The 288,358-nt window shown below is 39.2% G+C and overlaps 10 protein-coding genes and 2 long non-coding RNA genes across 23 annotated transcripts in view; 7 read left to right on the top strand and 5 right to left on the bottom strand.

Moving 5' to 3' along the window:
• The window catches only part of cdca7b (cell division cycle associated 7b), a 10,177-nt gene extending 1,331 nt beyond the window's left edge, over nucleotides 1-8,846 (bottom strand). Inside the window, exons 1-9 of the mRNA XM_083523755.1 lie at nucleotides 8,706-8,846; nucleotides 6,855-6,983; nucleotides 6,643-6,774; nucleotides 3,063-3,413; nucleotides 2,882-2,944; nucleotides 1,572-1,742; nucleotides 1,304-1,450; nucleotides 865-1,014; nucleotides 372-508 (exon numbers count right to left, since the gene is read on the bottom strand). Coding sequence (XP_083379881.1) covers nucleotides 372-508; nucleotides 865-1,014; nucleotides 1,304-1,450; nucleotides 1,572-1,742; nucleotides 2,882-2,944; nucleotides 3,063-3,413; nucleotides 6,643-6,774; nucleotides 6,855-6,983; nucleotides 8,706-8,723 — 1,298 coding nt within the window. The 5' untranslated portion in view covers nucleotides 8,724-8,846. The remainder of the gene's footprint in view (nucleotides 1-371; nucleotides 509-864; nucleotides 1,015-1,303; nucleotides 1,451-1,571; nucleotides 1,743-2,881; nucleotides 2,945-3,062; nucleotides 3,414-6,642; nucleotides 6,775-6,854; nucleotides 6,984-8,705) is intronic.
• A 5,984-nt stretch (nucleotides 8,847-14,830) lies between these two features.
• On the top strand, nucleotides 14,831-18,717 carry LOC310716492 (uncharacterized protein). The gene is made up of 4 exons (XM_083523827.1): nucleotides 14,831-14,986; nucleotides 16,767-16,824; nucleotides 16,939-17,151; nucleotides 17,467-18,717. Exons 1-4 carry the CDS (start codon nucleotides 14,930-14,932, stop codon nucleotides 17,835-17,837), a joined length of 699 nt encoding a protein of 232 aa, XP_083379953.1. The 5' UTR covers nucleotides 14,831-14,929; the 3' UTR covers nucleotides 17,838-18,717.
• Nucleotides 18,718-19,292: 575 nt separating this feature from the next.
• LOC310716760 lies at nucleotides 19,293-19,935 on the top strand. The gene is made up of 2 exons (XR_014530663.1): nucleotides 19,293-19,650; nucleotides 19,692-19,935. It is a non-coding gene; the product is annotated as an uncharacterized lncRNA (long non-coding RNA).
• A 514-nt stretch (nucleotides 19,936-20,449) lies between these two features.
• hycc1 (hyccin PI4KA lipid kinase complex subunit 1) lies at nucleotides 20,450-77,604 on the top strand. 8 transcript variants are annotated; one of them, XM_083523712.1, is made up of 12 exons: nucleotides 20,451-20,627; nucleotides 50,264-50,345; nucleotides 55,775-55,876; nucleotides 56,952-57,131; nucleotides 63,811-63,891; nucleotides 63,977-64,092; nucleotides 65,317-65,412; nucleotides 69,093-69,209; nucleotides 70,296-70,383; nucleotides 71,149-71,308; nucleotides 74,263-74,577; nucleotides 75,963-77,604. In XM_083523712.1, the coding sequence occupies exons 2-11, from the start codon at nucleotides 50,295-50,297 to the stop codon at nucleotides 74,511-74,513; spliced, it is 1,242 nt and encodes a 413-aa protein (XP_083379838.1). In that variant the 5' UTR covers nucleotides 20,451-20,627; nucleotides 50,264-50,294; the 3' UTR covers nucleotides 74,514-74,577; nucleotides 75,963-77,604. The 8 variants fall into 8 exon arrangements, with proteins under 8 accessions (XP_083379832.1, XP_083379838.1, XP_083379837.1 ...); XM_083523713.1 differs by lacking the exon at nucleotides 20,451-20,627 and adding an exon at nucleotides 31,600-31,710; XM_083523706.1 differs by lacking the exon at nucleotides 74,263-74,577 and having other exon boundaries at nucleotides 20,450-20,627.
• LOC310716549 lies at nucleotides 74,824-75,956 on the bottom strand. The gene is made up of 2 exons (XR_014530604.1): nucleotides 75,125-75,956; nucleotides 74,824-75,093 (listed from the first exon to the last, which is right to left on the bottom strand). It is a non-coding gene; the product is annotated as an uncharacterized lncRNA (long non-coding RNA).
• A 1,591-nt stretch (nucleotides 77,605-79,195) lies between the features above and the next one.
• Nucleotides 79,196-91,348, top strand: tomm7 (translocase of outer mitochondrial membrane 7 homolog (yeast)). The gene is made up of 3 exons (XM_083523871.1): nucleotides 79,196-79,399; nucleotides 87,666-87,714; nucleotides 90,814-91,348. The coding sequence occupies exons 1-3, from the start codon at nucleotides 79,297-79,299 to the stop codon at nucleotides 90,827-90,829; spliced, it is 168 nt and encodes a 55-aa protein (XP_083379997.1). The 5' UTR covers nucleotides 79,196-79,296; the 3' UTR covers nucleotides 90,830-91,348.
• Nucleotide 91,349: 1 nt separating this feature from the next.
• Nucleotides 91,350-96,810, bottom strand: il6 (interleukin 6 (interferon, beta 2); the record flags this gene model as incomplete). Its single annotated transcript, XM_083523832.1, has 5 exons — nucleotides 96,734-96,810; nucleotides 96,432-96,604; nucleotides 96,221-96,331; nucleotides 93,242-93,385; nucleotides 91,350-91,556 (listed from the first exon to the last, which is right to left on the bottom strand). The coding sequence occupies exons 1-5, from the start codon at nucleotides 96,753-96,755 to the stop codon at nucleotides 91,350-91,352; spliced, it is 657 nt and encodes a 218-aa protein (XP_083379958.1). The 5' UTR covers nucleotides 96,756-96,810.
• Nucleotides 96,811-129,237: 32,427 nt separating this feature from the next.
• rapgef5a (Rap guanine nucleotide exchange factor (GEF) 5a) lies at nucleotides 129,238-222,456 on the top strand. Of its 2 annotated transcripts, none has more exons than XM_083523583.1 (26): nucleotides 129,238-129,535; nucleotides 145,231-145,281; nucleotides 150,011-150,117; nucleotides 151,426-151,547; nucleotides 157,866-158,028; nucleotides 168,419-168,500; nucleotides 170,827-170,875; nucleotides 170,984-171,054; nucleotides 181,259-181,387; nucleotides 195,550-195,683; nucleotides 196,495-196,595; nucleotides 202,358-202,436; nucleotides 202,613-202,757; nucleotides 205,398-205,489; nucleotides 207,432-207,462; nucleotides 208,966-209,044; nucleotides 212,249-212,398; nucleotides 213,204-213,301; nucleotides 213,891-214,013; nucleotides 215,359-215,537; nucleotides 215,734-215,824; nucleotides 216,073-216,123; nucleotides 216,205-216,292; nucleotides 216,444-216,508; nucleotides 219,520-219,574; nucleotides 220,653-221,410. In XM_083523583.1, the coding sequence occupies exons 1-26, from the start codon at nucleotides 129,389-129,391 to the stop codon at nucleotides 220,769-220,771; spliced, it is 2,601 nt and encodes an 866-aa protein (XP_083379709.1). In that variant the 5' UTR covers nucleotides 129,238-129,388; the 3' UTR covers nucleotides 220,772-221,410. The 2 variants fall into 2 exon arrangements, with proteins under 2 accessions (XP_083379709.1, XP_083379708.1); XM_083523582.1 differs by having other exon boundaries at nucleotides 129,239-129,535; nucleotides 145,228-145,281; nucleotides 220,653-222,456.
• A 1,588-nt stretch (nucleotides 222,457-224,044) lies between these two features.
• On the top strand, nucleotides 224,045-232,523 carry LOC310716474 (olfactory receptor class A-like protein 4; the record flags this gene model as incomplete). Its single annotated transcript, XM_083523804.1, has 4 exons — nucleotides 224,045-224,494; nucleotides 229,972-230,235; nucleotides 230,318-230,572; nucleotides 232,314-232,523. Exons 1-4 carry the CDS (start codon nucleotides 224,228-224,230, stop codon nucleotides 232,521-232,523), a joined length of 996 nt encoding a protein of 331 aa, XP_083379930.1. The 5' UTR covers nucleotides 224,045-224,227.
• Nucleotides 232,524-234,725: 2,202 nt separating this feature from the next.
• Nucleotides 234,726-242,995, top strand: LOC310716623 (olfactory receptor class A-like protein 4; the record flags this gene model as incomplete). The annotated part of the gene is made up of 6 exons (XM_083523906.1): nucleotides 234,726-234,887; nucleotides 237,477-237,612; nucleotides 237,645-237,742; nucleotides 242,397-242,466; nucleotides 242,522-242,642; nucleotides 242,762-242,995. The coding sequence occupies 6 exons, from the start codon at nucleotides 234,726-234,728 to the stop codon at nucleotides 242,907-242,909; spliced, it is 735 nt and encodes a 244-aa protein (XP_083380032.1). The 3' UTR covers nucleotides 242,910-242,995.
• A 10,491-nt stretch (nucleotides 242,996-253,486) lies between these two features.
• stm (starmaker) lies at nucleotides 253,487-264,259 on the bottom strand. Of its 4 annotated transcripts, XM_083523664.1 has the most exons (23): nucleotides 264,165-264,253; nucleotides 263,575-263,636; nucleotides 263,175-263,192; nucleotides 262,933-262,965; nucleotides 262,662-262,697; nucleotides 261,877-261,915; nucleotides 261,668-261,706; nucleotides 260,530-260,565; nucleotides 260,280-260,324; nucleotides 260,159-260,191; nucleotides 260,020-260,058; nucleotides 259,604-259,633; nucleotides 259,477-259,521; nucleotides 258,973-259,032; nucleotides 256,783-257,634; nucleotides 256,665-256,706; nucleotides 256,521-256,568; nucleotides 255,973-256,023; nucleotides 255,831-255,869; nucleotides 254,997-255,050; nucleotides 254,458-254,511; nucleotides 254,278-254,353; nucleotides 253,487-254,187 (listed from the first exon to the last, which is right to left on the bottom strand). In XM_083523664.1, exons 1-22 carry the CDS (start codon nucleotides 264,173-264,175, stop codon nucleotides 254,313-254,315), a joined length of 1,707 nt encoding a protein of 568 aa, XP_083379790.1. In that variant the 5' UTR covers nucleotides 264,176-264,253; the 3' UTR covers nucleotides 253,487-254,187; nucleotides 254,278-254,312. The 4 variants fall into 4 exon arrangements, with proteins under 4 accessions (XP_083379790.1, XP_083379792.1, XP_083379791.1 ...); XM_083523666.1 differs by lacking the exon at nucleotides 263,175-263,192 and having other exon boundaries at nucleotides 263,555-263,636; nucleotides 264,165-264,259; XM_083523665.1 differs by lacking the exon at nucleotides 259,604-259,633.
• A 14,580-nt stretch (nucleotides 264,260-278,839) lies between these two features.
• LOC310716517 (uncharacterized protein) overlaps nucleotides 278,840-288,358 on the bottom strand; it is a 14,398-nt gene continuing 4,879 nt past the window's right edge. The window contains exons 2-11 of the mRNA XM_083523853.1: nucleotides 282,812-282,990; nucleotides 282,123-282,181; nucleotides 281,691-281,726; nucleotides 281,546-281,578; nucleotides 281,409-281,444; nucleotides 280,348-280,380; nucleotides 280,206-280,244; nucleotides 280,079-280,108; nucleotides 279,758-279,790; nucleotides 278,840-279,652 (exon numbers count right to left, since the gene is read on the bottom strand). Coding sequence (XP_083379979.1) covers nucleotides 279,513-279,652; nucleotides 279,758-279,790; nucleotides 280,079-280,108; nucleotides 280,206-280,244; nucleotides 280,348-280,380; nucleotides 281,409-281,444; nucleotides 281,546-281,578; nucleotides 281,691-281,726; nucleotides 282,123-282,181; nucleotides 282,812-282,822 — 450 coding nt within the window. The 5' untranslated portion in view covers nucleotides 282,823-282,990 and the 3' untranslated portion in view covers nucleotides 278,840-279,512. The remainder of the gene's footprint in view (nucleotides 279,653-279,757; nucleotides 279,791-280,078; nucleotides 280,109-280,205; nucleotides 280,245-280,347; nucleotides 280,381-281,408; nucleotides 281,445-281,545; nucleotides 281,579-281,690; nucleotides 281,727-282,122; nucleotides 282,182-282,811; nucleotides 282,991-288,358) is intronic.

Below are 288,358 nucleotides of genomic sequence, written 5' to 3'. Positions count from 1 at the left end.
TTTAAAAAAGGGAGATGTAGAAGACAGATGGTGGTGACCCCTAATGGGAGCAGCCAAAAAAAAATATATACATGTACGTATACACACACACACACACACACACACACACTCACACACTTTACTGTACTGGTTGAACTATTAATAATAAATGGTTACAAGGATAAATTTAAAATAAAAGAAAACTGTAGGACAGTGAGATCATTAGCATTGCTTGGTTTGTAGACCGAATCTCAGTGTCCACCTCTGTCCTGTATCATGTCCTTCAACTCGCAGTATATTTAGCAGCATAACTAGAGTTCGATCGAGACAAAAGGAAAGACGAGAAATAAGTGAAAAAACTAATTCAGCGTGTGGAAATGGAGTGTACATACCTCTCTAGATATTCCTTGACGTTGTTATAGCCGTAATATTTGGCTAAGTGAGTAAGAGCACCGGTAGCACAGCGTCCGTCCCGTTTACGACAAAGGCTGCAGTTACAGATACCCCGACACAGAGGGCACTCCCATGTCTACACACACATACACACGTCAATCCTTAACTGTAATACTAGTAACAACTGCGTTTTTTATTTTATGAAATCGGGTTGCATTACATCACCCGAAATCGTAAAGCGCCACCGGTTCGAGACAGCGCTGTAACTACGGTAACCGGGACTCGCCAGACCACTAAATTCTTTTTAAAAAATTATATACATTTTATTTATTCAGTAAATTTAAACCACTGTTTGGTCAGATGGTGTTATTTAAGATTCTACATCAGCAACTCCAGCAGTATTTGAGGGACTTGTTCGGAATGAGCTGCATACTGTAGATGTTGAATTCTTGCAGCATTCAAGGAAGGATTTTTTTTTTTCTATAAACTTACTGGATCTAACAGAGCTTTGCGAACGTCCTCTCCATAGCGGTTGCGCAAGCAGGGCCCGCAGAACTGCCCTTTGACCCCCTGACAGTACGGGTTCCTGCACTCCGTCTTAGTGTCCAAAGTCTTCTGTCTGCACTGGTGACACGTGCTGCCCTATAATATCAGTAAAATTAAAAATATACACATCATGTAAAAATTACAGTGCTGTATGACCTGTTTTCCCAAAAAGGACAGATTTCTGTGCGAATGAACAGCAACGTGTCCCCACACAAAATGACTGATAAGCCAGAAGTCTGTCAGGATGAATAAAGAAATATGGAGGGTATTAGAAAGAGATATCTACTTTTTTGCAAAAGTGCTAGTGCATGAAAATAACTGATAACGGAATCTGTGATCCTTGTATATAATGTGTACTGCAAAAATACACATCGTTTTTACTCACATTTTCTTTATCGAGTATTTTGTCTTTAGCTCGATCAGCCACGTTGTCCAGCTCTTCCTCCGTGATGTCCTCAGGCATTCGTAAAGAACTTCGCTTTCTGAATTTCCTTCTTGGCGTGTCTCTGTTCACTCGCAGCTCTTCATCAATCTGTGTGTTCGAAAACCAAAATCAGCACCTCGAACCTTACAGTGATGGAAATCATGCCCGGATTGAAAGGAAGGTTATTTGGATGGTGGCTTCAGCACAATATACATTGATTTATTTTTACCTCCATCAGTTTCTTCAGATCGAATTCTACACTCTTTCTTGGTTTCGTAGATTCAACCGGTTCCTGCTCAATCCCGAAATGCTCTGGTGGTCTGGCTTTGCGGCTTGGGTTTCGTCTCTCGCCCTGGACCTCAGACAGTCGCTTTCTCGGAGTCTGCTGCTTTTTCTTTTTCTGTTTTAGAGAGCAAGTTGGAAACAATAAGAGAAGAAAAATGAAATACCTACTCTCACTAGTGTCTCATGCTTAATGCTTATCAAAATAGGTCATATTGTTTATTTTGTACACTGCATACTTTTTTTTAAAGCCACATACACCATCTACAACTGAATGGCATGGGTCTGGTTTAAGTGTGAGGGGTTTTTTGAAGCCAAAATGAGTTATTTTTCGTTGTATGTGTTTTTCCTACGCCTTTAATTAAGGTGCTGCACATTATTAAGGTGCTGCACCATTATTCCCCTAAATACCCAACAACAATTCAATTTAAAGATCAAAAAACATACAAATAAATATAAAGTCTCTACTAATATTGAAGCTGTGCTGGTGCTGTTTTTTGTTCTATTTTGAATCTGAATATTTTCTCCTCCAATTGATCTCGTGCCTCGACCGGTTTATCAAAATTCCCCGTGTAAGTTACACCACGCGCAGAAAATCTCCATGTAGTTTGGTAAGGTCGTTGGGAAACATCTACAGTCTCATGTCTCTTGCTGTCTCGCTCTGTATGGAATTAGATGTAACTATGGTTACAGGTGTTAATAAGCAGTGTTCATTTAGAACACTGACTAAAAACTACCTCTATGCTCTGAACTCACACTTGAATATTTATAGTACAGTATATTAATACCAGGGGTACAACCACGGGGCTACAGACCAGTGCCGGGTAGTGGATCATTTTGTACCGGGCCATACAGAAAAAGAAAAAAAGTTTTTAAAAATATTTTTAATGTCAATTTTATTTACTTTGCAGTCTGCAGGGTGCTTTTTTAATATATTTCTTTCTTTCTAAATAACCACTTGGACCCGTGCTCATTTCCTATACTCGTGTCAGTTGTTTTTTTTCTAGGCATCGATAAATGAAGCTCCCAATAATCCTGCATTATTGTGAGTTACAGTTTTATTATATATGTAATTCAATGAATAATTAAATCATATAATATGTATAATAGTAATATAATATGTTCGTTGTTGTTTGTGACACTGACACAGTAAAGACACGTAATTCTCGCTCTCTTGTAATTATTTATTGTAGTGTGAAAAGGAATATGTTATATAAAGGCTACACAAACGTCAATTTAGTAAAATGCAGCACTTACCATAGGCGTGGTCTTTTCAGAGAGGTCAGGTAATGAAGTCAAGTCTGCAAATAGCTTTGCCAACTACACACACACACACACACACACACACACACACACACACACACACACACACACAAACCATTCAGAGTTGAAATGTACAAATTTACAAATTTCAAAAAAGTTCTAAGAGAATATTTACCATTGCTTTATTCTCCTGAATGTTTTTAGCTCTTTGACTCAGTATCTGTACATCTGCCTCGGTTAGTTTGACTTTCTCCCGCTTGTCTTCCTCCTTCTCCTCTTCCTCAGAGTCACTGTCAGGCACTCTGGAACTTTTCTCGACTTTTCTGTTCTTCTGAGCAGCGGGTGGATCGGCACCACCTCCTCGCCTCTTTCTGCTTCTCTCCACAGGCTGGGAGCTTTTTCTGGCGGGAAACCTGAACGCAACGCACAATCCTGAGCTCCGCCTTTTTGCCGAGACCAAATCATCGTCGTCGTCGCCATCTGAATAAAATCCAATGTCATCGCTGTCTTCTTCTGGCTCACAATCCTAAAAAATAAAGAGGACAGTGAATACTGGAAACAGCACACACAAAACACAAACATTAAAAGGTTACTTTTTTAATAAGTCAAAACTTTTGACACTAACATTTAAGTTGGTGTATTTTTCAATGACGTTTTACATTACAAACCATGCTATTTTCTAACCTATTTTTAATGGTGCCTTTGTTTACCTGTTTACCTCAACAATACCTTAATGCTACCTCTTCATCTCAACCCTAACCCTTCACACCAACCCTACCTTAATGCTACCCCTTCACCTCAACCCTACCCCTTCACCTCAACCCTACCCCTTCACCTCAACCCTACCTTAATGCTACCTCTTCACCTCAACCCTACCCCTTCACCTTAATCCTACCCCTTCACACCAACCCTACCTAAATGCTACCTCTTCATCTCAACCCTACCCCTTCACCTCAACCCTACCTTAATGCTACCCCTTCACCTCAACCCTACCCCTTCACCTCAACCCTACCTCAACCCTACCCCTTCACCTCAACCCTACATATTTACCTCAACCCTACCTTAATGCTACCCCTTCACCTCAACCCTACCCCTTCACCTCAACCCTACCCCTTCACCTCAACCCTACCCCTTCACACCAACCCTACCTTAATGCTACCTCTTCACCTCAACCCTACCCCTTCACCTTAATCCTACCCCTTCACACCAACCCTACCTAAATGCTACCTCTTCATCTCAACCCTACCCCTTCACCTCAACCCTACCTTAATGCTACCCCTTCACCTCAACCCTACCCCTTCACCTCAACCCTACCTCAACCCTACCCCTTCACCTCAACCCTACCCCTTCACCTCAACCCTACCCCTTCACCTCAACCCTACCCCTTCACCTCAACCCTACCTTAATGCTACCCCTTCACCTCAACCCTACCTTAATGCTACCCCTTCACCTCAACCCTACTCCTTCACCTCAACCCTACCCCTTCACCTCAACCCTACCTTAATGCTACCCCTTCACCTCAACCCTACCCCTTCACCTCAACCCTACCCCTTTACCTCAACCCTACCTTAATGCTACCCCTTCACCTCAGCCCTACCCCTTCACCTCAACCCGACCTTAATGCTACCCCTTCACCTCAACCCTACATATTTACCTCAACCCTATCTTAATGCTACCCCCTCACCTCAACCCTACCCCTTTACCTAAACCCTACCTCTTCACCTCAACCCTACCTTAATGCTACCCCTTCACCTCAACCCTACCCCTTCACCACAACCCTACCTTAATGCTACCTCTTCATCTCAACCCTAACCCTTCACCTCAACCCTACCTTAATGCTACCTCTTCACCTCAACCCTACCCCTTCACACCAACCCTACCTTAATGCTACCTCTTCACCTCAACCCTACCCCTTCACCTTAATCCTACCCCTTCACACCAACCCTACCTTAATGCTACCTCTTCACCTCAACCCTACCCCTTCACCTCAACCCTACCCCTTCACACCAACCCTACCTTAATGCTACCTCTTCACCTCAACCCTACCCCTTCACCTTAATCCTACCCCTTCACACCAACCCTACCTAAATGCTACCTCTTCACCTCAACCCTACCCCTTCACCTCAACCCTACCCCTTCACCTCAACCCTACCCCTTCACCTCAACCCTACCCCTTCACCTCAACCCTACCTTAATGCTACCCCTTCACCTCAGCCCTACCCCTTCACCTCAACCCGACCTTAATGCTACCCCTTCACACCAACCCTACCTAAATGCTACCTCTTTATCTCAACCCTACCCCTTCACCTCAACCCTACCTTAATGCTACCCCTTCACCTCAACCCTACCTTAATGCTACCCCTTCACCTCAACCCTACCCCTTCACCTCAACCCTACCCCTTCACCTCAACCCTACCTTAATGCTACCCCTTTACCTCAACCCTACCCCTTCACCTCAACCCTACCCCTTCACCTCAACCCTACCTTAATGCTACCCCTTCACCTCAGCCCTACCCCTTCACCTCAACCCGACCTTAATGCTACCCCTTCACCTCAACCCTACATATTTACCTCAACCCTACCTTAATGCTACCCCTTCACCTCAACCCTACATATTTACCTCAACCCTACCTTAATGCTACCCCTTCACCTCAACCCTACCCCTTCACCACAACCCTACCTTAATGCTACCTCTTCACCTCAACCCTACCCCTTCACCTCAACCCTACCTTAAATGCTACCCCTTCACCTCAACCCTACATAGTAACCTCAACCCTACCTTTATGCTACCCCTTCACCTCAACCCTACATATTCACCTCAACCCTACCTTAAATGCTACCCCTTCACCTCAACCCTACATATTCACCTCAACCCTACCTTTATGCTACCTCTTCACCACAACCCTACCCTAATGCTACCTCTTCACCTCAACCCTACCCCTTCACCTCAACCCTACATATTCACCTCAACCCTACCTTAAATGCTACCCCTTCACCTCAACCCTACATATTCACCTCAACCCTACCTTTATGCTACCTCTTCACCTCAACCCTACATATTCACCTCAACCCTACCGTTATGCTACCCCTTCACCTCAACCCTACATAGTCACCTCAACCCTACCTTTATGCTACCCCTTCACCTCAACCCTACATATTCACCTCAACCCTACATTAATGCGACTTCTTCACCTCAACCATACCTTAAACCTATATGGTCAGCTCAACCAACCCTTCCTCTTCACCTTAACCTCAACCTTAACTAAACTCTACATGGTTACTGCAATTCTATCTCAACCCTACCTGTTCACTTCAACCTTACCAATTTAGCTCAGCCGTACTGGTTTAGCTAAACCTTACCTCAATCCTATGTCAACCCTACCTACTCACCTCAAGCCCACCCATTTACCCCAGCCTCACCTCCACCCTACCAGCTGCAGTGGCACTTTATTCCTTTAGTCTGTTTAGCTCTGTACACCTGTACACCTGCTTAAACTGATCAGATTCTGAAACGTCATATTTTATGCTAATATGTTCATCAGTTTCATAGATCTTCAATAACACAAGACAGTCTGTGTCATGCAACTGAACTGCATTCTGGGAATATCAAGGCAACATTTGCACCAACATAACACTACTTCTAGGCTTAATATACTGCTGAATGTACCTGGAAAATAGTGACTGAGACCAGACGCTCATGCTCTTTAGCACAAGCTTAAAAAACAAACAAACAAAAAAAACATATGTAGCATTACCATGGGGCTCATCCAGCTGTTAAGGAGAGAGCTCTCCTCTTTACCAAAACCTTCAAACTCCCCTTCACTGTCTGTGTCCATGAAGACCTGAGCCAGCTCATCCGTAATGAATTTAGATCGAAAGCGAAGAACCTGGAACACAACCATGAAAACTGTTCTAGAGAACAATGGATACTTGGATTTGCAGCCTGCAAACAGTAATAATATCTAACCGGCTTCCATGAGGTTTGGGAGTGGAGACTGTCTCGGCTTTCCTCAGAAAACTGCCCTGAAGATGCCCCTTCAAAACCAAGAAACTCCTCCTCGTCGCTTGGACCTTCAAATATGTCCACCAAGGCTTTCTGAAAATGGAATCAAAGAGTTATCCAGGCTTAACCTTCTCTCAAACTCACTCACACACTAATCTGTGTCAAAGAATATTATAAATGCATTAACTCAGAAAATGCCAGTGTAATGGACATCAGGATATTTAGTATACAAGTTGTTGTTCCAGTGCAGTAAATAAACAACTTTTATTCAAATTTCATTCTGGGATGAACAAAGTGATCCATTGATCAGTTCACGATGCCACCCACGATTTCAGGTTGAAGCTCGATCATGCCTCTCTACCACAAGAAGCCATATGTGAACATGATCCAGAAATCTTCTCCGGGCCTGAGCTCATTTGTTTATATATCAATGTTTAAAAGCGTGCATCTCTGATGGTATAGGGGAGCTTTCACATCTGGAATAGAACCATCAATGCTGAAAGGTAAATACAGGATTTAGAGCAACATATGCTTCCATCTATCTTCTGATCAGCTTTTTTTTAAAGATGATGTGTGTTGTGGCCATCAAATTCAATGCAACCTGATTTTTCCTTAGAATGGTACATTTATAGTTTCTATATGTTTTCTTGTAAATAAAATATTTGCATTGTTTTTCATTTACACTTCACAACACGTCCTTTTTTTTTTTTTTTTTTTTTTTAGAATCAGGATTGTATGTATCTATTCATTAACAAATCCTGAAGAAGCTACAAGATGTTACAAGATGTTCTCTCACCTCTCACCTCAAACATTGACAATAAAAAACATACGTCATTTTATTATCTCAATATTTATTCATTAATCGCACATTAACATTCTACAAGTACATCAGTTATAAAAAAAAAAACTGCAGTATTTTGTTAGTGATATTAATAAAACAATATATTTTAACTCTATTTTTTTTACACCTTTCTTTAGGTATTTTAATTACTAAAAAGTTTATCACTGCTCAAAAGAATTGTAATTCTTTACAATAAAAGTTAAAATCAGTAGTAAAAAAAAAGATTTTTAGTTATAAAAAAAATTGCAATATTTTATTTTATGAGGTATTATCGTATTTTTCCATCATTAAAATCACACAAATAAAACTAAATAAACTTCACTTATCGTACACCTTATACTCACGTAATATATAAAATGTATTACAAATAGTATGTTAAAACGTACATACGAATATGCAGAATATTTAAATTAAAATGTAAAAGTAATGTGATTTTCTTAATGCGGAATATGGAGAATATTAAAATGTAAAAATTTATTTTACATTATTTAAATTAGATATATTTTAGATATATTTTAGTGATGGCAAACTCAACTTACAAATAAAGAATTATTTGTGTCAAGAAAATAAAAATAAAATAAAACACAGAATAAAGGAGTTTTTTTTTAATACTTTGAGCAATGAATAAATATTGTATTTTGCACGAATGTATTCCAGAATAAATTGACTTGTTTGCATATGCCACATGTGGACCTGAAAAATATATTTATATTTACTTTATAGTTTAAATTTTCACCATACATACATACATACATACATACATACATACATACATACATACATACATACATACATACATACATACATACATACATACATACATACATACATACATACATACATACATACATACATACATACATACAGCACGGGTTATTTAACGCATGAATGTCCTTAATGTTAGCTCCTTTTCGTCTGCTGTTTTTAATAATACAATCAAAAGTTATATAAATTACACTATATCGTAATTTTACCTTCATTGTTGCACACATTGTCTCCAAATACTGTATTACTCCTCAAACACACACAGAGAGAGAGAGAGAGAGAGAGCTCCAGCTGATGATCCACATCCAGCAAAATGAAGAGTTTAAAAAACAATAGGAGCTCACACAAACAGAACTCAGTCGTAGGGGTGTTAGACGGTCATAAAGAAACTAACACCCGAAATATAATATAAACCGCTTGCTCCATATACACTTTTAATAACCAAACGTATATTTACAAAATGGCATATATGTATATTCGTTTATCGCGAAACAAAACACAATTAGCGCGTTATCTCGGACTTGCCTCCCCCTCTCCGCCTGAGGTGATTTTAGAATGGTAGATTCCACGGCATATGGCTTTGTAGTTTCGCGGGAAAAAGTGAACACGCGGACCGGACGGAAGTTCTTTGTATACAGGGAAATCTATAGCATGTGTTCTGTATTGAGAAGAAGTCTACAGTATTGTACTGTTGCTGTGAAGTGGGTTCGAAAGTGCACTAAATTTGTAATAAAAAATGCATTACTTTAGTGACTTTTAAGTAATCAGTGGCGGGACATCACATTTTAATTTAATTCTTCCCCACTGAATATGTATTAAATTATTCCCAATATGCTGTTATTTTTATTTGGCTGCTTCTTAGAATGTAATTTTTGGTTTATATTTTAAGTAAAAAAAACATAGAGGTCAAAGGAATCTGCCATGAGGCCTTCAGAATCAACGGTGCGGGAGCCTGAATCGTAAAGTACAAATTGCTTGAAACTGCTGTTTTAACCAATCAGATTTTGAGTTGAGTTCGGACTCCAGAGCCATCTAGCAGGCGTACAATAACATCGACATTTTCACATCCTTTGACTGGATGGTCAAAGAGCCCGCTGAGGGTGGTGCAGCTGTGGCTACAGTGAAAGGAGACCTGTTGAATTGCGTTCATTGGGTTTCATTCATTCATTCATTTTCTCCCGCTTATCCGTAATTCGGGTCGCGGGGGCAGCAGTCTAAGCAGGCTGCTGCCCAATCCTCATAGCACTGTCCCTTACGGTCCCTCCTGCAGGTGGTGAGCCCACGGGAAGTCATTGGGTTTCTTGTTTTAATAATGCCATTCATTCTCACTGTATGAGATTCCAGTCTGTGATGCAGCGCCCTGTGATACTGCGTTTCTCTTTAATATTGATGGTTTCTATAACCATGCCGTCATAACGATGGTATTAAGAGGTGGAATGATTCAGGTAGGACACCACTGAAGGCCTAGGAGCGACTGATGACATCCCAACTATAAACACCACCTATGGAATTATATAGTAAACAAAAATTAAACAAACCAGAATATATTTTATAATAAGATTGTTCAAAGTAGCTAAATTTAGCTTTGATGACAGCTTGGCAAAATCATGGCATTTTCTTATCATATTTACAAGGTAGTCACCTGGATAAGTTTACAATTTACAGGTGTGCCTTGATTTGTGCAATTGTTCACAGCCCATCATTTAGAAATATCCAGTGTTAGGTAATATTATACAGATTGGTAGTTCAGGTGAAAAAACATGCAAAAGATTCTTGGCTATAATTTGCCACCATGCCAATGCATTGCATTCTGGGACTTTGAGTCCCAATTACACCTCTTCTGCATTTCTCATGAGCTCGTTTGACCTTGAACACTGATTGATTAAAGTAGATCTTCCTCTTGTTTTGGTTTTGCGAAACAACACCAAAATTTAAAGCATCATCACTAAAAACAAGCCAAATATTTCAATGCAAAGTGTTTCATGGTGAAGGGTCCCTTTAGAGGTTCCACAACATTGAAACTGCAGTTTGTCTAAGCCTCCTCTGATTGAATAAACATTAAGGAAATTAAGAGTCTGCAAATTGATTTGGGGATGTGATGCTCACATGATATCAGTTTGGTTAAACATGTCATTGAGGTTCCATTGTGATCCTGTCTCTTTCTTCTCTTCGTATTTGCCCAATTCATCCTGATGCTCTACCTATGGATGGAGTTCTTCACTCTGGCGATGGCATAAAAAGCCTAAGGATCCAAGTTACTGAGCAACTCACTGCACTAAACATTTGGTGATGATGGATTCTCTTTTGAGTCTGGTTCCTCTCAAAGTTTCTTCCTCATGCCATCTCTGATGTTTGCTACACTGGCTCAATCATTAGGGACAAACTTACAGGCAATATACTTATACCCTTATACATCTTCATAACCTGTTTATCTCTGTAAAGCTGGAAACAATGTCCATTCTTTAAAATGCTCTACAAGTAAAATTGAATTGGTTTCATGGGTTTGTAATGCTGATGGAGTATTAAAGCTCCTCACATCACCAGAACCAGAATCCACACGCACCTGTCTTCTTCACTTGGCACATGATGGTTTCATTTAAACGCACATTCATCCGTTCTCTTAATTCTTGTCATTTTTTTATGCCCAATTGACAACTAAGTGGGCCGCTTTCTTTTCCTTCTTGTTTTTTTTTTTTTTTGCACCTGCATCCGGAGACAGTGGCGCTCGGCATGCGCTTTTTGCGCTTTTTTTTTTTTTTTTATACCCCCCGTCCGTCAAACGCTTTCTTTATTCGCCAGCGCTCCCATTAGTTTAACGACTCCCTGGATGACAGCAAAATGATACGGTGTGTGTGTGTGTGCTGAGAAGAGGAAGAGGAAACGCAGCCCTGCGCGAAGCCGCCGCCCCGCAACGCGTTGCGCACAGCAGGTAGCTGCGCTTCATCCATCCGGCGAACGCACGAGCGCAAATTACATACAGCTGTTCCACCATTGTCTTCTACAGTGCCACTTATTTATTTAGTTAGTTTTTGTATCCCCTATGCTCGTGTGTGTGTGTGTGTGTGTGAAAAAAAAACTTTTTTTTTTACTCTGGAACACCAAATTAGGAGTATGAAGACCCCTTTCTGTTTTCATTGACCTCTTCTCAAGTTTGCACTGCTAAGATATATAAAATACTGAGCAGTGTTTTTGATTTGGAAATCACATACTGCCCCTTAAATATCCAATTCAATTTAATTCATTTTTATTTGTATAGCGCTTTTAACAATGAACATTGTCTCAAAGCAGCTTCACACAGATAATGTGGTGATTAAACGTAAATATGTTCTATGTAAGTAAGTTTGTCCCTGATAAGCAACTGTGGCAAGGAAAAACTCCCCGAGATGGCATATGGAAGAAACCTTGAGAGGAACCAGACTCAAGAGGGAACCCATCCTCATCTGGGTTGCACCGAATGTCCATTTGAAGCAGATATACGATGTTGCGGGTTACAGTGATGGTGATCAGAAGCAAACTGTAGTACTGAGTCAGTGTAGCAGACTGTTGACATTAACTACAGTCCAAATCCATCCTCAAAGCGCCCGTTCTTACTCCGGAATTTCATGGAACCACCCAAGGCGTTGATGAGAAACCGTCCCAAGCTGCACAGAGTGGCCTCCAGTCGAAGAGAACACTATCCAGAGACAGACCTGAACGAAGTGGGAAGATTCACGGAGGGGAGAGGGGCAGGAACAGTGGTCACTGGAACCTCAGGAGCAAGTTTAACTCGACAGAGAGAGAGAGAGAGAGAGAGAGAGAGAGAGAGAGAGAGTAAGAGAGAGAGAGAGAAAGAGAGAGAGAGAAGAGGGTGACAGGAAGAGAAGGATATGGATTATTAAGTGTCCTTATTGTTGTATGAAAGTTAATGTCACTGTGCAGTTTGGACTCCGGCAAGATTTGCTATGGCAGCATAACTAAAAGGGAGAACCAGAAGGTAACACAGACATGAGGGATCTCTGGGATAAGAGACGACCCACCACACCACCGTCAACAAACCTGAGTGAACGTGTGAATGTGAGGGGACGACAGCATACAAATATACCATGATTGGAAGTTCTCCAGGTAGCACCTAGTTACAGAAGGGGTTGTGTTATGTTTTTTTTTTTTTTTTTTTTTTTTTTGGTCTTATATCTTTAGTTATGTTAGTTGTTTAGTGTAGTCGTCTGGGTGTTATCTTCTTATAATTCAAATAAGAGATGATATTTGATTTTAAGCTCAAGGACTGTTCGTTCACACACTTTGGCGCGACACCAAACGCAACCGAACACATGTATTTCACGTGTTACATGTTTATGTTAAGGTATGAAACATGCAGGCTTTCAGCTTTCAAATAAGCGTCCAATGATTGATAAATATATGATTGGCAAATATTGTACCCTAATTGAAGTAGCTGTTTAGTAGAATCATGATTTTGCATTTCATTGCATGAAGGACTGCCTGACACATATTATTATATTTATGATTAACAATCAAATGATTAATTATTTAGAAACTAGTTACTATAAATACATTTGCCATCAGTTGTTTTCTTATGAATGACTTGTTTGCCATTGTGTCAGTGTTGCTGATGCAAAATAGGTTCGTTACCAAACACCAACTTTACACCAAGCTGTGTTGTAGTTTATTTTGATACACTCAAAATTAAGGTAATTGGTATTTTATTGGATCGTACTAATAACCGATTGATTATAAATACCGATAAAATGGATACTTGATTTTAATAAAAAAAAAACATTCCATGTAAAATAGTAGTGAACTTAATTACAAAAATAAAAAACACAAAACTGAACCAATAAAATGTGCTAAATAAAATAAATCTGAATATATTAATTATATTAATAAATACTGAGGATAAGGCATGCGTTCACCACTAGAGGCCATTCTTGTACCATATAACGCAATCCGGAAAAACTATCTGTATGGATTTTTTCGGTCGACCTCTAACACACACATATCCCATCATCTGAGACAGTGTTTCTCAGCCAGTCAGCCTTAATCCACATAAAGACAGGAAAAAGGACAGGCAATGTATCCAGTGTTTCTGGATAAGCCCTTAATCTCTAATAACCCTGACCATCATGAAGTAGTTTAGGTGAACATTTATTTTCCTTCAGTTCTATCTCTACAGGCTGTTATTTTATAAATGTTAATCCCAAAATTAGGCTAATTTGGTTAGTGGATGGGGGTGGTCTTTTTACTTGCCATGTATTTTTCAGCACAGTGAAATTCTTTCTTTGCGTATCCCCTGGGGTCAGAGCACAGGGTCATCCATGATACAGCACCCCTGGAGCACAGACAATTAAAGGACTTAAGAGTGGCAACTTGGCAATAGTGGAGCTTAAATCCTCGATCTTTAACCACTAAGCTACATCATCACCCAGTTACATCATTGTGCGTGTGCTTTCATGTCTTCAATCTCTATATGAGTAAATTGTTGTATTCGAAAACGATGTTAGCCTTTCACAGAAAACAAGGAAATGAAAAGTCTAAATTGTGAGCTTTATCTGCAGTTCAATTTTCGTTTTTCTCATTAAAATTGATTTATTACAAGAAATACAATAGATAGATAATTACAGACTTGTACTTTATCCACTAGAATCCACCCATAGACCATTGAACAGAGACACGCACACGCACGCACGCACACACGCACGCACACGCACGCACGCACGCACGCAAATAACCAGGCAATCTAAATGTGCCTCAATGGCCACCTCTAGTGGTTGGAATTTATACAGCACAGAAATGAAAGCGGAAATATTTTGGGAATAGAATTCGGCATGTTGTTTCTGTTACACCCTCACCAGGGTGGGTGGCTGTGGGTGGCTGTGTGTGTGTGTGTCCTTTTGACCTGCATGTGTACGAATTTATACTCTGAACTGCTGCCACGTGATTGGCTGATTAGATAACTGTATGCATTGTTACGGTATACAGATGTTCCTAATAAAGTGGATAAGGAAATGAGCCTATATATAGTGTACACATACACACACGCATGTACTTATCCATTCTTGTGCATTTTGTCTAAAATCACATTTACAGCTCTCTCTCTGTGTGTGTGTGTGTGTGTGTGTGTGTGTGTGTGTGTGTGTGTCCTGGTGACCTGTATGTACATGATTATACATTGAACTCTGCCACGTGATTAGCTGATTAGACATCGTACACACACGTGCACACACACACACACACACACACACACACACACACACACACACACTGTGCATTTTGTCTAATATCACATTTACCTGTGTGTAAAGCGCCTCCTTGTGGTTCATACCGTTAATAACTAGTAAAACACGTTAGGTGGGGGAAATTTCTGATCACGTGAAAATCGTGACTCTAACGTCACCTGGAGCTTTTCTCACCATTGTCTGGCTTGTTTGTTTCCTCTAAAATGAACTTTTGGAGCTCTGTGTGCTGCTGCCTGCAGTCCTCTGAGGAGGAGGAGGAGGTAAGACAATCTCAGTCCAGGTTTATTTTAGTAATAAAAGTCTAGAATGATATTAGTAAAAGTTTCTTTCATTCTAAACTTTGGGTTTCTTAGTCATGTGATCAGTGTGCACTTGAATGCAGACTTGAATACATTTTTTTTTTTTTGTGCTTTAATGTTTTTTTTTTTTTAATACTATTTATTATTACCTTTAGAGTTTAGAGTCTGGAGTCTAGCTGTGAGATTTAGATCAGTGTTGTCTCAGAATGTGTATAGGAAATCCTGAGAAGGAGAAGTCAAAGCTTTCTAAGTAAACAAATGTCACATGTTATAACAGATCCAGATCAAACAGCCTGGATCTAACAAGTCAATGTAGTATCTAAGAAGGAAGTATAAAATAAAAACTTTGACGACAAAAAAGGCGACAAAATAAATATTTTCCTGATGTAATATCCAGCATTAAATCTTCTCCATGTGCAGTGCCTGTCAAAAGTGTGGAAACTCCTAGAATTGTATGTTTTTTAAGATACACGTGCAAGTTATTTTTGTTTCTATGTGACCAAACAAATACATCAAATCCTCCCTTAGCATGTAGAACATCTTTACATGTATTCTGCATCCGGACGGTTTGTTTCTCCAAACATTCATCTGAAATACTTTGCCATGTCTCTTGTAAAACTCAAGGTGTTCTTCACTAGTAGATTTTTCTTGTGATCCATCATCCCGGAGCAGTTCAATAGGATTATGGTGACTGGACAGGACGTTCTCTAATAAATATCACTCCAGACGACTGTTCGCTCTCTAACGTTTACAGAGCTTAAAGCTTAGAGGTTCCGGAATTGTGTGATTGGTGAGGCAGTCTGCTAACATCTTGTCACCTCTTCTGTGTCTTACACAAGTTCTTCTGTTCGAAACGAAAATGTCACAGTTGTTCTCCACAGAACTTTCCTCCAGCCATTCACTGTCCACTTCTTGCCTTTACCAAATGGGTATCTCAAAATACATTAAAGACTAGATGTTTACACATTTCTGACAGACTCTGTCCATGTTAGCTGTTAATAAAATGGCAATTAAGTGTTTAAAAAAGATCAAGAATATATTATAAGAAGTATGATGTTATCAATAAGTTTCAAAACCAATGGTGTTAACTGGTTCTATTACGACCACATGTGTTACCATGTCCGTTATTTCATCATGGACAGCAAGAGCAAAAGTGAAATTCTGAGTAAAACTGGCCAAATCTGCCACAGAGACGCTCGACGTGACATACGTTTGACATACAGCGACGCTACAACGAGTCGTTCGAGGTGTTTTGAGTCGCTTCATGAGCGGAAGAACGTGGAACACTGGAACACCGGAAGATGACGAGAGATCAGGAAGACCTTTGATGAGCTCGAAAAATGTCGAAAGCGTTCGCCAACTTGTGCCTGATGATTGTTGGAGAGAAATATCCACACAATCTCATTTCTGAACCCACCCTATTTGACAGATTTGGCTCCTCTTCCCAAAGATGAAGATCAGCTCAAAGGGAACTCTGGGAGCGCCTCATTGTTGTGCGAGGGAAGTGTTTTGAAGGTGATCGTGTGTAAACGTGGATAAATAATGTTCTATAATAAATAACTCCCCTGTAAACAATGCCAGTCTCAAAACCTTTTGATACCACCTCAAGGCCCATAACCCCACAGTTGCTCAGTTGTATGAATGAAATAAAAGTCGCCCTGGATAAGGGCTTCTACCAAATGCCATAAATTTAGATGTTTGTTAAGATCCTCAGACCTAATACACTGTAACTGTTTTTCAGAGACAATCTATACTTCGACCACCAGAGTCTGCAAGAACATCTCATTCACACCCTAACAGTTAGTCCCATTAAAATGTCCCATCTCAGTATATTTTATAACCGCTTATCGCCTAAATGCTAATGTAACGCACACAAAGTTCTTTCTCTCTCTTTCTCTCTATTGTTCCCCCAGATTCTCAGTGCAGAAGAAGTGGCAGTATAACCGCACGTCGTATTGGTGTGCCAGATTTGGATCAGCGCTTCATTGACTTTGCTGATACCTTCAACAAGCAGCAGGAGAACTATGAGCGTATGCGGGGAACGCTGAGGAATTTGGAGTCCCGCTATCTCTGTGACCCTGGCAGCGGTCTGTCCGAGTGCCTGCGGAAGATCAAGGATCTGTATGGTGAGTCAGAGTACACGGAGGTTAAACCTCCAATAGGTGGCGCTAGCAGATATCTAATCTGGAGATCTAATGCAGTGTACTGGTTTAGGGGTGTTTTAGATACTGTTGAATGTTTTTTTAATTCTACAAAAGTACATTTTATAGGAGAAGTGGTTGAGGCATTGGACTTTAGACCTGAAGGTTATGAATTCAAATCCGAGTCACACTAAACAGACAGTCATGTCTTGAACAAGGTCCAGCGTTTCTCACCTGCACCTGACTTTTTAAGCACCATTTATGTTCAAACTTCTGTGTGTATCTCTAATCCTCCTTTAGATGACCACCGGATCAGCCTGCAGATGAAAGGCTACGACTTCAACCTAATCGTGATCCCGAATGACCCGGTGCCTGACAGTCTGGAGCTAACGCAAGAGAACGTCAAGGAGCTGTGTCGAGCCGCCACAGCCATCGTCGCGGTCGGCCCCAAGCTCGAGGAGATGATTGACTGGCTTTTGAAATCAGAAGAGAGCCTGGCCCAGAATGTGAATAAGGCAGCGAAGACACACCAGGAAACTAAACGACTAGAGAGCAACTTCAGGGAGAATCTGCGTGAGGCATCGAGAGCTAAAGAGCTCAGTCCTCGCTACAGAAAAGAAGCCCAAAAACTGTTCAAAGAAGTGGCTCTACTGTCCGGGGTCCAGACTTGAATTAGTAAGGATGCAATAAAAGGGAAAATAATGTAGAATGAATGAGGGAATATGCAGTGCTGTGGAAAAAAGGTATTCCAAAAACTTTGGTCTCATCAGTCCACAGAATATTTGCCCAAAACTCTTGATGTTTTTTTTTCTCAAATATCTCTAAAAGTGGTAGGTTGTTCATGAAAATCTCTGTAGGTTATGTACAGGAAATAGAATTGAGTAGTTTACCTCTCAACTGTACGTTTGCTCTTTTATCACGTGACTTCCATAGACTATGTAATGCATTACACAGGAAACAGAATTGAGTAGTTGATCTCATGAGTTCTCTGGTCCTTGAGTCGTTCATTCTTGTATCATATGACTTGCATATATTTGCTATGCAGTTATATACACATATACAGTATAAATGATTGGAACTAAAGTTAAAGTTGGTGTATGTAGACGTGTTGGGGGGGATCTGCTTATTGAAAATGTGACATTTAATTTTATTTCTGATCAAAGGAAAAAAATTAAGTGAATCAAATATATAAATGATATCAAATATATAGACGATATATATAGCCTTTTAAAAGAGCATCATTACTATTATACTGACATTTACTTATTTACGCATATGGCTGGTAGGTGAATCTAACAATTAATTAAGCTATGTTAATAACTAGAGGTCGACTGTTGATTTTACCGATACCGATAGCTATGTTTGATCGTACTTGCCGATAACCGATTAATCAAACGATAGTTTTTAAATGTATACTGGATACATACCAAACATAACACTCCATGTAAAATAGTATTGAACTTAATTACAAATATAAAAAAACAGTATTGAATCATGAAAATGTGCTAAAGAAAATATGTATAAATATATGAAATGAATAAATATATATTAATGAATAAATATAATTATATAATTAATAAAGCACGTGGTGTCATTAATTCGCCTCTAGAGGCCGCTCTCGTAATGGACTTTTGGCTGTCGCCGACAGTTCCAGCATTAGTGCTTCAAGTTTTATCAATAAATAAGGAATATTTTAATTTAAAAGCCAACTTTAATCATCAAACACAGATATGATAAAACTAAAATTTTTTATTTTTATATAATTTATTAAATACAGTATGTTTCAGGCATTGTTCAGAGGGCCGTTTTCAAATGTTTATAGTTTGGGGGCCCCTGTGTTAAAGGATAGATTATTGGAAAAGTCAGAAATCTGAAGAAACATTTTTTTATCTGTTATAAATAAAAGTGATAGCTGAATTTTTATTTCAGATTGCTTTTTAATTGTTGTAACTGAGTAGCCAGTATGTGTTATTTCTTTACTATAACAGTTTTAGCTGCAAGGTAAATAGTAGGTTTATATAAAAGCACTTATTACAATATATATATATATATATATATATATATATAGATAGATAGATAGATAGATAGATAGATAGATAGATAGATAGATAGATAAAATAATTTTTGGAAGGAATCTCCAGTGCCACAGAGGTAAAGTCAGAGGTAAAGATGTACATATTTGCATTTATTTTACACATTAACGTTTATTTTTTTTGTAACATAAGTGTGATTGAATAAGTGATAAGAAACATCCTTTTTATAGTGTGTAATGTTTTATTATATTAAATTCTAGTGTTCAAGTGGCATAGAAAGAATAAAACACTTAAGATAGGTTTTTTTCTATAACAGCAGGTCATGTTATCATTTGTGTAATTGTTGTGATTACTGTGTATTTGTGTAATATATGTATTTTTTTCTATTCTAAGCTCCACCTGATATCTGCATCTGACCCATATATAAGTGGTTTGAATTAGTTTTGCACCTGTGTACATGTAAATCTGATGCACATCGGACACCATGAACAGGGAAAGTTGTTCAGTTATTCGACATGTATTTCAGTGGATGTTGATTATCTAAAAAATAATTACATTTAAAAAAATGTGTTTAACATGTACATTAAAAACACTATTATAAACACTGTTTTCTATTCGTAGTTGTAGAGAAGGTAGGCTTATTGTACTAAAAGTGAGAAAGGAAACATATTTGCGGATTTTGGACATTGGATTTGTGTTCTGTGTGTAATAAGAGGAATAAAAAACTTTGACATGATGTCATAGATCAGTCATCAACTTCATGATGGAAAAAAGCCTGACACAGCAAGTTTCTTTCTTTTTCTTTTTTTAAAAACACGTGACCTATATTGTATTGTAATTTAGATCACTCATAAAGAAGTGTATTTTTTTTTGTATAATATTTTGTATTCTAGGATCAACCTGATATTTGCTTATTGAGATTATTTGCATTATATTCATGAGAAAAGGAGAAATATTTTTCGTGTAAAATATACAAGGATATGAAAAAATACACAGATATTGAATAAAATAGGATGAAATTAAAAATGAAATGAAAAAAAAATTATTATGATCATTATTAAATGTATTGATTTTATTTTATCCTCACAGTATTCGCTTGAATAACTACTCCAAAAAAGTACGTTGACAACCTAAACTGATTGATAGAAATCCCGCTTTTACTCCAATTTGATTGGCTGCTATTTGTGGCGGACCGTTGACTCTTTAAATAGCCTACTCTGATTGGTTTATTTTGTTGCCGTTACGAGCAATTCCCCGCCCCATAATCTAAGGTAGGTTGAGTGGTGAGAGCAGTGCTGATGGACGCGTTGATTTCGCTGAATGATTTCGCGTTCATGAAGTAACGGATGTCCGTCTGTGGGTGGAAAAAAGAAGAAACGAAGCAAAAAAAAAGAACAGACCAGAAGGAAGAATGAAGGTAGCATGAAAGTAAGTACCTGTTTAAACACAAAATTCGAGCTCAGCTAGACGCTAACTCTGTGACTTGTTGGTAGAGATAGAATGGTGGATGGAGAGATAGAGAGCCACATGTAGCAGCTCAGGGACTACTGCTAGCATAAACAGCTAACTTTTATAATTACTTCATATCAAGAGTGAATAAGTAAATAAGTTAATTACAGAATAATAAGGCTGTCTTCGATTTAATGAGTGAATTTACTGTCAAATGGGAATTCCATCAAGGCATGCATTCATATAATCTGGGTGTGTTTATACTGAGTACTGAAACCCTGCCCATATACCCGGTACTGAAACCCTGCCCGTATACCCGGTACTGAATCCCTGCCCGTATACCCGGTACTGAATCCCTGCCCGTATACCCGGTACTGAAACCCTGCCCGTATACCCGGTACTGAATCCCTGCCCGTATACCCGGTACTGAATCCCTGCCCGTATACCCGGTACTGAAACCCTGCCCGTATACCCGGTACTGAATCCCTGCCCGTATACCCGGTACTGAAACCCTGCCCGTATACCCGGTACTGAAACCCTGCCCGTATACCCGGTACTGAATCCCGGCCCGTATACCCGGTACTGAATCCCTGCCCGTATACCCGGTACTGAATCCCTGCCCGTATACCCGGTACTGAATCCCTGCCCGTATACCCGGTACTGAAACCCTGCCCGTATACCCGGTACTGAAACCCTGCCCGTATACCCGGTACTGAATCCCGGCCCGTATAACCGGTACTGAAACCCTGCCCGTATACCCGGTACTGAATCCCTGCCCGTATACCCGGTACTGAAACCCTGCCCGTATACCCGGTACTGAAACCCTGCCCGTATACCCGGTACTGAAACCCTGCCCGTATACCCAGTACTATATTGCTTTGCAGATTTCAACAGTTATATTTATATTAAGTTTGTAATTTTGCGTACCAGTATAGCTGTATTATTGCTAGAGACTCCAAGCACTTTTGTACGTTGCTCTGGATAAGACATCTGCTAAATGCCGCAAATGTAAATGTTGTTCATATACCCAGACCTGAAAGCATGTGTTTATACTCCAGTACTAAAACCTTAAATTTATATCTAGTTAGCGCTGCAGCTATTAATTTATTTATTAGTTACTTAAGGAATCAATTCAGCCCTATGTATAGTACTGAATTCCTGTGTATATACTGAGTACCCAGTGCTGAAACCCCGTGTTTATACCCAGTGCTGAAACCCCGTGTTTATACCCAGTGCTGAAACCCCGTGTTTATACCCAGTGCTGAAACCCCGTGATTATACCCAGTGCTGAAACCCCGTGATTATACCCAGTGCTGAAACCCCGTGATTATACCCAGTGCTGAAACCCCGTGTTTATACCCAGTGCTGAAACCCCGTGTTTATACCCAGTGCTGAAACCCCGTGATTATACCCAGTGCTGAAACCCCGTGATTATACCCAGTGCTGAAACCCCGTGTTTATACCCAGTGCTGAAACCCCGTGTTTATACCCAGTGCTGAAACCCCGTGATTATACCCAGTGCTGAAACCCCGTGTTTATACCCAGTGCTGAAACCCCGTGTTTATACCCAGTGCATTTGCATATTTGTACATGTAACATAAAGATAGTTCATGCTAGTTACACTAGCTGATATGTAAAATAGTAGATTTGATTGTCATCTTGTTCTCGGTTTCTAACTAAATAAAGCACATCAGATATTTGGTAGAACAGAAAAAGCCATCACTGATTAATTCTTGTGAGCAGCGCTGGCCAGTGATTAGTTTTAGAGAAACAATGCTGATCAGTGATTGGTTGTGGGGAATCATGCTGATCAGTAAGGGGTTTACCGGTACACAAAATTCCCGGTTCGGTACGTATCTCGGATTTAAAATCATGGTTCGGATTAATTTGGGTACGGATAGGGGGGATGTATTTGCAAAACAAAATTACTTGTCATTTTTTATTAACGCAGTTTATTATTATTTACATTTGTGATTTATCAACCTTTCAATAGTTTTACATTTTTAGAACTTTTTCTCTTTCCTGGTGGCTCCATCCTCAGCATTCTCCTACCGATATACCCCGTGTCCCTCCTCTGCACATGTCCCAACCATCTCAATCTCGCCTCTTTTACTTTGTCCCCAACCGTCCTACATGCACTGTTCCTCAAATAAACTCGTATCTAATCCTGTCCATCGTCGTCACTCCCAACGAAAACCTCAACATCTTCAGCTCTGCTACCTTAGCAAAATCCACCACCATCTGCCCTTCCACATTCCTCTCCTTAAAGCCATACCTACCCATTACCTCCTCATTTAAAGTACCAACCCGAACCTCCACTCTCCTACACTTCTCCTTTCCCTGCGGTCTCTCTAGACTTCTTCCTCCTTCCCTTTACCTACTTCAGTTAACAGTAGCCCAATTTCTACCGGTACCCTGTTGGCTAATGATACCTGTGGTGGTCGTTTGTAACCTGGGCCTCGACCGATCCGGTATGAAATTCTGATTTAAATTTGATTTGGCACGTTTTACTTTGGATGCACTTCTTAACGCAACCCTCCCCATTTATCCGGGCTTGGGACCGGCACTAAAAGTGCACTGACTTGTGCCTCCCTAAAGGCTGGGTTGCCTACTTGGTTTAAATAAGTTTTTTTAAATGAAACAGAATAAAAATAAATGAATGCAATATACTTTATTATATTGATGAAATTGATATTGTAGACTTTTTTTTTTTCTTCCCTCATTGATTTTCTTTTAAATGACGTGTCTTATTTACTCAGTTTTACATGCTGTTCTGTCCTCTTGTCTACATGGTGTCCTGCTGTGGTCAGTGGTTAGTTTTGCCACGTGGGTTTGTACCAGCGAGCACCACTGCTGTGGGAGAAAACGCAAATGTTATTAGATTGTAAGACTTGTTTATTTTATGTGGCAGAGGTTTGAACTTTGTAGATTCCAGGACCATGTGTCTCCTGGCTAGCGCTGTGTCCGTTTTGTGGAGTTTTTGAATTTCTTTCCATGAATCACTGATGCTGTTAATTTAAGAGTATTTTGAGTTTATTCTGGTGTGAATTAGGGCTGTAAGACTAGGTTTGCTCCAGGGGTTTCTCAGGCTTGGGGGATGAGGAGATTCGTCATGGAAGCAGAGGGAGAGGCTATTTCTGGCTTTGTATAAAAATATCTGTAGTTGAATTAGAATTGTACCAGGCTTCAATGCATGAACTAAAATGATCACACTTCCCTCTACTAGTGTGCATGCTGTAAAGACCCAGCAGATTTGTTCATTTGCAGGTTTCTTCAATGACACTTTGATCAGAATTTTAGCCCAAACCATGTGAGAACCATTGAAATTTAGGTTCCTCTCTGGGAATCTGAAGCATGAATGGGTATAGAGTGACTCGTGCTTAACAGATGATTATTTAAACATTGCTTAGTCTTGTTCCAGACTTCAGTGTTTGGTTTGGCTTCGGTGTGTGTGTCTGCTATACCCTTTGATTCCTGTTCATAGCTGATAGGAGATTATGCAGCTCAGTTCAGTATGTTGCTCCCTCCTGAGATGGTTAGAAGACCTTAATGCACACGTCAGATATCCCATAGCCTTTTTGTCCTGTTCATTCACCTCCTACTTAATCAACATCATCAATGCTTGCTTGTTCTGAGATCCATTTCTCCATAACGTGGTTGTATAGAGTGGTTAGACGACCCAAACCCAGGGTCAGAGGTCCCAGATCCTTCCTGTCTTCTGAATGAACTAGATTGTTCTTTCACGTTCAACCTCTCATCATTGTTGGTGGACGACCAATTCATTTGGTTTTGTCGATTAATTGGCACCCATAATTGATCGCTGGAACTATCGGCTATCTGCAAAAATAATACTGATAGTTTTTCCGCGTTGCGATATTCAGTACGAGAGCAGCCTCTAGAGGCGAATCGCTGGTGCCACGTGCTGTTTATATTGGGTGTATTTTTTTATTTTTATTTATTTATTTATTTATTTTATTTTATTCCTTTTTTTTATATACTTATTTTGGATGTAACTGTTCTTTATTTGGAGTGTTTTTTGTTTCACTTTGAATGCATGTCTTTCATTTCCCTTAATATTGATCATTTATAATTCATATATTAAAATTTCATTTGGCACATTTTAAAGATTCAGTACCTTTTTTCTTTTTGTAGTAAAGTCCAGTACTTTCAAAAGTACAATCCAACTTTTCTAACTGTATCGGTCAACCTTTAATCATCACCTGTTCTCGTTCTAAGATGCTTTTCTGCTTGACATTTGTTGTATAAAGTGGTTGATGACCCAAACCCACATACATCAGATGTCTCAGAGACATATCTCCTGACTCCTGAATAAACCAGACTGGTGATTCACCTCAGACCTCTCATCTTCAACAAGGTGTTTCCTCCTTCTGATTCTCACAGGGTGGACAAGTGAGACATTTTCTTCCTTTTTATTTGTATTTATTTATTTATTTATTTATTTATTTATTTATTTATTTATTTATTTATTTAAATGTAAAGAGCTTCCTCTCACGCTCGTCTTAACTGGTGACGTGTGGACTCGGCCACACCATCTGACATTTCAGTGTCCATTAAGCTTGACATTTCTTCTGTCTGAAGAAGCTTTCGGTCTTATATAATGTGTACGTTTTATTCCTGCTCTCGCCCAGAAGCGCGCATGTGTGTGTGTGTGTGAGAGAGAGAGAGATAGTGTTGGGTTTTTATCTAGTAGAGGACAGTATTACAGGAACCAGTGTTACATACAGTGTAATAAAAATGCATTGTCAGGTTGCTGTATACGAACACGTAAAATATTTTTGCAAAGAAAATAAACACTTAAGAAAGGTGTGTGTGTGTGTGTGTGTGTGTGTGTGTGTGTGTGTGTAAAAAAGCATGGTTGAAAGCCAAGGCTAGCTCGACCTGTGTATTTTGGCGTGCTCTAAGTGTTGACTGTATAAGAAGGAGAGATGGAAACGGCTGATAATGCAGTAGATAACTCCTGTCGGTCCACACCTAATGATAAGAAGTGGAGTAAATGAATTTAGGAACAAAGTGCAGTTTGTGTTAATTAGTTATTAAATAATAATGAGTTATATGAAAGCAAACTCTGATTTCAACAAATACTTTTATACAGCAGGTCAAAGGTCTCTTAAGGCCGCTCTCGTACTGTCTAATGACGGCAGACCCCCTCAGATGCAACCTAATGGATTTTTGCAGATAGTTCCAGCAATCAACTATCGGTCCCAGTTAATTGATTAATTTATCAGCAAAACTGATTAATCGGTTGACCTCTAATTACAAACCAGCAGGAACGTTACAGTGACTCAAATAGCCAATCTTTACAACTGTGGTAAACTGAAAAGCATTTTAAATAGAGGTAGTTTATTGCTGGAACCTTCGGCTATCGGCAAAAATCATACCAATAGTTTTTCAGGGTTGCGTTATACAGTACGAAAGCAGCCTCTAGAGGCGCTGATTATTTGAAGTGTCCTTTTTTTTTTTTCATTTATTTTTTATAAATATAAATTCGGGTCGCGGGGGCAGCAGTCTAAGCAGGCCCCCGCCTTCGACTGCTGCCCAATCCTCACAGCACCGTCCCTTACGGTCCCTCCTGCAGGTGGTAAACCCACGGGAAGGCGGCCCCACGTCACTCCGACGTCACGGACCTTGACATTTCCCTCGTAAGGGACCCCCGGAGCATAGAGGGTTAAGGGCCTTGCTCAAGGGCCCAAGAGTGGCAGCTTGGCAATACCGGGGCTTGAACCCCAGACCTTCCGATCGGCAACCCAGCGCCTTAACCGCTGGAGCCACCACTCTCCCCGTTTTATTTATTTCAAGTGTTATTTTTTGCTTCAGTTTGTATGCATATCTTTTTATTTTTCTTAAAACTATTGGTTGATTAATCGTTTATTGGTACGATTCAACCCAGCTATCGGTAGCGATAAATCCACTGTCGGTAGATCTCTAATTGCAAAAAACTTAAAATATTTATAATAATAATTCATCGTTTTAGGTGGTTTAGGGTCCATGTTGGCTCCCACTCCAGTCAGTCAAAAAACAGGACTTTGAAGCTGTTGGATAACCGAAAGGAATTTTCTTTTATCCAATCTTGATATCTCCGATGTCGACTTGCGCTTATCCTGTAGACTCAGCTTCCTCTTTTTGATCTTCTGGCTTATTTGGTTGCAGTTGTAGCTCTTTCGCTCTTATGTTGAAGCTTCCTGAGCCTTCCTGTCCTCTGAATGACACAGTCTGTTCATTTATCTCTGACCTCTTAACATCTCCAACAAGTTGTGTTTCCTCCTTCTGCTTCTCTCTGGGTTGCTACATTTTTCTTTTATTTATGTAAAGTGGTTCCCCTTCAGGCTGGGACTGGAAACTGTGACACACACACACACTGATGTGTGTGGACTCGGCCAGACCAGATGACATTTCAGTGTCCATTAAACTCGCCACTTCTTCTGTCTGACCAAAGCTTTCAGTCTTGTATAACATGTAGATTTTATTCACGCTCTTGCCCAGAAGCTTGCGGTATACCACTCGTATATGCTCTGCACGGCTGTGTGTTTCTGTGTGTGTGTGGGGGGGGGGGGATGATGAGTAAATGATAAGGAAACAGTGTTGTGTAATACACTGTAATTGGAAAATGTTGCAGTATGAAGCCTTGTGAAAGACTTTGGTGCATTTTTGGGGAAGAAATTAAACACTTAAGAAAGTCTCTGTGTGTGTGTGTGTGTGGGGGGGGGGGGGTGTTGGTCGGTGGGCGGTGGGTGGCTGGGTGGGGTGTATGGGAGTGTTAAAGCGTCTGGGTAAGTGTTAAATTACATGGGTAAGTGTTAAATTATGTTTACATTACGGTAATTTGCGGTGTATTTGTTTGTTAAAATAGGCTACAAATAGTTTTTAAGTGCAGAAATAAGCGATTGAATGAGATCTCGGAACGGTTTAAATCACTTTTACATTCATTCTTATGGGGAAAATCAGTTCGAACGTACAAGTTCGAACGTACGAGCAAATGGACCTACAAGGAATTTTCAAGAACGAAGCGGGAAATTTTCCCTTCACTTCAAACCTGCTCCAGCATGACCATGCCCCCTCACTCACACAAAGCCACTTTCATAAACATATGCTTTACATTGGTCTGACTCAGGGCTGGGCGGTATGATGGTATATACCATTACCGTGGAATAAATTGTCCGCCAGAATTTAATTTATTTACATTTTGTGTCCACGACAACATGTAAATAAGTGGGCGTGGCTAACTGCACATGAGCCCGAGGTGAACGCTAGGAGTTTTGTCAAAAACACAATGAAAGAAAAGCAAACGGACAAAGAAATCCTGCGCAGCTTGTTATTAAAAGAGATGCGAGCTTCGTAGTGCGGACATGGTTCGCAAAATCTGATGCAGAGCAGAAAAACGTGATTTGCTAACCGTCTTTAGAAAGTGAAGTATTTACGTTGATTTGTTATATAAAGCCTCTTTTGTCGATTTTCCAGAATAACTACCTATTGAAATAACTATACCGTGAAAAAAAATTGCTCGAGATATCATTTAGATGGTACTGCCCACCCTTAGTTAGAGTGGAAGATCTCCTGCTATGACCCACAACTCCTCACCTTAAATACATCAGTACTTGACTTTACTAACACCCTTGTGACTGAATGAATCTCTCACAAATCTCCACAAAAATCTAGTGGAACATCTTCCCTGAAGACTGGAGGAGTTATGAGAGCAAATGGAGACTAAATGTGGAATGTTTAAAAAGAAGCACGTAGCAATTAACTGGTCAGCTGTGCTCAAACGTTTTGGGAGGTTTTATATGGTGTATGTATTTTCACATGTTTTTCAGTGTTTGCTGAATGACCGCGGAAACGCTTGATAACGTTGTAGATAACTCCTGATGTCCTACACCTGCTGATAAGTGGCTGACGTCGAATAAATACGTCGTACAGTCGAGCTTATGTAAATATGGCGGGGTTTTTTTAAGGCTGCCCCGAACAAACCATTTTCCCTAGTAGGCGTTTGCATAAAGCCCACACGACACAATAATACACACAAATGGACAAGGTCAATAGTGTACACACACTTCATAGTTCTTCAAGAGCCGCCTGTCTGTAGGAACCGCACATAATAAGGTTTTTCAGCTTCTACACGCATTATCCAACTGCGAATATACCTATACATATATATATATATGTGTGTGTGTAAACTCTAGAGACTGATGGGTGTGTGTGTGTGTGTGTGTGTGTGTGTGTGTGTGTGTGTGTGTGTGTGTGTGTGAGCTGCAATCCCTAGAGATTACTGGTTTCTGAAATACTCAGACTGTCTTGCACCAATAGCCATGACAAAATCACTTCGATCACATCTTTTCCCCTTGTGTTATATCTGCTTGATTTTGAGGTAGGGAAACGTTTAATGCCTTTCCTTACATTGCTGGCACGTGATTGGCTTATAAGATCGTATATTTGATTGCAGAAGCGTTAAAGCTGCTGGCGAGTGGTTATTAGTTGTGGTTATTTTTTGCGGGCATTTTTTTTTTTTTTTAAGTAATATTTGTACAGAAGCATCTATGGCAGGGGTCACCAACCTTTTTAAAACTGAGAGCAACCGTAATTTCCGGACTATTAAACGCACCCAAATATAAGCCGCGCCCACTGAATTTGACAAAGATTTTTATTTTGAACATAAATACGCCGCACCTGTCTATAAGCCGCAGGTGTCTACACTGAAACTAATGAACTTTACACAGGCTTTAATGAAAGACAGTGTCTGTTACACGGCTTGTATCTAAACAGTAGCCTACCAAGAAAGTCATTGTTCACTGTCTTCCTCCTTTCTTTCACAACTATTTCTCTTGGGAGTTTATCTTTTGGCATCATCGTGCGTTTAAAAATCACCATCGGTGAATCTTTTCTCCCGATGCCGTGCAGCTCAGAACACAGGTGAAGTGCGTTTTCATGCCAGGTTGTTTTCAGCGTGACGAATGATTCTCATTTCCTGTAGACAGTCCGAGTGAGCAGCAGGTCAAACGTCAGAGGAACATCATCCATATTTATGATGTGGTGCGGCCCGATTCAGTGGGAGCGCATCTGATTTAATATAAAGAGTTTCATTGGTACACCTGAACCCGTTCCGCAATTTCATTGGTCTGTTTTGGGGCTCAATTCTTTGGCATGAAGTTTGTGAAACCGGGGAAAAACCCAGGAAAAATCCATAAATTAGCCGCTTCATTGTTTAAGCCGTGGGGTTCAAAGCGTGGGAAAAAAAGTAGCGGCTTATAGTCCAGAAAATACAGTACCTTTTAATTGTTATTATTAATAATTAGTGATATTCATCTATGTGAAGACACTGATCATGTTTATGATTTTTCACAATAAATGGGGGGATGGGAAAAAAAAACCAGTAAAAAGTGTGAGTCAGTGGGGAAATCTAATGTTTTGCAGTTCAGTAGATCTATAGCTGGAGACATAGTGAATTTTCTAGCCAAGGTTTTCGAAACCATATCATGTAGCTGATGCCAAAAAGGTTTAATGTTCTTACAGTCCCAAAATAAATGCATCAATGTTGAAATTTCAGATTTACATTCAAAACACAGCTGAGATACATTTGGGTACGTTCTATGGAGGTGTACTCGGGTCACACTATTATTTTCAATCATTTCCCAAACATTGAACACTGAAACTTCTGAAAAATGTTGGAAAGGAAAGACGCTCTGATCCACGCCATTTTTCGCCTGGTGTTTATTTCTTTTCCAGCTCAAGTGTGGACAAAAGGCCAAAATAGAGAGAAAAATCAGCATTTTCAAACGAAAACCTATTAGTGGGTAGAGGTTGACCGATAGTGGATTATGCCGATACCGATATCATGTAAAATAGTACTGAATTTTATTACACCCCCCACCCAAAAAAAAGAGCACTGAAAGGTGAAAATATGTATAAATTAATTAATAAATACAATTCGATAGTTATATATATATATATATATAAATTCATCATACAGCGCTCTCCGTGCAGTGCGCAGTCTCTTGTGTAAAAACAAACAGCATGTGTAATCAGTGGTTTGCCTCTAGAGGCCGCTCTCATAACGACAGCAGACAGGAAGCCGGAAAAACTATCGGTATGGATCGACTATCAATGCCGATTAATGAGCAAAACTGACTTGTTTTCGAATTGATCCACTTCGGAGAGCGTTTAAAAAAAACTACGCTTTTCGCTGACTGAAAACGCTGCCTCAGTACGGACGGAAGTCCAAAACGGTGAGGAAAATATGCATTTTCAAATGAAATGGTATGACTGTGGACACTTCCAGCACCGTGTGTCTTTAAATATTAATGGTTATTGCTTGTCAGGTTAAAAATAAGCATTATAAGATTATTTCTATAGTCCAGCTGAATGGATATATCCAACAACCCCCCCCCCCTTCCTTTGTCCTTTCTTTTTCCCTGCCAGGTGCATTTCCTTCTTTTGCTCTTGTCTCTTTGTTTGGCCCTGGTGCTTTCTTCCTCTAGGCTGCTTTGTGACCCATGGACATGGATGGGGATTTCTGCTCTCATTCAGGTGCAATCACATCTCTTAGCCTCGATTCTGCTCTTAACAGTGATGACATCCTGCTGGATATCAAGCGGGTTTTTTTTTTTTCTTGTGCAGTCTTAAGTGGTGATTAAGAGTTAAATTCATAATCCTAAGGGTTGCTTCTGTCCATTTTGGGACAGTTTATAGCCGAACGATTTCCTGCAGGATCTGTATCCCTAAAAGACGGATCTCCTGGAGAGAGACGTGTGTCAGGGTGACGATATCTAACATCTAGCACCACAGGAAAAGGCAGCCAGGCCAGATTATTCTCATTCACACCCTGCCGTTGCACAATCCTTTCCTTTCTGCTCTCCCATTGGTCCCCCCGCTTGCTAACTACTGATCTGAAGTCAGGTGGGTGGAGCATGGAGTGTGTGTGTGTGTGTGTGTCGGTTTGTTGGTGTGAGCGTGCAACAGGAAGCAGAGTCAAGGTTTTTTTTTTTTTTTTAGTTGAGCAGGGTTAGTCAGTGTGTGTGCTGTGCCGTCTCACATCTCTCTTCAGCTGGACCCGGTGAGTATATTTAACCCCCTGTCACATCTCTGTAGGAATTCTCCCGCGCGTTAGCAGGCGTGAAGCTGTCAGGCTCCGTGGAGTCCGGCGTGGGCGAGCGAGAATATTTCCGTCCGGCTCCTGCTTGGGGTGTAATGAGTCACATTTCGGTCCGGTCAAAAAAGTATAAACGCTCTGGAGAAGAGTGCTGATTTCAGGAGAGCCACGGAGTTTCTCCTGGTTCTTTTTCTTTCGTGACTCGCAGGCGGAAATCCGTTACGGTTTCTAGCGGCTGGAATGACACCATATCTGCGCCGAGGCTTATCGCGTGCGTGTAAGTGGAAAAGAGGGACAAAAAAGAACGCCAAACTAGACATTCAGCTTTCCATTTGTCGAAAGAATAGTACATGGTGATGTTGGCATCTCTCACTGGGCATGAGGTCATCGAGGTGGAGCGAGTGCACAAGTATGAGGCACAGTCCTAAGAATCTGGGGACTGGTGGTTTTCTCAACTTCTTGATCTCTCAGGAGAAAGGAAAACTCATTCATTTAGATACAGATGCGTCGAATTGTATATAAAGTCTACAAGCTGTAATTATCTTCCTAATAGCTTTAATTATCTTATTTCTTTGACATATTGAATTTTCACTTGCTGAGATTTTTTTTCTCTCTCCAAAGTCCTGAACCAGCTGTATGTAATCTTTAAGTAAAGAATACAGCCTGATGGGTTGTGCTTTTAAAGGACGATTACGTGGTGTGCAGTGGTGGATGAAGTATACAAACCATGTTGTTGAGTTAAAATTGAGAAACACTTGAGATACAAAATATTACTCCAGAAAAAAGTACAAAAGTTTTTCCCTTCAAATGTACTTAAGTATCCAAAGTACTGTGATTTTATTATGGCTCTAATGTTCCTATTATAATTTTTTGTCACAAGACTCTTTTGCTTAATCAAGTTGCTCAGTTAATGTGAAAAGACTCTGTGACTCTCAGCACACTGATCTATTAATAGAATGATATTAATCAGTGTTTGACTCGTTAATACTCATTAAAACGATCATGAGCCCAAAACCTGAACCTGGCGGGTTCGATTCTGGAGTGTCTTCCATCGTTTATTCCTCTCTAAATGTTCTGCTTGCTGTTAACCTGATGCTGAACTGTATGTTGGTGATGAGTAATACGCCAAGTGCCAATCAAAACAAGTTTGAAACGGAGCGAGCGCTCGACCCTGATTGGTGGCTCGCTGCGTGTTTGACCAGTTACGTTTTTACGCACTCATAAATACATTTCACAAAATGTCGTTGAGTAAAAAGTAAAATATTTGACTTTTGAAATGTAGTGAAGTTTAAGTGTCCACAAATAGAAATACGAAAAAGCTACTTAAGTACAGTAACGGATTACATTTACTTCATTACCCTCCACCACTGGTGGTCCGAAACTATTGACACTCATTAAACTGGATGCTCTGAAGTGTTTTATTCATCATACAGCAGAGAAACTCTTCACTGCTACCAAGAAGGTTCTGATTTACATGACGGCGAGACGTTGGTCCATCAGCATGAGCTCGCCGTCATGTCTTCCATCTACTTTTTCAGTCAACGGAAACATCGCTTTTGCAGCGCGGACCGTGAAAAAAAAGCCTTTCGAAAAACTACGACGATTTCAAATTTATCCTGAACAGTGTAGCCTTCGTTAAGGGCCACTGGTGACATGTAGTTTACTGGGGTAAACCGCAGGTCTTGTGTGGTTTTCTTGGTGTGCAAGTTTTAGATACATAGTGATGTGTAGATGACCGGGTCTCCAGCAGAGCTTGTGCTCTAAAGGACAATTGGTCAACCAGCACCACCATGGAGGGCTGGTGAAGAACAAGTTGGTGAAAAAGTTAAAGGAACAAAGTCAGACCAAACAGAACATCGCGGCATAGCCGCAGAAAGGTCAGAGGTTTCTCTGACAGATATGTGAGGATCAGGACTGGGCCTTGAAGAGAAAAAGAAGAAGGTGGTCTGGTCTGATGAGTCATGTTTTCTTTTATATCATGTGATGTGTGTGTTTGTGGGACGTGTTGGAGAGATGGTACCTGGATGCACTATGAAGGAAAGGATGCAGGCAGTGGAATCCTAGGGATTATATTCTGCTTGGAAACCTTGACTTTGACACCTAAAAGCTGTTGCAGAGCAGATCATTGAAACACTGTTCCCTACATTTACATTACATTTGCGGCATTTAGCAGACGCCCTTATCCAGAGCGACGTACAAAAGTTCCCTAATCCCTAGTATGACCAAGTTCAAGGGCTCAAATCCCATCATGAAATTCCTCTCATCTCAGTCTGATCTGGATCTGATGCTGGACAAACAAGTCTGATCCATGAAGGCTTTACCGGACCATAAGGTCTGCTGCTACTTGCTTGGTTCCAGATATCCCCCCACATACACACACACACACACACACACACACACACACACACACACACACACACACACACACACACACACACACACATTCTGAAGTCTTGTGGAGTCCATTGAAGTGTACATCACCCAATATTTCACAGGTGGTTTCATGGGTGTATTTTTACGTAGCCTTCACACACACACACACACACACAATTGCAAATGATATGTGTATCTATTATGTATAACTTATTAATACATTTCCAAGTATGTTTTTATAAAAGCAACAGTAAAGGTTTTCTCACACACCTGTCGGGGTTGTACAGGACCGAGCCTGGCAGGGGTGACGTGTTTACTGTGGAGATACCTTCACGTGTTCTACCAACGTGAAGTGAAAAGCAAACACGCTGCTGCTCACCCTGTACTCAGACGGTCTCACATGCCTCGTTACTCTTATTACATCTGGTTGAATTGCGCTCCATTCCCAGGGCTATAAGCAGCATATGCAGAGAGCTGCGGTCTTCTCAGTGTGGTCTGTGTTCACTTCTTTTCTTCTTCTCTTAGTGTGTCAAGGAAGTGCTTTTGAGCAGGGGCTCGGCATTTTTGCGGTTTCTGCTCTGCTTCTACAGAAACTAACTTTTCGGCAAAATTTACAAGAAAAAAACGATGGCGTGAGACGGCTCGCGTTTCTGGGAAGGGTTACTCGAGTTGTGTAGCTGGGATTGTAGAGGCTCGTGGTTTGGTTCAAATAGTTAGGAATATTTTGTAATTTTTCGGTTCAAATGCTTGATGTAGCTCTTTTCATGGGCTTAAATATAAAAGGAAATGAAGATGCATGTAAGTGCATATATCAGGGATATTAAGATTTAAGCATTTACATCACTGCATCGGCATAAAAATGTAATAACGCGAAGCATCAACTAAAGAAAGATTGCATCGGATACAAGCAAAAAACGATTAATTTCTATATAATTGTTAGCAGAATCGCTATACTTTTATTATTTCGAAAGCGACCAATAATCTGTGACCAATATTTTATATTGGGGCTGAAACGATTCCTCTGTTCCCGTCTGTAGATTTCCTGGCTATCTTTAAGTGACTGTTGAAGACCCACCTCTTTCTGAAACACTTAAATTAGCACTTTACAAGTTTGCTTTGTAAAAAAATCAAGAGTCTGATTTATTTTAAGTTTGTAATCTCATGTACAAGTGTAGATTTATTCATTGCTAGAGACTCATTCATAGATTCATTGCTTTATTTATACACCAACAGCTTCAAACTTCAGCAGGACAACATGCTTACCGTTGAATGCAATATAAATGTCGAATGTTTACGAGAAATCAAGTCTGAATTGCGAGAGACATTCCGAATGGGAGAGGGAGAAAATGTCAGAATTGCGACGGGGGCAAAAATAATTAATAAAACAATTTCTGATGTGGCTAAAACGGGCTTGCATAGATTCAGGCCAAGAATTTACTTATCGCAAGGCTACGGAGACTTGAGAGTTGCATAGAATACAGATTTACATGGCAGAGGTAGAGCTGTAACTTCCTGGAGACACAACATTAAAAGAACACCTGGGTTTTATTTAATCTCTTTTCTTTGTAAAAGGGCCGTGCATTAGAAGTCGCAAGGCGCTTAAGGAAATCGATGTTTTGCTGTTTGTCTGAAGCAAAGAAATAAAAATGAGCATCCTTTTTTTTTTCCATCGAATCACATTGTGTCTAATGGAATCTAATCGCACCGCATCGTAATGGGGCGAATCATAAATCGCATCACATCGGTAGCTGCTCCATATGTAGCTTTTAATGCCTCGTATCGTTGAATATGCATCGAGATGCTTTAGTTATGGAGATGCACATCCCTAATACATAAGACTGAATCAGAGACTGGGACTGAAACAGTCACACTTTGAGCTTTGGCTGAGCCTCCTCATAGCGACCGACCTGCCCCACGGCGATCGAATCATGCTAAACGCTTTAGCAACAACACCATGGATGTGCTACCGGATGGCTCGTGTATTGAGAACTTGCCGTTTATTTACTCACAGCAGTGCGTTTAATGAGCGAGTACCTCCGTTTGTTCAGGTGTACACCTGTGTTCCTCCTCAAGGAAATGTGCAGGTTACAAACTGTAAATGTACAGAAAATGTACAGTTTTGATTCGCAGTGATGCGGTTTTGACAGCGTCCATGTAGATATAACAAAAGAACAACTCAAAACCTGCCTAATTGGAGGATATTCGATCATTGGTGGTGGTTTATGCTCCTGGGGTTGACAACCATGACATTGAATCTTCATAATAGGCGCGATGATGATAATCTTCAAATAATAAAAAGTGTCTCTCAATATACACTGTCTCCAGGGTATCATGCGCTAACTGTGTCAGTAATATCGCACCGCCTCGGGCTTATAAATATTAAATTATTGTGTATTTATTCCGTCTAGTAACAGAGGTAACAATGTGAACCCCAGCAGCAGCTGTTGGAGTAAAAGGTTAACTGAGTAGCAGTAAAGCGCTATCGATATATAACGTACGTGGCAGACGTGTAGATCGGAGAGTAGCGTTTATTCTCTTCCTGTCCTTTTCTATTCCTCATCTAAGTCTGGAGCTATTAATAAATGCCATGCACTTTGCCATCGTCCACCTCCTGACTCATCTGAGTGCTTTTCCTGAGGGCCAGCCTTGTTATTTTCGGCTGTGTTTCATGAAGCTGAAAGAGCAAACAGCTTTTTTTGACACTATCCTTTAGACGGTATGTTTCAGTGGACATATAGTTGGGCAGGGCTTTTTTCACACGGTTGCAGTGGTGAATAATGGTACACCATAACACTTTTATATTAGAGGTCGACCGATGAATCGATTAATCTGCAAATTAGGCCGATTATTAGGCAGCCGCATCTGGCGCATCAAACCGCCTGTGTACGTTGCGTGAAAGTACAGAACTCTCCCATAACAGCAGGTGGCAGTAGTCCGTATTAAGCATCCAAACAGGGAAAACCGGAAGACCTCGGACCGTGTATATGAAGCGAGCAGCGTTTACACCCATCATTACTACCGGATTCCCGCAGCTTTTTTTTTTTCCATTCTGTCAGATCGGAAAGACAAACAAGAATCACAAACAAGTATCGGTTCGTTTTCTCTTTATTTTACGTTTGCTTTTGTCAGTTCCTTTTTTTTTTTTTTGGGTTTGTTTTCCTCATGTGCTCATTCACTATGCTGAATAGCCAATCAGAGTTCTCATGCTCGTTGCCGATTCGACGGAAAACAATTGACGGCGTTCAACTAGAGGCAACGGTGCGGAAAACACCGGAAAAACTATAGTAATGTAATGCAACATTATGGAGAGAATCAGAAGAACATTTGAAAAGGGAATGCGAGTAACTTTTTGGAACCGTGTTCTCTCGTTGGCTGTGTTCTCTCGTCGGTTCTCGGGTGGCGATGCAGGAATGACAGGCGGTGATAAGGTCAAACGTCAGCCCCTAATAAGGTCTCTGCATGGCTTTTTACTTTCCTGCTCATGACAATCTCATCTGTTCTCATTATCCAGCCTGCCAATTTCCGAGCTCATACAGAGACACAGTCGGAGACTACAGATTAGCCCAGGCAGGGGGAGGAGACTTCAGGCCTTTCAACCAGATGCTCTCCTTTAGCGTCAAATCTCGAAATTTTCTCCATTGTGTCACACAGTTCATATCCACTGCAGCTGAGACACGTTTTCCAAACTCTTTGCCTCTCCTTTCCACAAACCGCAAATGAGTCACTGGCCGAAATGTTTTGTTGCGTTTCGTTTCTAAGGCGCCGTCTGCCACGAGTTCTTCAGTGGTGTGGGGAGTGAAGTCGAGTCAGTGTTTCAGGTCGACACCAGTCAGCGCTGACGTCTCACATGCGTTTGCGTGATTCCCTAAATTAGTAATCGAGCAAGTTCTCATATTTAGGGGTCCAAGCACCAAATTTAATATCAGTGAATTTAATAAATAAATAAATAAATAAAGTGTGTGTGTGTGTGTGTGTGTGTGTGTGTGTGTGTGTGTGTGTGTGTGTGTGTGTGTGATATACACACACACACACACACACACACACTCTCTCTCTCTCTCTCTCCAAATGTTTTTGGACACCTGACCATGCTTTTTGAACATCCTATTCCTTATTTGCTATTCTAATACCCTCCACTCTTCTGGGACGATGTTTCAATAGATTTTGTGCTGCTTTGTGCCCATTCAAAGACTAAAAGGAATGTGAAATTTTGTGGACACCTGACCATAAGATTGCTATAGGACTTCTTTTTGAACATCCCGTTCAATATTTGGTCCCTATTTGCCATTATAATACCCTTCACTCTTCTGGAATGATGTTTCACTTGATTTTGTGGAGGTGCTCATTCAGCCACAAGGGTGTTAGTAAAGTCATGTACTGATGTAGTTGAGGAGGCCTGGGATGCAGTCAAGTCCACAAGCTTTTATTGCCATTTTTACCATATATAGCTGCATGTTCTGACGCAGTACACAGTGAAAATGAGACGACGTTCCTCCAGAACCCTGGTGCTTCATAAAACATCATTAAGCCACATCACACAACATAGCGCTACATAAAGTGGAACCTGGTGCAGACAAAAAACACAAAATACAAAACAGCGCCAATCAGTGAACCTACCGTATACTGATTATAGAGTGCTGTGCAGAAGAGGACTATAAAGGACAATAAACAGAGTATTTGTAAACAGAAACACAATGCAGTGCAAAAACAGCAGTAGCAGCAGTTGAGAGGTGCAACAAAACATCATGTAAACAGTGTAGTACGATTAAATATAAATAATTAATCAATGGTGGTGGAATGGGTTGAGATGAGTAATGAGTGTGTGTTGCAGTTCAGTAACACACAGTTTAGTGTGTGTGTGTGTGTGTGTGTTTGTGTGAGCTTCAGTTCAGATTCAGCATTCACATTGTTCAATAGGGTTGGAGCTCTATAGCGGGAGATCTTCCACTCCAAAACATAAAGCATATTTTAATAAAGTCTCCAAGTTCTATACTCGTGTGGGCTTCCAACTTTTTGGAAACAGTCTGGAAAAGAGGCACATGCGAGGTGGTAGCTTCGAGTCTCTCAGCGTTCCTGCCACTTCTGGAATACATTCTGGAAGTCTTCATTTTCCGAAGCGTGTCAAGCACTTTTTGCGATTCTCACCGATTTTCCACAGTGCTGTCAAAATGGTGATCTTTAAGCTGGATGCTCATCTTCAGGAAGAGGGCGAAGTCAGCAGGGTGGAAGTAGGGTCTGGTGAGAAACTCTAATGCAAGGAGAGCTCGGTGACGGACTGCATTGTAGTCGCAGAATACCTAGTTCCACGATCAAATAGCAGACAGCTGTACACAGGACGATGTCTTTTGGCGCACTAACGCCAATGAAGGTCGGTGCTCCCTGTGACTGTGTGTGCAGCCTTGTGCCATCGTTTCGAAACCTTTTGATAAATACTACCTCGTATGGCAGGAAAGGTCTTAAAAAGTCTTAAATTTGCTGTTTTATGCCTTAAATTGATTTCAACAGGTCTTCATTTTCCGACGTCCATGTAACGCTGCTTCTAACGCTCTTTGAAATGCTCCCGCAGCACTTTAGAATGCTTTTGTCTGTTAGTTTCAGTGGTGATGTTCTTTCTTTCACTAGTCTAAATATAATTCGCTGTATTACGACTACAAATGAGACCAACACGCAGCAGCTTTCTGTTATTAGCACGACTCTTACTCGTTTTGTACCACTGACGTAAAACAGATTTTATTTTTCGGCTATTAGGGGAAGTGCATGTTTAGCGATACTCTGCTTGAAAAAAATAAATGCAGGGCTGCATTAAGGCCAGTCGCTAACAACGAAACCCCGCAGTGTATAAATGTATCTTGATTGAAATAAATCTACGTTCTGTTCTCCGTCAAATGAGAACTGCGTTTCCATTAGACCTTATTTCCTTGTTTGCACAGACGGTATTATGGCCTGGAAACGAGGCCGCGTCTTGATCTTATCCTCCTGCACATCAAGCGGAGAAGCATCGTTTTGCTTTCTCGAGACTCAGGCATTTTCGCAGCAGGCTCTTAATGACGTTCACCGTCTTGTCAGATGTTTAGAAGGTCTGAGCACCCGGAGAGATGGAGCTCAGTCAGGTCATTAACTCCACTCAGCTCTAATTGGCCGATTTGCCAACGTGCCCAGAGAGACTTGGTGTAATTAGGCCTTCAAAAAAAAATTGTGTGCTCTCTGTCTTCAGAGTCAGAAGAAACACAGTAATGACGGCGTGCTCCGGAGAACAAAACACACAGCGGGAAGTGAATAGCGGCAACGTGACTCCTCTGAGGCCTTTCACGCGGTGAAGGATGTGGAGCCCACGCGGTGCGCAAGTCTCTGAATTTCGGAGCGATGCAAAAGCGCCTTTCTTTCATCGTGCTGAGACGGACGTCTATGCTCCACTTTCCTGCGCTTGGCATGACGTGGCACGCTATTTCAGGAGCGATGTGGTTATATAAAACGAGTCAGGAGTAGGTGCTGCAGCGCTTCGTGGAATAGTCCTCGACGAGTTCTCAAACTCTGAAGTTTGGATATCAAGCTGATCCACTTTGACTTACTGAAGTAAGTAATGCAAAATAATGAAAGGCTCTGAGAGATGATGTCCTACACCATTCCCAGCATTAACAGAGTGCTCTTTGTGTTGGTGCTTTTTAGCAGTGTGGTAATATTTATATGTTTAAGTACTTAGCGTCATTTAGCTGTTGTGTATCGGTGTATTCTGGCGTTTTATATGTGTATATATATATACACACACACACACACACACAGATCAGATATAACATCATGAGCGGTGAAGAGAAAAACACTGATTATCTCTTCATCATGGCACCTGTTAGTGGGTGGATTTATCTATTAGGCAGCAAATGAACATTTTGTCTTTAAAGTCGGTGTGTTAAAAGCAGGAAAAATGGGCAAGCGTAAGGATTTGAGCGACAAACTATGAAGGCTAGACGACTGGGTCAGAACATCCTAAAGGCTGGTCCGTGCTAATATTCCGTGCTGTTAATGTTTACAACAGGACATATGTACTCTATTGATAAGTAGTGGGACACCTGACTTTTTCACCCATATGTGGTTCAAGCGCAAAACGTTACCACACAATTGTACAGGAAGCTTTTGGATACTCTGGCATGAACTTTTTTCTTTCACTCGATCTAGGAGACCACTTCACTTCACTTGAAGTGGAAGGCAGGATGAAATTCACTTGAAGTATGAGACCCGAACCGGTTCTGTAAAGATTGTTTACATGGGGGTCGAGTGGAAAATCTCCCACTGGGCAGATTTGACCCACAACCTATTGAACATCGAATGTGAATGCTGACTGTACCCCAGGCCTCCTGACCCCCTCATGTGCATCACTATCTGATTTTGCAAAAGAGCACAAATCTCCACAAAATCTACACCAGGAGAGTGGAAGTTCCCGTAGCAGCAAATGGGGACTAAAAGTGGAATGGGAAGTATAAAAAGAAAATCATGAATGATGTGTGCGTAGCCTGAGTGAACCGTCTGGCGATGATCTTGAGCGTGTATGGGGCCAGCAATGATGTTCACTTTGAATGCTCTTAGCCTGACAGAAACAAGAAGATTGACGATGAGGCACTGATTATATTCTGCTTTTGCTCTAATGATACAAAATGGCTGTTTGTAGACTGTTGTGTGTAGCGGGAGAGTTTCGTTGGTTTTTTTGAGGTGTGTGCGTGCGTGCGTGCGTGCGTGCGTGCGTGCGTGCGTGCGTGCGTGCGTGCGTGCGTGCGTGCGAACCGTTCAGATTGTAGAGTGATCTTCACACAACCTGACGGCTCGTGTAAAGCGCTTCACTTCCTGTCATAACCCAATCGTGCTCTTCTGCTGAGGCGACGAGGGATTACTGGCGAGTCTCCTGGACATGGAAATGAGTTCAACACAAATCTCTCCAGCCTACAAGGGGCTTAAAGAGCCTCGCTTTTTTTTTGGAATGTTGATCTGGGATTAGTTCTTCTTGGTCAACAACAAAAATATATATATCCTAGGATTTTACGTGTCACCATAGGGAACGGTTTTCGAGGGTGAAACCGGCATATTGATCGGAAGGTCGGAGGCATTCTTGGGCTAGCAAGCCCCTTGAATCTCTCTATGCTCCAAAGGGGGTGCTGTATAATGGCTAGAGGTCAACGATATGGGTTTTTGGCCGTTGCCGATATTTAGAAATCAGGAAAGCCGATACATGATGCCGATTTCTTTGGGTTGATATGTTTTGGCGGATTCCCTCCTCCCCCCTTTTTAATAACACGTGATACCGATAAAATGACTTAAACACTGAGCAACACAAGCCTCTCTAATCTGTGCATTTGTTAGCAGGATTTGGTACCTTGTATCTTAAACTACAGCTGGTTGGAGGATCACAAACAATATGGTTCCAAAAAGTGTCTCTCATTCTCTTTCCAAATGTTCTTCTGATTCTCTTTCCATTAAGTAGCACCATATTTTACCCAATGAAATATAAAAGCCTAGATTAAGAATGTAGGAGAAGTTATGGTCGTGGACACACCAAACTAATGGGATGGAAATATCAGGTGGTTATCGAGTGTCGGTTCGGCTATAGTTTTTCCGGTGTTTTCCGCACCGTTGCCTCTACTCGGACAACACCAGCTGTTTTTGTATTTATTTATTTATGTCAGATCCTGCATGTCGAATCAGCGCAGAAAATGAGAACTCAGATTGGCGATTCAGCTTAGCGAATGAGAACACAAGGTTAAAAAATAAAATGGAACTGACAAAAAGCAAGCGTCCGTGTAAAGAGGAAACGAACAGACGCTTCTGGTCATTTTTGCTCTTGCTCTTGAAAAAGAGCGTCAGGTGTAAACGCTACTCGCTTTATATATTCACAGTCCGAGCTCTTCCGGTTTCCCTGTTTGGATGCCAAATGCACGCTACTGCCACCTGCTGGTATGGAAGAGAACAGAACATGGCAAAAGTCGGCCCAATCAATCCTGGACCTCTAGTTCAAGCCCTGACCACAACTTCCAAGACAAGTATAAAGCACCTTTCTTTAAAGAGGTAATTACAAGAAGAAATACGCTCCCCCAATACCCCATGTACTGCATGTGTACACCGTTTGTTTTTTGGGGCATCTGCGGTTCACATACAGAGTGACTGCTGGTTGTTCCAAGAGAAAAATCTTTGATGGGTGGATTCTTTTGAGAGAAGGGTGGATTCGTTGTTGACTGAACATGACTAGAATAAAGAACAGGTGGCACAGGTTTGCAACAGGAGGTGGAGATAAACCAGAAATCAAACCTGGATCCGGTATTGTTTACTTGTCACGATTTCTTGGGAGTCACCTTTTTTATTATTTAAAAGTCATAAATTTTTTTCCTAAATGATCAAGCCAGAGGAGATCGTGGAGAGAGAGAGAGAGAGAGAGAACGTTTCTACGACGACACTAGAAGCAAAGCTAGAGAGGAACCAGACATGTCCAGAGGTTTTTCTATCTGTTGGGACATTTAACAGTTTCAGGTCACACTGTTTTGGTGTTGTGTGGTGCACAGAAAATGAGCGTTTAAGTTCTTAATCAAAGTTCTGTCAGACCAAACCAGTCCACCAGCTCGATTCCATTTCATTCAGATACAGTTTCATAGGAGAGAGTGGTCGATTTCATGGTTGGCATCTGGTTCGCTCCAAAAATACAACTCCGTAAAGCCCTACAGATGGTATTTAAATCGAGCCTGGGGGTTTGTTTGTGTTGGTGTGAATTTAGCAGTCATATGAACTCAAGGGCAAAGCAACTGTCCTGAGATCAGCTCTGTGAAGTAAAAGAAACTCGTGTTGCTCCTCTGACCTCGTTCTGACATCATCTTGTGGATCTTCCTGTTTGTTTTTTTGACCTTCTTTTTATTTTACATTTTTTATCCTGAAGAAAAAAAAAACGATCTTCTGTTTGAGATCTGGTTGTTCCAATACTACTGCCTAATATAAGTACTTTTTCCCTCTTCTTCTTTTTTTTTTTATTTTTTCTTTTTTATTTATTTATTTTTTAAATCTTGGCCTGTTCTTCCTCTATTTTCTCCATGATACAGCTTGTTCTTGATTCTTGTTCTTCTTGTTTTTTTAATTCCTGTAGACCAAACATGGCCTTGTGCTGATCTCGGTTATTTCTTAGTATGTTTTGTGAAAAGGCTTTTTTTTTAATATGTATTTATGTATTTCTGTCTGTCTGTCTGTCTGTCTGTCTGTCTGTCTGTCTGTCTGTCTGTCTGTCTGTCTGTCTGTCTGTCTGTCTGTCTGTCTGTCTGTCTGTCTGTCTGTCTGTCTGTCTGTCTGTCTGTCTGTCTGTCTGTCTGTCTACTGCTCCAATGTTGGCAACAGTCTTTCCCAAGTGTGTAGGACACAAAATTCATGGTTAGTTTTTTTTTTTGGACTCGGTTTTTAAGTCACGGCTTGGTTAAATTTTTGTACGGTTATTGGGGAGAAATGCATAGCGTACATTTTTTTTAAATACATTTTTTACATCGACAGTTTGCGTTTTTTTTTTTATTTTATTTTTTTTTTTTTTTTAAATAAAATGCGTACTTGGTTTAAATAATAATAATAAAACAAAATAATTTATAAACTTAAAATAGAATCAATTTAAATTAATGCAACACTTTTTTATTATACTAATTAAATTAAGTAATCGATTAATTTGATTCAATTAATTTAAATAAAATTGGGAAAAATCTATTTTTTTTTCTTTTTTCTTATAATTTTTTTTTTTTATGTTCTGTTCTACTCTTCTTATTTCATCATACTTTAACATATGTCTGCATTTAAGAAACACACGAGATATTTATTTATTTATAAATGAATTCATTCTTCCATCATTCATTCTTTCATTCCCTCGAATTGTCAGGAATGTCTCCCTTTAAGAGAAGTTTTTGAAGCTGTACATAAAGGGCAACAGATTCCAGAACAAATCGTGTTTCTGGTACGGATCGAGTAGTGACACTGCGCTCAAAGTGCGAGGCGGAGAGTAAACACACTTGAGGTCCGCCACTTAATCTGTTTATGAGGGAACTCAGATTTTAACTATGTTCCACGCCTAAAACAATAATTGCATTCGGTACACGTGCCCTGTGTCCTGTCCTGTACCGAAAATGTTCGGTGAAAATACATGTACTGTTCCACGCCGTGGTTGAGGACCGAGTGTGGCAGGAGAGAGATCAAGAGATCAGCTGATCCAGGATCGAATTAACCCTGTTTATCCAGGTTATCTAGCAAGCGATGGCTCAGTGGTTAAGGCATTGGATTTCTGATCAGATGGTCTTAAATTCAAATCCCTGCATTACCAAGCCGGCACTGTGCTAAGGCCCTTAACCCTGACCTGCACAGTCGTGATTTGATTGTAGTTTGTTATTATATTAAATTACATTATATTATATATAAATACACATGTAAACAAACAGCAGTGAAAATTGCATATACAGTGAGGAAAAATAAGTATTTAAACACCCTGCTATTTTGCAAGTTCTCCCACTTAGAAATCATGGAGGGGTCTGAAATTGTCATCGTAGGTTCATGTCCACTGTGAGAGACATAATCTAAAAAAAAAAAAAAAAAAACCAGAAAACACTATGATTTTTTAAACTATTTATTTGTATGATACAGCTGCAAATAAGTATTTAAACACCTGAGAAAGTCAATGTTAATAATTGCTACAGTAGCCTTTGTTTGCAATTACAGAGGTCAAACGTTTCACCAGGTTTGCACACACTGCAGGAGGGATTTTGGCCCACTCCTCCACACAGATCTTCTCTAGATCAGTCAGGTTTCTGGCCTGTCGCTGAGAAACACGGAGTTTGAGCTCCCTCCAAAGATTCTCTATTGGGTTTAGGTCTGGAGACTGGCTAGGCCACGCCAGAACCTTGATATGCTTCTTACAGAGCCACTCCTTGGTTATCCTGGCTGTGTGCTTCGGGTCATTGTCATGTTGGAAGACCCAGCCTCGACCCATCTTCAATGCTCTAACTGGGGGAAGGAGGTTGTTCCCCAAAATCTCGCAATACATGGCCCCTGTCATCCTCTCCTTAATACAGTGCAGTCGCCCTGTCCCATGTGCAGAAAAACACCCCCAAAGCATGATGCTACCACCCCCATGCTTCACAGTAAGGATGGTGTTCTTGGGATGGTACTCATCATTCTTCTTCCTCCAAACACGTTTAGTGGAATTATGACCCAAAAGTTTTATTTTGGTCTCATCTGACCACATGACTTTCTCCCATGACTCCTCTGGATCATCCAAATGATCATTGGCAAACTTAAGACGTGCCTGGACATGTGTTGATTTAAGCAGGGGAACCTTCCGTGCCATGCATGATTTCAAACCATGACGTCTTAGTGTATTACCTTGGAAACGGTGGTCCCAGCTCTTTTCAGGTCATTGACCAGCTCCTCCCATGTAGTTCTGGGCTGATTTTTCACCTTCCTTAGGATCATTGAGACCCCACGAGGTGAGATCTTGCATGGAGCCCCAGTCCGAGGGAGATTGACAGTCATGTTTAGCTTCTTCCATTTTCTAATGATTGCTCCAACAGTGGACCTTTTTTCACCAAGCTGCTTGGCAATTTCCCCGTAGCCCTTTCCAGCCTTGTGGAGGTGTACAATTTTGTCTCTAGTGTCTTTGAACAGCTTTTTGGTCTTGGCCACGTTAGTAGTTGGATTCTTACTGATTGTATGGGGTGGACAGGTGTCTTTATGCAGCTAACGACCTCAAACAGGTGCATCTAATTTAGGATAATAAATGTAGTGGAGGTGGACATTTTAAAGGCAGACTAACAGGTCTTTAAGGGTCAGAATTCTAGCTGATAGACAGGTGTTCAAATACTTATTTGCAGCTGTATCATACAAATAAATAGTTTAAAAATCATATATTGTGATTTCTGGATTTTTTTTTTTTAGATTATGTCTCTCACAGTGGACATGCAGCTACGATGACAATTTCAGACCCCTCCATGATTTCTAAATGGGAGAACTTGCAAAATAGCAGGGTGTTCAAATACTTATTTTCCTCACTGTAGATATTTTTCTGTATTTGTCCATTCTAAAAGGATGTAGCACTAATGTAGCCTCAGGTGTGTGTGTGTGTGTGTGTGTGTGTGTGTGTGTGTGTGTGTGTGTGTGAGAGAGAGAGGTTTTTACTCAGATCCGGTGCAGCTGGATATGAACTGAAGCATGTGTGTGTTTTTAGGGGTTTCGGGAATTTTGTCTATTGCACAATTAAAAAAACAAGAACCAAAACTAACAGAATGAGCTTTTCGTTCATACACACACACACACACACACACACACACACACACCGATTAGAATGCTCATCATTTCATGGCATAACATAAGCAAGTTTAACTTCATCTACAAGTGTCTGTTTGAACAGTTCCTTTTTCTTTCACATAAGCTCTACACACACTCTATGGACAAAAATATTGGGACGCCTGACTTTCTAGCCATATGGGGTTCTTTCCCAAACTGTTATCACAGTAGCATGAAATGCTTCTAGGATGCACGCAGTAGCATGAAATTCCCTCATCACTGGAACTCTAACCTTTTTTTTCCCCCAGCATGTTCATGCCAGCTACGTGAAGATATGCTTTACATGATTTAGTGGGAGATCTCCTGCTGTAAGAGCAAATCTGGACTAAATGTGTAATGTTATGCTCAAAGCGAATACCATACTTATGACCAGGTGTCCACACACTTTTCTCAATAAAGAGTATCTATATTCTGAACAGAACTATTTCATAATAGGTTATGTAGAATATAATAATAATAGAATAGAATCGGACATTTAGTGAGTAGATGGATGTTAGAGTTAAAAAAAAATCGGTATTTCTGATTTTTATTTATGGCCTTAAAAATGATTTCTCTGCATATTTGAGTCTGGAAAATTGTGGGATTTTGAAATGAAAAATGTGTAGGAACCACCTGGCAGAGAGGTGGTGCAAAATCCCCCGACACACCTCTGTCTGTCTGGCTTCTTTTTTTTTTTTTGTGTAGTTTTTTTCTTTCTCTCTGTTGCTATTTATTCTACTCCTTTTTTTTGGGTCTTTCTATCTTTGCCTCGCTTTGACCATCTTTCGCTTTTTTTCTGTCTGTCTTACATCAGTCTCTCTCTCTTTGTCTGTCTTTCAGTCTCTTTTTCATCTCTCTCTTTCCATCTCTTTTCTTTTTCCCTTCATCCCTCACTATTGAGCTTTATTTTTGTCCCTTTTTTTTTGTATTTTCCACTTGTCGCTGCCTTTCAACACCCCCCCCCCCCCCTCTCTCTCTCTCTCTCTCTCTCTCTCTCTCTCTCTCTCTCTCTCTCTCTCTGTAATTACTCTGTGTAGTTATATAGTCTCTTACGTAACGCTGCTGACCCAGAGACGTGCTGCTGTGAGGCTCCTGTCTCTCTCTCTCCCTGGCTTTCAGTCGTCTCTCTGCTCAGTGAGGAACAGGAGAGTTAACATGTGGAAAGGAGGATGTCTGGACGAGTCCAGAGCGAGCGCCGAACCAAGTATTGCTGCAAGATGAAGGGAGTGAGAAGAGACTTGGATTTGTGTCCTTAGATCAGTAGACTCTCGAGGTCTATGTCCGCCCTGTCGAAACGTAGCCGTGCGTTACACCGCCGTGTTGAACTCCAGCGCCGTGTCTGTGAGTCTCCGTACATCCTCACCTTCCTCTCCATGAAACATCTTTACAGTCAGCGTCAGCATTTTTCTCTCCCCGTGGCTCTCTCTCGGATGCCTGAGGATTTGTTGTGTGTGTGTGTGTGTGTATGTGAGATGCAGGATCTTGAGTGATGGTCGGAGGCTGCAGGTAAATCGCTTCCATTATAGCTAATTTCATTTTTACTGCTCCCTAGAGAGGAGTCCAGGCTGTAGAGCGAGTGCCACTAATAGTGTTAATTATCTGATTTCTGGCTGTGTGTGTGTGTGTGTGTGTGTGTGTGTGTGTGTGTGTGTGTGTGTGTGTGTGTGTGTGTGTGTGTGTGTGTGTGTGTGTGTGTTTGTGTGTGTGTGTGTGTGTTTGTGTGTGTGTGTTTGTGTGTGTGTGTGTGTGTGTGTGTTAGAAATGGTACGATTCTGTAAAACAAAATGTATTTCTATAAAATATTATATTATATTATATTATATATTTGTGACCAATACTTCAGGTGTAGATTTCTCCTCCTCCTGTTTCTCAGCACCGCTGCTGCTACGTGAATAAGACTCATCACAACACTACAGAGAATGAGGCGTGTCCCGCATAGAATACAGATTAACATGGCAGAGGTAGAGCTGCATCTTCCTGGAGACTGAAGAGAAAAAGAGCGTCTGGTGGTGATTTTGTGGAGATTTGTCCTCATTCAGCTACGATTGTGTTAGTAAAGTCCAGGTACTGATGTAGGTGAGGTGAGGAGGCCTGGGGTGCAGTCAGGATTCACATCCAACCCATTGGTGCTCAATAGGGTTGAGGTCAGAACTCTATAGCAGGAGATCTTCCACTCGAACCCATGTAAAGCATATCTTCATGGAGCTAGCTTTGAGCACAGGAACATTGTCCTGCTGGAACAGGTTTGAGTCTCCTAGTTCAAATGAAAGAGAAGTTTGAAGCTACTGCATCCAAAGACATTCCATACAATTGTGTGCCTCCAATTATGTAGTAACAGTTTGGGGAAAGAACCAAACATGACCGGGAAAAGTCAGGTGTCCAAATACTTATGGCAAAATGGTGTATCTCTAAAAAGCATAATTTCTCTTTATTATGATGTCTTAGATCTCTGTATCTTTAACCTAGGATACAGATTAACATGGCAGAGGTAGAGCTGCATCTACCTGTAGACAGCACATTTTATTACAGCTTTTCTTCTTTTGCACTACAAAGGTGTGTTTGTGAAAGGGGCCATGCGTTAGAAGTCAGAAGGCACTTAAGTAAATTGATGATTTGCGGTCTGTCTGAACCAAAGACATAGCAAATTATTTGTACCATATTTTATTGCAGAGCATCATATTTCTTTCATTGAATCGCATCATATGTGTCTTTAATGTATTGTATCACTGGTTATGCATCGAGATGCGAATCGTATCGGCCTCATTCATGGAGTTGTGGAGCACATCCTTATTGTGTGTATGTGAGACTAATTATTTTTTTGGTTGTTTGTATGCAGATTAAAGGTTCTGTGTACCAGATGAGGGACAATGCTGGCCATGGATCAAGGTGTGGTGGAGGAATGGCTCTCTGAGTTTAAGGTGAGCAGGTATTACATCCCTTTCTGTTCTGCTCTATGTGTTGGCGTTGTGCGAGTGGAGTGGAGTGGGTGAAGGTAGGTACAGAGCGACGGCTTGAAGCTTAGAGCGTATTCATCTTTCTTCTCTCACAGTCGCAGCGAGTATTAAACCCTCGCTTTCTCTTTATCTCGGTCTTTCTGTGCTTTTCCAAGTTCCTTCCTTCCTGCCTTTCTTTTCCTTTTCTCTTTAACACTCTTTAAACCGCTTTTATACCCGCACACTCCCAGTCCTATTGGCTACTAAAGTGTTCAACAGAAGGGTCCTCTCTGTAGGCGGAAGCCCGGCTTCGTGGCGGGTGAGCTTCTGAAAAAGAAAAGAGGGGGAGGGTGGGAGAACAGAGTGCCATATTGAAATGAGATCCTCTGGAAATCCCCTCAATTACCACAGTTGGTCTGTCCATTAGGAGCCTGCCTGGACACGCCCACCTGTGTGTGCCTGAGCATGGGCATTATCTATCTATCGATCGATCGATATATAGAACATATCTTTAGAAATTTTAATATTAAATGTCAAAAACACACACACACACACACACACACACACACACACACACACACACACATATATATATATATATATATATATATATATATATATATATATATATATATATATATATATATATATATATATATATATATATACAGTGAGGAAAATAAGTATTTAAACACCCTGCTATTTTGCAAGTTTTCCCACTTAGAAATCATGGAGGGTCTGAAATTGTCATCGCAGGTGCATGCCCACTGTGAGAGACATAATCTAAAAAAAAAAATCCAGAAATCACAATATATGATTTTTAAACTATTTATTTGTATGATACAGCTGCAAATAAGTATTTGAACACCTGTCTATCAGCTAGAATTCTGACCCTCAAAGACCTGTTAGTCTGCCTTTAAAATCTCCACCTCCACTACATTTATTATCCTAAATTAGATGCACCTGTTTGAGGTCGTTAGCTGCATAAAGACACCTGTCCACCCCATACAATCAGTAAGAATCCAACTACTAACATGGCCAAGACCAAAGAGCTGTCCAAAGACACTAGAGACAAAATTGGACACCTCCACAAGGCTGGAAAGGGCTACGGGGAAATTGGCAAGCAGCTTGGTGAAAAAAAGTCCACTGTTCGAGCAATCATTTGAAAATTGAAGAAGCTAAACATGACTGTCAATCTCCCTCGGACTGGGGCTCCATGCAAGATCTCACCTCGTGGGGTCTCAATGATCCTAAGGAAGGTGAGAAATCAGCCCAGAACTACACAGGAGGAGCTAGTCAATGACCTGAAAAGAGCTGGGACCACCGTTTCCAAGGTTACTGTTGGTAATACACTAAGACGTCATGGTTTGAAATCATGCATGGCACGGAAGGTTCCCCTGCTTAAACCAGCACATGTCCAGGCACGTCTTAAGTTTGCCAATGACCATTTGGATGATCCAGAGGAGTCATGGGAGAAAGTCATGTGGTCAGATGAGACCAAAATAGAACTTTTGGGTCATAATTTCACTAAACGTGTTTGGAGGAAGAAGAATGATGAGTACCATCCCAAGAACACCATCCCTACTGTGAAGCATGGGGGTGGTAGCATCATGCTTTGGGGGTGTTTTTCTGCACATGGGACAGGCCGACTGCACTGTATTAAGGAGAGGATGACCGGGGCCATGTATTGCGAGATTTTGGGGAACAACCTCCTTCCCTCAGTTAGAGCATTGAAGATGGGTCGAGGCTGGGTCTTCCAACATGACAATGACCCAAAGCACACAGCCAGGATAACCAAGGAGTGGCTCTGTAAGAAGCATATCAAGGTTCTGGCATGGCCTAGCCAGTCTCCGGACCTAAACCCAATAGAGAATCTTTGGAGGGAGCTCAAACTCCGTGTTTCTCAGCGACAAGCCAGAAACCTGACTGATCTAGAGAAGATCTGTGTGGAGGAGTGGGCCAAAATCCCTCCTGCAGTGTGTGCAAACCTGGTGAAAAACTACAGGAAACGTTTGACATCTGTAATTGCAAACAAAGGCTCCTGTACCAAATATTAACATTGACTTTCTCAGGTGTTCAAATACTTATTTGCAGCTGTATCATACAAATAAATAGTTAAAAAATCATACATTGTGATTTCTGGATTTTTTTTTTTAGATTATGTCTCTCACAGTGGACATGCACCTACGATGACAATTTCAGACCCCTCCATGATTTCTAAGTGGGAGAACTTGCAAAATAGCAGGGTGTTCAAATACTTATTTTCTTCACTGTATATATATATATATATATATATATATATATATATATATATATATATATATATATATATATATATATATATATATATATATATATATATATAAACACACACACACACACCTGCATTCCCGGAATCGGGTCTAACAATTGATGAATCTTTCAATTTATTACATTTTATTTAATCAATTTAACTTGTGCCTGTTCAATCACCGACTCAGTTTAATCAATATGTTTTAACATGTAAACTGTTGTTGTTCACAAATATTAATGATAATAAATGAGGTTAATAAAAAAAGACAACAATTTTCTGTTTGCGTTTCTTTCCTGTAACTGTCCAGAAACTGAACTGATCCGTGACTGAAAAACCTTAGGTACGTGCCGAACCATGAATTTGGTTAAACCCCAAGTATGTAGTCATAAATCAAAAACTGTTGAAAACAAAATACAGTTAAATAAAGTATACTGACCTGCAGTAACATAATAATAAAAAAAAAAACAATCAGAACCAGAATTATTCCATATTTCCTCCTTTATATAAAATAGCTCCGCATTTTAGTACCACACTCCCAAATGAATACTTCATCCACCGCTCCATGGACCAGAGATTAAAGCATATGAGCATATGAATATGAAAGCATATGAATCTAAAATGATTTACACCTGCTTAGGTAATTTAGGTAACATACATTCCATGGAAGCCCCACCCCCTTTTCATATTTTTCATTTTACATTGATAATCTTTCAGTTTTCTCTGCTTGAGGGCTGCGGTGACCTCCTTTACATCACTCCAGCATAGGAAACAGAACACCTTCTCGGAATAGGAAGAAACGGAGCGCGTTGAAAGTGTTGCAAATGGCAGCGTTTGTCTCCCAAATACTTTAAGGTTCCCGTAAAGCTCGTTATACACACCCTCCAGTGTCTACCGCATACAAGGGATTAGTATTAACTAACCATCCTATAGTCTCATGTCCATAAGAGAACCAGTTAATCCTGCTGTGGTGCTTAAAACTGTGTTAGGAGGGACATGCAATTGTGCCATGGCTTTTATCTGCTTATTTACTTTTACACATAATCTTAGGGGCTGTATAACATCTGTGGTCTCCGCCCACCACCAAATAAAAAACAAGAATAAAAACTTTTATTATTGACATTTGTGCTTTGCAGGGGTTTTTTATGAATTCTTTTTTTTTAAAATGACATTTGGTTATTTTGCCAATTTTCGCTGCACTTGTAAATTTTTTTCTACGTATTATATAATGCAATTATGTAATAAAATTAATAATTGTCATATAAATATATATTATGATAACATTATGAGCAGTGAAGTGAATAACACTGATGATCTCTTCATCGTGGCACCTGTTAGTGGGTGTTATATTTTAGGTAGCAAGTGAACATTTAATCCTCAAAGTTGACGTGTTGGAAGCAGGAAAAATGGGCGAGCGTGAGGATTTGAGCGAGTTTGACAAATTGTGCCGTCTAGACGACTGGGTCAGAGCATCTCCAAACCTGCAGCTCTTGTGGGATGTTCCCGGTCTGCAGTGGTCAGTATCTATCAAAAGTGGTGAACCGGCGGCAGGGTCATGGGAAGCCGAGGCTCATTGATGCACGTGGGGCGTGAAGGCTGGTCCGTGTGGTCCGATCCAACAGACTGCTGAAGTTAATACTAATTCTAATAGAAAGGTGGTCATAATGTTATGCCTGATTGGTGTAGGTATAATTGCAATAGAGTGGTCCCTCGATACTCACAGGGTTATGGTCTAAGAGTACTGGAAATCCGACTTTCAGGCAGGAACCCATGCTTATAATTAAATGGGCCTCCTGCCAGTTACTGTATGTTGTAGACACTATACTATAATCAGAGGTGGCAAAAGTAAACACATCCTTCACTTCAGTAGAAGTACAGATACAGTTGAAGTACTGAATACACTTTTTTTTTTTAATCAAGTTAAAGTAAAGAAACTTGAGCTCTGACATGTACTTAAAAAAAAAAAAAAAAAAAAAGTAGTGATCATGACTACTTTTTACTTGTGTCACGCTGGTAACTTGACCTCACGTCATAGTATTAGGGCTGTCAGTCGATTCAAATATTTATTATCAATTAATCCCATGATTGTCATGAGTTAACTCGCGATTAATCGCAAATCAATCGTACATTTATCTGTTTTAAATGTACCTTGAATTAATACTTTTTACGTTTTTAATACTCTAATAAACATGGACAAATATTGATGCTTTATGCAAATGTATGTTTTTTTTTATTAGTGAAACCAAACTCACATAGACAAAATGTTCTTGTAAATGTTTAAAGTAAATTATCAGGACACCAAACGAAACCTTTGCTATGTTTCCACACAGACGGTAAACGAGGTGATACCGGAGAAACTGTACCTCTTCAAACTTTCATGATTACATAATCAGAGAATATTTGTTTTGATGTGAATCGGTTTACTTAGAACTATTCTTAACTATTCTATTCTTATATTTATTATGACTGTGAGGCAAATATTCACTGAGATTCAGGTTGTTTTATTTATGTCTGTAAAGAGAGATGACAGAGACGGCAGAGAGCACCCCCCTGCCTGTTTACTTTATTTTACTAAAGCACAGCGTTTTGTTGTTATTATGAGAGTGTACAAATAAAAGTAGACCCTTTATAGATTCGAATGTTGTATTGCTCTTATCTGTACGATCAAAAAAGACTTGCAGTGAGGAAAATAAGTATTTAAACACCCTGCTATTTTGCAAGTTCTCCCACTTAGAAATCATGGAGGGGTCTGAAATTGTCATCGTAGGTGCATGTCCACTGTGAGAGACATAATCTAAAAAAAAAAATCCAGAAATCACAATATATGATTTTTTAACTATTTATTTGTATGATACAGTTACTATATTACCTAAGATCTTGGGGCGGAGCTTTGTGTATTATATGGACAGGAAGTAAAATAAGACTGAAGATAAATGTCATTCATATATAGCCTTCCTTTAACTCCCAGGTGACTACCATAGCCTTGAGTTGCATCCTGTCTCATATTTATTAAAAAAATGTATATATGTGTACATCTCAGTCTTTCTGATAGAAACTGTTTCTCTTCGCTGATTGTGTAAATGCTTTGCTAATTGAGATGTCGTTTTATGTGCGTTTGTTGCAGACGTTTCCCGAGGCAGCCATCTCCAGCTACGCTGCATCTCTGAAGGAAAAGGTCTCGCTGGTCCCTGCACTTTATAAAGTTATCCGTGAGAACTACAGCGATGTAAGGCTCCTCGAGTGCTTGTTTCATCTTTTGTTTATTTCAATAATTAAAAAAAAGAACCGCTCGTGTGACAGAAAGCTGTTTTGGCTTTTCTGTCCATTTCCAATATTAAAGAATGATCATTTCGTATTTTTTTGGGAAGGGGAAATGAAAACACTGCTGAATGCTACATGAATTGATTCAGTTTTGCGTATAAATCAACAGAAAGCACTAACACACAGGTATCTCCATAGAGGTGCAAATGTTGATTGAGACCTTATACACAAACACCCAGAAAAAGGGAAAGGTGACGAGGGAATAGTCAATTAACTGAAGTCTGTCCTACCCCAGATCTACACTATATTGCCAAAAGTTTGCGGACACCCGGTCATAAGTATGGTATGTGCTTTTTGAGCATCACTTTCACAGTTTAGTCCCAATTTGCTCTAGTCATTCCATCAACTCTTCTGGGAAGAGTTAGTGTTTTTGTGGATGTTTATGTTCATCAGCCACAAGGGTGTTAGTAAAGTCAGGTACTGAGGTAGGTGAGGTGAGAAGGTGCAGTCAGTGTTCACAATTGTCCTAAAGATGTTCAAGAGGGTTGAGATCAGAGCTCTATAGCAAACCATCTTCATGGAGCTCCTTTGGTATAATACAGCGTGGTATGGTATAGTATAGTGTCATATGGGACGGGTTTGAGTTTCCAAGTTCAAGTGAACAGAAAATCTTATTATACCGCATAATAAAGACATAAGTACAATTGTGTGCCTCCAGCTTTGTGGTAACAGTTTAGAGAAGAACCACATATGGCAGGAGAGGTCAAGTGTCCTAATACTTTTGTCTATATAGTGTATGTATGGCTGCCTGGGAAAACCAGTTACATTAGAAATTCTGCATTATAGATTGATAACAGTGTTCCTGATGCACAAGTAGGGTGCTTCCATTATAAAGTCTGATAAGCAAAACAGTAAAAGATTTAATACAAGACAATCAGACCAAGTGTTGAAATCCTTCAGTCTCGCTGTCCGTTACATTGAGCGTGTGAAGAAAACGCACTTCGCTTCACAAATATAGCGCTACTCTCTCTGTGCCTCAGCTCTTGGAGCCGGTATGTCATCAGCTGTTTGAGTTCTACCGGAGCGGAGAAGCTCGCCTTCAGCGCTTCACGCTACAGTTCCTCCCTGAGCTGGTGTGGAGTTACCTGTCAGTGAGCGCCAGCCGGAACCCGCAACACAGCGGCTGCGTCGAGGCTCTTCTGCTCGGCATCTACAACCTGGTCAGTAAAGACGATACACGACTTATGAGCTCTTCGTAAGGGTCTATACGTTTTTTTTTTTTTTTCCCCAAATGTATGGTTATATAGCATGCTTATAGAGATTATTACCGGCTAGTGGTGGTGTCCCTGACAAATCAGAATTGTCCAAGACTGAATTGTATGTATATACAACCCCTGGCAAAAAGTATGGAATCACCCCTCTCAGAAGATGTTCATTCAAATGTTTAATTGTGTAGAAAAAAAAACAAGCACACATATGCCACAAAACACTCAACAATCCAAACTTCTGGCTGTATAAAACACTTAAAAAACAAAACAAAGAAAGATAATGTATATATAAATGTATATAGTCAATTACAACTGTTTTTACAGATCAAACAGAGGAAAAAATATGGAATCACACAAAGCTGAGGAAAATTATATGGAATCACCATGCACTTTGCATTTCTAAAACAAACACCTGTATCTGATTACAACTGCTAATTAGTCTGCAGTTAAAAAAGAGTGCTTGCACACATTAGTGACGTGTTGAACCAGGATGATTGACATAACTCATGGCTCCAACACGAGAGATGTCAGTTGAAACAAAGGAGAGGATTATCAAACTTCTCGAAGAAGGTAAATCTTCACGGAATGTTGCAAAAGATGTTGGTTGTTCCCAGTCAGCTGAGTCTAAAATCTGGACCAAGTACAAATCAAATGGAAAGGTTGTAAAAGGGAAGCGTACTGGTAGACCAAGAAAGACATCAAAGCGCCAAGACAGAAAACTTAAAGCAATATGCCTTGAAAACAGAAAATGCACAACCAAACAAATGAGGAACAAATGGGCAGAAAGTGTCATTCAATGTGGAGTCAATGTCTGTGACCGGACTGTAAGAAATCGCCTAAAAGGAATAGGATTTACATACAGAAAAGCCAAACGAAAACCATAATTAACATCTAAACAGAAAAAAAAACAAGGTTTCAGTGGGATAAAGAAAGACAATCTTGGACTGTGGATGACTGGATGAGAGTTATATTCAGTGAGGAATCACGAATCTGCATTGGGCAGGGTGATGATGCTGGAACTTTTGTTTGGTGCCGTTCCAATGAAATTTATAAAGACAACTGCCTGAAGAAAACATGCAAATTTCCACAATCATTAATGATATGGGGTTGTATGTCAGGTAAAGGTATGGGAGAGATAACAGTCATTACATCTTCTATAAATGCACAAGTTTATGTTGAGATTTTGGACACTTTTCTTATTCCATCAATTGAAAGGATGTTTGGTGATGGTAGCATCATTTTTCAGGATGATAATGCATCGTGCCATAGGGCAAAATCTGTGAAAACATTCCTACAGGAAAGACATATAATGTCAATGGCATGGCCTGCAAATAGTCCGGACCTCAATCCAATTGAAAATCTGTGGTGGAAATTAAAGAAAATGGTCCACGACAAGGCTCCAACCTGCAAGGCTGATCTGGCAACTGCAATAAGACAAAGCTGGAGACAGATTGATGAAGTATACTGTTTGTCATTAGTTAAATCCATGCCTCAGAGAATTCAAGCTGTTATAATAGCCAGAGGTGGTGCAACAAAGTACTAGTAGTGTTTTTATTTGGTGATTCCATATAATTTTCCTCAGATTCCATATTTTTTTCCTCTGTTTGATCTGTAAAAACAGTTGTAATTGACTATAGTTATCTTTCTTTGTTTTGTTTTTTAAGTGTTTTATACAGCCAGAAGTTTGGATTGTTGAGTGAAAATTGTTTTGTGGCATATGTGTGCTTGTTTTTTTTTCTACACAATTAAACATTTGAATGAACATCTTCTGAGAGGGTTGATTCCATACTTTTTGCCAGGGGTTGTGTGTGTGTGTGTGTGTGTGTGTGTGTGTGTGTGTGTGTGTGTGTGTGTGTGTGTGTGTGTGTGTGTGTGTGTGTGTGTGTGTGTGTGTGTGATGTGTGATGTATAATAACATTTTGGATCATTAAACCTAAAAGAAATAGGATAAGTGCAGAAGAAAGATTTACTGATGTACATTTACAAAATCTCCCAGACATTGTTTAATATTTATATATTTATAATCACACTCTTGGTTTCATCCCTTTTGAGTCTGGTTTCTCTTATGGTTTCTTCAAATTATCAAAGTATTTTTTTTCTTGCCACAGGCTTGCTCAGGGATAAATACACAATTCACTTATTGTTCCGATTTTTTAAATTTTGTATTCTTACATTCTGTAAAGCTGATTTGAGACAATGTCATTGTAAAAAGTGCGATAGAAATCAAATTGATTCAATTAAACTGAAATATTTAAATACCTGCCTCCAAGACGTCCTGTGTCAGTCACGGGTCATGGAAAGTGAAACTTTAATGCGTCACAGTGTGGATTGGATTTATTCAAGCATGTTAAAAATATTTATTAAAAGCTTCTTTCTTTTCACATTTTTATTAACATTATTATCATAATAGGCTGTGTTTTAACTTATTCAGAGAAACCGAACTTATTGGGAGCACCCCCATATAACCAAAATGGCACAGTCCTTGTTTTATAACACCCATGCTCATTATTCTGTGAATTATTTGAAAGCAAATGATTTAATGCCTTTTTTATTAAAAAATTTTAAACTTGCTTTCTGTTATGCTCATGGGAAAGTATAATGGAAGAACTGAACAAGTAGTTATGCCTACAGATCACATTAACCAGGCTTTTTTTTACTAGTAGAAATACTAATAGTCATCAATGTGCCAGTTAGAGTTTGCTGCTGGAGATGAGAAAAGTTCATAAATAGAACGCTGAGCCGTAGCCTGTATAAGTACAATTCACATTATTTATTCATTTATTGCATCGTATCCAAGTATATTTTATGGCCTTTGTATGTTATCTAACGATTTTGAGTGTAGATTCAGGTGAAATATTGCAATACTCACTATTAAATCCTCAGGCCTGTAGGGGTGTAAGTAATATTGATACACATCTGCATCATGATATTTTGTTTGGCGATACTGTAGCAGTTTTTAAAATTGCAATATCGATATAAAAAAAAAAAAAGATACAAGATTCATGCCGGTTGATTGGTTTTGAGTTTGATGGATACCGGTCTTTTAACCTCTGTACTTTAACTGTGTAAGGAAGTGTATACATAATGTTCGCAGCATTAATATCCACCTGTTTTCTTTAAAAAAATACGTATAATAAGACAAACCTTAATTTGTGGCTTAAAGAGAACAGCACTATATAGACGCTCCCCACTTTTACAAACAAACCTGTCTTCAAAGGGAAATTAGCCACTACCTAGTCATCCACCATAATGAGTCTACATGATGCGCACTGGACTAGGGCGAATCAATTTTCTTCAATAAATTTGTGTATTTTTTTTTTTACTTAGTACAAAGTATTGTGTACAGTATTTCAATTATTTCTATTTGTTTAAGTATATTTTATTGTTTATTTGATAATATTTATAGCGCTTACATCATAAGGAGATATGCGTAGTCAATAACAAACACAGTAACAACTTACGAAGGAATTCCTGCTACGAACTGTCGTTCGGAACGTAACTCGCTCGAGAGCGTCTGTATACGCAAACTTAGAGAGGACTGCGCTTGCGAGAGTGTATTTTCTTGCCTGACTGCATTCTCTAACTTAATGGAAGAAATAATAGTCTTTCTTACTTTAAATTTTCTCGCCTCAATACGATTGTAACTTTTAGATGTAAAACACCAGTTAGCGCTCAGATCACGCTTCTACTACTAACTAATGCTAATACTAATAATATAACACAATCATCATTAATTGTGTAATTCATGCAATTGCAGATCCCACTGTGTCTCGGGTGAATCGGTTTTATTTTTGTCAGGGTTTGCATATGGTGGCGTCTTCTTAATGACAGCTTTCCTTAAATGATATCCTTAAACAAGAAATATCTCTAATATCCCACTGCTCACAAAATCGCAGCGTATCGTATCGCAACATCTGTATCGCAAAACGTATCGTATTGCCAGTTTGTTGCCCTGCAGTACTGGTGTGTAACTCGACGTCAAGCTTCCAGATATTAGATTAGATTGGATTAGATTAGATTCAACTTTGTCATTACACATGAACAAGTACAAGGCAACGAAATGCAGTAAATGTGATACGCAGATATGATTAGTGTAGCTGATTAGATTGAAGGATTTAAGTATTTTATAGACCACATGCATTAGTTGGAAGGGAAATCCCAGGAGGGGGATCTCTGTGTCTCTGTCTGGAGCCTTTTCAACTCGCTCCCCTGCTTTCTCATCTCCCCGGCACACCGAATAACCGAGTAGGTCAACTGCCAATCAGCCGCCATCCACAGAGTCAGGAGGCGTTTAATCACCCTGAAGTTATTGACCCTGCGTCGCACCCGTGTCCTGAAAAAACCTGGGGGTCAGCCGCGGATTCGTTATAGTGTGATAACGCCACCCCGTTTAGCCTTTTATTCTCTCACACATTTTATCTGCTTGCCAAAAATTTGAGATACTATCTCTTAAACACATGCGCACACAGAGGCAAATGAAAGCGGCTATTTTTTTTTCCCCGCCCCTGGAAACGTTGCCCTCCGAGTTTTTATACTGCCTGACCATAATGCTTACTCTGTGTGCTTAAGGGGGGATTTTCCTCAGCAGGATTCTGCTCATTCACATACAAAGATGGATTGTATCGGGGCTGTAAAGTATTAGCAATTTCATCAGAGCTCCAGAAAGCCTCCCTGAAGCTCAGCGAAAAACAAAATGGTATCATGCTTCTCACTAGTTGGATTTGAGTTTGTTCTGGGGTTTTTTGGTATCATTTGCAGTGGACGAATAGCGTTCAGGGGAAGACCTGCCAGCAGAGAGCTGCAGTAGTCCAGTCTCGAAATGACAAGAGACTGAACAAGCACCTGGGCAGCCTGTGTGGACAGAAATGGTCAAATCTTTCGGATGTTGTGGAGAAGAAATGAACAAGAACGAGCCACAATAGTGACATGTGAGGAGAAGGACATTGTCCATGGTCACCCCAAGGTTACAAAATGTGGCTGAAGGGGAAAGCAGAGAGTCATGAAGAGATATTCGGAGATCTTGACCTCGAGATGAATCACCTTGGATGACCAGCAGTTCTGTTAAATCAGACTTTGAGGGCGACAGCTTTTTAGTCAGAATGTTAAACCTTTACTTCTTTCGTATCCAGACGTGTATCATTATCTGGTTTCAATTATGTCCTAGGCGGAAAAGTTGGAAACATTTGGTCATGCAATGTAGACGATGTTTATCTTGTGTTTGGTGAAGTTCAATGAAGTCAATGTTGTAAAAAAAAAAAAGTATTCTGCTTACTTTGTTGCTAAGGTGAACAGGGAGGTTATTAGTTGCACTTGCGTGGACAGCTAAGTCTGTATGTCTATGCTAATAATAAATCACATTGCTAACTGAATTCTATTTAATTTATTGTTAATTGAACTTATTGCATACGTTGTTATTTTGTACTTTTTGTACAGTTTGCCCAATTCACCATATCTAACAACAGACATGTTGCTGCGATTGTTGTTGCGGCGGAACAGTTTGTGTTTGAATGCTTCATCTGTGAAACCTGAGCCCTGCGTGTGGTCACGAATAAACAAGAAGATGCATGCAGTTCAGTGCTGGCTAAAGTTTCTTTAATCTAATTCATGTTAAATTCTAATCCATGACAAGTGTTGTTGGTTTCAGATAACAGTAGATATCCTCGAGTTACCAGTCAGTGTCCAGCCTTTTCTCTTCACCGCTGTAATCCAGCGTGATGTTGGGTTTTGTTTTTCGGAAATCTAAACATTTTCATTTCCAACAGCAAGTTATTTTCTGGTCTGAGAGCGCATGCAACTAGCAAACGACATGGTGCTAGTTACATGTATGTTAATCTTTGCTTGTTGGGGATTCAAACTCTACTTTAAACAAAGGTTTTTCAAAATTTAGCTGCGAGGAATCTGACAATGACCAGGTCTGGTGAGCATATTTCTCCAGGTTCAGAATCGTTGCATCTTTGTTCCTCTGATTCTGGTCTTCTAGTTGTTTCTCCTACCCGTTTACCTTTTATGGGTCATCAGTTGAGGTCGACTGATAGTGGATTTTACCGATAACGATAGCTGGGTTGGATCGTACTTGCTGATAACCGAATAATCAACCGATATTTTAAACATTTTCTAATAAACATAATTATCTAATTGATCAATGATAAATGATAAAAAATAACATGGCGCTCTCCGTGCAGCGTGCAGTCTCACTTGTAAAAATAATGTGTTATTAAAGTAATGTGGTATCAGTGACAGGGCCGTGGGCAGCTGAGGCTTACTGATGCATGTAGGGAGCGAAGGTGGTCCGTGTGGTCCGATCCAACAGACGAGCTCCTGTAGCTCACATTGCTGATGAACTTCATGCTGTTAATACTCGATGGGTCATGACTGTCTACCTTTTGCTGTAAAAAAAAAAAAAAATGTTAAGCAGTTGGTCATAATGTTATGTTGTGTGTGTGTGTGTGTGTGTGTGTGTGTGTGTGTGTATATATAGATTCAGAGATTTATAACAGTCAGAGCTGAAGCTGCACCATCAGAAAATAATTGAATCCTATGTATACAAGTTTATAATCTTCCTGATATTCATTTGCTTGCCTTTTAGGTTTGTGTTTTCCCTCTGTGATTATAATGTCTCGTTCTATTGCAGGAAATAGTTGATAAAGATGGCCAAAGCAAAGTGTTATCCTTCACCGTCCCCTCCTTATCCAAACCGTCCGTGTACCATGAGGTACATTCAGAGCTTTTACTTCTTTTTCTCTGTCTTATAAAACCCAGACTAGTTTCAACTGACGTGTTCTATTTTTCTCTCGCAGCCTTCCACTATTGGATCCTTGGCTCTAACCGAAGGAGCGCTAGCTAATCACGGGCTTAGTCGAGTTGTTTACAGTGGACCGCACCTCCAGAGAGAGACGTTCACAGCACAGAACAGGTGGAGCTGCTCATCAAACATTCAGTGCATTCATTTGCTCTATCTATTATTCAGACCTCAGCGAAGATCGTTCATGTGCACGTGCGTGCGTGTGTGTGTGTGTGTGTGTGTGTGTGTGTGTGTCGCTGCAACCGGGACTGTCAGAACAAATGTTCTGGTTGTCTTGTTTACGTGATCGGCAAAGATCAACTGTCTGTACTTATTTCCCTTAAACACCAGACTAAAGGAAAGTTTGCCATTTTCAGAACGATCATTTTAGTTCTTTCTTTCGCTAGTTCCAAAATGATTCGCTGTATTCCGACTACAAATGAGACCAACACACAACAGCCAATCAGCTTTCTTTATTGGCGCCGTTCTCTTGGATTGGACCACTGACGTAAAACGGATTTACATTTTCAGCTATCAGGGGAAGTGCAAGTTTAGCAATACTTGGCTTGAAACAAATATATTTAAAGCTCTGTTAAGGCCCGTTGCTAACAAATTATTTTTAATGTCATGATACAGGTCTTAAACTTCATTCTTAATGGCCTTAAAAAGGTCTTAAAGAGTCTCATTAACTTGGAGCCTCAACCACTGAGCTACAACTTACCCAACATAGTTACTATTGGCGCTGTAGAAGATAACGATCGGTATATCCCACTCATCAGGAGGGACGAGGATGGACAGGATTAGAAATGAGTTTATTAGAAGGAACGCACATGTAGGATGTTCTGGAGACAGAGTGGGGGAGGATTGAAGTCTTGGGGAATATCGGTAGAAGAATGCTGACGATGAAGCCGCCAGGCAGGTGGAAATGATGAAGGCCATGAAGGAGGTTTATGGATGTGGTGAGGGAAGACCTGCAGATGGTTGGTTTGAAAGAGGCAGATGTAGAGGACATGGTGGTATGGAGGCTGGTGAGACCCCAAACAAGAACGGCCAAATGAAGATATCTCATTTACAGCAGGTCCCACAGGGATGTAGAGCCAATGTTATTTTTTTAAATGAAAAAATTCAGCCATTATGCATAACATACCGGATCAAATTTATTATCAATAATAAGATGCTGAGGTTTTTATTCAGTCTAAATGATGACCCTGCTGCACCTAGCCTGTTTACTGTATATAAAACACTGAAAACATGATGGGGAATTTTTTTTTTATTGTTTTAAAGATTGATTTTTGATGATGATGATGATGATGATGATGATGATGATGATGATGATGATGATGCTTCCCATCTCAGGTTTGAAGTGCTGACGTTCCTGCTGCTTTGCTACAACGCTGCTTTAAACTACATGAACTGTTATTCCCTCCAGTCTCTGTGTCGGCTCAGCTCCAGGTTAGAGTCACACACACACACACACACACACACACACACACACACACACACACACACACACACACACACACACACACACACACACACACACACACACACACACACACACACACACACACACACACACACACACACACACACACACACACACACACACACACACAATGTGCAATCTCAGAAATGTGTGCTGAGCTGTTTCTTTTCTATTTACAGTTTTTTTTGTAAAAGTGCGTGTACCTTTTATTCTTTATAAGTTCTATAGCCGTTGTTATTAAGTGATATATAAAGGGTGGTGCAGGGAAACAGGAAATTTTGGAACTAGGAGTTGGTAAACCCCAGGAAGTTGGCAATTGTTCGGAACCAGTGCGAGCCAGTTTTGAGTCCCTTGCCGTTAGATATATGACGGAGCAGTCGACTGGTGTACAACGACCGTTTACTGTAAAACCTTTTATAAGGATGGGGAGAGTGCGAGTGCTGCACATAGGGAATTTTGGGCGTCATTACCAGTTGGGACGCCATGATTGTGTCCCTTTTGCTCATTTTGAAGAATCGGGTTCAGCTTTAAAAAAAAAAAAGGGCCCAGGTGGTGTTGAACAGTTCCCACACCAGAGCATATCGCGGCTGTTTTCGAGTTGCCCTCACGAAGAGCCTTTGCTACTCATTTCCACAACACGCATCATCGCTGAGCTGTTTCTTTAAAATTACACATGTACTAATCGCACAAGCAGACACAGATTTTTTTCTGATGTTTTTGGTCTTTCAAACTAAATTTTAACTCTTGTCTCTCTCTGTTTTATTGGCATTGCTGGAACCTTAAACAAAGCCCATCCACCGCTGCCAGATATAAATATACTGTAAAAAGTAAATACGTTATGGTACTGTAAATTGCTCCGCTTTTGCTAAATTATGTACTGTAAATTGTTAAATTAAGTAACAAATTACAGTTTATTACCCTCATACTGATCATCATTCTTTAAGACTCTTATGTAGCCTAGGCCATATCTCTATTTACCATATTTCAAAATAATCCCATAATGACATGAGTATAAGCTCAGGAGTGAGGTGCGTTTAGATCGCAGGTCTGTGATCCAGTCTGTGATTGAGAGTGTCACGTTCATAATTCATGTATAGTTACATAAATCAAGCGATAAATAACAGAAGGATTAACTCCTCACGACCGAGCTTTGCGACGTCCCAGTCTCCACAGGGTTGCGAAAGCCGATGGAGAGATGTCCAACACCCGAATCCTTCGCAAGTACCACCGCCGAGAAATCCCGTCTTTATCCGCTTCCATCTGATCCTCTTAGACCTGGGAACGACTCCAAGCTCCCTCCAGGTCCCGTGAGCCTGTCTAAAGCCTGCCAATAGTTTTCTTTTTTCTTTTTTTTTTTCCTCCCTCATCACACATGCTTCATTAGCATCACACAGCTCAGTGACGAGCACACAGAGTCCTGAGCGAGCAGATCTACGAGAAGAAATCACCTCACACTCCTCCTCCTCCTCTCAGGAGCCACACACAGCCAGACAAAGGTCTCACTCTGTAGAGGGTCATGATAGGACACGTGACAGGGTTTCGAGCATGTAGCTTGTGTGGAAATATGCCGTGAGGGTCAAACGGAAAGCGTGGGCAGCCGTGCACATTGCAAATGATTCTGTTCTCAGTAAGCGCAGTAGGGATCTGCTGATCTAGAATTAGACTTATTTCACTGAAATAGTTGCTGTAAGGTTGAGCACTTCATGTACATTGTACATCCAGAAAGTATTCACAGCGCTTCAGTTTTTCCACATTTGTATGTTACAGCCTTATTCCAAAATGGCTTAAATCAATTCTTTTGCAAACAATACCCCATAATGACAATGTGGAAGAGGTTTGTTTTGAAATCTTTACAAATCTATTACAAATAAAAAACGAAAGAAATTTGTTGATGCTCCTTTGGCTCTCTTATGTAGCCTAGGCTAGTATGATGCACAATTATTTTTAGGAAGTTTCTCCCATTCTTCTTTGCAGAAACTTTTAAGCTCCATCAGGTTGGATGGGGCACGTCAGTGCACAGCCATTTTTCAGGTCTCTCCAGAGATGTTCAATCAGGTTCATGTCTGAGATCTGGCTGGGCCACTCAGGGACATTCACAGAGTCGTCCCGTAGCCACTTCTTTGTTATCTTGCTCTAGTCTGAGGTCCAGAGTGCTCTGGAGCAGGATCATCAAGGATGTTTCTGGACATTGCTGCATTTATCTTTCCATCGCTCCTGATTAGTCTCCCGCTTCCTGCCGCTGAAAAATTGTTATTAGCCAGGTTATGAGCAGTGCCTGGTTTAATCCAGACGTGACATTTGGCATTCAGGCCAAAGACTTTAAGATTTTTGTTTCTCATGGTCTGAGAGTCCTTCATGTGCGTTTTAATAAGGGGTGGCTTCCGACTGGCCACTCTACCATACAGACCTGTACAGATCGGTCTCTGAGGTCTACAGATAATTCCTTGGACTTCATGGCTTGGTCTTGAAGCTCTGTGCACTGTTTACTGTGGGACCTCATATAGTTAGGTGTGTGTCTTTCCAAATCATGTCCAGTCAACAGAATTTGGCACAGGTGGAATTCAATCAAGATGTAGAAACATCTCAAGGATGATCAGTGGAAACAGGATGCACCTGAGCTCAATTTTGATACTTATGTTCATGTGATTATACTTTATTTTATTTTTTTTATAAATTTGCAAAGACTCATTTCATGTTGTCATTACAGGCTAATTTTTAAAAATACAATTATTTTTGGAACTAGTCTGTAACATAATGTGTAAAAAATGAATGTGTGAAGTAATGTGAAATGTGAATACTTTCCGGATACGCTGAAGTTTATTACAAAAAAATTTTAATAGTAATAATACAATACTGCATCATAAAAAATTTGATCAATGAAATAAATATTAATATATTTAATTTTATTAATAAATGTTGAGGAAAAAAGAAGACATGCATTCAAACTCCCACTCCAAAGAAATAAAAAGTTACATGCAAAGTAAAAAAAAAAAAAAAAAAAAAGGACACTTTAGATAAACAGTTCATTGTGTCAGTGATTTGCCTCTAGAGGCCGCTCTCGTACTGTATAACGTAAACCCTGAAAAACTAACAGTATGGAATTTCGCCGATAGTTCCAGCAATCAACTATCGGTGCCAATTAAATGGCAAAACCGATGAATTGGTCGACCTCTAATTGAAACAGATAAGGGGGAGTAAATTTCGCAGTCCACTGGATATGTTTGGATGATGGGATATTATTCACTGTATTAGAAATAGATTTACAATTATTTTTTATTTGAAAATGAATGAAAGGCATTGTGCTGTAGCACAAATGGGCCACTCATTCCAAATGCAAATCCATCTTTTTATTGTAAAACTATATCTTTCACAGCAGAGAACCTCAGGCTGTGGTAGATTTGCTGAAACTCCTGTGTAGATCTAGTAAAATGAGTAACAGAGAGAGCTAGAGTAAGGCACAGTGAAGACAAGTGAACCAATTTTACAAGAAGCCCCTATAATCTGCTCCAGGGGGCTAATGAAAACGCACCATACTACTTAGACCCAAGCACAATCTCAGGTTCCCCACCGATGTTATTTGTTTTCACCTCGTGATGTTATTACAGCTGTAGTCTATTTTCTCTTCTGATTCTCACCATCTCTGCAGGGTGTGTATCTGTGGCTACCCGAGACAACAGTTTCGAAGGTATAAAGGCATCAACAGCAGGATGATGGTGACTCCAGAGTTCGTGGTGCAGCTAATCACAGGCATTCACTTCGCTCTGTGAGTCATTCTTCTGTTTTTCTATTTTCATTTTTACACGTTCAGCACTTTTTGAATTCATAAATTATTCTATATACCTAATGATCGAGACAGTGGTGCCAATGGTGAAGGGAAACGCTCCCTGTGACCCTTCACAATAAGCACCATTGTAATTGAAGATAATTTCCTCCAGAAGTAGAGTGTCAGGATGAGTGAGTGAGTGAGTGAGTGAGTGAGTGAGTGAGTGAGTGAGTGAGTGAGTGAGTGAGTGAGTGAGTGAGTGAGTGAGTGAGTGAGTGAGTGAGTGAGTGCGCTACGGATTATTGGGTATGTTAATTGTCATGTCATGGTGAAGGACACTGTACAGTATGGTCAAGAGAGCAAGCAGGGGCAGTATGGTATGACCAGGTACTTCACCCTCAATAAATCGGAGTGAATATGCGAGACTGTAATCCAGACTGTATGAGACCTAAACACTAATTGGAAGGCTGTTCCATAACTTTGGGGCTTTGGAAATGAAAACTCTGCTCCCTATTGGCTCCTTCACTATTCTAGGTACCAACAAAAAGCCTGCACCTTTTGATCTAAGTCAGAGTGGTAGATCATAATGCTGAGATGTAAAAGAAAGAAGTAAAACAATGTGCTTCCACTCCTGTGAATGTTTAATAGATGTCTCCTTACAGAAAAAAGACGAATGAGTATCTATTTTATTTTTGGATAAGACGTGAAAAGTCCACCATACAACTCTATATACACACCGTTACTATGGAAACAAGGATGTATTAGAATGAATGTAGTAATATAAGCCTGCGATTTGCCCACCGAAACTCTTGTCTTAGCTGCTGTTAGAAACATCTGATTATAGAGATCAGTCACTGTGTTAATGTGCATGTGTTAGTACTGGCACGGGATAGGGATGTGCAGTACTGGCACAGAATAGACCTGGCCTGGTTCTTCATTTCAGGCTTCTGTTTTCGGTTTCTGGCACTGACTTAAGGAAAGGGGGATTTTCTGTAGTTTCAGCACTGAGGAGTCGAGATCCTGTAAGATTCAGACTCACATCCATTTTTATAATTCTTTCCTTTGTGTTCTTCTGCCGCTATTTAGGTGTAACGGAGAGCCGGATTTGGGCGCCAAAGCTCTCGATGACGTTCTCTATCGAGCTCAGTTGGAACTTTACCCAGAAGTCTTGCTGGTGGGCTTTATTATGAAGGCATTTTAAAGACCTGCAACAAATACCTGCTGATTACTTGCATGCTTTTCCCATCTGTTCTGAACAATTAAGGTAGGGTTGGACAAATCACCCTCCATTGTGCTGTCCAGTCCAGGAATTATGAAGTTGCAATGTTACAATCAGCATAAAAGTAAACGATGAGATGCAATGCAATGCAAAAAAAAAAAAAAAAGATGTAAAACGATATTTTTAAATATTTTAGTAGATGCACTATACTTTTATTATTTAGAAAGTGACCAATCGTTTGACCGATATTTTAAATAGATTTCTTCTCGTTAAACCGTTTCTCGAGCGCGTTCTCTGAGCACCACTGACATATCGCTACACTAAGGAGACCAAGGCGTGTCCTGAGAGTCACATAGAATAAAGATTAACATGGCAGAGCTGCGTCTTCCTGGAGACACAACAGGAAAATAATATCTGGTTTTCTTTCTTTCTTTTTTTTAGAAGGTTTTTTTCTATTGCATCGTATTGCGTTGAATCAAATTGAAATCAGATCATGCAACATTGTAATGGGGCGAATCATATTTCGCAACATAGCTGCTTCATATGCATCTTTGTAAAATCCTATCCTTGGCTATTCATCGTGGAGCGAATCGCATCGAAAACAAACGTGTCCTGTTGAAAGTAAAATAACCGAACAGCTTGTCCCAGGTGATTTGTCCATCCCTAACTGGTAACTGGGTTAGTTCTTATGCATGAGCTAATACTTTGACTGTTTAAAAGGTGGGGAACGCCATTAAGTCGTCCCTCCGTGGCGCGGCTCTGAAATCCAATAAGGAAGGCACGCGGTCCATCCAGGTCGAGATCACACCTACGTCCTCACGGATCTCCAGAAACGCCGTTACCAGTCTCTCCATCCGCGGTCACCGATGGAAACGGCACGGTGAGGATCAGGAGTCGTCCACATCCACGCCATACTGCTGTAACAGTCATTGTGCTCTTTTAACGCTTTTTACACACGCAGGAGGAACAGAAGTACTGTATCTTCTATCCTTTGCACCCGAGACCTTCAACGTGATTAGTCAGTCAGTCAGTCACTTCCATCCCATGCTGTCTGTCATGTCTCGAAAATCATTTCATATCACCGATACCTCATTGGTGCGCTCGTTTCTCATCTTTATCGCATGTCATCTTTATTATAACGTCCACGATGAGTTAGCGAGGCTTCCTGGCTGAGAGCAGGCTGCAGATGGAGTTGTGTGGAAATGGGATCCGGTGTGATCCGACTGCTATTAGAGCTTGTCCTCCTCACATCTGCAACAAAGCACTGAAGTAATTACAGCTTTATGTTTCTGTAAAGCAGTCTCTGCAGCCTGTGCCACAAAAAGCCCCAATTATACATCACATTACATCTCACACGGCGCTCTGCTCCTTTACTTCAAACTAGAATCTTTAACTGAAAAGCTTCCAGTGTAACTCAAGTTGAGTGTGTGTGAGCAAGAAATGTGTGTGTGTGTGTGTGTGTGTGTGTGTGTGTGTGTGTGTGTGTGTGTGTGTGTGTGTGTGTGTGTGTGTGTGTGTGTGTGTGTGTGTGTGTGTGTGTGTGTGTGTGTGAGAGTTAAGCGTGTGCGTTTCGGACCGGTGAGCACTGTTAGGCTGAACCTGCCTCACTGCATATGTTTACAACACAGAGATTAATCAGCTAAACCAGAGTATAACAAGATATCGCAGGGCATAATAGATTATATAACAGGGTATAACAATGTATAATGGAACCCAGCCATTAGGGTTGCACAAGCCAGTGCACTCTTAGTGCCGGTCCCAAGCCCAGCTTCGGGAGGGTTATGATTGGTTATGAAAAGGTTGCGTTATGAAGGGCATCCAGCGTAAAACGTGCCAAATCAAATGTGCGGATGACGAATCAGAATTTCATACTGGATCGCTCGAGATATCGTTAGCCTACAGGGTACTGGTGGAAATTGGGCTACTGTTGGCCGAAGGAGGAGAATTAAATGTTGGTACCATGACTGGTAAAGGGAGAGAGGTAGCTGATATGATGGAGAGGAGAAAGGTAGATATGTTGTGTGGCAGACCAAGTGGAAAGGGAGTAAGGCCAGGAACATTGGAGGTGGAGGTTTAAACTGTTCTATCATGGTGTGGATGGCAAGAGAAATGGTGTAGGGGTGATTCTGAAGGAAGAGTACAGTAAGAGTGTAGTGGAGGTGAAGAGAGTTTCTGATAGGGTGATGATCGTGAAGATGGAAGTTGAAGAACTGATAATAAATGTCATCAGTGCCTATGCTCCACAAGTGGGTTGTGAGATGGAGGAGAAGGAAAAATTCTGGACTGAGTTGAGATGAAGTGGTAGAAGGTTTATCTAGGAATAAACTATTGGTGATTAAGGCAGACTTTAATGGGCATGTAGGTGAAGGGAACAGAGGTGATGAGGAGGTGATGGTAGGTATGGTCTTAAGGAGAGGACCATGGAAGGGCAGATGGTGGTAGATTTTGCTAAAAGGATGGAAATGGCAGTGGTGAACATGTATTTTAAGAAGAAGGAGGATCATAGGGTGATGTATAAGAGTGGAGGAAGGTGCACACAGGTGGATTATGTTCTGTGTAGGAGATGCAACCTGAAGGAGATTGGAGACTGTAAGGTGTTGGCAGGGGACAGTGTAGCTAGACAGCATCGGATGGTGGTCTGTAGGATGGTTTTGGAGGTGAAGAAGAAGAAGAGGAGGAGAGTGAGGACTGAAAGAAAAAAAAGATGGTGGAAACTGAAGGAGGAAGAGTGTAGTGTGAGATTTAGGGAAGAGGTCAGACAGGGGCTCAGTAATGGTGAAGAGGTGCTGAATGATTGGGGAACTACTGCAGGAGTGATGAGGGAGACAGCGAGAAAGGTACTTGGTGTGACATCTGGAAATAGTAATAAAGACAAAGAGACGTGGTGGTGGAATGAGGAAGTGCAGGACAGCATAAGGAGAAAGAGGTTGGAGAAACAGAATTGGGATCGACAGAGTGATGAGAAAAGTAGGCAGGAGTACAAGGAGATGCGGCAGCAGGTAAAGAGGGATGTGGCAAAAGCCAAGGAAAAGGCATATGAGGAGCTGTATGAGAAGTTGGACACTAAGGAAGGAGAAAAGAATTTGTAGCGATTGGCCAGGCAAAGTATTTTGAGCAGCTGATGAATGAGTAGAATGCGAGAGAGAGAAGGTTGGATGGTGTGAAGATGGTGAAGCAGGAAGTGGACAGGATTATTAAGGAGGAAGTGAGAGCAGCGATTAAGAGGATGAAGAGTGGAACATCGGTTAAACCAGATGACATACCGGTAGAAGCATGGAGATGTTTAGGAGAGATGCAGTGTTCTTTATCGAGTTTTTAACCCGATTGTTTAACCAGATTCTGGAAGAGAATCAAGGTATAGCAGGGCATAGCAATGTATAACAGTGGATAACAATATATAACGGCATAAAAATCGTATGAAAAGGCATAACAAATTATAACAAGCTATAACAAGGTATAACGGCATAACAATGCATATCAGGATATAAAAAATTTATAACAGGTAATGAGGTATACCTGGGCATAATAACGTATAACAGGGCATTATAAATAGTAACAGGGCATAACTGGTTATAACAGGACATATCAGGGTATAATGAGTTATAACAGCAAGGTATAACACGGCATTACTTGTTTTCACTATTCTTTACCCTGAGCTTTGGGAATCCTGAATTTCTAGTGTCATATTTTACTTGTGGTTTTAAGTGTATTGTTTGTGTCAGGTCAATCGAAGTGTAACTTCATTTTCATTTCAGCCATCTTATGTCCATACGTGTGTGTGTGTGTGTGTGTGTGTGTGTGTGTGTGTGTGTGTCTCACTGTCACCCCATTCAGAGTCTCAAGAGAACAGTATAGACACTCCAGACTCTACTCCACTCGGGCCCATCCCCACCATTAATGTTACGGGGGTGAGCGGCGATCGGGTGGCTAATGGCGAGGCACTTCGTGGCAGGACCGAGGGCGAGACGCCGGGGGGCGCCACTGAGCTGGGGCTGGACCCTAGAGGTCAAGAGGTCAGGAGACAGAAGTCTCTGCGGAGGCAGGTGGAGGACGGGACGCCCTCCGCAGGGAGGCTCCAGTTCTAGAGCCCCTCGGCCCTCCACACACAATGTGACCTGATACCCCTCCCCTCTCCCTTTAGGCCCAGAGGTACTGTGCGGGCGGAGCTTTGTTTTAAGCCGGCAGGTTATAAACTTCACCCGCTTAATCTTGGCATGATGGAGGAGCCTGAAGATGCTACAAGGAAATGAAAACACATTTGTATTAAGCACCTAGAGAAATTTTTAGTCATAAAGCAGCAGATTGTAATTTGTGCCATCTGCTGCCTGAGGGGTGAACTGCAATTAAAATGTATTTACACAATTTGCCTTTTCTCTTATTTTTTAGCCAAAGAGGTCAAATTTGTTGTTGCTTTTTAAATGATGGTGCGATTTCCTTGTGAGTATCAAGGCCAGCTAGTCTCCCTCTAAGGACCTTTTCCTCAGGCTGAAATCTTTGCCTAACCCTTTGCAACGCGTCCGTGATTTGCTTCAACATTTCCCATTTCTCACCTCCAATGTCCGCCTTCTGCATTCTCTCTGATCACATCTCACACCGGACGCCAGTGTTTCCGCGCAGTTGGACTCCCCGAGCCGACTAACGACTTCACGAGTTCAAAAATTACACCTTTCTCCTTACTGCAACTAAAAAAAAAAACACGGCCTCGTGAAAAGTAATTTTGCCGCAATGCTTGACTGCTGGGTTGCTATGGGAAACAGGTGCTCTGTAAACAGGCTGCAATAACCAGTGGCAGCTCGAGATTAGACTGCAGTCTGTCTAAAGCAAACACTCGAGTTCGGGCTCCAGAAACCTCCTTCAGATCTTCTAACCAGTCTAAAACACCAAGCTCTTCTGTCTGCACTAATGTCCTGTGCTCTGGGGTGCTCTTCTCTTTTTCTTTCCTGCTCTTTCCTTTCTTGTCTTCTGTAGTCCTGTCCTGTTTTTTTCTGACCTGTTCTGTCTTTTTTAGTCCTGTCTTGTTTTTTATCATCCTATCCTGATCCCCCCCCCTCCGTCTTTTCCTGTCCTGTCTTTATCTGTCCAGTCTTAACCGGTTTTTCTGTACCTGACCTTTACTGTTTTTAACTGCCCTGTCTTTTCCTGTTTTGCCTTGTCTACCATGTCTTTATCTTTCCTGTCCTGTCATTTTCTTCCCAAAGCACACCTGTATAGTCATGACTATGAGTTTTTGGTATTTTTTGGTAAGTTGTTTCACACCCGTCTGTAGTTTCTCACCTGTAAACTGGTTTCTTTACATGGCCATTTCTAATGCTCTTCTTCCTTCCAACTGCTTGCAACCAAATCTAATCGCTTCCCGGTATCCATTTCCGATGGTTAATTCCGGTTTAATGGTTTCATGTACTTTGAATATACCAGCTGCTCATTTACCGTGACTGATTTCTGATTATTTGCAGTGTAGTGGCTTGTATAATCTTAAAGATCATAGTCTGTCAATCTTTCAAGGGATAACTGGCTCCTCCTTCTGTCCATTCCAGACGCAGTGGATCTGGGTTCCCCGGAAGAGCTGATGGAGATCTCGGAGGTGGACGAGGGCTTCTGTACGCAGGCCGCCGTGAAGGAGGGCAGCCCCCCGATCATCGTGGTGAGCAGCACCAACGTCACGCCGAGCCTCGGGAAACCGGCAGGAAGGGGCCTGCGGCGTCTAACGGGCAGCAAATCCAGCAAGGACAAGGAGCGAGAGAAGGAGAAAGACGGCGAGGTCTCGCGCAAGCAGTCTTGCGGCCGGGCCATGAGCGAGAACTTGGAGCTGCTTTCGCTCAAGCGCCTCACGCTCACCTCCAGCCAGTCTGTGCCCAAAGGGGGTGCGCTGAGCCTCTCGCGCACCGCCAGCGCCGCCTTCTCTCGCTCCTTCGAGCAGGTCAGCAACGCGCTAGGCGTGACCAACCGGGCCTCAAGCCCCGCCTCGAACCACAGCCCCAAGGAGAACAGGCACTCGGCCTGCAGCCTGCAGGAGGAAGTCTACGTAGAGCACCTAAACCCGGCTCACATCAGTCTGCAGCTCGGCCCGGACGCGTGACCACTTTGACTTCGAGACACTTTGACATTCACAAGCGTCCTAAACGTAAAGGTTATTTCTGTCCGGAACGACGAGAACGCTCTTGCCCCCTGGTGGCAATTAAGTGTTGCACCTTAAAGAAACTCCAGTTCTTTTCATTTTTCCATTGAAGCTGTGTTTAAAAATGTGTGTGTATGTGTGTGTGTATGGTTGAATTGTTTCCCTCATTTGTACCATGAACTCAATACTGTGGAAGTTATGTTATGTATAAGTCTGATTTCTGGGATATTTTTGATGCTGTTTGGATTTGTCTTTTGAGCTCAAGTAGCTTTCCATCCAAATAGGGTGGCAGTTATATATGCAAAGGATGCTCCCTTTGCTTTTTAAGTGTGTGTGTGTGTGTGTGTGTGTGTGTGTGTGTGTGTGTGTGTGTGTGTGTGTGTGTGTGTGTGTGTGTGTGTATATGTGTGGTGCTGACGGGTCCTACAATAAACTTGGGGTGGCTTTTCACTGCCTGTACGTACTGAGCTTTAAAGGAAGTCATCAGTATTAAACTCTACACTCCTGACACTTTGGCAATACGTTGTATACCCCAGAAGTCCCAATAAAAAAAAATGAAGATATCAGAGACCAAAATATAGTGTTTGTTTACATGTAACAACTTCCTGTTGTCTTTCTGAAGCAATAGTATGATTTTGGCTAACGAATCTGGCTTTTGTATTGTATTGACACTGAGAATTTTTTTATTCTACTCAGTATTAAATGTGACTCGAAGCCCCGGAATAGTCTTTTTTTGTCGAACTGCCAATTTATATCCCCCCTTTATTTAACTATTTTCTTTTCTTTTTTTCTGTTCATCCTGTTGAGTGTGATCTCTCCCGTTCAGAAGAGTTTTGATAACAAACTGTCAGATTGTTTTCAACGAGCAACACTGTGGTATTGTAATGAACCTGTCCTGTGTCTGTATTTTGGAAAAATAAAAGCCATGGTTTTTTTTTTTTTTTTCCTCTCCAATTTTGAAAGTGTTTTACAATAATAAATATAATAAATATAAGAAGTTTATGCTTATTTTAGATTGTTTCGGGTTTTTTAAATTAATAAATTGGAATGGTTGAACAGTGTGTGGGCGTGTGTGTATTTTATACAAGAACATGCTTTTTTTTCAAGTTTAAAATTAAAAAAAAAAAATCTAAACTTTAGTCCTTAAAAGTCATTGAACTCTTATTGAAATGCTCTCGCAGCACTTTAAAATGGTTACGATTGTCCCTTTCCGTGGTGGTGATGTTCTTTTTTTTTTCGCTAGTCCAAATATAACTCTGTATTACGACTACAAATAAGGCCGACATGCAAAAACCCTGTATTTAGTAATTACAATTTTAGGATATGTGGTTTTAAATTCTAGAATCGGAATCAAATTGATTCTTTTTGGTTTATTTCCTGCGCAAATTCATCTCTAAATGTAGAGAAGCAATTTTTTTTTTTTACACTTAACACTTCACCTCAACAATGATAAAACTATAATAAATTGACTTTTGGTGATTGATGGTTTCCCTTTTGAGTCTGGTTCCTCTCAAGGATTCTTCCTCATACCATCTCAGGGAGTTTTCCTTTGCCACTGGCTCACTCATTAGGAATAAACGTATTAACTAATCTAAAGTAATTTAACGAATCTCTGTAAAGCTGATTTGGGACAATGTCCAATGTTAAAAATGGGTGTAATGGTCATGTGTAGACTGACTTTTGGTCGTGGGATTTAGCAGATCTGTGAGACTCAAACCAGCCGGATCTGAGAGACTCTGTGTACACAGAGAGTCTGTGTATGTGTGTGTTTGAGATTCATGAGTCCAAGGATTTGGTGGATTCCAAGGATTTAGAAGGACTGTGGCAAAAAGCAGGCAAAATCCCTGTCACTATGACACAAACTGCAGCTGTTTTTCATTTCCAAGATTGGATGTAGTGCTTTATAAATCCGGTTTATCTAACGTTACACCAGAAATGTTGTTAAATATTTTTCATATTTACCATAAAAACAGCTGAGAAATATTTCCCTTTGACTCATGCAACTTAAGGCCAAGCCGAGTTACCCAGCTATCACAAGGACTAAATGCAAATTGTAAATTACACCATTTAATTGTTCTAAGTTCCTGATAGCAAGTAGCTAACTGGGTTTTTCAGGAAACTTCTTGTATCGTGAGAAACACAAGAGACTCAGTTTTACGTGTCCTGGCTGATCCACCTGATCCACTGAGGTTCATGAGCCCACCGATTCGGTGAATTTTAAGGATTAGAAGAGTGCCCTCTAGTGGAATTACGTAGCAAAAGCAGGCAGACTCGCTAACCTTTTAAAAGACTCGAGTGATTCCGAAGGATTTGAATCCGTATACGAATTCGGATTTAAAAAAATCTTTATTCTGAACGCCTCGATACAGATTATTTTTTACTTCAGAAACACGTGATGTGAGGGCTGAAATCTGATTGGATAGAAACTCTAATACAATCGTACACTCCTGGAGGCAGTGCATCTGAGAGAAATGATATAAAATAAAGAAAATTGTTTATTGGGAATTTAATACATGTTCATGGACAAAAAAAATACATCTAAATAATCAATCTAAATGGATATTAAACATTAAACTGTCATCATATTCGGCACATTATTGCACTATGGCGTCATTACATCGATTCGACTCCATGCGGCGCTGTGAGGTAAACTGTCGTAAAAAACCTCTCGTCAATCGGCAGCGTGGCCCGGCCTGTGTGTCATCTCTCTGTCCTTCAGCCCGGCGTCAGGCAGCACCGTGTTCCGCGCAGACATGCCCAAACTCAGCAAGGAGACCAAGCAGCGCCTGCAGCAGGTCTTCCAGTGCGGACAGTTCGTTATTCGGTGGGGTTTCATCCCCACGGTTCTCTACCTAGGTCAGTAAATTAACCTTGTTGCGCCATGCTAATGCTAATAGCTAGCAGGCTGTTCTGCCTGAGCGTGTTCTCTTTCATCCACTCAATGAAGAGGCTCTGGGTTTGATGGTTCTTGCGGTTTCTGTGAGATTGAGATATATAACTGAACTGGACCTCATGGTTGTGTCTCAAATGGAGCGATAAAGTGCACTTCAGTACAGAAAAATAGTATAATGAGTAATAGCGCGACACAGAAAAAGTGTATTCATGTTTATTAATCTGTGCTTGTCCTCTAAACCGTTTACTAACCCACCCATTTACCTTCCTGTCCACTAATCTGTCCACTTACCTACACATCTACTAGTTGATCCTCTAGACAGGCTATTAACCTGTCCACCCCCCTACTCCCCCCCCCCCCCCCACTACATTGTCCACTATCCTCTCAATTTTTTTTTCCTGTTTAACATATCCACTGACCTGCTTACTTACCTGTCCCTGTCCACTCGCCCATCCACTAATCTGTACTTACCTGTCTACTAACCCATCCAATAACCCGTCCACTTACCTACCTGTCCATTAACTCGTCCACTTACCTACCTGTCCATTAACCCGTCCACTTACCTACCTGTCCATTAACCCGTCCACTTACCCACCTGTCCATTAACCCGTCCACTTACCCACCTGTCCATTAACCCGTCCACTTACCCACCTGTCCATTAACCCGTCCACTTACCCACCTGTCCATTAACCCGTCCACTTACCCACCTGTCCATTAACCCGTCCACTTACCCACCTGTCCATTAACCCGTCCACTTACCCACCTGTCCATTAACCCGTCCACTTACCCACCTGTCCATTAACCCGTCCACTTACCCACCTGTCCATTAACCCGTCCACTTACCCACCTGTCCATTAACCCGTCCACTTACCCACCTGTCCATTAACCCGTCCACTTACCCACCTGTCCATTAACCCGTCCACTTACCCACCTGTCCATTAACCCGTCCACTTACCCACCTGTCCATTAACCCGTCCACTTACCCACCTGTCCACTCACCTACCTGTCCATTAACCGGTCCACTCACCTACCTGTCCATTAACCCGTCCACTTACCCACCTGTCCATTAACCCGTCCACTTACCCACCTGTCCACTCACCCGTCCACTTACCTACCTGTCCACTCACCTGTCCATTAACCCGTCCACTTACCTACCTGTCTATTAACCCCTCCACTTACCTACCTGTCCACTCACCTGTCCATTAACCCGTCCACTTACCTACCTGTCTATTAACCCCTCCACTTACCTACCTGTCCACTCACCTGTTCATTAACCCGTCCACTTACCTACCTGTCCATTAACCCGTCCACTTACCTACCTGTCCGATAAGCTATTCACTTGCCCACCTGTCCATTAACCCGTCCACTAACCCGTCCACTTACCTACCTGTCCACTCACCTGTCCATTAACCCGTCCACTTACCCACCTGTCCATTAACCCGTCCACTTACCCACCTGTCCATTAACCCGTCCACTTACCCACCTGTCCATTAACCCGTCCCACTTACCCACCTGTCCATTAACCCGTCCACTTACCCACCTGTCCAATAAGCCGTCCACTTACCCACCTGTCCAGTCACCTGTCCAATAAGCCGTTCACTTACCCACCTGTCCATTAACCGTCCACTTACCCACCTGTCCACTAACCCGTCCACTTACCTACCTGTCCACTCACCTACCTGTCCATTAACCGGTCCACTTACCTACCTGTCCACTAACCCGTCCACTTACCCACCTGTCCACTAACCTGTCCACCTACCCACCTGTCCACTCACCCGTCCACTTACCTACCTGTCCACTCACCTGTCCATTAACCCGTCCACTTACCTACCTGTCTATTAACCCCTCCACTTACCTACCTGTCCACTCACCTGTTCATTAACCCGTCCACTTGCCCACCTGTCCATTAACCCGTCCACTAACCCGTCCACTTACCTACCTGTCCACTCACCTGTCCATTAACCCGTCCACTTACCCACCTGTCCATTAACCCGTCCACTTACCCACCCGTCCACTAACCCGTCCACTTACCCACCCGTCCACTAACCCGTCCACTTACCCACCCGTCCACTAACCCGTCCACTTACCTACCTGTCCACTCACCTGTCCACTAACCCGTCCACTTACCTACCTGTCCACTAACCCGTCCACTTACCTACCTGTCCAATAAGCCGTCTACTTACCTACCTGTCCAATAAGCCGTCTACTTACCTACCTGTCCACTCACCTGTCCAATAAGCCGTCTACTTACCTACCTGTCCACTCACCTGTCCAATAAGCCGTCTACTTACCTACCTGTCCACTCACCTGTCCAATAAGCCGTCCACTTACCCACCTGTCCACTCACCTGTCCAATAAGCCGTCCACTAACCCACCTGTCCACTCACCTGTACAATAAGCCGTCCACTAACCCACCTGTCCACTAACCCACCTGTCCACTAACCCACCTGTCCACTTACCTTCCTGTCCACTCACCTGTCCATTCACTTAGTTTCCGGTCCACTAACCTGTCAACTGGCTGATCTACCAACCCCCTCACCAACCAGAGACTTGTGTGTGGGGTAGGGGGACATGCCGTTCCAGTCAAATCAGCGTGTGCGTGTGCGTGTGCGTGTGCGTGTGCGTGTGCGTGTGTGTGTGTGTGTGTGTGTGTGTGTGAGAGAGAAATGCAGCCTGAGCCTGACACCAAGATGATTTATATTTTTTGTTTTTCCTCACACCTTTTTACTCCTTTTCTGCCAGACACTTTCTCTCTTTCATTATAAAGCTGCTAATGTTTTGTATGTAAAGTATAATGTGCAGTGTTGCCATGCAAGTCCCTGTGGATGTGGTTTCCATAGAAACTAAATGGGTAAATAGAAATAGAGAGATGGAGAAAGGTGGGGGGGTGGCGGGTAAATAGAAATAGAGATGGAGAAAGGGTGAGAGAGATGGGTAAATAGAAAGAGAGAGGAGGAATAAATAGAGAGATGGAGAAAGGGGGGAAGAGATGCAGGGCTCCAGACTGAAAGGGTGAAGCCAACGGTGTTTTCTGTGGTGCGTTTTTCACGATTATTTAATCACGAGCATTTTTATGCTTTTCACTATCGTCATGTTTTATTTATTTATTTATTTATTTTTTTAAATGATCTGCAATTTCTCTGCCCGTTTTTTTCCTCATCTTTTTTTTTTTTTTTCTTCTTTTGTTTTTCTGATGCTGAAAGGTGAGTTTTGTTTAAACTGTCCGGTTGTTTTGGCGCTTTAACTGAAGCGTAGGCGGCGCTGCATCTCCAAACAAATCAACAAATGACGTGAAAAGCCGTGAAATAATCTGCCGTCATAACGTGTACATTTATATGGTCGCAGGTGGCGATCTCTCAAAAACATTACTCACATTCATATTTTGGGTTGCAAATGCGACCATTTAGTTGTTAGTTAGTAAATAAAGAAGAGTAGATGGAGAAATAGAAAGGGAGCAAGGGACGGATAGAGATGGAGAAATAGAAAGTGAGAGATGAAGAAATAAAAAAGATGGGGAAAGTTGGAGAAATAGAAAGGGAGCAAGAGATAGAAAGAGAGAGAGATGGAGAAATAGAAAGGGAGCGAGAGAGAGAGAGAGAGAGATGGAGAAATAGAAAAGAAGAGATAGAGAAATAGAAAGAGAGAGATACAGAAATAGAAAGGGAACAAGAGAGATGGAGAAAGAGATGGAGAAATAGAGAAATAGAAAGAGAGAGATACAGAAATAGAAAGGGAACAAGAGAGATGGAGAAAGAGATGGAGAAATAGAGAAATAGAAAGAGAGAGATACAGAAATCGAAAAGGAACAAGAGAGATGGAGAAATACAAAGAGAATAAGTGATGGGGAGACGGAGAGAGATGGAGAAATAGAAAGGGGACAAGAAATGAGAGAGAGAGATGGAGAAATAACAAAGAGAGACAGATGGATAAATAGAGAAATAGAGAGGGAGATGGAGAAAGAAAGTGGACAAGCGATGGAGAAAGAAAACAGATATTAAAAATTAGAAAGTGGACGAGAGATGGAGAAATAACATAAGTCAGAGAGAGAGAGAGAGAGAGAGAGAGAGAGAGAGGTGGAAAATGCAGCTGTTTGAAACATTGCCTCATGTGGTTGGTAATCTGGAGAGAAGGGATTTAGTTACATTTATACTTCCTGTGGTTTAGTCAGAACTCTATCCACGCTGAGGTCTCGTGCACACACGTTTTCATTATCAAACATTATTCAGCGTAGGCTGTAGGTGGCGCTGTTACTTGGTGATCTATCCAATGTCTATGTAATGATTTGGACAGAGAGCTGCACTGCTCTTTATTAGGTGTTGTATTTTATCAGTAGTTGCTCGGTGTGATGTCATTTCCGGTCTGGTCTCATATCAGCTCACGTAACAATCAAAATCCTTTATATGGTGTTCATGACACACGTGATCACTACACACACACCCTCGAGGAGAACACTGGGTGCTTGGGGATCAACCTGTTTTTGTCTGCTTGTTCGTTTTCTGTTTGTGTCTGCTTTTGTCTGCCTGTGTCTCTTTGCTTGTCCGCCTGTCTGTCCGCCTGTCTGTCTGTCTGTCTGTGCAAACCTGTCTTTCTGCCTTTTTTTGTGTGTCTGTCTGCTTGTCCATCTCTGTCTGTCCGCCTGTCTGTCCGCCTGTCTGTCCGCCTGTCTGTCCGCGTGTCTCTGTCTGTCTGTCTGTGCATGCCTGTCTTTCTGCAAGCCTGTCTTTCTGCCTTTTTCTGTGTCTGTCTGCTTGTCCATCTCTGTCTGTTTGTCTGCTTGTCCGTGTGTGTGTGTGTGTCTGCCTGTTTTTGTCTGCCTTCCTTTTGGGGGGGGTGTGTCCTGTGCAGTGGTGGACAGTAACAAAGTAAATGTAATTTACTTTACTTAAGTATTTCTATTCAAGGAGACTTTTACTTTAACTTTACTACATTTCAAGTCAATATCCTACTATTTGACTCAACTACAATTTGCAAAATAAGTTGCTCATTTTAATTTATTAAAATAAAAACGTAACCGGTCAAACACGCAGCAAGTCACCAATCAGGGTAGAGCATGCTCGGTTTTAAGCTGGTTGTGATAGCCGCTTGTGGAAGTGGTAGATTTAGGCACCGGCGTAGGCGACAATTAAAATTATAGATGACAAATAAACGTCTAAACCCTGAGGAGCCCAATTTAGAAAAGAAGAGGAAAGAAGTAGTGGGGAAACATGCAGAAGGTGTGTGTGCGTGCGTGCGTGCGTGCGCGCAGCTTCATCACTCCTCTTATTATGAGTATAGTAAAGGTTATGTATTAAATGAAATAGGCTAATAACTGTATATCATTCAGGTTATGATGTTGCCTGCTACGCTTTTGCGCAACAATATTTCTTTTTGCTTGCATAACAATATCATTTAAAGTATGTAGGTTATCATAATGTGTGTAGCTTTCGATAAAACAACTATTGTAGTTGGATTGTAGTTAAACAGCACTTATTGATTTGGAAACCTTTCAAGCGAGGTGATGTCAAAGTTTTTCTGTGATTGTACTGAAAAGGTCCTAAACTGAGGTCAGTAAGGGGGGAATCTCTAGTGCAGCTTTAAAGACTCATTTAACAGACATATAAGGATATAGCTGTTGTATTGTATCGTATGGCTAAAATTAGAGTTGCTTCTTGGTTCTGAGTTTGACAATGACTTGCACATTTCATTGCGCAATAAACGCATTTAGGGTGATATTTCTACATAAAATTGACCTCTCAGAAATGTATCCAAATTCATGGACTGCTCTGAGAATATTCCTTACTCATCCACTGACGGGAGCTGAAGCTGAGAGGAGCTTTTTTTGTTTTTCTTCAAAGCTGAAAATTAACCAATGGGGTCATGGCGTGGTTTACCCAGGACCTCTTTTAAGCTAAAACCACCAAAATCTACTTAGCACTTAACATAGAGTTCAGCATCAGTTCAACATCAAGAAGAACATTTTCAGAGGAATAAATGATGGAAGAAACTCCCGACTCGAACTCGCCACAACATCCGTGTCCGTATTTGAAGTAGTTGAAAAGAAGGTTTTGGGCTCATGATCATTTTAATAGAAATCAGTGTTTGACTTATATCATTCTATTAATAGATCAGTGTGCTGAGAGTCACATTAGAGTCTTTTCACATCAACTGAGTTGATTAAGTAAAGAATCTTGTAACAAAAATGATAATAGGAACATTAAATTTATAATAAATCATTGTATTTTGGACACTTAAGTTCATTCGAAGGCAAATACTTTTGTACTGAAGTGAAAGTTTAAAGGGACACTTTTACTATAGTAATATTTTACCTGCTATATCTTTCTTAAGTGAATGCTTTGTGTACTTTGTCTACCACTGGTTCTGTGTGTGTGTTTGTGTGTCTGCCTGTCCTTTACCAGTGACATTGTCAAGGTCTGTAATGAACCGGATTGCGTCTAAAACTTCTAGAAAGTTGTAATACCCGGCTCCACACACCTATCTTCTCCTCAGGAAGATTAAACGATCATGTACAGTCTGTTGATATGTTACACAGTGTATAATAGTTCAGGGGTAAAGCCGCATGTCTGAGGGAGAGCGCGATGGTCAATTCGGAGAGAAATAAAAATGATCTAATTGTCGGAGATAAGTCCGTTTCCTCACCGTGAGCCAGCACTCTGTACCGGACGTACTGAAGCAACGTTTATCAACGCGTTTCTGCTTTTTCTATCCGAGTGTGCACTTCCTCCCGCGTTCCTCTTGCACACGTACAAAATGTTGCAATAGTATTATTCTCCGAATCACTTCTTGGAGAAACTGCTTTTACACCAGACGCTGTTTTTGTAGTTTTTCTTCCTTTTTTTATTTTGAGGAAAATTGTCAGCCTTGTGTGCAATTTCTTTCTATAACTGACTGTAAAGACCATGTTCACCTCGTGCCGGCCTGTACATCACTCCCACTGCTTCTCATCTGTGTACGAACATGACAGTGAACCATAGAGATGTAAATCATGTCTTTAATGTGATAAAGCAACAGAATTTAAGTGGGAAGCCAAAAAACGTTTCCCCTTCATCACCCCTTTTTTTTTCAGAACTTTTGTGTATCATTTTGTGTTTGAGTCGACCTCAATTTTATTCCACCTTCCTTTTAAAAAATTTCCAGTTTCTACAATATAGCCAGGTGATCTATGTGTGCAGGTCGATCTTCCAAAATGTAGATCATCTTTTGTGACTCCGTTCCTCTTGTTGAACTGGGATTGTCCTGCTGCATAACCCAGTTGCGCTTCACCTTGAGGTCATTAACGTTGGCCGGACATTCTCCTTCTGGATTTTCTGGTAGAGCACAGAATTCATGGTTCCACCAATTATGGCAAGTTGACCAAGTCCTGGTGCTGCAAAGCATCCGCAGACCATCACACTACCACCACCATGTTTGACTGTTGGTGTGACTTTTTTTCCAGTCCTTTTAAAAAATTTTTTTATTATTATTACTTTTCTCACATAGAGCCAGGCAGGTTTTAATTTTTTTTTCCCTTAATAAACAAAATCATCATTTAAAAAACTTCAGTTAAAGCAATCCTCCAACTTTCACACTTCTGATAAAAATGTAAAGGTTCTCGTGTCCGAATGGGCTTCAGGATGATGTATGAGAACACACACAGTGAGAGAACCCCCACTCCACACACACACACTCTCCCCAGAACCTTGGGGTTCCGCTTGTGCTCTCGATCCAGCTTCACATCTAACACTGTTCCTCCGTCAAAGTATCGAGGAACAGCCTGTTTTTTTTTTTTCCCGTAACTCGGTGGAGTACAGAGTTTACACCTTGTAATGTAGTAACGGAAAAGTTTCCCACCATGAAAATACTCTGAAGTAGATATAATTGTGAAATGCGTACAGTAACGGAGTAAAAATAATTCCTTTCTCTCTATTACCGCATGTAAGTATTTACAATGAGGTCATTTAAAACAAACAAAAAAAAAACTCTTGACAGGAAGTGTGTAGAGGTGTTCTCTTCACTACTGAGATGTGTCATGAGATCATGGGAGATTCACTACAGCTCATTTATCGGTTTCCTTGAAATCCACTTCCAGGGTCAGCGTGCGAGCGACCAGAGCCTCATGCGGCGTTTACACATTTACGCCTGCTTTTACTTCTGCATGAGTTTTCATTCACAATGCTTCTGCAACACCGGGTGCAATCGGTTCCACTTACTGACACAAATTATTCACACCCTCTTCTTCCTCTTCTTCTGCAGGGTTCAAGCGAGGAGCAGATCCTGGAATGCCAGAGCCAACAGTTTTAAGGTACCGCAGCATGTGCACTCGAGTAAACCACCCGCTTCATCTGAGGCACGTTCCTCATTTAAATTGTTTCGATCGGTCAATAAAACCCCGACCAACTTCCTCGCAGCTCTGCGCGAGTAAAAAGCGGAGGAGTAACGATTATGGGTTGACAGGATTTTTCGATCTTACGATGCAGAGAGCAATAAGATAAAATTGTACAAATGTTTTTCGTTTCGCACCGCAGGCAAACGTAGCAGCGGATGCTCCGCCCTCCACTCGCGTACTGCCTCATACATGTACACTGTATAGTTTATACATTATGGTAGTGTTATGTACAAATTACCTGTTTTGCTAAATTGTGTACTGTAATTTGTTCAATTCAAATCTATCTATCTATCTATAAAAAAAAAAATACATCAAGCAGATGCACTGGGACACATCAGGGATGTATCCTGGGGTCATTGCGTGTTTCGTGTCTTTCAACATCAGACACCTTCGTCCAGGTGACCCAGCCGGGGTTAATGTGTGATTAACAACTCGATAAATATTCAACACAAACTGCAAAACACTTGCAGAGTGAAACTTTATTGGACACCTGACTTTTCCAGCCGTATGTGCTTCATACCAAAACCATTCCTACAAAGTTGGAGGCACACAATGGTACATGATGCCTTTGGATGTGGTAGCATGACATTTTCCTTTAACTTTAACTAGGAAACTCAAATCTGTTCCAGCATGACAATGTCCCAGTGCACAAAGCCAGTTTCATGAAGATATGGGTTGGAGTGGAAGATCTCCTGCTATACAGCCACCAACCCTACTGAACACCTTTGGGATGAATGTGAATGCTGACTGCACCCCAGGCATCCTCACCTTCTCACCTACACCAGTACCTAACGTTACTAACTTCTTTGTGGCTGAATGAGCACAAATCTCCACAAGCACACTCCAAAATCCACTGAAACATCTTCCCAGAAGAGTGGAAGTTATTATAACAGCAAATGTGGATCAAATATACATAATGGGGAGCAGATACCAGTCAGGTGTCCACAAATATTTGTGTATAATATAAACAGGTTTATTTTTTCTTCTTTTTTGTTTAGTAAAATAAAATTGACGAAATTATGATTATGGTTTCAGCCGATACTCGAGTAGGTGCAGGGGGAACTGGTACAGCAGCAGTGTTATCGGCACTAAGATTGGGATTTACATGCGTTAAATCGGGGACTTTTGTTAGACGCAGTCAGCAGAGAGAATATTAATTACAGAAAACCACAAATTCATAAGATGTATTTTCCAGCAGTCGCACAGAGGCGGCTCACAGCGCGCCTTTTCCTTCTTCTGCTCTTCCACAGGTTAATAAACGTCCCGATTTTTCAGAATATATTTAAAACAAATTTGCAAATTAATTCGTTTTCTATTCTCAAGTTCATGCAAACCAGACAAAACAGAATCCCCCCCTCAAAAAAAAAAGAAAAAAAAAAGAAATTCCCATCTCATTAGTAACTTTAAATACATAATAAACAAACTCCTTAAAATGTACATATACATTTATTTTATTTATTTTTTATTTTTTAAATAATAAAAAATAGTGACCAATATACCCACCATTCTTTTTAATAACAGTTAAAAGCCTGTCAGTTTCTTGATCGGTTAATGATTTTTTTTAATTAAATATTTAAAATACTCACTTGTCTAATAATTGTGTACACTGTTAGTCCTACAGAATGCAGACTCGCTTCTGGAAGGAACGATTTGCTTCGCATGCTTTTTTTCCCCCCCTTTATTTTCAGACTCAATTAGATTGATGTGTGAGATGCCGAGATAATGCAAGTAAGGAATGAAAAGCATGATGCAATTCAGTATGTTGCAGACAGTTCACTTTTATTTCTTTGGTTTAGACCGACAACAAATCATCAATTTACTTAAGGGTCTTCTGACTTAATGCTTGGCCCCCTTTACAAACAGGCCTTTGTAGTGCTTTCTTCAGGAAGACGCAGCTCTACCTCTGCCATGTTAATCTGTATTCTATGTGACTCTCAGGACACGGTCTAGTGTTGTGATATGTCATATTCACATAGCAGCAGTGGGAAGAAGTCAATCTACATATAAAATGTCGGTCACAAATGATTGGTCACTTTCTACATAATAAGTATAGCGCATCTACTAATAATTACCGTAATTTCCGGACTATTAAACGCCCCAAATATAAGCCGCACCCACTGAATTTTACAAAGATTTTTATTTTGAACATACGCCGCACCTGTCTATAAGCCGCAGGTGTCTACACTGAAACTAATGAACTTTACACAGGCTTTAATGAAAGACAGTGTCTGTTACACGGCTTGTATATAAACAGTAGCCTACCAAGAAAGTCACTGTCTACCTTCTTCCTTTCACAACTATTTCTCTCTGGAGTTTTTCTTTTGTCATCGTCGTGTGTTTAAAAATCACCATCGGTGAAGCTTTTCTCCCGATGCCGTGCAGCTCAGAACACAGGTGAAGTGTGTTTTTTCATGCCAGGTTGTTTTCAGCGTGATGAATGATTCTCCTTTCCTGTAGACAGTCCGAGTGAGCGGCAGGTCAAACGGCAGAGGAACATCATCCATATTTATGATGTGGTGCGGCCCGATTCAGTGGGAACGCATCTGATTTAATATAAAGAGTTTAATTGGTTCGCCGGACCCGTTCAGCAATTTCACTGGTCTAATGTTATGGGGCTCAGTGTTTTGGCTTGAAGTTTGTGAAACTGGATAAACCCCGGAAAAATCCATAAATTAGCCGATTCATTGTTTAAGCCGCAGGGTTCAAAGCGTGGGAAAAAAAGTAGTGGCTTATAGTGCGGAAAATACGGTATATAGAAATGAAACGTTCTTTGCTTAAGCAAACGTGTTAAAAAACGATGCATCACGCAATGCCAACTTGTATCCGATCGTGCACAATTTATTTTTAATCGATGCGTCACATGAAATGCAAAAACAATGACTGCGTTTATATAAATCTGTGAAATTGCCTGTAAGTCTGCTGTTCTAGAAATGCAGACTTTTCGACCAATCAGAATTGAGACCTGAACTTGGTGTGTACATGTGTTTATTCTTGATCTTTTTTTTGTTTCACTAGTTTGCTTTGGGGATGAAGGAGAGATGTCGACGAGCTCCTGCAGAACACCAGATCGCCTCCTCGTCCCCTAATAAACACCGGAAACGATCCATTCCTCACCAAGCGTAAAAGACATTCTGGCCATGAACTTGGATTAAGCGCCGTCTCAGTTTTCCCTCCTCTCCTTCTCCGTCTACCCCGTTAAGAGGACGTCGTTTTTACCCCACATGCCTGGACCATGTCATGAGAGTATTCTGTATCTTGTCATTTCTAAGTTGTTCCATTGTTTTGCATCATTATGAATAAATGAGAAAAAAATGGCAGCGAGTTCATGTGATAAAGCTTTATTTAACCATGTGTTTATAGTCAGACGTGTTAATGTAACACTTACACGGTGAGTTAATGTAACTCAGACTACAATCCCATCATATGTTCATTCAATTTGACTAATTCTCAATCTCAGGCTTATCCTTTAAACATCTTCATTTTAAATAGCAACCAAATTTCTTTTTAAATATCCCCAATAAATAGATAAATAAATAAATATTAGACACGACTCAGTGAACATGTTTTGAGAGCCACTGGTCTTCCTTCACGGCGTGTTTCATTAATTTCTTAACCTTCATGTAGTTGATTGCTCTGCTGGTGACAATCATGAAGTTCACGAAGTTGTACAGAATGGAGTGTGTGACCGTCTTCTTTCTCCACTGTGTACCGCTGACCAAATCCCTCAGGAAGGTGGGGTGAACCTCTACGTCGTGTACCTGCAGGGCGAAGTAAAAACAGTGGTGGTGATGAGTGTGAGCAGTGGGAATGTTTCATCATTACTGAGAAATGCTGCTAATAGAAAGCACCGGAATTAACATACGGATTTTTTCCTATAAAAAAATGCACTCAATGAATTCTTATATATAAGTACTGTGATACTGACCATCTCAAACATCAGCGTGATCGCCTTTTAGACTTTTATTGATGCATCTAATATTTTACAGTATTTTTTTTTACAATAGTGTATCAGGATTATATCTACATTTCAAGTAACTGTGAACATCCTGAACAAAACATTATTCAGCAGAATACACTATCTTTCAACTTATGTTTGAGCTGAGAGCTCTTCACCATATCGCTCTCTAGCATATATATTTATTTCGCACGATCAATGCGAACTCAACTCATGATCAATCGCACATTTCGATGCGTTCTGTACCTTAAATGAATACTTTTCGGGTTTTTAATACTCTATAATCAACATGGACAAATATGGATGCTTTATGCAAATGTATGTTTACTATTGAAGACGAAATATTCTTGTAAATGTTTTAAAGTATTTATGGTGTTTTAAATGGCGTAAATCATCAGGACATCGAATAGAACTTTCGCTATGTTTCCACACGGACGGTTTTAATTGCCGGGCACATCGGTAAAACGTGTTTAGTGCTAAAGTATTATTCACTAAAGTTTATTTTTTAAAATGTATTAAGAAAAAAATACATATCCGAGTAAAAAAAGGACGTCATAAATAAGTGTGTTGAAGGATTTCATTTCCCATCTAATATTTCTGTACATTTTTTATAAGAACGGTCAAACGGAAATGCGCGCCGCATTATTCGCGTTCATGAAACGAAAGCTGTTGAAGATAATTTGTTAGTCACGTGTTAATTTGGACATCATTTTTCATCCAAGTGCTAAGAGTTCACACAGACACGTTATTGATTGACTTTTTCTCGAATGCCTTATTTGCTCTGTACATCTTTATCCTATCAGTTACAAAAGCGTTTAAGTGCTTAAAGGTTACTGATCAGAAGGTCGGTGTTAAAGCCCCTGTATTGCTAATCTGCCACGCTTGGGCCCTTAAACCCTGTGTGCTCCAGGGGGCACTGTTTAATGGTTCGCCCCTGAAATCTGACCAATCTTTCAAACATCGCTGGGATATGTAAAGAAGGAATTTCACATGTATTTATTTATAAACGGTAAGATTTATGCATATTTATATAATAATTTAGCAGTAATATATGACGTATTCCTGCCTCTTATATTCGCTCCAGTTAATTTTACAAATATAATTAAAAAAAACGGTCTTTTCGGCTTCTCCCGTTAGGGGTCGCCACAGCGGATCCTCCGCACGTTTGAATTGGCACATGTTTTACGCTGGATGCCCTTCCTAACGCAACCCTCCCCAATTTATCCGGGCTTGGGACCGGCACTAAGAGTGGCTGGGGATGGTTCCCTGACCGGGAATCGAACCCGGGTCGCAGCGGTGGGAGCGCTGCATCTTAACCACTAGACCACCAGGGGACCAATTTTACAAATATAATTAAATATGATTTTTCTAGAGGCTGAAACTTATAGTATCAGTTTTGTGATACAGTATGTGAGACACAGTGTATGCAGCCTGGGAAAATTGAGAAAGTGTAGTTTTGAACTGTGTGAGTGTTTTGCAATGACTTACATTTCCCGTTTCTTTAATTAAACCTAATAATCTGGCCATCCTGACTTTGATCTCCGGTATGCGAGCTGATGTGCCGTTGTCCACATAGGGAAGGTACACCTGGTACACCCGCAAACCAGTGTAGATCTGCTGCACGCATTTTTGCTGTAAACACACACACAAACACACCCGTGTGAGCAAACCGTTCCTTAACATGGTATTATAAGAGAAGCTTCATCTTTCTTGAATCTTTGCTGTAATCACTTCTAATGAACTACAAAGCCTTCGATTAGAAATGACACTCCTAAGAATCTCTCACACACACACACAATAATTGAGATCTCTAAAAATGCACCGTATGCCACGGCTTGCTTTTGTTCTGCTATATAAACTTTTGCTGTTTCTTTTCCTTCTTGACTTTTTATATAGAATTGGAAACATCTGTGTAAGGTTTATTAAGCATTATAGCAGGTTAGGAGTGAGCATGTAGGACATAATATACATAAGCACCTGGAGCTGGCAGCTGTTTGGTAAATGAGATATGAAATTTTTGGTGGTTTTTTTTTTTTTTTTACTTTCTCTTAATAAACAACATTTCTTGTAGGAATGAGAGATTTTTCCCTAATCATATGTTTCTTGCAGTTTTTTTAATGTAATAATTTTTTAGATAGTAATTTTTTTCTAATATTTACACTAAATAATAATAATAGTAACAATAATTATGGTAATAATTTTTTTTTTTTATTACTACTACACATCACTTTTCTATATTGCTTTCTTTTCAAATGATGCGATTTTTTTCCTCGTTAGAGCGACCTGCCTTTCTGTTAAAAAATAAAATAAAATAAAATAGTTTTTCCATTCCTAGGGTTTTTACAGGTTTTTTGTGGGTGAGTTATTTTCTCATTATTGTAAGATGCTCTCTTGCCTTGCCTTGTCTTTATCTAGTAATAATAACTGCTATCTTCTAATAAAGCATAGTCATTTGATTTTCTCCTAATAATGACGTGTCCTAGTAACAATACACCTTTTCCTCAATGGCTGAACATTTTGATGCAGCAACAACATGATTTTTTGTAACTAAATAAGCAGATTATTTTTACCCCATCAGCAGTAATAGTAGTGATAGTCGTAGTGACAGTGGTAGTCGTTAGTAGTATGTTAATAGCAGAAAAAAAAGTTTATTAGTAGTAATCATAGTAGTGGTAGTGATACTATTAGAAATTTTAGTAGTGTTAGTTGTAGTGGTAATTTTAGTAGTTAAAGTGGTAGTCAAATTATTAGAAATTTTAGTAGTTATATTTGTAGTAGTAATTTTAGTAGTTATAGTGGTAGTGATACTATTAGAAATTTTAGTAGTGGTCATTTTGGTAGTTATAGTGGTAGTGGTAATTTTAGTAGTTATAGTGGTAGTGGTAATTTTAGTAGTTATAGTGGTAGTGGTAATTTTAGTAGTTATAGTGGTAGTGGTAATTTTAGTAGTTATAGTGGTAGTGAAACTATTACAAATTTTAGTAGTAATTTTAGTAGTTATAGTGGTAGTGATACTATTAGAAATTTGAATAGTGGTCATTTTGGTAGTTATAGTGGTAGTGGTAATTTTAGTAGTTATAGTGGTAGTGGTAATTTTAGTAGTTATAGTGGTAGTGGTAATTTTAGTAGTTATAGTGGTAGTGGTAATTTTAGTAGTTATAGTGGTAGTGGTAATTTTTGTAGTTAAAGTGGTAGTGGTAATTTTAGTAGTTATAGTGGTAGTGAAACTATTAGAAATTTTAGTAGTGGTAATTTTAGTAGTTATAGTGGTAGTGAAACTATTAGAAATTTTAGTAGTGGTAATTTTAGTAGTTATAGTGGTAGTGAAACTATTAGACATTTTAGTAGTGGTAATTTTAGTAGTTATAGTGTTAATGAAACTATAAAAAAATGTATAGTAGTAATTTTAGTAGTTATAGTGGTAGTGATACTATTAGAAATTTTAGTAGTTAAAGTGGTAGTGTTAATTTTAGTAGTTAAAGTGGTAGTGGTACTTTTAGTAGTTATAATGGTAGTGATACTATTAGAAATCTGAATAGTGTTAATTTTAGTAGTTATAGTGGTAGTGATACTATTAGAAATGTTAGTAGTGGTAATTTTAGTAGTTATAGTGGTAGTGTTAATTTTAGTAGTTATAGTGGTAGTGATACTATTAGAAATTTGAACAGTGGTAATTTTAGTAGTTAAAGTGGTAGTGGTAATTTTAGCAGTTATAGTGGTAGTGGTAATTTTAGTAGTTATAGTGGTAGTGATATTATTAGAAATTTTAGTAGTGGTAATTTTAGTAGTTATAGTGGTAGTGAAACTATTAGAAATTTTAGTAGTGGTAATTTTAGTAGTTATAGTGGTAGTGAAACTATTAAAAATTTTAGTAGTAGTAATATTAGTAGTTATAGTGGTAGTGATATTATTAGAAATTTTAGTAGTGGTAATTTTAGTAGTTATAGTGGTAGTGAAACTATTAAAAATTTTAGTAGTAGTAATATTAGTAGTTATAGTGGTAGTGATATTATTAGAAATTTTAGTAGTGGTAATTTTAGTAGTTATAGTGGTAGTGAAACTATTAGAAATTTTAGTAGTGGTAATTTTAGTAGTTATAGTGGTAGTGAAACTATTAAAAATTTTAGTAGTAGTAATATTAGTAGTTATAGTGGTAGTGATACTATTAGAAATTTTAGTAGTTAAAGTGGTAGTGTTAATTTTAGTAGTTAAAGTGGTAGTGATACTATTAGAAATTTTAATAGTGTTAGTGCTAAAGTTTTTTTAATCATTTTAATAGTGATAGTAGTCATTTTAGTAGTGTTAGTGATACTAATAGAAATGTTAGTAGTGATAGTAGTGGTGACTGCAGGGAAAAAATAAAACTAAACCAAGCGTATTGTAATGGTTGTAGTGTTAGTAATGATAGTAGTAGTGATCGTGGTAGAAAAAAAGTAAAATTTTAACATAGTGAAAGTTTGGACTCACGGCCTTGAAATCGAAGGGCAGACACCCGTCTGAGAAGCCGAGCAGCGGGGTCTCAATTCTCTGATGGTCGAAGTCGCTCATGTTTCTCATTCCTGCGAAGTCCCGGGCAAACTGGAGTTGAAACAGAGCGAGGTGAATTGAGCATCTCACAGCGATCGAAACAATACCTTCGTGTCTTATTACACAGACTATGAATCCCTGAAGAAGTTACCTGCTCGTCGCGGACGTTATGGATGTCTATCCTCATCTGCCTGGCGATGGAAAACCACTTGTAAAAAGACGCGTGCGCTTCGTTCTGCAGCTCTCTTTCGGAGAAGTCATAGTAATCCTCATCTCCACTGTAGAGCCCGAGAGAGAGCAGGGGGAGCAGGAGCAAGCCCAGATCTGCAGACAGACCCAGAGAGAGAGAGAGAGAGAGAGAGAGATCGAGATCGAGATCAGCAATAGAGGAGGATGAGAAGAAGAAAAAAAAGGGGGGGGGGGAAGAGGAAGCACTCGCAGTCTGGTACTCACAGTGGTGCAGCAGATAGGGCATGGTGTGGTCGGGTCGGGTCGGGTCGGGGTGCTCACGACTTCTTGATTGCGTTAAAGCTCTTGAGTGTTTGCACTTTCAGTAATTTCCGAGTAATTTATATAGGCTACCACCTCGAGAGAAAATTCCACAACCCACTTTTTTGTTATTAGTAATCACTCTGATTAAAAAAAAAAAAAAAAAAATTGGAAAAAAACCCAACCTAATTTTCATATTTTTTTTACATCATCTTGGTCAGAAGGGCAGTTCCACTTGCTGTGTTTGTAAGTAGGATTATATTTGAGTAGTTTTTAAAGAATTTACACTTTACATAAATAAATAAATAAATAAATAAATAAATAAATAAATAAATAAATAAATAAATAAATAAATAAAGCTCCCTTTTTCTTTTTTTTTTCTTTTTTTTTTTACTATTCAGAAATGTCCGGAAAATGTCACAAAATTACTAAAGTAATAGGAAAAGTTCATTTAACTATGAACGGTGATAACTTGGATGCATGTATCATGACCTCATAAACCCCTGTTCCTGTACCGTTCCTATAATGTTTTAGAAAACGTCTCAGAAGGTCATAGGTTTAAATCCCAACACCAGTAAGCTACAACTGTTGGTACTTTGGTACCCATCTTTCTAGTCTCTGATACTGATTCATCCACTATTTTTCTCCTTCTCCATTCATCCACTACTTTTTCCTTTCTCCTTTTCCCTCTCATTCTCTATTTATTCCCTCCCTATCTCCCTTTCTCCTCCTATATCCATCCATTACCACTGCCATTCTCTTTCTCTTTTCTCTACCTCTCTGCTTCTCATTGTCTATTCATCCACTACCTTTCCTCTTCTCCATCGCTTTCTTTATGTATCCACTTCCTTTCACATTTTCTCCTTTTCTATTCATCCACTACCTATTTCCCTTTCTTCTTCTCTATTTATCCAAATACCTCTCCCATTCTTCTTCTTTATACTCTATTCATTCACTATCTCGCCCCGTTCTCTTTATCCTTTACTTCTCTTTCTTCTTCTTCTCTATTCATCTATACATCCCTTTTCCTCTTCCTTCTCTATTCATCCACTAAATATCTCAATTTCTCTTTATCTATTCATCCACTAGCTCGCTCCTTTCCTCCTTCTCTATTCATCCACTACCTCTCCTATTCTCCTTCTCCTTCTCTATTCATCAAATAATTCGACCTTTTTCTGTCTTCTTCTCTGTTCATTTTTTTCTTCTTTATTCATCCACCACCTTTCTCTTCTCTATTCATCTACTACCTCTCCCACTCTCTTTCAACTTTCGATTCAATTTATTTTTATTTGTAGAGCATTTTAACGATGGCCATTGTCTCAAAGCAGCTTTACAGAAATAAAGCAGTAATAAAAATGAATGAGTTGGTCCCTAATGAGCCGGTAGCAACTGTGGTGAGGAAAAAATCCCAGAGATGGTATCAGGAAGAAACCTTGAGGGAACCCATCCTCATCACCGACTGTCCATTTATTACGATGTTGAGGTGCAGTGATGGTGATCAAATGCAACCTGTAGTCCTGAGCCATTGTAGTAGACTGTTGACATTAACTACAGTCGAAAACCACCCTTAAAGCTCCTGTGTTACTCTGTAATTTCATGGAACCCCATGTGGTTGATGCACAACCATCAGCAGCTGCACAGAGTGACCACAGAGAACCCCATCCAGAGGCAAGGGGCCAGAACAAAGTGGGCAGATCTGAAGAGAGGAAAGGGACAGGAACACTGGTCACTGGTCAGGAGCATGTTTAACTCGACAGAGAGAGAGAGAGAGAGAGAGAGGAAGAGAAGAGGGGGGACACAGAGAGATAAATATGTATAACTATGTTTCCTTATTGCCATATAAAAGTTATAGACACTGTGCAAGACATTTTATCCAGTACCTTTCCTGTTCTCCTTCTCCTTCTCTATATATCCACTACTTCTCCTCATCTCCTGCTCTATTAATTCAGTCCCTCTCTCTTTCTCCTTGTCTTCTCAGATTTGGCTTTAGACCCCGCTGTGGCTCTGTTCTTCACTCTTGTTTTTTTTGTTTTTGTGCCTTCTTGTGTTTTTATTCACATTTTCTGTTCCAGCTTAACCTTATAACTGCACTATACGGTTGTCTAAAATGATTGACAAGCACGTGTGTGTGGGTGTAGTGTGTTTCTAGATCATGATCATAAAATTATTACATGCATTTTGAAAGGGAAGCAAAAAGGATAAAATAGGACTAATAAAATAAAAGCAGAACATTTAGATCCTCTGGTTATTTTGGCTATGGATTCGAGCGGAAGAAGTTTCCAAAAAGAAGGAAGACCATTACCATAATAGAAAGTGAAAGAACCTGCTCACCACAAGTTATGGGAATCAATAAACATGTAACTCTACTTAACGCCTTCATATTTGTTACTTTCTAATGCTAAAGTTTACTCTTGCTATGGATTATGATCACGATTCTCGTAAAAGTACAGCGCAGACAGTAGTGTCATCTTAACACCATCTCCCTCTGATTTCGGAAAGCTGATAGCTCTGGTTTCCTGTGAAACTACAAGTTTTCCGAATATGTCATCTAAAAACGAACTTTCCAAATTGATTGAAGTAATGTGTGACAGCAGAGGAAATAGGAACGTTGAAGAGCATTACATATCCCTGCATGGACACACACTGCTTTGTTTTTTTTGACACGATTCAGATGCTTTTTCACTCAATTGAGTAAGAAAAAGAAAAAAACAAACAAAAAAAACCCACGTGTGCTGGAAAATCTGAAATCACAGCTTTACTGTCAAGCAAACTGTTGCAAAGTGTTGTACTGGAGACTCATTCTGTAAACCCACCCTGTGTGTGTACACGTGTGCGTGTGTTTATTTGTGTGTCTTTTTTTAAAGTATGTGTTCAAACATGTTCCTACTACATACTGATTGTGAAACATTAGATTTTTTTAAATGGTGCAAGTGACCCAAAGCTGAGATAATGGAATTATTTGGGGTTTATTTGATGAATAATCTATCTATCTATCTATCTATCTATCTATCTATCTATCTATCTATCTATCTATCTATCTATCTATCTATCTATCTATCTATCTATCTATCTATCTATCTATCTATCTATCTATCTATCTATCTGAAAACACAACACAGAACACAATCATACTCAGTGAAAACCACAGAAACTTTAGAACTGTACATAAAGTTGTGATAATTATAGTGAACAATTGAACAGTTGTGATATTGAGAATTGTAAAATAAATTAATACACTTTCAGTGCAACACAAAACAGGTTTATTATTACCTCACTGAATGTACTAAATGTTTTAAGAGCTCTAAAGTAAAACATTCCTTATCATAACCCTCCTCTTTTGTTGCATCACTGTCTTTCGTTAACGTCCCAAAATAACTGTTTTTCCCCTGCACTTTCCAGGGGTATCTCTGAGTGATGAGGCAGAAAAAAGGAAACACCCCATGAGAAATTCCATTTACAAAAAAAACACAATTAGATATAAAGCTCATGTTCATTTGCGTGCTGGATGGTTCACTCACCACCGAATTTACTACAGATTTTTGGATCTGAATAATAATTTCACAAATGCTCAGGATCCTAAAGACCAGTACAGGTTAAATATTCTCTTAAAATATTAAAGATTTGTAGCATATCATTAATGGCAATTTTTTTACCTAGGCTAAAACTCAACTTGCAAAATTGGAATTCCCATATATTATCATTTGTATTCATTCAGTTAGAAAGCTGCGTCTTTTTCTTTCGGCTTCTCCCATTAGGGGTCTCCACAGTAGATCATCCATGTCCAAACCCCCTTGTCCTCTACATCTGCCTCTTTTAAACCAACTACCTGCATGTCTTCCCTCACCACATCCATAAACCTCCTTCTTGGCCCTCCTCTTTTCCTCCTTACTGGTGGCTCCATCCTCAGCATTCTCCTACTGATATACCCCATGTCCCTCCTCTGCACATGTCCAAACCATCTCAATCTCACCTCCCTCACCTTGTCTCCAAAACGTCCTACATGCACTGTCCCTCTAATAAAGTAATTTCTAATCCTGTCCATCGTCGTCACTCCCAACAAAAACCTCAATATCTTCAGTTCTGCTACCTCCAGCTCCACCTCCTGTCTTTTACTAAATGCCACTGTCTCTAAACCATACAACATCGCAGGTCTCACCACAGTCTTTTTAACTTTCCCTTTTACTCTTGAAGATACTCTTCTATCACAAATCTCTCTTCTCCACCCACTCAACCCCACCTGCACTCTTCTCTTCACTTCACCTAACACACTCTCTATTACTTCGCACTGTTGACCCCACTGAACTCCTTCACCTTCTTCACCTCTTCTCCCTGCAACTGCACCCCTCCACTGCCCTCCCTCTCATTCACACACATGTATTCTGTCTTACTCCTACTGACTTTTATTCCCCTTCTCTCCAGCGCGTACCTCCACCTCTCCAGGCTCTTCTCAATCTGCTCCCTACTCTCACCACAAATCACAATATCATCAGCAAACATAATAGTCCACGGAGACTCCTGTCTGACCTCGTCCGTCAACCTGTCCATCACAACTGCAAACAGGAAAGGGCTCAGAGCCGATCCTTGATGCAGTTCCACCTTCAACTAAAAACCAGTCTGACATTCCTACTGCACCCTTCACTGCTGTCACACTGCCCTCATACATGTCCTGCACCACCCTCACATACTTCTCTAACACACCTGACTTCCTCATACAATACCACAACTCCTCTATCGGCACCCTGTCATACGCTTTCTCTAAATCCACAAACACACAATGCAACTTCTGACCTTCTCTATAGTTTTCCATCAACATTCTCAAAGCAAATAATGCGACTGTGGTGCTCTTCCTCTGCATGAAACCATACTGTTGCTCACAGATGGTCTCCTCTTCTTCCACCCTGGCTTCCACTACTCTTTCCCATAACTTCATGGTGTGACTGATCAACTTAATTCCCCTGTAGTTACTGCAGGTCTGCACATCTCCCTTATGCTTGAAGATCGGTACCAGCACACTCCTTCTCCATTCCTCAGGCATCTTCTCACCTTCCAAAATCTTGTTAAACAAGCTGGTTTAAAACTCCACTGCATCTCTCCTAAACATCTCTACACTTCTACCGGTATGTCATCTGGTCCTACTGACTTTCCACTCTTCATCTTAATCGCTGCTTTCACTTCCTCCTTACTAATTCTATCCACTTCCTGCTTCACCATCTCCACACCATCCAACCTTCTCTTTCTCTCATTTTCCTCATTCATCAGCTGCTTAAAATACTTCCTTCACCTTTTAAACACACTCACCTCACTAGTCAACACATTTCTATCTCCATCCTTTATTGGTCTAAATTCCAGTACATTCTTCTCAGCTCGGTCCCTCTGCCTGGCCAATCGCTACAAATCCTTTTCTCCTTCCTTAGTATCCAGCTTCTCATACAGCTCCTCATATGCTTTTTCCTTGGCTTTTGCCACCTCCCTCTTTACCTGCTGCTGCATCTCCTTGTACTCCTGCCTACTTTTCTTATCTCTCCGTCCCTCTTTCTCCTTATGCCCTCCTGCACTTCTTCATTCCACCACCATGTCTCTTTGTCTTCCTTTCTATTTCCAGATGTTACACCAAGTACCTTTCCAGAAATGAAATTCTCAAAAAACGACTTGTTTAACCTCCACATCATGTAGTCACTTGTGCACCTTGTAAAAGCATTTTCTCGTTATTTTGAACAAAGTGTCTGCTGTTTCCTACATTATCAACTCTTTGTCATGTTTATCAAAATATTTGGTACTAGTTTTACCTGAATAGTTTTAACCCCCAAAACATGTCAGCATCAGTTCATTATATGTAATTGAATTAAAAATGTTTAAACCAGTTGTCTTCATCTGTCAAGCTTAAATTTCTATTCAACTTTTGATTGTAAATGTTTCTTAAATTGATGAATTGGGCAGATGAATCTTGAATGTTTAACTGAGTGTGTTAAAGAACTAAAAGGTTGCATGACGCATAACTTTCTATTATTAAATTCAGAGATTTTGCTCATTGGCCCAAAAACTAAATTGCAGAAGCTCCAGCTATTAAACTTGCATTTAAAAGGATGTTCTGTGATTACTAGTTCAACAGTAAAAGACCTGGGAGTTATTTTAGAGCAACATGTCTTTTGAAAGTCATATCACACATATTACAAAACCAGCCTTTTTCCACCTTAAAAATATTGCTAAGCTAAAAAACGTCTATATCTGATGCAGAGAAGCTCATCCATGCGTTCATGACCTCCAGACTGGTGTATTGTAATGCATTACTAGGTGGATGTACTGCATCATTAATAAACAAGCTACAGTCCAGAATGCAGCAGATAGAGTTCTCACAAGTCAAGTCAAGTATATTTCTATAGCACTTTTCACAACAGACATCGTCTCAAAGCAGCTTTACAGAATTTAACAGTTAAGCTGAACTGTGGCAAGGAAAAACTCCCTTAGATGTTATGAGGAAGAAACCTTGAGAGGAACCCGACTCAAAAGGGGAACCCATCCTCATTTGGGTGACATCAAGTGTGTTTGTGGTTATAAAACTAGGAGCTACTGAGAAACTCATAAAATAGCTCAACATTTGCGATCATCACAGATCCAACACCAGCTTCACCATGCCAGAGCCTTTAAACACTCCAGGAGGTCCAATGTCCAAAATCTACATAAAGTGGGATCCAATTGGCGCTGGGATGTCTCTAGATGGTACAGGATGTTTGCAGGGTCGACATCTACTTCTTTAAAGGTCCATAATCTTCATGAGGTGGGACACAACAGGAGCTGAAGCAACCTCAGGATGCCCTGGGATGGGTAAAGAAAGAGAAGCAGTGGAGAGGAATTAGCGTAGCTGCTGTTCATGATATTAACAAGCATAAGTTGATAATGTGCATGTGATCAGATGTACTGGAGCACAAGGTTATGATGTGTGATGTATGTTATGTGTAGGACTCGCTAAAAAGATTCGTCTTTAATCAGCACTTAAACTGGGAGAGTGTTTCTGAACACTGTCAGGAAGACTAGTTTAGGGGCTAAATGTAAAAATGCTCTACCACCTTTAGTGGACTTTGCTATTCTAGGAACTACTAGAAGTCCAGAGTTTTGAGATCTCAAGGAGCCTGATGGATTGTAGCGTGTTAAAAGACTGGATAGACAAGGTGAAGAAAATATTACCATATAACCCCAATCTTATCATCCTGGCTACCTTTTGAGTTTCAAAATGTCTACAAACTATTGCTGCTTACCTACAAAACCCTAAATGTTTCAGCTCCCATGTATCTGTCTTTTAACATGCTACAATTCATCACGCTCCTTGAGATCTCAAAACTCCGGACTTCTAGAATTCCACTAAAGGTGGTAGAACATGCTCACATTTAGCTCCTAAACATTGTAATAGTCTTCCTGACAGTGTTCGGGGCTCAGACACACTCTCCCAGTTTAAAAGCAGATTAAAAACTTATCTTTTTAGCAAGTCCTACACATAACATACATCACATCATAACCTTGTGCTCCAGAACATCTGATCACATGCACATTATCAACTTGTGCTTGTTAATATTAAGAACAGCAGCTATGCTAATTCCTCTCCACTGCTTCTCTTTCTCTACCCATCCCGAGGCATCCTGAGGTTGCGCCAGCTCCTGTTGTGTCCCACCTCATGAAGATTATGGACCTTTAAAGAAGTAGATGCCGACCCCGCAAACATCCCGAACCATCTAGATATATATCAGTGCCATTTGGAATCACACTTTTGATATCACCCAAATGATCCTGGGTTCCCCCTTTGAATCTGGTTCCTCTCAAAGTTTCTTCCTCATATCATCTAAGGTTTTTCCATGCCACAGTCGCCCCAGGCTGCTCATCAGGGATAAATACACATTATTCCCTTTAATTCTTAAGGTCTATAAAGCTGCTTTGAGACAATGTCCATTGTGAAAAGCGCTAAAGAAATAAACTTGAACTTGACCGTCACTAATGAAGGGACGTGTACAGCATCAGATCAACCAATAATCAACTAATTCTCTAAAACACCAAATAAAATTTTTGGAAAATGGAGGAACTACTAGGGAACGAGTGAACACAAGTACAGTACAGTAAGTGTAAATCCTGTCCAGTGTCTTGCAATCAATATCCCACATACAGTATTGTGTTCATTTGTGCTGTTGAAATTCATAGATCATTGTAATTCTCACTGTAGTTTACATCAGGAAATACTGATAATGTGCCTAAACATTTTGATGATCTTATTTGTAAACAATGACAAAAGGACTTCTGATTTTAATGATTTGTTCATTGACACAAATACTTACTTTTGATAGAGATGAACTAAGGATTTTGAGAAAAGTACAGGCTTTTGCAAGAAACCCATTGTGTGGTGATATGCCAAGCTGCACAATGAATGTGCCAAATGCTGTGGACAAATCAAGTAGGATAAAGACTGATGAGAACTTGGGAGATCTGGCAGCATGTAACTTCTCACTTATGGCCAAGACTGCTTTAAAGCCAGACTGGTTGAGGTCTTGCAGGTTGTTCTGTGAGAGGTGGAGAGAGTTTAAACAATGCATTCAAGGATTTTGGATGGAAAAGGGAGAATTTATCTCATTTCCTGATGTCTGAGGGATCGAGAGTGAGTTTCTTAAAGATTAAAATAACCCTAACTCTCTTCAACGTGTTAGGGACATGACTAGCTGTTATAGAGCCATTGATGATGGTAGTAATGATAATTAGGACTTGTGACATCTTGTGAGATGGTCTAGAAGATTGTGGAAGCTATTGGATCTAGTGGGCAGGTGATAAGATGGCATGATGAGATGACTTGCAGGATGTCTTCCCATGGGCAGGTAAGGATGGCCAGATCTTTCCATCATAGAAGGTGGCCAAATCTTCAGCTGTCAGGGAGGATGAAGCAGGAGGAGCCGATGGGTTGAGCAGATTGCGTGCATCTTGTCCAAATGTTTCCTAATGTTATTTGTAAAAGGATGAAAATTCGGACAGGAGAACATGGTAGACAAACATTCGTTTCCTGATTTATTCCTCTTTTACTGTTATAATAAGCTTCACTCTTCTGTGAAGGTTTTCCACTAGATTTTGTGGCATAGCTGCGAAGAATATGGACTACTACCAGATTATTTTGTGACTCTCAGTTTAACAATCTATTAATAAAATGATGTTAATGAGTCAAACATTGATTGATACCTATTACAATAATCATGAGCCCAAAACTCTCACTTCAACAACAATTTCACAATTGTGTTGTGGCGTGTTGTGGCGAGTTCAAGTCTGAAGATTCTTATATTAGTTATTCCTCTCAAAATGTTTAGCTTGCAGTTGAACTGCCGCTGAACTGTATGTTGGTGCTAAGTAGACACCACCTAACCTGATTAGTGGCTTGCTGCATGTTTGACCAGTAAAGTGTTTATCCACTCATAAATCAAAAGGAACGACTGATTTCACAACATGTAGTTGGGTAAAAAGTAAAATATTTGACTTAGAAATTTGTGTAGTAAAAGTCTCTACAAATAGAAATACTTCAGTAAAGTACAAATACATGAAAAAGGCTACATAAGTACAGTAATGAATTACATTTACTTCGTTACTGTCCACCACTGCCAAAAAGATGCTACTGTCAAAGACACTATATATACTGTATATCTATTTTATTAGATTCAGTTTTTTTTTTTTTTTTTGCTTGTTGCCATGTCTTATAAGGTGATTTTGTTGAAGGATTCAACATAAAAAATTTTTTTAGAAGCACAAGCCCTTTAAAAGTTTTAAGGTTTATCAACAAGTGGTTAAGGTGACATAATGTTGTAGCCACTTTCAGGAAACCTGAAGCTCAGGAAGGTTTTTATTTATTACCATAAATCCAAACCTTAGAAGACATCCACTACAATGAATCAGCAGGGAAAAATGTAAAAAGCTGGCAGGATCACTGGAATGTGCAAATACGGATAACATTAACTGAACACTGCACCCTGTAATGCAAACCCCATTCCTTCATGTTCCCATAATTAGAAATAATAATGCTCTGTTTCTGTGACATTTCACGAACACTCGGGTGAAGTGAAAAAGCCCTCTATGTCACACACTTACTGATTTATTAGGGACAATTCACCAAGGCAGATGAAAAAAACAGATTTTCAGTGAAGGCTTTTGTTTTGAGAAGTAGACTAATATTAAACTGGTTAAATACAGTTCAACTGATACAAACCTGCAACTTATAAGGTGTTGCATATGAATGCATTATAAAGGTCTACACTGCTAGTCTACTGTCCTGTGGCTCATCTGCAGAAGGTTAATGTCAGCATGTTGGCAGATTTTTTTTTCTTTTTTTCTTTTTTTTTTTTTTAGAGGAAGAAGTATTTGGTGTGAAAGAAAGTTTCAGTAGGTGCAGCAAGGTCAAAGATCCCCGAATTCATCACTTTCACTGTTTCTCTGAAACGAAGACTATCAGCCACTGCTCAGAAATCATGCTTCGCTAGAACTTCACTGCTTACACAAACACACACACACATACACACATACACACATACACACATTCTCGAAAAAACCAAGACGCTTCACTTTCACACCATCTCTAACAGCTACTTATCTGAACTTTGAGGCTTTTGGAAAATATAATTCTCTTCAGTAACTCGGGGTTTCATTTTATTTGCCCTCAGGGCTGTTTTTTTCTCTCCTGAATTATTGCCAATGTTTTTTTTTTTTTTTATCAAAATTGAGACATAATTTTATGTATATAAAAAGAATTAAATTTGCAATTAGATATTTTCAAGCATGCAAATACTTTGTCTGATTTTACTGTTTCTTTGTTTATTTACAACATTGTTTTTTCTAAAAGCTCTGAACCTCCTGGCAGAGGAAACCAGGCTTTGAGCTGGAATATTCTAGCAGCAATATGTATGTATCTATATTATGTTATGTAGCTATTTGTCGTTTTATGTAGCACCAGGGTTTTGAAGAAACGTCCCATTTCACCATGTACTCCGTCAGATATGTATATATATTTGAAATGACAATAAAAGCTTCTTGAAAAAAATCAGTGATACACCTCCAGATGTTACAGTAGGTTTGAAGGTTCTTGTATGCAGCTCCTTTTTATGTTGGTCAAAACGAGGATTTTGTCTCACCCACAGTGGTAAATGTAGTTCTAATGATGTTTGGTGAGGTTGCATTTTGTGAGCAGTTCTTTGGAAACAGATTTGCTGAATAAGTGGAATTTAACAGCTGATTTGGAAAATCAAAACAAGCTGAAAATTTTACTTGGGTGTAGGACAGGAAATTGTAATTGTGTAATGATAAACATATTGGCACTGGTTTATGGTATTATTATTATTATTATTATTATTATTATTATTATTATTATTATTATTATTATTATTATTATTATTATTATTATATCGTGTCCAGTGGTGGACAGTAACGAAATAAATGTAATTCATTACTGTATTTAAGTTGCTTTTTTCACGTAGCTGTAATTTACTGAAGTATTTCCATTTGGAGTAACATTTACTTTAACTTTACTACATTTCATAGTTAAATGTTGTACTTTTTTTACTACAAAATCAGTCATTCCTTTTTAATCATGAATGGATAAAAAAAAAAAAACTGGCCAAACCACGAATCAGGGAAGTGCGCGTGCTCTGTTTTAAACTGGTTTCAAAAATGATAATAGGAACATTATAGCCATAATACATTATAGTACTTTGGATACTTAAACACATTTGAAGGCAAATAGTTTTGTACTTTTACTCAAGTAAAGGTTTAAAGGGACACTTTTACATTTTACTGGAGTCACATTTTCCTGACTTTAACTCAACTACATGCTTTGTGTACTTCGTCCACCAATGATTGTGTCTGGCTGGCCTGGTTTGGAAAACAATCAGAAAGTATTTCAAAAGGACAGAAATAAGTACAGTATAGACTATAGAGTAAACAGTTTGGTGTGTTTCAGTGAACTAAAATGTTTGAATGCTTTCTGTCATCCCCCTTCTTTCACATGTGCAGTCATTTTTGTTAATAGTGCAGTAGCTGGACCTTCATGTCCAGAGCTTCTATATGTGTAATACCACGTGGTGATCGCTCACTGGTTAAGACACTGGTGGACTGGAAGGTCACAAGTTCAAATCCTAGCATTTCCAAGCTACCAGTGTCTACATGTTGAACAGGAAGCTGTGATGCCCGAGTCAGGATTTTTTTTTTTAGTAGTCTTTATCGTGGTACTGCTTTTTAAGAGCAAATCATGCAGTAAGCTGTAATACATTATATCTGTATGATTTTACATTATATTTTCTAAAGTATTGCACCCCAGACCTCCTCAGCTCACCTACATCAGTACCAGTACTTTACTAACACCCTTGTGGCTGATGAACACAAATGTCCACAAGAACAATCCAAAATCTAGTGGAACATCTTGCCAGAAGAGTGGATGGAAATATAAGAGCAAATTGCAACTAAATGTATAATGCAATGGTCAAAAAGCACATACAGTACCATACTTATAACCATGTGCTCACAATCTTTTGGCAATATTGGTTTTTATTGTCATCCTTAAATGTATCTTCTGACAAAGATATTATACAGAGCGCTTTTTGGTCATCATAATAATTTTGTTAGAATTATTGCGGTTGATTTCTAAATAGTTCTGATCTCTGAGTTCTTTTGGGATTATTATTCTTATAGGATTGTTGGTTTCATCTCATTTTCCAGTGCTCTCTCTCTCTCTATCTCTCTCTATCTCTCTCTATCTCTCTCTATCTCTCTCTATCTCTTTGCTGAGTCAAACATGTTTCTGAGGAACAGTGATCCTGCCACTTTCTTGCCTCATTTATCCCTACCACCGGACGCCTTTTCTTTCAATTGAAGACCACTCACTGTTGCTGAGGATGGTTTCATCTGAACAGCCTAAAGATCCATGATGTTACTGTGGATGGTTCCACTCATGAACCATGAAGAAGGATTTGGACTGTAATTAATATAAATTCTGATTCAATGACTTAGGACTTTGATAGGTTTTACACCATGATCAGTTTTACACTTGAGTCTCCATCAGCGACCAGCTGATAACTTCAACAATGATGGAACTGTAATAAATGGACATTCCATGGTGAGGATGAGGATGGATTTCTTTTTCAGTCTGGTTCCTCTCAAGGTTTCCACCACATGCCATCTCAGGGAGTTTTTCCTTCATTTTTCCTAAACTTGTAGGGGATAAATTATAAATTTGAAATGTATATTAATAATGTTTTTATTTCTGTAAAGCTGCTTTGGGATGAAGTCCATTGTTAAAAGCTCTCTACAAATAAAAAGGAATTGAATTGAACTCATTCTAAAAGGCTGACATTAGTAGCATGAGTTCAGGTAATGCAGAAAACCTTACATTTAAAAAAACTGAGTGAAGCTAAAACTGGTGATTGTGTATTTCCCCAATTTCTTTCCGAAGTTTTTGAAAGATGATGTATCTTGCTAATGTGTTTTTCTCTTTAGTCAGTGCTCCCTGTAATAAAAAAAAATGAGACACAATTATTATTCTTTATATCTCTTCTTTTGTATAGATGGTATAGGACGTTATGTTCTTAATGTAAACTTTAATACATAAGGGGTGTTAGTTTAGTGGTTGGACCAATCAGTTCAAATCCCAGCCAACCAAGCTGCCACTCCTGGGCCCCTGGGCAAGGCCCTAACCTCATAAGCTGCTCAGTTCTATATATGAGATAAATGTAAGTCGTGCTGGATACGGGCATAAATGTAAATGTATGCGACATTATTACAGTACATTGAGTATACTGCAAGGTACTGGCAACCCTGCTGCTATTATGCTACTGTTGATACTTTTCTTAAAAATATAGCAATGTACTGTAATTAATTGTAAGGTATTATTACAGTAACCTACTTTAATGTTTAATAAAGTGTGAGAACTGTCAGAATGAATACAGTAATCTACTGCCAACTCTGTTTTTTATTTATTGTTTATTTACAGTATAATCTTCCCCGCATCCCTGCTTTTACTCTGATCTCAATGTAGACTGCTCTTAACTATGAAATAACAAATAACCATGCATAATAATCTCTTTTTCTCTCTCTCTCGCTCTCTCTTGACACATGCTCCTGAGATACTGGTGACCCTATCCCCTTCTTCATTCCAGACCTGCCTGATCCAATATGATTGATGGCTAAATTTCTCTTTACTAGAAGACCACTCACTGCTGCGGAGGATGTTTTCCGTATGTACAGCCTAAAGATCCGTGAGGTTAATGTGGAGGGTTAAACAAAAGAACTAGACAGATGGTAATTCATATAAAAAATGCATCCATAAGTAAACACCTGATAACCTCAACAATGATGGAACTCTATTGAATGGACATTCAGTGTAAGGATGAGGATGGGTTCATTTTTGAGTCTGGTTCCTCTCTAGGTTTGCTCCTTATACCATCGCAGGAATATTTTCCTCATTTTTTCTTCCCTGACTCACACATTAGGGATAAATGAATTTATGAAAACATGTAGTTTTAAATTAAATAATCACATATATTCATAGATTTCTGCTATATCTATATTCAAAAAATATATAATTTTATATATTATTATTGTTATTTGTGTGTATGGTTGTGTGTGCATGTAAAACTACTCAAATTACATTTAATATCATTTTTTGAAAAGACCAAATACCTCGAATCCACATTCCCATCTTATTTTTAATAGTCATCAGACTTCTGCCTATTTTATCTGGAGTAAAGGCCTCACTCTCGAGCTGTTTGTCAATTGAAGGGACTTCTTTGACTTCTTTGTCATTTAAGGGACTTCTTTGACTTCTTTGATGGTGGGAAAGTCCCTCTGAATGCTATGCACGAGTATGCAACTCTGATATAATGAGACATAACACTGTGGTCTAAAGGTGTGCAATGGTGTGAAACCTTTGAGCTAAACACGTCAGGAAAACATTGTTACTTGGTAACTTGGTAAGATCTAAGACTCAGGAACCTAGAACCTTCTTTGGTGTACTTTATTGTGTGTGTTTGTGTGTGTGTGTTTTGGCTGGGTACTCAGTTTCTGTCTGAGTGTGTCAGTGGATTTGAAAGATACAGGAATATGGGGTTTACACAAGACAGTCTGGATATCCCAGACTATAGATGGCAACAAAACTTCCTCATTAGAGGTTGAGTTGGTGTTTTGGCTCACTTGTTTTTTTGTTTGAAATCACACATTTAAATACCACACAATTTCCCTATTATATAGCAGAACTTTGTATATTTATGGCATGTGGCAGACACCCTGAGCAGTTGAGTTTAAGGGCTTTGTTCAAGAACCCAGAAGTGGTAGCTTGGTGTTGCTGGGATTTGAACTCATGACCTTCTAATTCAAGGGCCACCACCTTAACCACTGAACTACTATGTCCCTGTTCATGCGAATGGATGAATTTACTTGCATTAGAGACAAAAATATTGGTTTGGAGCATTTCTTGAATCATACTTAACATTTGCAAACCAGTAAGGGCCTTTCTCAAAAACTCAGCCATTAGGGTTTCACAAGCCAGTGCACTCTTAGTGACAGTCCCAAACCCAGATAAATGGGGAGGGTTGCATTATGAAGGGCTTCCAGCGTAAAACGTACCAAATCAAATATGCGGATCACAAAAGAGTATTTCATACCGGATCAGTCGAGGCCCGGATTACCAGGGACCGCCAAGGGTATCGTTAGCCAACAGGGTACCAGTGGAAATTGGGCTAGGGAGGAGAAGGAGAGGAGGATGACAAATACAGAGACGGCAGGAAAAGGAGATGTGTAGGAGAGTGGAGGTTTGGGTTGGTACTTTACATTTTGGTTCTATGACTGGTAAAGGGAGAGAGGTAGCTGATATGATGGAGAGGAGAAAGGTAGATATGTTGTGTGTTCAGGAGACCAAGTGAAAAGGGAGTAAGACCAGGAACATTGGAGGTGGGTTTAATCTGTTCTATCATGGTGTGGATGGAAAGAGAAATGGTGTAGGGGTGATTCTGAAGGAAGAGTACAGTAAGAGTGTAGTGGAGGTGAAGAGAGTTTCGGATGATTTGCTAAAAGGATGGAAATGGCAGTGATGATACTTATTTTAAGAAGAAGGAGGATCATAGGGTGATGTATAAGAGTGGAGGAAAGTGCACACAGGTGGACTATGTTCTCTGTAGGAGATGCAACCTAAAGGAGATTGGAGACTGTAAGGTGTTGGCGGGGGACAGTGTAGCTAGACAGCATCGGATGGTGGTCTGTAGGATGGTTTTAGAGGTGAAAAAGAAGAGGAGGAAAGTGAAGAAGAATAGGATGGTGAAAACTGAAGAAGGAAGACTGTAGTGTGAATTTAGAGCAATAAAGGATGGAGATGGAAATGTGTTGACTAGTGAGGAGAGTGTGTTGAGAAGATGGAGGGAGTATTTTAAGAAGCTGATGAATAAGGAAAATAAGAGAGAGAGAGGGTTGGATGGTGTGGAAATGGTAAAGCAGGAAGTGGATAGGATTACATACCAGATGACATACCAGTAAAAGCATGGAGATGTTTAGGAGAGATGCAGTGGAGTTTTTAACAAGATTGTTTAACAGGATTTTGGAAGGTGAGAGAATGCCTGAGGAATGGAGAAGGAGTGTGCTGGTACCGATCATTAAGAATAAGGGAGGTGTGCAGACCTGCAGTAACTACAGGGGAATTAAGTTGATCAGTCACACCATGAATTTATGGGAAAGAGTAGTGGAAGCCAGGCTGAGAGAAGAGGTGACCATCTGTGAGCATCAGTATGGTTTCTTGCAGAGAAAGAGCACCACAGACGCATTATTAGCTTTGAGAATGTTGATGGAGAAGTAGAGAGAAGGTCAGAAAGAGTTTTATTGTGTGTTTGTGGATTTGGAGAAAGCATACAACAGGGTGGAGAGAGGAGTTGTGGTATTGTTCGAGGAAGTCAGGTGTGTCAGAGAAGTATGTGAGGGTGGTGCAGGACATGTATGAGGACAGAGTGACAGCAGCAAAGTGTGCAGTAGGAACGACAGACTGGTTTTTAGGTGAAGGTGGAACTGCATCAAGGATCGGCTCTGTGCTCTTTTCTGTTTGCAGTGGTGAACGACAGGTTGACAGACGAGGTGAGCAGTGTGACAGGAAGGAAGGTGTACAGGCGCAGCCTCGGCTGCACCTGTGCCATGGCATCCAGCCCTATTGAGCTGCGAACAGGTCCATTGAGCTCTGTAAAATTTTTCCCAGATCTGCTCCACCACGTTGGGGTGGAGTCACCATTTCCTGGGACTTAGTCCTTGTCTGCTCTCTTGTGCAGATATACGCTGCCCTCAAGGAGTTCAGCTTCCCCTGGTCCCACATGAGGATCTGATGTGCCAGCTTGTACAGGAGGCATGAGCACAGACCCCCCTGGTGGTTGATATAGGAGACCACAGAGGTATTGTCAGAACGGACCAACACAATGACAAAGTGAAGCAGGCTGTACTAGGATAGTGTATAAATGCGGGGAGTATGTTTACAAATATATGCAGTTTCCAATCCACTTCCACTTGAAATACTAGAAATTTGGAACTTTATTTTATAAACTATAAAGTCCCGGTTTTACTTGAATGCCCCTTGCATACTGAATGAACTTTCATTGTCACCCAGATAAGGACGGTTTCCCTTTTGCGTCTGGTGTCTCTAAAGGTTTCTTCTTCATACTAATCATAATGTACCAATACATTTATTTACTTGGCAGACGCTTTTGTCCAAAGCAACCCGTTATACAATATTTCAGTCATTGTTTAAAATAGTAAACACTAGAACAGAAAGCTAAAAAGGACATTAATATGCAGTGAGATGTTCAAAGAAGAAATTTGTTTGCAGTTGTTTCTTTAAGATGATGATTGTGAGGGATTCGGTTGTCCAGATAGAGTTTTGGTGGGTCATTTCACAACAGCATACAGTGAAAGAAAAGAGAGTGATTTTGTGCCTCTAACTTACTGGTACAGGCTTCTGGACGACAAGCCCATATTAATCCATATAATCCAAGGATTATAAAATTAATCATCATAAAGTCAAACATTTCTGAGAATTCGGATTACATTCTGAAAACCTTCATTTTTTAACACTATACAGACAACACAGGATGCAGGAGTTTATAAGCCACACAATACAATTTACAATTTACACACAATTTACAATATGTCCAAACCTTTTATAATCTTATTGTAAGGACAATTTAGCACCAACACCAGGGACCTTTTTCGGACTAAAATTTCCCTTAGTTCTTAATGTAGCTCAGTTATTTGTTAGATTCACCCATCGAACATCAGAATTTTACATTCAACATAATATTCCGTAGTCATCTAGCAGGTGCTACTGCACACAAGCCAGCAAAAAAAATTCAGAGACTGCTTGTAGGCAAAATATGTGGCCCTCACAGAAAAAAGTTTTAGGACCCCCTAGGTTAGTGTTAGCTCAGTGGGTAAGCTGTTGGCCTGCGGATCGTGAGTTCAAATCCCACCAACACTAAGCTGCCTCAGTTGGATAAATGTAAGTGGGTCTGAATAATTGTGTCTGCCATAAATGTGCAAGATTTTAATTTGAATAGTTTGTTGAAGATTGTTTTTTCTGCTTTTGTCTTCTCAGTCATTTGGTGCTTACATGTCAGCATACAGCTGTATTACTCTTCAAAGCTCCATCACAGGAAGCGTAAGCAAATGCGTAAGAGCAGTAAAAATAACTTCAGTGACAGCAGTAACGAGCATCACAGAAGAAGAAATATATGTGGGACGCCCACCAGTGCTATTTAAGGAAAAATTAACACACGATATACTCTCAGTACACATGCTTGCCCAAGCTACACACACCTACTTACAAATACATACATTAGTCTGAAAATATATCGCCAAAAATACATCATATGTTCATTTAATTTCCTCTTTTTCTTTCTTTATTTCTATCTCTGACATCATTAGAGATTCCTTGGACTTTTGGAGGTTTTGATGTATAGTTTGCATGCATCTCGTGGCTTCCCCTTTGCCTCCTTGCTACATAATTAGAATTCGAATGGTCTGTCCCTTGCTAAGCATTCTCACTCACTATTCATAAAAATAACCTAAGAGGGATGTTAGTGGTTTGGATGTGCATATGTAATATCCAGACAGAGCGTTCCTTTCAGACTGCATGATCTCACTTTTTGAGTTTTGAAACACAGTTCCTATAGAACTGCTATAAAAAGGCATGTGGATTTTTGGTACTGTACGATGTAACTCTTTACAGTTTGCCTCCCATTCTTGACAATATTGAGTCGTGTGATCTGTGGATTTTCACCAACTGTGGACAGTAACGAAGTAAATGTAAATAGTTACCGTACTTAAGTAGCTTTTTCGCGTATCTGTACTTTACTGCAGTATTTATAATTGAGGAGACTTTTACTTGAACTACACTTCAAAGTCAAATATATTACAAATATCAGTCGTTCCTTTTTATTAGTGAGTGCATTAAAACTTAACTGGTCAAACACCCAACATGCCACCAATCAGGGTAGAGCGTGTTTTGATTGCGACCTGGTGGTATCTACTTAGCACAAACATACAGTTCAGCATTAGTTCAACAGCAAGCAGAACATTTTGAAAGGAATATATGATAGAAGAAACTGCTGACTTTAACTTGCCACAACACTCGTGGCCTTATTTGCTAAATTTTTATGTTAATGATAATTGAATAAATATCAGTGCTTGATTAATTCATATCATTTATTAATTCATATTAATATATTGGTGTGCTTAGAGTAACATTAAAGCATTTTCACATAAACTAAGTTGATTAAGCAAGAGTTTTGTAACTGGGAACATTAAAGCCATAATCTTCTTTTGGCTTCTCCCATTAGGGGTCGCCATAGTGGATCTTCCGTCTCCATACCCCCCTGTCCTCTACATCTGCCTCTTTCACACCAACTACCTGCATGTCTTTCTTCACCACATCCATAAGCCTCCTTTTTGATCTTCCTCTTTTCCTCCTTCCTGGTGGCTCCATCCTCAGCATTCTTCTACTGATATACCCCATGTCCCTCCTCTGCACATGTCCAAACCATCTCAATCTCACCTCCCTCACCTTGTCTCCAAAACGTCCTACATGCGCTGTCCCTCTAATAAACTCATTTCTAATCCTGTCCATCGTCGTCACTCCCAACAAAAACCTCAACATCTTCAGCTCTGCTACCTCCAGCTCCACCTCCTGTCTTTTACTCAATTTATAGCCATAATAAATCATAGTAATTTGGATACATAAGTACATTTGAAGGCAACTACTTTTACTCAATTGATTATTAAAAGAAAGCACTTTTATTTTTACTGGAGATATATTTTGAAGTAGAGTGTATCTCTACTTTAACTCAAGGACATGGTTTGTGTAATATGTGCTTCACTTATGAGTCTGGTTATTAAACTCTTTGGCACATGGATCCTTATTCTGTAACACACTATTACAAAAACAAAAAACTCCAAACTGATGTAAGCTGAGAGGATGTGAGCCAAAGGAAACACTGAAGTTTTTTGAGTCAGTGATGAGCAACAGGAGAAGTGGGAGGGTTTCACAAATTTAGTTAAACATCATTCAAAATACGAAAGGATTCACTTATATTTATAAAAATAAAAATAAAAGATTAAATGACATTTTATAAAGGTGATTTTTTTTTTTTTACAGCACAGTGCAATTTTTTTTTTTTTACATCACCTGGAGTCAGAGGACAGGATCAGCCATGATATAGCATCCCTGTGGGGCAGAGGTCTTGCTCAAAAGCGGCAGCATGGAGATAGTGGGGCTTGAACCCCTGACATTCTGATCAGTAACTCAAACCCTTAACCACTGCACTACCACTTCCCCTATAGTGTGACTCACTACCTTTACATTCGATTTTATCAGACTTCTAGTGGATTTTATTAACGTTACATCAGTTTCATTTCATCAGTGTTATGTATTTGGTTGAAGCAGACCATTTATATTTTAGGTGGATTGATAAATTAATATCGCAGGCTGAATTCATCTGGTAAACACTTTATTCTGATTAGAATTGCAAGGACCTGTTTGTCTATGGTGTATAGACACAGTTGGTTCTAGACTTTTGAATGCCTCAAACCTTTTTTTTTTAATATAAAATCAAATCAAATTTTATTTGACACATACAAACAGAATACGACATGCAGTGAAATGCTTTTTAAGACGGTCCGGCATACAAGCATAAAAGGGAATGGGATATAAACGTAATAGAATGAGGAAAAATAAACCAAGACTATAAAGATATAAATAGGTATATAAATAAAAAGTATAAACTATATATAAAATATATGAAGATATATGTGAAAATATGTGTATATACAAGGATAAAACAGTAAAACAGTCAAATTTAAGGTAATTAACGTGATTGTGTCTGTGTGCACTATGGTGTGGTATAAAGTGGCACTGTGCTGTGCAAGTCCAGAGTTAAAGTGACAGTCCAAAGACTAAAGTGTCACAGTGCAAAAAAGTTGTGAAGATGGAGAGAGAGGTCCAGTAATCGATCCTGGGTGTTTCCTGGTTTAAACTCCAAATGACCTGCGGGAAGAATCTTCTCCTCATTCTCTCTGTGTTAAGAAAAGAGTCCATTGGTTAGGGAGCTCAGTGCGGATGGTACGTTTAGCTAAATGCACCACCCTCTGGAGGGCTCGCCTTTCCTGCATGGTGCTGTTCCCGAACCCTTAAGCATCTCAGATGGTACAGACACTGCCATGCCTTCTTCATCAGGGTGTTGATGTGACAGGACCAAGACAGGTCCTGTGTGATGTGAACACCTAGGTACCAGAAACGGTCCACTCTCTCCACTGGGGTCCCGTTGATGTTTAGCGGTTGGTATGACCGCTCCTGCTTCGTGTAGATGTCCACTATCAACTCCTTAGTCTTGCTGAAGTTTAGGAGAAGATTGTTCTCCTGGCACCATCTCTCCAGATTTTTAATCTCCTGTAGGTAGGCCGTCTCGTTGTTGTTGGAGATCAGGCCCACCACAACAGTGTCGTCAGCAAACTTGATGATGGTGGTGGAGTTGGAAGTGGCCACACAGTCATATGTGTACAGTGAGTACAGCAGGGGGCTCAGAACAAAACCGTGAGGAGCTCCAGTACTGAGGGTGAGGGTGGATGAGGTGGGTTTTGCTCACCCGTACGAGTCCCAGGACCTCCAACTTAGAGGTGAGAGTAGAGGGAATTATGGTGTTGTTCGCTGAACTGTAGTCCACAAACAGCATCTTTGCATAATTCCCTTTTCTGTAGTCCAGGTGGCTCATCGTTGTGTGTAGAAGATTTGCGATGGCGTCCTCAGTAGAATGGTTCTGGCAGTACGCGAACTGTAGAGTCGGAGCAGTCGTGACTGCAGCCAATCTCACCGGCGCCATCTTGTCATCATTAGTACTTGTATTTTTACTTAAATGTGCATAAACTTTAACTAAGGTCAAGAAAAAATATATATGAAAAGTCATCTGGACCAGCTCTTATTTTTATTTCTTAGCCATACCTAGCTGCGATTGCTATTTTTATTCACAAACTTAAACTTTTTTCTTAGTATGTTGAAAGTCAGCTCCTGATGCAATGTCGATCCGCTCGGATTCAAAGCGGCATACATACGGGACTTGAAGGTCTTAACGCAACATGGTGTCCGTGCTGTTTTAAATAAACCGGCTGCAAATAATGATCCATCTTTAAACGCAGCTGAAGCGAATCAGCAGAATAATGCTCAGTTCATTTAAATAATACATTATAGTCAAAAATACTTGATGACAGCTCACATACAATAGCTGCATCATGAGCTGCAGAGCCTGAAAAATGCATTGCTTTTGGCGCCAACAGGTCATAACGCAGAATAGTTGGATTTCATTCATCACTGTCCACAGACTCTTAATGTATTCGGAGGCTGAGGACCCACATTTAAGTCATTTTAACTGGTTCAACATCAGGTGAGTTATTTTTTATCCAGTGGACAATGAGCCTAATCTTACGCTGTCTGTCTTGATTGGTAAACTAGTGTATATGTTTGTTAGGGTTATTGCTTGTAGCTAGCGCCAGCACATATCCTATGTAGAGAATACTTGGTGTGAGGTAGGAACACACTCTGGAGAGAACAGAAAAAGAATAGCCTTTATTCAAATATACATTACAGGACATTGAAATTATTTTCTTCGCATATCCAAGCTTGTTCGGGAACTGGGGTCAGAGCACAGGGTCAGCCATGATACAGCCCCCCTGGAGCTCAGATGGTTAAGGGCCTTGCTCAAGAACCCATGAGTGGCAGCTTGGACATACCAGGGCTTGAACCCACAACCTTCCGATCAATAACCCAGCACCTTAACCACTGAGCTACTACTCCCCATTTCAGTTTATTATGCACACACATTCACAAGCAAGGAAATTGATCATACTCAGTCTATCTACTCATGTTTGTAGGTGCTGTGATGAAACCAGAGATCCCAGAGGAAGCCTCTATATCCATACCAGTAGGGGATTGAAACCAGTCAGCCTGGAGATACTCACTGTGCTGGAAATGGAAATGATTTAAATCATTGTGTTTTAAATAAATGATGTCTTACTTGTTCTTTTAAACTGATTCTTTACAGTTGTCAATCCTTCTGAATCAAACCCAAGCTTGTGCGCTGTGTAATATGTAGTATGTAGTATGTCTACTACATGAAAAGAAAACACACTGGTGTCACGAATGAAGGCAAAACATTGCACAGTAAGCAAATATGTAATAATTATCATCATGTGAAAATGGTGTAGTTTAATAAAGTGCTATTGTGTAAACTGTTTGTTTGGTAATTTCGGGACAGTCGCACTGGATCTGATCAGTCGTGACTCACAAGCATCAAGTTATGCAATCAGCTGGCTCGTGAGATAGTGATGGATACAATAAAAAAAGATGCGAACAAACACCACATCTAAAAGCAGCAAATAACAGCAGCAGCAATTAATCACATTTTAGTCACTGTTGTGGTATTGTCAAAACAATGTTGAATTGAATTGGGGCTGAGGCAGACTGATCACATCTTTTCTCCTGTTCTCCATCTTACACAAGTTCTTCTGTTTATTTATCCAATTTGGACTCCACAGAACATTCACTGTCCAATTACTGTGTACTACTCACTCTCCAGTGTTCTGTATTGTTGAAAGATTTATGATCAAACTCTTGATGTCCCCCAAATGAGGATGGGTTCCTCTCAAGGTTTCTCAAGGTTCCTCTCAAGGTTTCTTCCTCATTACATCTAAGGGAGTTTTTCCTTGCCACAGTCGCCACGGCTGCTCATCAGGATAAATGCACACCATTCACCCTAACAGTTGATTTCTCTGAAGCTGCTTTGAGACAATGTCTGTTGGAAAAGCGCTATAGAAATAAACTTGACTTGACTTGACTGTGTTTAGTACTGGAGTTTGTTGCATAGGAACATGTGTCTTAAAAACCATTAAAGACTAGTTGTTTCCACACATTTCACAAGCACTGTGTATAAAATATTGATGGGTGTTTAAATGTATATTGTTCATCAAAGAAAGAAATTTTAAAATTATTATATATTTTGGTTCGAGAAATTGTTTTATTTAAAAAAAAAAAAAAAAAAAAATTATTAATTAATAAATTTTATATATATATATATATATATATATATATATATATATATATATATATATATATATATATATATATATATATATATATAAGAAAATAAGCTGTGAGGGAGGTAGACATTAGAGAATATATATATATATATATATATATATATATATATATATATATATATATATATATATATATATATATATATATATATATATATATATATATTTATTTATTTATTTATTTATTTTTTTTGCTATTGTTTTTTTGTTTTTAGTTTTGTGTCCTGTTGTCCAGCTCTGATCCAAATGACTTGATCCACCTAAAAGAGACGCAGTTAATGCAATAAACAATGTAAATGTGGGAAACATCTGCACTGTCACATACATTGATGTGTATTTTTTCCTATTTATTGTTGATATTTTGATAAATACTTTATTGATATCCAGAAGGTCCCTGGTGGTCTAGTTTTAATCAGTGCAGCACTTCACTGCAGTACCTCACTAGAGGGAGCTAAAGCACTAAAATCTCTCCAGACCGTCAGAGCAGATGCAGTAATGAAGAGCATTCTCTGTCCATGTAATAATGAGGTGAGAGTGAGTACACTGTTCTTGTACCCACATTATCTTTCCTGTAAATTTTCTCTAATGTCTACCTCCCTTTACAGCTTATTTTCTTAGGTCTGTCTTGTCTTACCTCCGAACTAGTCTCCTCTACCTCCTTCTCCCTCTCCTAATCACCTTTCTCTTCTTTCCTCACATATCTGTCTCTTCTCTAAAAAGAATCATTTTCTAACATCTGCCTCATTTAATCTCATCTCCTTACGTCTTCTTACCTCTCCTCCAGTCTCATATAATCTCTTTTCAGGTTTTCTCCAACGTCCTCACATATCTAGTTTATCATAACTCTTCATAACTCATTTCTCTTCTCATCTCACGTGTTCACTTACCTCGTCTCACAGCTCCTTTATTATAACAACTCTTCTGATCTCATCACATCACATCTCATCTGATCTCACATTTACCTCATCTCGCATGTCTCCTTTATTATAACTCTATTTATCTAATCTGATCTCCCACTGTACCTCGTCTCACATGTTGCCTTTGTCATAAAAACTCATCTCGTCTCATCTAATCTTGAATCATCACGACTGATTTTTCACTCAACTTATCTCACTTGTCTCCTTTATCAAAACAATTCTTTTGATCGGATCTGATTACATTTCATCTCCCATTAACCTCATCTCATCTCATCTCATCTAATCTTATCTCCCATTTACCTCACCTCATGTTTTCTTTAACACAATTCTTCTGATCTCATCTCATGATATCTCATCTGATCTTCCAATGACCTCATTTCACATGTCTTCCTTCTTTCATCATAACATCACTTCTCATCTCATCTCATCTCATCTGATCTTTTCATCACATCATCTCCTTGTATCTTATCAAATCATTTCACATCTCACATCTCTAACTTTCCTCTCCTTGCATCTTCTCATCTCATCTCATCTCATCTCATCTCCGTGTGTCTCATCTCACCATAGTCAGTTATCATTTCTCATCTCATCACACCTAATATCACTTCCATCTCTCATTTCTTCTGTCTTGTCACTTTTCTCCTTACATTACAGCTCATGTTGATGTGTTATTGCTCTCCTCTTCTCTGTTCACCTCACCCTCCTCCTCTTCACTCTGTATCGGCCACTGTTGACCTGAAATTGTATTTTCTGCTCTACTTGCCACTACTTTCTTTAATATTTAATCAAGATATAGTTTGAAGAGCTCTCTCCGTGAGTAAGTGAGGTTGTGCAGGTAAAAGTGGCATAAAAGTAAATATGTGTGTGTATGTGTGTGTAGCTGAAAGCTGGGGATGGGAGTTTTATCACCATGGTTTATAGAGAATAAAAAGACTTTCATCAGCAAAAGAGGCTGAACATTTTTTTCTTCTTCCTCTCAGTTCGAGTCACACTCTGTAAACTCAACAACAGTTTTGCTCACGATTTTCCACAGTTTTTTTTTCCAGTTAGCTTTAATTAAAACAAGTCAAGTGTAAGCAACCTAATTACCCATAGCAAGAAGATCTTTTATTTCTATCTATAATTTGACCAAGCTATTGATGGAATTTCACCTGCATGTTCTGCTGTATGAGTTCTCAAACTAGAAGCATCTTTCAAATATAACACACAGATATAACACAGATGCTGGGTTAATCAGAATCACTGACATACGTTTGAATATATTTTGTCCATAAATATGTATGAAATTATTCCCAATATAATATTCTCTTTATTTCATAGAGTTTCTCTCGTGTTCGTGGCTGTTTCTAGCAGTGTGGTTACATTGGAGCTTTTATCCAATCAGATTTCAGTCATCACGTGTTGCCGGGATCAAAAGAATCTGTCATGAGGCCCTAAATAATAAAGCTTGCAGTGTACAGTTCATGCTGCTTGAAGTTGTTGCTTTAACCAATCAGATTTAAAGTTGGCAACACGGGGGCCATCTAGCAGGCGTCCAATAACCACAGCATTTTTACGTCCTTTAATTAGACGGTCAGAGAGCGCACTAGTCAGAGCTCGCTACCCGCATCTGTAGCAAACCGTACAAGCTCAAATATATTTGTGTGGATTTAATAGCTACACAATGCAGACAGAGGACATTGACAAGACGGAATTTTAAAGAAAAGCTGGACATCGTCAGGAAAGGTCTGCCCAAACAGTTTAAAGCAGTTGTTAAACTTTTCATGAACTGTTTATACTTTTGTGTTTTCTTACCTTTAGAATTTGAACAAAACACACAATTTGCCTTTATTTCAAATCCCCAGGAAAAGCGTAATTCACCGGAAAAAATGCAGGGAAATTTTATGAGGGTAATATTAATGCTTCTGCTAGAGATGATGTACAGTATGTGGGTGGTGCAGTTGTGGCTACAGTGAAAGGAGACGTGTTAAAATGTGTTCATTGGGTTTTGTGCTTTAGTGATAAAATCTATTTTAACTGTATGAGATTTCTGTCCGTGATGCAGCGCTCTGTTATACTGCGTTTCTCTATAACATTGAAGGTTTCTATAACCGTGCCTTCATAATGGTGATATTAAGAGGTGCCTTGATTTAGGCAGGACACCACTAAAGGCCTGGAAATATCACATGTAGGTATGCTGTGAGATATATCACTGTCATAGCCAACGTACGAGAGAACGTATAGTAACCTGTATTATTTCACATCTAAACGACAGGTGAAATGAATTCCTATAATTGTTGGAATGTTGTAGTTTTAGATTAGGATTCAGAGCCTCTCTAGTGTCAGTTGACTGAATTTACGTGAAAAAACAAGAACAAACGAGAGGATGGTGCAGGAACTGGGGCCATGAATATGTTTAATAGATTAATGGCCTCAATTGACAGTTTTAAACAATTTTCTGCTAAAATGATATTCTTTCCAAGACACCCTTCATTCTGTAGAAACTTCTTCAAGAAGAATATGCACTAAAACAGTGTGTGTGCTGGAGCAATGAAGCTCTATATAGCATGTATTTCTTCGATTTTAGAAATGATATAACTTAAATTCTTTTCTAGTAATAAAAAACTACACAGTTCTATACAGAACTATACAACGTGTAGCTCTTTTGTCCCCTCGGTGCAGGATGTGTCCAGTGTGCTGCATGTTAATCAGGGAACCAGTGCAGTATGTGTTTCAGGATTACTCAGCTCCTCCGTGTGAGCTCTGCCTCTCTCACCTTCGTCTAACATCTTGCGGGAGAATGTGATCAGATCCGAATGGATTTCGTTAGTCTGGTTACGGTGCGGTTCCAGATCTTGGAAAAGTTTTTGAGGCGCACACTTAAGTTGTATTCTTACTAACCCTTATGCTTGTATAATTAGAATTACAATATAATGACTGTAAAATTATAACTGTATATTTTTCATAAAATTATATTTACCCTTAATATTATTACGACTGCACACAATATATAATGCATCAATATTTTGTCGTTAAAATAATTAAGATTTTTAATAAATAAGAATATTGTATGCTTGTATTTGAATTTTTTAATAAATAAATTAAATATAGAGAACTACACAACAAGAACCCTACACTATTTCCTTTTAAGTTATCATGTCTGGAAAAGCAACACTTCCACAACACTTCCGTACCGACCTGCATGTCAGATGGCAGAGGAAACAGAACCCTGTATCATAAAAAAAGAGTTGTTAATGTGTGCTGGAGAAACCGAGACGTCTAGTGCTCTCGTGGTGCACTCGTACCCCTGCTGCTGTAAACCGATGGCTCCAGTTTCCACACAGCATGATGTTCTAGCCCGGGGCTGGCATCCATTATACACATTACTGAGGTTTAACAGTCATTTAGGGTCTGCCTTTATGATTCCCATTACTGTGTAATGTACAGTACGGTAAACGCTCCGAGATATTAAAGTACTGCTTATTTTATTAACAGCTCTGGTTGTGTGTGTGTGTGTGTGTGTGTGTGTGTGTGTGTGTGTGTGTGTGTGAGGGCATGTGTATACTGAGCGAAATGGGTTGTTATGGAACACTGAATGCGTTTAGGAACGTTTTTATTTCTTTAGCTGAAAGCTACATTTTTTTAAGCAGAGACATTCGCGGTTCTACGTTAGCGGTTTGAACTGAAATTACAAAGGCGCATTACAAAGGCACAAGAAGGAGATTAAAATATGGCTGTAACATTGGGGGGGGGGGGGGATGACAAAGAGGCAGTGAATGAGCAATATAAAAGAGAAGTTAGAGTCGCAGTATGCTATAGTAATGCAGCCTTAAATCAGATGTTATTGGATTTCCATAACAAGGAGATTGCAGCTCTAATATCACTAAACCCTCATAAAGTCGACACACTGCTATTGTCGGGGGCTTCCATGGCCCTCTTGTTACCTAACACCATTGTATTGCACCTGAAAAAAGACAGGACACTCCCGGCCCTCCTTTTTTTCCCCTCTTGCCCATCCCCACCCCATACTAAACCTCCTTCTCTCCTTCACATTTCCACCAGTGAATCCCTCATGTTCATTGTAATCCCCTGGAGTATCATCTACAAAGCTGCTGTATGCACGGGGGGGGGGGTTGGGGGGGGGGGGGGGGGCGCACACAGCGCACACAGATGTCACCTGGTTCCAGCCATTCTGCTCCAGGAAAACTAAAGATATCAGTTGTTGGTAAGATCATGCCACAGTGGAAGTGTGTATCCATGTTAACAAACTGCTTTTACTTTACATTAATTATTACAAGTCTTTGAAATAATACACCGTCCTTTACAGAGGAGAATACATACCGCTTTAGAACATTACAGGTTTAGAAGAGTAACTAAGTTTCTAAGGTAAAAAGTAGCCTGGGCTCAGCATGGTTGTCTGTTTAAAGGCTTGGAGCTATAAATCATTTGGTCGTACTACAAAGTATTTTCAAACAACCTTGCATATTTAAGCAGGGCTGTCTTTTAGGCTGTGCCAAATCATAATATATGTTGATGGAAAAGAGCCTCAGGGTTTAAGCAACATCTCAAACCAATTGGAAGGACAATACAAATCAAACCAACCAACCAACATGCTGAGCCTAAGTCAGATCACTGAGACCCCAACAAACCAAATCCTAAGCAGACCCCTAACCAGTAATTTTTTTAATCCAAGCCAAATCTAAAAATATTTACCACAGCCAATAAACCAGACCTCAAAAGTATTTCCCACACCAGATCTACAATCTATGAAAGACCTGAAACCATCACAGCCACTAAATCTCAAAATCTAAACCAGAACCCAATGGATCTGCAAGTCTAAGCTGGACCCAAAGGCCTCTCCCAAAGCCACATTTCAATATAAATAACAGAACAAACCTAGAATTCTCAACCAGACCACCAAACTTCTAACGTTACCACAAAACCACCTTCAATCAAATCTAAACATCAAATCTACAATACACACCAACACATCTACACACCAAATCTACAACACACACCAACACATCTACACACCAAATCTACAACACACACCAACAAATCTATTCACCAAATCTGCAACACACAACAAACTATCTACACACCAAATCTACAACACACATCAAAACATCTACACACCAAATCTGCAACACACACCAACACATCTACACACCAAATCTGCAACACACACCAACACATCTACACACCAAATCTGCAACACACACACCAACACATCTACACACCAAATCTACAACACACATCAAAACATCTACACACCAAATCTGCAACACACACCAACACATCTACACACCAAATCTGCAACACACACCAACACATCTACACACCAAATCTGCAACACACACACCAACACATATACACACCAAATCGGCAACACACACCAACACATCTACACACCAAATTTGCAACACACACACCAACACATCTACACACCAAATCTACAATACACACCAACACATCTACACACCAAATCTACAGCACACACCAAACCATCCACACACACCAACACATCTACACACCAAATCTACAACACACACCAACAAATCTATACACCAAATCTGCAACACACACCAAACCATCTACACACTGCAAACCATCTACACACCAAATCTTTTAAACATCAAATCTACAACACACACCAAAACATCTACACACCAAATCTACAACACACACCAAAACATCTACACACCAAATCTACAACACACACCAACACATATACAAACCAAATCTACATACATTGTAATGCTATAGACACTAAGTTAGAGTTCACATGTAAAGGTTAAATGAGACATACATTGATGTAAAGAAACACCTAACAACAGAAGAACAATCATCCTGCACTCTGGGTTTGTTTTTACACAACAGACCGATTAGCAAAGCCTGAAAATGCAAAGGAATAGAAGAATATATAAAAGTTGTCTAATACTTTGATTCTCAAAGAACCCTAAGGATTTCATAAGAACCTGAAGTAGTTTACATGTTAATGTGTTTCATCTTCAAATTCACATGGTCAGGTAATCCAGACTGCACACTGCTCACTGCTTGGCAACAAGACCATGTCAGACATAACGAAGGCTGCACAGAGAACATCTGATCAAAGCAGCGGTGTTAAAGCCATGTCCCTGAAGATTGACTACCATTAGAGTAGCTCTGGTGGTGGTACATTCTGAGAAGATCTAGGAACCTGAAGGATTCTGTAATAGTCCTTTTGGAGAAGGTTCTATGTAGAAACTGCAGTAGATACCATTATTATAGGGATTATAGGCCTGTATATCTTTAATTGATAGTCTTATGATGTGTTCTACTATGATTATGACTATATAACATTATGACCACCTGCCTAATATTGTGTTGGTCCCCTTTTGCTGCTAAAACAGTCCTGATCCAATGAGCAATAACTTCTTCTGGTATTTGATCTACAGTTGCTTGTCTGTTGGATCAGACCACACGGATCAGCCTTCACTCCCCACATGCATTTTGTATTTTGACCTGAGAGGTTGAAGAGCTGGCTGTAATCCTGGCTTGCACACAGTTATCCAGGACCATGCTCCAAGTCAACCAGAACCCTGAAGTTCTTTCTGAAAATGAATGCGTTTTACTAGACATTGTCATTGACACTGATTTAGGCTCCTAGTACTATGACAAACCAGGTTCACAGGTGACCAAGCCCCTGAGTGAAACATTAACCTGTATATTCAGTACACACAAACACTGATACGCACCAGTGAACCTCTCCAAGACTTGGAGAAGCTGCCAAAAAAAAAAAAAAAAAAAAACCCTGAGGCTTGAGGACAAGGTGGAAGTGCATGGCTGCTTCCTGCTTCACCTGTAACAGCAACACAAAAACACCACCACCACCACCACCTCCTCCTCCTCTGCTCCCGACACCTCCCTCCGCCCACCAACACGCTCACACACACGCGTGTCGCGCGAATCAGGGTGGAGCAGGTAGCCTGCGCCTCGGCGTCAGCGTGCTGCGGGAAGTCGCTCTCTCGCTCGGGCGGAATGGTGGTCAGCGGGTGAAGCGTCTCTCCGACCTGGAGGAGACATGGAGGACTCGGAGAGCAGCCCGGATGACGGTCTACTGGCCACCTGGAGATGGAGCCGCAACGCACGGGAGCAGGTACAGCTGAAGCAGAAGATCAGAGATCTGCCCGGCTTACTGAAGCACGGCTTGCATTTAAGAAAGAAGAGCGTGAGTGTTGCATATTATTATTATTATTATTATTATTATTATTATTATTATTATTATTATTATTATGACAATGATTGTTGCTCGTTTCCTCCCGCCTTGAGGACCAATCGCCCCCGCGTTCATAACAGAGGACACTATAGGCTCAGTTGCATTATTGACAGCTTTTTTTTTTCTTTTGGATTTTTTGCGCGCGCACTTATTAATTGGATTTATTTTTTCATTAATTGATATTTCCAAATCGTTACTATGTGAGTATGTAGGAATGCATTCAGGCACAATCTGCTGCCCCCCAACCCCCGTATCTAAGGCAACAGGAATCCTACACTCACACTCACATACACACACACGCACACGCGCGCGCACCTGACGGCTGGTCTTTTCCTCCCAACTTCCTCATCACGACGATGGATGCAAAAATGCAGACGCCTTTTTTTCCCCAATATCTGACCGAATATTTAAGGAAAAATCATTTCTGGGTACAGCAACGTGTGCGTGTGTGTGCGCGCGCGCTCGCGCCTTCCTCTAGTAACCAGGCACCTCCACCTCTTTCTATTCCTTCATGTATTCATGTAAATGTCTCCTGTGCAGTGACATTAGGCGGGGAGGAGGGGGGGGGGTGTACATGCAAAGTGTGTTTTAATGCCTTCTGTCATTGAGCTGCGAATTACAGTCAGGAAGCATTGTATGCATGCATCAGGAAGCTACAGAAAGGCAGCATATCATGATACTTCCATAGCACCCTCCTGTCATAGCAGCCTACCACCATACTAAACATTATGGATGCAGAAAGCAGCCTGCTACTTACAAAGAATGGCAGTGTGCTGTAAATAATAGAATATCATAAAGAAGTAAACGCAGTGCAAGGTGAACCTTGAGCGCCATCGGTTTTTTTTGTTTCTGTTTGCAAGACTATATTTTGTATAAATATATTTCAAGCAGAGGATAGAGATGGACGTTCTTTACGGACTCGATTCATTCGTTCATGTTAGGTGTTTGTTATATACTGAATAAATCCAAATCTAGATGAAAAACCTGAACGTTTTGCACTGAAGAAGATGGCAAGATGATCTAGCGACTCTCAAAACATTTTTGCATTCTTTTTTAACATTGTGATCCAGAAAGAGCTTAGCTCCAAGACCTTAACCGTTTTTTTTTTTGGTTAGTCATTATTACAATATTGCCCTGAAACCCCAGTAATAACAGAGTCTCGCACCGTACAGTCGCACAATCTACAAATCGGAACCTTTTTTTCTCAAACACGTCTTATTTTGTGTTTTGTTGTTGTTTTTTAAAACTCTTTGTGATTAAAAGGCTGGGAGAGTGTCCTGGAACCAATTACTAAATGTTAAATGTGCTCTGAGCCTGGTTCATATGAGTTTCAGTGGGTGTTTGGATGAGTCACAGCTACAGCTCAATTTAAGTGGAGATGCAAATGAGTGCAACTGGGAAAATAAGAGACATTATCCCCACGAATCTAGCATTGTCCTGCTTTTCTATTTCCTTTCAATTTGACCTGATGCATGATGTACAGTAAATGTTATTGATATTTATATATGCTACTATTGATATTTTTTTGCATTGTTGTGTTATATACCCTGGCCTGCCATATATAGCCTGTGAAGTAGACTAAAAAATATCTAACATACACGTACTGGAAGCAGTGCTGCCAAGAGAAACAGAAATTAAGAGAATAAACCGTTGTGAATAAATGAATATAATTTCATGGAAAAATATTAGAATTTAGGTTGTAAATATATATATATATATATATATATATATATATATATATATATATATATATATATATATATATATATATATATATATATATATATATAATATATATATATATATATACATACATAAACCCCGGCCTGCTATGTAACCTGACTTGCTATATACCCCAGTCTGCCATATACCCTAGTCTGTTATATACACTGACCTGTTCTGACTGTAGCTGTAATGTCAATGTTATTTAATATTAAACTTGCTAGTTTGACCTGGGGAAATCGGGGTGTATTGTAAGTACAAACGCACATTATTTAATGTTTTTATTTAACTTAAAGTAACCAACGAAAGATGTAGAATTGATAAAACTTAGTATTCTGAAACTACAACGTTGTTTCCATAATACTCTTTTAAATATAAAATCTTTATTGTTATAAAGTCATGATATCTTGTCGTCCATTTAGGGACAACAATATGAGTGTTTTCTTAGTTTGAATACTAAGAAACTTTAGGGAGTGCTTCATGATTGCTTCAATTGATTGCTACAACGGAAAGCTTTCAAAAGGGAGTCGTAAAATTTCTGTGTTTTGATAATTATTATCTATTCAAAGCCATGATATGCAGCAGTTATTTAACATCATAACAATACAAAGCTGACAAAATGCAATAATCGAGTTATTAGTATTCAGGGTTGTTTCCATTTCAGCAGTATTATTTAGCGTTTTCATAATGATTTTACTGTGGTGAAACGTTTTATGTGTGAAAGCTGACGCGTTTCATATATATATATATTTTTTTGCTAAAACTGTATTAAGACCGAACACAAAAAAAGCCACCAAGTGCGAAAGTGAAAGATACAGGACGTGTGGCTGTGATGGATTTCGGATTGTAGATAAGCTGTGAATTCATGAGTTTGATCCTCTGAGCCAAAAGAAAAGAAAGAGGCTGCAGTGTGGGTTCTTTTGTGGGTAAAAAATAGTATTTTATTTATTTTTTTATATTGATAGTCAGTCTGAGCTCTTAGCTTTCCTGCTGTTGTTTGCCACAGCATCTGTAAAAAAAGTTTATTCATCCCAGAGGGAAATGCATGGAATTATATGATCAAAATTGTAATCATGTGCGTTGTTTCTTGTGGAACCAGAGCAATAAAGCACTTAAGGATGTGTGCTCATTAAAAATAATCAGCTTTACTGTTGAAGCAACTCTGCTTTGTGACAGAACACTATTGTTTTCTATAGCAGCATGTCCTTATTCGCAAACCTTCACTTTTCTAAAAAGTAAAAAAAAAAAGTGTCTTAATTTCCCATTACAGCCAGAAAGTTCATCCCTGGAAAGGATTCAATTCAGGACCCTTCAATACTTCTCTTTGTAAGGCATGTTTGTAGGGGACTAAGGGGTTTTTGTGCACAACAAACCATGTAATAGGCCTCCTCATGAGGCAGTGTGACGCGCCCTTGTAGACAAGTGCACCGGGCCGTGATGAGCTTTAAAACGAGAGCTTGACCGTCTCGTGCGTCTCCTTGTCTCCGTGTGAGCTGCAGTTAGTTAGTGCACGCTGATTCAGTTCTAGCAAATTCTGCACATGTCCATGTCCCGAAGTTTGTGCTTTTCCTGCTCGTTATCTGGAACCGAACAAAATGTTTCTCCAAAGCGATGTAACCTAGCAGCATCGCAGCATTTTCCTCTCATGTTCTTCTCTCACACGGTGTAAGAATAAGCTCTTCATGCGTTGTAGCTTAAGTACACGTGACGTTACACGTTATTCGTTTGGGGTGTGGAGTTCTCCGAATCTGTTGGAACTTGTGCTGCCATTATATGGATCGTTCCCAATGTTTTTATATTTCCCGCATGGCTGAGCAAGAAATGACAGTATCGATTAGTCTGAGTAAAACGTTGCATAACCTGCGCCCTTCTCACAGACCGCATGTTCTTCTGTTTGGAGACATTGAGTGCAAAAAGGTTTTTTCTCCCCTTCATCTTACTTGAAAAGTGGATGTTTTTTTCATCCCCCCCACCACAGAAAACAGCACTATAGGTTTAGGTAACGTATGTGCTGACTCTGTAGAGAGCACTGTAGAGAGATCCTCAAAGATCTTGGTTGTATCTGAGATGATTGGAGATGATCTGAGAAAGAGAAGAAAGCTGTGACTTTATCTGGATCATTTGCCTGAATATTCTTTGCAGCATGTTCATAGCAGTTTTGTTATAATTAAATAGTTTCAATCAGATTTGTATTTAGATTGACAAAGCAATCACATCGCAGCACATTCTCACGGAATTTTCCAGAAAAAAGACTAAACCGTATACTAAACAAATCTGAGAAACATTTTGTTATGTAAAGAAAAACCAAAGTATAATCGAAAGTGTGGTACAGGTTTTGGAAAGGAGCCTCCATTGTCAGTGCCTTGTAACAGTCATTAGTCTGGAATCCTTTTGTTTTTTCAGCCAAGGGAAAGTTTATTTGTAAGATGACAGTTTTTTTTTTCTTTTTTTCAAATAGAAAAAAAAAAGAAAGAAGTAGTCTCTTATTAAGTCTGTTGTCAATTCTTTAATTAAAATTGTAATCATTGCCAAAACGCTGGCAAGAAAACTCTCAGACCACCACAACCACACCATTCCATGGTTCATAATGTCCTTATAACCACTCTTCCCCAAGAGTTTTACTTCTTACATAGAGTAAACAGAGCATTTCTAGTAATGCATTTGTTTTTTATGGCAATAAGATTATGTATAATATTAATATTAAACAAATATATATATATATATATATATATACACACAGTGAGGAAAATAAGTATTTGAACACTGCTATTTTGCAAGTTCTCCCACTTAGAAATCATGAAGGGGTCTGAAATTGTCATCGTAGGTGCATGTCCACTGTGAGAGACATAATCTAAAAAAAAAAATCCAGAAATCACAATGTATGATTTTTAAACTATTTATTTGTATGATACAGCTGCAAATAAGTATTTGAACACCTGAGAAAGTCAATGTTAATATTTGGTACAGTAGCCTTTGTTTGCAATTACAGAGGTCAAATGTTTCCTGTAGTTTTTCACCAGGTTTGCACACACTGCAGGAGGGATTTTGGCCCACTCCTCCACACAGATCTTCTCTAGATCAGTCAGGTTTCTGGCCTGTCGCTGAGAAACACGGAGTTTGAGCTCCTTCCAAAGATTCTCTATTGGGTTTAGGTCTGGAGACTGGCTAGGCCACGCCAGAACCTTGATATGCTTCTTACAGAGCCACTCCTTGGTTATCCTGGCTGTGTGCTTCGGGTCATTGTCATGTTGGAAGACCCAGCCTCGACCCATCTTCAATGCTCTAACTGAGGGAAGGAGGTTGTTCCCCAAAATCTCGCAATACATGGCCCCGGTCATCCTCTCCTTAATACAGTGCAGTCGCCCTGTCCCATGTGCAGAAAAACACCCCCAAAGCATGATGCTACCACCCCCATGCTTCACAGTAGGGATGGTGTTCTTGGGATGGTACTTATCAATCTTCTTCCTCCAAACACGTTTAGTGGAATTATGACCCAAAAGTTCTATTTTGGTCTCATCTGACCACATGACTTTCTCCCATGACTCCTCTGGATCATCCAAATGGTCATTGGCAAACTTAAGACGTGCCCTGGACATGTGCTGGTTTAAGCAGGGGAACCTTCCGTGCCATGCATGATTTCAAACCATGACGTCTTAGTGTATTACCAACAGTAACCTTGGAAACGGTGGTCCCAGCTCTTTTCAGGGCATTGACCAGCTCCTCCCGTTTAGTTCTGGGCTGATTTTTTACCTTCCTTAGGATCATTGAGACCCCACGAGGTGAGATCTTGCATGGAGCCCCAGTCCGAGGGAGATTGACAGTCATGTTTAGCTTCTTCCATTTTCTAATGATTGCTCCAACAGTGGACTTTTTTTCACCAAGCTGCTTGGCAATTTCCCCGTAGCCCTTTCCAGCCTTGTGGAGGTGTACAATTTTGTCTCTAGTGTCTTTGGACAGCTCTTTGGTCTTGGCCATGTTAGTAGTTGGATTCTTACTGATTGTATGGGGTGGACAGGTGTCTTTATGCAGCTAACGACCTCAAACAGGTGCATCTAATTTAGGATAATAAATGTAGTGGAGGTGGACATTTTAAAGAGAGACTAACAGGTCTTTGAGGGTCAGAATTCTAGCTGATAGACAGGTGTTCAAATACTTATTTGCAGCTGTATCATACAAATAAATAGTTTAAAAATCATATATTGTGATTTCTGGATTTTTTTTTTTAGATTATGTCTCTCAAAGTGGACATGCACCTACGATGACAATTTCAGACCCCTCTATGATTTCTAAGTGGGAGAACTTGCAAAATAGCAGGGTGTTCAAATACTTATTTTCCTCACTGTATATGTATATATATATATATATATATATATATATATATATATATATATATATATATATATATATATATATATATATATATATATATATACACACACACACACACACACACATCATATTGCCAAAAGTATTGTGTCACCTGAACTTTCCTGCTATATGTGGTTCTTTTCCAAACTGTTACCACAAAACTGGAGACGCTCAATTGGATGTCTTTCGATGCGCTATAATAATATTTTACATTCACTTGAACTTGAAAATTTTGATGCTCAAAAATCATATACCATACTTATGACTAGGTGTCCCAATACTTTTGGCATTATAGTGTATATAGCATATACTTTCCATATATGGAAACCACATAGTTAGTAGCTCAGTGGTTAAGTCTCTGGGTTACTGATCAGAAGGTCTGGGGTTTAAGCTCTAGCATTGCCACTCTTGGTTCCTTGAGCAAAGCCCATAACCCTCTGTGCTACAGGGGAGCTGTAACAAGGCCGATCCTGCGCTCTGACCCCAGCTTCCTAACATCACGGGGGTATGCAAAGTAAGAATTTTGCAGTGCTGTAATGTACTCGTGACGAGTAAAACACATCTTTTCTTTTACTTTTAAAATATACTTATAGTCACACTTAATAGTGTGAACGTATCGACTTTTGACCTTGAAGGTATATATATTTTATATATTCTATTCAGGCTGCTCAGTAGTTTCACAGATCGTTAGGCTATTGAAGTTGAGGGTTTCGAGGGTTCGTTCATGTAGACATTAAAAAGGACACTGATTTTATTGGATCCATTAATCCGTTTTATTGAGATGGATCGGGTTTGTGCTATTATCATTATCATCATCGGCATCGACGTTTATTTACAGCTAATTGGACGTTGCAGATTCTTTATTATTGATTTGATGTTCTTATTGTTTTTTCAATGGATTCCCAAACAGGGGATGATGTTAAGATATAATAACTGAGAACCGATTATTGAGGGGGTATTTTGAGGTTTATATTCCGATACATTCGCAATCTGCCGTGCAACCCTGCTTAAATGTTGGCACTCTTCGAATTTTTGGTTAAAGCATCAGAAACGCGTGTGAGGAGGAGAAAGCTGAAAGCACGAAATGTTCAACAGCTAAATAAAGGATTGAGAATTTAATGAGAAATAGTGGCACAGATTATTCTGATTATTCATGTGCTTTATGCAAACCTCTCCTGGTATTTTTTGGCATGCGGGCTATGTTCTCGAGTGTGTCTCCATGTCCTGGAGTGTGTGGCGTGTTAGTTGCGTTCACAGCCTGGTAGCTGATGCGTCTCTCAAAACGATTTCCTGCATTTGTTTGCCGTTGCGAAAAATGCAAACGAAGAGGTCGAGCTTGTTTGATTCTCCCGATCTCGCGTCGTGCCTCATGTGACGTGACAGATTTACTTGCAAGTCGTGTCGCTGCAAGCAGAGTGTGTGTGTGTGTGTGTGTGTGTGAGCATTCGCCGCTCCGACGCTGAGCCTTTCTGAGCACTCTAATCTGGGAGTAATCCATTTCTCGCATATAATGACCCACACACCCACTGCACTCTGCATGCTGCACACAGGAACACGATCCTCATTGAGGCTTTGATGTCTGCACATAGATAACAGCACCAGGGTGCCTCCTTCTTCTCTCTTCTTACTCACCTTGCATTGTTTCTCCTACTTTCTTGTATCTCCTCGCCTGCTCATGCGTTTTTTTTTTTTCTCTCTTTGTCGAGGTGAACTCGTCATTCCTTATTCCCACTTCACGTATTGCATTGCCTTTAGGTTTGGGTCAAAAATGTTTATTTCTAGGCTTTTACATTCTCATTTCTCATATTTCTGATTCGTTTACACATTTGATTCTCACATACCGAATAGAATTTCTGTCTCTCAGTGACACTTTTTCTCCTTCATAACCAGCTTCAAACTACAGCTGGGCATCAGCAACACGTCAGATGTTGAGTCTCTACTCAAACAGCAGCTCTATCTAGAGCAGAGTGGTCTGGGGGTGGGTGATATAAGCTTTCACCATATTTTCCTCTGTTTAGACAATATCGATATTATGTTGCAATATGAGGGGAAAAAAAAGATGCTGATACTCCTCGTTGTATCGTCTCTTTAACTCTGTGTCGTCATTAGTAGCGCTGAAAGCTTCAAAGAGTACCAAATTGTACAATATGATATAAATGCAAAATATGAATGAATATGTATGTGACGGTATCCAGTAGTGGTGCAACGGATCACAAAACTCACGGTCCGGATCACGTTAAGTTTTTTGAGTCACAGATCAGAAAATGTTTTGGATTAGCAAAAAAAAAAGGTCCGGAGACAAATATCATTTGCTTTCCATTTATAAAAAAAAAAAAACTACATGCGATTTGAATGATGCAGGAGACTTTTTAAGTTCTTCTGCTATTCATTGTTGTTGATTAACACGTCGTCCCGTTCACGTGGACACATGACTGCTCTGTGTAGTTACGAAATTATTAAAAAAGCAATATTGGAAACAAGAGAAAAATGTCTTTCATTTTGCGATTGTTAAAACATTAAGATTATTTTGCAAGTAAAAACATGAGCAGATAATACGCTTTTCACGTGCGTGCCTGCGATCAGTTGCACCTCTAGTATCCGCGGTAGAGCAAAATCTATATAATGGCACAACATAATACCGTATGTCGTATTCATACAGATATAGCGCCCACCCTTAGCTCACATTCTGTTAGTTTTGAGTGTTGGATGCGTTTCATCCACATAATGGAGGTGTGTATATAAATGTATATTCATGTATATAAAGTATGCTCATGTATATGAGCTGCTCAAACCTGCTCTCTTCTCTTTATGAAAAGGACATAACCTATGGTTACATACAGCAAATTAATTAGTAATCCAACGAACTCTTTTTCACCACAATGTGAACGCCGCAAATCGACTGACGTCAAACCGGATGACATTTCACTTACCTTCAATATAGTTCCCTTGCATGGCAATACAGCGCTCCCAACATTCCTACCACTTCTGGAATGTGTCCTGAAATCTTCTTTTCAAACACCTTCTATGACTTGCGCCGCATTTCCGCAATGGAGACCAGGATCTTCATCTTCAGGAAGAGGTCGAATTCCGCAGCAGCCAAATCTGGCGAGTAGGTTGCTGCGGAATTTAGATCATGATGTTTCTGGCGAGAAACTCAAGCGTAAGGAGCTCAGTGACAGATTGCGCACGTGGTCAGAATAGCAGACATGGTAAAGCACATGTTCGGTATAGCACCAGTTGCACAGCTTCCGATGTACACAGGACAATGTCTTTTGGCACACTGACTTATGAAGGTCGGTGTCTCCTGTGACTGTGCGTGCAGGCTTGTGGTGCCATCTGTTGGCATTGTACTAAATCTAGTCTCAAACCTTTTTAATAGATACCACCTTGTATAACCTTAGCCTGTGGATGGTGTAGGATGTTCCTAACGATATATAAACAGTTGATGTGGAATGAGTTAATTGACTAAAAATCTTTATATATAATCACAGCCATTTTTCAACGGAAGAAATGAAGTGAGAATGGTGACGTGGATTTACCTCACAGGTAACCCAGCAACTGCTTTAAAACAGGAAACCATATCATACGGTTGTCGGGAGCCGAGATTTACATTACATTTACATTCACTGTAGCACACAGGCGTTTCCAGAGCGACCTACAGAAGTGCTTTGAATTTCTTTCTGCTCTCTTGCTCTGTCTTCATGCTTCTACAACGCCATGAACTATAAATATTATAACTGTGCTTGATATCTTAGTACAGCTACAAACAAGATACAAGGGAGATTCCTGATGCACACATCTTCTTACATCTCCTGTGTGTTGGGTGAAATTGAGCGATGCAGGAGGCTCAGTGGGGACCTGGTGGAGAACAGGGATTGATGAGTGCCTTCAGGTTAGTTGGGTCTGGTTTTTGGCTTGTAGGCAAGCATCAGTATTTAAATGCCAGAGGAGAAAACAAATGGGGTTTTAAATGGGAATAGGGTGATGTCTTGATACTAAACTAAATTAAGGACATAATGACATATGTTTCTTTCATAAAGGTCATATGGGATCCCGATCTCTGGTTATGCTGAAGGTGTGTTGGAGTAGCTAGTGTTAAATAATGTTAAACAAAATGGTATTAATTACCTGCTTTTTAAACATCATACCTGATTTTACATCTGGGGTTGTCTCTGGAGAATAAAAGACAAAAGATCTGGGACACCTGACTTTTCCATTCATATGAGCGTCTTTCCCAAACTGTTCCCACCAAGTTGGAGGCACACAATTGTATGTCTTTGGATGCTGTAGCATAATATTTTCCCTTTACTTGAACTAGGAGACCCAAACCAGCATGACAATCCCCCGTGCACAAAGCTGTCTACACGAGGATAGGCTTTACGCAGGTTGGAGTGGAAGATCTTCTGCTATATTAAATAAATATTAAATATTAAAAAGAAATAAATACCCATTAAACACATTTCGGATGAATGTGAATGCTGCCTACACCCCAGGCCTCCTCACCTCACCTACATCAATACCTGACTTTACTAACACCCTTTCAGCGGAATGAATCTCCACACATCTTCACAAAATGTAGTGGAACAGAAGAGAAGGAGAAAAAGAGTGGAGGCTATTATAAGGAAAAATGGGGACTGAGATGGAATGTGGAATGGGATGTTCATAAAAGACATAGCAGTGAGTATAAGATTGTCCACATATGGTGTACAAAATACTGATATTTAATATAGCTATATTATATATACACTCACCGGCCACTTTATTAGGTACTAGTACCAGGTTGGACTTTCAGTACTGCCTTAATCCTTAATGGCATAGATTCAACAATGTACTGGAAACATTTCTCAGAGATTTTGGTCCATATTGACATGATAGCATCACGTAGTTGCTGCAGATTTGTCGGCTGCACATCCATGATGCGCATCTCTCGTTCCACCACATCCCAAAGGTGCTCTATTGAATTGAGATCTGGTGACTGTGGAGGCCATTTGAGAACAGTGAACTCATTGTCATGTTCAGAATCCAGTCTGAGATGATTCGTGCTTTATGACATGGCGTGTTATCCTGCTGGAAGTAGCCATCAGAAGATGGGTGCACTGTGGTCATAAAGGGATGGACATGGTCAGCAACAATACTCAGGTAGGCTGTGGCGTTGACACGATGCTCAATTGGTACTAATGGGCCCAAAATGTGCCAAGAAAATATCCCCCACACCATTACACCACCACCAGCCTGAACCGTTGATACGAGGCAGGATGAATCCATGCTTTCATGTTGTTGACGCCAAATTCTGACCCTACCATCCAAATGTCCCAGCAGAAATCGAGACTCATCAGACCAGGCAACGTTTTACCAATCTTCTATTGTCCAATTTTGGTGAGCCTGCGTGAATTGTAGCCTCAGTTTCCTGTTCTTAGCTGTCAGGAGTGGCACCCAGTGTGGTCTTCTGCCGCTGTAGCCCATCCGCCTCAAGGTTCGACATGTTGTGCGTTCAGAGATGCTCTTCGCATTCCTCGGTTGTAACGAGTGGTTATTTGAGTTACTGTTGCCTTTGTATCAGCTCAAACCAGTTTGGCCATTTTCCTCTGACCTCTGGCATCAACAAGGCATTTGCGCCCACAAAACTGCCGCGCACTGGATATTTTCTCTTTTTCGGACCATTCTCTGAAAACCCTAGAGATGGTTGTGCGTGAAGATCCCAGTAGATCAGCAGTTTCTAAAATACTCAGACCAGCCCGTCTGGCACCAACAACCATGCCACGTTCAAAGTCACTTAAATCACCTTTCTTTCCCATTCTGACACTCAGTTTGAACTGCAGCAGATCGTCTTGACCATGTCTACATGCCTAAATGCATTGAGTTGCTGCCATGTGATTGGCTGATTAGAAATTTGCGTTAACGAGCAGTTGGACAGGTGTACCTAATAAAGTGGCCGGGGTATGTATGTAATGTATGTATGTATGTATGTATGTATATATATATATATATATATATATATATATATATATATATATATATATATATATATATATATATATATATATATATATATATATATATATATATATATATATATGAGAGACAGTTCTGGTTATGTAATACATAACTGATATAGCACTACCTAGCTAAATTACTGTTAATGTTCTGAGGTATGATAGCCAGGATTAGGACATTAATTGTAGATATGCCTATATATTAAATACTGGAAAAGCTAAATACAAATAGCTGCACTGCTTGATAGCATGTATATTGCTAATAAAACATATTTAAGAATTTGCTGTTTCAGTTGCTAAACACTCTCCAAGATATCCTCACTAACTCGCATGTATTCAGGGTTTTTTTGTGAATATTATGAATCATGTTTATGACGTTTTACATGCTCATGGTTGCCATGCTAACCGGATATAATAGGGATATAGGACATGCAAAAAAAAATCAGGTGTAAGGTATTGCTCGGCATTAGTCGCAGGACCAGAGGAGAGAAAAAGCAAGGGAGGGGCGATGAAACGTAGAGGAGGATGAGTCCTTGAAGAAGATGAGGTCGGATTGTGTGTGTGTGTGTGTGTGTGTACAGTGTGTCTGCTGCCAGCCTGTGTCTGTTTCCATGCACTTTCATGTGAAGACTGGATTTGCGTTTGATGCATTTTTCCTTGTCGGTATCTTTCGGCCTGAGTAGCCAGTCTATGCTTCAATTCCCTTGCAACCCAAACACTGTCTGCTGCGGTCGCTGCCAAGCTTTGTGCCCTCTGCCCACAGCAAATCAATAAAGAGCTAAGCCGACACACACACACACACACACACACACACACACACACACACACACACACACCTTTTAAACTGCTGCCAAAACAAAGCCCACACATGCTTTAGTATCCTCAGAGATGACTGTAATCCAGCAGATATGATGTTATGATGATTTGCTCTCTGTCTCTTTTTCTCTCTGTCTCTTTTAACTTCTGTTTATTTTATTTTATTTTAACAGCTTATTCTCACTTGATTTAAATCCTTTGACCATGATGGACCAATTTTAATCCCTCGTTCCACAACAGATTTGAACAAACTCTTGTTTAAATGCATGACAGAATATTCCTCAATCAGCAGACGATCCAGCTGCTTTCCCCCACACATTAAATACGAAGTAAGGGATAAAACACAAAAGAGGGGGAATCACCTACCAACCAGCTACCATGCCCAACGTAAAATATATTATCCCCTAACAGTGTAACCGTCATCTATTTTTGTTTTTATCCGATTATAGTTACGTTGAATGTTGTGGACCATCTGCAAAACATGTTCCATGATATCACTTCCACTTTAGCAGCTGTTTCATTCCCTGATTGTTCTTACACCAATTTCTTTTTCCCTTCTGGAAAGTTAATAAAACTTGAAAAAGTGTATGCAGATAAGAACCGCAACATTCTTCCAAGAATGTGTCCGAAAACCTAAAGATACAGCAAATATACAGCTGAAAGTGATAACACTGGAGACTCATTTCAAAAATATTAAACATACATAGAAATCATCAGCATAGCAACAGTTATTTTAAAAAAAAATGTATTTATATGCAGCGTTTTCAGTACAAGATCATGTGTGAGGAATTGAAGATCTTCTCAGGTGTAGTTGTGTTTATTCTGATATGGCTGCCATTATTGCCTCCTTTTTTATTTAATACTATCTTCTACTACACCAGAGTTTGGCATGAGGGTTTTACTCTGATTCACTCTGGGCACAAAGTATATTTGAATGCACATGACTAGAGATGTAAAAGACTTGTGACTGAGCGTCTGGGACTCCAGGAGACATAATTCAGAATTCGTCTGCAGTTGTCTGTGGGATGTAATGTAATACATTTAAGCATATTATTAGTAAATTAATTAACATTTTTTCAAATCATTCAAATCTTTTTAAAAAGTGATTAATTGTTTTTTGTATAAAATATTTAGACTGTTTATTCACTTTCATCATTTATATCTTCACTGTAAGTGTTTGCAAGTCTGAACTACATTTTCTACTTTTTTTTCACAACTTCTAATTAAATTTAGTGGCAGGTCATGCATTTTACTCCTAGACATACAGTGTCTAGGTCTCCTTTCAATGAAGCCACAGCTGCACCGCCCGCATACATCATCTCTAGCAGAAGTATCCATATTAACCTCATAAAATGACCCCGGATTTTCCTTGCATTTTTTTTTTTATGCATTACCTTTTTTCTGTGATTTGAAATTCTGGGTAATTTGGGTGGTTTTTCTGCAAATTCTACAGAAAATAAAACTATAATAATATAAAAATATGAAAAAAAGCTAAAATTGTTTCCTGAAAAAGCTTAAGAGCCATTTTCAACTGTTTTGAAACAATATCCATTGCTCACGATATCCAGCTTTTCTTGAAAAGTCTTTTAAGTGAATCTGTGACTGAATAAATTTCTTTTCAAATAAATTTCTTTTGTCAGCTTTTGTGGAATAAAAACCACAGCTATTAAATTCACACAGATGTATTTGAGCTTTGTGCAGTTTGCTACAGATGCAGTTTGTGAGCTCTGATTAGTGCTGCTCTCTGACCCTCCAATTAAAGGACATGAAAATGCTGAGGTCATTGGACGCCTGCTAGATGGCCCCAGTGACTCCAGCTGACAATCTGATTGGTTAAAGCAACAGCCTTCATTCTTATGTATTTTATGCTACCAAGCGCCTGAAGTGCTTCTTTCGGAAGACCTTGTGGCAGATACTTTTGACCCTGGCAACATCTGATTCGATAGAAACTCTAACGTACACAGACACTCCTTGCAGCAACACACCTAGAAAAAAAACGCTATTATATGAATTTGAAATCTGTTTAAACAAATTAGGTCTGTTATACAATTCATCAGGACACTGTTGGGTTTCCGTATGTAGAGTACTGTGACTGTGTTTAGGTCCTGATGAGCAGCGAACATGTTTGCGTTAATAAGTATGATTTTTTAATTGTCTTTTTGAGCTGCATATCTAAATATCCGCATCTGGATGAAAGAAAACACCCACCAGTCACATGATTTTTTTTCGTTAAAGCACAAACTAGGACTAAGCCACAAGTCTTAAGATCATTCAAGCTTTCTAAAATTTGTATTTCTATTCACGTATGTATTTCTGGATATTTAGGACATATTAGTTCCACCATATTCAGTCATAGTCATGTGTAATCAGATCTATAATAATATATAATAGTACCCCATGTATTGAATTGCGGATGAAATCGCAGTCATTTCAGCATCAGAGCATTTATATAATTTTTGATCTAGGTACAATAGAATTTTTTTTTGCCATTCCGATTTTAGCAACTGTCAATATGGCCCTTAATTTGCTGTCTACAGTTAAACGTGGCTTTGTCAAAGTGCTCCATAAACACTGTGTACACCTGTACATGGTCCTACATCCCTCTGGCTCTGCTGTTTGTATAGACATTGGGTTTAGAGCACTTGTTTGGTTTGGTCATATCGCGTTCTTAGTCTATAGAAACTCTACTGCACTGTTTAAATAGCATTTTAACTCCGCTTGTTTTTATTGATTGTGTCCCGACAGCAGTCACCTGACACCGTCCCCGGACCAAGCACTGGCGTTCACACCAAGTCCAAGGTAAGCTTCACCTCAGGTCACTTTTCAAATAATACCTTTGTGTTTATCTTCACATTTACCCCTTCTGGACCATGTTTATGGTTAATGACAACAACAAATTTTTATTTGATTTGTTTATTAATAATAAAGAAAGGTTAAATGAGATTATACAAAGTTCAGCCTGATATAATTGGGATTTGGTACAAATCTGTTCAGGTTTATATCGGTTCTTTTTATTTTGATGCTGAATGATCATGTGAGGTTTAAAGGTTATAAAGTGTAAAACTAAAAAAAAAAAAAATACACAGAAGTGTATTTATTATGATGTATAGCAGTAAAATGCATGTGTGTATGCAAGTGTGTGTGAGTGTTGAATTAATTTGGACTGCAGTAAATATAAACAGTCTGCTACAATGGCTTAGGACCATGAACAGTTCTGCATTCAAGCACCTATCACCGAACAGTACACATTAACAATAATGGAACTGTAAAGAATGGACATTCGGTGATAAGGACGGGTTCCCTTTTGAGTCTGGTTTCTCTCAAGGTTTCTTCCTCATACCATCTCAGGGAGTTTTTTTCTTGACTCAATCTTCACTGGCTCACTCATTAGCACTAAACTTATAAATTCAAGCTTTACAACCTCGCTTTTTTTTTTGACAATGTCCTTTGTTAAAAGCACTATACTAATAAAACATTTATTCATATGAATTTTAAAAAGCATTAAGGCATAACCTCGAACAGCAGCAACAACAAGCCAAAAACCTAACTGGGGTTATAATGAGATTCCAATTGCAGAATATTACCTAAATATAAATGGTTAGGTCGATTAAAGAGTGTTAAAATATGTTAAATAAAGCTTGCTAATTGATAACCTTTAATTAGAGCTATATTAGTATTAAAGGTACAAGCTTTCTTTGGAGAAGCTTAGCAAAATATACACAGCTGCCTAACTAACAAAGCTGTAAATTCAGGTGTTGGATCTCTAGGTATCTGTCAAACATTTCTGTTTATAGGAGTACAGTCAACCGCCGATAATTTGCAGTTCGGAACTTGCGGCTCTGAAAATTTGCGGGTTTTCATTTGAAACCTTACTAACAGCATGCTGGGGATTATCTTAAAATTCATGGGAATCTGCAGTGGGACCGAATGTTCAGGAACGTTAGGAATAACACGGAAAACTATGTTTTAACTACAACAAATGTCATACAAATTTTTAATACACATTATTGTATTAAAGTGACATGATGTCTAGATGAATTCACTAAGGTGGTACCATAGGGGCTGCGGAGGTGCGTCTAAAAATTTTCAGAAGATTTTCAGAACTCTTGGATTCTTTGGGTCTTGGAATGTAACCGCCACGAGTTCCGGGGACCACTGTATTATCTGTATACCACAGAATTAACTTAATTGTTAGCTAGCTTAGTAAGTGTTAAACAGCCACAACAAAAGAAGTGTTAAATAACCTGCTGTTAAGCATCATATCTGACATTAAAGTTAGTATCTAAAAGACCCACGCTGTATGGCAAAAAGTATTGGCACACCAGACTTTTCTAGCCATATGTGGTTCTTCCCACAAATTTGGAGGCACACAGTTGTATCGGGTGTAATTTTTAGATGTGTTTTTGTGTGTGTGTGTGTGTGTGTGCGTGTTAAAAAACATTTTTGCAACCGACTGGATGGAGTTCTTTTCTTGTGTTGACCTAGATATGAGACCTTGTGGGATTAAAAAAATTCCAAGAATTTGTGTTTGAAATTTTTTTTTTTTTAAGGCTTTTTTATTGAGGTTAGTAGAAATTGGAGCTGATCAGAGAAACTGAGCACCAAAGGGGTGATAGTATTTCTTAAACAATGTTGGAACAAAGCATTCATGTACTGAATGTACATGTACTGAAATTCCCCTAAAATACAAATTATCATGCCATAATCTTTTCTGTGTTTACACATAAACACATATACATACACACACACTGTATTGTGTGTTCATGTGATAAGCGTGATAAAGCGTTTAGGCAAGTAATGTAATAAGGGTAAGTGATGCAAAGTTTTATTTTTTATGCAACAAGACTCCAATTAAGTGAAATTTAAATAAAATTCTATTCATTTTCATTTGTAGAGTAATTTCAACAATTGACTGTGTCAAAGCAGCTTTACAGAGGTAAAGAGGTTATAAAGTTGTATAAGAGAGTGTGGAATTTTTGTGTTTACAGTATTATACAGTAAAAAAAAAGACAACTGAAGTAGTGTTACACTTGATCTGATAAACTTTTCTGCAAGGACAGTGCTGAATAAAAGTTCTAACAATAAACACTGTTATGAACATGACCCTGTAGGGGAATTCCCTGTCCACCCCCAACACCGCTCCACTGTGAATCCATCTGTCTAAGCTGCAGCGAACTTAATGTGACTTGACAAATGAAAATAATGAATGTCTAGTGAAGACAACAAGCTGAAAATCCATCAAATTAAATCTCGGAATTTCCCAGGAGCCATGAGCGGGTCCTGACTTACACTCCTCACACTCGTAATGACACGCCGTTCCCATTAGCTTCTCTCTACTTACTGAATAATTCATTGCACTTGCTGAATAATGTGCTTTAAGATGAATTAAGTGACAAATAAGCTGAGATTTAAAGGGGTTGAAGACATGGGAGTGAAACTGTCCCGCATTTATTTTTGCACGTTTTCAAACCGAATAGTCGTTTAATAATTCATGGGCCGACTGCAGTTTATCCGACGGGATGGAATTTGTTAACTAGAGAATGACAATGTAAAGGTTACACCTGTCAAAAAAATCTGAAAACGTTTAAAGGACACTCAAATGCCATTACAGTCTGATGGATGGTCTGTAGCGAATAATTTTAGCTTTTAATAGCAGATACTGATGCATTGTGTACAGTCTGACCAGGAAGATGAATGAATATGAAAAGAAAGAGAAGATCGTGGAAACCAGAAGAAAAAAACAGTTAAATATGATACAATTGTGTAAAGATTTTTAAAAGCAAGAAAGAGTTCTACTCCCAATGCTATAGCTCTGCAAATACTGTTTATTTAAATTTATGTAAAACCAGCCTAATCGGCATAAAAGTTAACGATGTGATGCCTTGAATTAAAAAAGTTGGCATTTGAATCGCGATGCGTCGTTTTGAACATATTTGCATCAGTAAAAAACGATTTATTTCAATATAATTATTAGTAGATGCGCCATAGTTTTATTTAGAAAGTGACCAATAATTTGTGAGCAATATTTTATACGTTGATTGGTTTCTCGTCGCTAAACCGTTTCTCGAACGCGTTCTCTTAGCACCACCGCTGCTACGTGAATACGAGGCATCGCGAAGCTACTGAGACCGAAGCGTGTCCTGAGATTCGCATAGAATACAGATTAACATGGCAGAGATAGAGCTGCATCTTCCTGTACACAGAGCAGGAAATGTCATATTTTTTTCTAATCAGTTTGTGAAGGAGCCATGCGTTAGAATTCAGAAGGCACTTAAGTAAATTGATGATTTGCTGTCTGTCTGAACCAAAGTAATTTCAGCAAACTATTTGTACCATATTGAATTGCAAATTATCATATTTATTTTGCATTGAATCAAAAGCTGCTTCATAGGTATCTTTTGATGTATTGTATTGTTGGCTATGCATCCAGATGTTATGGAGATGCACATCCCTTTTATATAATTAAACTCAATAAAATACTATTCATCTATTATAACATGTGGCACATTATATTTAAATACTGTAGAAGATTTTTTCATATGATTCAAAGAGAAACCCCCTGAAACAGAGACAGAGAAAGAGAGATGGAAACACGGTGAGAAACAGGAGGACAGTAGGACACTGAGGGGCAGAAATGAAGAGATGGAGATGAACAGAGAGGCAGAGAAATACAAAAACAAAGATAGAGACATTTAGTCAAAGATAGATGGGGAGAAAATGACTCATGAGGACTGATGGTTAAACAATTTGATGATCAATATAGTATACATTATATTATATTTTGTTAACTCTTCCACACATGCTGAAAAAGTGTGTTTGAATGCTGTAGAGGTATCAGTGGGTCATAAGGATTAGGGTTTGCATAAGAAGGATGTTTTATTTACCTGCATTATAACATGACATTACTCTTCTCATTTGGTCTTCTTTGGTTCATAGGAATGTGACTATACTATTGAATATTTCTGCGATTCGGGTTCATAATCTATCAGTCAGTCCCTCAGCCCACTCTCTCCTTATTCAGACAAAACAAGTGTCCTTGTTACTAAGAAGCTAAAAACATCCATCCTGAAAACTTTCCCCAAACTCCTCAACTGTCATTGAAGACTCCTATATCATCTCTATACAACATTTAGAAAGGTTTCTATAGGGCATTATAACGTTTAGGTTATATGGATTGTCCAAATAAAATAAAAATCTATTGAATTGAGTTTTTTTTATTCTTGCATTTGATAGAATATGATTTGTGTTTGTTATTTTGTACTTTACATTTCATTGTCTTATGTAACTGCTTATATGAAGAATTATTATTCATTACTGGATATAGGATTTATTATTTTTTTATTTGAAAAAGGGGAACAAAATTCGGAGCGAATGTTGTTGTCCTTGGAACGTTTGCAAGAATATTATAATCATTCAGCTCTTTGGAAACCCCTGTTCGTCCTTGACCCATTTATGAATATGTGCTTTGCATCATGCATCACCACACATTTTTACTAAATCTCTCTTTCTCTCTATCTATCTCTCTCAGTCCTGCTCGCAGAGTTTTCCATGTGCAGGCCGTGCACTGAGAAATGCGTTTCTGTCCCATGGCCCGTATCCAGCCAAAGACAAGATCCACTTGGCACGGATCATCAGGTGAGATTACCTGTTTAATGGATGTCTCAAGTGATCAGGTGATTAATGACCAGATCAGGTGATTATTGACTACAGGATGTTTAAAGACTAGGGTTGCAAAGGGGTGTAAAGTTGCAACCCAAAATTTCCAGAAACTTTCCATGGGATTTTTATCTGAGGAATTTGGGAAATATTCCAAGATGGTAATTTACCAGGAATAAATGGAAATTGAGTACAGATTTAGGGGAATTTATATAAACTATTATATAGAAACATAAATATAAACATTTTGTTTGGTCATAAGCTGACATGCATGCAAACTAATACAGATTTTAAATATATAATTCCTATATATTTTGGTATAATTTTGTTGCTCAATTGCTTACACGTAGGAATTTTTAAACATAAATCTATGTAATATTTATGTAATTTACCTGAATACTCACTAAAATGAAGATCCCCCCCCCCCATGTGCCGTAATGTACATGTGGGAGGTGATTAAGGCAATGAACTTTGGATATAAAGGTCAGGAGTTGGAAATCCAGCCACACCAAGCTGCCACTCCTGTGCCCCCAAGGCCCTTAACCCCATAGCTGCTCAGTTGTATGAATTAAAAAAATGTAAGCCTCTGGATTAGGGCGTCTGGCAGAAATGTAAATGTACACATGACAATTAAAAAAGCACTGTAACAGTAAAACACTCACTGAAACACTGATTCAAAATGTATAAATTTTTTATGATAACCGCAGGAAAAAAAGGGTTTCGTTAAAGTATAATCCTGCTCCATCCGGCTGTTCACGGATAATAGAGCAGGTTATTATATATACATTTTACATACACATGCTCCATCAGTGTAACACAATTAGCACACAAAGCATCACTATTCAATATCAGGCAGGTGAACTGTTCCTAAACTGACGTTATAGGTACAAGTGTATGATTCCACATCGCCCCAAGCATTGAGTAAACACAACTTATGGAATTACATTTTTATTTTAAACTACCAGCTGGTGAAAAACAGGTTCCTGCGTCCCCCCCCCTTCTGTGTCCGTGTCTGAGCTCGGAGCTCTGGGATGTTGACGTGACAGGTGTTTATGTACCAAAGGTTTAACTAAAGGAGGAGAAAATAATCCATACACCTGTATTCTGAGATAAAATAACATTTTCCCTTAAACAGTATTCAGTTGATAATAGCGCATACGTTTTTTTTCCAAAGGAATATTGAGAAAAATGTGTTCAACTGTGGCACTTGGTGCAGTGGCAGATGAAGCAGTGTGTCTTTCTGTGTGTGAGACAATGATGTGTGTGTGTGTGTGTTTTGATCCACAGGAGGAGTTATGTAGGTGTAGAGCTGGTGCAGTGGCTGTTGGAGCAATGTGTGTTTGTGCAGTGTAGGATGATGGCAGCACGGGTTTGGCAGGTGCTACTCGAGCTCGGCATTCTTCACTCAGGTAACTCGCGTTTAAATTGGCGAAATGCCAAACTGCTAGCCTTCATGCTAATCTGGCTTGCAAAGATGCTGTACATTAATGGACTGCAATACTTTTACCAACACACGGAAAGCATGAAGGAATTTACTTTCCTGATTTTTTAATTTCTTACACAGCTTCACACTACTGGTCCTTTCAACCTCCTGACCTATTGATTTGGACTCTATACAGGGTTTTAGAGCTAAATCAGCAGTCTCTGCGCTCACTCATTACACACCTTTATGTTCTTCTCTCAGGCACTTGACTCATGGCACCCAACCAGCTGGGACATGTTCACATCATCTGATTGAATGTTACTTTACTTTAAGATATGGCAATATATATATATATATATATATATATATATATATATATATATATTCTTCTTCTTCTTCTTTCGGCTGCTCCCATTAGGGGTCGACACAGCGGATCATCTGTCTCCATACCACCCTGTCCTCTATATCTGCCTCTTTTACACCAACTACCTGCATGTCTTCCCTCACCACATCCATGAACCTCCTCCTTGGCCTTCCTCTTTTCCTCCTACCTGGTGGCTCCATCTTCAGCATTTTTCTACCAATATAATTCATGTCCCTTCTTTGCACATGTCCAAACCATCTCAATCTCGCCTCCCTCACCTTGTCACCAAAACATCCTACATGTGCTGTCCCTCTAATAAACTCATTTCTAATTTTGTCCATCCTCGTCACTCCCAACGAAAACCTCAACATCTTCAGCTCTGCTACCTCCAGCTCCACCTCCTGTCTTTTACTCAATGCCACTGTCTCTAATCCATACAACATCGCAGGTCTCACCACAGTCCTATAAACTTTCCCTTTCATTCTTGCAGATACTCTTCTATCACAAATCACTCCTGTCACTCTTCTCCACCCACTCCACCCTGCCTGCACTCTTTTCTTTACTTCCCTAACACACTCTCCATTACTTTGCACTGTTGACCCCAGGTACCTGAACTCCTCCACCTTCTCCACCTCTTCTCCCTGCAACCGCATCACTCCACTGCCCTCCCTCTCATTCACACACATGTACTCTGTCTTACTCCGACTGACTTTCATTCCCCTTCTCTCCAACGCATATCTCCACCTCTCCAGGCTCTTCTCAACCTGCTCTCTACTCTCACCACAAATCACAATATCATCTGCAAACATCATAGTCCAGGGAGACTCCTGTCTGACCTCGTCCGTCAACCTGTCCATCACCACTGCAAACAGGAAAGGGCTCAGGGCCGATCCTTGATGCAGTCCAACCTTCACCCTGAACCAGTCTGTCGTACCTACTGCACACTTTACTGCCGTCACACTGTCCTCATACATGTCCTGCACCACCCTCACATACTTCTCTGACACACCTGACTTCCTCATACAATACCACAACTCCTCTCTCGGCACCCTGTCGTATGCTTTCTCTAAATCCACAAATACACAATGCAGCTCCTTCTGTCCTTCTCTATACTTCTCCATCAACATCCTCAAAGCAAATAAGGCATCTGTGGTGCTCTTCCTCGGCATGAAACCATACTGTTTCTCACAGATGGTCACCTCTTCTCTCAGCCTGGCTTCCACTACTCTTTCCCATAACTTAATGGTGTGACTGATCAACTTAATTCCCCTGTAGTTACTGCAGGTCTGCACATCTCCCTTATGCTTAAAGATCGGTACCAGCACACTCCTTTTCCATTCCTCAGGCATCTTCTCACCTTCCAGAATCCTGTTAAACAATCTGGTTAAAAACTCCACTGCCATCTCTCCTAAACATCTCCACGCTTCTACCGGTATGTCATCTGGTCCAACCGACTTTCCATTTTTCATCCTCTTAATCGCTGCTCTCACTTCCTCCTTACTAATCCTATCTACATCCTGCTTCACCAACTCCACATCCTCCAACCTTCTCTCTCTCTGATTTTCCTCATTCATCAGCTGCTCAAAATACTCCCTCCATCTTCTCAACACACTCTCCTCACTAGTCAACACATTTCCCTCTCCACCCTTTATTACTCTAACTTGCAGCACATCCTTCCCAGCACGGTCCCTCTGCTTGGCCAATCGGTATAAATCCTTTTCTCCTTCCTTAGTGTCCAACCTCTTATACAGTTCCTCATATGCCTTTTCCTTGGCTTTCGCCACATCCCTTTTAACCTGCTGCCGCATCTCCTTGTACTCCTGCCTACTTTTCTTATCACTCTGTCGATCCCACTTCTGTTTTGCCAACCTCTTTCTCCTTATGCTCTCCTGCACTTCCTCATTCCACCACCACGTCTCCTTGTCTTGCTTTCTATTTCCAGATGTCACACCAAGTACTTTTCTAGCTGCCTCCCTCATCACTCCTGCAGTAGTTTCCCAATCATCCGGCACCTCTTCACCACCACCAAGCCCCTGTCTGACCTCTTCCCTGAACCTCACACTACACTCTTCCTCCTTCAGTTTCCACCATCTTATTCTTCTTTCAAACCTTACTTTCCTCCTCTTCTTCTTCGCCTCCAAAAGCATCCTACAGACCACCATCCGATGCTGTCTAGCTACACTGTCCCCCGCCAACACCTTACAGTCTCCAATCTCCTTTAGGTTGCATCTCCTACACGGAAGATAATCCACCTGTGTGCACCTTCCTCCACTCTTATACGTCACCCTATGATCCTCCTTCTTCTTAAAATACGTGTTCACCACTGCCATTTCCATCCTTTTAACAAAATCTACCACCATCTGCCCTTCCACATTCCTCTCCTTAAAAACAATCCTACCCATCACCTCCTCATCACCTCTGTTCCCTTTACCTACATGCCCATTGAAGTCTGCCCCAATCACCAATCGTTATTTCCTAGGTACACCATCTACCACTTCATCTAATTCACTCCAGAATCTTTCTTTCTCCTCCATCTCACAGCCAACTTGTGGAGCATAGGCACTGATGACATTTATCATCATCCGTTCAACTTCCACCTTCACGATCATCACCCTATCAGAAACTCTCTTCACCTCCACTACACTCTTACTGTACTCTTCCTTCAGAATCACCCCTACACCATTTCTCTTCCCATCCACACCATGATAAAACAGTTTAAACACCTCCAATGTTCCTGGCCTTACTCCCTTTCCACTTGGTCTCCTGAACACACAACACATCTACCTTTCTCCTCTCCATCATATCAGCTATCTCTCGCCCTTTACCCGTCATAGTACCAACATTTAAAGTACCAACCCGAACCTCTACTCTCCTACACTGCTCCTTTTCCTGCCGTCTCTGTAGACGCCTTCCTCCTCTTCTCCTCCTCCTTCGGCCAACAGTAGCCCAATTTCCACCGGTACCCTGTCGGCTAACGATACCTGTGGCGGTCGTTGTTAACCCGGGCCTCGACCGATCCGGTATGAAATTCTCATTTGTGATCCGCATATTTGATTTGGCACATGTTTTACGCTGGATGCCCTTCCTAACGCAACCCTCCCTATTTACCCGGGCTTGGGACCGGCACTAAGAGTACACTGGCTTGTGCCCCCCTAATGGCTGGGTTAATATATATATATATATATATATATATATATATATATATATATATATATATATATATATATATATATATATATATATATATATATATATATATATATATATATTACCTTACACAGTGCATCCGGAAAGTGTTCACAGCGCTTAACTTTTTCCACATTTTGTTATGTTACAGATTTATTCCACAATGAATTCAATTCATTATTTGCATCAAAATTCTACTAACAACACCCTATAATAACAATGTGAAAGTGTTTAAAATCTTTAAAATTTATTAAAAATTAAAAATGGAGAAAATAAAAAAATCACATGTACATAAGTATTCATAGCCTTTGCCCAATACTTTGTTAAAGCACCTTTGGCACCAATTACAGCTTAAAGTCTTTTTGAGTTTGATGCTTTAGGTTTGTTACACCCATTTTTGGGCAGACTCTCCAATTCCTCTTGGGAGAACCTCTCAAGCTCCATCAGGTTGGATGGGGAGCGTCGGTACATAACCATTTTCAGGTCTCTTCAGAAATGTTCAATCAGGTTCAAGTCTGAGCTCTGGCTGGGCCACTTAGGGACATTCACAGAGTCGTCCCATAGCCAATCCTTTGTTATCTTGTCTGCGTCGTTGTCCTGTTGGAAGATAACCAGTCGCCCCAGTCTAAGGTCCAGAGTGCTCTGGAGCAGGTTTTTATCAAAGAGATCTCTACATTGCTGCATTTGTCTTTCCCTTAATCCTGACTAGTCTCCCAGTTCCTGCTGCTGAAAAATTATCCCCAAGGCATGACACTGCCACCACCATGCTTTACTGTAGGGATGGTATTGGCCAGGAGATGAGCAGTTCCTGGTTTCCTCCAAACATGATGCCTAGCATTCAGGTCAAAAAGTTCAATCTTTGTGTTTCATGGTCTGACAGTCGTTCAGGTGCCTTTTGGGAAACTCCAGGCAGGCTGTCATTTGCCTTTTTATTATTATTATTATTATTATTATTATTATTATTATTATTATTATTATTTTTTTTTTATTATTTTTTTATTTTTTTTACTGAGGAGTGGCTTCCATCTGCCATACAGGCCTGATTGGTGTTGAAGTGCTGCAGAGATAGTTGTCCTTCTAGAAGGTTCTACTCTTGCCACAAAGACGTAGTGGAGCTCTTTCAAAGTGACCATGGGGTTCTAAGGCCCTACTCCCACGATCGCTCAGTTTGGCTGGTGGCCCGGCTCTTTGGGACCTTCAATGCTTTGTCTCAATGACATTGACATTGTTTCGAGCAGCTTTACAGCATGTAAGAATTATAGCACAAAAAATTGTGAACAAAAAAGTGAATTATGTGTATTTATCCCTGATGAGCAGCCTGGGGTGACTGTGACGAGGAAAAACTCTCTTACACACAATCAACCCAGTGTGTATATGTATATATATATCTCAGGACTTCCCACAGTCACTGGGTTGATTTTTTCAATGCCTGTTCTGTCATTCTGTAAACAGAATCTGGGCTTGTCAGCTGTTTGGGATTCTGATTAACACTTAGATAAAGATTTTCTCAGTTTTTACATGTAAATGAAACATACAACCAGATGTGCTACAGCAGTGGTCCCCAACCCCAGGGCCAATTAGTACTGGGCCACACAGAAAGAATACATAACTTGCATTATTCATTCATTCATTCATTTTCTCCCGCTTATCCGTAATTCGGGTCGCGGGGGCAGCAGTCTAAGCAGGCCCCCGCCTTCGACTGCTGCCCAATCCTCACAGCACCGTCCCTTACGGTCCCTCCTGCAGGTGGCGAGCCCACGGGAAGGCGGCCCCATGTCACTCCGACGTCACGGACCTTGATATTTCCCTCGTAAGGGACCCCCGGAGCATAGAGGGTTAAGGGCTTTGCTCAAGGGCCCAAGAGTGGCAGCCTGGCGATACCGGGTCTCAAACCCCAGACCTTCCGTTCGGCAACCCAGCGCCTTAACCGCTGGAGCCACCACTCCCCCTAACTTGCATTATTTCTGTTTCATTTATTATCTGATTCTGAACTATGTTTTATTTTGAAAAATTACCGGATTCTCTCCGCCACATCTGTCTATAACTCACTCTTGATGCATGTCATGATGCTTCCCTCGGTCACATGTCTTACCTCCATCCGCTACCTTCTTAAAGGGGCTCCGGCCGCTAACACATAATACATTGCCACTAAATTAAAACCCCCAAGCGAGCAAAATAAACAAAAAACAACACAGTGGATACACGTTTATTATTATATTTGAGTTTTTATGCTGGTCGTATATTTTTATTTTGTTGTATTTATCCGCCACACCTTAATGGCCGGTCCGTGAAAATATTGTCTAACATTAAACCGGTCCGTGGCGCAAAACATAGATCTGCTGTTAGTTCATAAAAAGCAGGAAGGGATGAGGTCTGGGCTCAGCATCATCACATCACACGTTACATGTGACCTTAACAGATAATGGTTAAAGCGTTTATGAAATAAATACGCTGTCTTTAATAAGGTCGGCTGTATCCAGTATTTCCTATCATAACTTTACAACAAACCAAATGTACAGTACCACAGTCAGCCATGTTCTCTGCTCCCTGTCTTGAAAACTTTAATTAGAAATATAAAAAGAAGCATACTTTCTTTAATCTTAAATTTAAAAAGAAATATTCACTGAAGATCAGCTTCATGATATTTTCACTTGCTATCTGTTTAGGGGCAAAGAGTATAACAAATATCTAGATGTGGGCTTTTTCAGTGTGCGGTATTGATTCGGTGTGTCTTCCTCCCTCTGTCCTGTGTAGTGGACCAGAGAGTGGTGTTTGAAGACTCCAACACGTACTACCAATTCTCGTTCGAGGAGTGTGATGCACAGGGCTGCGAGTTTCGCTCGGAGGAGGAGTGGCAGAACGGAGTGCGACTGCTCATGCAGCTTGTCCCCTACGTCCAGTTCAGGGTGGTCAGTCCGTAAGTACACACACACACACATACACACACACACACACACACACACACACACACACACATGCAATATTACCCGTGTACACTTCAAAAGTGCATCTTAGTATGTTGGAAATATCTAAAATAAATGAATTTATATGTTACATTTTGTTAAATCTAATGTAAAAAAAAAATTACATTTAATATAATTAAATGTCATATTATTCTACTTGTTGTTGAACACATTTTATTTTCAGCTTAAAATCATTCTTTTGGGTTGCAAAAAATAACCACTATGCGGTTTTTAGCTTAAAATGATTTTATTAGTTTGGCTGATTTTGTTCCTTTCTAGAAGTAACTTCACTAGACAGTTACAATGAGTACTGATATATATATATATATATACACACCGTAATTTCCGGGAAATATAAAGCGCACCCATATATAAGCCGCACCCACTGAATTTTACAAATATTTTTATTTTGAACGTAAATAAGCCGCACCTGTGTATAAATGTCTACACTAATGTACTTTACACAGGCTTTAACGAAAGACATATGTTGCGCTTCCTTTAAGAGCAGAGCGGCATGTTGGGAATAGCCTGCCACTGCATTTTTCCGCCATTACTGCGTGTGTTCAAGTCGAGGAATATGTCCTTATTATTTTCTGATGCTGATTTCTAAGTTTCTTTGACTAACTCGTAACACTGTTCCCAAGAAAAATAAAAAATCACGAGTTTTGGAAACCTGTCTGTGCTTATATGATTTCTGTTGCAACTGGAGTTAGCGAGCTCTCCCTTCACCCAGACTCAACGCGTTACAACGGCTTGTATCTAAACAGTAGCCTACCAAGAAAGTCATTGTTCACTGTCTTCCTCTTTCCTTTCACAACTATTTCTCTCGGGAGTTTATCTTTTGGCATCGTCGTGCGTTTAAAAAAAACTTTTTTCTCCCAAAGCCGTGCAGCTCAGAACACAGGTGAGGTGCGTTTTTTCGTTTCCGTTCGGAAATTTCATTAATGTTATCTCGGTCAGTTTTTTGGCTTGAAGTTTGTAAAACCGGAAAAAAAGCTGCTTCGTTGTTTAAGCCGCGGGGTTCAAAACGTGGGAAAAAGTAGCGGCTTATAGTCAGAAAAATACAGTGTGTGTATATGTGTGTGTGTGTGTGTGTATATATATATATATATATATATATATATATATATATATATATATATATATATAGAGGTTCATATTTGGTTTGATTTTACTACATTTCTTTTGATTTTCTCATACTTTGTAGTGTACTATTCTGATTAGCTTTGTCAGTACCACATGAACTGGGATGTGATCATGTCTTTACTGTATGTCATATAATAATTGGATATTCGATGCCACTAGAATGAGGTGAGGTTCACTTTTGAGTCTGGTTCCTCACAAGGTTTCTTCCTCATGCCATCTCAGGGAATTTTGCTTTGCTACAGCCGCCACTGGCTCACTCATTAGGGGCAAACTAACAATTCGAATAAGAAACAAACAAACTTAGGAACTGAATTTATTACGAACTTTATCTGTGTAAAGCTGCTTTGAGACACTGCCCATTGGCACATGGTGCTCTCCAAAAAAAACAATTTAATTAAATGCACATTGGTTTATTAGGATGGGTTTTTTTTTTTTTTTAAGTCTGGCTCCTCTCAAGGTTCCTTCCTCGTGCCATCTCAGGAAGTTTTTCTCTCCACTTGCCCCATTGGCTCGCTCATCAAGGATAAACTTTAGATTATCAGGAAGTAATTTATACATTCTTTTATACAAGATTATAATCTCTTTATATCTCTTTACGTTGCTTTGAGACAATGTCTATTTTTAAAAATGTGCTCTACAAATAAAAATGAATGGAATAGTATTGAATATTGAGCCTCCTCTTTTTACTGCAATATCACATAGAACTCCCATTTTAACATTACAATGTCCCTACAAAGTTATTTGTAAAGTCCCTTTTATAGTTTGCTATTTGTATTTTTTAATTTATGTTTGATATTATTATTATTATTATTATTATTATTATTATTATTATTATTATTATGTATTATTATTGTTGTTATTATTATGAGCCTGAAATGAAGACTAAAATGTAATTGCTGTGCTGCATGCAATATGCAAATTGACTTGTAATATTACAGAACACAATCACTGTCCTGTGGTGATTTGTCCCCTCGTCTCCCAGGCTGTTGTATGAAAAGGTTTTGCTGCATGGGTACTTGGTGATGAAGATGCTGTTTAGAGTGTATAATGTGCCAAATGTGTTCACAGATTCTCCGTATTAAACTCTAAGACACAGTAAACACTGCATGCATCAAAAAAATCGAGCTGGATTGTGTGTCACGTATAATTTTACATAAAGGTGTTTGGGATGCCCGAAAAGGAAACTAGGACAAGCATATGTATAAAGATTCTATTTTCACAATTATTGGGAAAAACCAATTATGTGGCAGCTCCATCAAGAATTTGTGCAATTAATCTAAATAATAATAATATTTAGTTACATGTGCAATAACTTTTCTAAATATTATTTTAGTCTGACTTTTCTGCCATCTTTTTTTTTTAATGCTGCAACAAATTCCATTTAATGCTGCTACACATTTTACTTCATATATAATTTAATGTGTATATTTATTTAAATGTTCTTATTTTTTATTTTTACTTTAATTATTACTTAAATTTTTTACTGCGAGCAGCTGCAACAAACAAATTCCCTATGGGATCAATGAAGAATTCTGATTCTGATATGATTTACATGGGTTAGATAGAAAATCTCCTACTTTATACTTCCAACCCTATTGAACAATGAATTGGAACGTTGACTGCACCCCAGGCCTCCTCAACTCCTCTTCTACATCAATACCTGACTGTTCTAACAGCCCTGTCAATAAATGAACACAAAAGTCTTCACAAAATCTAGAGGAACATCTTTCCAGAATATTGGAGGTTATTATAACAACAAATGGGGACTAGAATGCACATTACATTTTTATGCTCAGGGGTCAACAAACTTGTGTCCATATAGTAAATGTGTTTTTTTTTTTTCTCTTTCTCTTTGAAATGCTGCAAAAAAACCTGCTGAAGTTGAATAAGCTTCCTAAAGTTCTTAGGGAGAACGCTATTAAAAAACAATCAAATAGACGCTACATAGTTGTAGAATTTGCTAGAACATCTGGTTCACTAATACACAGGTTTAATGTTTATGAAAACATATTTAATCCCAGGCAGATTCGACGGTGAGCCCTCAGTGTAGTGATAAGGAAGGTTCAAAGAGAAGAGTTGCAGGATAACCTGAAAGCAGCAGGAAGAGCAGTATTTCATAAAGAAATAAGCAAATCATTTTTCAATCATATTCATTTCTAAAGTTAATGTAAAACTGGTAATTACCTTACATTTTTACACATATTGTTGATGTTTAATAATACATCTGTCTTTTTTTATTTTTTTTTTTATTTGAAGAAACATTACATTATTATATTATGTATTATAATATATACAGTGCATCTGGAAATTATTCACATAGATTCACTTTCTCCACGTTTTGTTATGTTACAGCTGTTTTCCAAAATGGATTCAATTCATTATTTTTCTTAAAATTCAACAAACAATTACCCATAATTAATATGGGAAGTTAGTTTGGAACCTTTGCTAATTATTACAAATAAAAAACAAAACAAAAGAATCTCATGTACATAAATATTCACAGCCTTTGCCATGAAACTCAAACTTGAGCTCAGGTGCATCCTGTTTCCACTGATCATCTTCGAGATGTTTCTACAACCTGATTGGAATCCACTTGTGGTAAATTCTGTTGATTGGACATGATATGGAAAGGCACACACCTGCCAGTATGAGGTCCCACCTGTAGAACAGTGCATGTCAGAGCACAAGACCAAGCCATGAAGTCCAAGGAATTGTCTGTAGACTTCAGAAACAGGATTGTATTGAGGCACAGATCTGAGGGAGGTACAGAAAAATATTTGCAGCATCGAAGGTCCCAATGAGTAGGGTGGCCTTCATCATTCATAAATGGGAAAAAGTCTGGAAACACTAGGACTTTTCAGTCCTGTATGGTAGAGTGGCCAGACGGAAGCCACTCCTTAGTAAATGGCACATGACAGCCTGCCTGATGTTTGTCAAATGGCACCTGAACGACTGTCAGACCATGAAAAACAAAGATTGAACTTTTCTGCCTGAATGCTAAGCGTCATGTCTAGTGAAAACCAGGCACCACTCATTACCTGGACAATACCATCCAATACTATCTACAGGGAATGGTGGTGGCAGCATCATGCCTTGGGGATGTTTTTTAGCTGCAAGAACTGGGAGCAGCAATGTACTGAGACATCTTTGATGAAACCCCCCTCCAGAGCGCTCGGGATCTCAGACTGAGGCAACGGTTCATCTTTCAACAAGACACTGACCCTAATGACCCTAACAAGATAACAAAGGAGTGGCTATGGGACGACTCTGTGAATGTCCTTTGAGTGGCCTAGCCAGAGCCCAGACTTAATCCCGATTAAACATCTCTGGAGAGATCTGAAAATGGCTGTGCACTGATGCTCCCCATCCAACCTAATGGAGCATGAGAGGTTCTGCAAAGAAGAATGAGAAAAACTGCCTAAAAATAAGTGTGCCAAGCTTGTAGCATCATACTGAAAAAGAGTCTGTAATTGGTGCCAAAGGAGCTTCAACAAAGTATTAAGCAAAGGCTGCGAATACTTATGTACATGTGATTTTTATTTGTGTCTTCTTTTTTATTTTTATTTATGAATTGAGTTTTGAATAAAATAATGAATTGAATCCATTTTGGAATAAGGCTTTAACAACGAAATGTGGAAAAAGTGAAGCGCTGTAAAGTGTTTCCGGATGTACTGTAGCTTCAGTCTGTAGAAACTGTAATTGAATCTAGTTTTAAACAGTCTCTGAGCTTTATATATATATATATATATATATATACATTATATATTTATTATATTTATACATTATTATGATGATGATTATATAACATTGTTATGGCAATAATTAAAATCTAATCCTTATTCGTGGATATTCCAAAACTGAATGTTAGAAACAGAAATAATGACCTTTGCGTGAGTCCATGCAAAAGGTATGTTTTTTTTTTTTAGCCTGTTTAGGAAAAAGTGTACATTTTTGCAAGCTGAAAAAATTGCCTGAGATGATAATAATAATATACTCTACATCATACAGAAGAAAGAAGAAAAAGATGAAAGATAAAGCACAGCTGTGTGTATACCTCTGTAATAATTTACATTATGATGCAAAGAAAAAGTCAGAAGTAAACATACACATGGGCACACATCGAGGAGTGAATACACGCACACATGGGCACACAGTGAGGAGTGAATACACACATGGGCACACAGTGAGGAGTGAACACACACATGGGCACACAGTGAGGAGTGAATACACGCTTACATGGGCACAGAGTGAGGAGTGAATACCCAACACACACACACACACACACACACACACACACACACTGGGAAGTATACACAAACACACATGCCCACAGTGAGGGGTGAACACACACATGGGCACACAGTGAGGAGTGAACACACAGACACAGTGAAGAGTTTACTCACATACACACACATGGGCACACAGTGAGGAGTGAACAAACACACACACACACACACACACACACACACACACACACACACAGACAGGAGTAAGGAGTGAACACGCACACATGGGCACAGTCAGGAGTAAACACACAAACACACACATGGGCACAGTCAGGAGTAAACACACAAACACACACATGGGCACAGTCAGGAGTGAACACACACACATGGACACAGCTAGGAGTGAACACAAACGGGCACACATTCAGGAGTGAACACACACACATGCACACAGTGAGGGTCGAACACACAAACACTATGGCATTAAGGAGGCACCTTCCCCAGATTGACCTTGTGCTGGACTCCATGTGTTTTGACTAAAGATGTGGGTCAGTGTGGTGTGTCATCCTCAGACGGAGCTCTGTGTCCTTCCCTGCTCTCAGATCAGCACATTATTCACTCTAAATACACCAAAATGTTGGGATTTATGTAATTTCCCATCTAATCTGAATAATTGCATTATTGCAACCACCTAACTAATGAGTTCACACGTCTGATCAGCAGGTCATTTTATTTATCTATAGTGATTATTTTTTAGAAAGCATCAATTACCAGTCCATCCCAGTGCACTCACACACACACACACACACACCTCTGTCTTGCTGATGTTTGACGTGACTGTAGTTATATGTGGAGTTTGATGGATTGACTTGTCAGGTGGAATTTGTGTGTAGAAGAAAATTCGTTGTAATGTGAATATGTTTGTATATCTTTGTGTATCTTTGTGTGTATGTGTGTATTGGGGTGTGTGTCTTCAGTCCTGTGGTTAGTTTTAGAACAAGCCATCCTATTGGTAGCTGAACTGAAAATGTAAAAAATTTCAGTCTGCAGAAAAAAAAGTGAGGGGGGGGGGGGGGGTCTTTCCTTCTGCCTTTATTTTAATTCCTGTCTCTCTCATTGTCAATCTCACTGTCTCTCATCTGTCTCACCACTCTCAGTATCTATCTCACTGTCTCATCTCCCTCTACTTACTCATTGTCAGTATCTTTGTCTGTCATGTTCCTCTTCTCTTCCTCATTGTCTTCTCATCTTTCTTTAAAGTCTCACCGTCTTTCACTGCTTCTCTTTTTTCTTTTCTTTCAATTTTTTATTGCCTTCCATTTTTTTTTCTCTTTTAATTTCTCACTGCCTCTCATCTTTATCTTCTCTTTGACTGTATCTAACTGCCTCTCATTTCTCATATCTTTCAGTGCATTACATCTTTCTCTTCACTCTCACTGTCTTTCACTGGCTGTTATCTTTCTTTTCTCTTTCACTGCTTTCCCTTGCCCTCACTGTTTCTCACTGCCTCTCACCTTTCTCCTCTCTCTCTCTGTCTCACTGCCTCTTATCTTTCTCTTTTCTCTGACTGTCTCATATATTTTTTCCCTCTCACTGCCTCTCATCTTTCTATTTTCTCTCACTGTCTCTCACTGCCTCTCATTTTTCTCTTCTCTCTCACTGTCTGTCTCTATGCCTCTTATTTTTCTATTTTTTCTGACTGTCTCTTGCTGCCTCTAGTATTTTTCTTCTCAGTCTGTCTCAAATTATTTTTTTCTATGTCATTGTTTTACTGTCTCCCTATGTTTTTTTGTCTCGGTCTCTTTAACCACCTCTCGTTTCCCCTTGCTCTTCTTTCTTTTTGTATTTTTTCTTAGAACAGAATGTTAACGTGAAAACCAAAGATTCATTGTTTCTTTTCCAGTGTGGGATTATCTCATTTCTACAGCTGAGCAGCTATGGGGCTAAAGGCCTTGCTTAGGGGCCCAAGAGTGGATGGAATTTTAACTTATGACCTTCGCGCTTAACCGCAAAGTTACTAAATGGTGGTGATTGGTTTTTATATTTACATTTATTTATTTTATTCACAGAGCGTTTCCGGGATGTGGGGTCAAAAATCATAGCTACTTCAGCTCTCTTGTAAAACACTGTTGTCCCATGATACACTGTAACCATGGCCCTTGTGGTTTGAGTTTAGTTTTTGTTTATTTTTTTTTAGACTCACTCATACGACGCTCAGTTAGATCCATGACGTTGATTTTCTGAGTATTTCTTGTTCATTTTGACATTTACCGTAATTTCCGGATTGAATCTGGCAAAGATTTTTATTTTAAACATAAATAAGCCGCACCTGTCTATAAGCCGCAGGTGTCTACACTGAAACTAATGAACTTTACACAGGCTTTAACAGACAGTGTCTGTTACACGGTGTAACTGGTGAAATATGTTGTGGCTCCTTTAAGAGCAAAACGGTATTTTGGGAATAGCCTGCCGCCGCATTTTTTCCGGTATTACTGCATGTGTGCAAGGCCGAGGAATATGTCCTTATTATTTTCTGATGCTCATTTCCAAGTGTCTTTGACTAACCCGTAACACTGTTGCCAAGAAAAATAAAAAAGCACGAGTTTTGGAAACCTGTCTGTGCTTATATGATTTCTGTTGCAACTGGAGTTAGTGAGCTCTCCCTTCACCCAGACTCAACGCGTTACAACGGCTTGTATCTAAACAGTAGCTGACCAAGAAAGTCATTTTTCACTGTCTTCCTCTTTCCTTTCACAACTATTTCTCTCGGGAGTTTTTCTTTTGGCATCGTCGTGCGTTTAAAACAAACGTTTTTTTCTCCTGATGCCGTGCAGCTCAGAACACAGGTGAGGTGCGTTTTTTTAGTTTCCGTTCGGAAATTTCATTGGTCTAATGTAAATAAGCCACTTCGTTGTTTAAGCTGCGGGGTTCAAAACGTGGGAAAAAAGTAGCGGCTTATAGTCCAAAAAATACGGTAATACATTGTAATGGGGATTGAACCCCATGTGTGTTACATCCTCTTTATTTTTCTGTGATCTATAGGTTGGATTGGAAAAGCTCGGTTTCTTTGTCCGTCTGTCTGCTTGTCCTCAGGACACTGGGACACAACACTACAGAAACAGAGACAAGGACAATAAAATACAGCACTACAGGGACAGAAACAATAGACCATAGCACTACAGAGGCAAGGACAGGGACAATGGGACACAACACTACAGAAACAGTGACTGGGACAATGGGACCAAACACTACATAGACAAGAACAGGGACAATGGGCCATAGCACTACATAAACAAGGACAGAACCTAATGGGCCACAGCACTACAAAGACAAGGAGAGGGACAATGAAAAACAGCACTACAGAGGTAGGGACATGGACAATGAGCCACAGCACTACAGGGACATGGACAATGGGCCACAGCACTACAGGGACATGGACTATGGGCCTTAGAGACAGGGACAATGGGCCACAGCACTACAGAGACAGGGACAATGGGACACAGCATTACATAAACAAGGACAGGGACAATGGGCCACGACACTACAGAGACAAGTACAGGGACAACAGAGAAAGGGACAATAGCATACAGCACTACATCGACTGGGACAATGGCACACGGCATGATAGGACCAAGGACAATGGCACACGGCACTACAGAGACTGGGACAGGGACAATGGCATGACAATAAAGTAAAAGTGTAGAGAGGTGCTGTGTGTGTGTGTGTGTGTGTGTGTGTGTGTGTGTGTGTGTGTGTGTGGAGCAGAAAGTCTGGAACTCCTCATGTTGCGTTTATTTACCAATTTCACATTGCAAGTGATTTCTCCAGGAAAGTCCCGCTGCAGCGTTCCCTTCGCCTTTCATTCCTTTCCGGAGCTTTTGAAGTTCACATGCATTTCCGCAATGTTACAGAGGAAAAGCGAAACACGGCCTGCTTGATTTCATCCTCACCACACATCTGTGTCCTCGGGCTGCGAGGAGGGAATTTTGATGGGGTCGAAGGAAGAAGAGATGCATCAGCGCCCGTAATTTCACCCTGACAGAATTGAACGTGACATTTGGTGGACCGTGTGACACAGACGTCCAATCAGGGCTTCCTTCCCCGACCTCATACTAACTGTCAATCAGATGTGTAGGATTGGATTTAGCTCATTTCATCTTCGTGTGATGACAGAGTTAGAAAAAGGTTCATGCTGGGGAATTTCAATAAATCAGGATTGGGTTAGGGGGGCGGGGGTGAAGTGGGGGGGGGGGTAGTTTTTTTCTGTTTTTTTGCTGCTTGTATGTAAATAATTTTTTCAGTGTCCTGGAGCTGTGTGAACTTCTGCTTTCTTTCCATTGAGCAGGCTGAATATTCCAGGCACATACACAACCTTCCAGCTGCTTGACATCTTTTCCATACAATTTGAATACTGCACATCTTTATTATTAGCGGTTTGGCCAAAATTGTTGGTGTGTGTGTGTGTGTGTGTGTGTGTGTGTGTGTGTGTGTGTGTGTGTGTGTGTGTGTGTGTGTGTGTGCGCGTACCCATGCAAAGGGCTTTGTTTCTTTAAAAATCTAATTGGAATCACATCAGAGATTTAGCATATACAACATTGTGATTATATTATAATTGTTTTAAACATTTTACATTTTTCAACAGGTTCTCACATGACATTTCTTTCAAAGATTCCTACTCCTTTTTTTATTTTTTAGTTTGTCCATGGTGAAGCTTTAAGACATTGTTTTCTATAAAAGATCCTGAATGTGTAAGATTCGACCTCTGCCCCAGAAAGAATTGCGTTCTCCATCCAGCTCCTTAATGCAAATCGTAAAAGAAATACAAATAAAAACTAATTTTGCAGACACTGCTGGTCAGTAGGGGGCAGTACAGAGCTGACACTGTAAACCTGTGTGTGTGAGTGGGACATTGCCCTTGTGTATTAGATGATATCTTTGTTTCATTTGGTTGTTTGTGTGTGTTTCTCTCCAGACCTGAAGAGGATCCCGAAGGAAAGCGAGATATCTGTGGAGAAATTCTGCAGATGAAAGCTTTGGAAAGGCTCACATCCACGGTGCGTGTGTGTGTGTGTGTGTGTGTGTGTGTGTGTGTGTGTCCTTATTTCACTGTACTTGTCTAGGTTGTCACTATACACATTGCACTCTGTGTGTGTAGGTGTGTGTGCAGCTCAGCTGATCTCAGGGCTGCTATTTAAACCCAAAGGAGGGCCATCTGTCATGTTATCATGCCCTTTTTGTCCCTGTGGCACATGGATCACTCGTACTTATCTCACACTCAGCAACTGTCATGTAGCCGAGCTCAGAATCGCACTGCACTGACCCTATCTACACACACACACACACACACACACACACAGAAATAATAGTTTTCAAGTGCAGAAATTACTGCCTGTACACTGCCACAAACGTATTTGTAAAACAGTATTTTATTTACGAGTGACGTAATTTTTATCCAATTATAGTTACATTAATGTTAAAAGTCCACAAATCAGTTTACCACATTATAGCAGCTATAAACAATAATTCCCTCACCTGCGTCTCTCCTCATTCTTTGAACGTAATAAGACATATATATATATATATATATTACTTATAATTTTATATTATATATATATATATAATATAAAATTATAAGTAGAAATATATTTTAAAAGTGACCAATAATTTGTGACCAATATTTTATACGTAGATCGATTTCTCTTCGCTAAACCGTTTCTCGAGCGCGTGTCCTAAGACTCACATAGAATACAGATTAACATGGCAGAGGTAGAGCTGCATCTTAAAAGTTAGTAGGGACTTCATCGTAATAGAGGTGAATCGTTTCGCATCGGTAGCTGCTTCATATGTATCTTTAGTGTATTGTATTTTTGGCCATGCATCGAAATGCTAATCTTATGGCCTTAATATACCCAGTGTGAGAGCTTCAAATAAAGATAGTCAAAATATGTGTAAATATTCTCATAGGTCAGATTTACACACATTTCTCCAACACTACATTTCATCAATTCAAAATGTCATCAAATGCCATATCAGACAAGATTTTAATGACCAGATCAGATTTATATCTAACACGGCATACTGCATACTGTAGCATACTGTAAAAAAAAATTTTTTTGAAAAATTATGTTGATCAGACATTGAATACAAAATCTTTCACTAATGCAGCTTGACCACTGCAGCTGTCATAGACACAGGGTGCCATTAGTTTTGCCCCAAACAATCGCCTTATTTAATTTTTTTATGTTCTTGTTTATGAGATTTGAATTCACATTAGTCAGCATCCTGGGCTGTTAATTTACATAAACTCAGGAGCTACTGGAGGCGTTTTTCGGCACCAACTAGATTGTCGTGGACGGTGCGTTTTTTTTTTTTCTGTATAAGTGCTTCATGATTTACAATATAATTAGCTCATATTGGTGTTGATAAATGATACCCAATGCTATTACCATTATGCGTGCGCTAGTCTCCTTGTGAAATGAGACTAATGAATTAAGCGTAAAAATGCTGCTTAGTGCGATTTTTCCGTGACGCACGTCTGTATTGATTTCCGTACAGATTAATAACGCGGGTCATTTTGGTAAATTACATGATAAATGATGTTCGGATCAGGCCTGACTGTTTCGCTCCTGGTGGTGACATGAACATCTGTCAGTGATGGGACAGTGTGTGTGTGTGTGTGTGTGTGTGTGTGTGTGTGTGTGTGTTCACCTAAATCCCTGTTTAAATCTGGATTTTTTTTTATTTACACACAATTTATACAGTGCGTGTGTGCTCTACCACTGCGAACCACACACACACACACACACACACACACTGTATAAATTGTGTGTAAATAAAAAAAAATCCAGATTTAAACAGGGATTTAGGTGGAAGAATGTGGGGATGCTGTAATCAGGTCCATCCTTCACACCAGACATTAAGGCTGTAATAATAAAAGCTAATAATGCTGTATCTAAAAATAGTTAAGAAATGATAGAAAAATGCATAAAATGAATGCTGAGGAGTCGAATGTCTCAGGATTGCACACTTCTGGTGTGAATTTCATTCCATAGAAACACATAAGTCCCTTCGGGTTTAGATCAGGACCCAGTCTGAGGGAATGTTCAGTGTGTGCATGTTGTGTGAATGGTGTGTGCATGTTGTGTTTATGGTTTGTATAACTTGTGTTTCTGCCGTGTGTATGCTGTGTGCACTCTGTGTATACCTTGTGTGTATGGTGTGTGTATTGTCTGTGGATGCTGTGTGTACGGTGTATGTACGGTTTATAGTGTTTATTTCTTTAGGTTAAATACGGCATCCTGCAATTCCTCCTCAATCCCTAACCTTCCTAAGTCTTTTTTTTTTATTTATCCCTTTTAACCTATTTCCTGTTCTTCACAGGTACAAAATGAGCTAGCTGCTGCTCTGGCACGGAAAGCCCGGAAATCAAGTAAGATTAACGAGCTTTCTGATGGGAAGCGAATAAACGAGTGTCTTATTTACTCTTGTGTTTACTAAACACTGTTGGACTAATAGATTGCATGCTGATTGATTGCAGTGTCTGAGGATGACAGTTCCGAAGCAAGTTCCCCACAAGAACCACAGAAGCCGATTGAAGACAATGCGAAGGTATGGTACATCTGGAGTTTTACCTCAACCTGTCTTCTGAATGTGTTGATTATTTCAAATTAAGTCATGTTGATTTTATTGTCAATTTATTCTGTTTGAGAAACTCAGACCTAAAAATACAACCATTTTAATATATTTCTGTCCATGAATATGTATAAAATTATTCCCAATAAGCTATGAAATTAAGAGAATAGACTTTCACTCCAATGGGCTGCTTCCGGGATTGTCTATTTATCTTAGAGTTTTTATCCAATCAGATTTAATCGTTATATGACATGTTGCCGGGGTCAAATGAGGCTGCCGTGAGGCCTTCAGAATCAAAACTGTGGGGGCCTGTAGTGTAAAGCATAGAGTATATGGCTTTAGTATATTGCTTTAACCCATTAGATTTCGAGTTGGTGATATCAGGGCCATCTAGCAGGGGTACAGTAACCTTAGCATTTTTACATATTTTAATTGGAGGGTCAGAGTGTGCACTAGTCAGAGCTCACAAACTGCATCTGTAACAAACTGCACAAGCTCAAATGTATGTTTGTGTGGACTTAATAGCTATTTTTCGTTCCACAATGGCTGACAGAGGAGAAGAAATCGATTTAGTTGCAGACACACTTACAAGGCCATTCACAAGACTTTTCAAGAAAAGCTAGACATCGTGAGGAATGGTCAGCCAAAGCAGTTCAAAAGCAGTTTTTAAACTTTTTCATGGACCATTTATACTTTTGCGTTTTCTTTCGTGTAAACATCAGTATTAGTATTTCCTACTGATAGCTGGTTTGGATCGTCCTTGCCGATACCTGATGAATAAATTTATAGTTTTTAAAATAGATACCAGATTAAGAACACTGCATGTAAAATAGTGCTGAACTTTATATTATATTATATTAATGAATATTGAGGAAAATAAGACACGCAATCAAACTGAAACAGTTGCATCCAAAATAAAAAATAAGAAACTAAATAAAAAGCACGTGGCATCAGCAATTCGCCTCTAGATGCTGCTCCCGTACTGTATTATGCAACCCGGAAAAACTATCATTATGGATTTTTGCCTATGGATTTTTATCTATCGATGCTAATTAATCAGCAAAACAGATTAATTGGTCAATCTCTAGTCCTAAATGCCCCATGCTGTTCCAGAAGTGCAAAAAACTACTAAGTAAATCAGGAAGTTATGGGAAAAGATTTAGGAGCAGAATTATAAGTTTTTTTTTCTCATCTATTATGTCGTCCTAAAACTCTAATTATACATACGGATGGCTGAAATACCTGTAACCACTCAAAGTGCTCTTAGACTCATTTATTTCGAACCTACAGTTTAAAGAGTTTTCTGTGTGTATCCAAGTACACTGTGGTGAGAACAGCCTTCCATTAGCCCGCTGTAGGAAACTTTTTTTTTGCTGTTTCCTGAACAAAGAACAAAAATTCGCTAGCGATTTGGCTTTGAGAAAGAGTGACTCAGCAGCTCAGTAAAGAATAAAGATCACGGGGGTTCGAGTCTGAAAAGGAACACGTCGCTTTCTTTCTGAAATGTGTGCGTTTCCTCTGGCTTGGCGGAATAATGTGAACTGTGTGTATGGATGAGGTCGGGTTTGTGTTCCTAAGTGCATTTAGGTGTCTGTAGTTTTCTGGGTGAAAAAAAGAGATAAGGGGAGAGAAAAAAACAGGTGAGAGACAGACAGGGGAGAGATGAGACAAGAGTGAGAGGGAAGTGCAGAGAACAGGAAACAGGACAGAGTGGGTGGGCGAGTGAGCTTGGCAGAGCTTCAGACATGAGAAACATTTTACTGTGTCCCAGTAATACAGCAGTTCAGCATGATTTGATTAGAAGAAAAGAAACTTGCATAATAGAGCAACACAGTGCAACACCATAACACATCTGAGATCAGACATCCTCACTACAATTACACACTACACACTGTACAGACCGGAGATCAAACATCCTCACTACAATCACACACTAAACACTGTACAGAAGCAAGATCTGACATCCTTAATACAGTCCCATATTCTACACATATGTCACAGACCCACAGGACAGATCTCTGATTAGACATGCTCCTTCAAATGTAGAGGTTCCTAGGCCTCAGATCAGACAACCGATCACTCAACACAGACGTGCAATGCACCAACAAAAATTTGCGATCCCACATCATCTATACAATTATCTGTATGCACACTGCACAGGATTTAGATCAGACAGAAAAAAGCAGAAGAGACTACCCCAGCAAAACAGATCTGGAATCAGACATGTCCACTACCACACAGAGTGTTGAATGATGTACATTACATACACAGCACAGTTCTGAGATCAGACATGTTTACTATTAGCACTACACTGAAATGACAATGCCTGAGATTACACAAACTCTACAAGTCTGAGATCAGACACAATAAAGTACCACATGCCTGTAATTAGAAGATACCCAATAAACCAACATCAACACTATAATACCATATTGGTTTAACTTGAGATTAGACAGACTACAGTGTCTGTGAATAGTGTGGAAACACAATGAGATGTTCCTTTTGTTTCTATGCACCAAACTAGATCAAAGTATCCTGAACCAACATAGCTATTATTCCATACTTCACCATTACACCATGCAATTCCATCAGGACTGCGGCTCACCAGAACCGACTTCACCATACAACAATACTATGAGCCAAAGCGTACGTCCAAGCTCTGTAAGCGATATTTAGAGAGCAAACAGACTTCTTGAGTGTTATCCAATCATGGAATGACCTTCCCAGTTACCGCACCCAAATCCTATTGAACTGCTCTGGGATGAACTGGATCACAAGAAAGAAATCTCCAACTAGTGAAGAACTTCTTTGGCAAGTTTTACAAGAGGTACCACAAGTACCAATGTAATCCAAAGCATGTCAGCAGAATGTTCAAAGAAAGAGTGTGTAAAGCTGTAATTAATGCTAAGAGAGGAATTTTTTAATAAAAATAAAGTCTAACAAACGTACAAGTATATATTTGTTTGGTCAAAGTAAATATTTATACTGTAAAGTTACCTGGTTTTGTTACTTATACAGACCTATACAGATCTGAGATCAGACTCTATCAAATATCTAAGAGCTGTAAAAACCAAGCATTTCTCCTCTTCATTCACATCCATGTATGGCCAGTTCCAAAATAAATAATGTGTGCCAGAATTACTCGGAAAACACTGATGGCTGTATTTAGCCTCAGTTTGGGTTATTGTCATGGTTGTTGTTGTTGTAACAGGAAGTGCTGCAGGCGTAAGTCCTTTTGATGGCACTTATCAGATATGTCTATTTATTGAGGAATCTCCAGCCAGAAAGTGCTGATGAGAGAGTTTACATGGGCATTTGTGTGGGTGAGAAAGGGACAGGATCCGAGGCGGTTATTTATAGCTAGCGATGCAGATCCCAGGAAGAAAAAAAAAGATACACACTCCTTTGGGAGGCTCAGCATACAAAGAAAACTACATAATAAGACTCTTCGGGTTGAAAAATGCTTTTTGCTGGAAGCTACACTTAAACTAACCGAATAGAGAGACTGCTTTTAAAATTGCTTTTAGGAGAGCAAACAACAGATCTAAATGTTGTACAGCCATTTATTCTGGTGAGATTTCGAGTAGAACCAATAACTATTTGCAAAAAGCCAGGAATGAAAATGAGAGAAGGAAGAATATAGTATTGGTGGATGTTCAGCAAAATAAATACATAACTTGCTGAAAAAAGGGGGACACGAGCAGCAGAAGACACAATCTAAAAAAACAGGAAGTCGTCTGTCCTGAAGACTCTACTGGGGAGGAAAATATACTAATTGACTTGATTACATTGGGAATTCCTTTTAAGAACATTCTCCTTACAGAAGGCGTGATTTGGAAGTCGGTTATATATTATACAATTGTACATTTGGTGTTGAGGATGGGTTCCCTTTTGAGTCTGGTTTCTCTCAAGGTTTCTTCCTTATGCCATTTTAGGTATTTTTTGTGCGACTGTCAGCACTGGCGCACTCATTAGGGATAAATTTAAAGTATTAAACTTCTATATTCTACAAGTTAATAACCACTTTATCACAGTAAAGTAGTATACCCATATATACACACACTATATATATATATATATATATATATATATATATATATATATATATATATATATATATATATATATATATATATACACACACATTAAGGAAAATAAGTATTTTAACACCCTGCTATTTTTATTCTCCCACTTAGAAATCATGGAGGGTCTGAAATTGTCATCGTAGGTGCATGTCCACTGTGAGAGACATGATCTAATAAAAAATAAAAATCCATAAATCACAATATATGATTTTTAAACTATTTATTTGTATGATACAGCTGCAAATAAGTATTTGAACACCTGTCTATCAGCTAGAATTCTGACCCTCAAAGACCTGTTAGTCTGCCTTTAAAATGTCCACCTCCACTACATTTATTATCCCAAATTAGATGCACATGTTTGAGGTCATTAGCTGCATAAAGACACCTGTCCACCCCATACAATCAGTAAGAATCCAACTACTAACATGGCCAAGACCAAAGAGCTGTCCAAAGACACTAAAGACAAAATTGTACACCTCCACAAGGCTGGAAAGGGCTACGGGGAAATTGCCAAGCAGCTTGGTGAAAAAAGGTCCACTGTTGGAGCAATCATTAGAAAATGGAAGAAGCTAAACATGACTGTCAGTCTCCCTCGGACTGGGGCTCCATGCAAGATCTGGGACCACCGTTTCCAAGGTTACTGTTGGTAATACATTAAGACGTCATGGTTTGAAATCATACATGGCACGGAAGGTTCCCCTGCTTAAACCAGCACATGTCCAGGCACATCTTAAGTTTGCCAATGACCATTTGGATGATCCAGAGGAGTCATGGGAGAAAGTCATGTGGTCAGATGAGACCAAAATAAAACTTTTGGGTCATTATTCCACTAAACGTGTTTGGAGGAAGAAGAATGATGAGTACCATCCCAAGAACACCATCCCTACTGTGAAGCATGGGGGTGGTAGCATCATGCTTTGGGGGTGTTTTTCTGCACATGGGACAGGGCGACTGCACTGTATTAAGGAGAGGATGACCGGGGTCATGTATTGCGAGATTTTGGGGAACAACCTCCTTCTCTCAGTTAGAGCATTAAAGATGGGTCGAGGCTGGGTCTTCCAACATGACAATGACCCGAAGCACACAGCCAGGATAACCAAGGAGTGGCTCTGTAAGAAGCATATCAAGGTTCTGGCGTGGCCTAGCCAGTCTCCAGACCTAAACTCAATAGACAATCTTTGGAGGGAGCTCAAACTCCATGTTTCTCAGCGACAGGCCAGAAACCTGACTGATCTAGAGAAGATCTGTGTGGAGGAGTGGGCCAAAATCCCTCCTGCAGTGTGTGCAAACCTGGTGAAAAACTACAGGAAACGTTTGACCTCTGTAATTGCAAACAAAGGCTCCTGTACCAAATATTAACATTGACTTTCTCAGGTGTTCAAATACTTATTTGCAGCTGTATCATACAAATAAATAGTTAAAAAATCATATATTGTGATTTCTGGATTTTTTTTTTTAGATTATGTCTCTCACAGTGGACATGCACCTACGATGACAATTTCAGACCCCTCCATGATTTCTAAGTGGGAGAACTTGCAAAATAGCAGGGTGTTCAAATACTTATTTTCCTCACTGTGTGTATATATATATATATATAGGTTGGCCAACCTTGCATACCCACACGAACCCTTATGGCACAATACAATTCAAGTGACATTTATGGTCACTACATTACTCTAATAACTTGCACTGAATAGAGTCAGCCAGGGTTGTATAGTCCGGACAGTAGCTGCTGGTAGCCGTAAGCTGACTTCCAAATGAACATCAGTTTCGGTATTTGGATTTAATAATCTTCATTTGGGAAAAGGCTGACTCACTCAAATAAGTGAAGTCACTTAGGCTACGTCTACACTAATCTGGATAAATCAGCATTTAAATTAATGAACAAACCAGCATTTTCCTCTGAAAACGCTCCCCATCCACACTACTGTTTTCAATCTTTTTGCAAAAGTTGCTCATTCACACTGAAACGTCTGAAACCATTTATACCCTGGTGTTTCTTTACATCTTTGAAATTTACGTCTTTGAAATGTCGCAGCAATGAAAAAAAATTCGTCATCGTTTTGGAAAGCCTTTCGAAACTTTTTTACATTTTGCCCTGCGACGCAAAAACATTTGAACTTTTGACCAATTTGATCTGCTTTGGAGAGCATTTTCAAAGAGCTACGCTTTCATTGACTGAAAACCACGTCTCTGTGCGGACTGAAGGCCAAAAGGGAGGGGAAAATATGCATTTATAAAGCAAAACGTGTTAGTGGGGACATGGCCTTAGCTCTCTTTTTTAAATGACACACAAATCTACCCATAGTTCCTTTGCAATCTTCGGGCCATCGTGATCGATGTATTGGGCACCCCTGATCTAAACTGTATATTTTGTGTAATTATTTGTACTGTTACTGAATAATTGCAGTTGTACTAATTGTGTTGGCAATGTGTGTTGCACTGTCTGTGTTTAAGTGCAAGAGAGGAAAAAAGTGTGTTTGTGTATGTTTGCATTGTGTGGGTGTAAATATCTGCGTTGGAGGTTATTAGCTTCTGCAATTTTGGAACCCTGTGTCTTATTAAACTGAATGATGGCAAACAGAGCTCTTAGGTGTGTGTGTGTGTGTGTGTGTGTGTGTGTGTGTGTGTGTGTGTGTGTGTGTGTGTGTGTGTGTGTGTGTGTGTGTGTGTGTGTGTGTGTGTGTGTGTGTGTGTGTGTGTGTGTGTGTGTGTGTGTGTGTGTGTGTGTGTGAAGCCAGTATGTGCTACATCTGATTAGAACTCCTCTTGGTTCCCTTCCACCCACAGACTGGATGATTATTACCATGTAGGTAATTACAGCCTAGGTAATAGCATCTCTCTCTCTCTCTGTCTCTCGTTCTTTGTTTTACGCAAAAGTGGTCAGATACATTTGTAAATGTCCATCTGAAACCAGCTTTAACGTAATCTCCCTCTGGCAGTGACTTGTTTCTGTCCTCATTCTTCTCATATTAATATTCAGTATTTCAGTAGCACCAGGAGACTCCGTCAAAGCCACTAGTCTTCCCCTGACTTCTATTATTAAGTGAAAAAGAAATGATCATTTGTTGGCTCTTGGTTAAATGAGCGAGAGGTTGAATTGGTGAGTGTATGAATAAGTGAATGGTTGATTGAGCGAGTGTTTGAGTGAGTGTTTGATTGAAACAATGTTTAAATAAGTGAGTGTTTGAATGAATAACTGGTTAAATTGGTGAATGGTTAAATAAGTGAATGGTTGGATAAGCGAGTGGTTGAATTGTTGAATGTTTTAATGAGTGATTGGTTGGTTCCATATTGCTTTTAATCCAGCATTATTACTGATCCTGGTACTATGAATGAAAATGTTTTAACTATATTTATATAATATAAAATAAATCGTAATTATTAATAAATAATAATTAAATATAAATACAAAATAAAGAAATCATTCAACTATATTCATAATAATTGATATTTATATTTATTTGCTAAAGCAATGGATGCATCAAACACTTTCACAGTTTATAGGTAAATTTGTCATTTCTGCAATGAAAATATTCTTTAATCAAAATATAACAGAACAAGTGTAAACACTTTGAGAGCATAAGAACCCTAAGTTTGTCTTTGTTTTATCTCTGATATCAGTTCTCATTTGCACCTTTGCTGGTTATTATTGACCTGTCAGACATTTTCTCATTTGCGTAAGTGTTAAGTGTCATGTGACAACATAACTCATACATTTTACGCCTCACATTTCTCATTACCCTGAGCCCAACTTTGTAGTTTTGACTTTATTTCATATGCATAAACATAAGCTTATGACTATACTTTGTATAATTTAAATATTTCTACTCTGTTGGTTTTGACCAATGCAATTGACACTGACAGAGATTTCTGGATCGTCCACAAGACTTACTTACTTTATGCCCTTACTCATTACACCTTTTTCCCGTTTATATGTCATTACTTTTATTCTGCAGAGAAAGCAAGGTTGTACACGAATAAAAATTGATTTTTTTTTTACTTCTATAGTTGCTGCCTGACTTTGTACCTCTCAGTTACTTTGCTGGCACCACAGGATAATTACCTCACAGGAAGTTCTCTGATCTGCACTAATCAAAATACATCCCTGTGTCAATAAACAAAAGGAGGCATTTGGCTCTGATGATAGTTCATACTGTAGTGATCAGTCCCCCCCCCCCTCCTGCTTCAGAAACTCACAACTACTGTCCCATGGGTGTGTCTGGGTTTGTGTCTTATCTCTTCTTGTGTTAACCCTCTATGGAAAAAGCTCAAATAGATTAAAAAAGTTTTCAGCCTAATCTTCATACAGCTCCTTGCATGAGTATTTCCATCAGACTCCACCCTCCATATGCACTTTATAGTCCATTCAAGTGGCTTTCATTTGAACTTTAACCTTTTTACATGGATCTTGCTTTTAAAATGTACTATTTTTGAAAATATTTAGCACTATGAAGTAAGACCTTATCACCGTAATCAGGAAAAGTGCATTTCAGATTTCGTTAAATTATTCCGATGAAGCTTTGCACACCCTCAGGATCCTCTCAGCCATTCCACACCATACAACAATAAAACAGATCATTCTGAAAACCTATTATATAACCCCAGTTCCATAAAACTTTATAAAATGTAAATAAAAACAGAATGCAATGAATGTCTTTGTCTTTTCTGGGACAAAGCTCATCGAGGCAAAGGGAAAAACTGTTCTGAATCAAAATGTGAAATGTTTTTGTCACCTCCTTCAGACTAAAGAGGAGAGGGACCATCTAGCTTGTTATCAGCACTCAGTTTAAAAGTCTGCATCTCTAATGGTATGGGAGTGCATTAGTGGCTATGGAATAGGCAGCTTTCATAATGGCAATGGCACCAACAATGCTTAACGGTATTTACAGGTTTTAGGGCAGCATATACTTCCATATATAAAGACAAAGTCTTTTTTAGAAAAGGCCTTAAATATTTTAGGAAGACAATGCTAAACCGCGTACTGCATCTATTACAGCATTAATCTTCATAGTAGAGGAGTCCGGGTGCTGAACTGGCCTGTCTACAGTCCAGACCTTTCACCAATTGAAAACATTTGGCACAATTTTTTAATGAATGAAAAAATACAAAAAAGAAGACCCAGGACTGTTGAGCAGCTAGTATCCTGTATCAGACACAAATGGGACAACTCCAAAAACTCCAGCAACTGGTGTTCTCAGTTCTTAGTGTATACAGACTGTTGACAAAAGGAGATGCAACACAGTAGTAAACATGGCCTTGTCCCAACGTTTTTTGAAAATCACTGCATACATGCAGCCTTTTGCATGTTTGGTACTGGTGACTTAATTGTGATTATGTGCTTATCTAAGCAACATTTTCCATAAACTGATGCTGAGGGGAAAAAATATAAACAATTTGCAATAAAATAATGTAAATAATTTTTCATAGTATATTGATTTCCCTCCCAACATCTACTTTATGGCCTACTTTGCATATCATGTCATTTAATCCCAATGAAGGTGATGTTGATGAAAACTCTGTTGGTAGCTTCCACTTTATTCTCTCTTTTTATTTTTCTTTGCTGCTATCTCTCCAACACACAAGGAAAATAAACACACCTCCGATTGGATTTGTTGCTGTGTGTATTATATGGAGCCTGTAGCTGATAAAGCTGCTTCCTTTCAGGAAACTAAAAGCCCCACACTAACTTTTTCCCACCACAGTTTAGTTTCGTTGTTCTCTCAGCACTTTCCCGCTTCTGTTTTGGGCGGAGTTACGAACCTGCTCCCTTTCTCACTGCCAAACACACACACTTACTCACAGAAAATTACACACACACACACACACACACACACACACACACACACACTAACTCATACTTCAGAGTACCACGGACGGAGAAGTAGAAGGGCATGACCAAGAGACGAGACACCACCATTCTGACAGCTCTGAAACCTCCAGCTTAAAAAAAACACCTGATTGAGACACTGAATCTACTCTCCTGTTTGAGAGTGTGTCCTGTGGCATATCTGTGTCTGTGTGTGAGCGCAATGGGCAGCACAACGTGGGACTGTGGGCTGAAGTATCTCTTCTCTCTTCCTCCGGCTCTGCAGCAGGGTGGTGTGTGTGGACTGAGATCCCCAGACGAGTTTTCACGCCTGGAGATGGTGCAGAGGCTGGCTAAGGATGGCTGTCGCTTCCTCCAGAACCAGAACTACAGACTACCCGAACGTCCCACACAGGTCAGTGGCGGTCTCTTGTTGTCGCGCTCTATTTCTATTATTTGTCTCCTAACTTTTTCCTCATGCTTGCTGTGGTGGTACTAGTGGCTCCATCAGATTGCTGCAAGAGTGTAGACATGTGTGCGTGTGTCGTGTTTGGCCAGACAGAGTTACTAATTAACTGCTCTGATGATTCAACTAATAGACATGTGATACTACATAGTGAGGTTCCCCCATTGTATTCACTTGTAATTTAATTTATTTGTTTGTTTGATTGGTTTGGTTTATGACCAGTTTTTCATTTTTTGTCATACAATTTCAGGTTAATTGATCTTTGTTTGGTTAGTAATAAATTAACTTCTTACTTATTTTAATCTCTGTTTTTAGTGGTACCAAATTTACATCAACTTATGCTATAGTGATTAATGTGTCACTTGAGCAGTATTGAGATTAAAAGAAGAGTTGGATGATATAGTTTGTTCCAAGTTTAATTTCTATAGTACTGAAGATATCCTACAATGGTTGCTGAAATGCAAGGGTGTACTCACTTTTGTGAGATACTATATATGTGTTTCCTTTCCAAACTGTGACCACAAAACTGGAGGCTCTTAATTGTACAGGACGTCTTTAGATGCGCTAAAAAAAATCTTTTGCATTCACTTGAACTTGGAAACCCAAACCTGTTCCAGCATGGTAATGCCTCTGTGCACAAAGTGAGCTCCTCTGAGATCTGGTTTACATGCTTTGGAGAGGAAGATCTTGAGTGGTCTGCTTTAGAGCTCTGATCTCATCCCTACTGAACACCTTTGGGATGAGTTGGAACGCTGACTGCACCCCAGGTCTCCTCACCTACATCAGCATATCCATAAGCACACTCCAAAATCTAGAGGAACATCTTCCCAGAAGATTGGAGGGAATTATAAGAGCAAATTGGAGCTAAATGTGAAATGCAATGTTTAAAAATCACATACCAAAATTATGACCAGGTGACCCAATACTAGTGGAAATATATATTGTGTGTGTGTGTATACATATATATAAATAATTTTTTTTTAATTTTTTTTTTTATAGTCAATGTGCAGGTTGTATAGCAGTATGGATGTACTCTTCTCTAAAAAATAACTCAACTGACAACCATTATTGTCAAAATAACTGGCCACAAAAGTGAACATTTTAAACCCAAGTGTCAATATTTTGTATGAGCATCATTGTTATCCAGCACTGCCTTACTTATCTGCATGGAATTTACCAGAGCTGCACAGGTTGTTGCTGGGATTCTCTTCCACACCACCATAATTACATCACAGACCTGCTAGAGGTGGGACACATGCCGTGTCTCCATCTTCTGCTTGTGGATCCCCACCGGTGCTCAATAGGGTTCAGGTCTGAAGACATACTTGACCACTCCATCACCTTCAGCTTCAGCTTTTTAGCATGGCAATTGTCATCTTGGTGGTGTTTGTGTTTCCCCACCAGGGCTTCGCCACACTTGCTGGACACCATCTGAGCCATAGAAGTTTATCTTAGTCTCATCAGACCACAGGACATGGCATCTTTGTGGAGAGCAACAATTCTAATGCTCAAATCCTCAGAGTCTTTACCTAGAGGTGCATGTTGAACATCCAGTGGTCAGTATGAGAGAATGGGACTCAAAGCACCAAATTATAACTGCTCTAATATAAGATACACAAATCTGTATGGTCCTGACAAGGAGAAAAATCATAAACATGATGAATAGGACATGTGGCTTTGCCTGGTTACACCACATACACACACACATATATATACACGGTGGAACCCACTTATCTCGACCTCGGGTAACTCGCCAACCCTATTAAGTCGATGTTTTTGAAGAGGAACCGGCAAATTCTCGCTTTGTCTTAGCATTTTTTAATCGGTTATGTTGATTTTTTTTATGTCACCGAACCCTAATAGAGCACAAGGGGGGGGGGCAAATTTGCCACTTAACGTCAGTTATGTCAGGAATCCCCCTGCCATGCCCCCTTTGGCGGCGGCATTCCCCGAAGCACCCTGCTTCTTCTCCCGTGCGCTCCTCACAGTCATGCTGCTCACACACACCTGACTCTCATTCACTCACTCATCCTATCTCCTATTTAAGCCCCTCACCTCCACACACTCGCGGTCCGTTATTGTTTGTGCATGATCATATGTGTTGGTTCATGGCGGTCTGTGTAATCACGTATACGTATCCCGCTACGTACCCTTCTTCTCGGACTCCGCATTCTCTCAACGGCCCCCCGGATTAACCCGATCCTGCTCTTTTCCATGTTCACGCTGTCTGCACCACGTTTATCCGTTGCTGCCCAGCGCTGCGCTTTCCATAGTGCGGATCCGTGGATTCTTTACACGAACTGTCTCTGCTTTCACAGAACTTGGTGGACCGCGCTCCCGGAGCGCACCACTGGATATTACTGCTTCGCTACAAGTATTGCTGGATTATCTCCTGAGTATTCTCAATAAACTTTGTTTGCGTTTACTTCCTTATCCGCATTACAGGTTACCTCGATCCGCATGACCAATCAAACAAATCTCGGCAATGCTGTTGTGTAAAAAAACCTCCAAAAACACGTGCATGCACATTCTCATTTATTAACGCACATCATGTACACAAAGAAATTTTAAGCATGTTAATATATTGCGACCATATTGGTTTTCGTTTATCTCGATCATCGGTTATCGCAACGCTTTTTGGCGTCCCCTAGGCCCGGCATGGGCCAAAAAAACCAGCGGATGATCCGCTGTGGCAACCCCTAATCTGAGAAGCCGAAAGAAAGTTTATCTGAATTTCAGAAAAGTATTAGCTTTTGGCGAGAATTGTTTACTTTAACTTTACTTTACATTTCAAAGAGTCAAATATTTATTTTTTATTCAACTATATTTTGCAAAATCAGATGTCCTTTTTAATTTATAAGTGAATAAAAACTTAAATGGTCAAAGATTTCTTTGGTTTTTCTGGTATTGATTGCCACTTGGCGATATCTACTTTGCACACACATACAGTTCAGGGTCAGTTTACCAGCAAGCAGAAACTTTTGAGGGGAATAAATGATGAAAAAAAACTAAAAAGGAAAAAATCTAATCAATATTGCCATGATAAATCATAGTACTTTGGATTATAAAGTACATTTAAAGGCAAATACTTTATTACTTTTACTCAAGTAAAAGTTAAAAATGAGCACTTTAACTCGTTATATTTTACTGAGTGTATCTCTACTTTAACTCAAGTACATGGTTTGTGTAATTCATCAGACACTAAATATATGTGACTAATATGCCATTTTCAATAAATAAAAAAAGTGTTTAATGTTAATTTGTTGTAGTATGAGATAAATGCATGCTTCAGGATGGGTTGTTTTTTTGGAGTATTATTTTTCGAGGGAGTGGTGGCTCAATAGCTAAGGTTCCCGTTTAGGAGGTCGTGGGTTCAAGCTTTAGCACTGCCAAGCTGCCACTGTTTGGTGGCCTTTAACCCTTTCTGCTTCAGCTGTATCTGTTTGGCTGGTCCTACATTCTGACCCTGGCTTCCAAACAACCTGAAGAGTTTCACTATGCTGTAGTTTATATGTGACAAGTGAACTATTCGTCTCTATTTTGCTCTGCAAGCTTTTTATTTATTACATAGAGCAGACACACAGTAACAGTGTTAATTATCTATCTATCTATCTATCTATCTATCTATCTATCTATCTATCTATCTATCTATCTATCTATCTATCTATCTATCTATCTATCTATCTATCTATCTATCTATCTATCTATCTATTTATTTATATTTATTTATTTATTTATTTATTTAAACTCCATCCATAGTTATTGTGGCCCAAATATGCCCATCATTTTAGACTCTTTGTTCAGGTATCAGATGTTCCCAGATGTTTAGTAGATTAGTAAATGGCCCGAAGTGGCAGGTGGAGCTGTGAAGGAGAGGTAATTTACATGCTGTCATTATGGTGGAATAGATGAACCACATTGCATCATGTGGAAAGCGCTGAATAACCGTATGGGAAATAACATGATAGATGTTTTGCACTTTTTTGTGCAGATGTAGAGCTGTTTTTTAATATATAGTGTATTTGTTGGAAATATAATGCGGATCCCGTTCCCAAAGGTGCAAAGAGTAGCTGAAACTCATGCTTGAGTAAAAGTAGAGATACCGTACTGCAAACCCTTGAAACCAATTCCAATATGACTTTAGTATCAGTCTTAGAGTATCTGATTTGAACAGTTGATTTGTGATTTGTTTTATTTCCTAAAATCCAAATCAAATTGTACACCTCAACACTGCATTAACACTGCAAGATCAACACAACAGCCACTTCAACATGCTAGAATAAAACCAAGATCAAACAAGTCCATGTAGTAAAGTTATGTTTCAAAAAGGGATCTTCAATTAACAAATCAAGTTACAGTATAAAGTCAAAGTTGCTTATATTTTTGATACTCAGTAAAACTAAAAAAAATGCCAGAAAATTACTTAAGTACAGTAACGAACTACATTTACTCAAATACTTTACACCACTGGCTTTGTAGTCTGTATTCACTGTATTCCATGTTCTGTATGTAGTATTATATAATCAGCATATTCAGAATTTAGGATATTTAATATTGTATTAAGTGTATAGTATATTAAATAATCAGTGTATTTCATAGTCAGTATTTTTAGTGTAGAGTATACTTGGTATACTCAAGATATTTAAGATTCAGTACACACACATCCACAACATAATTTTTGCTTCTCTTCTCTTCTCTTCTCTTCTCTTCTTCTCTTCTCTTCTCTTCTTTTCTCTTCTCTTCTCTTCTCCTCTTGTTTCTCTAATTGTCACCTTTTTTCTCCTCATTTATATACTTTTTCTTTATATCTCCTTCTCTCTTCTTTTCCTCTCCTTACAATTCATCTTAAATTTTTCCTCTATTGCACTACTCCTTTCTTTTCCCCCCCTCTCCTCTTCTTTTTCACTTCCTATTTCATCTCCAATTCTCTCCTTTCTTATCCTCTCTCTAATACAGAGTATTCATTGTATTAAGTATATAGTGTATTTTGTATTCAGCTTGCTTGTATTTAGTATTAAGTGTATGCAGTACCTTCAGGATTACGTATACACACACATATCGACAACATGCTTTTTGTTGTTGTGCAAAAATCCCACTAAGTAATATAAAACTTGTCTTGTTTCTTTTCCATCATGTTAGCTGGTGCTGTACACAGCCTTTCCTGTTATAATACATATGTGGTGACCTGGAAAACCCTTCACATGGTGACATTTGGATGTTCAGTACTCAGTGTTCAAAGTTGTAGCACACAGACACTGAGAACGGTCTCACAATAGCCACGGCTCGGTCTCTCCCTTCCTGCCATTGACTCGTGCCGTCATCAGTGGTGACAGAGACGTCACTGAAAGGGTGAGAGAGCCGATCTGATTACTGTTTGCCTCACACTTTTTTCCCCTCCCACTGCTAAATGCTTGCTTCTGCACTAATCTGCTGCTGTCACATTGCCTGTGCATCATACAAAGCTTTTTTCCTTTCTCAGGCAAAAGCCTTGAAAGCTGTGTGAAAGGAGATAAAGTGACGAACGTCACACAGGCACGAGCCTCTTTCAGGTTGCTTAGATCATTTCTGCTGCGGTCTGAAACGTATTTTACGTATCCCTGTCCCTGACTTCTGCTCATATGGACACAATATCTAAAAGGATATAAAGGTTCGATTTCCTGTGGCGGAAGCAATCAGAATAATCAGAACAGGATGCACATCTCGTTACTTAACAAGACTTCCGAATAAATTTCATTAAAAGGTATAGTTGAGTTTTTGCTGGAGCATCAATGGTGATATATATAGCAGTCTAGACTGTTACACAATGTAGCAATGGAAATCAAGGTCACTAGGCAACCAGTCGGTGTAAGGATGAGCTGTCTCGAAAAGCATCACTTAAAATAGCAAGGGACGAGTTGTGTTACGATTTAAAAAATAGGCAGATCTCAAAATAATTTAGAGACCGAGCTCGTGGCTTTGAGAAACATGCACTGCATTTATTGCAAAGATGACATCATCAAATGCAGTTGCTTTTATCTAGATTGACTTAAAATTCCATGTAGTCCTGATTTACGATGGAGAGGTGTTCCGATGACCCTATCGTAACTTAAAAAAATATCGTGTTGAAACTTGGCCTAGTGTACCACAGTCTTAAAGAATGGAACTCAGTATAGGGTAGTTCACTGTCATTTGATCATTTAAGGCATAACACAATGACATTATAACATTATGACCGGTAAAGTGAATATCACTAATTATCTTTTTATCATAGTACCTGTTAGTGGGTGGATATATAAGGCAGCAAATAAAAATTTTGTTCTTAAAGCTGATGTGTTACAATTAGGGGTGTAACGGTACACGTATTCGTACATAAATTATTCGGTTCGGTGCACATGTTTACCGAATACAATCCTTCATACGAGCGGAACATGGTTAAAATCTGAGTTCCCTCAGGAACGTATTAAGTGGCGGACACTGTGACTACTCACTCCGTACCAGAAATAAGTTTTGTTTTGAGCATGCATCAAAACGCTAAAGAATCCATAGCGCTAGCGTTAGGCTTTAATTAGGAAATAGCTAACGCCTAATTCTAGCGCTATGGATTCTTTAGCATTTTATGTCCAGCTTCAGGATTTTGCTTGAAATGCTGTTAATGCTCTGCAGGTCAGAACTGTTTTGGCAGCTAAATTTGGACCAACACAATATTATTCAGGTCATAATGTTATTCCTGATTGGTATAATTTAGCAAAACAGATCAATTTACAGTATTGTAATGTATAAACTATACAATATATATGTATGTGTATGGATGAGGCTAATAGCAATTGAGGATGGGTTCCTTTTTGGAGTCTGATTCCTCTCAAGGTTTCTTTTTCATACTATCTAAAGTAGTTTTTGTTTTATAATTCTCATGTTTTGTAAAGCTGTTTTGAGACAAATGAAACTTGAACAATGATTAAATGTTACATTGGCCTCACCCTTTTCCACATATTTCAGTGCAAAGACTCTGGTGAATAGTTAAAGTGAGGAAATGCCATCCTTCCCAAATGGAGAGCATGGTCATTTTGGCCTTCTTGGTTGAACACATGGCAGGGGCATTTTTGGCAATTGAACCTCCTAAAGGCAGGACCAACACTTTTCTGTTAAGTCATTTACGAATAAAGACTATTATGACTCTTGGAATAAAGACTATGACTCTTATGTTAGAAAAGTTAGGTTCCTACTTAAAATGAAAGTGATCTGTGTTTATAAAATAGTCCCTTTCCATAACAATCGTGCAACAAGTCAAGTCAAGTCAAGAAGTTTTTATGGTCATTTCAACCCTATGTAGCTGACACAGTACACGGTGAAATTTCTCCAGAACCCTGGTGCTACATAAAACAACATAAAACAACATAAAGCTAACAGAGCTAAGGACTAAAGTAAGTTGTCCATGCCACATAAAGTGCATCGTGTGCAAACAGTGCAAGACAAATACACAAAACAAAAAATAGCGCCACCACTAAACCTACAGTGTTTGTACAGGATTGTCAGAGATTCGGGGAGCTGGGATTGCCAAGCCATTAATACAGTCTTACTTAGTGCAGCTTTAATGCAATTAGCTGAGATAATTAATAAGATTTAGTCTTCGCTCCCTTCCTGACTAAGAAAACTCTGCAGCTCTGGTAAATTGATTATTTCCCCAATTATGCTGAGGGGATTTCCTGTGGTCTGCACAATATGTGATTCTGCACATAGAATGTATTATTAGCCATGAAACAGGCCTCAAGCTGATTTTTGTCCGTATTTTGAGCCGGTTGTGCTGTGATGGTGATTGGATGTTGTTTTGTTGATTGTTAATTTTTGGTTTGAAATGTATTAGGAAGTGTGGAAAGGTGGGGAGGGGTCCAGCTCCAGCTGCATACACACCCCGACATGAATACGGATGCCCTCTTGCACTAACACACAGTTTCCAGGTTGCTTGGTGTTCAGGAACACAGGAAAAGAAATACAGAGTGCTTCCTGCAGGCTTTCCATGCATTCCTCCTCTCCCTTCCTTTATGGTCTGTAGCTTACGTCATTTTCTTTCTCACACACACTTGTGATAGATCTTGTGAATTTATTTGATTGTTACGTAGAAAAAAAACGAAATAGTTTAGCAAAAAAAACATTCTTGGTGTATTCATAAAGCTGAAACTAACCTAAAACAACATGGAAGAGAAATGAGAGCAGACCTCTGGGTGTTTCTCTGAGGCTTCAGATATATTGATGAAGAGGGAGAAGAGAGACAGTTTGGATACCATCTCGGCTCTGTCTTTTATTAGGTTTTTACCAAGGAATAATAGCACTCAGGTGCAGCATGTGCTCTGAGACGTTATCTGAGGTCGGGGCATGGGTTGGGTGGTTGCCCTGTAACTGTATGCCGTTATACAAGACCAAACAGAGGCACTGTAGAAATGGAAATAAAGGTTTTATGTAACTTTAGTGCACTGAATTGTGAACAGTGTAAGGCAGTAATCTGATTGGCACTTCGAACAGCTATACACCAGTTTATGACAGGAAAACGTAAATCTTTGTAACAATACACAGTATTTCATTTCTGGGCAAGACAATAGACCAAGTGTAGCAAAATGACCAAATATAAAACAATTAATTATTGGTGAGAAAATGAGCAAGAATGAAACTTCTCAGACTTTCCTGTATTTTTATTTGCTCTTTCACATTTGCTGTACTGTTTGCGGGAGAAGCTCAAAACTGGGAAATGTACTTCTATAGTCGAATCAAAGCGAATATCATGATAATGGTTAAAATATATTGTCTATTTCATCACCAGTTTGGGTTTACACATCCCCCCCCCCCCCCCAAAAAAAACATCAGCTCTTTGAAGCTTCACAATGGATGGAACCTCTTCTGTCTGTACAAGAAATCAGAAGGAAAACACTCTACTATACCACACCATTAAAACATCATATGCCTGAAATCTTGGGCTTGGCTCATATTCTTCATGTCCAGGAGTGTACGTGAAATCAAAACGGTGCTGAAACCAGGAGTATGAATCCAATTTGTGATGCCATTTGTAGTCAGGAGTCAAGGCAGATTTGCTTGCTGTCTGGAAGGGAGGGATTACATACGCTCTGTCTCCTGTCAATTACACCATTCTCAGGCTTTTGTGAGTGCGTATATACGAGCAGGGTTTTTAATGAGCACCTAATCAAAAATAAGAATTCACATTTTTGTACAGGATTTAAAGTAAAACAAGTGTGCTTGTTGAGGAAAATAACTGTGTGTGAATCAAACGTAGCATTTTGCAACAATAGCATGTCCCAATGGGTATTATTACTGACAGGATTTGCCTATAAATATACAGTTATTATAGTTATGGTGTTCTATATTTATTAGTAGATGCGCTATATTTTTATTATTTAGAAAGTGACTCGTAATTTGTGACCAATATTTGATATGTAGATTGATTTCCCTTCGCTAAACCGTTTCTCGAGCGCGTTCTCTCAGCACTGCTGCTACGTGAATCACAACACTACGGAGACCGAGGCGTGTTCTGAGAGTCACCTAGAATACAGATTAACATGGCAGAGGTAGAGCTGCATCTTCCTGGAGACTGAATAGGAAAAAAATGCTTTTAAATTGGTTTTATTTTTTTATTTTTTTCTTGTTTTTTTTTTTATTTTTTGCTCTACAAAGGTGTATTTGTAAAAGGGCTTTATCTCCCTGCAGATGAAACCCTTTCACTATCAGGTGCATCTATCAAACTTTTTCCCACCAGCCTCTGGAGATTTGTATGTCAGTTTAAATGTTTTCATTGCCTTACATAATTGCACTACAAACGAACACATAGACGTACACACACACACTTGATGGACAGAGATAGAGGTGTTTTTTTTCCGCCATGATTTGAAAAGGGATGGGACAAATTATAGGTTACATAACTCCAGAAACCCGAGGCTTCAGCAGCTCACCAGCTGATGGCCTTTGACCATGACTGAGGATAGAGGTCGTGTGGAAGTCAAAGGTGAAGCAATGTCTACTGTCGGAGTCTGGTTGTTCTAGAGGTTTCCGTCCTGCGGGTGTTTAAGTTTCCTGTGGTGTTCATGTCAGATCATCCTTCAGTGCGCACTGGAGAGAAAAAAATAGCTCCTGATTGAACACACACTTCCACAAGCCAGTGGTGCCTGGCAGCAAGGTCACACTCAGACCCAGAGACTTTAACACAGCCCGTGTGTGTGTGTGTGTGTGTGTGTGTGTGTGTGTGTGTGTGTGTGTGTGTGTGTGTGTGTGTGTGTGTGTGAGTCTCAGTGTCTATATGTTTATGTATTTCTCTGTAAGTTTGCATCTGTTAGTTCGTGTGTGTTTCAGAGTGTGTGTATCTGGGTGTGTCCATGTGTTTGTGTTCAAGTGTCTGTATGTTTGTTTGCATCTGTCTCTGTGTCTGTGTGTTCATATCAGTGTGTGTCTGTTTGTGTGTATGTGTCTATATGTGTGTCTGTGTTTGTGTGTTTGCATATGTGTGTGTCTGTGTTTGTGTGTGTTTTGTGTCTACTGTATGTGAGTTGTGTGTGTGTGTGTGTCTGTGTTTGTGTGTGTCGGAGTGTATGTGTCTGGGTTTGTGTTCGAGTGTGGGATTGTGTGTTTGAGTGTGTGTGTCTGCGTGTGTATGTTTGGAACTTCAGTGTGTGTAGAGCAGAGAGCAAGACGGCAGCTGCAGTGCTGCACAGAATGTGAGCAGGTTGTTACCTGTCTGACTCTGCCCACTCCTTCTGACCACTCCTACCTGCTCACCTGCCAGCTGCTCACAAATGAATGACTCATTCATGAGAGGGCACGTGGTGCTGGCCAGGTGTTTCATGGTCCACACACACACACACACACACACACACACACACACACACACACACACACACACACACACACACACACACAGGTTGTCATGCAATTGTCAATTCCTAATGTTATACATTGCCATGACTCAGAATTTGTCACTTAATAGTCTTCTTCATCATGTATCAGAAACGTGTGTGTGTGTGTGTGTGTGTGTGTGTGCATTAGTGCGTAGGCCTTTGTAAGCACACGTGTGTACTTCATAGTATTTTATGTTATCTTCTTAAGATCTCTCTCTCTCTCTCTCTCTCTCTCTCTCTCTCTCTCTCTCTCTCTCTCTCTCTCTCTCTCTCTCTCTCTCTCTCTGTCTATCTTCTTCTATCTCTCTCCATCTCTATTTTCCCTTTATCTCTATTTCTCTCTCTCTCTCTCTCTCTCTCTCTCTCTCTCTCTCTCTCTCTCTCTCTCTCTCTCTCTCACACTCACACACACACACACACACACACATATACAAACACACACACACACACACACACACACACACACACAAACACACACGCATGTATACATAAAACTCACGGGGTTTGGTAGTGTGTCTCTCAGGAATAGCCAATCAGTTGGAAGCTCTGTAAGAATGCCCCACTGTGTGTCCTGTTGGTCTTGGATAATGAGGACATTGAGGAACAAACATGATGCGTGTGGAGTTCAATTGAGCTTCCTGTGTAATGTAAAATATCCAGATGTAAGTGTGTGTGTGTGTGTGTGTGTGTGTGTGTGTGTGTGTGTGTGTGTGTGTGTGTGTGTGTTTGTGTGTGTGTGTAAAGAAAACTCTGAACTGCTCTTTGCACTTTCATTTGTCCCCAAGCATATGTTTGACTTTTACCACATCTTTCCTTTTCGGGCTTGGAAATGTGTAACATCTCCGTTACACATCTGGCCAGCTGCCAAGTAAGAGAAAGAGCATATTTTTACCCTCAGTAGTAAACAAAAACATTCTCTCTCTCTCTCTCTCTCTCTCTCTCTCTCTCTCTCTCTCTCTCTCTCTCTCTCGCTCTCTCTCTCTCTCTATCTCTCTTTCTGCACATGCACATCCTCTCTTTCTTACAGACATACACACAAACACACACACACACACACACACACACACACACACACACATACATACATATACATAGAGATAAAAGAGTATGAGGTGTATTTCGAGGCATGTGCAGTCATGCATTTCCTCTCTGTCGTCTCCAGACAGCAGTGTGTTTTCATGCAGAACATCAGTATCTGCTCCAGTGTTGAACGAGTCTTTACCGTTTACTGCAGTACCTCCCTGCGCATCTGTGTAGACTTCTGGTCAGAAAGGTTGTGAGTTCAAATCTAAGCACCACCAAGCCGCCACTGCTGGGCCCCTGAGCAAGGCCCTTTACCCTCAACTGCTCGAGGTGTATAAATGAGATGAGGATAAGGACGTCTGTCAAATGCCGTAAATGTAAAGAACTGAGGTGTTGAAAGCGTCAGAAAGGTATGCAACAGTTGAAGGTGGAACTGCATGGAGTACTACCAAACTTTGCAGCTCGCAATGTCAAGATGATGTTTCAGGAAAAAAAGTTCAAGTGAAAGAGCCTCAGTGGATGGAATAACTGAACGGATTTATTTATTATTTAACAAATCTTCAGGCTTTATTTTTCTCTCTATTAATCTATAGTATCTCTCTCTTTCTACTAAAAATACTACATACAGCCATTATTATCAAACTAGCTGGCAACAAAAGTGAGTACACCCTAAGTGATAACAGCTGTACATGGTGTCAACATGCAAAGCCACATATCCTATTCATCATGTTCATGTTTTTGTCTGCTTGACAGGACCACACAAATTTGTATTAGAGCAGTTACAATGTGATTCTTTTGAGTACAATTCTCTCATACTGATCACTGGATGTTCAACATGCACCTCATGGCAAAGAACTCTGAGGATTTGAGCCTTAGAATTGTTGCTCTCCACAAAGATGGCAGAGGCTATAAGAAGACCAGTAACACTCTAAAACTGAGTTACAGTACAGTGGTCAGGGTCATACAGAGGTTTCAAGACGGGTTCCACTCGGAACAGACCTCGCAAGGGTCCATCAAATAAGTTGAGTATGAGTCCTCATGCTGTGCCTCATGTGCAGAAGCTTCTTAAAAAACAGACTCATGAGTGCTGCAGCATTGCTTTATAGGTTGCAGAAGTGGAAGGTCCACTTGGAAGTGCTCAGACCAAACGCCCCACACTGCAACAAGTCGGTTTTTAGGCCGTCTTCCCAGAAAGAGCCTCTTCTGAAGCTGGCTCACAGGAAAGACTACAAACAGTTTGCTGAAGAACAACCTGTCCAAGAGCATGAATTACTGGAACCATGTCTTGTAATAAAGATAAACTTGTTTGGCTCAGATAGTGTCCTATGTGGTGACACCCCGTTGAGGAGGACCAAGAAAATTGTCTTACCTACAGTCTTACCTACAGTCAAGCATGGTGGTGGTGGTAGCATCATGGTCTAAAGCTGCATGAGTGCTTCTGGTACTGGGGTGCTGCAGTTAACTGAGGAAAACATGGATTCCAACATGTACTGTGACATTCTGAAGCAGAACATGATGCCCTCTCTTCAGAAACTGGGCCGAAAGGTGGTTTTCCAACATAATAACGACTCCAAACACACCGCCATGATGACAACTGCCTTGCTGAGGAAGCTGAAGGTCAAGGTTCTGGAGTGGCCGAGTATATATCCCGACCTGAACCCTGTTGAGCACCTGTGGGGATCCTCAGGTGGTAGGTGGAGAAGCGTCATGTCTAACATCCAGCAGCTCCTTGATGTCATTATGGAGGAGTGGAAGAGGATCCAACAACAACCTGTGCAGCTCTGGTGAATGCCATGCCCTGGAGGATTAAGGCTGTGCTAATAAAGAATGAAGCTCACACAGGATATTGACACTTTGGATACAGTTTTGACATGTTCACGTAGGGTGTACTCACTTTTGTTGGGGTAGGTAATAGCTTAGTGGTTAAAGTGTCAGACTTTTGAAGCTGAAGGTCATGAACTCAGACCCACACCAAGCTGCCTCTTTAGGGCCCCTGAGCAAAGCCCTTAACCCCATATCTGCTCAGTTCTTTGGGTGAGATAAATGTAAGTAGCTCTGGATAATGCTGTTAATGTCATCATACATTTGATTGGTATTTAAAATCAAATACCAATGCTGTATTGAACATGAACAATCCCGGCGTGTGAGAATGCAGGGAATGTGTTTGGGAACGGGTTAGCACATGTATAAGCCTGTGTGTGTGTCTGTGTGTGTCAGGCGCAGGGCGAAGGAGCGGTGCGGGTGTGTTTGAAGGAGAGGGGTCAAGATGTGCTCGTGCTCCAGAAAGTGGCGTCTGACCGAGCATCGCCTCAAACAGCAGGAGGAGTCAAAGAGGATGATGGCGATAGAAGGTGAGCGACTCACTCTTCTCTTGTTTTCTCTTTATCTTTCTTTGCTTCTATTTGTCTATCTCAGCATTTCAGCTTCTTTGGTCTCCTCCTCCTTCAATCACCATCACTCACGTTTCTCCTCCTTCCAATCACCAGTCATTCCCTGTCCTCCTCCTCCTCTTCCTCCCACCCTCCCTCTCTTCCTCCCTCATTCATTAACATAAACTCAGCCTGCAGAGCTCGCCAGTGCAGTGGCCTCTGATAGACTAAGACTGTGCGTTTGAGAGGCAGAAAACGAGAATGTCTTCTGGATGAGCCAAATTGTGTGTCTTTAGACTTGAGGCTTAGCATAGGTCTTGTGTGTGAATGTGTGCTGGAAATTTGATTTGCGCACTGTAGGGAGTGTCTGCTGTGTGTGTGTGTGTGTGTGTGTGTGTGTGTGTGTGTGAGGTTCAGCAAGACTGGGCCAGAGCTGCTGGAGCAGAGCAGTGTGTGCCTGGAGCTCGGCTGGCGCTCAGGGCGAGCCGCTGATATTCCCTCTGGAGCATGACGCCGTGACCCAGAGCTTCAAAGAGATGCGAAACCACAAGCCGGTGACGCTCGTGCAACAGGAAGAGGTTGAGGAAGATGACGAAGATGAAGGATCAGAGTCAGAGTGTAGCAGCTCTAATGCGGAGTTGAAAACTTTTGACATTTCTCGTTTTCGCTATATCGATGACGACGGTGAAGACGACGTGTTTAGCAACAGGGACAGAAGCAGCAGCCTGAACTCGATCTGCTCCACCGAGGACGATTACCCATCTGATTCCTCATGCTCTGCTCTGTCTGACAGGTACGTGGTGGTGTCCGGGACGCCCCATAAGATTCTGGAACACCTGCTGAGTGACTTGAGGCTGGACGAACACCAGGGGGCGACAGAGAGCAAAGAGTCTGGTGAGTGGACTGCAGCTTGTTCCATTAAAAAGTTCTGTAGTAGGGGTTGACCGATTAATCAGGTCAGATTTTTGTAATTGTTGAATTAATTGGCGTCGACCGCCAATTGTGCTTCAAATTAGGTTGATTATTAGGCAGGCGCATCTAACAAATTGTGCCTGTACGTTCTGCGCTTGTGTGAGAAAACAAAACTCCCCCAGACTAAAGCATTAGTCTGCATTCTGCATCTGAACAAGAAAACTGAAAAGCTAGAACTGTGAATATATAAAGCTAGAACTGTGAATATATAAACCTGCCACCATCATTACTAGCGGATTTGTGTAGCTTTTTTTTGTCATGTCTGCTAAGTTGCAGTAAGACAACAAGTGGCTGTGCGTTCTCTCTTTACTCCGTCGTTGTTTGCTTTTGTCAGTTCCATTTCTTTCCTCATGTGCTTATTCGTTAAACTGAATAGCTAATCGGAGTTCTCTTTCCTGCCGACAAGCCCCGCCTCCGATTCGATATGCTTAATTGGCCGAAAAACAGCGACGCTGTTCAACTTTAGCCAACAGTGCGGAAAACACCAAACAAACTAAAGGCGACCGACACTAAAAAATCACTTGTGGCCGACTGGCAGCTTGGTGTATCTCAGGCTTTAAGTTCTTATCTAAGTATTTCCCCTCATAAAGAGGGAAATATTGACCAAAAAAATTAGTTACCATCAGCTGCCATTTTTTCTAAATATTGGCATTGTCATTGGCCCGAGAAAAACCCACATTGATCGACCTCTATTCTGGAGAAATCACAGAAATCACTTTTTAGTTTTAGATAGTTAACAGTTGTTTAAAGGTTTAAAATTATCGCATATGATAAAGTTTCAGAGACGACTGATATTAATATCTAAGCGCTTTCTGCATTTTCACTTTGAAACGGACCAAATGCTTCCTCATTGAGCGTCCTCATTCTGACTCGCTGTTTTGACTTTGCATTGGTTATTAGCTTCGGATCCTACAAAGCATCTGTGAGCATTAATATGAATGTGTGAATAACTCAGTACTTCCTGACCAATCAGAATGGAGTATTTACCTGCACCGTGGTATACGTCAGAGATGCAATAAGAATGATCTTGTTTGTAAAAATTCAAAGATAACTTCATTTTATATTGACTTTGAGATACTTTGAGAAATGTATAAAGGATAAAGTGTCAGAACCTCACAGACTGGTGGCATATTCAAAAGAATTTCGACCAAAAAAAGTTAAAATGGTACAAATATAGGTTTGAAATCCTGTCATTTTCAATTTTTTATATAAAAAAAATAGTTGAACCTCGTTATACCTCTGATTCTTCAATATCTCAGACAAGACCACGCCCACTCTTTACACAACATAGATAAATGCAAATAATTCTTTATTCAAACAGAAAAGAATCTTACATATTCAATCGTTTCTCTTTTAGTTACTTGCATGATGAATGGAAAGAGGATGGCTTCTCTACACCAGGGACACTTTTTGGTGTACACTCTGGATTTCTTTGCTTCACGTAGCGTAATGGCTGATGCTGATACCGATACCGATAGTCTTTAAAACTGGCCACGCCCACTCACATAGGACACTCCTACTGCAGATATAAGAGAACAGACCAGAGTTATGGGATCTGATGTAAATAAACAGGAGACACAAAACATTTGCACTCTTACCCATTTAGCAGGAACTTGTAGGAGCCCACTTACAGAGTAAGGAGAAAAGGGGGGGGGGGGGGGGGGGGAGAATTACGAAAGTAAAAAAAAAAGGGGGGGTGTTATGAAGTCAGACATTTAAGTGGAGGTCACACAATTATACAGGAATGTAATTGCAAGTCAGAACTGATGTGTTCAGCATTGCACAGCTGTCAGTCTGGAACACTGTGGTGTTTAAATCCTCAGGCAGGGGTAAGGTTAGGGGGGAGGGGGAGCGTTTCGGTTAGGGGTATGGTTATGGGTAAGGTTAAGGGTTGTGGTAGGGTTAGGGGAAGAGGTAAGGGTACAGTTTGGGGTAGGTTTAAGGTCAGGGGTTTGTTATAAACTAGTCTCAGCTGCTTTTTGTGTTCTGTTATGTAATAACGTGAGAAAATGAAAGCAGCGCTGTGAGAAAAAGGCCCCGAAGGATGGGATGTTCTACATCTACTTCTATAAAGAGCGATAGACAGTAAAGAAGGCTGGAGTGTGTTTGTTTAATTGTTGTGTTTGACACACCCATACACTTACTCTGCTTGGGTATACAAAATTTTTCTCCTTTATAATGAATAAAGAAAAAATATAATGGCAGAAATTCTCTCTCTCTCTCACACACACACACACACACACACACACACACACACTGGTGGGTATAGATGCAGTGGGTGGGGTGATGTGCTGTTGAAACCGGGGCTGTGTCGAGGCAGGAGTGGGGGCTGAGGGACGTTTATTCAGCCAGCTTAAAAGCAACACTATTCTCTTTAATATGTCAAGGTGAAGCTGCTATTGTGTTATGAAATGTCACTGTATTCTATAACCACACACACACACACACACACACACACACACACACACACACACACACACACACACACACACACACACACACACACACACAGAGTACAGAGAATAGAATGAAATGTCACATTAAGGGGCTGATTATTTTTAACATTATCTAAAGTAATCTTGTGAATGCATGACTGTGTGATTGTGAATGTGTAATTGGGAATGTGTGTAAATATACATGACTGCATGAATGTGAATGTAAGACTGTGTGTGAATGTGTGACTGTAAATGTGTGACTGTATGAATGTGTGATTGTATAATTGTGTGACTGTGTGAAGGAATGTGTAACTGTGTGTGGATGCATGAATGTGTGACAATGTGAATGTGTGACTGTATGAACGTGAATGTGTGACTGTATGAATATGTGACTGTGACTGACTGTGTGACTGTGTGAATGCATGACTGTATGGATGTAAATGTGTGACTTTGAATGATTGTATGAATGTGTGACAATGTGTGACTGTGTAAATGCATAACTGTATGGATGTGAATGTGTGATTGTGTGGAATGTGTGAATGTGTGACTGTATGGATGTCAATGTGTGACTGTGTGTGAATGTGTGACTGAATGTGTAACTGTGAGTGACTGTGTGAATGTGCATGAATATGACGGACTGTATTAATGTAAATTGTGAATTTGCATGAATATGCGATTGTGAATGTGTGGATGGATGTTGAATAGATGGATGGATATTTAAATGCATTCAATAAATTCATTATTTGATGTGTGTATGATGAAATAAATGCATGAAAGGACAAATATGAGTGAATGAATGAATACATGATTTAATTGGATGGATGGATGGATAGATGGATAATTAAATTAAAAATAGTAAATTCTGCATTACAAAATAGAGGATCTCTCTCTCTCGCTCTCTCTCTCTCTCGCTCTCTCTCTCTCTTTGGGTCAGAGCTGAGGCAGGTCTCTGCTGGATGTCTCATAGGAACATGCTGTGTCAGCACAGTGAAGATGTATGATAAAGATGAAAATGAAAATTCATCACTAGGGAACAAAGGAGGCGTGTGTGTGAGAGAGAGAAAGAGAGAAAAAGAAAAGAGAGAGAGATCAATCTTTCATCCATTCTCTTGTTTTGTTTATGCCGAGAATGAATAAAAAAAAACAACTATTATTCGGATAGAAGGTGCTTCATCACCATATTCCTAAAGCCCACTGGATTATCTTCTGCATCCCAGAAACCTCGTTACTCTCAGTGCAACAGGGGACGATGGTCAGACTTTCTAAAAAATAATAATAATAATAATCTGGAACCCATCCTTTCATTTCTAGAGAGCAGAGGGATTTGTGTGAGAGGATGGAGTGTGTCCTCTGACTGACCTTTTATTTCTTATAGTTCTAAAACTTTGTTACTGCATTTATACATATTAAATAATAACGTTTTTTTTTTTACATCCTTCATTATTACTTTTGTGGTGGGTTGAACCCTTATAACGGTCTCATGAGAGTTTTGATTAGGAAAACAACAATAATAGACGATATAGATGGTATATATTCTAAGCAAATAAAGTTAAACAGGGAAAATATTAAAATTTCTTTACCTATATAAAATTTTATATATTGTATAAATAATGATAATTAATGATTTAAGTATTTGCACCCAGAGACCCAAAGAAGTTTAATTGAATATTGATTGATGTTTTATACTGAAGCTTATGGTTTATTAAGTTTTTATGAATGATTGAGTAAATGGAATTAACTATTAGATGCATGGCTTATTAATCTGGAATGAATATATGAAAAAAACAAATGTATGAGTGAGTGGATGAATGAATACCTGATAAAATTGGATGGATGGATGGATGGATAAACATATACACAATAAGATGCATGATTATATGGATTCATTGCTAGCAAAAGGATGGCTGGATAAAGGTAATTGGATAGACCAATAGATGGATGGATGAATGAATCCATTCAACAAAAAAAAACCAAAAAAGTTTAATTGACTATAATTAACTAACAAATTTTAAATAAACAGTAAATGATTTCTGTTACAGTGATGATGATGTTTTATACCATAACTTGTGGTTTATTTAAGTTTGCATGGAAGGATGGATGGAAGGATGGAAGGAAGGAAGGAAGGAAGGAAGGAAGGAAGGAAGGATGGATGGATGGATGGATGGATGGATGGATGGAAGGATGGAAGGAAGGAAGGAAGGAAGGAAGGAAGGAAGGAAGGAAGGAAGGAAGGAAGGAAGGAAGGAAGGAAGGAAGGAAGGAAGGAAGGAAGGAAGGAAGGAAGGAAGGAAGGAAGGAAGGAAGGAAGGAAGGAAAAATTAATAGATGTATAAATGAATGGATAATTTAATAAGGTACTTATTAGAAGGATGATTAGTCCATGTGGAATGGATGTATGAAAAGACAAATATATGAGTGAATGTGTGAATGAATGAATGTATGAACACATGATTTAATTGTATGCACGGACAGAAGGATGGATGGGTGGATCAATGGATGGATGGACGGAGAAGCATATAGACAGATACACAATAAGATGCATGAATCGATGGGGTCATTGTTAGCAAAATGATGGCTAGATGAAGATAATTGGATAGATGGATGGATGGATGGATGAATGGCTGGATGTATGACTCATCTATGTGGTATAGAGTATATAAGGGAAAATGTCTGAGTGAATAAATTATTAAATAGGTAAATGGATGGATGAATGGATACTTCAATGGGTTATTAGTTTGTTGAAATGGCAGATGATTGGATCACTGGGTGGATGAATGATGGATGGAGGGATACTGCAAAGGGGTTATTAAATGATTAAAGAGGCAGATAATTGGGTGGAAATTGCAGTACTTATGATTCGTAATGAAAGATACAGGGTATATATATATATATATATATATATATATATATATATATTATATATATATATATATATATATATATATATATATATATATATTCACAGCCTGCTCAGTGTGAATAGTGCAGTGTCATGTTAGAGCTGATGTTCAGAATGGAGCATGTAAGCTCTTCAGTTTACTTCAGCACTGTCCTGGGAGTTACAGGGGGTATTTTAGGGGTATTAAGATGAAGAATCTCTCTGGCTAATGAGCACAGCACTTAAAAAATAATAATTTTTAATGTTACAATCGTTTTTTTTTTTTTTTGTGACTGAAAATCTGTGAAAACTGTATCAGTCTCTCTAAAGTGATGTAAATATACTCTATGTTTGCCTTTGTTCTTTTCCAGAGATGCTGCTGGATGACTTCTTGCTCACCTATCTCGTGTTCATGTCTACCAACGATCTCTGCCAGGCGCTGCTCGGCCAATATCCTTCCATACGCTGCTCAGTAAAGACAAAATTCAAGCGTGTGTATTAAGATGCTACATCATGTTTTATTGAGTGTAGAATATGTAAGATACATAGCCTTTAGGATTTTCGGTGAGGGAGCCTATTTTATTTTCACACTGATGCCAGTTCTGGCCCTTGACACCATCGCTCACTTACTGCACTCAGCGCTGCCGTGGGAAGGAGGAGGGTAAGGAGGCCCTCTATAGGAAGAGGAAGGTTCTGCACCTCGTCTCTCAGTGGAACTCACTGTATAAAGACTTCCTGCGGGAGGAGGAGCACGTCAAACTGTTCATGAAGGTAAATCGGTTTTCCCGATGATGTTTCAGACGATGATCAGAATGAACATATCCAATTTTTTTAAACATTTACTGGCCTTACTCTCTCTTTCTCTCTGCCTCTCTCTTTTTCTCTATGCATCTCTCTCACTGTGCCATTCTCTCTCTGTCTTACTCGTTCCATCTCTCTGTTTTTCTCTGTCATTCTCTTTCTGAATAAAAATTACTTACATTTTAAATCAAATGTCTGCTTAGTTTGAATAAAACTTTTTAATATATACATAAAAAAAAAAAATCAAATTAATTCAAATACACTTTTATTTTATATGAATTAAATTAAATTGATTGATTAAATAGCCATAAATTGATTAAATAAAATTAAATAGGTTGCATTTGTTAGGCCTCATTTAGGTAATGCAGATGTATATATGTGTGTGTTTTACGTTTAATATAACATTTTCTAAAGATACAGTATATTCTACTTAAATGTTCTACTTATTTGAGCATACTTTAGCAAATGTATGTATTCAAGCAACACAAGGTATTTATTCATTCATTCAATTTATTTATTCCTAAATGAATTGATTCCTTCCATCCATCATTCATTCATTTTCTCTATGTGGATTTGTTAGGAATTCTTGAAGCTGCACATAAAGCACACAATAAACCCTGTCGAGTTTTTACTTCATTAGTTTGTGAGATTGTAACTATATTCCGCACAGAAAACAGACTGCATTTGGTACACAGAAGTCCGAACAGTTCGCTATGAATACGTGTACCGTTACAGCCCTAGTACCGGGTGAACGTTCAGTTCTTTTCCACACCGCAGCAATGAGAGATAACACCAATATTGCACCTGCCATTCTTGAGAAACATTTCGTCTCACTCCTCTTCCTGTCTTCGTCCACCCTCCACCTCTCCGCTCAACCCCCCACCCACCCCTCTCAGCGATGTGTTATATCACGACACTTTCACAAGATTACTTTAGCTCTTCGGGGAATGCCTCTGCCTCATGCTGGGACTCGATGCTTTTAATCGTTTTTCTCCTGCTTTCCCTCCAGATGCTTCTTGTTTTCCCTCCTATCTATCTCCTAGTCCTCGCTCATGTTCTAACACGCATCATGCCAGAGGATACAAACAAACACGGCCATTAACAGATTATTTAGCGTGTCGTACAGGGCAAAAGACATTAGAACTGTGTGAGACGAGTAAGCGAAGAGCCGCTGATGATGATGATGAGAACAGCGGCGGGAGATTAGAACCGGTCCGGCTCACTGCATTGATGAGAGTAACGGGGGAGACTCGAGGAGCAGATGGATCGGTGGTATTTTTAGCATGATGAGCTGCGATCTACATCAATCACTCAACCCTGGGTCGCACTCGAGCGTGAAACAGAGATCGCTTCTAGTCTGCTGTAACGAATTATTTATTTATTTATTTATTTATTATTTTTTTATTTATGTGACTGTTCCTTTGTGCCCGTTTTCAGTGGTGCTCTTTGTCTGATAGACACATCTTCTTTTGCCTTTTCCAACTGCTTGTTTCCATGGTAACGGTGTGCTGTCGCCATGGCAGGCTGTCCTTCATTCGCTCATGTAGGTTTATGGAGGTCATTTCACTGAAGGTAGAGTCTCTGCATAGGAACTGTCATGAGTGCATTCTCAGGTGAGACAGGGAGGAGAGGTGTGAGACATAGAGGAGAAGAGAGGAGGTCTGAGACATGGAGGAAAGGTTCGACATAGAGGAGAAAGGGGGGGAAGGTGAGACATGGATGAGAAAAGAAAGGTATGAGACATAAAGGAGAGTTGTGAGCCATGGAGGAGAGGAATGTGCGAGACATGGAGGAAAGCTGTGAGCCATGGAGGAGAAGAGGAAGATGTCTCCCACATCTTCTTCATGTCTCACATCTTCTTCTCCTCCTCCATGGCTCACAGCTCTCCATCATGTCTCCCACATCTCCTTCATGTCTCACATGATAGAGAGCTGTGAGTCATAGAGGGGAGCTGTGAGAGGAATGGTGCAAGACATGGAGGAGAAGTGGGAGACATGGAGTGTGTGTGTGAATTGGAGACAGACTGATAAGACTCAAACTGTCACTCACTCTTATCAGGGCCATAAAATGCGGATTTCATTTACTTTTTCTTTCAGTGATCCGTCTCCTGGTCAGCATGTTAATGGATCCAGAGCCCAACCATGCTACACACTGTAGTCCATGATTGCAGTTCAGTCTTATTCTTAATTCTTAATTATTGTTCTGTATATTAATAAAAAATGGCAGAATAAAAAGTGAGCAGTATACCGAATCGCAACTCGAGCATTGTAGCAGGACACGGCTTTATGGCTACAAAAATGACCACAAACATGTAGGGACCAGAGGTCATGATATGAGGCTTAACATCTATTAACAGCTCGATAATTCTACTATTATGTACCACTGAATTAACACTGAATTCAGACCAAGACAGATTAAACATGCAGCTCTGTCATCTGCCATTATTTTGTCTGATTGTTGTGTTTTGTCTATCTGCTTAAAATTTTCCTTCCAGATACACTCCAGGTGATGTGTAAAATCATAACAAAACTGTTTTCAGATTGTAAAAGATTCAAGTTTTATTTAATGATTTATTCATTTTTTTACACACTTTGTGAACCTTTTCCACAGACGCTGTACCGCTACATCTTGGAGGATGTCTATGAGTTCCCCACACTGGAGAAGGACCTAAAGGAGTTCCAGAAGCTTCTACGCCGCAGACAGTAAGTTGAACCTCATACACACATTCATACACACACACACGCACACACTGAATGAAAGCATTTGTTGCTTTGACCTGTATTGAGGATGGATTGGACTGTAGTTAATGTCAACAGTCTGCTACACTGATCCAGGAATACAGTTCGCTTCTGATCATCATCACTGAACCCTGCAACATTTGCTTCAAATGGACATTCGGTGTAACCCAGATGAGGATGGGTTCCCTCTTGAGTCTGGTTCCTCTCAAGGTTTCTTCCTTATGCCATCTCGGGGAGTTTTTCCTTGCCACAGTTGCTCATCAGGGACAAACTTACTTACAAAGAACATATTTACTTTTAATCACCACATTATCTGTGTGAAGCTGCTTTGAGACAATGTTCATTGTGAAAAGCGCTATACAAATAAAAATGAATTGAATTGAATTATTGCTGAATGCTGAATGTCCATTTAGCATTAATAGAGCATTTTCAAATGTGCGAGCTGACCATTCCACAGGCACTAATGCACTCCCATATTATCAGAGATGCGGCTTTTTGAACTGATTGCTGATAGCAAACCAGATGATCCCTTTCTTCTTTATTCCAGAGTATGTGGTGTCCATGGTTTCCAACAGAAAATGTACAATAACATTTGTCTGACCACAGAACAGTTTTCCCGATTAGTACATTTTAAGTGTGATTTGGCACAGAAAGGATGACACCATTCCTGGATCATGTTCACGCATGCCTTCTTCTTGGCATGATAGACATTTTTGAGAAACCTTTGATGATGGTACAGTATGTACTGCAAATTATGAGATATTCAACTGTTTTGCAATTTGATGTTGAGGAACATTAGTTCTGACATTGTTCAACAATTTGTAGTCTTGAACAGATTATTGAAGCTTTGTCCATCTTTACTTTTGAGAGACTCTGCTTTTCTAAGATACACTATTTATAACCAGTCATCTTACTGACCTGTTGTCATTTAACCGCATTATTTGAAACGTTTTTTTCAGCTGTTTAATTTTAATAACACTTACTTTTTCCAGACTGTTGTTCCCCCGTCCCAACTTTTTAAACGTGTTGCAGCGATCAAATTTAATATGTCAAATTTGATTCCTTAAAATTTTAAATTTTCCTCAGTTTAAACATTTATTGTTTTCTATTTTTTGTTTTATGAGATTTGCAAATCATTGCATTCTGTTTTTATTTACATTTTACACAACTGTTTTTTAGAATTGGGTTTGTTTTTTTTGTTGGACGTTTTTTTAAATACTTTTGTATTTTGGTATCTTTATGGATTCCGGTGAATTATAATGTTTTATTTTGGTGGGTTAAAAGCACACGAATGAGAAAGTGATTTTAGTCACATTGTCGATATTTTTTTTATTTCATTATTTAATAAAAAAGGGACCTGATTGGATAAATGTCAGCATGTTAAACTGTTTATTCGATGCCGGAACACACAGACAGGTTTTTGTTCATCGAGTCAGAAACGGAGTCTGTTATTAGTTTCCCTAAACACAAAGTCTGTGTTGTTGTCGAGCGTAAAGCGGCGTAAAGCAGGAGTGTTTCAGTGACAGTGTAATGATGTAGTACAGCAGCGGCCTCCAGCACAGACACTAACGCTGTGTTAAGCGAGTACTGAAAGCTGCCAGGGGGAAAGGCATTTATCTCTTTCCCTTCCTGAGCTCGGGGTTTTTTAGTACAGGATTCAAACATAGACAGGAGGTAGAGAGAAGGAGATCGAGTGACGTCTTGACGGCAGAGAAAGACTTATGCATTCTGACTGTTTCTCCTCGTTACCATGTTCAGGGTGGTGTGTCTTTGCTGCAGTGCGATGACTCAGTGTTTCACACTACCAGCTGACAGTCATGTCGGAAGTGTGTGTGTGTGTTTTTTATTCTCTTTCATGTATTTATCTCCCCTTCTAATCATTCCTTTTCTCTGTGATTCCTCATAGCACTGTGGATGATTATTCACCTCACCAAAAGGTAAGAAGCATGAATTTCCAGAACAACCATGAAAACATGAACCAGAAAGAGCACCACATACTTCTACATGTAACCTTCAGAGCAGATAGAGCAGAGGGGTGAAATGTGGAGAGGAGGGGTTAAATGTGGAGAAGAGGGCTAAGAGATGGAGCAGATCGGTGAAATGTGGAGTAGAGGGGTGAGAAGAAGCAGAGGGGAAAGGTGGGGGAGTGGGGCGAAAGATGGAGCAGAGTGGTGAGACAGGAGGAGAGGGGTAAAGGATGGAGCAGAGTTCTCAGACGGGAGAAGAGGAGTGAGAGATGGAGCAGGGTGGTGACACGGGAGGAGAGGGGTGAGAGATTGAGCAGAGTGGTGAGAAGGGAGGAGAGGGGCGAGAGGTGGAGCAGAGTGGTGAGAAGGGAGGGGAGGGGTGAGAGGTGGAGCAGAGTGGTGAGACGGGAGGAGAGGGGTGTGAGATGGCGCAGAGGGGGGAGGTGGGGAGGAGAGAGGTGAGAGATGGAGCAGAGTTCTCAGACAGGAGAAGAGGGGTGAGAGATGGAGCAGAGTGGTGAGAAGGGAGGAGAGGGGTGAGAAGATGGAGCAGAGTGGTGAGAAGGGAGAAGAGGGGTAAGAGATTGAGCAGAGTGGTGAGAAGGGCGGAGAGGGGTGAGAGGTGGAGCAGAGTGGTGAGAAGGGAGGAGAGGGGTCAAAGATGGAGCAGAGTGCTGAGAAGGGAGGAGAGGGGTGAGAGATTGAGCAGAGTGGTGAGAAGGGAGGAGAGGGGTGAAAGATGGAGCAGAGTGGTGAGAAGGGAGGAGAGGGGTGAGAGATGGAGCAGAGTGGTGAGAAGGGAGGAGAGGGGTGAGAGATGGAGCAGAGGGGTGAGACAGGAGGAGAGGGGTTTAGACATAGAGCAGTGGCACGAGACCTGTAGGAGAAGGTTGAGGTGGAGGAGAGGGTTAAGGTTACAAATTTAGGAGAGGGGTTAGACATAGAGGAATGGAATTAGACATGGAGGAGAGGTGAGACATAGAAAAAATGGCTAAGATATGGAGGAGAGGGGTGAGACATAAAGGAGCAGAATTAGACATGGAGGAGAGGGTAAGATATTGAGGACAGGGATGAGGAAAAAAGTGAGATGTGGAGAAGGGGGTGGTGGGACATGGAGGAGAGGAATGAGACATAGAACATGGAGGAAAGGGGTGAGACATGGAGAAGAGGAGTGAGACATTTAGGAGAAGAGTTAGACAAAGACTCCATGTCTCACATAGGAAAGTTTGAGATGTGGAGGAGAGGGCTTAGGCATAGAGGAGACGAGTTAGACATAAAGGAGAGAAGTTAGACATTTAAGAGAGGAGTAAGGCATGGAGGAAATGTGTGAGACATGGAGGACAATGGAGTGTCATGGAGGAGAGGGATGAGATATGTAGCAGAGGATAAAACCTGGGCAGTGTGTGTGTATGTAGTTTATTCTTCACTCTTGACATGTTTTCACTTGGACTGTGCTGATTTGTTTCCTTGCAGAACAAAGCTCTTTTCCAGCAGCTGAGTCTGAGGGAGAGCAGCATCCATGTCCGTGGAGCACACAGTGACCACCGAGAAGGTGAGCCATTTATTCAAAGTGGAAAGCTGTTAAGTGTTGAATTGTTAAGTGTTAAAAGGGTTTGTGTTTTTGCGTCACTATAAATATTTCGGAGGTAGAAATGTCCACGTTTTGAGCAATTTATTTCCATAATCCAATTTACTGAAGTCTGATAGAAACCGAAATTCTGTGTGTAAATCCTTTCACCAGTTTGTCTTTCTGCTCGTTGAAAACATTCCTTTAACCCAGCTAAGAGACTAGAAAAAATGTTTCCCACATATTTATCGATCTGGCAAGATTTATGTCCATGTCACTATTTAGTAAAAGAAAGAAAAGAATTTTGTCCTGTAGTCGTCTACCATAAGCTACAGTATGAGAGCACTTTGGCCAAATAAATACAAGTATTTAAGTTAGTGAAAAAGGAATGAGGGCAGAATGGGAGCAGAACAAGTGCAGAATGCAGGCATGTCAATAGCAGAATGCGGCTAGAATGCAGGTAGAATGTGGGCAGATTGGGTCCATAATGAGGACCGAATGTAGACAGAATGAGGGCAGTTTGAGGGCAGAATACAGGCAGAATGAGGGCAGTTATGTATCCCTGATATTTAAGTATCCCTGTTATTTACATAACCCAGTTACATATCACTGTTATATAGAGTATCCTCGTTATTTACATATCTCAGTTACTTATCCCTGTTATTCAAGTATTCCTGCTATTTATGTATCCCTGTTATTTGCATATCCCACTTATTTACGTATCGCTGATATTTAAGTATCCCAGTTATTTACATATCCCCTTTATATACGTATCCCTGATAAATATCCCAGTTACATACAGTATCCTCACTATTTACATATTCCAGTTACGTATCCCTGTTATTTACATATTTTAGTTATGTATCCCTGTTATTTACATTTCCCTGCTATTTAAGTATCCCAGTTACGTATCCCTGTTACATACAGTATCCTCGTTATTTACATATTCCAGTTATGTATAGCTGTTATTTACATTTCCCTGCTATTTAAGTATCCCAGTTACGTATCCCTGTTACATACAGTATCCTCGTTATTTACATATTCCAGTTATGTATAGCTGTTATTTACATTTCCCTGCTATTTAAGTATCCCAGTTACGTATCCCTGTTACATACAGTATCCTCGTTATTTACATATTTTAGTTACGTATACCTGCTATTTACTTATCCCTGCTATTTAAGTATCCCCGTTATTTACATATCGCAGTTACGTATGCCAGTTTTTATCTATCCCTGTTATTTACGTATCCCAGTTACGTAATCCTGCTATTTACTTATCCCAGTTAGGTATTCCACCCTTATGCGTAATAATGTTATTTACTTATCCTAGTTAGGTATCCCCGTTATTCACATATCCCTGCTATTTATTTATCCACGTTATTTACATATCCCAGTTACGTATCCCTGTTACATACAGTATCCGTGTTAATTCCATATCCCAGTTACGTATCCCTGTTACATACAGTATCCGTGTTAATTCCATATCCCAGTTACGTATCCCTGTTACATACAGTATCCGTGTTAATTCCATATCCCAGTTACGTATCCCTGTTACATACAGTATCCGTGTTAATTCCGTATCCCTGTTACATACAGTATCCGTGTTAATTCCATATCCCAGTTACGTATCCCTGTTACATACAGTATCCGTGTTAATTCCGTATCCCTGTTACATACAGTATCCGTGTTAATTCCATATCCCAGTTACGTATCCCTGTTACATACAGTATCCGTGTTAATTCCATATCCCAGTTACGTATCACTGTTACATACAGTATCCGTGTTAATTCCATATCCCAGTTACGTAATAATGTTATTTACATATCCCAGTTACGTAATAATGTTATTTACTTATCCCAGTTAGGTATCCCTATTTTTCACATATCCCTGCTATTTATTTATCCCCGTTTTTTACATATTCCAGTTACGGATCCGTTATTTATATATTATATATTATTTATATTATCTGTCATTAACCATGCTTTTAATTTATCTTTTTCCCTTATTTACGTATCCCTGCTATTTACCGTTCCCTGTTATTTATTTATCCCTGTTACATTTACCTGTTACGTATCCCCAGTATTTACATATCCCTTTTACACGTCCCTTTTACGAATCCCTGTTATTTGCGTATGCCTGTTATTTCTGTGCACGCATTACCTTTACTCTCTCACTTGGGGAATATTTATGTATTTAAAGAGTACTGAATAAAATAATTATTCATACATGCTGAAGGCGAACTTGGATGGTTTATGTATGAGCAGCTAATTAAGCGCTTGTGTGTGTGTGTGTGTGTGTGCACATAGTTCTACAGTATTATAACTTTTTCTTTATCTTTGTTAATGCTGCTGCTGATGCAACCAGAGCTATTATCTGTAACACCTAATCTCTCTCTCTTTTTACTTTCTGTCTCCCCCTTTTGTCTCTCTTTTTTTCACTCTCACCCTCTCACCCTCTCACCCTCTCACCCTCTCACCCTCTCACCCTCTCACCCTCTCTCTCTCTCTCTCTCTCTCTCTCTCTCTCTCTCTCTCTCTCTCTGTCATCATCCTCCTTGCTCCCTTTTTCTTTCCCCTACTATCTCTTGTTGTTTTCTCTCTCTATCTTCTCTATTCTCTCTCCCCCCTGCCTCTCTCTCTCTGTTTTCATTCTTTTTTTTTTTTTCTTTCTGTCTGTTTTTACTTTCTCTCCCTCTTTCTTTTTCTTTGTCTGTTTTCTCTGTTTGCTCTTTCCTTTTATCTGCCTCTCTTTCTGTTTTCTCTCTTGTCTCATCTCTCGGTCTCTCTCCATATATCATTTTTCACTGTCCTCTCTCTCCACCTCTCTGTCTGTCTTCTCTCTCTCCCCAACTCTCTCTGTCTCTTATCTCTGATTCTTATTGCTGTCCTCTCTCTCTCTCTCTCTCTCTCTTTCTATCTCTCTTTCCTTCCTCTTTTTATCTCTGTTTTTCTAACTCTCTTCACTGTTTTCTCTCTCTTTCCCATATCTCTGTCTCTCCCTTTCTATCTGTGCACCCCCCCCCTCTCTCTCTCTCTCTCTCTCTCTCTCTCTCTCTCTCTCTCTCTCTCTCTCTCTCTCTCTCTCTCTCGCTCTCTCTCTCTCGTTCTCTCTCTCTCTCTCTCTCTCTCTCTCTGTCTCTCTCTCTCTCTCTCTCTCTCTCTCTCTCTCTCTCTCTCTCTCTCTCTCTCAGTAATGTGCCATGTGTATGTGAGCTCAGACTCATATCTGAGTGTGAGAGTGAGGATGACTGTAGTGGCACAGGAGCTCCTGTATATCGTGGCTCAGAGGATGGAGAAACCTGTAGAGGACATGGTGCTGGTGGCTCAGACTTACAGCGGAGGTTTGCTGTCTTTCTCTCTCTCTCACACACACACACACACACACACACACACACACACACACACACACACACACACACACACACACACACAATTGTTGTGCATGCTTAAAGCTGTCGTGCTCACCATAAACACCCTAAACCATGTTATGTTGCTTTTAGTTAACAAACTGCATTCATAAAACTACATAACAACTACATAATAAAATATATTTATAATTGAGTCCTGGATTTTTTGCACTAAGGCCTGTTTGTTAAAGAGCCATGCGTTATGGAGCTGCACATGCTTAAGGTGAACACTCTTGGGGCAATGATTCTCCACATATGAAATTATGATCTTTTAAATTACAGGGCAATTTCCTCTGAAAAAAGACTCAAACTAAAGATTTTCTACTTTTTCTTTCGGCTGTTCCTATTAGGGGTCTCCCACAGAGCATCATCCGTCCCCATACAACCCTGTCCTCCACGTCTGTCTTTTTCAAACCAACCATCTGCATTTCTTCTCTCACCACATCCATAAACCTCCTCCTTTGCCTTCCTCTTTTTCTTCTGCCTGGCGGCTCCATCCTTAGCGTTCTTTTCTCGATATTCCCCATGTCTTTCCTCATGACCACATGATCAAACCGTCTCAATTGTACCTTCCTCAACTTGTCTCCAAAATGTCCTACTGGCACGCTCCCTCTAATAATCGCATTTCTAGTGGCACCATATATTATAAATTGTAATTAATATTAAACCCAAATACACATACTATGCCATGTGTTTATTGGATCTTGTGACTAATATTTCTTTCCCTGTTTTCGTTTAGAGAAACGCACCCTTCAGCCTCATGACTGCCTTTTCTCAGAGACTCTGGCTCTTCCTGGGAGACTGATGGCCTGCTGGAGAGACCTGAATGAGATCCTGGTAATTGACAGTTTGTATGTGGCACTTGGAGACTTTACCCAAATGAGTCAGGTTCCTCTCAAGGTTTCTTCCTAATACCATCTCAAGGAGTTTTTCGTTGCTATAGTTGTCATTGGCTTGCTCATTAGGGATCAAATTTTAGGTGAAAAAACATACATTCCAACTTTGTAGCCTCTATTTCTCTGTAAAGTTGCTTTGGGACGATGCCTATTGTTAATGCTACAAATAGAATTAAATTGAATTTATATCTGTGTCACTGTGCAACTTAATTGCACATTTTTATCCGTTCTAAATGTACCTTAAATTAATACTTTTCAAGTTTTAAATACACGAATTGTAACAGATGTTATAAATATATTCATTTCATCCTAAATCTCTCCCATTGTTATTAATTATTTAAAATTTATTTTAATATTATTTACACTCTGAAATTATTCTTTTAATATAAATTTATTTTGAAATGTCGATTCACAGCACTAATATATACTGTGTGTGTGTGTGTATATATATATATATATATATATATATATATATATATATATATATACCTTTTATTAGAAGAATAACTCCTCGTTCTGTCTTGCCGCAGCCTCCTCTGATGGACTGTGGAGATCTGGCGCAGAGGTCGTCACGTCTCCTCGGCATCAACACGTGGGACGTGTCCGTGGCTCTCACCAACCTCGACTGGAGTCTCTTTAACTCCATCCATGAGGTGCGGCTTTTCACAGCTGAAGGACAGTCTTATTATGTGTCTTATTAGACTGAAACATGACTACATGTTCTTCTGAATGAACACTTTTGTAGTATAATGTGACATTTCTATCCTGATATGGGCGTGGCCTCTTCTTCTCTTCCTGTACACAAAATATACTAAATACAAGGAAAGCGGTTAAAGGGGCTTTTTACTGCAAAGTGAAATTCTTTCCCAGTGATGTTAGAAAGCTGGAGTCAGAGCACAGGGTCAGCCATGATACACCGCCTCCTGGAGCCCAAAGTGTTAAGTGCCTTTCTCAAGGGCCCGAGCGTGGAAGCTTGTCGATATTAGGGACTTGAACCCCCTATTTTCTGTTTAGAAACCCACTGAGCTACGACTTCACCAAAATTTGGATTTAGATTAAAATCAAATAAACACCCAATTAAGAGATTTTGGAGTGGCGTGTATTAGGAGAGCACAAAGAATGGTGTTCCGAGTTTTTATCTTGCTTCAGAGATAAAGCTCCTTATATTCCTTCCCACTCAGCATAACCTTCTAACAAACAACTTTCTAATGAAGCGACTAAAACGTCTAAAAAATAGACGAAACTCACAATGCCTTTTTAATCTTTTTGAAGATGAAATAAAAGGCAATGTGGATAAACACATAAAAACGATTCCTCCTAACATTTTAAAGCTATGATGTACAGAACATCACAATGATATAGAAGAAAATGTATAAAAACATTTTGGATCAATTACCCTCAAATAAATAAACATGAATAAGGGTCTGTTCATGCACGTTAAAAATATTTATTAAAAGCTTCTTTCTTTTTACATTTCTATTTACTGCATTATCATAATGGCTATATAATAACTTATTAGGAGAAAAACGGTAATTCTATATGAATCAGACATTGTGCAACCCTATAAAACCAGAATGGTACAATCCTTATTTCATAACATCTCTGCGACTATTTGGGGTCACCCCTATTATGAACCCATCATTTTAATAAAATTCTTTGTAAATGGAACTTTTTTTGCTGATAGTCTTGGAGTCTTCTGTGGTCTCATCATTTGGCCTTTATCCCTGTTTCTGAGAAACTTTTGAGCAATGTTTGTTTTGTTAATCATCAATTCTAGGACTAGCTTGTGCTCTTCATTTATCAATACAGAGAAAATAAACATGAAAACAATGTGCGGGGAAATTGGTGTAGCAGCCTAAGTGGAAACTTATTCATGTTTATGTTTATCATGTTCGGAAAAGTCAATAACATTGTAATAAGAGGATGTCTGATTAGATAGACATAACCCTTTTTTTTTTTTTTTTTTTAAACTCATTGGCTATCTTGTCTACTTCACAGCAAGAGCTGGTGTACTACACGTTCAGCCGGCAGGCGAGCAGTGGCCACACGGTGGCGCTGGAGCAGCTCCTGCAGCGCTGTAATGAGGTTCAGCAGTGGGTCATGTCCGAGGTCCTGCTGTGTCCTTCGCTCGGAAAACGAGTCCAGCTGCTCAAGAAGTTCATCAAGATCGCTGCACAGTAAGAAGCTGCATCCGATTATCCCCTCGTCTCACACACACGCGCGCGCGCACACACACACACACACACACAGCTGCTAGTCCACTTAATTATTCAGGTTTTTTTTTTTTAACTGAACACTCCTTATATACGTGTGTGTGTGTGTGTGTGTGTGTGTGTGTGTGTGTGTGTGTGTGTGTGTGTTTCTCTTCCACAGCTGTAAAGCACAGAGGAATTTAAATTCCTCCTTTGCCATCATTATGGGCCTAAACACCGCAGCAGTGAGTCGACTTAATCAGACCTGGGAGGTAAAAGCACAAACACCACACCCCCACCCCACCCCCCAACACACACACACGTATACACACACACACACACACACACACACACACACACACACATATATGTGTATTTTATATATATATATATATATATATATATATATATATATATATATATATATATATATATATATATATATATATATATATATATGTATTATATACATGTACACCGACTTATTTTTTACAGCTTGAGTTTTTTGTCATTCCTACAGAAAGTTCCTGGAAAATTTAAGAAGTTGTTCTCTGAGCTGGAGTTATTAACTGTAAGTGAAACCCTCCACACTGTGAACATGATCATGTTCTTGGTTAACATGTGCAGGTTTTAACTGTGTTCACTGCTATAGGACCCATCTCTAAACCACAAGGCCTACAGAGATGCCTTCAGGAAGATGAAGCCGCCGAAAATCCCCTTCATGCCTCTACTGCTTAAAGGTAAGTTCTCTGCTGCTCTCCTCATGTCCCCTCGAACCAGAATTATCCTGAAAACATGCCGACATTCACAGCAATAATTCATTTATCTCATCTTTCAACAAAAGAATTGGGATTTAAGTGTAATTTATGTCATTTGTTTTTCTTCCTCCAGATATTACTTTCATTCATGAAGGAAACAAGACATTTCACGATAATCTCGTCAACTTTGAGAAGCTGGTAAGTGAAGGTTTGCTTTTACAGATTCAAAATCCTCTGATAAAGCAGTGGTGCGATGCCTCTATTTTTAAACACACGTAAATGGCAGTGGCTGATAGAACGTCACTGTGCGAGTTTTTCTCCTCTTCCTGTTATTTTTATGCTTAGAATAAAAGAGTGTTTGTGTAGGAGGGGTGTGAGCAGCACATTTACACTCTGACATTTAAGTCCCTGGATTTTAAATCCCACTTTGGATCAAAACTTCTTGTTATCACACCTCAGAAACTCCCTCCTGCACAGATACACACCCAACACTGTGTCTCCTGAAGATACACACCGAACACTGTGTCTCCTGAAGATACAGAGCTAACACTGTGTCTCCTGAAGATACGCACCAAACACTGTGTCTCCTGAAGATACACACCCAACACTGTATATCCTAAAGATACACATCCAACACTGTGTCTCCTAAAGATACGCATCCAACACTGTGTCTCCTAAAGATACACATCCAACACTGTGTCTCCTGAAAATACGCACCCAACACTGTGTCTCCTGAAGATACACACCCAACACTGTATATTTACATTTGCGGCATTTGGCAGACGCCCTTATCCAGAGCGACTTACAACTGAGCAGGGGGTGGTCTTGGGGCTTTTGCTCAAGGGCCCAGCAGTGGCAGCTTGGTGATGGTGGGATTTGAACCTGTGACCTTCCGATCCAAAGTCAAATGCCTTAACCACTGAGCTACCACCTCCGTATATCCTGAAAATACACATCCAACACTGTGTCTCCTGAAGATACACACCGAACACTGTGTCTCCTTAGGGTACAGAGCTAACACTGTGTCTCCTTAGGGTACAGAGCTAACACTGTGTCTCCTGAAGGTACAGAGCTAACACTGTGTCTCCTGAAGGTACAGAGCTAACACTGTGTCTCCTGAAGGTACAGAGCTAACACTGTGTCTCCTGAAGGTACAGAGCTAACACTGTGTCTCCTGAAGGTACAGAGCTAACACTGTGTCTCCCGAAGGTACAGAGCTAACACTGTGTCTCCCGAAGGTACAGAGCTAACACTGTGTCTCCCGAAGGTACAGAGCTAACACTGTGTCTCCCGAAGGTACAGAGCTAACACTGTGTCTCCCGAAGGTACAGAGCTAACACTGTGTCTCCCGAAGGTACAGAGCTAACACTGTGTCTCCCGAAGGTACAGAGCTAACACTGTGTCTCCCGAAGGTACAGAGCTAACACTGTGTCTCCCGAAGGTACAGAGCTAACACTGTGTCTCCCGAAGGTACAGAGCTAACACTGTGTCTCCCGAAGGTACAGAGCTAACACTGTGTCTCCCGAAGGTACAGAGCTAACACTGTGTCTCCCGAAGGTACAGAGCTAACACTGTGTCTCCCGAAGGTACAGAGCTAACACTGTGTCTCCCGAAGGTACAGAGCTAACACTGTGTCTCCCGAAGGTACAGAGCTAACACTGTGTCTCCCGAAGGTACAGAGCTAACACTGTGTCTCCCGAAGGTACAGAGCTAACACTGTGTCTCCCGAAGGTACAGAGCTAACACTGTGTCTCCTGAAGATATGCACCCAACACTGTGTCTCCTGAAGATATGCACCCAACACTGTGTCTCCTGAAGATATGCACCCAACACTGTGTCTCCTGAAGATATGCACCCAACACTGTGTCTCCTGAAGATATGCACCCAACACTGTATCTCCTGAAGATATGCATCCAACACTGTGTCTCCAGAAGATACCAATCCACTACTGTGTCTCCTGAAGATACACATCCAACACTGTCTCCTGTCTCCTGAAGATACACATCCAACACTGTCTCCTGAAGATATCCATCCAACATTGTCTCCTGAAGATACCAATCCACTACTGTGTCTCCTGAAGATACCATTCAACACTTTGTCTCCTGAAGATACACATTCAACACTGTGTCTCCTGAAGATACACATCCAACACTGTGTCTCCTAAAAATACACATACAACACTGTGTCTCCTAAAGACCCCAACAGTGTATCAACCTAAATTCCAAAAAAGTTGGGACACTGTGTAAACTGTAAATAAAAACAGAATGCAATAATTAGCAAATCTCATAAACACATTTTATTCAAACAAAAATAGAAAACTATTCTATTGATTAAACTCAATTTTGAATTGAATTTGAATTTGATGGCTGCAACACGTCTCAAAAAAAGTTTGGATGGGGCAACAAAAGTATGGAAGAAGTAAGTGTTATTAAAATTAAACAGTCGGAAAAACATTTTGTCACTAATGAAGTTAAGTAAGATAAGTAAGTCATTACAGGTCAGTAATATTATTGTATATAGTGTATGTTAGAGAGGCAGAGTCTCTCAGAAGTAAAGATGGACAGAACTTTTTTTGCGAAAGACTACAAACTGTAGAACAATTCCAGAATAATGTTTAACATAAATTTGCAAAACAGAATATCTCATAATTTACAGCAAATAATATCAAATGTTTCAAAGAATCTGGAGAAATCTTTGTACACAAGGTTTAAGGGTGAACATCACTGCATTTATGCATTTAAATGTGGCATTGTATTTACAATTCATGATTCTGTAATAAAAATCACTGCATGGGCTCAATTACACCTCCAGAAATCACTGTCTGTGAACACAGTTTCCTATTGCATCTACAAATGAAATCTCCATCATGCAAAGAAAAGGCATGCGTGAACATGATCCAGAAATGCCGCCATCCTCTCCAGGCCAAAGGTCATTTAAAATACACTGAGGCAAAGTGGAAAACTGTTCTGTTGTCAGACAAATCAAAATTTGTATCTCCTTTTGGATACCATGGATACCACATCCTCTGGACTAAAGAGGATAGGGATCATCCGGCTTGCATTTTTTTAATGTTATAATAAAACTGGGGCTCCGTGATCTTTCTTTTTGAAAGTTAACTCTTTATTAAAGGACAGCTGTTGTCAAATTACTTATAATAATTGGAGCAAAATCATTTTCCTGTCTGAAGGTGTCTCATTTTTCTCCTCCAGCACATGATTGCAGACACAGTGCGTCTCATCCGCCACTGTCAGACTGAACAAACCGGTGAGTCACCAATACACAAGCAGTCACTTGTACAATGTACAATATTCACCAGACATGATGGGGACCTTATATCACAGAAATGTGCCAACAAACGACATTTGTAGCTATAAAAGTACGATCACTGCGATCGTAGCAAGTAAAAAAACATCTTGAAATAAAATAAATCTCCTAATTGGATGGCTGTGGCAAGTCGTGTATTTCACACCCTTCAGCGGTGTCCTGCCTGAATGAATCCACCTCATAATACCATCATTATGACGCCATCCCACCTTCATAATCTCTAGCAGATGCCTCGGCATTAACCGCATAAAATGACCCTTGATATTATCCTTCAATATCAGTCAATATTATACAGAGCCACAATATGCTTTTTCTTGTAAGTGAATCCAAAGAAATGTCTTTTCCCCTGTGGAATAAAAAAAAAACAGCTATTTAAGCTATTTGAATATATTTGAGCTTGTGCAGTTTGCTACAGATGTGGTTTGTGAGCTCCGACTAGTGCGCTCTCTGACCGTCCAATCAAAGTACACAAAAATGCAGACGTTATTGTACGCCTGCTAGATGACACCCCGGTGCCGCAAACTTGAAATCTGATTGGTTAAAGACTCAAACAGCTCCAAGCTAAATTAACTTACAATACAGGTGCCTGCACTGTTGATTCTGAATGCATCAAAGCAGATTTCTTTAACCCCAGCAACACGTGATGTGACTTCTGAAATCCGATTGGATAGAAACTCTAATGTAGACACGTAGACACTAGTTGAAGGCTATAAGGAATAATTTTATACATATTCATATAGTTTCTATGTTATGTCAATAAACAATAATATAAAATTCAGTGAACAGCGTGCTTGTAAATAGGGTTTATGGTTTTCTTTTTTGTTTTATTGGCAAATATGTATGTCTTAAAAAATTTAATAAAATCAAATCAAATAACAAAAATCATTCCTTAATTGCATCTTTTTTCTATCTTGTATAAAAAAAAAAAATGCATAGTTACATGTCTGCAGCTACATATAAATTTGTAGTAACAGAAAATACACTATATTTTATGTGATTTGTGGCTTTTTTTTCCCAGGAAGTGAAGTTGCCCAGAGCGACAGCGTGGACGTCAGATCCAGCGTGCACAACCTTCACATTATTGACAATCAGCAGACTTTGTTTGAGCTCTCGCACAGACTGGAGCCCCGAGCATAACAACGTCTCCTGGTGGAAGTTCAGGAGAACTGCGGCAGGGTCTCCAGCGTCTCCTGCTCACCGGGACGCGTTCGCGGTTTTTCTTTTCGTCTCACGCGAAGATCGCGCCACTGACTGAACAAGACTGTTTTGACGACGAGATCAAGCCGCTGCGTGAATAAATGCAAATAGAAGTGAGATTAGGGTCCTGTGGTGTCAATATTAACTAGTCGATGCCTGGGTGAACCACGACATCAGTCATATGAAGATTTTCAAAGTTTTTTCAATGTTACATAGCATGTCGTTTTTTCCTAGAGCTTAATGCTCCGGAACGTACCGTGCTGTTCTTTTACTTATGTGTCGACTATATTACAGTAATATCGGGACACGAATGCAGACGGCCTCAATATTGGGTGAATAAGCAGGACAGAGACAAGGATTGCCAGGACCCAGAGATGTCAAACCCATGCTTATACAGACTTAGTAATGATAAATATCGTCAGTGGTCGTGATATTCGTTTCAAATCTTTCCAGCGGAAGTGGTTTTAACCCAGCTTCCGTATCACAGTATTATTATCGGATACATGGTTCTTTTGCTTCTGTGTAATGCTTCAGACTCCTGATGCAGTCGTGAACAGAGTGCAGTGTTCAATTTTTTTTTTTTTTTTTTTTTTTTTTTTTTTTGCAGTTGCATGCGTGCACAATTGCACTTATTATTTCGTTTGCACAGTAATGTGTAATATTGTATATAAATTTAGAAATGTACAAGTTTATCTGCATACCTACTCAATTTCTGTGCCAAATATTATTTTTATTATTATTATTATTTTAATTATTATTATTATTATTATGGGAGAGTCATTTCATATTTAACACACAAAAGAAATTGTGATATTTTAGGCTGAAGTGCACCTATTAGATTTTGCAAAAAAAAAAAACCTAAAAACTAAACAAAACAAAAAAACCCAGACATTTATTCATCCTTGGGTTCTAATCTATATAAAAATTCCTTTTTTACTTTATCAGGGTCCATTAGTCTCATTTTATTGCCCTCCACTGGTTGGACTCGTAAAGGGAATCACGGAAAAGATATCAATTTAACACTTACGCTCTTTTGAGAGGAGTTTATGATGTAAAAAAATACAAATAAACAAAATTGAAACCATGAAACTTTTTGCAGTATTTTTGGCACAAAAAAGAAACACTGCACATTTCTTACTGACGTTTTTATGAGGACTGAGGCATTGTAATGATAATTATTTATTCTTTTTGTTTTCGCTATTTATGTTGGACAAAAGAAAGAGATGCAGGATGTCATTTGTACAAATCTCCAGTTACATATAACTACACTGTAATATTTTAATATGTTTTTGCAGTAATCTGGTTGTGTTTTGGGGGAACTGTTTTAGATGCTTATTGTATTTTGTTGCTGTTTTGATTTTTTTTTTCACACCATGTCAGCTGGTTTGCATGTGATACACACACACACACACACACACACACACCAATAAACATGAAGATGTAAAGCGCAATCGTAAATATAAATAGATATGCTCTGTATTATTTATGTATCAAAAACACAAAAAGCGAAGCAATATGGTCCCCTTTTGTGTGTTTTCCCTCCGTTACTATAGAAACCACATACAACTTTTCTATAATAAGCATTTTTACAGCAAATGAGTGAATAAAACCTTTACGTAATATTACTCTGTCCTCTTGTCGTGAATGGTGTCCATTTTTTTTCAGATGGAAATAAATATTTTATGCTCTTATTACCATAAATTGTATTTATACAATTTAGGGTAAATATATATCATAAATGGGAAAAGTGATTGATCAGATGTAAAGTTTTTTCGAATACATTTTAATAATTTTATATTGGAAAAGCAAAAATAGGTTTCAGTGTGTGTATATATATATATATATATATATATATATATATATATATATATATATATATATATATATACTGTGTACATGTGTATGTATATATATATATATATATATATATATATATATATATATATATATATACACATATACACAGTATATATATATATATATATATATATAATATAATATGATATAATGTTCTATGAAAAAAAAAAGATGACGCATGATATTTTTCCCAGAGGTCGTTAATTCATTAGCCTAACAAGGTTCTAATCAATTAGACAAAGGTTAATTAATTCCCAGTTTCTCTGTTATTGCATGTTCAGCTCTCTGTTTAAAAAATGATGTCAAGTGGAATCTTACCCTCTTTACCATCATACAGAGCAAAAACCACTTCTCTGTTTATTTAATAGCATGCAGGGTGCCACTGCTAAAGCTTATTTTATATACAACTGTAGTTTGCATGAACCATTTGCCATATACTTTTCTGTTGTCTTTGCTGTAGAGTTGCCACAAAATCATACAATTTGTGTGCATTTCATATCCCCAGAAAAAACGTAATACATGGATAAAAAAAACCGCAGGTAAAACATGGTCTCATTTAATGAGGTTCATATCGATGCTTCTGCAAGAGATGATGTATGTGGGCAGTGCAGCTGTGGCTCCAGTGAAAGGAGACATGTTGAATTGTGTTCATTTTAGTTTCTTGCTTCAGTAATGCCTTTTTGCTGTATAAGATGCTTGTCTGTAATGCAGCGCTCTGTTATACTGCATCTCTTTATATTATATTATATTTATATTACATTATAATATTGATGGTTTCTATTGCCGTGCTGTTATAATGATGGTATTAAGAGGTGGATTGATTTGTGTAGGATCCCACTGAAGGCTTGGATGTAAAATGTACAGCCTGACACTGTACTTCAGTCATTATCGTGTGGCAAGGCTAGCACTAACCTTAACCTTTTTGTTACTTTAATTTTTTTCTGAAATTATTATGAATTTGTAAACCAGGAAACATATTCCAGGAAATTATCTCTCACAGTGCAAATGGAAACATTAATGTACATTATTACCTTACTGGCATTTTTAGAACAATTAAGTGAACAAAAACCAGACACGTTTATTCCAGGGTTTACATGAAACCTACGTACAAGCTACTCCTTAAACATCAGCTAACAGGCAGGAAATAACCCCCACCTGTATATTTCTCCCTTACATATCAGCAGCTGAGCGTTTTAATGAATAGCTGGTTAACAAGCTATGATTCACTTAGCTAAAGTTAATTAGTCCCCCCGCTATCCAGAAAGATGCATGTTCAGCTCCTGGGGCGAAAGTGCCCCTATTTTTGGTGAAATATCTTTTATTGACAGTACCGTAATTAATATAACCTTAGGGAGCTGATTTGGATCTGCCTGAATCAGTTCAGTATCCTGAGATATAAGGATTGGACATATTGGACCTAAAGAGGTGGGCTCAGATGTACGCAATGAAAAACAAGAGGCATCTGAGATGAGGAACGTTTAAAACCTGGTGGTTCTTCAGAAAGCACTAGCATTAGAAATAGAGGCATTAGATTTAATAATGATGATAGCCAATACAACTGTTACAATAATTAAAAAGGCACCAACAGGTCAGTTGACAGGTGTCGCCATGGTTTTATATGTAATCCTGGTGCTGCTTGGAATTCTGGGAAATGCCTTGGTGATTTTGGTGGTGGGGAATAGTATTATCCGAGAGCTTGGAGGTGGACGCAACTCTGACATGATCCTGGTCAACATGGCTTTATCTAACCTGCTAGTGTCGGTGATGAGGAACACCTTGCTGGTCACCTCAGACTTTGGACTTGAGGTACAAAAGGACTTTTTGTATGGAGTTATTAACTGGTTATTGTAATCTTGTATTGACATCAATGGTGTTTTAAAACTTTGGGGACTAAATGTTATTACCAAATTTTATCTGAATACTCTTGTTTTATAGTTATTTGCATTGGTGGATGAAGTACACAATCTATGTAGTTGGGTTTACATATTTCACTTGAGTAAAAGTACAAAAGTATTTGCCTTCAAATGTACTTAAGTATCCAAAGAACTATGATTATTATTGTTATAATTTTTGTTAGAAGATTCATAATCAACTCAGTTTATGTTAAAAAACTCTGTTACACTCAGCACACCAATCTATATTAATAGAATATTAATAAGTCAAACTTTAGTCAAAATGATCATGAGCCAAAAACTTTATGTTCAATTACTTTAAAGTCAGAAATATCTTCTATCATTTATTCCTCTCAAAATGTTCTGCTTGCTGTTGAACTGATGCTGAACTGTATGAGCTTGCTAAGTACATACCGCCAAGTAGGAATCGAAACAAGTTCAAAACGTTCGCAAAATGTAGTTGAGTTAAAAGTATGTTATTTGACTGTGAAATATAGTGAAGTTAAAGTCTTCTCAAATGGAAATACTTTAGTACAGTACAGATACACGAAAAAGCTACTTAAGTACAATGAATTACATTTACATTGTTACTGTCCACTGGTTATTAGCTTATAGAGCATTTAATGTATCTTAAATACAAAATGTACACACTTAAAATGTATTACATTGCAAAGACAATCATACATGCCTTTGTGAAATAAACAGTCAGTCGTGTACTGTAGCATTCTTAGTTTTCTGGTTCATCATCCTAGGCAGACAAAGAAGGATCTGGGCAAGTGTGGCTGCTTGTAGTAAGACTGCAGATTGATATTACACACAAATGACTTAATGAAATCAGTGAAGCTATTTCGCTGTGCTACAAAAAGGGGTAGTCATTTGATCAGCTACAGTATGCCAGAGGTGGCAAAAGTACACACATCCTTTACTTAAGTAGAAGTACAGATACTCATGTTTTAAAATACTCTGGTAAAAGTTGAAGTACTGATTAAACTTTTTTACTTAAGTGAAAGTAAAGAAGTCTTGGCTCTGACATGTACTTAAGTAAAAAGTAGTTATTACTTCTACCTGTTTTAGCTGTTAACTGGACCTCACATCATATTAATATTAGATAGATAGATAGATAGATAGATAGATAGATAGATAGATAGATAGATAGACAGACAGACAGACAGACAGACAGACAGACAGACAGACAGACAGACAGACAGACAGACAGACAGATAGATAGATAGATAGATAGATAGATAGATAGATAGATGGATGGATGTGATAGCCTAGTGGGTTAATGTCAGGGTCCCAACGAGGATGAGTTTGATTCCTGGTTGAGCTGGTTGCTGTGTTGGTAAATAAAACTTCTGGACCTTGTCCCCTCTGAAAACATTTCAATTCTGTCCTTTCTGTGTTGGATTGATTTCCTGGTCTTTAATGAAAGGTAACTCCACCAAAAAAAGGCACTTCTGTGGTAGCTCAGTGGGTTAAGGCTTGTGCCTGAACATGGTCCTTAATATAGTCCACGCTGGTGATAAGGTTTCAAAGCCAGTCCTACATTCCTTCTTTCTTATTGCACTGGCATGAAACAAAGTATTTACCCTCCAAAAAGCACACATGCTTTTCAGAAGTGGTCGCTCAGTGGTTTAAGGCTTGTGCCTCATCTAAACATGCTTCCCAGTCTGATCTCTTCCATGGTTCAGTGGGTTAAGGCTGGTACCTCGCTGATGGTGAGGATCAGGGTTTGAATCCTGCTTTCTGCCTGCTAGTTGCGATGTAGGTTATGTTCCTGTTTCCTAAATCTTTCTTTAGCTTTATATTCTTGTGTTGATGGTTTAAAGGTAGATATACCTGCTCTAAACAACCTTCCTGGCCTGTCTTCCCTGATAGTTCATTGGGTTAAATCAGGTTTCTTGCTTTTGGTGTGGTTCAGGGTTCGAATCCTGCTTTCTGTCTGCCAGTCACGATCAGGATTCACTTCCTACATCTTTCTTTAGCGATATTTTTTTGTTTTTAATGGGTTGAAAAGAAAGATAGACCTGCCCTCGCCTGTCCTCACCAATGGTTCAATGGGTTAAGTTTGGTGTCTCGCTAGTGGTGGGGATCATGGTTCGAATCCTGCTTTCTTCCTGTTATTTACAATGTGGGTTAAACTTTTGCTACTTACATCTGTATTCGCTTCCTACATCTTTCTTTACCGTTAAATTCTTGTGTTGATGGTTTGATAAGAATGATAGACCTGCTCTAATCAAGCTTCCTATCCTGTTTTTTTCTGATGCCTTAGTGGGTTAAGGCTGGTACTTTGCTAATGTTGGTGGTCAGGGTTCAAACGTGGCTTTCTGTCTGCTAGTCATGAGGAAGGTTAAATTCCTGATTCCTACATCTTCATATTCTTGTTTTAATGGGTTAAAAAGAAAGATAGACCTGCTCTAAACAAGCTTCCCAGCTTATCCTTCCTGATGGTTCAGTGGGTTAACGCTGGTTCCTTGCTAATGGTGTGAATTAGGGTTTGAATCCTGCTAGTCACGTCATGGTTTTGCTTCCTATGTCTGTCTTTAGCATTATATTCTTGTGTTGATGCTTTGTAAGAAAAGATAGACCTGCTCTAAACAATCGTTGCAGCCGGTCCTTCCCGATGGTTCAGTGGGTTAAGACTGGTATTTCGCTGCTGGTGGGGTTCAGGGTTCGAATCCTGCTTTCTGTGTTTCTGGCTGGTCTGAATTTCTTGCTTTGAAGCCTGAAACAAACGATAAACCCCCCAAAAAAAGAAGGTGTGTTGTGGGACCTGATGGCTTTGTGATAAAAGCCTTACCTCTGAGCTCAAAGGTTGCTGGTTCGAATCTGGCTTGTCCCCACACTGGGTAAGCTGTGTGGAAAGTAGTGTCTGGTGAGCAGTGAGGTGGTTGACTGTAAACAAAGGCTGTGAAGACCTGCTGCTTCACAGCCTCAGAAAAAGTGAGGGTGATAGGTTTTTGGCAGAATTTTCCCCTATATATGCAAAACTAAGTCGATACTTTTTTGAACATTTTTGCTTCATAACCCCCTGTTTTCAGCTACTCAGACACCGGGGGGGCAGATGCCCGGATATTGCCCCCCTGCTTCAGGATACGCCCTCCGAAACCACACCCAACCTTCCACGGAGCCATTTCTTACACCTTCCACACTCTTAACTTTGAGCCCTGGCCGGGGTTTGAACCGGCAACCTCTCAACACAGAGGTAAAGCTCTTCCAATTGAGCCACAGGATCTCCTGCAAGAACTTGATTTTTAGGATGTCTTTTGGTTCTTTTAAAAAACTTTTTAAACAATTTAAAGGAAAGCTAAGGGGTAGGAATCGAACCGGGTGAGTCAGATAGCAGTGACCACTTCACTGACCATTACACCAACACAGGAGGGGCAATCTAGCCTTTGCTTATTGGACTCTTGGCTTTTCTATAGTTAGGAGACCAGTGTTTTCTCTTAGTTAATGATGTAGAGGGTCAAAACTTCTCTTTCCTGTACATTCTCTCGAAGTCTATGAGAAGTGACTCAGGTACAAGAACCACATCTCCAACACCTGCACCACTGATATACCATGATTTGCCAGCAACCAATTTTATTGATCTTTTATTGTTCTGTTTTTGAAAACTTCTTATAATGTTCAATATGAAACTAGAGGTAAAAATCGAACCAGGGAAGTCTTTCATCATAGATGACTAATGGCATTACTTCAAAACTCCAAACTTTGTTGGACGTGTAACTAAGCAGTTAGAGCCTTTGCTATATTTCCACACGGACAGTTAATGAGGCGATACCAGAGAAAATGCACCTCTTCAAGTCAAGTCAGGAAGCTTATATATATAAAATATAAGCAATGACAGGAAATCGGTTGTTCGGCTGAAATCGGCATGCAGTGAAAATAAAAAAATTATATTTCACCAAATCAATGGATTAAAACTAAAGTAACAAGTCTGTTTTGAAAATGTAAGAAGTAAAAAGTACAGATATTTGTGTAAAAATGTAATGAGTAAAAGTAAAAAGTTGTCTGAAAAATAAATAGTGGAGTAAAATACTGATACCAGAAAAATCTACTCAAGTACAGTAACAAAGTATTTGTAGTCCATTACTTCCCACCTCTGCAGTATGCCAAGTAAAAGTCAAGTCAAGTCAAGTTTATTTCTATAGCACTTTTCACAAAAGACATTGTCTCAAAGCAGATTTACAGAATTTAACAGTTAGGGTGAATGGTGTGTATTTATCCCTGATGAGCAGCCATGGCGACTGTGGCAAGGAAAAACTCCCTTAGATGTTATGAGGAAGAAACCTTGAGAGGAACCAGACTCAAAAGGGGAACCCATCCTCATTTGGGTGATATCAAGAGTGTGATTATAGTCTTTATACAATCCAGAACACTGGAGAGTGAGAACTAACATGAGCACTGGAGTGTAAGATTATGAGTAATGATCTTTCTACAGTCTTATACAGTCATTTGCGGTTATAAAACCAGGAGCAACTGAGCAACTCATAAAATAGCTCAACATTTGCGATCATCACAGATCCAACACCAGCTTCTCCATGCCAGAGCCTTTAAACATTCAAGGAGGTCCAGTGTCAAAACTCTACATGAAGTGGGATACGGTACTGGTACGTCTCTAGATGGTTCGAGATGTTTGCGGGGTCGGCATCTTTTTAAGAGGTCCACAATCTTTATAAGGTAAAAGATACTCAGCAATCATAAAAGCATTTGTTTGTTTCCTCCTACTGCAAGGCTGCACTCCCAATCTGCTCATTTGGGTTCGAGAATAACAAGTTTAGAGAATGTGACTTAGTCATTCCCTGAACATCAAAGAAATTTTGCCTAATCGCGACTTTTTTTCTCGCAATTCTAAGATTTTTCCTGCCATTTCTTTTTATTTATTTCTCGAATTCTGACTTTTTGCTTGCAATTTTGACTATTTCTCTCAATGCTAACTTTTTTCTCGCAATTCTGCCTTTTTTCATTCGAATTGTGACTTTATTTCTCGCAAACTTTTTTAAGACAATCTGTCAGCATCACCCCCTCTGTAGGGCCAAGTAAAATGTGCTACAATCAATAGATCGATCTGTGAAGCAATGAATACAATCATATAGGACTTTTTAGGTGTGGTTTACAAAACTGCACTGTCCCATACATGGAATGAGTAGATGCAGCTATTGTAGCCCTAGCTCCAGTCTGCTATGTAAACTTATAGTCACTAAATTTATACATTGCAACTGTATAACCTTTATATCTCTGTAACGCTGGTCCAATGTCCATTGTTAAACGGGGCTATACAAATAAAACGAACTGATTTGAAAAAAAATGAACTGAATTGAACTGTGAGCTAGCTTTGCAATGGTGTAACACATTCTCCATCTCTTGTTTTTCTTTTCTTTTTATCTGAAGGTGATACTCAGTAAGGACTGGTGTCAGTTCCTGATGGGCGTGTGGGTGTGGCTTCGTGCAGTCAATGTTTGGTCAACGCTTTTTCTCAGTGCCTTCCATTTCTACACTCTGAAAAGGGTAGGACCTCCCATCGCTAGTCTAAACCCATCACGTGGTCCTCCCAAAGCCCTACTAATGTGCTTCGTTCTCATTTGGGCTCTTAATCTGCTCTACTCAGCCCCTGCTTTTGTGTACTCCACAAATGGAGGCAAGAACGCCAGTGAGGTGAGAAACTAAAAAATATATATTTAGCGGATGTAAAAAAAAAAAATTGACAAATCACTAGATTCATATTGTTTCCCTACAGACCCTGATGTTAGTGAGCAGTACAACCCGTCCATTACTGGGCTGCTTATGGGATTTTCCTTCCACTTATAGTGGGCTTGCATTCGCCACTACTTCCATGGTGATCCATGAGGTCATCCCTATCGTCCTCATGAGCACCACCAACCTGGGCTCGCTCCTCATACTATACGCACATGGAAATGCACATAAGGCTGCCAATAGGATTGAGGATGGTCCCATACTACGCAGGGTACCAGCAGAGAGACGTGCAGCCAAGGTTACGCATCTACTGCTTTTTATATAACCGCCATTATTTAAAAAATATTCTATGCACCTGCTCATTGACTATTTGACTTGTGTGAAGAAGTTAGGTTACTGTTAACATCTTGTAGATGATCATTTTTGAATTATAACACTGCCAAAAATGGTTAATTAGGATTTCAGTTCTTAACTTAAATCTTACTTCTGAAATAATTCCCATTATTTGTCCAAACACTTCAGCATTTTCAAATGCTTTGAATGAACGGTCAGAGAGCGCACTAGTCAGATCTCGCAAACCACATCTGTAGCAAACTGCGCAAGCTCTAATATATTCCTGTGGATTTAATATCTGTTTTCTCATTGCAAAATAAGTGACAGAGGAGAAAACATTAGTTTACATTAATATTAAATCCCCAGGAAAAAAAAAATCACAAAAATGTAGGGAAAATCCAGGGTCATTTTACGAGGGTAATATCGATGCTTCTGCTAGAGATGATGTATGCGGGTGGTGCAGCTGTGGCTACAGTGAAAGAAGACATGTTCAATTGTGTTCATTGGTTTAAATAATAGCATTCATTCTCACTGTATAAGATTGCTGTCTGTGATGCAGCGCTCTGTTATACTGCTTTTCTCTACAATATTGATGATGTCTATAATGATTGTATTAAGAAGTGGATTGATTCAGGCAGGACACCACTTAAGGCCTTGGTGTGAAATGCACAGCCAGATTTCCTAATATCTAACAAGATACAAAAATGAGAATGTTAAATGTGAAAATTGATTAGGGCTCAAAAATATTAATAAATAAGCAACTCAGTAACAGGTCATCAAAAACTAAAACTTTATATAAGAATGTCAAATCATCTACAGAGCAGATGAAGTAGTTCACATTAAAAAGCATGAGAAGCAGGGTCTCTTTCTGCAATTTCTCACTGTTTCACTGTACCAGATTCTACCCCTTTTATGAACTGCCACCAATTTTTCCATTTCTGCGAATGACCTTGTATTTTATTTTCATCAGAAGCAGAAAAAAACGAATTGGCGTGTCTTTTTACTTATTCATCGTATTGCTACTATTCCAACTGCCACCTCCATTTTACTGTAGTGCCTAAAGTGTTAGTACATGTTTCTCTGCCACCTACTGGTCATTTACGATTCTGCAACATTGATGAAGTCACTCTGGTCAACCTCCGTTGTTAAGTCAAAACATTTTAACAGATACTTCATTACTGTACTTAAGTAGATTTTTTCTGGTATCAGTATTTTACTTCACTATTAATTTTTCAGGCAACTTAATATTTTCACTCATTACATAATCCATGTGGTGACATGTTTATGGCGAAAACACGAACATACCCATCTGAAACTCTGTGGTACTGTTTAAAATTTGCAGTTAACAAACAACATCTAATCAAGCAGAAGTACCTAAACAGTGTACAATGCTGGAAGTACCTCAAGAGAAAGTAGTACTGCTGCAAAAGCTGGTTCTAACAACTAAGGAGTTTTTAATAAGGGCAGATGCCCTGGTCCAAAACAACTTACAATAGAGCAGTTAAAGGCGTTGCTTAAGGGCCCAGCAGATGCACTTTGGTGGTGCTGGGATTTAAACTTGTGACCTTCCAATCTAGAGTCCAATGCCATATCCACAGTGCTACAACATCTGCAATTGGAGTTTGTAATCCAGATTTATCTGATTAAGAAACCAAATGTATCCTGCATTTATGTATTTAATTGTGTAATGTTCTCCTTCTCTCTAGGTTATTCTTAGCTTGATTATTTTGTTCATTATTTCCTGGGGTGCCAGTGTCCTCTCTGTGAACTACTTTAACTACAACCGTGGTGCCTCATCTGCATACATGCTGGTTGTTGCACGATTCTCCAACAGTGGCTTTATTGCCTTCTCCCCGATCATACTGGCTGTAGGACACCGCAAAATCAGAGAGGTCCTAAAGTCTATCATCAAGTAAAGACATATTTTTGTGCCTTAAACATGATGGTATGTTAAATTATTTTTTTTCTAGAAACATACACAGTTAAGAAAAATATGATGTCACATCTTCCAAGGACATTTTGATACCAAACCCTGCCCCCAATTCCTCATATCTTCCTCCATGCCTCCATAATCACTTCCTATCAGGTATATAAAAAACACATAATCCAAGCAGACTGTTACCACTGATAACAACAATCTCAACTGCAGATGGTCTGAACCTCTTCCTTGAAAACTCAGACATTGTTTGAGAATGTAAAGTCCCAGCAAAACACAGGTCAAATCATGACATTACATGAGATTGCACTATTGATCTTCTGAGAAGAACATAGCCTTTCTTTATTTCAAATACAAATACAGTGCAGCCTCAATAATCGCGGGGGTTACGTTTTATGACCTCTCGCGAGTAACAAAAATGGCGAGGTTTCGACTCTTCTTTCAATGGTTCCTTTTTCAAGGGGAATTGTCCATGTACTGTAGTGTACACTCAACAAGATTTGTGAATTACTTGCCATAAATGTTTTATTTACTACTTTAAATGAATAATACAATAATGAAATGTCACTCCATCCATTCTCGCGGCTTCTCCGATCTTAAATTAGATTTTTCACGAGTTGCTCTCATGAAAATGAAAAGTCGCCAACTATCGAGGTCACGAGTGTCAAGGTTCCGCTGTATATAAGTAAAACACTTTGAATGACTTTCCGAACAGCTAGTGATTTTATTTTATGGAAAAGAAGGTGCCTTTGACTCAGCATCAATTACTGTCAAGGTCAAAGGTTTAAACACACCTTCTCTTTCAGTGGTGTTTATTCATTTATATTTTCAACATTATTACATCATTTTTAAAATCACATTAATACTGAAGACATTCAAACTATGTGAGAACCTGTATGGAATTATTCCGTAAACAAAACAACAAGAATATGTTTTATATTCACTTTTTACAATTGGTTTTGTGTCAAAGCAGCTTTACACCGATTAAAGGTTGTATAAAAGCATGTGTAAATGTATTGCCTTTTTATTTGTTCCTCATAATTGTTTATCACTGATGAGCAAACCAATACAAATAATACAAATAATGAATGTTGAACAAATGACAATAAAATGCACTTGTTATATTGTTAAATTGTTAACGTTATATTGAAAAAAATCAAGGAAACGTTAAAAGCCTTTTGTTTATCAAGTGTTTGTTTTTAATTCAATTAAAAGGGTGTGATCCTTGTTCTTGCGTGTGCCGAACACCCTATCCCTTAAAATACACCTTCAGTCTTTCACCCACTTTAATACATTTATGCAGACACATTTGTTAACGTATTAGTCTTCCGACAAGGTTAGAATCCAAGGTTAATTAATTCCCAGTTTCGCTGTTAATGCGTGCTCAGCAGGATTGACGTCAACTGGAAATACAAAACAAGAATGATGGTGAAGAAGGCCTTGCTGAAGATAATTAGATGCATGTAATGTAAATGCATTTGTGTGAGGTGAAAATCAAATGACACACACATTCATAGCAACCTGCAAGAACACAGAACCTTGGACCATTTTTGATAGATGCAGGACGGGAACTGCAGAACGGGAACATCACACTTGAGCTGCAGCTTTGGAGATGCTCTGACCCAGTCGTTTAGACATCACAATGTCTCAAACTCGCTCAAATCCTTACGTCAACTTTGCGGACAAAAATTCCATTTGACTCACTGACAGTATAAAGAGCAGGTTGGTGATTAATTAGCTGTTAACAAGCTGTGTTTCAATTAGCCAAATTAATTCATCCCTCATTACGAATGATGCAAGCTCAGCTCTTGGGATAAAGGTTTCTTTCTTTTTGATGAAATCACTTGCATGCACAGAACCTAGGGGATCTGATTCTAACCTTATTGAGTTCACTATCTTCCATCAGAGCTAAAGACACAACTGGGATCAAATTTAGGCAATGAGAAACAGGAAGCGTCATCCTTAGATAAGGACCATTAAGTAGTACAATGATTACGAGTAGTCCTGCAGGGAAGACTGGCTTCAGGAGTAAAGGCGTTACCTCTAAGTCACAGGAGCAGATTTATTATTTATCATAAGGATGATAGCCAATAGAACTGTGACATTAATTAAAAAGCCACCAACAGGTCAGTTGGCAGGGGGTCCTCATGGTTTTTAGTTAATCCTGGTGCTGCTTGGCATGATGGGAAATACCCTTGTGATTTCCATGGTAGGGACCGGTATTATCCAAGAGCCTGGAGGTGGACGCAACTCCTACATGATCCTGGTCAACGTGGCTTTATCCAGCTTGCTAGTGTCGGTGATGAGGAACATCTTGCTTGTCACCTCAGATTTTGGACTTGAGGTACAAGAGAAATGTGTGTGTGTGTGTGTGTGTGTGTGTGTGTGTGTGTGTGTGTGTGTGTGTGTGTGTGTGTGTGTGTGTGTGTGTGACGTGGAGTGAGGTTAAAATCATTATTACAGGGAAAAAATAAGACCTAGAATGTTCTTGTGGAGGCAGATCTTGATTGAAGAAGGAATGCTACAAAAGATAAGCAGCAATTTTTGAGAGAAGATTTACAGTTTCTCTCAGTTGTTTTGGAGCATTTCACAAACAATATCGGCAAAATATTAAGTCATGTTGTCAGTATGATGCCGCACAGTTTTAGTGTTTTTGTTAGCCAACAGGGTGCGGGTGGAAATGGGACTACTGTAGGCCAAAGGAGGAGAAGAAGAGGAGGAAGACATCTACAGAGACAGCACGGAAAGGACAAGTGGAAGAGAGTGGCGGTTTGGGTGGGCACTTTAAATGTTGGTAAATACTATGACTGGTAAAGGGAAAGAGGTAGCTGATATGATGGAGAGGAGAAAGGTTGTCCGCAAGTGGATTGTGAGATAGAGGAGAAGGAAAAATTCTGGAGTGAGTTGGATGAAGTGGTAGAAGGTAAACCTAGGAATGAAAGATTAGTGATTGGGGCAGACTTTAATGGGCATGTTGGTGATTGGAACAAAGATAATAAGGAGGTGATGGTAGGTATGGTCTTAAAGAGAGGAATGTGGAATAGCAGATGGTGGTAGATTTTGCTAAAAGGATGGAAATGGCAGTGGTGAACACTTATTTTAAGAAGAAGGAGGATCATAGGGTGATGTATAAGAGTGGAGGAAGGTGCACACAGGTGGACTATGTTCTATGTAGGAGATGCAACCTGAAGGAAATTGGAAACTGTAAGGTGTTGGCAGGGAACAGTGTAGCTAGACAGCATCGGATGGTGGTCTGTAAGATGGTTTCAGAGGTGAAGAAGGAGAGGAGGAAAGTGAGGACTGAAAGAATACTTAAATAGTAAAAAGTAAGGGAGGAGTGTAGTGAGAGATTCAGGGAAGAGGTCAGAGAGGGGCTTGGTGGTGGTGAAGAGGTGTTGGATGATTGGGCAACTACTGCAGAGGTGATGAGGGAAACAGCTAGAAAGGTACTTGGTGTGACATCTGGAAATAGAAAGGAAGACAAAGAGACATGGTGGTGGAATGAGGAAGTGCAGGAGAGCATAAGGAGAAAGAGGTTGGAGAAACAGAATTGTGATTGTCAGAGACATGAGCAAAGTAGGCAGGAGATCAAGGAGATGCCGCAGGAGGTCAAGAGGGATGTGGAGAAAGCTAAGGAAAAGGCATATGAGGAGCTGTAGGAGAAGTTGGACATTAAAGGATTTGTAGCGATTGGCCAGGCAGAGGATGCAGATGGAAATGTGTGGACTAGCGAGGAGAGTGTGTTGAGAAGGTGGAGGGAGAATTTTAAGCAGCTGATGAATGAGGAAAATGAGAAAGAGAGAGAGAGAAGTTTGGATGATGTGGAGATGGACTGTGTGTTAGAGAAGTGAAGAAAAGAGTGCAGGCAGGGTGGAGTGGGTGGAGAAGAGTGATAGCAGGAGTGATTTGTGATAGAAGAGTATCTGTAAGAGTGAAAGGGAAAGTTTATAGGACTGTGGTGAGACCTGTGATGTTGTAGGTTTAGAGACAGTGGTATTGAGTAAAAGACAGGAGGTGGAGCTGGAGGTAGCAGAGCTGAAGATGTTGAGGTTTTCGTTGGGAGTGATGAGGATGGACAGGATTAGAAACAAGTTTATTAGAGGGACAGCGCATGTAGGACGGTTGGGGACAAAGTGAGAGAGGCGAGATTGAGATGGTTTGGACATGTGCAGAGGAAGGACATGGGGTATATCGGTAGGAGAATGCTGAGGATGGAGCCAGCAGGAAGGAGGAAAAAAGGAAGACCAAAGAGTAGGTTCATGAATGTGGTGAAGGAAGACATGCAGGTAGTTGGTTTGAAAGAGGCAGATGAAGAGGAGAGAGTAGATTGGAGACGGTTGATCTGCTATAGCGCCCCCCTAATGGGAGCAGCCGAAAGAAAAAGTTTAAAGAATATAATTTCTGACCTGAGAAACACTCCAAGCAACTGAGAAAAACTGTTAACACGAAACAAATCAGTACAAATACATGTTGGCTAAAGGATGCTCGATCCATGTCAAACCCTTATACTTGTGCACATATCTGTGATGATATAGTTTTGTTATTTATGATAACGTTTCCCCATTTAATTATGTTAGTTGCTTGGATCACAACAAACTAGAGTGATAGTCAAAAGAGTTTTTTTTTAGAAAAAGAAAGTTCCTTCAATGCAAAGAGATGCCCTTGTTATTATTACTTACTATTTCAGTTTTCAGATTCTCAGATTACCCCTATAAACTACTATACAAGTAACAACTACAACTTATCACTAGTGAGACCTATAGGTTACAAAAAGTTTGACAAGAAAAGAAATAATAATTTTTATTATTTGTTCAAAGTAGAGTTACAACCACAAAGGATTGAAAAGACAATATATTTGACAATACTGTAACACATCTACTTGCCTCTTTCTTTTGTTACTTACCTACTAATAATCTTAAATTTTTTTCTGAAGGTGATACTCAGTAAGGACTGGTGTCAGTTCCTGATGGGCATGTGGGTGTGGCTTCGTTTAGTCAATGTTTGGTCAACGTTTTTTCTCAGTGCCTTCCATTTTTACTCTTTGAAAAATGTAGGACCTCCCATCGCTAGTCTAAACCAATCACGTGGTCCCCCCCCAAAGCCCTAATAATGTGCTTTGGGCTGATTTGGATGCTCAATCTCTTCTACTTAGCCCCTGCTTTTGTGTTCTCCACAAATGGAGGCAAGAACGACAGTGAGGTGAGAAGCAAAAAAAATCGATTTATATTCATCAATTCTCTTCAATTATATTCAATTTGTGCACGAAATATTATTTAGTAGTCAATGATCAATGTTTGACTAATAAAAACTGTATAAGACTGTTAAGAGGGGATTTCTCACTCTCTGGTGTTTGTAATGTTTTAATAATTTCCAATCACACTCTTGGTGTCACTCAAATACAGAGGTGGGAAGTAACGGACTACAAATACTTTGTTACTGTACTTAAGTAGATTTTTCTGGTATCAGTATTTTACTCCACTATTTATTTTTCTGTCAACTTTTTACTTTTACTCATTACATTTTTACACAAATATCTGTACTTTTTACTTCTTACATTTGTAAAACAGACTCGTTACTTTACTTTTAATCCATTGATTTGGTGAAATATTATTTTTTTATTATTTTATTTTTTTTCGCGTTCAATCCACTGGTGTATAAAGTCCTGACTCTCACTCACCACAGAAGGCAGTAAGAAGTTTGGGGTTAATGTGGATGAGACAGAGGGAGTCAGTGATGTAAACATGACTGAGAACAGACACATTCCTGATCATCATCATCTTTTCTCTGCTTGTGTTCTATATGTGGATCTTCAGCCTGCACACATTCATTAGGTAACAACATTTTTTATTAGTTTTGTATTAATATATATATATATATTTGGCTGTCAAAATTAAAATTATTTTAAACGGCACGAACTTTTTTCCTTTCTTTACAAAGATATAAAATAAATAAATTACCTCCAGATAAAAATATTTTTAATCAGTAAACTTTTGTTTTATTTCTGAGTCTCAAATCAAACACCAAAATCCTGCCATGATTCTCACAATTTACCCTCTGGGTGGCGTTTTGTGGGTTTTTCCCTCATAATGGCGACACAAACTTTGTTTACTGTCTCGATTGATCGTACAGATAAAAACAATACATCATTTAAATCTGTAAAATGTCTATAATTTTATATATATATAAGCTTCCTGACTTGACTTGAAGAGGTGCATTTTCTCCGGTATCACCTCATTAACTGTCCGTGTGGAAACATAGCAAAGGCTCTAAATGATGTCCACACGTCTCTGCACTGATTTAGCCTTTATATTTAATCACTGTACATATGCTTACATACATATCACATGCTGTACATATGATACATGTTGAACACCTCCAAGCTGCCAGTTTTGGGCACCTGAGCAAGCCCTTAACTCACTACTGCTCATTTAGTAAATGAGATCATTAATAGTCGCTCGGGATAAACACTTCCAACAGGAAGTGGCTATATCTCGCTATCTTTGTCTCTCTCTATTGTCTCTATCTAATTGTCTCTGTGTCTCTTTTAGTAAATGTTTCTGTCTCACTGTATATGTCTCTCTATTGCTGTCTCTCTATTTGTTTCTCACTCTTTCTAAAGCTGTGTCTGTGTCTCTTTGTCTTTGTCTTTGTCTCTGTCTTTCCTGCTTATTTACATGTCTAACAAAGTTTTGAGTTTTGAAGTAATGCCATTAGTGATCTATGATGAAAGACTTCCCTGGTTCGATTCTTACCTCTAGTTTCATATTGAACATCATAAGAAGTTTTTAAAAACAGAACAATGAAAGATCATTAAAATTTGTTGCTGGCAAATCATGGTATATCAGTGGTGCAGGTGTTGGAGATGTGGTTCTTGTACCTGAGTCACTTCTCATAGACTTTGAGTTACTGAGAGAATGTACAGGAAGTACCATCATGATCTAAAACACTGGTCTCCTAACTATAGAAAAGCCAAGAGTCCAATAAGCAAAGGTTAGTTTGCCTCTCCTGTGTTGGTGTAATAGTCAGTGAAGTGGTCGCTGCTATCTGACTCACCCGGTTTGATTCCTACCCCTTAGCTTTCCTTTAAATTGTTTAAAAAGTTTTTAAAAAGAACCAAAAAAGGTCCTAAAAATCAGGTTCTTGCAGGAAATCCTGTGGCTCAATTGGAAGAGCTTTACCTCTGGGTTGAGAGGTTGCCGGTTCAAACCCGGCCAGGACTCAAAGTTAGGAGTGTGGAAGGTTCTGGTGGCCGTAGTGCGGAAGGTGTCAGAAATGGCTGCGTGGAAGGTTGGATGTGGTTTCGGAGGGTGTATCCTGATGCAGGGGGGCAATACCCCGGCATCTGCCCCCCCGGTGTCTGAGTAGCTGAAAACAGGCGGTTATGAAGCAAAAACGGTCAAAAAAGTATCGACTTAGTTTTGCATATATAGGGAAAAATTCTGCCAAAAACCTAGCACCCTCACTTTTTCTGAGGCTGTGAAGCAGCAGGTCTTTACAGCCTTAGTTTACAGTTAACTACCTCATTGCTCACAACAGACTACTTTCCACACAGCTTACCCAGTGTGGGGATAAGCCAGATTCGAACCAGCAGCCTCTGAGCTCAGAGGCAAGGCTTTTATCACAAAGCCATCAAGTCCCACAACACACCTTCTTTTTTGGGGGGGTTTATCATTTGTTTGAGGCTTCAAAGCAAGAAATTTAGACCAGACAGAAACCAGGATTCGAACCATGAACCCCACCAACAGCGAAATACCAGTCTTAACCCACTGAACCATCAGGAAGGACCGCGTGCGCTGATTGTTTAGAGCAGTTCTATCTTTTCTTACAAAGCATCAACACAAGAATATAATGCTAAAGACAGACATAGTAAGCAAACCCATGAAGTGACTTGCAGGGACAAAGCAGGATTCGAACCCTGATTCACACCATTAGCAAGGCACCAGCATTAACCCACTGAACCATCAGAAAGGACAAGCTGGGAGGCTTGTTTAGAGCAGGTCTATCTTTCTTTTTAACCCATCAAAACAAGAATATGAAGATGTAGGAATCAGGAATTTAACCTACCTCATGACTAGCAGACAGAAAGCCACGTTTGAACCCTGACCACCAACATTAGCAAAGTACCAGCCTTAACCCACTAAGCTATCAGAAAAACATAGGATGGGAAGCTTGATTAGAGCAGGTCTATCATTCTTTTCAAACCATCAAAACAAGAATTTAAAAGAAAGATGTAGGAAGCGAATACAGATGTAAGTAGCACAAGTTAAACCCACATTGTAAATAACAGGAAGAAAGCAGGATTTGAACCATGATCCCCACCACTAGCGAGGTACCAACCTTAAACCATTGAACCATTGGTGAGGACAGGCTAGGAAGCATATTTAGAGCAGGTCTATCTTTCTTTTTAACCCATTAAAAACAAAAATATATCGCTAAAGAAAGATGTAGGAAGTGAATCCTGATCATGACTGGCAGACAGAAAGCAGGATTCGAACCCTGAACCCCACCAAAAGCAAGAAACCTGATTTAACCCACTGAACCATCAGGGAAGACAGGCCAGGAAGGTTGTTTAGAGCAGGTCTATCTACCTTTAAACCATCAACCCAAGAAAAGAAAGCTAAAGAAAGATTTAGGAAACATAACCGACATCGCAACTAGCAGGACTCAAAGCCTGATCCTCACCATCAGCGAGGTACCAGCCTTAACCCACTGAACCATGGAAGAGATCAGACTGGGAAGCATGTTTAGATGAGGCACAAGCCTTAAACCACTGGGCGACCACTGCTGAAAAGCATGTGTGCTTTTTGGAGGGTTCATACTTTATTTCATTCCAGTGCAGTAAGAAAGAAGGAATGTAGGACTGTCTTTGAAACCTTATCACCAGCGTGGACTATATTAAGTACCATGTTCAGGCACAAGCCTTAACCCACTGAGCTACCACAGAAGTGCCTTTTTTTTGTGGAGTTATCTTTCATTAAATACCCGGAAATCAAGAAATTAATCCAACACAGAAAGGACAGAATTGAAATGTTTTCAGAGGGGACAAGGTCCAGAAGTTTTATTTACCAACACAGCAACCACCAGCTCGACCAGGAATCAAACTGTTAAACTCATCCTTGTGTGGATACTGACATTAACCCACTAGGCTATCACATCTATCTATCTATCTATCTATCTATCTATCTATCTATCTATCTATCTATCTATCTATCTATCTATCTATCTATCTATCTATCTATCTATCTATCTATCTATCTATCTATCTATCTATCTATCTATCTATGATGTGAGGTCCAGTTAACAGCTAAAACATGTAGAAGTAATAACTACTTTTTACTTAAGTACATGTCAGAGCCAAGACTTCTTTACTTTCACTTAAGTAAAAAAAAAAAAGTTTAATCAGTACTTCAACTTTTACCAGAGTATTTTAAAACATGAGTATCTGTACTTCTACTTAAGTAAAGGATGTGTGTACTTTTGCCACCTTTGTTCAAATGAGAATGGGTTCTCCTTTGGGCTCTGGTTCCTTTCAAAGTTGTCTTGTATAGTCTGTCTAAAAACAAATGTATACTGTTATTTATGTCTGTACTTTTGAGAGTCACTAACAGCCGGAACCAAATTTCTTGTGTCCAATAAACTTGATTCTGATCAATTTAAATCAATTTGTTTAAAGATACAATCAATTTAAAGTTATTTTTGTTTTATAATTCTTACATTCTGCAAAGCTGCTTTAAGACAATGTCCATTGTGAAAAGCACTACAGAAATGACCTTAAATTGAATTAAAAAAAAATTAATAAATAAGAAGACAAAGATATTAAAAACTCACTAGACCTCATTTTGTTCCCCTACAGACCCTGATGTTCCTGAGCAGTACAACCCATCCATTACTGGGCTGCTTGTGGGATTTTCCTTACACTTATAGTTAGATTGCATTTGCCTCCACTTCCATGGTGTTCCATGAGGTCATCCTTATAAGCACCACCAACCTGGGCTTGCTTCCCTTACTGTACGCACATGGAAACGCACATAAGGTTGCCAATTGGAGTGAGGATGCTCCCATACTATGCAGGGTACCAGCAGAGAGACGTGCAGCCAAGGTTGCACATCTATTACCTGTCCATTAACTGTTAACATAAAGCTTCTGCTAAAACTAAGCCTTATATTTATTCCTCTTCATACCTTTATTATGCTTTCCTTCTCTTTATGTCATTCTTAGCTTGATCATTTTGTTCATCATTTCCTGGGGTGCCAGTGTCATCTTTGTGAACTATTTTAACCACGGCCGTGGCCCCTCGTCTGCATACCTGTTGGTTTCTGCATGGTTTTTCAACATTGGATTTATTGCCTTCTCCCCATCATACTGACTGTAGGACACCGCAGACTCCATCAGGTCCTATAGTCTTTCGTCAAGTAAAACCAAGACGTTTACTATGCATACAAGCATATCTTATAGCCTCTATAATATATTTTTTTCATTTGTTTACTCATTTATTTGTTCAATTTTTTTGTTTGTTTTTTATTTATCTCATTATAGAACAGTGTTCCACTGAGAGCCATATTTTATTTGTGATTTCTATAGAAATATGTAATACCAGTTCCCATGTCATCAGGTGCGCTGTTTAAGTGGAAATGTGTTGAATTAATTAAACTAAAACATGGACAAATTTATTAACTGGTTCATTCAGTTTTAAAACTACTCTAGGCTTTTGTCATTTTTACACATTCATGTGTAGCAGAACCGGGGCAAAAAAAGAGAAATGCAATGCATATGGGCAGTCGCAAGGAGTGGGGATGCCATAGTGCCAAAATCTTGAAAAGCTTAAATGTTCAAGAGTAAAAAAGGAAATGTCTAATTTACATTTTATTAATCATTTTTAATTAGTTCATTTGAAAAAAGTTATTTTATTATTGTCATTACCTATAAACAATTCACAGACATGGTCAGGTGACCAAAAAGGTGTCCTAGGGCACCAAACGGGGCAGGGAATTATCACCTTATAAAATGTTATTCAAACTTCAAATAATTTTAAATACAAATAATTTCAAATAATTTTCTAATTTAGCACAGCCAGCACAGACAACACAGACATCAAAACAAACAGGACAGTTAGAACAGACAGCTCAAACATCACAGTCAGAATAAACCGACAGTCAGAGCACACATCACAGTCAGAACAAACATCACAGATATAAATGGCAGGAACAAAAAAGACAGTTAACACAGTCAGCAATGACAACAGACAACACAGACGTCACAGTCAGAACAAACAACACAGTCAGAACAAACATCACAGTCAGAACAAACAGCACAGTCAGAACAAAAAATACAGTCAAAACAAACACAGTCAGAACAAACAACACAGTCAGAACAAACAGCACAGTCAGAACAAACAATACAGTCAAAACAAACACAGTCAGAACAAGCAACACAGTCAGAACAAACATCACAGTCAGAACAAACAACACAGTCAGAACAAACAGAACAGTCAGAACAAACAGCACAGTCAGAACAAACAATACAGTCAAAACAAACACAGTCAGAACAAACAGCACAGTCAGAACAAACAACACAGTCAGAACAAACAGCAAAGTCAAAACAAACACAGTCAGGACAAACAGCAAAGTCAAAACAAACACAGTCAGAACAAACACAGTCAGAACAAACAACACAGTCAAAACAAACACAATCAGAACAAACAACACAGTCAGAACAAACACAGTCAGAACAAACAACACAGTCAGAACAAACAACACAGTCAAAATAAACACAGTAAAAACAAAAAACACAGTCAGAACAAATAGCACAGTCAGCATAGACATCATAGTCAAAACAAACATCACAGACATCACAATCATAACAAAAAGGACAGTCAGCAGTAAGCACTGACATCACAGTCAGAACAAATAATTTTGTTTTATAATAAATTCAATTTTCATAGCACAATAAATGTACTGGATTACTGATTGTAGACTGTAAAATACTGATTACTGGTTCCATCTGTTTTGTTTGTCCAATCCTATATATTTTCTTGGGCCCATTCCCTTTTTCATTCTCTATGCTTGTACTGGTCATCTAAGGATTCTCTTATGAAGATCTTATGCTGGCTGAGATACAAATGGCTGAATAACTCTGGAGTAGCATTACTCCTTTTACACATGAAGGGGATCTATCCATATACATTAACAGTATTAGTGCCTGTGTGAGTTTAAGAGGCTTAATGCATTAATGCTGCTTTACTGCGTTACCGAATACCTGCCGCCTTGCATGAAGATTGCATTCCTGTTTCACTTGCCGGTTGTCATAAGCAACAGACAAGCGTTCTACTTTAAAATGTAATTAACAAGAGAAGGCACTGGCACTTATTCATTTAATGAACCCTCTATGATTACCTATGTTGCTTAAACAGGTTCTCATTGTTCCATTGTAAAACTCGATATTCTTTCACCTTTTTGTATTTTCTACCTTTCCCAATTGATTCTTTATCAGTTTACTGTGAACTGACTAAAGTCTGACTGAGGGGATTCCTGTCACCACAGCAAACTGTTTCTTGGGAAATAAAAGCTCCTGTCTGCCGCACAAGATTAAATGACCAGGTTCAGAGGTGAGGATGTATAGAAAGGCTACATTATTACATGCTAGAGGGGTCTGCTGGTCATCTTGCCAAGATTTCTATTAGCCAGATTTGTGTTCTATGACTCTCCAGCTTCTTGCAGGCCTGCCTGCTCCAGAACAATAGCCCTCTGTAGTGTGATGAAACCATAGCAGCTTTGGAGCCTATCTTGGGTGATGAGATTAGATCCAAAATCCTTGGTGCTGGTTCCATCCAGTTTGGCTGAGGTTAGGGGTCACCCCCTGAGGTTATGTCTTCGCTGTTCACAGAGAGTTTGGTGCGCTAAATTGATAGAATTGGGGGGACAAGAAATGTGTTACTTGGAATCCCCAGACTTGGCATATACTTAGATTACACACAAGTACAACATGCTGGGAATACAAGACACTCAGTAAGAAATAAGTCTATACTGGCACACATTTCGTCCCGGGCCTGTCTCTGGATGGTGTTCTCTTTGACTGGAGCCCACTCTTTGCAGCTGGGGATGGTTTCACATCAATGGCCTTGGAATCCATGAAAGTACAGATCATTGAGGATGGATTTAGACTCTACATAATGTCAACAGTCTGCTTTACTGACTCAGGACTCAGTATACAGTTTGCATTTGATCATCACTGCACACCTCAACAACTTTATGAACTCTAACAGTGGCCACCAACTTGCTGATTAAGGACAAACCTAGACTTATAATAACATTCTTATTCATTCTTTATTCTGCATTATCTGCGTAAAGTTGCTTTGAGACAAATGTATTTAAGTGAATTTAATTTACTAAACCCATACACTAAAACCATACATTAAACCTATTTATTTACTAATATGGAATACTTAAACCAATAACTAAACCAATAAACTAATTCCATATACTAAAACACAATTACTAAACAAATACACTAAACCCATATACTAAACCCAATTACTAAACCATTAAACGAATCACATGTACTAAAACCTATATACTAGTCTCAATTAGTAAACAAATACACTAATCCCATATACTAAACCCAATTTCCAATCCCATGAACTAAGATTATATGATAAACCCAGTTACTAGGCCCATATACTATGCCCATATTTTAAAACCCATATACTTAGCTCATGTCCTAAACCTGTAAACTAAGCTCATATACTTAACCCACACACTAAGCTCATATACTAATACTAATCCCAATTGCACTAAGATTATATACTAATCCCATATACTAAACCCAAATACTAAACCAATACACTAGTAAGATATATTAAACCCATATACTCGACCCAATTACTAAACCCATACTCTAAACCCAATTATTTAAGACAATTAATAAACCAATGCACTAAACCCGTATACTAAACTCAAGTACTAAACAAATATAACCCAATTTTTGTTATGAGGTCACTGTTATTAAACACCTTATTACATTATTTAATCACTAGACTCAATTATAAGACAAATGTTGTGTCTAGACAGGGTTAAATACATGCCAAAAAAAACCACCCTGTGAAATACGTGTAAATGAAAACCTGTATGTTAGGTGAAGGTAAACCTTTTCTCACAGATATCAGCTACAAGACCAGAGCAGACACTGAAAACCTTCTACACTGTAAATTAAGGGGTAATATATCAGAAAAGTGTCTCATGGCTTTCCTCACCTTTTTGACTCTTTGGGAAAGTGGGTCACTGTAGACTGGGGCATGTACTGCATTTCCAGGGGTGGGGAGGTGGGGGGTCAGGCTTCAATGGCTGTCTATATTTGTAAATCTTCTCTGGTTCTTCTGTATGTCTGTGGTTGTGGTGAGATGACTGGCCACCTGTACTGACTGGAAAATTAGCATTGCTTAGGCTGGCATGGGCTTTTTGTTTATGGGCAGTTAAATGACTTTTGTCTGAGGTTCTTCTCCTCGTCCTCCTCTAACTCCTGCCTTTTTTGAGCACTAGGCTTGGACATCCAAGGTCAACTGATATATAATATGAGTTTAAGCCCCTGCTGTGAGGACCATTTAGGGGCACATGTGGAAATGTATTTCACTGAGAAGAGGTCAAATGATCTCACCTGCTGGTTTATTCAAAACATTTAATATGTAGTGGCTTTTTTTTGTTCATGGACCAACTTTGAGATTATTTCTGTGTTCTGATAACATTTACCATCAACTGCAGTAGGGATGTTAAGATTCATCGAGGCAAATCAGCATAAAAGTTGTGATGGGACGAGTTAAAAAAACTGTGCATCGGACACAAGTTGGCATTTTTGCACAGGTAAAAAAAAAATATATTTTTAATATAATTATTAGTAGATGCGCTATACTTTTATTATTTAGAAAGTGACAATAATTTGTGACCAATCTTAGATACTGTATGTAGGTTAATATCTCCTCACTAAACTGTTTCTTGAGCACGTTCTCTCAGCACCACTGCTGCTACATGAATATGATGTTTCACAACACTGCAGAGACGGGAAGTGTCCTGAGAGTCACATACAATAGAATATAGATTAACATGGCAGAGGTAGAGCTGCATCTTTCTGGAGACAGAACAGGAAAATAGCGTCTGGTTTTTGTAATATTTTTTCTTTCTTTTGTTTTTGTTTTTTGTACTACTTAGGCTTGTTTGTGAAAGGGCCATGCATTAGAAGTCAGACGACACTTCAGTAAATTGATGATTTGCTGTCTGTCTAACCCAAAGAAATAAAAATGTACTATCTGTACCATATTGTATAGCATCAGATTTTTTTTCCATTGCATCCTATTGCATTGAATCGTAATAGGAGTGAATCGGATCATATCGCATCAGTAGCTGCTTTATATGTTTCTATAATGTATCATAACGTTGGCTATTCATCAAGATGCGAAGCTTATCAGTTATGGAAATGCACATGCACAAGTGTTTATCAAACATACATATGCAGTAAGTCTACTCAGCCAACAATGGGACAATGGGCGAAAGTACACACATCCTTTACTTAAGTAGAAGTACAGATACTCATGTTTTAAAATACTCTGGTAAAAGTTGAAGTACTGATTACACATTTTTACTTAAGTGAAAGTAAAGAAGTCTTGGCTCTGACATGTACTTAAGTAAAAAGTAGTTATTACTTCTACATGTTTTAGCTGTTAACTGGACCTCACATCATAGATAGATAGATAGATAGATGTGATAGCCTAGTGGGTTAATGTCAGAGTTTAACAGTTTGATTCCTGGTCGAGCTGGTGGTTGCTTTGTTGGTAAATAAAACTTCTGGACCTTGTCCCCTCTGAAAACATTTCAATTCTGTCCTTTCTGTGTTGGATTAATTTCTTGATTTCCTGGTCTTTAATGAAAGGTAACTCCACCAAAAAAAGGCACTTCTGTGGTAGCTCAGTGGGTTAAGGCTTGTGCCTGAACATGGTACTTAATATAGTCCACGCTGGTGATAAGGTTTCAAAGCCAGTCCTACATGCCTTCTTTCTTACTGCACTGGCATGAAACAAAGTATTAACCCTCCAAAAAGCACACATGCTTTTCAGAAGTGGTCGCTCAGTGGTTTAAGGCTTGTGCCTCATCTAAACATGCTTCCCAGTCTGATCTCTTCCATGGTTCAATGGGTTAAGGCTGGTGCCTCGCTGATGGTGAGGATCAGGGTTTGAATCCTGCTAGTTGCGATGTAGGTTATGTTTCTGCGTCCTAAATCTTTCTTTAGCTTTATATTCTTGTGTTGATGGTTTAAAGGTAGATAGACCTGCTTTAAACAACCTTCCCGGTCTGTCTTCCCTGATGGTTCAGTGGGTTAAATCAGATTTCTTGCTTTTGGTGGGGTTCAGTGTTCGAATCCTGCTTTCTGTCTGCCAGCCATGATCAGGATTCACTGTCTACATCTTTCTTTAGCGATATATTTTTGTTTATAATGGGTTGAAAAGAAAGATAGACCTGCCCTAGCCTGTCCTCACCAATGGTTCAATGGGTTAAGTTTGGTGTCTCGCTAGTGGTGGGGATCATGGTTCGAATCCTGCTTTCTTCCTGTTATTTACAATGTGGGTTCAACTTGTGCTACTTACATCTGTATTCGCTTCCTACATCTTTCTTTACCGTTAAATTCTTGTGTTGATGGTTTAAAAAGAATGATAGACCTGCTCTAATCAAGCTTCCCATCCTATGTTTTTCTGATGGCTTATTGGGTTAAGGCTGGTACTTTGCTAATGTTGGTGGTCAGGGTTCAAACGTGGCTTTCTGTCTGCTAGTCATGAGGTAGGTTAAATTCCTGATTCCTGCATCTTCATATTCTTGTTTTGATGGGTTAAAAATGAAAGATAGACCTGCTCTAAACAAGCCTCCCAGCTTGTCCTTCCTGATGGTTCAGTGGGTTAACGCTGGTTCCTTGCTAATGGTGTGAATCAGGGTTCGAATCCTGCTTTGTCCCTGCTAATCATGTCATGGTTTTGCTTCCTATGTCTGTCTTTAGCATTATATTCTTGTGTTGATGCTTTGTAAGAATGATAGAACTGCTCTAAACAATCGCCGCAGCCGGTCCTTCCCGATGGTTCAGTTGGTTAAGACTGGTATTTCGCTGTTGGAGGGGTTCAGGGTTCGAATCCTGCTTTCTGTGTTTCTGGCTGGTCTGAATTTCTTGCTTTGAAGCCTGAAACAAACGATAAACCCCCCAAAAAAAGAAGGTGTGTTGTGGGACTTGATGGCTTTGTGATAAAAGCCTTACCTCTGAGCTCAGCGGTTGCTGGTTCGATTCTGGCTTGTCCCCACACTGGGTAAGCTGTGTGGAAAGTAGTGTCTGGTGAGCAATGAGGTAGTTGACTGTAAACAAAGACTGTGAAGACCTGCTTCTTCACAGCCTCAGAAAAAGTGAGGGTGCTAGGTTTTTGGCAGAATTTTTCCCTATATATGCAAAACTAAGTCGATACTTTTTTTAACGTTTTTGCTTCATAACCCCCTGTTTTCAGCTACTCAGACACTGGGGGGGCAGATGCCCGGATATTGCCCCCCTGCATCAGGATACGCCCTCCAAAACCACATCCAACCTTACACGCAGCTATTTCTGACACCTTCCTTAATACAGCCACCGGAAACTTCCACACTCTTAACTTTGAGTCCGGGCCGGGGTTTGAACCGGCAACCTCTCAACACAGAGGTAAAGCTCTTCCAATTGAGCCACAGGATCTCCTGCAAGAACTTGATTTTTAGGATGTCTTTTGGTTCTTTTAAAAAACTTTTTAAACAATTTAAAGGAAAGCTAAGGGGTAGGAATCGAACCGGGTGAGTCAGATAGCAGTGACCACTTTACTGACCATTACACCAACACAGGAGAGGCAATCTAGCCTTTGCTTATTGGACTCTTTGCTTTTCTATAGTTAGGAGACCAGTGTTTTCTCTTAGTTAATGATGTAGAGGGTCAAAACTTTTCTTTCCTGTACATTCTCTCGAAGTCTATGAGAAGTGACTCAGGTACAAGAACCACATCTCCAACACCTGCACCACTGATATACCATGATTTGCCAGCAACCAATTTTAATGATCTTTCATTGTTCTGTTTTGAAAAACTTCTTATAATGTTCAATATGAAACTAGAGGTAAGAATCGAACCAGGGAAGTCTTTCATCATAGATCACTAATGGCATTACTTCAAAACTCAAAACTTTGTTAGACATGTAAATAAGCAGGAAAGACAGAGACAAAGACAAAGAGACACAGACACAGCTTTAGAAAGAGTGAGAAACAAATAGAGAGACAGCAATAGAGAGACATATACAGTGAGACAGAGACATTTACTAAAAGAGACACAGAGACAATTAGATAGAGAAAATAGAGAGACAAAGATAGCGAGATATAGCTACTTCCTGTTCTTAATGATCTCATTTACTAAATGAGCAGTAGTGAGTTAAGGGCCTGCTCAGGTGCCCAAAACTGGCAGCTTGGAGGTGTTAAACATGTATCATATGTACAGCATGTGATATGTATGTAAGCATATGTACAGTGATTAAATATAAAGGCTATATCAGTGCAGAGACGTGTGGACATCATTTAGAGCCTTTGCTATGTTTCCACACGGACAGTTAATGAGGTGATACCGGAGAAAATGCACCTCTTCAAGTCAAGTCAGGAAGCTTTTATATATATAAAATTATAGACATTTTACAGATTTTAATGATGTATTGTTTTTATCTGTACGATCAACAAAGACAGTAATTTAAGTTTGTGTCGCCATTATGAGGGAAAAACCCACAAAACGCCACCCAGAGGGTAAATTGTGAGAATCATGGCGGATTTTGGTGTTTGATTTGAGACTCAGAAATAAAACAAAAGTTTACTGATTAAAAATATTTTTATCTGGAGGTAATTTATTTATTTTATATCTAAGTAAAGAAAGGAAAAAAGTTCGTGCCGTTTAAAATAATTTTAATTTTGACAGCCAAATATATATATATATATATATTAATACAAAACTAATAAAAAATGTTGTTACCTAATGAATGTGTCCAGGCTGAAGATCCACATATAGAACACAAGCAGAGAAAAGATGATGATGATCAGGAATGTGTCTGTTCTCAGTCATGTTTACATCACTGACTTCCTCTGTCTCATCCACATTAACCCCAAACTTCTTACTGCCTTCTGTGGTGAGTGAGAGTCAGGACTTTATACACCAGTGGATTGAAGGCTCAGTAACAGGAAATCGGTTGTTCGGCTGAAATCGGCACGCAGTGAAAATAAAAAAATTATATTTCACCAAATTAAAGGATTAAAAGTAGATTGAAGTAACGAGTCTGTTTTGAAAATGTAAGAAGTAAAAAGTACAGATATTTGTGTAAAAATGTAATGAGTAAAAGTAAAAAGTTGTCTGAAAAATAAATAGTGGAGTAAAATACTGATACCAGAAAAATCTACTTAAGTACAGTAACGAAGTATTTGTACTCCGTTACTTCCCACCTCTGCAATGGGCGTTTATTGCACTTCTCAAATGTATTAATGAGTTTTCTGTTTAAATACCTCATCTAGAGGAATTCAAGAATATTACCTAGTAAGAATGAAACTTTTTTTCCACATTTTAGCTGCACTTCCCAAACAGTCCCTAATGTTTAAATAAATGAGAAACAGCAACCCTGTTTGAGACAATATTTTACCAACTCCTAATCCAACTTGATACAGGAGGCATAGTTGGGTCTCTAATAAAATCATGTAGCAACGTAATGTGTTGTATTAGAATGCCTGAATCTTAAAAGAAGCTTGATGGCATCCAGTTTAGCTGAATCAGACATCTAGATCTACCTCACCGCACACACTATGATAAGACTTATTAACAAACTTCAAACCCAAGCTGTGATAAAGCACATCCATTATGACCTTTCCCGGCCTCCAAGATGTTCTTTCCAGTAGAAGTTCACCTCAAGTCCAGCTGTGTCCGCCACTAGCACCCGACCTTCCTCCTTTCCGTGCCTGTCCAGTACTTGAGTTTGATTCCTCATGTCTCTTGCCCAGTTTCAGTGTCATTCCCCTAGTTTTAGAGCAGTACTCTTTGTTTTAAGTTGGGTTTGAAAGTCTTCTGTTTTCCCTAGTCTCCTGGAGAATTTTCACCTCAATCACCATGACCACCCCACACCCAGAGTTCGGGGGTGTCCCTGGCACCATGTTAGGGTCTCAGGAGCCGCCCCTGGAGGAGGGGGGAATGTCAGAGAACCACCAGTCACACCCCCCTCTAAACGCTCAACACTCTTGCTCAGCCTCTACCTTCTATTAATTACCTGCACCTGTTTCCCCTTAATCCATCCTCTTTTAAAGATCCCTCTCCCCTTCACTTGGGTTCCGGACTACCTACTGCTCCTGCGATCTCCTGAGTTTCCTATGCTCCTTGCTATGCTTCGCTACAGCTAAGTTTATTATTTCCTGCACACCAGTTTCTGATTCTCCTGTGATTGTTCTGTTCAACATCAATAAACTACACCTTGTTTTACTCCCGGTTTACAATGTCTGTCGTATCCGTAAAAATATCGAACTTTTTCTAACACTATGTCATCACTTGCTATGTATTAGACATCTGTATTATTTGTATCATGTCTGTTTATGTGTCTCTGTACATGGGTCTATGTGCATCGATCTGTAAGCATGCATCTCTGTGCATATGTCTGTGTGCATGTATGTCTGTGCATATGTCTGTGTGCATGTACTGTATCTGTGTACATGTGTCTATGCATGTATCTAAGCATATGTCTATGTACATGTATCTGTGTGCATATATCTCTGTGCATATGTCTATATGTATGTGTCTATGTATCTGTATGAATGTATCTCTTTGCATGTTGTCTCTGTGCATATGTATGTTTGCATGTGTCTCTTGGTATTTCCATAAAATGAAAAACATCTGAGCTTTGTCTGACTCATTTCTTTTATTAGAATAGCTCCCCATGTGCACATTTACGTGACATTAATTACACTATACATCTCTGGATTCCTGTGTTGTTATATCACTACAACATTGTTTAATATACCTCCAGAGATATGGAATTAAGGTACAGTTAAACAGCACTGTCTGTACACAGATATTACTGCAGGTAACATTGAAAAGTTTTTTCAATACCAAGGTGTCATTTGCATTTGATGTTTAGCTGTACAATGTTTGGCTAAGGTTAAGGAGAATAGTGTCAAACTAGAAGATGGAGCGGTCAGATAGACAAAATACATGTCTTAAAGCTAGGGCCACACCATTGTGGAAAATAGGCAATGATTGTTGATTTTTGTCTTGAAGTGTGTAGAACGAACATACAAACATTATATTTGTGACTAGTTGCTAAGTTCAAACTTTCTAGGTTTGAATAAAAAAAGAAATATTTGAACCTCTACTAACTTTTATTCACAAAACGAAACCAAAAAACGGAAAAAATGCTGCTTTTTTTCCAGGTTTAGAATTATGACTTGTGAAAGTGTGAACAGAACATGACCACATAGTATAATTTATTTTCCATCCACCAAGTCTTCATCAGAGGGAACGTCGGTGTTAATGGGGAATTGAACGGCTGGTTAGCACAGTGACTTCAGTTGCTTCTCTTTTAGTGTTTCACCACAGTGACCCTGCAGGAAATTAAAAAAAACACACAACAACTAATGAGGTCAGTAATCACTGTACGCTAACTCCTGTTACTTGATCTTCTAATGTGTTACCTGTAAAACTGTTTCATCCGCTGATATTCCAAGCGCTAGGAGCTTAGAGAAGCATTATTGCTACCAACAAGAGAACCTAAAGAATCGCATAAAACAAAAAAAATTATCATTCTCCACTATCGTGTACATTTGTCTAAAATTACTTTACAATTCCCTCATACAGCAATGTCTGATGGATACCTTGTGGTGTGTCATCTAGATGATCTGGCTGGTCGGGTACATCTGAAGGGTTTGCTGTCAAAACACAATATTCACTTCTTTACAACTGTACAGGTTTGAGTTATTTACAACCTTATCCTAATTCTGCTCTCAAATAGATACATAAACAAGTATATGTCTGTATATACTACTACTATAGTACTATATGGACGAATATGCACAATTGAACATAATATGTGGAGATTTGGTCATTAGTAAAGCCATTTCATCCCAAAGGTGTTCAAAAAGGGTTGAGATCAGAGCTCTAAGTATAACTTCATGGAGCTGACAGGTTTGGGTTTCCTACTGTAGTTCAAGTGAAGGGAAATTTTTATGCTGCGGCATCCAAAGACAATATACAGTAGTGTGCCTCCAACTTTGTGTTAACATTTTGACAGTTTGAGGAAGAACCACATATGGCTGGGAAAGTCAGGTTTAGTCTATAATGAATAATGAATGTATGTATGTTTTATATATGTAAGTATATTCTCCATTTGAATGCTTTTTAGTGGTTATCTTACCCTCAGCATTGTTCTGCAGTGTGTCATCATCAATATCTGTATCATGATCTTCATCTAAAAACGATAAAAAATAAAATATGCATGTATGTGGATATGACATATTTCTATATTTCTATTAGATTTATTTATGTACATTGCTATTTGCAGTGGTTAGATGCATTTTATGAACTGCATTTCATTGGCTCTGTATTTGTACTCTGCACCACACACACACACACACACACACACACACACACACACACACACACACACACACACACACACACACACACACATACATTGGTACCCATACCCTTCCATTAAAGAAAGAAACATTAAAATTACTTGACTGACTAAAACTGCCAAAAGTAAAAATAAATAAAAGTTTACTGAAAATGATTTAATGATAATCAGACATTGTTTTGGAATTGTGGTTCAATAGAAGCATAAAAATATATAAAATAAATTAAATACAAGGAAATTGGCCTGGACAAAAATAATGGTTCTACTAAAAAAGATTGAAAATAATTTGACCATAGGGACATGTAAAACTAAAGTGTGTTCTTCAATTCGCATCACATGTATTTAAGGGTTAAAAGTAGTCAGTGTGCTGTTTGGTATCATGGTGTGCACCAGTTATTTCAGTGACCATTGTTGGGTTTTCTTTGTTTAATTAAAGAGTACCAGCAATTTTGTCCATATATATATATATATATATAATTTTGTTCTTTTCACAGCAAAAGATAATTCTATTTTGACTTGTGTGTGTTTTAAAAAAAAGTAATAAAGTCTGATATTGCACTGCTGTAAAATTTACCCAGCACTTCAATATAAATGACATAGAATAACACTTACCAGTTGTGTCTACATCGGTGACATCATCGGTGGTGTCCTCTAAAATTGCATTGAGAACAAAGATTCAACAACTACAGTATACTACATGACAGAAAGCAAAAAAAAGGGTTTGTTGCATATTTCAAAGCTTATTCGTAATTACCATGCGATTTTGACTCGGTTGCATCCCTGGAGTCATCGGGGTCATGTTCATCTTCAAATACCAAAAATAAAATTTTTAAATCAGCTTGTTCAGGCATCATGAAAAACAGTTTGTTGTTCATGTGGGGGAAGCACTAGCTCAGTGGTTTGACATTGTCTTTTGACAAAAAATCATGAGCTCGTATCCTAGCACCTCCACCATAACTGCCACTGGTTGGCCCTTAAACAAGACCCCTACGCGTCAACTGTTCGGTTGTCTAAGAATTACATAATAGTTGAGTTTTAAAAAATGCTTATCTTGTACATTACAGCACAGTGAAATTCTTTCTTTGCATATAAATGTAGAAAGGATTACCTATAACCCAGCCAGCCATGATACAACCCCCGTAGAGTACCAATTGTTAAGAGCCTTGCAGAGTGGCGCCTCAGTGATACTAGCGATTAAACCCCTGCCCTCCAGTATCAGTATCCCAGAGCCTTAACCACTGAACTACCACTTTGCAAGATGATCTGGCTAAGGGTGTCTGCCAAACAATATAAATGTCTCACCACTGGAGTCACCCTGTGAGTCCTCAGCTGTTTCCAGTGATGTTGCATCTGAACAATATATGCGTAAAAAATACATTAAGCACAGTCATTATACCACTGACTTACTTTTCCTGCAAGCAACGATAGCCTGAGCATTTCACTTACCAGGAGTCTCAATGTCCGAACTATTGGCACTGACGTCTGAAACTATAAAGGAGAAGTATTACTGCAATTTTCTGTATTATGTGGACAATATTTGTATCAATCAGAATGGAAAATGTACCTTCTCCATCTGTCTCGGTGCTGTCCTTGTCAGCATGGTCTGTACTGTCTGAGCTGTCTTTGTCAGTGGACTCAATACTGCTCCTCTCTCCGTCCTGGCTGTCTTCTTTGCTTGACGAGTCCAACGAGCCTGGCTGAGATTCACTCTCCGATTCAGCAGACTTGTTCTTAGTCACGTCATCTTTTTTCTCCTCTCCAGTCAGTTCCTTCTCATTGCTTTTGTCATTGCTTTTGTCATCTCTGGAGTCCTTCTCGCTGTCTTTACTATCCTCATCGTCTTTGCTGTCCACATCATCGTCCTTGTCTTTGTCTCCATCACTGTCTCCATCGCTGTCGTTTTTCTTACTGTGTTTATCCTCATCTTTATCTCTATCCTCCTTATCACCGTCTTTATCCTCATCTTTATCACTGTCCTCCCTATCATTGTCTTTGTCTTCATCTTTATCACCGTCCTTTCCATCACTGTCTTTCTCATCATCTTTTTCACGATCCTCCTTATCACTGTCTTTGTCCTCATCTTTGTCATCATCTCTCTCTTTATCGTTCTCTTTGCCACTGTCATTACTGCTGTCTTTGTCAGTCTTCTCAGCGCTGTCTTCGCTCTCGGTCTTGCCTGAAGAACTTGCTGTCTCGCGCTCAGTATCATCATGTTTGCTCAGCTTGTCCTTTTTTTCTGATGAATCTTTCTCATCCGCGTCTTCTGTGTCTTTAGACTCGACAACGTCCACCTCAGCGCTCACAGCTTTGTTGCCAACTTTGTCCTTGTCCTCTCTGTCTGAGATTTTGTCCACATCTTGCTCTGTACTGTCCTTGTTTGTATCAGAGCTGACTTCTGACTTGTGCTTTTCAGCTTCTGAAAATGTAGAAATACATACATGATGTCAAGTGAAGATAAATCGATTTTCCCCTGAGGTTCTGAGGTAAAATTGCAACAAAACATTATCATTTTAAACAAACCTGTCATTTAAATAATGTATAATGTCTAGACACCAGAAACACAATATCCTGTTAAAAAGCACAATATTATTCACTGGTCAGAGTAATGTGTGACTTAAAAAGTTTTTTTTTATTTTTTATTATCAGGACTAATAATTAATAATTCAACACAGCCTATAAACCCAGTAAAGCATTGCTCTGCCAATCTCTAAACAGTTCAATTAATAAAATTGGATTCAGTAACGTACTCTATTCCTCTATTCAGATCAGTTCAGGGGGGGCGCGTTACACAAACATTAGCAGCTTCTCTGTGTCTTGTGTTTATTAATGCTAATATCCCCCTCCCACACACTCACACTCATACACACACACACACAAACACACACACACACAAACACACACACACTCAATGTTGAATTTATTGTTTAGATATAGAATTCAGGTGAAGTATGAATATCGTTGTTTCAAGCATTAATGAGTTATTGAAGTTTTTGAGTTTGAAAGTTTAGCTCGTACATCACGCTAGTCATGCTAAGGATGGAGACCATGCGGTCTTGGAAAAAGCATGGTAATGCTAATAAGTAAATGTATATGTTTTTCCCAATTAATATACTTATTTTTGGTCAAGTTACAGTCACAGTTCTGTGTTTAAAAAAAGTATGTATTGTTCAGGCAAATGTGCTATGAGTTATAGAAATCAACACAAGGAGAACTAAGTGTTGTGATATGAATCTGTAAATTTTTTGTATTTATTTGAGTTTTTACTTTTTACTCACTAAAGACATATGAATGGATCTTGGTGCAGCTTGTTAAAATAATCACTTTTCAATGTCAAATTCGACTGAATTCTCATTCAATTCATTCAGATTTGTTGGATTGTTCAACTGTTGACTGTTAAAAAAATTCTAATTTTAGTAGCACAGACGCTACTAAAGCTACTAAATCTTGATGAATGATAAATTATGGATTATTAAGGTATGAATTGATCATTCAAACCTTCACCACATGTTACATTAAAGGTGCTTTATACTTGTGACATGTACATAACGGCAGAATTAAATTCTTTCTTTACATATTTAATTGATGTTAGAGCGCAGGTTCACCCATGACACAGCGCCCCTGGAGTATAGAGAATTGAGAGCCCAAGGGTGGCCGCTTGGCAATACTGGGGCATTAATCCAGAAATATTCTATTAATTGTAACCCACTGAGCTACCATTTCCACACAATTCTATACATTATATAAATGAGAATACCTTGAGAATCCTTGTCTGGCTCATCCAGTAACTCAGTCTCCTTACTGGAAGAGGTCGTATCTGAAACAGTACACAGGTGTGTCACAACTTTATAATGAATGTATGTTAAATGATCACACTTTCCCTTGATTCCTTCACATGGTACAGTAATGATCATTACATGAGTTTATTATGTTTTTCCAGCTGAATCATGAAGGTGTTTGCATGAAAGAGTACACACTTACTGTTCAGTATAATGATCTATGTTATCAATTCAAAATGCAGTTTTGAAAAATATAAGGTCTTCTATGCTGCATTTTTTAATCTACTCAGATTAAAAAATGTAACTACTCAGGTTTCACATGGTGCTTAAAGTAAGAATCCTTTATTAAACGGATTCTTACTTTAAGCACCATGTGAAACCTGAGTAGTACGGCTAAATAGAGGTTGTTACTTCTTGTCATTTCATCATAAACCTAGAGAATGGTTTTGAAGAAACTCTTTGACTCTGTGATAATGTCTTACCTTGAGAGTCCTTTTCAGTGGATGATATGAGGGTTGAGTCAATGTCTGAAATATTAAAAAATTTACAAATTCAATTTCCCATTCTATTTAATTGTTTTGTTTGATTTATTTAGCTGTTTATTCTTACCAGCAGAATCTGTTTGTGTATCTGTGTCATCTGTAGAAGTAATCAAGCAATCAATCAACCAACCATTTAATCACTCAATCAATCTATCACTCAATAATCCAAACAACTAATCAAACAAATAATAATTTAATCAATAACTCACACAATAACTCAGTCAATCAAACAATTAGTCAATCAATTACTCAATCAAACAAACAATAATTCACAAATTTTATCAATTAGTCAATCAATCACTAAATCAATGAATCAAACAATAAATCAATCAATCAATCCCTTAATCAGTCACTCAAAGAATCAATCAATCATTCATTCACTCATTCATTCTATCAAGCTAACAATCACTCAATAAAGTTTTGAAAAAAAGATGTGATCTGTCTCTCTCTCTCTCTCTCTCTCTCTCTCTCTCTCTCTGTTACCTAGTTTCTTTTCTGCTGATGCTCGTTCGGCCGTGTCCTCTGTGGTTGGAGAAAATAAAATGAATTCCATCAAAAAATTCCTCCTTCCTGTTTAGTTTTTTATTTTCAGTGTGACAGAATGTTAGAACTTTGCACTCACCTGAAGGATCTTTATTACTCTCATCAGCTGAGTCTATTAATCAGAACAACCCAACACATAATCAATAACTATTTTGAAACGAATATTTTTATATGTTATATAAACAGAATACTGGACTTACCTGGTTTGTCCAAGTCTTTCTTGTCAACTGCAGATTCAGAGGAATCTAAAGCGAAAATAAAGTTTTATTTATCACATATTTTTAGGCGTAATTCCACTGTATAAAATAGTTTTGTGTTGAAATAAGTGCTGAAATATATACTGTATAAAATGGTACTAATTCTGAAGGAGTGGACTCCTGTGCAGTAAACTGATGCTTAATTCTGTGAGCTTGGAAACAGAGTTTTTCCAAATTCTATTTTCTTTCTTACCCACTGAATCTGCACCTCTGGTGGTTTCATCCTGGTCTGAAAAAAAAAATCATTGTATTTTATAAAGCAGCTTTCACTGAGTATAATAGTAGTTTGTGCTAGACAGCATGTTTTAGACACAAAACCATGAAAAGGTTGAACGTTACAACATCTTCCAAAAATTGAAAAACCAGTAAGTCAGTGGTTAAGGCTCTGGGTTGCTGATTGAAAGGTTGAGGGGTTCTAGCCCCAAGTAACGCCAAGCTACCACTCTTGGGCCCTTGATCAAGGCCTAACACTTTGTCCTCCAGTAGTGCTGTATCATGGCTGACCCCAGGTTCTCAACATTGCTGGGATATGCAAAGAATACATTTCACTGTGCTGTAATGTACTCATGACAAATGTGTCTATCTCTATGTGTTTTTAGTGTCCAGGGATGAGTGGTTTCACCACGTGGTGTGTTTTTTAAGCAGCAGAACCCAGCTGGTGTAAGTCAGGACAGTATGGTAAAAACGTGCACTGCAATGCAACAGCTTGCTGAACTGGTGTATGTTAAAGTATATGATTATACGGTTTGTTGGGCTTTATGGCTTCATATAATCTTTTTTATGTTTTCATTTACTGTTATTGCCACAAACCAATTGAAGCGATGCAGAATAGCAGGTAATAAGAAAATGGATAGACATCAACTGCTCAGTGTCAGAGCCTAACATGACTCTAAATTCTATTTAAACAGTTATTGATCCTTTGTTAGATTAACATTTCCAGCATTTAGCAGACATCCGTACCCTGAGCAGTTGATAGTTAAGGACTTGCCTGGCAGCTTAGTGGGGGTGGGATTTGAACCTTCTGATCAGACATTTTAACCACTGAGCTACCCTTTCCTCCCCTGAGTATAGGTTATATAATGTATAATGAATAAGTTATATAATGAATGCAAACAATGTGTTTATCTGTTTTTGTTTTGAGTTATTATACAGCTATATATTAAACTTAATAATTGTTTAAATCTAGTCTAAAAATAAGTGCACTCTTTTTTGCAAGTTCACTTTTTTGTATGTTAACAATGAAACGATGGTGTTACTGATACTGTCTTAAAATGGTTATTTTCTTAATTATTTTAACCCAATTTTCTCTCCCTGTGCTTCTGAGATCTTACCTGGCTTTTCAGTTGTATCCACTGTGTCACTGGCTGTGCCTGAAAATAAAACAAAAATAACAGCTACAGCCATTGGGTTGTTTTGTTTTGCTGTTTTCATTATCCTGCTGTGCTGTCTGTATCCTTTCTTTAAATTGGGAACTTTGTCCTAAGTTACTTATTCATTTATTATTGTTTTTTTTTCTCTAGTTATATGCGATCAAACACACCTTCTGTTTTCTCCGCCGAGTCTTTTCCATCTGTAGTTCCTGCAAAAGAAAAAAAAAAAGCTTAATCAAAATGATTAGAAATATCAACAATTCAATTCCATTGGGAATGTGAAATATCAGATTAATCAGAAATACCATCTAGTCAATCCCATTTTGTATGTAAAATATCAGATTAATTAGAAATATCACCAATTCAATGCAATTTTTGAATGTGAAATATCAGATTATCAAAAATATCACCAAATCAGGTTTTTTTTAAATTAACAGATTAATCAGAAATATCATCAATTTAATTTTATTTTTCAATATGAGATGTGAAAATTCATTAGAATCAACACCAACTACATCCCATTTTCTATTTAAAATATAAGATTAATCGAAAAGATCACAAATTTTTATTCAATTTTGAATGTGAATTTTGAGATATCAGAATTATTGCCAATTCAATTTGATTTTGTATGTAAAATATCGTATAAAACAGAAATATCGGCAATCTAGCCTGATTTTATATGCGATATGTCAGATTATTACGAATTATTACCAATTCAATGCCATTTTGAATGTGATATATAAGATGATTCAGAATTATCACCAATTCAATCCAAATTTGAAAGCGAAATATCAGATTAATCAGAAATATTATGCAATCCTAAACATGAAATATCTGATTTCTTTTGTGGCCCAACACTGGTACAGTATTACTTTGGTGCCATTCAGGCACCAGTGCTGAAAACTCAACTGTAAATCTCGAGTGCTTTTATTTAACTTGGACATGAGTCACTAACCTGAGTCTCCATTTTCAGGCCTAATCGTTGGCTGAACTACATCGTTGACACATAAGAAAGAGAAACAATGGTTTAATTGTTAATGCTTTAAGGTGTGACTGAATACTTTATGTTAATTACATTAAGGATCTTTAGCGTGTGCTTTTTTAGTCCATCAGCATCACAAAGTGATGGTACTGAGTGATTTTATTGTTGACTTGTTTTGACATTATCTTAAAATGTAAATTTGCATTGATTTTCCTTTGAGCTTGTACTGAATTTTAGCACTTACCAATCAGAAAGTCTAGCAGTGCCTGTGCTTTCTCTAAAAAGAGAAATCATGTAATGGCGTATGATTAATTGCATTTTACATGGAATTGCATACGTTCAGGATAAAGTCAAGATTTATTGAACTTTGTAGCAAGAGCGCTGACATTAATCACGTTTCTTTTATATAAATTGGTTTATTGTATATACATATTAACTGCAGTATTAATAAAACTGAAAAACAGAATATAAAATGTCCATCCTTACCATCATTGTCTGTGCCATCTAGAGGAGAAAAAACACAGGGAAATAAATATACGTGAAGGATCTTAGTTTCATTATCTATAAGGAACAGGCTCCTATAGACAACTAGTTTACTCAAAAGGCTTAAGCGAACAAAACGTCTTTGTGTGCTCTGGATGAACATGAGGGCTCTGATTACATTCTCTTTGGGGGACGAAGTAAGTCCCCCCTGAAAGAGAGGAATTGTTGCACCTTTCAAATGCTACAGCACTACATTGTGAGTGGCTTCACTGAAACGATAGTCATGTAATAATGCACCGATGAAGGATGAGCCCGCATCACTAAACCACTTCATTACTTCATTAGCCCAGACTTGGGATAGGTGTTTTTAGATAAATTCATGCTCATTATTGCATTTCCTTACCATTTATTGGTGCAGAAAGAGTGACAGCCATAAAAACGAGGTTCAGGAGAACAACCAATGTCCTGAAAAGAGGGGGGAAAAACGTATGCTGCGATAAATTTTCAATGAAATGAAATGCTGAGGTAAAAAAATGTCAGAAACTGTTCTGTTGATATCTTGTCTAGCATTTATTATTATAATTTCTGTGGACTGCTTTTTTCAAATATTTATTTTGACCCATTTGTCTCATTTTTACTTCATATTTATCCCATAAATGAATCAAATTGGTTGAATTTTAGTTAAAATTGGTTACAATTTATTTCCAAGAGCTGCTTTATATAGTGTGGTTTAAAAGAGTGGCCTCAGTCCCATTTCAACAGTACAACAGCTACTGATTTATTATTAACAATTAAAAAAAATATTATTCAATAATAATTTGCATCCTATAAGATTAAAAGACAATAAGCAATCAATAATTAAAAAAAAATCAGTATGACTCCATGTTTAAACTAAAATTGGATTACCTTTAGGAAATAAAAACTAAAAAGACAACTCAGCATGCTGCATTTAGTCAATTCAAAAGCAATATTGATTGCAAGTGCAGTACTTACCGTGCCTGCATTGTGCCCGAATAATAGAGCAGTGTGAAAGAGAAGGAGGGTGAGACAGTCTCGACAGTTCTCTGTGCTCTCCTGTAAATCTGAATCGTGGATGGAAAATGCCGTGGAGCTTTTATACCCCTAGCCCACCCTAAACTCAAGGGGGCAGAGCCTGTGAGACAGAGGTGTCACACGGGAACGACTTGGGCTGAATTCATTAAAACAGGGTTAAGAGCCAGTGCTGTACTCCTGTTGTTTGTGTTACCAAACAGATCTTTTAACTGGACTTTTCTGGTAGGTTTCTGTTATTGTCATACCCATATCCAGCCCCCATATCCAATTATCCCACTGCAAGTATACATCACTGCTTGGATCTCTGATTACTGTTTATGACATCACATTTACATTTATAGGATTTTCCAGACACCCTTATCCAGAGCGGTTTACAATTATATCATTGATACAGCTTGAGGGTTAAGAGCCTTGCTTAAGGGCCCCACTGTGGCAAACACTGTGGTGGCGCTGGAATTTGAACTCATGACCATGTGATCAGAAGTCCAACACTTTAACAACTGAGCTCCCACCTCCCCTATGACATGTTGTTGTTGTTGTTGTTGTAAATGTTGTTTTTTCTTAGTTCCTGTAATCTTAATGTTCTAAGAAACTGCACAAAGAACTTCGGGCAGCAAGTGTTCCTGCTGTTCAGTGTGAGATTAAGTGCTGGGCTTTTTGGCGGGGTTTCAGAATTTCCCAAGCTGGGCTGGGGTCCATCAAGCCATCCTGAAATCTGAATCTGTAAGCTGATCTGCTTTTGTGACTTTTGTGATCATCTGAAAAGGGGGACAGTTCTAGAATCTGTCTTCTGTAACTTCAGGCATTGGGTGTAATTGGTTTCTAATCTGTACCAGAGTGGGAATTTCAGCATCAGAATCACTTTATTAAGCAGAAATGAAATGAAATAGAATGAACAATTAATAGATTCATGGTATTCTTAGTCTTTATTCTAAAGAACCATTATTAGAATGAATTTATTGATGGACAAGTCTACAGGCAATCCAATAAACAGTACATAAATGGTCAGTCTGGTGAAGTGAATCTGGTGAAGAGGTGTGAAGATGCCATTCTTACAAACAATTTGCATTTCAGTTACATAACAGCCACATTCTCTTAGTGGGTTATGTAAAATATATGCATACATGCATATTCATATGCTTTTATGCCACTTCAATGTCAAAAATGTTAAAGTTGACAACATAATGATAAAACTCACAACAGATTTAAAAACCATGCATAGTTATGAGTGGTGTGAAAGTCTAATGTCAGTTTCCACTGTAAGAACTTTCAAAGTATCTTGACCTAGTGGATGTTTATCGCAACGTGATGAGTTTTAATTTTATATACTTTTCAACTGAATTGAATTAACTTTTTTTTGTAGAGCACTTTTAACAATGGACATTGACTCAAAGTGGTTATAAAGCTGTATAAAACGATAAAGGAGGTGATAAAGTGGTTACGGCATTGGATTTTGGATTAGAAAGTCACAGGTTCGAAACCCACCACCACCAAGCTTCCACTGCTTGGCCCTTGAGTAAACAAAAGGAACCAGACTCAAAAGGAACCCCATCACCCAAAGTCCATTCATTATAATTTCATCATTGTTAAGGTGTTTAGTGATTAAATGTAAAACTGTTCATGCACCTTGTGCTCCTTTAATGTTGATATTAGTTCCAGTCCAAATTCATACGCAAAGTTTTTGATTTGCTAAATAAATTCATAGATCTTTTGGCTATTCACGTGGAACCATCCCCAGCTGCACAGAATAGTCTTCAATTGAGAGAAGTCCATCCAGATGTAGAGCAAAGAGATAAAAGACAGTAACACTGATCACTGGTACCTGGGGAGGATTTAGTGTTACAGGTTAAAGTTATCTTCAGTTATTTTAGATGACGTCTTTCCTTTATGTTGTTTTGATCATTTTAAGATTGGATTTAGCATACAAATAGTGATTAGATAAGTAACATCAATAGGGCAAGATCACATGCTGTTTTTCATCACTATCATATTTATCTTAAGGTCTGATACAAGGTTTGTTATGTTGAAAAAGTAGTTGAAAGTCATGTAGGCTTGAGGGCAAGATGACAAGATTTTTACTGATGACACGCAAAGTGTATCTGTGTTTAGAACCAAATTTCTTATTTGGGAATTTGCATCCTACTGAAACAAAGGGAATTACAATTACTGAATATGGTTCCTGAATTCTAAATGTAAAAAAAATGATTGTAGAGCATTCAGGGAGAAATGTAGAGTTTTTTCATTTGAGTTTTAAAATCTTGTTGCTAGGAGGAGAAGACATTTTGTGTTTTGTTGTCTTGTCCCTCTGTGATTCTCTCCAAGATATATTTAAAACACAAGGTGAAAATGCTTGAAGGATCTATATGGAAACCTTTGGATTTTGGAGGTTATCAGTGCAGAGATGTTGCTTACACATTCATGTTCAAGATTCAAGATTTTGTCACAAACATAGTTATATACAGAATACAACTTGCAGTGAAATGTAAACCTGATCGGCTGCTCAGAAAATTGTGCATAGATAAAAGGGACAAAACATTTTAAATAAGAGGAAATATCAAGTCAAGTCAATAAGCTTTTATCGTCATTTCAACCATATATAGATGACGCAGTACACAGTGAATTAAGACAATGTTTCTCCAGAACCTTGGTGCTACTTCACAAAACATAGTGCTACAAAAAAAACCCCACAGACCTAAAGACTATAGAAAAGACTAAAAAAGAATTAGAGAGAAATATATAAAAAAATCTATCTGATCATAATAAATTGGTAGGTAAAAATAATGCACATATATTTAGATGTGGAAAAGTGAAGAGCAAATCAAAATAGTCAAAATAACTGAGAAAATGTGTATGCTTGTGTGTATGCTAATATACTAAATCTATACTAATATATTTAATAAAAATGTGAAGGTTAATGAAGGTGTGTTAAAATGAAAAACTTTTGTTTGAATCTGCTTAAGTACAGGGCTAGTAATTTGCCTCATGCTAAGACCAATACAGCGTTCCCAGGATGGTGGAAGGAATTCTAGCGGCTTTGGTTAATCTCTTTTTTGCTACACGAGTAATCAAAGTAGAAAAATATTTCGGTCCGTTTAAACAACTAATAACATGACGCACGAACGCAGCAGGTGAAAGTGGAAAACTGGCGGTGATCCAGTTTGTTCATGCCCTTAAAGCATAAAGTCAGAGCCGATAGCCAATCTCTCTCACAGTCTCACAACACATATGAGAAATATGAGAAGCTAAATGAGAGTCTTACAACCTTTACTATGTTAGCAACTTTTGTTGTGTTCGGGAATTACCAGGGGATTATATCTGAAATCTGGGAGCTGTAATACTGTAGGTGTGTAAAGTGTCACAACAATAAGGCCATACATTTGTTTACTTATAGTGGGAAGTAGCACAGATAAAGGTTTTCTGTTTTAAATACCAGCCCAAAATAATGGCTGGATAATTCCAGAACTCCTCAAGATCTTCTGACCAGTGATCCAAGACAAATACAAGATTAACATATCTGGGCAAAACTGCATCTTAAAAGAAGAAAGTAAATCTATTTAGACATTTTTAAATAGTTTTATTGGTGCTTTTTTCATACCATCATAAACAAAAGGCCACGTTGCTCCAGAATACACATTTAGGGAAGGAATACAGGATCAGCCTACACAGCAAGGCTCCATAGCTCAGTGGTTAGAGCACTGGTCTTGTAAACCAGGGGTCGTGAGTTCAATCCTCACTGGGGCCTTCAGACATATTTTGGAAGATCATGGGTTTCTGCCCCTCCACTGCACTCCTTCTTATTCACACACATGTACACCGTCTTACTCCTACTGACTTTTATTTCTCTTCTCTCCAGCACGTACCTCCACCTCTTCAGGCTCTTCTTCACCTGCTCCATACTCTCACTACAAATCACAATATCATCCACAAACATCATAGTCCATAGAGACTCCTGTCTGACCTTGTCCGTCAACCTGTCCATCACCACTGCAAACAAGAAAGGGCTCAGAGCTGATCCTTGATGCAAACCAACCTCCACCTTGAACCAGTCTGTCAGTTCTACTGCACACTTCACTGCTGTCACACTGCCCTCATACATGTCCTGCACCACCCTCCCATACTTCTCTGTCACACCAGACTTCCTCATACAATACCTATATTGTAATATTGTGGTTAACAAAAATAATTTGTGTGGAATAATTCTCTCTACCACCAGATAATCCAATTGATTGTTTTGACATTGATCCCACCATGGTTAAAATCAGTGGCAGACGAAGTACACAAATCATGTATTTGAGTTAAAGTAAAGACATACTAGGTAAAAGTGCTCCCTTTATACTTTCACTTAAGTGAAAGTACAAAAATGTACTTATTAAGTATCCAAATTACTACGATTTATTAGGGCTATAATGTTTCTATTGTCATTTTTGTTACAAGACTCTTTGCTTAACCAACTCAGTTTATGTGAAAAGATTTTAATGTTACTCTTAGCACACACATCTATTAACAGAATAATGTTAATTAGTCAAACACTGATTGATATTTTTTACAATTCTCATCAGCACAAATACTATTTTTTAACTACCTAAAAAAAGTGGGACACAGGTGTTGTGGCGAGTACGAGTCAAAAGTTTAATCATTTATTCCACTCCAAATATGTTGCTTGCTGTTGAACTGACACTGAACTGTATGTTGGTGCTAAGTAGATACAACCAAGCAGCAATCAAAACAAGTTCAAAACTGAGCCCTTTACCCTGATTGGTATTAAAATAGTTAAGTTTTAATAAATAAAAAGGTACGACTGATTTTGCAAAATGTAGTGGAGTAAAAAGTAAGATATTTCAATTTGAAATGTAATGAAGTTAAAGTAAAAGTAAAACCTTCAACACAACACATACTAATCTACTATGTGAGGTAAGCTCTACACCCATTTAAAGCCCCTGAACTAGACAATAGTCCTGGCAGAATGCTTAAAGGAGGTGCAGTTGAGCTGCTAATAGTTCTTATTAACATATCAACATCTTCAGACATTGCTTTTTGTTCTATTGTTCTGGTAAAATAGCAAGTTCCACTAAATATGACAACTTAAATAACATGCAAACGAAATTACCTAAACGCAAAACTTCTAATAAATTTTACATTTACACTTTCTTACATTCTATTTTATTCATTCATATTATACTACTGCCCCCACCCACTCACTGTCTGGAACACTTTTTTTTCTTTAAATTTACATATACGTCATTGGCAGATGCTTTTATCCAGAACAACTTACAATAATCACACTTAAACAGTTCAGCAATCAAGGGTTAAGGGCCTTACTCAAGGACCCAGCAGTGGCAGCTTGGTGGTGGTGGATTTGAACCCATGGCCTATCTGAAGTCCTCTCCACTGAGCTACTTGATAGCTACAGTAGATAGATAGATAGATAGATAGATAGATAGATAGATAGATAGATAGATAGATAGATAGATAGATAGATAGATAGATAGATAGATAGATAGATAGATAGATAGATAGATAGAACTTTATTGTCATTGCATTGTACAGGTACGCAGCAACGAAATGCAGTTTGGCATCTACCAGAAGTGCAAAAAGTAGCAATTGTGCAAATAGTGCAGATAAATATGTAGCATATTTACAGCATGTGATATATATGTAAGCATATGTACAGTGAATAAATATAAAGGGTTAGTACTGGGTACTTAGCCACTGTAAATAATGAATTCCATTTACCTGTATTACTCTTATTTAGTATTTTTTTGTTTAATTCACCTTAAAAAATAAACAAACAAACAAAAAACACTGTTGGTATGAAAATTTTTTATTTGTAATTTTACTTTTAGCATGGCAATGCCCCTGTGCACAAAGTAAACTCCTTAAAGATATGCTTTACATGGTTTGGAGAGGAAGATCTTGAGTGGCCTGCTATCGAGCCTTTGGGATGAATTGGAACTCTGACTGCACCCCAGGTCTCTTCACCTACATCAGTACCTGCCTTTACTAGTACTCTTGTGGCTGAATGAGCACAAATCTCTACAAGGACACTCCAAAATCTAGTGGAACATCTTACCAGAAGTATAGAGGGAATTATATATAAGAGAGAATTTTGATTAGACCAGGTGTCAACAAACTTATAGCAATATAGTGTATGTTTTGTTTGAAGTATTGAACTTAAAGACATTTCACATTCATTACTGAGTAATAAAATGAATAAATAACATAAAGAAAAGGGGGAAAAAACACGCCCTGGAAACTACTGCACTGATTGAGTGATTTGGTGGAGAACAAACGCACTAAACTCAACGTGTGTTCAATGTGTGCAAGTGAATTCTGAATCTGCATTTGCGATTTTAAATGATATAAATGACATTATAACAGAAGATTTTGTTTTGCTGCTTAACTCAGTGCAGAAGTCACAATTGACTCGAGCCTAATGTGAGTTTTTTTTATTTTTGTTATTACACTTTAATTTGTAAAGGTGTTCCTTCAATTAAAAACAACTAGTTTGAGATTTATGTCTACTTGTCCTTTTTAAACTACAATAGAATCCCCCCTTCTCGCCGCCCCGCACTGTTATATAAAATAAATGAGTGAATTTTACTCTAAACAATTTTAAAATAAGCTACCTTTTACTTTAACTTAAGGTACCATATTTTTCAGACTATAAGCAGCTACTTTTTTCCCACGTTTTGAGCCCCGCGGCTTAAACAACGAAACGGCTTATTTATGAATTTTTCCTGGGTTTTTCCCTGTTTCACAAACTTTAAGCCAAAAAACTGAGCCCCATAACATTAGACCAATGAAATTTCTGAACAGAAACAAAAAACGCACCTCACCTGTGTTCTGAGCTGCACGGCATTGGGAGAAAATAAGTTTTTTTTAAACGCACGACGATGCCAAAAGATAAACTCCCGAAAGAAATAGTTGTGAAAGGAAGGAGGAAGACAGTGAACAATGACTTTCTTGGTAGGCTACTGTTTAGATACAAGCCGTTGTAACGCGTTGAGTCTGGGTGAAGGGAGAGCTCGCTAACTCCAGTTGCAAAAGAAATCATATAAGCACAGACAGGTTTCCAAAACTCGTGCTTTTTTATTTTTCTTGGCAACAGCGTTACGGGTTAGTCAAAGAAACTTAGAAATGAGCATCAGAAAATAATAAGGACATATTCCTCGGTCTCCACACATGCAGTAATAGCGGAAAAATGCGGCGCCAGGCTATTCCCAAAATACTGCTATGCTCCTGAAGGAAGCGCAACATATTTTACCCGTTACGCGTGTAACAGACACTGTCTTTCGTTAAAGCCTGTGTAAAGTTCATTAGTTTCAATATAGACAGGTGCGGCTTATTTATGTTTAAAATAAAAATCTTTTTCAAATTCAGTGGGTGCGGCTTATATGTGGGTGTGCTTTATAGTCCGGAAATTACGGTAGATTTTTAGAACAGTATCATTACTTGTATTTATGTAAAATTTTATTGAAGTAACAGTACTTTTACTTGAGTAGAATATTTTATTACTCGTCCCACCTCTGCTGCTTTATTTAAGGCAACAGGTCTCTGGATTGGTGGGCATAACATTCACTGTTTAATGATGTGGTGTTGTGGAGTTTTATGTACACTGTGTATGTCGGTACAAAGTGACAAAATCCTGTGGTCAGTTTCAAAGGTGGAGAGTTCAGTCCTTATAGTGAAAAACAGTACACACGTATAGGATTTGATGGAGCTACCACCACACAGTTAGGAAAATTTCCTGAAATAGTAGGCTTTTACTTGTTCCATATTTGGGCCACACCTGGGTGATCATAAGCCCCTTTCGAATCAGTTTGAATAAAGGTGTCAGAAAACCCTAAGATAGTAGGATACACGATACAAGATAATAGAATGCAAACCAAGGAAAACATTAGAACTGTTTCAGAGTGTGTGTTTGTGTGTGTGTGGGTGTGGGTGGGTGTGTGTATCCATACACTCATTTTCAGTTGCTGTCCTGATGTCTTTATCCTCCTGCCCCAAAAAACAATGAAGGAGGATTTTACTCTGAGACACTGATTATCACCAATACTGTTTTTAATAAATACGATGAAGAGAAAAAAATTGAAGGGATTGCTTAGTCAGTTTATATTGAATTAACATTTACATTTCTGCAGAAGCCCTTATCCAGTGCTACCTACATTTATCTCATTCATACTCAAATGAGCAGCTATGGGTTAAAGGTCTTGCTCGGGGGTCCAGCTTTGGCGTGACTGGGATTTAAACTCATGACCTTCAGAGCCAATGCCTTAAACACTACAACAAGATACCATCTTCCCTGATTGCTAGTTGTCATATCACAGTAAAATCCAAAACATAAATCATGGAACGGTTCTATTTGTATCCATAACTTTTTACATGAAAAAGTTTTTAGTTATTCTTCTTAATCAGCCAGAACACAGAATTTGTCTACACATATTATCCTATTTTACACACATCAGCACTTTATTAAAACTATGATGATTGCAGTATATACATGGGCTCAAACAATGCAATGAATCGATTTTGACTTCACTATGGCTAATACTACAGTAAGTGTATGTGTGTCCTATGTGCTTCTATTAAACATACAAAGACCTTTGAGAGATATATAGACAATAATATATTAAAGATAATAAGCAAATGAAATCTGTCCCAAATGATAAGCAGATACATTTCAGTAAACTAGATACCAAAAATCCACAAACAGGCACTTTAAATCCTAATGAAATGTTTTTAAACATTTTCTTTCGTCCACTGTGAAGTCCCCGGAGTCTGCTTGCATACTGGGGTCTTTGGCTTAATTAATTTCTTACATAATAAAACCCCAACCATGCCAACCAAACACGAACCAGAGCCTGGCTGAAGGTAGAATACGTTTGTTTGAGGAAACCAAGGACCAAGCAACTGCACTAGTGTTCTATTGTATGAGTCAAAATTTACTAGACGTCTTTGTGGAAGGTGAAGTTGCCTTTCATTGAAAGTCTGGGCTTGTCAGCAAAAGCCCAGCTACCGACCTACAAACAGCATTGTTTTTCAGTTCTTACCCCAGCAAGGGTAACTCCAAGAAAGTTGAAATTTAACAGAATAAGAGACATTTATCAACTTTGCATTCATTCAGGAAGCTAATACTATTTCAGGGGATTTCATAGACATGTAAAATGTGCTGACTGGTCATATGTGGTTCTTTGCTTTTGTTGGATTTCTTCGTTCTGCATAGTAAAATGTGTATTGTGTATATGTTGTTTTAGCTCCTAAGAGTCAGTAGCAACCATGTTCGAAATGTAAGAATGTCTCTTGGCTTATAGCAAATAGGTTGTTTGTGCTGAGCTCTCAGACAAATCTCTCTCCATGACATACTCTGTTTTGTGTGGCCTGAGTTACATAGTGCAAAAACAGCTTTCCTGACCAGAGTAATGAATACTGTTATAATTTAGAATAAAAGACATCTATCTATCTATCTATCTATCTATCTATCTATCTATCTATCTATCTATCTATCTATCTATCTATCTATCTATCTATCTATCTATCTATCTATCTATCTATCTATCTATCTATCTATCTATCTATCTATCTATCTATCTATCTATCTATCTATCTATCTATCTATACCTGTAACATTTATAATAGCCACCAGGGGACAGTAATCAAATATGTTGAAAGAAAATAAATAAATAAAAAGTTTCTCTCCATTTGCGAGATTAAACCCCAGAAAGTGCGAATAAAGGAAATGTCATGAATTTAGAATTTGGTGATCATAATGTAGAAATGGATAATGGAGTTTATTATTGGTGGACAAGCTCTGAAGCTGCTGCTCACTGGTAAACTGCAGGGTTTTGTTATTCAGGACTTCAGGGTGAAACATATGCACTTACCTTTCCATGGATTCAGTGGGTAGAGCCACATGCTGTTTACTTTATTGTTTAGGATATTCTTTTTGTATGAGTTGTGTTCATATGGTTTCTCATCTGTTCTGGAATTTCTTTAGATCACATGGTGTGTTGCTTTTTGAGCTCTTTTTAGTGCACTTTGCTTTAAAAGACAAGTCAGACAAGTGATTTCTAGGGTGTCACAAGTGAAGTTTAACTAATCTTTTTTTAAATAATGTGGTTAATCACAGTTCGATTCACTTTTTTTACATAGAGGTTTGGACAGCTTTTTTTCCCTAGTAAATGAAATCATCCTTTAAAAACTGCATTTTGTATTTACATTTTGCGTAATATTACAATTTGCTGAATCATCGATAATCTGAATCAAGTGTAAAAAGAATCTGAAAGGGTCAAATACTTTTTCACTGCACAGTACGTATATACAATGAGGAAAATAAGTATTTGAACACCCTGCTATTTTGCAAGTTCTCCCACTTAGAAATCATGGAGGGGTCTGAAATTGTCATCGTAGGTGCATGTCCACTGTGAGAGACATAATCTAAAAAAAAAAATCCAGAAATCACAATATATGATTTTGAAACTATTTATTTGTATGATACAGCTGCAAATAAGTATTTGAACAGCTGTCTATCAGCTAGAATTCTGACCCTCAAAGACCTGTTAGTCTGCTTTTAAAATGTCCACCTCCACTACATTTATTATCCTAAATTAGATGCACCTGTTTGAGGTTGTTAGCTGCATAAAGACACCTGTCCACCCCATACAATCAGTAAGAATCCAACTACTAACATGGCCAAGACCAAAGAGCTGTCCAAAGACACTAGAGACAAAATTGTACACCTCCACAAGGCTGGAAAGGGCTACGGGGAAAAAAGGTCAACTGTTGGAGCAATCATTAGAAAATAGAAGAAGCTAAACATGACTGTCAATCTCCCTTGGACTGGGGCTCAATGCAAGATCTCACCTCGTGGGCTCTCAATGATCCTAAGGAAGGTAAGAATTCAGCCAGAACTACATGGGAGGAGCTGGTCAATGACCTAAAAAGAGCTGGAACCACCGTTTCCAAGGTTACTGTTGGTAATACACTAAGACGTCATGGTTTGAAATCATGCATGGCACGGAAGGTTCCCCTGCTTAAACTAGCACATGTCCAGGCACGTCTTAAGTTTGCCAATGACCATTTGGATAATCCAGAGGAGTCATGGGAGAAAGTCATGTGATCAGATGAGACCAAAATAGAACTTTTTTGTTCTAAACGTGTTTGGAGGAAGAAGAATGATGAGTACTATCCCAAGAACACCATCCTTACTGTGAAGCATGGGGGTGGTAGCATCTCACTTTGGGGGTGTTTTTCTGCACATGGGACAGGGCGACTGCACTGTATTAAGGAGAGGATGACCAGGGCCATGTATTGCGAGATTTTGGGGAACAACCTTCTTCCCTCAGTTAGAGCATTGAAGATGGGTCGAGGCTGGGTCTTCCAACATGACAATGACCCGAAGCACACAGCCTAATAGACCTAAACCCAATAGAGAATTTTTTGGAAGGAGCTCACACTCCGTGTTTCTCAGCGACAGACCAGAAACCTGACTGATCTAGAGAAGATCTGTGTGGAGGAGTGGTCCAAAATCCCTCCTGCAGTGTGTGCAAACCTGGTGAAAAACTACAGGAAACGTTTGACCTCTGTAATTGCAAACAAAGGCTACTGTACCAAATATTAACATTGACTTTCTCAGGTGTTCAAATACTTATTTGCAGCTGTATCATACAAATAAATAGTTAAAAAATCATACATTGTGATTTCTGGATTTTTTTTTTTAGATTATGTCTCTCACAGTGGACATGCACCTACGATGACAATTTCAGACCCCTCCATGATTTCTAAGTGGGAGAACTTGCAAAATAGCAGTGTTCAAATACTTATTTTCCTCACTGTGTGTGTGTGTGTGTGTGTGTGTGTGTGTGTGTGTGTGTGTGTGTGTGTGTGTGTGTGTGTGTGTGTGTAAATACGTGTACAGAAAATAAACATAAAGCTATAGCAGTGAGAAATGTGCAAACACTGTTGAAATAGTACAAGAAATAGATAGATATAAAGGCTATGGCAGTAAATAATGTAATGTACAGTATCTGACAAAAGTGAGTACACCCCTCACAATTCAGCAACCAATTTAGTAATTGAATTCAATTTAATTCAATTCAATTCATTTTTATTTGTATAGCGCTTTTAACAATGAACATTGTCTCAAAGCAGCTTCACACAGATAATGTGGTGATTGAATGTAAATATGTTCTATGTAAGTAAGTTTGTCCCTGATGAGCAACTGTGGCAAGGAAAAACTCCCCGAGATGGCATAAGGAAGAAACCTTGAGAGGAACCAGACTCAAGAGGGAACCCATCCTCATCTGGGTTACACCGAATGTCCATTTGAAGCAGATATACGATGTTGCGGGTTACAGTGATGGTGATCAGAAGCAAACTGTAGTACTGAGTCAGTGTAGCAGACTGTTGACATTAACTACAGTCCAAATCCATCCTCAAAGCGCCCGTTCTTACTCCGGAATTTCATGGAACCACCCAAGGCGTTGATGAGAAACCGTCCCAAGCTGCACAGAGTGTCCTCCAGTCGAAGAGAACACTATCCAGAGGCAGGCCTGGATGAAGTTGGAAGATCCACGGAGGGGAGAGGGGCAGGAACATTGGAGAGAGAGAGAAAGAGAGAGAGAGAGAGAGAGAGAGAGAGAGAGAGAGAGAGAGAGAGAGAGAGAGAGAGAGAGAGAAGAGGGTGACAGGAAGAGAAGGATATGGATTATTAAGTGTCCTTATTGTTGTATGAAAGTTAATGTCACTGTATGTACTGTATTATACTGTATGTTCTCAGGGGACAATACTATAGAAATTAAACTTGGATATTGTTTAGAGTAGTGTTGTACTAGAATACTTGGTTACTACTAGAGTAGAGTGGTAATGTGGAGTGGCCAAGTATGGAGTGGCCAAGACCACCACGTCTCCAGACCTGAACCCAATTGAGCACCTGTTAGGGATCCTCAAGCAGAAGTTGGAGAAGTGTCATGTGTGTAACATTCAGCAGCTCTGTGATGTCATTATAGAGGAGTGGAAGTGGATCCCAGCAACAACCTGTGCAGCTCTAATGAATTCCATTAAAGCAGTGCTATATAACACAAAGTATTCACACTTTGGACATAGTTCTGACATGTTCACTTAGGGTTTAATCACTAGACAATAATGGCTGTATGTTGAGTTATTTTCAGAGGACAGTAAATCTATGCTGCTATACAAGCTGCATGCTGACTTCTGTAAAATATATCAAAGTTTCATTTCCATAATATTGTCCCTTGGTTGCTGAAATTGAGGGGTGTACTCACTTTTGTAAGATACTGTATATACATAATGTATGTAAGGTGTGTGTGAGTGTGTGTGTGTGTGTGTGTGTGTGTGTGTATTTATAACTGTTAATACTGATATTAGCCATCAAATAAACCCAGCACAGGGTCTCCCTGTATCTTGGAAATGACCTGAACTATAATAAGAAGTAGTGATTTTCATTTCTGTCATTTTAGCCTTGTGACAACAAAATGTAAAAAGCAGACCCACCACAAGCTAGGAGATCACTCAGTGCAGACTGGGTGGTTTAGAGTGTTGTGTTTTGTCCCAGGGGAGTCAGCGGAGAGGCCTTGAAACTGACGACTTAAACACAAGAGAAAGACCTGACCTTTACCAGCCCAAAGCAGCGATGGCAGTGAGACAGTGGCATATATTGTAAGAGAGAAAGGTATAGAGTGTGATATCTGACACAATACTATACAATCACAGACCTCTTTCTCCAGCCTACATAAACAGTGGAGCGAAGCTAATGCACTTCAGCAACTAGGTGGTGTAAAAGGAGACATTTATCGACTCGCAGTGACCCCGAGCTTTTCGAACGGGGCATCAGAAATCTCCATGTTATTGTTGAACAGGAGGTAGACTGTGGAATTCATGACATGTTTGAGGCCAGGTGGACTTCGGATTAAATCTTTGTAGGATGCTGAAATCTGAAAGCTAAACTATAGTTATAGAGCAGGGGTGTCCAATCTTTTCAACAAAGGGCCGGTGTGGGTGCAGGTTTTCATTCCAGCCAATCAATAGTCACACAGGTGTTTTGTGAAGAATTTGGTGTGGGCTTGCTTGGCTGGAATAAAAACCTGCACCCATAATGGCCCTTTCTGGAAAAGCTTGGACACCCCTGGTTTAGAGCAAAAGACTAGGGAAATATAAAATGTCTAAAATTATATATATATATATATATATATATATATATATATATATATACTGTATAGAATATATATTATATAATATCATATATATATATATATATATATATATATATATATATATATATATATATATATATATATATATATATATTATATATATATATATATATATATATATATATATATATATATATATATATATATATATATATATATATATATATATACTGTATATATATAATAAATATTAATACAAATATAGTATCTATATTATTATTATATTGATAGATATTTTGTAAATGTGTTCTGCTAAATAATAGATTTTGCACACAGTCACACACACAACCTGAATAAAAGCTCAAATTCTGCATTTTTTCATTTTATCTGCTCTGAAGTTTATTTGGTCATACAGAAGGAATTATCAACGAATACCACATTCATGATTTAGATCCTGGAAAAGTAGATTTAATAATGATGAATACTGTTTCTTATAAAAAAAAAAAGAAAAATCAGAAAATGTGACAAAAAAGAAATAAACACTTTAAACACTGAGTTTGTGTTGAAAGCAAGTTTTTGCACTTTTTCTGGTGTAAAAAAAAAAAAAAGATAAAATAAAATAAAATAAAAACCTTATAATTTGTAAAACTACTGTTACTCTAAAAAGCTATGGCTAGTCTGAACACACAATATTCAGGAAACCAGCACCAGTGAAAAAAAAAAAAAGTAGCACAGTCCAGGTTTTCAAAATGTGTTTTCCTGAATGTAGAATTAACATATAGAGCTGTAGATTACAATCGGTAATCAGGCTGATTGTAATCTATGATGATGTCGGCTGTTCATGAGTTAAGCCCTGACTGACAAGCTTTGTCCCCGTATTTGGAAAAAAAAAGATTAAATCAAGACTGTAAAGTCTGTGCTGAACGCTAGTTTCACAACAAATATCCCGAAAGCGAACAAACCAACCAGTCAGTACAGTACATCACAACAGAATCACATCTAGTTCTTGGTTATTAATAAAATAAAGTAACAAAACAGAATGCCACTTAATACAGGATTGCTTCTTTCTCTCCTATCATTATATCCTGCATGTTCCCTGTGCAGTCTTCACAGCCTTCGTTCAGGGGCGAAGGGCTCTCATCCTCTTCTTGGAGGCCACAACGGGCTTACTACGTTTGCGTTGGTTTGTAGGTTGCGATTTGGCAGCACGCTGGACCGGAGCTGCTTTCACCACTTCTTCTGATTCTGGACTCTCGTTCTCTGATGATTTTAGAAGAGATTTTAAATGCACAAAAATACAGCCAATGCAACAATTCAGGATAAATCGAATGTTGGACATGTGGGGGGGGGGGGAAAGAATATTACCTTCTTGTTCTTCAGTGCTGGATTTTGTGCCGTCTGCAATACAAGAAATCATTTCCAGTATATTGTAGTACATGAAAGTAAGCAGAAAGGTTTAGTTATATAATTTTTTTTTATTATTTTATTAAGTCTACTTCAGAAATACAAAATAAATGATGCACTTCCAGTCTTTTATGTCATTATTTGTCTTTTTTTGGCCTTATTTTATTTGTCTTTTTTTTTTGTCTTTTTCGTTCCTTCTTTCATTTTTACAGTGATATATGCAATAGTCCGCTATATTTTCTAAGAATATGCTTAATGATAATGTATGGAACAGGAACTCACCAGCTGTCATCACATCATTGACTTGAGGCCCTTAAAGCAGTGACAGAAGCATCGAATTTGTCATTAATTACACAAAAAAATGCAGTCTAAGAATAAAGAAATCAATAAAGTAATAGTAATTCCTTACCAGTAGCCTGACCTGCTTCTGCACTAGTGCTGCTTGCATCTTTAAAGGAAATTGGTGTTGTCTTAATCAGTCTGACGTTAACATTTTTATATTAAATCCGTCACGTTTCTCAAAATGGCTAAACAGGTGAGATAAATCTTACCAGCTTTGACTCCATCATAATGTTGAAGTTCACCTATAAATCAAAAGAAAAACCATTATCTTCATGGTTTGGGTTTTATCCTAGTTTCAGTTTAAAACTGACATGAACAAAATGAGCTAAAAATTCAGTTTGAATAGAGTAATATAAACATAAGTTAACAATAAACATAAGTCCATTTAAGTCTCTATAAGTTTCTTAACCTCTCTATGATGTGAGTGTGTGTACTGATATATAGAAATGTAAATAGAAGGCACTAGTGTACAATAACCAGTAGATGGCAGTATACTGCCTAACAGTTTCAGGAGTAAAGACAGGCGATACGAATTCTTTTCTTTTCGATCCGATACCAAGTACTATCAAGACAAGTATCGCCGATATCGATATCGATACTTTTATAAAATATGTATAAAATGTATTAATAATTATAACCTAATCACCACTTTGTCCCTGGATAATGTACCTGAATGTCTCTCTGAAAGGATTCTGTTAAATCACTCTGCCTCAAGCCAGAAGATGGGGGTCGTGTCTGTGTTACATTTGTGGTATTGCCACAGTGGCGTATTGTTTTTTTTTTTTAATGGTACATGAAGCTTCATTACTGTTAACTAGAGTGAAATTAGAAGCAGATTGTGCTTCTTTTTCTTTCGCTCGTGATCGCAGCCATGCGCTCGGATTCACTATTAAACCTACGCTGAACGTGCTTTGACTGAGTGAGCGAACGTTATCATGATAAGCAGTGGTACAGCGGAAGAAAATATAGTTCCCATTGACATTCTTATTTAAATATTATCGATCCGCCCATCTTTTTTTTTAGGAGTTCATTTCAGTAGCACAGAGTCTAACAGCACAATGTATGTTCTGATTTTATTGATCTCCTCTGTCCTGAAATTCATATATGTCGTAAATCTATGCATACATTACTGAGTTAAAGCATGTACACTAACTACAGCTATAATACAAATATAAAGTCCTCTAGGTGCAAAGGAAAAGATAGTCTATCATCAAAATGTTTGCAAAAACTACACAAAACCACACAGTACAATTCAATTGCAATAACACACCTTTGGTCTGGTCAGGTGACACAGAGTTCATGCTTTCTGTGAAGATAATCATAAAGGACATAACTGAGATTCACAAAGATAATATACACTGTAAAGTGTGACATGCCTTCAGAACACACAGTGGGTTGTAGACTCACCAGTTGGAGCCTCATCAGAAGTGGAGTCCTGATCTTTATACATGTGAAAGACAAGTAGGTCAATTTTACACTAATATAATGAAATGTGCACTTTTTAATAGACTTTTCATTACACATATAATAGGTATGCTTCTGACAAGAATACCTGTTCCTGTAGACATGGCTTGAAGACCTCCGTTAACTAGCAAAGAAAAAAGGAAATATTTCAAATGAAATTGCAGTTAGCATAAGCCAAATAAACTCTTTTGTCTAAAACGTTATTTCACTGGAAATTGTAGACAGGACTATGAGTTTTTACCACATCTCCCATATCATCAGTGAATTTTATGCTTTACACATAATTATTATCCTTCTTCATTTTGTTATACATTAGAAAACATTTTATTCAACATTAAAAGCTTTTTTAGTTGAATTTCAGTTTGATTTTAACTTACAGTTTCGGTTATATATATACACTAGTAACTGTGTTCTGAACTTAATCTAAATTGAATACATTAATTAATTCAAATCAAATGATAGAACTTAAAATTGAATTATTATTTTATCAAAGTCCAACGCATTTTAATTAAACCCTCACCTGCATCTAGGTCTGCTTCAGCCAGCAGCACTGCTAGTGTGCAGAAAACGATAATGTTCCTAGATCAAAGAAAGAGAAAATAGTTATTATGATTTATTCTGAGAGTAAATCTGATCACATTATGAATGCCAGTCAGTGTCATGATCTAAAATTCTGAAATGACATCATAGTTTATTTTATTCATCCATGTTGAAAATTCAGAATCTGAAAAATGCACTTTGTTAATACAATTCCCTCTGGACCCCATGTGACATAAGTGATGGGAGACATAAATCAGAACAAACTGAGCTGAATTCCTGATTGACAGAGTCATTTTAATTATGCAGCATTGCTATTGAGCATTAGAGAAAAGAAGTCTTGGCCAGAAGCAGTCAAAACATATAGAGTTATTATGTGGAGCATCACTATAATATACCACAGCATTCCAGGGATTCCTCTAGTAATATAGTTATTTATCTTGATCATCTCCATCAGTGGAAATTGACTGGAAATCCTCAACATAGCAGCTCATCAATAATTAAGTGGACTTAAAGAGAAATTCATGGCAAATACTGAAAAAATAAAAATAAAAAAATGAGGCTAATTACAAAGTTTATGTCAAACAGTAATTATAAGAAATGCAAAATCTCAGGTTCATTACATCATAATATACAATGCAACAATGCAACAATGCAAGAATATTTAATTACCTGGTCAGCATGTTCAAACGCTGGGTTATTTCTTGTATACTGCAGAGTACTGTAGAGTAAAGGGCTTAATATTGCACTTTCACCGCTTCTGAGGAGTCATGAGATGCTCAGGCTTTTTATATTCTTTCGAAGAACACGGGGAATGTGGGAGGAGAGACCCCCTTATTGTGAAAGAAGAGCTGAGGGGGAAAAAAAACAGCTTGAATGACGTGAATTGTGAGGCTTAATGTAAGGATTCCGATATCGTTTACTGTCCTACATTTTCCTCAAAAGTACTTTCTTTACCACTCCCTATGGGCTTATTGTTACCTCACACTCAACCCTTTTGTTATCTGCTGCGTATTTAGCCTCAAATCTTCTATCATTGATTCACCTCACACAAAATTAGTGCACCATAGAACACCCACACACACACACACCATCATCCCACCTCCACTTTCTGCGGAAAGTTCAGTATCTATGTTACACCTGCTGAGGTAGCATTGATCCAGTGCCAGGTACCAAGGTCACGGCTGAACACTGAGCTGTTTGGTGAGGCTGATGACGGCAAACTTTGAACAGTAGGTCTGAATCTGGGCATCGGATCTTGCGTCGGACTGGAGGAAAACGCACTTAATGGGGGAATTCCCTGGGTCACAAAGGGCAGCTTTTTTTAAGAGAAATGCTAATCTAATTAGGCTGTAAAGCAATAGCAACCTGGCAGCAGATTAGTGGAATTTTTATACTTTAAGAAGGTTGGTGTTGGGGAAATGGGACTAGTTTTTTTGCCTCTCATTGACAAATTGCCAAAGATAAGGTTCCAGGCCACTGATGTGGGCACTGTAGAAGTGCAGGGGATCTGAGCACAGGAAGTCCCAGCTTTCTTTGAAAGTAATGTTAATAAGGACCACTGACTCGTGGCTTGAACAGCATTCCTCGGAAAACCCATAAATTAATATGTAATCCTTGCCCATGGTGTTAGCGATGGGCATAATAATAGTTCTGTGTAATATAGTCATTGCTGTGTGCATAAGAATGTCTGAATTGATGCATACATGACTATCAAGGCATTTGGGCATAAATAAAACTAATATCAATAAGAAAAAAGAAAAAAGTGGTTAATGGTTAATGCATTGGATTTTGGCTCTGAAGGTCATGAGTTCAAATCTCAGCCATGCCAATCTGGGCCCCTGAGCCAAGCCCTTAACCATATTGCTGCTCAGTTGTATAAATAAGATCAATGTAAGTATTTCTGGATAAGGGCATCTGCCAAATACTGTAAATGTAAATTTACAGAATATATTTGTTTAGAAGATTTATGCCATACATTTAAAGAAGAATTAATTTCATAAAACCATTTATTTAGTGCTTCATAATATGCAAATGAATCTATAAATATTAATGTATGTATGTACATATGTTTTGTTTGTATGTGTGTGTGCTTGTGTGTGTGTGTGTGTGTGTGTGTGTGTGTGTGTGTATATAAGGAGTCAATACGTTTTCGGAAAGTGACCCAAGTTTTGCCAATTTGCCCTCTGCCCTCTATACGGCTAAAATTTCTTTAAAATGAGACAAATTTGGCATAGTCTATACATTATAGCAGGCTCAAAAGTAATCGGACACTTGGCCAATAAGCAAGAGTTGATTTCAATAGAGAGAAATAGTAGAAAAGTTCTCAAAAAAATGGATGAAGAATTTTACAAGAACATGTATATATATAGACAACCTTAAGTGGCTTAAGGGCCCAACAGTAGCACCTTGGTGGTGGTAAACTGTCAATCTTGAGGCTGCGTCTTGGACATGTATGGTTGTCATGTATGAAACTGGGTCAATGGTTTCTGTTAACAATGTAGTTAAAAATAGCTATTTTATCTGATATTCTTTCTGATATTTTTTCCATCTTTCTATATTCTATCTATGAACTGATAGATAGATAGATAGATAGATAGATAGATAGATAGATAGATAGATAGATAGATAGATAGATAGATAGATAGATAGATAGATAGATAGATAGACGGACAGACGGACAGACGGACAGACAGACAGATAGACAGATAGACAGATAGATAGATAGATAGATAGATAGATAGATAGATAGATAGATAGATAGATAGATAGATAGATAGATGTCTGCATATTAAAAATAGACATGATTCTGTAATAGAAATAAATGCATGGGCTTAGAAACACATCCAGAAATTATTGTCTATGAACAGACGAATTGAAAGTAAAAACTATTTTAGGGAACCATGGAAACCATGTCCTTTGGAATAAAGAGGAGAGGGACTATTCTATATAGTGTCTATTGAATGAGCAGCATTCACATCTGGAAAGGCGCCATCAATGCTGCAAGGTATACACAGGTTTTAGAGCAACATATGCTTCCATCCAGACGAGGTCTATTTCAGGGAGGACCTTGCATGTTTTAGCATACAGGATCTATTACAACACCATTGCATAATAGTAGAAGTATAGTGCTGAACTAACCCCTGGAAACCACACAAGGGCCTGCCATTTTGAAGATGCTCTGACCCTTGGCACATTCTTTCTGTGAGGTTTGCAGGTAGTTTTTTTTGACTAGATGCATTTCTGCTCTAATCTGCATTTTTAGACATTGTATAGACACGTGTGGGCCTTTTCAAATCATATTAAATTTTTTTTTTCCTTAGGTGGACTTCGATCTAGGAAATGTGATGCATCTGAGCTACAGATCAAGTGCCATATGTGAGTATAACCCTAATGGTTATTTAGAGGTTATTTTTTGCTCAGGGTTTTGCTTTGTCATTAGGAGGTATGGCATGTAGATTGGATATAGATTAATAGACCAATCAGAAACCAGTGATTTAATTTAATGCACTGTAATATCATTCTATAAACTACTGGTAACTGTACAATGGAAACTGTATCTCCAACAAATAAGATTTTGCATGTGTAAGCTTAGTGGAAAAAAAAATATGTCAGGATTCCAAACACGCTGAAAAAAGTGGCACTTTCTACACATGCATGCTTCTTAAGACAAATAACCTAACAAGTCCATACCAGGATAGCCGTTTTGGTTATTCAATCTGTTGGGTCGTTTTGCCTTTTATCAGGCCGAATGAATGCCAGAAGTGAATTGGTTGACTCCAGACAAGACAGGAAGTCTACCCATCTGGGTTTTATGTTTCCTGGATTTGTTTGGGCGCCTCTGGCAAAATAGAACAGGCCCCTCTCAAGCTGAACAGAGGTTAGAGTTGTGATAATGGAAGAAAGTGGTCTTCTGTATTAGAGTTACACCTCACACATCCTTCATTCTGGTATTTAGAACTGGTCCGGTCTGCTCTCAAAGGGGCTCTCTGTCTGTACACTAAAAGGATTTCTCTCTTTAAGTGTAAAGGGATAATTAACCCCAGTAAGTGCACATTATGGCTGCTTAGCTGTCTTTTAATAGCATACATTTGTGAGGGAAGTCTTAGAAAGTCGGTAAGGTCAAATTTACATGTGTATTCAAAGAAGCGCCCGGACATTTGGGAGTTTCAATCTGGTGATTTATTTTTTATTTTTTGTACAAGGAAATGATTGGATACCTGAATTACACCACACACACACACACACACACACACACACACACACACAAACACACACACACACACACACACACACACACACACACACACACACACACACACACACACACACCTGTACAGTTAAGTACACTAAGGTACTCTGTATCAGATCTGTGGAACCTTTTGTCCTTTCTAGACTAACAATTCGTCATATTGGCAAACCAACTTGGTGAACGGAGTATCATAATTTAGACGCAAGCTCCACTATCTTCCATCATCATGGAAAATTGCACTTTATAACTAGCACATTCCAGACAGGATTTATTAAAAGGCTGATAGTGCTGAATAGCTTTTTAATATAGACAGAGTATCACATGTGGCCTATTGCTTGCACTGTGGGGAAAAAAACCAGACAATTACTACTATCCTGAAGGGAATACAGAAACATTTGTCTGGTGTAAAACATAACATACTAGACACACAAATCAAACATAATGGATGGATGGATGGATGGATGGATGGATGGATGGATGGATGGATGGATGGATGGATGGATGGATGGATGGATGGATGGATGGATGGATGGATGGATGGATGGATGGATAGATAGATAGATAGATAGATAGATAGATAGATAGATAGATAGATAGATAGATAGATAGATAGATAGATAGATAGAATCTTGTTGCCTGCCCAATTCCTTCCTTCTTGAGCCATTAAGCTCTACACACTGGTGCCAAAACCCGGAATTGAAAGGAATTTGCCATCACATAGTCACTCGTCCAGGTAGCAGCCTAGCAGTAGACTCAACATCAGGCCCTCCTCTAGCTATAGGAAGGAGCAGGAGCAGAACCTGAAGGTGCTGCTGAGGCAGAGTACCAGAAAGTACTCCATACCGTTGTGGAGAAAAAGGGTACTCCAGCAACAACTCTGGCTTCCCCATCTGCAAGATGGTTCTGCTTGATAATGCTGAGGCATTTCTGGAACTGTTTGAATGTGCGGCTAAAGCTTAGGGCTGCCTAAACTTCTGGGGCTGCTGCTGTCTGCAGATGCTCAGCCTGCACAGGGATGGGCAGTATTTATGATACATGTATTTCAAACACGTATATCAAATATAAAATAGGATTTCATTATTTGTATTTGTATTTTTTTATGAATTACTTGTTTGTCATTTATTCAGTGTTACTGATGCAAAGTAGCCCTTCGTTACCAAACACAAGTAACTAAATTAGGATACAATTATAAATCATTCACAAACTGTTAAACATTAAACTGTTGATTACTTAAAAACTAACCTTCATCTGGGAAATCACTTAAATGTATTTGAATATTTGATCTGTTAACATTTGTTCTAGGTGACAACTATTTATTTTATAAAAATTCTTCTTCTTCTTTCGGTTTCTCCCATTAGGGGTCGCCAAAGCGGATCATCCGTCTCCATACCCCCCTGTCCTCTACATCTGCCTCTTTCAAACCAACTACCTGCATGTCTTCCCTCACCACATCCATTAACCTCCTCTTTTCCTTCTTCCTGGCAGCTTCATCCTCAGCATTCTTCTACCGATATACCCCATGTCCCTCCTCTGCACATGTCCAAACCATCTCAATCTCGCCTCCCTTCCCTTGTCTCCAAAACGTCCTCCAAGCGCGGTCCCTCTAATAAACAAATTTTTAATTCTGTCCATCATCGTCACTACTTGACGTCACTGTTGACCCCAGTTACCTGAACTCCTCCACCTTTTCCACCTCTTCTTTTTCCTTGGCATTCGCCACATCCCTCTTCACCTGCTGCCGCATCTCCTTGTACTCCTGCCTACTTTTCTCATCACTATGTCGATCCCAATTCTGTTTCTCCAACCTCTTTCCCCTTATGCTGTCCTGCACTTCCTCATTTCACCACCACGTCTCTTTGTCTTCCTTCCTATTTCCAGTTGTCACACCAAGTACCTTTCTAGCTGTTTCCCTCATCACTTCTGCAGTAGTTCCCAATCATGCGGCATCTCTTCACCACCACTGAGCC

This window comes from Silurus aristotelis (genome assembly GCF_946808225.1).
Source record: "Silurus aristotelis genome assembly, chromosome: 21".
Taxonomy (NCBI): Eukaryota; Metazoa; Chordata; class Actinopteri; order Siluriformes; family Siluridae; genus Silurus; species Silurus aristotelis.
The sequence above is the reverse complement of the archived record's forward strand: the minus strand, read 5'-3'. Positions and strand labels throughout refer to the sequence as shown.

Excerpts from the sequence above, each read along its gene's own strand:
- LOC310716492 (XM_083523827.1), top strand. The coding sequence starts at position 14,930 with ATGAACTTTTGGAGCTCTGTGTGCTGCTGCCTGCAGTCCTCTGAGGAG. Across the intron at positions 14,987-16,766 it reads CCTCTGAGGAGGAGGAGGAG|AGACAATCTATACTTCGACC; the intron begins GTAAGACAATCT and ends ACTGTTTTTCAG. Across the intron at positions 16,825-16,938 it reads ATCTCATTCACACCCTAACA|ATTCTCAGTGCAGAAGAAGT; the intron begins GTTAGTCCCATT and ends TTGTTCCCCCAG.
- hycc1 (XM_083523706.1), top strand. The coding sequence starts at position 50,295 with ATGCTGGCCATGGATCAAGGTGTGGTGGAGGAATGGCTCTCTGAGTTT. Across the intron at positions 64,093-65,316 it reads ACGTTCACAGCACAGAACAG|GTTTGAAGTGCTGACGTTCC; the intron begins GTGGAGCTGCTC and ends TTCCCATCTCAG. Across the intron at positions 69,210-70,295 it reads ACAGGCATTCACTTCGCTCT|GTGTAACGGAGAGCCGGATT; the intron begins GTGAGTCATTCT and ends GCCGCTATTTAG.
- tomm7 (XM_083523871.1), top strand. The coding sequence starts at position 79,297 with ATGCCCAAACTCAGCAAGGAGACCAAGCAGCGCCTGCAGCAGGTCTTC. Across the intron at positions 79,400-87,665 it reads CCCCACGGTTCTCTACCTAG|GGTTCAAGCGAGGAGCAGAT; the intron begins GTCAGTAAATTA and ends CTTCTTCTGCAG.
- rapgef5a (XM_083523582.1), top strand. The coding sequence starts at position 129,389 with ATGGAGGACTCGGAGAGCAGCCCGGATGACGGTCTACTGGCCACCTGG. Across the intron at positions 129,536-145,227 it reads TGCATTTAAGAAAGAAGAGC|CAGTCACCTGACACCGTCCC; the intron begins GTGAGTGTTGCA and ends GTGTCCCGACAG. Across the intron at positions 195,684-196,494 it reads GAGGATGATGGCGATAGAAG|GTACGTGGTGGTGTCCGGGA; the intron begins GTGAGCGACTCA and ends TCTGTCTGACAG.
- stm (XM_083523664.1), bottom strand. Across the intron at positions 262,698-262,932 it reads ACTGCTAGACTTTCTGATTG|TTCAGCCAACGATTAGGCCT; the intron begins GTAAGTGCTAAA and ends TCAACGATGTAG. Across the intron at positions 255,870-255,972 it reads AACCGAGTCAAAATCGCATG|AGGACACCACCGATGATGTC; the intron begins GTAATTACGAAT and ends ATGCAATTTTAG.